Genomic DNA, 288,358 nt, shown 5'->3' on the forward strand with positions numbered 1-288,358 from the left:
TACACGAACAGTCCTTTGTGCGTGTTGATGCGCGTCAACTTCTTTGACCGTTCAGCCAGCTCCTGTGTCATGTAAGCAGAGGTTAGGTCTAGCTTGGTGAACGACGTTCCCCCTGCTAGCGTTGCGAATAAGTCCTCCGCTTTGGGTAGTGGGTACTGGTCCTGTAATGAGACTCGGTTGATCGTTACCTTGTAGTCCCCGCAGATTCTGACCGTCCCATTGCTCTTTAGCACTGGCACAATTGGACTGGCCCACTCGTTGAACTCGACTGCCGATATGATTCCCTCTCATTGAAGTCAGTCCAGCTCGATCTCGACTTTCTCTCGCATCATATATGGGACTGCTCGGGCCTTGTAATGAACGGGCCATGCCCCAGGAACAAGATGGATCTGCACCTTGGCGCCTGTGAAGTTGCCGATGCCTGGTTCGAGTAACACCGGGAATTTGTTTAGCACCTGGGCGCACAGGGCATCATCCACCGAAGGCAGTGCTTTAATGTCATCCCAGTTCCATCGGATCTTGCCCTAGCCAGCTTCTGCCAAACAGCCCTGGGCCATCGCCTAGTACAATGCATAGTGGTAAATCATGCACCATTCCGTCGTACGATACTTTCACTGCCGCACTGCTGATAACAGGTATGAGTTCTTTGGTGTAAGTGCGCAGCGTTGTATGAATCGGGCTCAGTTTTGGCCTCTGTGGCTTGTTGCCCCACAGTTTCTCAAAAGCCTTCTGGCTCATAATTGATTGACTCGCCCCCGTGTCCAATTCCATGGTGACTGGAATGCCGTTAAGTTTAACTTTTAACATCGGAGGGCTTTTGGTGGTGAAGGTGTGTACCCCATACACTTCCTCTTCACCCTCAGGTTGAGTTTCTTCTCCTGCTCGTTCAGCGTGATCCACACTGGATCAGTCGTCCTCTGCTAACTCTGCCACGTGGTGAGTCAGAGGTCGCTTGCACATTTGCTGGAGGTGCCCCATTGTTCCACAGCCCTTGCAACATTGATGGGCTCTATGACTGCCATCGCAGTGCCAGCATGGTGTTAATGGATTCGCATTAGCACTCAACAGCGGCCTCTGAGTTACCCTGGGCCTGGCCTCTACCATGTACAGTTATGCCTGCTGAAGGTATTATTTTATGCACAGTACTTGCTAGTGAGCTATGATGCTGTGAAGATATCTGTTTCGTATTGTCGCTCGTGGATATGAAGGCCTGGGCTCTCGTGATGGCCTTGCTCAGATCTAAGGATTCGGCAGATAGCAGTTTGCTAAGAATGACCTCATGGCTGATTCCAAGCACGAAAAAGTCCCGCAACATTTCCCCCAAAGATCCTGAAAATTCGAACTATCCCGCGAGGTGCCTTAGGTCGGCGACAAAGCTCGCCATGTTCTGGCCCTCGGAGCGATGGTGCGTGTAAAAGCGATATCTGGCCATTAAGATGCTCTCCTTTGGCTGGAGGTGCTCCCGAGCCAGCGCACACAGCTCTGTGTAAGTCTTGTCCATTGGTTTGTCCGGTGCCAGCAGATTTATGAGGAGGCCATACATCGAAGACCCACATACGGTGAGGAGAATCGCCCTGCGCTTGATTGCCGTGTCCAGCTCATTGGCCATGAAGTACTGGCCGAGACGCTCAACAAAGGCTTCCCAATCATCACCCTCAACAAATCTCTCAAGAATACCAATGGCAGCCATTTCCGCGTGAAAGTTCGTGATCTGTAACTCATCGCCAGTTGTTAAGTTCAGAATAACTCCATGAGGCTGTGTTGTAAGCTCAAACCATTGTGACCTTGGTCTCATAGAAACATAGAAAATAGGTGCAGGCCCTTCGAGCTTGCACCACTATTCAATAAGATAATGGCTGATCATTCACCTCAGTACCCCTTTCCTGCTTTCTCTCCATATCCCTTGATCCCTTTAGCCATAAGGGCCATATCTAACTCCCTCTTGAATATATAAAATGAACTGGCATCAACAACTCTCTGCAGTGGGGAATTCCACAGATTAACTCTCTGAGTGAAGAAGTTTCTCCTCATCACAGTCCTAAATGGCTGACCCCTTATCCTTAGACTGTGCCCCCTGGTTCTGGACTTCCCCAACATCGGGAACCTTCTTCCTGCATCTAACCTGTCCAGTCCCATCAGAATTTTATATGTTTCTATGAGATCCCCTCTCATCCTTCTAAACTCCAGTGAGTACAGGCCCAGTCGATCCAGTCTCTCCTCATAAGCCAGTCCTGCAATCCCGGGAATCAGTCTGGTGAACCTTCGCTGCACTCCCTCAATAGCAAGAACGTCCTTCCTCAGATTAGGAGACCAAAACTGAACACAATATTTCAGGTGAGGCCTCACCAAGGCCCTGTACAACTGCAGTAAGACCTCCCTGCTCCTATACTCAAATCCCCGAGCTATGGAGGCCAACATACCATTTGCCTTCTTCACCGCCTGCTGTACCTGCATGCCAACTTTCAATGACTGATGTACCATGACACCCAGGTCTCATTGCACCTCCCCTTTTCCTAATCTGCCGCCATTCAGAGAATATTCTGCCTTCATGTTTTTGCCACCAAAGTGGATAACCTCACATTTAGCCACATTATGCTGCATCTGCCACGCATTTGCCCACTCACCTAACCTGTCCAAGTCACCCTGCAGCCTCTTAGCGGCGTCCTCACAGCTCACACCGCCACCCAGCTTAGTGTCATCTGCAAACTTGGAGATATTACACTCAATTCCTTCATCTAAATCATTGATGTATATTGTAAATAGCTGGGGTCCCAGCACTGAGCCCTGCGGCACCCCACTAGTCACTGCCTGCCATTCTGAAAAGGACCCGTTTATCCTGACTCTTTGCTTCCTGTCTGCCAACCTGTTCTCTATCTATGTCAGTACATTACCCCCAATACCCTGTGCTTTAATTTTGCGCACCAATCTCTTGTGTGGGACCTTGTCAAAAGCCTTTTGAAAGTCCAAATACACCACATCCACTGGTTCTCCCTTGTCCACTCTACTAGTTACATCCTCAAAAAATTCAAGAAGATTTGTCAAGCATGATTTCCCTTTCATAAATCCATGCTGACTTGGACCGATCCGGTCACTGCTTTCTAAATGCGCTGCTATTTCATCTTTAATAATTGATTCCTACATTTTCCCCACTACTGATGCCAGGCTAACCGATCTATAATTACCCATTTTCTCTCTCCATCCTTTTTTAAAATGTGGTGTTACATTAGCTACCTTCCAATCCATAGGAACTGATCCAGAGTCGATAGACTGTTGGAAAATGATCACCAATGCATCCACTATTTCTAGGGCCACTTTCTTAAGTACTCTGCGATGCAGACTATCAGGCCCGGGGATTTATCAGCCTTCAATCCCATCAATTTCCCGAACACAATTTCCCGCCTAATAAGGATTTATTTCAGTTCCTCCTTCTCACTAGACCCTCGGTCCCCTAGTATTTCCGGAAGGTTATTTGTGTCTTCCTTCATGAAGGCAGAACCAAAGTATTTGTTCAACTGGTCTGCCATTTCTTTGTTCCCCATTATAATTCACCTGAATCTGACTGCAAGGGATCTACGTTTGTCTTCACTAATCTTTTTCTCTTCACATATCTATAGAAGCTTTTGCAGTCAGTTTTTATGTTCCCAACAAGCTTTCTCTCATACTCTATTTTCCCCCTCCTAATTAAACCCTTTGTCCTCCTCTGCTGAATTCTAAATTTCTCCCAGTCCTCAGGTTTGCTACTTTTTCTGTCCAATTTATGTGCCTCTTCCTTGGATTTAACACTATCCTTAATTTCCCTTATTAACCACGGTTGAGCTATCTTTCCCGTTTTATTTTTACTCCAGTCAGGGATGTACAATTGTTGAAGTTCATCCATGTGATCTTTAAATGTTTGCCATTGCCTATCCACCGTCAACCCTTTCAGTATCATTTGCCAGTCTATTCTAGCCAATTCACGTCTCTTTAATATAACTCCAAAGTGAGGCAGCACCATGGTGGACTGCCTTTTATACCTGCTTGCTCCAGGGTACACAGGTGCCCCATAGGTCTCCCTTAGGTGTGCCTCCTAGTGGCAAGTCTTACACATAGGTGAGATTCACTTACATAACAAGGAGAGGGCCCTGGAAATTCTGAGTGTGGAGGCTATAGAGATTTTGTTTTGTAGGGGGGTTGATGCTGGAGACCCTCCTCCCCCCAAGTGTCATCTTTGGTTCTCACTTTTGTTCTCCTCACTCACTCGCTCACACAGACATACATTCACCGTAACACCACACAAGAGTGGTTGGCCTCTTTTACAAGGGATCAGTTACTGCCATCATTTGAAATTATGTTTTTCTGCTCCTGTAATGGCCCAAGAACAGGAAGAAGCAGAGCCCAATGTGGATCTGAACGTAACAACTCACAGCACCCTGCATTACCCACTCCTGAAAAGGCACAGATACATCCATTCTGTGGGGATCAGTTAATAGGTTGCAGGAAGGAACACTTGGTGAAGCACAGAGCATGTGTAAGGTGGAGCAAGTGCCAGGTAGAAATGGGGAGCTGCAACCTGTTGGCTGGAAGGCCAGCTTGAGGATCGGGATTCGGACCTCACAAGATCTACCTTCAATCTCACTTTGGCAGCTCGTTATCAGTCATTCATAGTCATTTGAAAGTGTGCCAAGCAAGGTGGATGGGTGTCTATGAAGGAGTACATAACCTCCAGCAGTGCTGCATGACAGGTTGGCTGAACAACAGCCTACTGTGAATGAATTGCAGCCCATCATGAAGAATGAGCCATAACGTCAGATGTGGCTCAGTGGGTAGCACACGTGCCTTTTTGAGTCAGGAGGTGGTGGGTTCAAGTCCCACGAAAAAACTAGGCCGACACTCCAGTGCAGTGCTGAGGGACGCTGCACTGTTGGAGATGCAGTCTTTCAGATGAGATGTTAAACCGAGGTCCTGTCTACTCTCTCAAGTGGATGTAAGAGATCCCATGGCACTATTTTGAAGAAGAGCAGAGGAGTTATCCCTGGTGTCCTGGCCAATATTTATCCCTCAATCAACATAGCAAAAAAACAGATTTTCTGGTCATTATCACATTGCTGTTTGTGGGAGCTTGCTTGTGTGCAAATTGACTGCTGCATTTCTTACATTACAACAGTGACTATATTTCAAAAAGTACTTAATTATCCGTAAAGCACTTTGAGCTGTCCGGTCGTCATGAAAGGCGCTATATAAATGCAAGTCTTTCTTTCATTGCAGGGGCCCTCTGCAGACGAGCTCACCCCATCCTAAACTCCTCCACAGCTTCTATAACAAATGCTCTGACTAAGGGACCACATGCTTCTAGAGCCCATCTAAACAGGCTATTTATCCTGTCCGGATTTACCATGTTGAAGAACCAGATAACCTAGGGCTCCAACAAATTCAATGCTGCCCAACGTTCTGCTTCTACAGAGATACTTGGCCATACAGAGGCGGTGTACAGCAGCAGAAGAATAGCACAAACTGGCACAGATAATAGAGATGTCTCTCAGAGCAACACCAGATCTTTTATATCCTCTAGCGAAGCAAATTTCACCATTCACAATGATGTGTCCACAGGGTGGATTCAAACATAGACCTTCAGAGATAAAGTTTTTCTTAGGCAGTCCCTCAGAGTTGAGGATGACTTGCTTCCATACTAATCTCAGCACCAACACAGCATCAGATGCAGTCCTATTTCAACCAATCCTGTCCCAAAGTCTGAGTGGATTTTATTGAATTATTGGTGAAATAAAACTTCAAAGGCTTTCAGTAGTATTAAACAATCTGGTTATATTTTAATAATGTAAAAATATCATCTTTACAGAAACATATTTTAATAAATACTATACAAGTACATATTACAAACTTAGATTTTAGATATGTGACCGAGTGGTAAATCAAACAGCATAATGGAATTAACAGTGTAAAACTCCATGGAGAAAAATGTCCTCTGTTCATTATTTTTTAGTGAAATTATACTTTCAAGCATAAAGAGCATGTTCGTGGCTTTGCTACAAGTAGTGAAGAGAGGAAATCATTTCCACCCCCCCCAGAAATGCAGTGCATTTAACCCATGTAGTGAAGTCAAATAACTTTGCAATCACATAGGTCATTAACGTTCATTCTGAATTTAAAGCAAGGCTTTGTTTTAAACAAAATGAAATAGAATTACTGCAATAATAGAACATCTGTACTTATCCTTCCTGCAATTGTGTATGAATAGTTCTGTCAATTTTTTCCCACAAAATTATTTGAGTATTAGAAAGTCAATAATAGCATATATTCTTTTTGGCTGAATGGAGACATAAAATAAATCATTTCATAGGAGTTTTGAGGATTTTTATGTTAATATTTTGTTTCTTTTTTTTTTTAAGAGTTATCTTTTCTGTCTTCCTTCAAGCAGTTCAAGTAAAACGCCTGGTAACTACTTAATAATAACATCCTCAGTGACAGAAAGCATAGATTTTGGGCTAGTCAAATCTTACCAAATAAATTTTCCCTCTCCAGGAAGGTGCTTGGAACTCCATCCACTAAGCACAATTTCTAGCTATTTCATTATTCATGGTATTAACAGTTCAATATTACAATAATTGGATCATGCAGGCAGCGTAAAGAGTTAAAAACTCAATTCACAATTACTCCATTTATAATGGATTGTTTCTACTTTTGGTGATCTGAATCCATTTTGGACGAGGTTTACTGTCTTTGTTAAAACTTTGTGGCAAACTAATTGCAAGTTTTGTATGCAGAGACTAATATTGACATATCTCTTGAAATATAGTGTCAAAAATTATTTCCAGATGAAAAGTTTACTTCAGAAGTAACACATCTCTTCCATGATATGCTGCTGGTAACTTTCAATCTGCTTTGAATTCCTCCAAACAGTGTATGCACTATTCATCAGATTCATTTTTGTCCTTTGGGCTTCCAGGCTTGAAGGGAGTTTCCATATAATTACTCAGTTCCATTGTCCTTAAATAATGCACAACAAAAAATGGGTAGTCTCGAACAATTGAACTTGTAATTATTGTGACTCTGTGCTCTATTGTTCCAGCAGCTCTATATGATTGATTTGCTTGAAGAAACCGGATTGTTGGCCACGCTGTATCAGATACTTCAATTTACAGGATACCTGCAAACGTGTTGATTGGTAACAACAGGCACTTTGGCATGTACTTAGTTAATCCAATATTTTCATTTTCATTCTGACTGAATCGTAATGCCCTCATTTTCTGTAAACTGTATCCAGGCTCCAGACAAGGAGACACTTCAATGCTGTGTAAAAAACAGAAAATCAATGAGCAATATTTTTGAAACTCGGAAGTTCAAACGATAGACTACTCATTTCCCCCAATTTTTTAAATGCCAAATGAAACTAAAATATAAAAAATTCTGTAGTAAGGGTGAACATTAAATCTAACAAAATACAAACTGAGTCGAGGAAAAACTGTCTACTGTGTGATTTTACTCTCTGGAGAAGAGGAGAATGAAGAGGGACTATATAGAGGTCTTTAAGATTTTTATGGGTATGGAGAATTTGGATCCATGTATTTCCAGGTTCAGCTCATTTAAATATGTTGGTGAGCACTGAGCATGACCACTGCCTCAGATTTGGTCCTTGTTCACAGTGGGGGAAGAAAGTTGTGTGTGGGACAGTAACATGTGAAACATAAAGGTTTTAGCTCCTTCAGGCAGCTCCACCCACACAGTGCTACACAAAATATTTTGTTTTATGGACACCCCCACAATATACCTGAAGATTCTTTGATTTTAAGGTGCAGCCTAGCAATGACTAACATCAAGCTTACATGGGTGTACTTCATTCCAGGCAATCACCCAGTGGGATACCCAGACCATGGGAGGTATTTTGTAGTAAAAAGAAAGATAGATTTGCATTTAGATAGCACCTTTCATGACCACTGGACATCTCAAAGCGCTTTATAGCCAACGAAGTACTTTTGGAGTGTAGTCACTGTTGTAATGGGGGAAACGCGGCAGACAACTTGTGCACAGTAAACGCCCACAAACAGCAATGTTATAATGACCATATAATCTGTTTTTGTTATGTTGGTTGAAGGATAAATATTGGCCAGGACACCAGGGATAACTCCCCTGCTCTTCTTCGAAATAATGCCATGGGATCTTTTACGCCCACCTAAGAGGGCAGACAGGACCTCAGTTTAAAGCCTCATCCTAAAGACAGCATCTCTGACAGTTCAGCACTCCCTCAGCAATGCACTGGAGTGTCAGCCTAGATTTATAAGCTCAAGTTCCTGGAGTGGGACTTGAACCCACAACTTTTTGACTCGGACGCGAGTGTGCTACCCCTGAACCACAGCTGACATGCCATCTGTGCTCCTGTGTCATTTTCATACTCTCTCCTAATTCAGGTACAAGCTCACACCATCTGTTCAGCTTCAAGAAATGTGTATCATGCCCAAAATTGGGCAGAGACCCAATGATACAGGTCTCTGCATCTACATTCTGTCCCTAACACTCCGGGAACTGGTGCACCAGAAAATTGGCACAGATCTTTTATAATAAATACAAGGTTCAAATTGTCCTCTGCTCCAAAATGCAATTGTTTTATAATGTAAGAAATATTGTCATAGTTAAATGAGGGAAACATTATAATGAAAGTGAATATTACAGATTTTATTTTTTAAATCAACTGTTTGTAATATACATGACGAATTACCTAACAGAAGAGGTTGCTTTCACAGGCTTTCAACTACAATCTTAGTGTTATTTCTGAGGCTATGGTACTGAAATATATAATGTTTCAGTGGTCAGCTTTATTCCTGGCACCCCCATCCACACTCTCCTTTTTGTTTTCACTGGAACAGTGCAGGATGCTGTTTTATTTTAGCACAGTCTCTGAAGTTGGAAGAATTCAATTCCGCTTATCTATCTTTCATGTCCCATTCATGAACAGTGCTGGTTGGTCGATCCTCAACAATGCTTTAGAGTACAGTACACCTGCTTCGTTCAGGTATCAGATTACTCAGTCTGCAACAGAGGATCAACCTGGTTTCAAATGTCCATTGCCAAATGTGCCATTTTGAAACCAACTCAACTCCAAGGAGACCCATAAAGCTAAGCTCCTTCATCACCTAAGTAGTTAGTTGCTGTTGGTCATTAAAAATATGGGTTTCAATCATATGTAGAAGTAGTAGAAGATCCCAATCAGTGGCATGGCAAGCAATACAAATCACCATAAAATGTGATGGTACATGGACACTATCCTCCTCACCATAGCATGGACACCAAACAAAACTTAATGCTAGTTCCACCAGTTGGAGATGTAGAGTTTCAGCATCACATACTTTCCTCTTTGTAACCTATATACTGGATGTACGAATGAAGATTCCCATAACCAGACTCTAGGGGGACGATTTTAACCCTACTCGCTCAGTAGAAACCTGGTGGGTGGACAGTTAATATCGCCCTGATTATTACCTGTCCCAAAGTCACTATGATCACAACACCTGCAATTTTAACCTGCTCTCCTGAGCAGGCAGCAAGGACACACGCCCGGAGACAACAGGATCCTTCTTTACATATGCATGTTACGGCCCAATCACATAATTGACTGTAATTTTAAACTCAGGCCCGAGCGGGGAATCCACCTGGATTTAAATCGGGGCCGAGGTATCACCTTCCAGCACCTGTCAACCCAAACCTCAGTATTTCCTGTTTTGGTGGGCATCTGCTTTTGGTGCAGTGGAAGGACTTGTGTAGGAAAGCTTGTGGCATGTCAGCCACTTTGTTGTTCTAGACATCCAGCCCCAATGTTGCATGCCATGCTTACTTGTTACCAATTTCTTAATCTAGCTGCTCTTGTAATGGGCTTTGGCAAAGGCCGTGTTCTATCCTGATTTGGGTAAATGCCATCACCCCTACTGTTAACAGTTTGACTCTATCATCATAGCAGCATTGTTAGCGAGTTAGACACACAGGTGGTCTGGTCACAGAATTTCAAAGGGGTGCTTCCAAAAAGAAGAGAGTAAAGTTCTCATAGTCTCTGGGACCCATGTTTCTGTAGTATTGCTGCTTATCTGTTTGCAAATTATGGCAGGCAGCCCATTACCCAGATTCCAGGTGGAAAAAGGATATCCAGCAAGTCATTGATGCAAAGCCTGGTCCCCAGCTTTAGGGCATTGAAACTAATTTAATTGACACTCTGGTACGACATCCGACAGTGTGTGGAATGAAGGAAAATGTTCTTTTTTGGGAATTTAAAATTTGTTCACTAATCTAAATGGATTAATTAAAATTTTTAGAGCTGATGGCACCTAAACATAATTATAGTACACTGCTTTATGTCTGAAACTAGTTTAGAATAGTCAATATATTAAATATATATATATATATATATATACATAAAACTGTATGTGTATACCAACCTGACAACATCCTTATATATTCTTCTAGAATCCTTGTCCAGACAAACCATCATTGATTTTCCACAGCTATCCTGGAGTTGAATCTTTACATGAGATGTTTTGATCTTGAAGTTCTCAATCTGTAAGAAATAGTTGTTCATTGGTTTAGTTACTGAAAAACTAAAACCTGTTTATTGAATTAGAAGATTAAAAATCTTTAAAAGGATTGTTTATTATGCCAAAACTAATAAATGATGTTTTTTAATGACCAACATGATCTTCTTTGGATTAATTTAGTGAATTGAATATTCAGACCCTGTACTTCAGTTGCACCATGTTATTACATACAATTACATAGAAGTTACTGCACAGAAGCAGGCTATTCGGTTTATGCCGGTGTTTATGCTCCACACGAGACTCCTCCTACTCTATTTACTTCACACTCTCAGCATATCTTTCTATTTTCTCCCTCATGAGTTTATCTAGCTTCTCCTTCAATGCATCTATGCTATTCAACAAATCCATGTGGTAGCGAGTTTCACATTCTCAGCTTCTCAGCACACCGAGTAAAGAAGTTTCTCCTGAATTACTTAGTGGATTTATTAGTGGTTATCTTATATTTATGGCCCCTAGTTTTGACTCCCCCCCCCCCCTTCCCACAAGTGGAAAAATCTCTACATCTGCCCTATCAACACCCTTCATAATTGTAAAGACTTCTATCAGGTCACCTATTAGTCTTCCCTTTTAAAGACAAAAGAGTCCCAGCTGGTTCAGTCTTTCCTGATAGTTGTATCTATAGATATTTTTAGTAACCGGCCGATGCTGTCCCACAAATGGGGTTCAAAAATGGACCATCTGTATTTCAACCAGGTCTGACGGTGACTGATTGAAAGAAGAGTATAATCATTATCAAGTTGAAGGACGAGCAGCAATATCGTAGCAACACCATCACTTCCAAGTTCGCCTCCCAAGTCACACACCATCCTCACTTGCTCACATACTGCTGTTCCTTCACCGTCACTGGGTCAATTTCCTGGAATTTCCTACCTAACACCATTCTGGGAGCAGCAGTCACTGCACTGATTCAAGGAAAAGGCCCACCACTACCTTCTCAGGGCAACTAGGGATAGGCAGTAAATGTGGCCTTGCCAGTGTTGCCCACATCCTGAGAACAAATAATAAAAAACAAGAAACAAACTGTGTGGGGTCAGTTATGCTTCCGTGAGGATCTCCTTCATAGCTGTTGTGAACAATTCAATTCTTGGTGACTTCTCAAGATAACATTCAATTCTAGAGATCACAACAAGACAGACACTTAATGAAGCAAGGATGCCAAGAGATAGCGATATTGGGCTTGATAATTTGACTGTCTTCTACTAGACCTTTGACTCTAAAAGCCAAGTATCTTGGAATTTTCTCAGATTTGTTCCTCTGACAAGCTGCTAGCTGAATCTTGTCACAGTGGGAGTTGGTATGGGTAAAATATTCCAAAGCAGTTTCACTAATGCTGCATTGAATCTTTCATTGTCAGGGCTACATGGAATTAAACAGAATCTAAAGCAGAGAAACAGACCATTCTGGCCCAACTGGTCTATGCTGGTGTTTATACTCACACAAGTTCCTCCCCTTATTATGTCTTCCCACCCCACTTCCATATCCCTTTATTCCCTTCTCCCCTGTGTATGCATCAAGCCTTCCCTTAAATGTGTCAATACTATCTGCTTCAATCACTCCATGTGGCAGCACGTTTCACATTCTCACCACTATGCAAATAAATTCTTTATTTGATCGGTTAGTGGCTATCTTATAGTTATGCCCCCTTGTTTTGGACTGGCCCACAAGTGGAAACAGTTTCTCCACGTCCACCCTATCGAATCACTTCATAATTGTAAAACCTTCTATTAGATCTGAGCTTAGTCTTCCCCTTTCCAAGAAAAGAGCCCCAGCCTGCTCAATTGTTCCTGATAGTTGCATCCTCTTGATTATGGCAACATCCATGTAAATCTTTTCTACACTTTCTCCAGTGCTTCATATCGTTTTTGTAGCATGTGGTACACAGTATTCCAAGTGTAGTTTAACCAATATTCTATGTAAATTTAACATTACCTGACTGCTGTCGTATTCTATTCCTGTAGAGATGTACCCCAGTACTTTGTGCTCTTTTTGACCTGATAAACTTGCATCGGTATTTTCAGCAATTAATCTATTTGTATTCCCAGGTCTCTTTGCTCTGAACCGGATTAACAACTTAGATAGCATGTAACATCCTGCAACATTAAATATTATCTTCTTGGTTTGGGGCCAAATGAGGTTTGGAAATTTTGGCTTGTAGATATGATACTAGTCTTAAATAGTAACTTCCTATTTGATACCATTCCAATTGGCACAGTCATGTAGCCAAACATTCCACGTGATGTTATTTTCAATAAGCCACTAAAGGACTGCTTGGTACACCAAGTGGTTCTCCTTTATTGGGTGCTTTCAGCTGACCAGAGAAGCAAGACAACACTAGCTGTAAGTAGGTATTGTCTTAGTTGGAAAGAAGCCAACTAGATAAGGCTCTTCGGAATTGAAAACAGAGTGCACAATCCGTATGATTTTTTCTACTCTATTCTCATTGGGGGATACAAATCATTCATCAAGATGATTGAACAGATGATGCAACTGAATTGCCAGAATTGATGTGTAGTTGTGAGATTGAATCAGCAGCAGATGGTTATTAATGTTTCTCTCCCAGAGAGGTATTTTACTCCCTGCTTTATTAAGAGCAACATAGCATGCTCTATAACTATACCCTAAAAAGAGGATCTCGTCGTCGATGCCTGCACTTGTTGATAGGAGGCTCCCGAGATATGGGAAGTGGTCCAAGGTGTCCAGGGCCACGCTGTGGATCTTGATGACTGGGGGGGCAGTGCTGTGCCGGGAGGACAGGCTGGTGGAGGACCTTTGTCTTACGGACGTTTAGCGTAAGGCCCATGCTTTCGTACGCCTCAGTAAATACGTCGCCAATGTCCTGGAGTTCAGCTTCTGTATGTGTGCACTGACACCTGGGAGTCCCTGGCCAAAGACCGCCCTAAGTGGAAAAAGTGCATCTGAGAGGGTGTTGAGCACCTTGAGTCTCAAAGCCGAGAGCATGCAGAAATCAAGCGCAGCCATTGGAAAGAGCAGGCGGCAAACCAGTCCCACCCATCCCTTCCCTCAACGACTATCTGTCCCACCTGTGACAGAGACTGTGGCTCTCATATTGGACCATTCAACCACCAAAGAACTCACTTCAGGAGTGGAAGCAAGTCTTCCTCGATTGGGACTACCTATGATGATGATGATGGAAGAGAGGACTCAGCAGACAAAGTAATAGGATGAAAATGGAAATGAGGAATTTGCAGCCTGAAATGCAGTAATGAAGACTGGTGGCCTCCAAAGAATGCCACAACTAAGGTCAAACCACATTAACCATGTAACAGTACCTAGGTTTGTCCTACATTTTCATACTTCACTTTTCAAATACTTTCCATTGCTGGACCCCTGCTACACTGTAAGCAATGACTTCCAGCATCTGCGGTATTTGCTTTTGCATAACGAACGGGTTAAAAACGCTGAGTTCGAGACACCAGTCAACATGTCAGGTTGTTCATGCAGGAAAATGGAAAATCACGCGACCAAAACTGCAAGGTTATAACTATCAGGAAAGGATGAGTCACCTTTCTTTTGAAAAGAGGAGGCTGAGGGGTGACTTAATAGAGGTCTTTAAAATGATGAAAGGTTTTGATAGAGTATGTACAGAGAAAGTACTTCTGTTGTGTATCTGTAAAGCATGCACTCCCATGTTCCACCACCAGGGAGTGGATCCCCTGAAGATCCCAGCATCCCTTGGGAGCACTGTATATAAGCCGGCCCCCTAAGGCCTGTTCCTCACTCTGGAGTGTTTTAATAAAGACTGAGGTCACTGTTACTTTAACCTCCCTGTGTGCAGTCTCATCTGTGTTAGGAACACAATAACTGGTGACGAGTATACGAATCCAATGCAAAGATGCAGCAAACTGTGGGCATCCTGGAGAAGTTCTCGGAGGGTGAGGACTGGGAAGCCGATGTCGAACGGCTAGACCAGTACTTTGTAGCCAACGAGCTGGACGGAGAAGGAAGCGCTGCAAAAAGGAGAGTGGTCCTCCTCACGGTCTGTGGGGCACTGACCTACAGCCTCACGAAGAATCTTCTGGCTCCGGTGAAACCCACAAGATAAGTCGTATGAGGAGTTGTGTACACTGGTTCGGGAGCATCTTAACCCGAGGGAGAGCCTGCTGATAGTGAGGTATTGGTTCTACACGTGCCAGCGATCTGAAGGTCAGGAAGTGGCGAGCTACGTCGCCGAGCTAAGGTGACTTGCAGGACAATGTGAGTTTGATGGCTACCTGGAGCAAATGTTCAGAGACTTTTTTGTACTGGGCATTGACCACGAGACCATCCTACGAAAACTTTTGACTGTAGAGACACCGACCCTCAGTAAGGCCATTGCGATAGCACAGGCATTTATGTCCACCAGTGATAACACAAAACAAATCTCTCAGCACACAAGTGCTAGCAATGTTCATAAATTAACTGGAACTATGTTTGCGAGCGGATATATACAGGGCAGAAAACACGAGTCTGCAACTGCCAGCAGGCCTCAGGTGACCCAGATGACTCTAAAAGTCCGCAACAAAGGATGAATGCAAGGCAATTCATACCTTGTTGGCGTTGTGGAGGCTTCCATTCAGCCTATTCATGACGCTTCAAAGGGTATATTTGCAAGAGCTGTGGAACAATGGGGCATCTCCAACGATCTGCAAAACCTGCTAACCACAACGTGGAAAGGAAGATCGGTCCATGGTGGATCAAAGCAATTTCGAGCCTCAGAGAGAGGAGGCAGATGCTGAAGTACACGGGGTGCACACATTTTCGACGCAATGTCACCTATAATGCTAAATGTAAAATTGAATGGCTTACCAAAAGCCATGGAACTGGACACTGGCGCTAGCCAATCCATCATGAGTAAAAAGATGTTTTGGAAACTGTGGTGCAACAAGGCACTCAGACCAGCCCTGAGCCCCATCCACAAGAAACTGAGAACGTACACCAAAGAACTTATCACTGTCCTGGGCAGCACCATGGTCAAGGTCACCTACGAGAGCACGGTGCACGAACTGCCATTCTGGATTGTCCCGGGCGATGGCCCCACACTGCTTGGAAGGAGCTGGCTGGGCAAAATCCGCTGGAACTGGGATGACATCCGAGTACTATCACATGTCGATGAGGCCTCATGTACCCAGGTTTTGAACAAATTTCCTTCCCTTTTTGAGCCAGGCATTGGAAACTTTTCCGGGGCGAAGGTGCGGATCCACTTGGTCCCAGAGGCACGACCCATTCACCACAAGGCGCGAACGGTACCTCACATGATGAGGGAGAGAGTGGAAATCGAGCTGGACAGGCTGCAACGCGAGGGCATCATCTCCCCAGTGGAATTCAGCGAGTGGGCCAGCCCGATTGTTCCAATACTCAAAAGTGATGGCACGGTCAGGATTTGCGGCGATTATAAAGTAACTATTAATCTTTTCTCGCTACAGGACCAATACGCACTACCTAAGGCAGACGACCCATTAGCGACGCTGGCAGGAGGCAAGATGTTCACCAAGCTCGACCTGACTTCGGCCTACATGACGCAGGAGCTGGAGGAGTCTTCAAAGGGCCTCACTTGCATCAACACGCACAAGGGATTGTTCATCTACAACAGATGCCCGTTTGAAATTCGGTCGGCTGCAGCGATCTTCCAGAGAAACATGGAGAGCCGACTCAAGTCAGTACCACGCACGGTGGTTTTTCAGGACGAAATATTGGTCATGGGTCGGGACACCGTCGAGCACCTACAAAACTTGGAGGTCCTCCAGTGACTGAATCGCGTAGGGCTGCGGCTGAAGAGGTCGAAATGCATCTTCATGGCAACAGAAGTGGAGTTTTTTGGGAAAAAGATTGCGGCGGACAGCATTCGGCCCACAGACACCAAGACAGACGCTATCAGGAACGCGCCCAACTATTTTGGTAACTTCCTACCGAGGTTAAGCACCCTCTTAGAGCCCCTACATGTGTTATTGCGTAAAGGTGAGAACTAGGTATGGGGAAAAAACCAAGTAATTGCTTTTGAGAAAGCTAGAAACATTTTATGCTCCAACAAGCTGCTTGTATTGTATAACACGTGTAAAAGACTTGTGCTAGCATGTGATGCGTCATCGTACAGAGTCGGGTGTGTATTACAACAAGCTAACGTTGCGGGGAAGTTGCAACCTGTCACCTATGCCTCCAGGAGCTTGTCTAAGGCCAAGAGGGACTACAGCATGATTGAGAAAGAGGCATTAGCCTGTGTGTTCGGGGTAATGAAAATGCATCAGTACCTGTTTGACCTCAAATTTGAGCTGGAAACCGAGCACAAGCCCCTCATATCCCTGTTCGCTGAAAACAAGGGGATAAATACTAATACCTCAGCCCGCATACAAAGGTGGGCACTCGCGCTATCAGCGTATAACTATACCATCCGCCACAGGCCAGGCACCAAGAACTGTGTGGATGCTCTCAGTCGGCTACCATTGCCCATCATGGGGGTGGAAATGGCGCAGCCTGCAAACTTGTTGATGGTCATGGAAGCATTTGAAAATGATAAATCACCTGTCACAGCCTGCCAGATTAGGACTCGGACGAGCGAAGATCCTCTGCTGTCCCTAGTAAAAAAACTGTGTACTGCATGGGAGCTGGGCCAGCATCCCCGTTGAAATGCAAGAGCTAATCAAGCCGTTCCAGCGGCGAAAGGACGAGCTGTCCACTCAGACAGACTGCCTGTTGTGGGGTAACCACGTAGTGCTACCAAAAAAGGGCAGGGAGACGTTCATCTCGGATCTCCACAGCACACACCCGGGTATAGTAATGATGAAAACGATAGCCAGATCCCACGTGTGGTGGCCCGGTATCGACTCTGACTTAAAGTCCTGTGTACGGCAATGCAGCGTGTGTGCTCAGTTGAGCAATGCGCCCAGAGAGGCACCACTAAGTTTGTGGTCCTGGCCCTCCAGACCATGGTCGAGGATCCATGTCGACTATGCGGGCTCGTTTCTCGGTAAAATGTTCCTGGTGGTGGTGGATGCTTTTTCAAAATGGATTGAATGTGAAATAATGTCGGGAAGCACCGCCACCGCCACCATTGAAAGCCTGAGGGCCATGTTTGCCACCCATGGCCTGCCTGACATACTGGTCAGTGACAACGGGCCATGATTCACCAGTGCCAAATTTAAAGAATTCATGACTCACAATGGGATCAAACATGTCACCTCGGCCCCGTTTAAACTAGCTTCCAATGGGCAGGCAGAGCGGGCAGTACAAACAATCAAACAGAGCCTTAAACGAGTCACAGAAGGCTCACCCCAAACCCGCCTGTTCCGAGTACTGCTCAGCTACCGCATGAAACGTCACTCGCTCACAGGGGTGCCCCCGGCTGAGCTACTCATGAAAAGGACACTTAAGACCAGACTCTCGCTGGTTCACCCCAACCTGCATGATCAGGTAGAGAGCAGGCGGCAGCAACAAAATGTAAACGATGGTCGCGCCACTGTTTCACGGGAAATTGATCTGAATGACCCTGTGTACGTGCTAAACTATGGACATGGTCCCAAGTGGATCGTGGGCACGGTGATAGCTAAAGAAGGGAGTAGGGTGTTTGTAGTCAAACTAGACAATGGACAAATTTGCAGAAAGCACCTGGACCAAACGAGGCTGCGGTTCACAGACTGCCCTGAACAACCCACAGCAGACACCACCTTTTTCAAGCCCACAACACACACCCAAAGGATCAATGACACAACCCCGGACCAGGAAATCGAACCCATCACGCCCAACAGCCTAGCAAGGCCAGGCTCACCCAGCAGCCCTGCAGGGCCAACAACACGCCAGCCCAGCGAGGGCACAGCCAACACACCAGAACAGACATTTGTACCGAGGCGGTCCACCACGGAAAGAAAGGCTCCCGACCGCCTCACCTTGTAAATAGTTTTCACTTTGACTTTGGGGGGGGGGGTGGCGGGGAGTGATGTGTATCTGTAAAACATGCACTCCCATGTTCTGCCACCAGTGAGTGCATCCCCTGAAGTCCCAAGGGATCCCAGCACTGCTTGGGAGCACTGTATATAAGCCGGCCCCTAAGGCCTGTTCCTCACTCTGGAGTGTCTTTATGAAGACTGAGGTCACTGTTACTTTAACCTCCCTGTGTGCAGTCTCAACTGTGTTAGGAACACAATAGTTTCTATTTGTGGAGAAAAGTAAAACTAGTGGCCATCAATATAAAATAGTTACCAAGAAATCAAACAGGGAATTCAGGAGAAATGTCTTTACACAGAGAGTGGTGAGAATATGGAACTTGCTACAACAGGGAGTAGTTGAGGCAAATAGTATTAATGCAGTTAAGGAGAAGCTAGATAGGTTCATGAGGGAGAAAGGAATAGATGGTTATGCTGATAGAGTTAGATAAGGCAGAGGACGGTGACAAACTTTTGGGGGACGGAGGAGGATGCTCCATAGTACCTTGCGGTTGACAGTGTCAAAGGCCTTTGTGAGGTCAAAGAAGGCCATGTACAAGGGTTGGTGCTGTTCCCTGCATCTCTCTTGTAGTCGTCACGTGGTGAAGATCATGTCCATTGTACCCCTTAGTGGACGGAATCCATATTGTGACTGGGAGGAGCTCTTCAGCCACAGGGACAAGACTCCCAAAGCAAGTGCTCTACTCGGAACCCCTACACGTCAAGCGAGCCCCAGGTGGGCAGAGGAAATGTTTCAAGGACACCTTCAAAGCCTCCTTGATAAAGTGCAACAACCCCACCGGCACCTGGGAATCCCTGGCCCAAGACCGCCATAAGTGGAGGAAGAGCATCTGGGAGGGCGCTGAGCACCTTGAGTCTCGTCGCCGAGAGCATGCAGAAATCAAGCGCAGTCAGCGGAAGGAGCGTGCGGCAAACCAGACTCCCCACCCACCCTTTCCTTCAACCACTGTCTGTCCCACCTGTGACAGAGACTGTAATTTCCATATTGGTTGTGTCGAGGACACAGAGAGGCTGCAGAGAGATTACGATAGGTTAAGCGAATGGGCTAAGGTTTGGCAGATGGAATACAATGTCGGAAAATGTGAGGTCATCCACCTTGGAAAAAAAAACAGTAAAAGGGAATATTATTTGAATGGGGAGAAATTACAACATGCTGCGGTGCAGAGGACCTGGGGGTCCTTGTGCATGAAACTCTTTTTGGAGTTCATCTGCAAAACAAAAAACATTAAACGGTGCCACCCGACCTGGGTGACACACCAGACATTTACAAGGCCCTTTTTTTTTCCCCCTTTTTTTTTGTTTTTTTCTTTTTTTTTTTTTTTTTTTGGGCACTAAAATCACAATTTTCCCCAGTGCCCCCTATAAAAAGGGAAGGGGGACACTAAAAGCACCGGCAATTAAAACAAATTAAACTTTAAAACGTAAAATCAAATTAAAATTTGGTTGCCGGGCGTGATGATGCACTCCAGTCCCTCCGGTGCCCACCTCTCGCGGAAGGCCGCGAGCATACCGGTGGACACCGCGTGCTCCATCTCCAAGGACACCCTGGACCGGATGTAAGAGCGGAAGAGAGGCAGGCAGTCAGGTTGAACGATCCCCTCGACCGCCCGCTGCCTGGACCGGCTGATGGCACCCTTGGCCGTGCCCAGGAGCAGTCCTACGAGGAGGCCTTCGGACCTACCCGCTCCCCTCCGCACAGGGTGCCCAAAGATCAGGAGAGTGGGACTGAAGTGCAGCCAGAATTTCAGGAGCAGCCCCTTTAAATAATAAAACATTTTTTTATTTATTATGGAACACGGACTCTTCCAGACCGCAGAAATTGCAGGCGGCCTGGGAGTCCGTGAACCGGCTTAAAAATTTGTTGCACGGCACTACTCCGTGCACCACCCTCCAGGCCAAGTCCCCGATGAATAGTGGGAGGACCCCTGCGTAGAGTGCCCTCCATCGGGGACCCCCGCCTCCTCCGGACGGCAAGATGGTACGCCATGGCGTGTCCGGACGGCCGGCGAGGATGGCAAAGTTGAGGGTGTGCAGGAGCAGCCCGTACAGGAAACCCCTCCGCGCGGAACTGAAAGGCACGGAGGGGATTTCCCCGAGGCGGCTCAAGTTGTGAGGCGCCGGCTCCTTGTGCATGAATCCCAAAATGTTAGTTTGCAGGTGCAGCAGGTAATCAGGAAGGCGAATGGAATGTTGGCCTTCGTTGCAAGAGGGATGGAGTATAAAAGCAGGGAGGTCCTGCTGCAACTGTACAGGGTATTGGTGAGGCTGCACCTGGAGTACTAGGTGCAGTTTTGGTCACATTACTTAAGGAAGGATATACTAGCTTTGGAGGGGGTACAGGGACGGTTCACTAGGCTGACTCCGGAGATGAGGGGGTTATCTTATGATGATAGATTGAGTAGACTGGGTCTTTACTCGTTGGAGTTCAGAAGGATGAGGGGTGATATTATAGAAACATTTAAAATAATGAAAAGAATAGACAAGATAGAGGCAGAGAGGTTGTTTCCACTGGTCGGGGAGACTAGAACTAGGGGGCACAGCCTCAAAATACGAGGGAGCCAATTTAAACTGAGTTGAGAAGGAATTTCTTCTCCCAGAGGGTTGTGAATCTGTGGAATTCTCTGCCCAAGGAAGCAGTTGAGGCTAGCTCATTGAATATATTCAAATCACAGATAGATAGATTTTTAACCAATAAGGGAATTAAGGGTTATGGGGAGCGGGCGGGTAAGTGGAGCTGAGTCCACGGCCAGATTAGCCATGATCTTGTTGAATGGCGGAGCAGGCTCGAGGGGCTAGATGATTTACTCCTGTTCCTAATTCTTATGTTCTTATTAATGTTGGGGAGGTCCAGAACCAGGGGTCACAGTCTAGGGATAAGGGGTAAGCCATTTAGGACCGAGATTAGGAGAGACTTCTTCACCTAGAGAGTGGTGAACCTGTGAAATTCTCTGCCACAGAAAGTTGTTGAGGCCAATTCACTAAATATATTCAAAAAGGAGTTAGATGTAGTCCTTACTACTAGGGGATCAAGGGGTATGGCGAGAAAGCAGGAATGAGGTACTGAAATTGCATGTTCAGCCATGAACTCATTGAATGGCAGTGCAGGCTCGAAGGGCCGAATGGCCTACTCCTGCACCTATTTTCTATGTTTCTATGTCTGTGGTAAGCAGGCCTGAGCGTGTCATTTGGCTGCTATGGTCATCCCTCTTTCTCCCTTGTGTCGGTAACCTACAGTGACATATCAGCAATCTGTCTAGTTGGGAATCAGAAAATATGTTTAAAAAAATATATCTTCATGGGTATTTGTCTGATTTGGGAGCCACTCTAAATTTGTCCTATGGGGCCCAAGTTTCCACATGATTCACGCCTGATTTTTAGAAGCAACTGGTGGAGAACGGATTATTTTAGAAATCGCAATTCTCCACATTTTTTTTTCTGCAGTTCTAGTCAGGTAGAACAGTTCTAGTTTAGAACAGAATTTTTTCTTCAAAAGGGGGCGTGTCCGGCCACTGACGCCTGACTTGAAAGTTTCCACAGTGAAAATGTACTCCAAACTAAAGTAGAATGGAGCCAGTGAAGATTTTTGTAGAACTGAAAAAACCTGTTCTACACATTAAAAAATCAGGCGCAGGTTACAAATTAGGCGTCCAGAACGAGGTGGGGGGGGGAGGGGAGGGGAAGGGAACTCATTAAATTCGACAATAAATCCTTATTTATACTTCTACAAATATTATACAAATAAATCCAACCTGAATAAACATTTATAAGCCACGAAAAGATTAAATAAACCATCTTCCTACCTGTGTGAAAGTGCTTCAGCCAGGGAGAATTCTGCAGCCGTTCGTGCCGCTGAGCGGGAGGGGGGGAGGGAGAGAGAGAGAGAGAGAGTGGGGGGGGGGGGGGGGAAAGAGAGAGAGGGGGGAGAGAGAGAGGTGGGAGAGAGAGAGGGGGGAGAGAGAGAGAGAGAGAGGGGGGGGAGGGAGAGAGAGAGAGGGGAGGGAGAGAGAGAGAGAGAGAGAGAGAGGGGAGGGAGGGGGAGAGAGAGGGAGAGAGAGAGGGGGGGCGTCGGGTCGGGGAACAGGGGGTCAGGTCAGTGGGGGGGGAGGGAGCGGGTCTTGGGTCGGTGCGGGGTGGGGGGGGGGTAGCGGGTCTCGGGGGGAGCGGGTCTCGGGGGGGGGGGAGCGGGTCTCGGGGCGGGGGGGGGGGAGCGGGTCTCGGGTCTCGGGGGGAGCGGGTCTCAGGGCGGGGGGGGGGGGGAGCGGGTGTCGGGTCGGAGCGGGTGTCTGGTCGGCGGGGGGGGGGAGTGAGTGTCGGGTCTGGTCAGGCGGGGAGCAGGAGCTGGCCGTGAGAGGAGCCCCAGTGTGGCCATTGGGCCAGGGCTAGGGGCTGCGTGCTTCAGCCCCTTCCACACAGTTCGGCGCCTGGAGCTACTGCACTTGCGTGCCGACTGTAGCGCGCATGTGCAGAGGTCCCGGCACTGTTTTCAGCGCCGGGACCTGGCTCCGCCCCCCCCACAGCTCGTGCTGACTGCGCCAAGGGCCAGAGGACCTGTAAGTAGGTGCAGACTACCGAGGATTTTTTTAGGCGCCGTTTTAGGCGCGAAAAACGGGCGCCCAGCTCGGAGAGCCGCCCATTTTTTTTCTTGTGGAAACTTGGGCCCATGATCTTTCACTTGCGATGTCATTTCATCAAAAAAATGAAGGAGCTTCATCAGGCAGGGTCTACACTATCTAAAAAGCCATGTTGCTTTGCATAAATTCACTTAGTCTCCTAAAGATACTCTTCAAGTTTACCCTTGATGATTGCTTACATTATTTCACCAGGTATTGATGGGCGAGTAGTTTGTTGACTGTAGGTATTATGTCAACTTGTTTCCAATCTAGCGGTACCTGTCTGACATTAATATGACTTTTTCACAATGATCGTTAACACTTAACACACGTCATTCTGAATCTCTCAATGCCCTGCGAGAGGTATCACTCATTCCTCAGGAATTTGTTCATCTCGAGTCCTATTTAGAATCTCTGTTTCATTGATAGTGAAGTCCCCAAGTCTCCATGGATAACTTTTTTGTCCCAGGAGAGCATGTACCTCAATGAAGTATTAATTTAGTATAACTATTCTCCACTAATCTTTAGTTTAATATTTTCACCCCCTCTGTAACTGTTCCCCTTTGCTCAATTTAAATATGAAACTATCAAACTAAGGCAAAATGACAAAAAATGATAAGGATCGATCTTCAGAAATTTGTCAAGTTTCTAAAAGTCAAATGGGTAGGTTTTAACTTTTGGGCGGCTGATCGGTGGGTCCACGTTTTTTTTATGGTGGTTGGAGGAGTACTCCTGCTCCTTTTGGCTCCACACAAAAATTAATGTTGAAAAGGTTTTGGGACTCTTCACAGCTGCAAGCATCTATCTATATAGATAAGAACCACTGCTGTGGGCAGAGCAGTGGCAAATGGAATTTAATTCAGAGAAGTATGAGGTGATGCACTTTGGGAGGGCTAATAAGGAAAGGGTATACATATTAAGCGGTAGGCCACTTAATAGTGTAGATGAACAAAGGGACCTTGGAGTGCTTGTTCACAGATCCCTGATAGTTGCAGGCCAGATGGATAAGGTGGTTAAGAAGGCATACGGAATGCTTGCCTTTATTGGCCGAGCCATAGAAAAAAGAGCAGGGAGGTTACGCTTAAATTGTATAATACTTTGGTTAAACCACAGCTGGAGTACTGCGAGCAGTTCTGGTCGCCATATTATAGGAAGGACGCGATTCTACTAGAGAGGGTGCAGAGGAGATTTATTAGGATGCTGCCTGGAATGGAGAATCTGAGTTATGAGGACAGATTGGATAGGCTGGGTTTGTTCTCATTGGAACAGAAGAGGTTGAGAGGAGACCTCATTGAGGTGTACAAAATGTTGAGGGGCCTAATATAGTGGATAGTAAGGGTCTATTTCCATTGGTGGAGGGGTCGATTATGAGAGGGCATAGTTTTAAGGTGGTTGGTGGAAGGTTTAGAGGGGATTTGAGAGGGGGGGGGGGGGCTTCTTTATGCAGAGGGTTGTGAGGATCTGGAACTCGCTGCATGGAAGAGTGGTGGATGCAGAAACCCTCACCACTTTTAAGAGATGATTGGATGGGCACTTAAATTGCAGTAACCTGCAGGGTTACGGACCAAGAGCTGTAATTGGGATTAGACTGGATAACCTCTAATTGGCTGGCGCAGATATAATGTTAAGTACTGCAAGGAATCGAATACGGCCAGGGTGATCTCCTGGACTAGTTTCGATCGCCTGGATGGGTCTGAGAGGAATTTTCCCAGATTTATTTCTCCCTAAATTCGCCTGGGTCGTTATCTGGTTTTTGCCTCTCTCAGGAGATCCCATGGCTCCGGTTGGGTTGGAGTGTAGAATGTTTCAGTGTAAGGGGTACCGCAGTTGTGTGAAGCGGACTGGTTGGGCTGGATGTTCTTTGCCTTTCCGCCATTGTTCATTGTTCATAGGTTTATATGTAACCTTCATGAATGAATACATGGCTTAAGGAGTGGTGCAGAAGGGAGGGATTCAAATTCCTGGGACATTGGAACCGGTTCTGGGGGAGGTGGAACCATTACAAAGCGGACGATTTGCACCTGGACAGGACCGGAACCAATGTCCTAGGGGGGAGTGTTTGCTAGTGCTGTTGAGAAGGGGTTAACTAATATGGCAGGAGGATGGGAACCTATGCAGGGAGACAGAGGGAAGTAGAATGGGGGCAGAAGCAAAAGATAGAAAGAAGAAAAATAAAAGTGGAGGGCAGAGAAACCCAAGGCAAAAATCAAAAAGCGCCACATTACAGTAAAATTCTAAACGGGCAAAGTGTGTTAAAAAGACAAGCCTGAAGGCTCTGTGCCTCGATGCGAGGAGTATTCGTAATAAGATGGACGAATTAACTGCACAGGCAGCAATTAATGAATATGATATAATTGGCATCACGGAGACATGGCTCCAGGGTGACCAACGCTGGGAACTCAACATCCAGGGGTATTCAACATTCAGGAAGGATAGACAGAAAGGAAAAGGAGGTGGGGTAGCGTTGCTGGTTAAAGAGGAAATTAACGCAATAGTAAGGAAGGACATTAGCTTGGATGATATGGAATCTGTATGGGTGGAGCTGCGGAATACCAAAGGGCAGAAAATGCTAGTGGGAGTTGTGTACAGACCACCAAACAGTAGTAGTGAGGTTGGGGGCAGCATCAAACAAGAAATTAGGGATGCGTGCAATAAAGCTACAGCAGTTATCATGGGCGACTTTAATCTACATATTGATTGGGCTAACCAAACTGGTAGCAATACGGTAGAGGAGGATTTCCTGGAGTGTATTAGGGATGGTTTTCTAGACCAATATGTTGAGGAACCAACTAGAGGACTGGCCATCCTAGATTGGGTGATGTGTGATGAGAAAGGATTAATTAGCAATCTTGTTGTGCGAGACCCCTTGGGGAAGAGTGACCATAATATGGTAGAATTATTTATTAAGATGGAGAGTGACACAGTTAAGTCAGAGACTAGGGTCCTGAACTTAAAGAAAGGTAACTTCGATGGTATGAGACATGAATTGGCTAGAATAGACTGGCGAATGATACTTAAAGGTTTGACGGTGGATCGGCAATGGCAAACACTTAAAGATCACATGGATGAACTTCAACAATTGTACATCATTGTCTGGAGTAAAAATAAAACGGGGAAGGTGGCTCAACCGTGGCTAACAAGGGAAATTAAGGATAGTGTTAAATCCAAGGAAGAAGCATATAAATTGGCCAGAAAAAGCAGAAAACCTGAGGATGGGAGAAATTTAGAATTCAGCAAAGGAGGACAAAGGATTTAATTAGGAGAGGGTAAATAGAGTATGAGAGGAAGCTTGCTGGGAACATAAAAACTGACAGCAAAAGCTTCTATAGTTATGTGAAGAGAAAAAGATTAGTGAAGACAAACGTAGGTCTTTTGCAGTCAGATTCAGGTGAATTTATAATGGGGAACAAAGAAATGGCAGACCCGTTGAACAAATACTTTGGTTCTGTCTTCATGAAGGAAGACACAAATAACCTTCCGGAAATACTCGGGGACCAAGGGTCTAGTGAGAAGGAGGAACTGAAGGAAATCCTTATTAGGCGGGAAATTGTGTGAGGGAAATTGATGGGATTGAAGGCCAATAAATCTCCGGTGCCTGATAGTCTGCATCCCAGAGTACTTAAGAAAATGGCCCTAGAAATAGTGGATGCATTGGTGATCATTTTCCAACAGTCTATCGACTCTGGATCAGTTCCTATGGACTGGAGGGTAGCTAATATAACACCACTTTTTGAGCAAGGAGGGAGAGAGAAAACGGGGAATTATAGACCGGTTAGCCTGACATCAGTAATGGGGAAAATGTTGGAATCAATTATTAAAGATGAAATAACAGCGCATTTGGAAAGCTGTGACAGGATCGGTCCAAGTCAACATGGATTTATGAAAGGGAAATCATGCTTGACAAATCTTCTGGAATTTTTTGAGGATGTAACTAGTAGAGTGGACAAGGGAGAACCAGTGGATGTGGTGTATTTGGACTTTCAAAAGGTTTTTGACAAGGTCCCACACAAGAGATTGTTGTGCAAAATTAAAGCACATGGAATTGGGGGTAATGTACTGATGTGGATAGAGAACTGGTTGCCAGGCAGTGACTAGTGGGATGCCGCAGGGCTCAGTGCTGGGACCCCAGCTATTTACAATATACATCAATGATTTAGATGAAGGAATTGAGTGTAATATCTCCAAGTTTGCAGATAACACTAATCTGGGTGGTGGTGTGAACTGTGAGGAGGACGCTAAGAAGCTGCAGGGTGACTTGGACAGGTTAGGTGAGTGGGCAAATGCATGGCTGATGCAGTATAGTGTGAATAAATGTGAGGTTATCCACTTTGGTGGCAAAAACACGAAGGCAGAATATTATCTGAATGGCGGCAGATTAGGAAAAGGGGAGGTGCCACGTGACCTGGGTGTCATGGTACATCAGTCATTGAAAGTTGGCATGCAGGTACAGCAGGCGGTGAAGAAGGCAAATGGTATGTTTGCCTTCATAGCGAGAGGATTTGAGTATAGGAGCAGGGAGGTCTTACTACAGTTGTACAGGGCCTTGGCGAGGCCCCATCTGGAATATTGTGTTCAGTTTTAGTCTCCTAATCTGAGGAAGGACGTTCTTGCTATTGAGGGAGTGCAGCGAAGGTTCACCAGACTGATTCCCGGGATGGCAGGACTGACATACGAGAAGAGACTGGATCGACTGGGCCTGTATTCACTGGAGTTTAGAAGGATGGGAGGGGATCTCATAGAAACATATAACATTCTGACGGGACTGGACAGGTTAGATGCAGGAAGAATGTTCCCGATGTTGGGGAAGTCCAGAACCAAGGGACACAGTCTAAGGATAAGGGGTAAGCCATTTAGGACTGAGATGAGGAGAAACTTTTTCACTCAGAAAGTTGTTAACCTGTGGAATTCCCTTCTGCAGAGAGTTGTTGATGCCAGTTCGTTGGATATATTCAAGAGGGAGTTAGATATGGCCCTTACGGCTAAAGGGATCAAGGGGTATGGAGAGAAAGCAGGAAAGAGGTACTGAGGTGAATGATCAGCCATGATCTTATTGAATGGTGGTGCAGGCTCGAAGGGCCGAATGGCCGACTCCTGCACTTATTTTCTATGTTTCAGGGCTGCTGACCGAGGGCCATGCGGCTCTTTGTCAGCCGGCGTAGACACGATGGGCCGAAATGGCTTCCTTCTGCGCTGTAAATTTCTATGTTATGTCGCTCTGCACCAGGTTACACAGATGGAGTACTTTGTTACTTCAAATTGCAATTAGGGTCCTAACTAAGTCATACATCAAAATTTGCGTAATCAAGAGGCCTATAGCCTGAAATAGGTGGATGCTCTGACTACCCAAGGGAAGGCCCCTTTCAAAATAATAGTGACCAGAGCGTCGGGTGGTAACAGGGCAGTAAGTCTACAAACCCCACTATGAGGGCATTACCGCCTCGTTAACACTGATATCGGCCATTGAAAATCAGCCTGAAAAAGTTTCTATGAGCTTGGCCATAAATAGAGAAACAAAATCATTTAATTTAAATACTACCTTATCACATTGATAAAATATGTGGAAAAACTTTTCACATAATGGCTGACTTTTTGCAGTGCATTGACTAGTTATGCAGGCAAATTCTGCAGGTATTTTTTTGCTAGCAATGTCCCACAAACACCAATGAGATGAACGACCAGTTAATCCCATTAATTTGATGGTATTGTCTCCACCTCTGCCTCAGCTTATCTGCTGCTGCAACTCTCATCCAGCTCTTAAACCATTCCAATGCTCTCCTGGCCAGCCTCCCACCTTGCACCCTCTGTAAACTTGAGCTCATCCAAAGCTTTGCTGCCCTTATCCTAAATCGCATTTCGTCCTGTTCATTCATCAGCCCTGTGCTCGCTGACTTACACTGGCTCCTGGTCCCGCAACACCTCGATTTTAAAATTTGCATCCTTGTTTTCAAATCTCTCCTTGGCCTCGCCCTTCCCTATCTCTAATGTTCTCCAGTCCTACAATCCTCTGAGATCATGGAGTTCCTCCAGTGCTGGCGTCTTGTGCATCCCCGATTTTCACGTTCCATCATTGGTGGCGGTGCCTTTAGCTGCCTAGGCCATAAGCTCTGGAATTCCCTCCCTAATCCTCTCCATATCTCTACTTCTCTTTTTAAGACAATCCTTAAAAGCTATCTCTGTCATGTATTTAACCATCTTGCAATGACATAGTCATGTACCTGTACCATAGAAATGCACACCCTGACCACAGGGGGTGAACTTGTGGGAAACACTCCTCACCTGGGTTTCGAGGTATAAAAGGGGAGGTCCCACCCAGGGTCAGCACTCCTTGGTCCTGGCAATAAAGGTGAAAGTCACACAGAGTGACCGTGTCTGATATATCCATGCCTCGTGTGAGTTTGTAGCAAGGTGCAGGGACACTGCATTTAGCGACGAGAAACGGGAATCACCAAACCACGAGGATGGCCACCGGTGGCACAGAGGAATGTTACGGTGTGGGTGAGGATTGGGACAACTTCGTAGAAAGACTCCAGCAGAGCTTTGTCACAAAGGACTGGCTGGAAGAGACAGCGGCTGACAAGCGGAGGGCGCATCTACTGACCAGCTGCGGACCACAGACGTATGCGCTGATGAAAGACCTGCTCGCACCCCAAAAGCCAGTGGACAAGTCCTTTGAAGAGCTCAGCCAGCTGATCAGTGAGCATCTCAAGCCGGCAAGTAGCGTACACATGGCCCGGCACCGGTTCTACTCTCACCGGCGTTGGGAGGGACAACACGTCTCGGACTTCGTGGCGGAACTGCGGCACTTGGCCAGTCTCTCTAAGTTCTCCGATGCCTGCAGCGGGGAGATGTTAAGGACTTTTTCATCAAGGGCATTAATCATGCCGGCATTTTCAGGAAGCTCATAAAGACTAAGGACTTGACTTTAGAAGGGGCGGCGTTGATAGCTCAGACCTTTATGGCAGGGGAAGAGAAGATCAAGATAATTTACGCGTGCAGCCCTGGTCCAAACATGGCGACGGACCAGGGTGTTAACATGGTGAATGCGGCTCGAGACCCCGCAGGTAGGCAAGGGCATTTCGAAACCGCCCAGGCAGCAACAGGCTCTAGGGTGGGCCTGCAACAAGGACAATGGAAAGGGGATCTGCAATTCACGCCATCTCGAGGAACAATGCGTCCCGCGATGGGACCATTAACACCCACCATTCGAGTGCTTAGAAACAGCCAAATGGGCAGAGAGGAATGCCTGGTAATAGTCCTTTTGTTAACAGCAATCGCAATCGCAATCTCAGCTCATGCTGGAGGTGCGGGGGTAGACACACTGCGAGAAGCTGCAGGTTCCAGCAATATACCTGTAGAATTTGTAATGTCAGTGGACACTTGGCCAGGATGTGCAAAAAGGCAGTAGCGAGGCTAATCTGCGAATCAGAGGAACCAGGCGAGGGGTCTGCAATGCAGGATGAGTGCTGGGGTAAAGCCATAGATGTTGAAGTTCAGCGGGTTCATGTGGCTGACATCCACAGCTCATACACTAAAACACCACCCATGATGATGCAAGTCTTACTGAATGTCATCCCCGGTGCACATGGAGCTGGATACAGGAGCTAGCCAGTCACTCATGAGCGCCCAACAATTTGAGAGACTATGGCCACACAGAGCTAGCAGGCCCAAACTGGAACGCATTGAAATGCAGCTACAGGCGTACACCAAAGAGATCATCCCAGTGCTGGGCAGTGCAAACTTCGTGGTAACACATAATGGATTATAGAACCGGCTGCCACTCTGGATCGTTCTGGGAAATGGCCCCGCACTTTTGGGGAGGAGTTGGCTAGCTGAGATGAATTGGAAATGGAGGGGGTGTGCACGCCATTTCATCCGTGGAGCGAAGTTCATGCTCACAGGTCCTGCAAAAATTTGGGTCACTATTTCAACCTGGTGTTGGAACGTTCAAGGGCACTAAAGTAGTGATACGCATCACTCCGGACGTCAGACCAGTGCACCACAAAGCCAGAGCGGTGCCGTATGTGATGCGTAAAAAAATTGAATGTGAACTGGACAGGCTGCTCAGAGAGGGCATAATTTCGGCCGTTGAATTCAGCGACTGGGCAAGTCCCATCGTTCCCGTCCTCAAAGCAGATGGCTCGGTTAGGATTTGTGGCGACTACAAAGCCACCATCAACCGAGTATCGCTGCAAGACCAATACCCGCTCCCGAGAGTGGAGGACCTATTGCCACGTTGGCAGGTGGCAAGCTGTTCACAAAGTTGGACCTCACTTCGGCCTACATGACTCAGGAACTGGCTGAAGAATCCAAGCTTCTGACCACCATCACGACACACAAGGGATTATTTGTCTACAACTGGTGTCTGTTTGGCATTCGTTCTGCGGCAGCCATCTTTCAGAGAAACATGGAAAACTTGCTCAAATCCATTCCTGGAACGATCGTATTCCAAGACGACATTCTCATAACTGGTCGAGACACCGAAGAACACCTCCACAACCTGGAGGAGGTGCTACGCCAATTAGATTGGGTAGGCTTGCGGCTGAAAAAGGCCAAGTGTCTGTTTTTGGCCCCAGAGGTCGAGTTTTTGGGCAGGAGGGTTTCCGCAGACGGGATCCGGCCCACTGAATCAAAAACGGAGGCAATCCGCCGGGCGCCCAGGCCCGGCAACACGTCGGAGTTGCGATCATTCCTGGGACTTCTGAACTATTTTGGGAACTTTCTGCCGAACTTAAGCACATTGTTGGAGCCGTTACACATACTCCTGCGTAAAGGTTGTGAATGGTTTTGGGGGGATTGTCAAGAACGGGCTTTCAATAAGGCGAGGAACTGCTGTGTTCAAACAAACTGTTGACTTTGAATGATCCTTGTAAAAAACTGGTTTTAACATGCGATGCGTCATCCTACGGGTTGGGTGTGTGTTGCAGCAGGATAACGATGACGGCCAACTCCAACCGGTGGCTTACGCCTCCAGGTCGCTCTCCCAGGCAGAGCGTGGATACGGCATGGTCGAGAAGGAAGCACTCACGTGTGTTTACGGTGTGAATAAGATGCACCAGTACCTTTTTGGTAGATAGTTCGAGCTAGAGATAGACCACAAGCTGTTAACATCCTTGTTGTCCGACAGCAAGGCTGTCAATGCCAATGCGTCAGCTCACATTCAGCACTGGGCCCTCACGCTGGCTGCGTATGACTACACCATATTGCACCGGCCAGGCACCGAAAATTGCACTGATGCGCTCAGCAGGCTCCCACTGGCCACCACCGAGGGGGCATCGGAGCAGAGCGCCGAGATGGTCATGGCCGTTGAGGCTTTTGACACTGCGGGCTCCCCCATCACAGCCCGCCAGATCAAACTCTGGACCAACAGGGACCCCCTCCTATCCATGATAAAGAAATGTTTCCTGACTGGGGATTGGGCGCCCGCACACAGGTCGCGCTCCGAGGAAGTCAGACCGTTTCAGAGACGGATGGATGAGCTCTCCATCCAAGCCGACTACCTGCTATGGGGCAGCCGGGTAGTCATGCCCCAGAAAGGAAGGGAAGCATTCATCAGGGAACTCCACAGCGAGCACCCTGGCATCGTGTTAATGAAGGCCATTGCCCGGTCACATGTATGGTGGCTGGGGATTGACTCAGACCTGGAACACTGGGTTCGCAGGTACACGACGTGTGCCCAGCTGGGCAATGCCCCCAGGGAGGCCCCACTCAGCCCGTGGCCCTGGCCCACCAGACCATGGTCACATATTCACGTAGACTATGCGGGCCCGTTCATGGGGAAAATGTTCCTGATCGTTGTCGATGCGTACTCGAAGTGGATCGAGTGCATCATATTGAACTCTTGCACGACATCCATCACTTGGAGAGTCTGCGTAAGGTTTTCACGACCCATGGCTTGCCGGACATCCTGGTCAGCGACAATGGCCCGTGTTTCACCAGCCATGAATTCCAAGAGTTCATGTCGGGCAATGGTATCAAGCACGTCCGGACAGCGCCGTTCAAGCTGGCTTCCAATGGCCAGGCGGAACGGGCGGTCCAAGTCATAAAACAGGGCATGCTACACATCCAAGGACCGTCCCTTCAGTACTGCCTATCGCGCCTCCTGCTGGCCTACAGGTCCCACCTGCACTCACTCACGGGAGTCCCGCCAGCAGAACTCCTCATGAAACGCACGCTCAAGACGCGGCTGTCCCTCATTCACCCAGCCCTGGCAGACATTTTTGAGGGCAAGCGCCAGTCCCAAACCGAGCTCCATGATCGAAACTCAAGGGGGAGGTGTATAGAAATAGATGACCCGATATTTGTTCTTAACCATGCTTTGGGACCCAAGTGGCTTGAGGGCACCGTAACTGGCAAAGAAGGAAATCGAGTCATGGTGGTCCAACTAAACAATGGGCAGATATGCCACAAACACTTGGACCGAGTAAAGAAAAGGTTCAGCATAGACACGGAGGAACCTGAAGAAGAGCATGAGATAACACACCACTGCCAGCGAACGAGCAACAAAGACAGCTCTCAGCATGCACAGTCCCTGCGACCAGCCGGGACAGGCCGGAATCACCTCAAGTGACAGAGACGCGTGCCGAGGCTCAGCCACCAGAGCCACAACTGCGGCGCTCCACGAGAGAGCGTCGACCACCTGACAGACTTAACCTCTGAAACAAAAAGACTTAAGGGGGGAGGTGAGGTCATGTATTTAACCATCTTGCAATGACATAGTCATGTAACTGTAACTCATGTACACTGTACCTGTACCATAGAAATGCACACCCTAACCACAGGGGGTGAACTTGCGGGAGACACTCCTCACCTGGGTTTCCAGGTATAAAAAGGGAGGTCCCACCCAGGGTCAGCACTCCTTGGTCTGGCAATAAAGGTGAAGGTCACAGTGACAGTGTCTAATATATCCATGCCTCGTGTGAGTTTGTTGCAAGGTGCAGGGACACTACAATCTCTTTGACCAAGCTTTTGGTCACCTATCCTAATATCTCCTCCTGTGGCTCGGTGTCAAATTTTGTTTAATAATGCTCCTGTGAAGCACTTTGGGATGTTTATAGATTAAAGGCACGATAAAAATGCAAATTGTTGTTGAATGTTTGTCAGGATACTATAAGAATTCCAAGCTCTTCTTCGAATAGCACTGAGAGAGCTTTAATCTCCATCTTAATTGGCAAACAGGGCCTTGGTTTAATATCCCATTCAATGAAGGCACTTCCAACAGTGCAGTACTTTCTCCATACTGCAGTAGAATGCCAGGCTTGATTATAGAAATATAGAAAATAGGTGCAGGAGTAGGCTATTCGGCCCTTCGAGCCTGCACCACCATTCAATGAGATCATGGCTGATCATTCACTTCAGTACCCCTTTCCTGCTTTCTCTCCATACCCCTTGATCCCTTTAGCTATAAGGGCCATATCTAACTCCTTGAATATATGTAACGAACTGGCATCAACAACTCTCTGCGGTAGAGAATTCCACAGGTTCACAACTCTGAGTGAAGAAGTTTCTCCTCATCTCGGTCCTAAATGGCTTACCCCTTATCCTTAGACTGTGACCCCTGGTTCTGGACTTCCCCAATATCGGGAACATTCTTCCTGCATCTAACCTGTCCAGTCCCATCAGAATTTTATATGTTTCTATGAGATCCCCTCTCATCCATCTCAACTCCAGTGAATACAGGCCCATTCAATCCAGTCTCTCCTCATATGTCAGACCAGCCATCCCGGGAATCAGTCTGATGAACCTTCGCTGCACTCCCTCAATAGCAAGAACTTACTTCCTCAGATTAAGAGACCAAAACTGAACACAATATTCCAAGTGAGGCCCCACCAAGGCCCTGTACAACTGCCGTAAGACCTCCCTGCTCCTATACTCAAATCCCCGAGCTATGAAGGCCAACATACCATTTGCCTTCTTCACCGCCTGCTGTACCTGCATGCCAACTTTCAATGACTGATGAACCATGACACCCAGGTCTCGTTGCACTTCCCCTTTTCCTAATCTGTCACCATTCAGAGAATATTCTGCCTTCACGTTTTTGCCACCAAAGTGGATAACCTCACATTTATCCACATTATACTGCATCTGCCATGCATTTGCCCACTCACCTAACCTGTCCAAGTCACCCTGCAGCCTCTTAGCATCCTCCTCACAACTCACACTGCTACCCAGCTTAGTGTCATCAGCAAACTTGGAGATATTACACTCAATTCCTTCATCTAAATCATTGATGTATATTGTAAATAGCTGGGATCCCAGCACTGAGCCCTGCGGCACCCCACTAGTCACTGCCTGCCATTCTGAAAAGGACCCGTTTATCCCGACTCTCTGCTTCCTGTCTGCCAACCAGTTCTCTATCCACATCAATACATTACCCCCAATACCAGGTGCTTTAATTTTGCACAACAATCTCTTGTGTGGGACCTTGTCAAAAGCTTTTTGAAATCCAAATACACCACATCCACTGGTTCTCCCTTGTCCACTCTACTAGTTACATCCTGAAAAAATTCTGGAAGATTTGTCAAGCATAAATAACCTTTCATAAATCCATGCTGACTTGGACCGATCCTGTCACTGCTTTCCAAATGCGCTGCTATTTCATCTTTAATAATTGATTCCAACATTTTCCCCACTACCGATGTCAGGCTAACCGGTCTATAATTCCCCGTTTTCTCTCTCCCTCCTTTTTAAAAAAGTGGTGTTACATTAGCTACCCTCCAGTCCATAGGAACTGATACAGAGTCAATAGACTGTTGGAAAATGATCACCAGTGCATCCAATATTTCTTGGACCACTTTATTAATTACTCTGCGATGCAGACTATCAGACCCTGGGGATTTATCGGCCTTCAATCCCATCAATTTCCCTAACACTATTTCCTGACTAATAAGGATTTCCTTCCATTCTTCCTTCTCGCTTGATCCTCTGTCCCTTAGTATTTCCGGAAGGTTATTCGTGTCTTCCTTCGTAAAGACAGAACCAAAGTATTTGTTCAATTGGTCTGCCATTTCTCTGTTCTCCATTATAAATTCACCTGATTCTGACTGCAAGGGACCTACGTTTGTCTTCACTAATCTCTTTCTCTTCATATATCTATAGAAGCTTTTGCAATCAGTTTTTATGTTCCCAGCAAACTTCCTCTCATACTCTATTTTCTCCCTCCTAATTAAACCCTTTGTCCTCCTCTGCTGGATTCTAAATTTCTCCCAGTTCTCAGGTTTGCTGCTTTTTCTGGTCAATTTATATGTCTCTTCCTTGGATTTAACACTATCCCTAATTTCCCTTGTTAGCCACGGTTGAGCCACCTTATTTGAGGCTCAAACTGACTCTTATTAAGGGGTCCCCATTGTGCCAGGGCTTTTTATGTATCTACTGTTGCACAACAGGTTTCACTTACCAAAAATGTTTTTCCAGATAAGTTTGTTTTATTCGTTACCTCGAAGATGTTTACATCCAGGCAAACCAGATCTGCAAAACACAAGTGCACAGAGACCACTAAATTAATGGCTACACAATATTTTATGGCTGCACATCACTAAAACTCAGTTATAATACTATGTCATACAATCTTCCAGTTATCCTACAATCCTACAACAATTTTCTATTAACTTCCATTTTATGTCACAACACAACCTGTCAAGTTTGTATTTGTTCAAAGGACAAAGGACATCATACCACTAAACTAATATAAAATAAGTTAGCCCCAACTAAGCCTAACCATTAAGTTTGGCAACATTGATATTTGCCAGTCATGACCTCAATTCGATGATTAGCTCAGTTATTCATTAATCCTGTAATTCGATGATTAGCTCAGTTATTCATTAATCCTGTGTCACCCACATTGTAACATAATATTTAACTTACTTTATGACAAACTGATTCATTCTTATTTCTATGATGTTCCATGCTTGTTTCTTAACTCCCACTGCCTCATAAACTAAGTTAGTGCCATATAACACAATATCATAAATATCTGCCAACTTGGGTTTGATAATTAGTTCTGATGTATTTTGCACCATCAATTTTATTTTTAGCCTTTGCATTTATAGGGAAGAGACTTGTACAGCAGTGTGACTTACACAAGGAAACCTTTCTGTAACCAGAGTTTCCTTTTTAATTATTTAATGGCCTTCTTCTATTCTCTCAATTCTCCTGGTGTCCGTACATTACAGAAAGGTCTTGTTCCTGAGAATGTCATAAGTAACTTATATCTGTCATCAAACAGACCTTGGAACGTAATTGTAAAATGATACAACCATTGAGTCTTTTGCACTTCAAAATGCATCACAGGTGGGATACTCTACATATATTTACACCAATTTGTTCACAACAGTGTGGTATATGCACCTCTCGGGTCAGAATACATTATTGCAACACGTCAGTCATAACTGTCCTTTTAGAACTTTATATCATAATTTAATGAGAGTTAATTGGGACCATCAGTTTAGCTTTCATAACATTGATTTATTTCTACTGAGTGACAGGTTAACTTGTAACATATTGTCGGAATTTCTCTAATCCTATATTCATTATAAATGCTCATTGACAAATATATTCACTGTTTTTATTATCTTAATAAATACTTTATCTCTTTAAAACAATTATATTATGCAGCTTTTTAAAAAAACAGTATTTGGTAATATTTATGCCATTAGGTCTGTTTGTTATCCAAACATTTCCAAACGCAGATTGGTCAGCAGAAGGAGATTGTGCCCGACTGTGCAAGATTAAAAAATGCACAAAAGTAACGCCTTGAAATTAAATCTAAATAAAACAGGTGTCTAACAGTAAACTGAACGTACAGAGATCAGTTTTAAAATAGAGTGCAAAGTTACTGATTGTCAAAACTACCTTCTTGTATGTTTTCCTAGCAATTGGAAGGATTTTGCCATTTGAGATTCAATGGCAAGAATAACTACAAGTTTTAATATTTGGTTTTGTGAATTTTTTGCAGGGAAAAAAATTGTCATTGCTTTTTCTCAACTGTTTTGAATTGCCTTAGTCAGGCGGCAAGAACCAACTTCTCGACCAATGAGTTGGTGACTTTCTTCCAGTCCTTTTTTACACCACATGATGTTTGGTTCAAGAGAAACATTGGCAGAGAACTGGAAGCAGCTCAATTCCAGACTTTTTGCTATTGAACAGTATGTGGCACTTCAGGGAAGGAGATGGAATGGGAGTAAATCATTTTAAGGTGGGTTAAATTTAATATGAAACATCTGCAGTAGCCACAAAAACAAGAGGCAGCAGGGCTTTAAATATCTGTACATATAACCAACACCAAAATCACTAGACTGATCTGCAAACCAAGTTATCGCTGCTGCTAAAGGATTCTTAACATACCTTCAACCCCACTGGAAGGAATTGCTTTCATCGCTAAACCAATGCAACGACTTGAAAACTGTTTTGTACTTTCCCTGTTGCTCAATGCGATCTAAAGTGGCAATAAATAGAAAATATCAGTTGCAATGTCTATTGTGAATTTGGATGCATTCAATAAACAATAAAGACAGGGTTGGAAATCAAGCTGTGCGATACCAGTAATGAACCAATTATTGCATTTGTAGAAAATGTATTTTCCTCTGCTTCACCAAAAAGTAATTAGGGTAGATTTTCAACTTACCAGCCATATATAAAAATTGGCTGGCTGTTAAAGAAATAGCCCAATTTTAAATGAAAAGCGTGGAGTTTCAATAATGAGTGGCTGATCCGCAAGTTGAAAATATACCTCATTAATTTATTTACTAATACAGAACAATGCAATTTCAACTTGTTAGTGTAAATCAGTTGAGCATTCAGGTAGCTGAAGGAATGAAAGTTGTGGAATTCTGAATTTCTACGACAAATATTTGAACAGTTATACATAGCTACACAATTCTTTGAAACAAATCTCTTAAAGACTGACTGGAGTAGTTTCACAGGTTTGAAAAAGCATTGTTGTTTGATGGAGGAGTTTGTAGGTAAAAGGAAATTTCAGCAATGAACTTTCATTCTTATGGATGATAAAGGACAAAGTGGCAGAAATGGGGTTGTGCTTGAATTTGGATGCAAACTCAGCGGTGGCTTTGGGACATCCTAAGGTCATGAAAGGTGGTATTTAAATGCAAGTTTTTGTTTCTTGCTTCATCAGGATGTGATTAGCAGGCTGCAGTTGCCAGTTACGGCCTGGGAGGCAGAGGTCATGAAGGGGATAAAGGTGAGCCAATGAGGAGACCGGCACTGGGCCCATGGAGAGTCCGGGAAGGGGGAGAGGAGTCTAGGAGGGGGGATGAGCAGTGCCCATTAGAGGCTCACAGTTTCAGGTGGGTCATTTAAAAAAAAAAAATTACCTTTATGTGGCAACCGCCAGCAGTCCATTTAAGGGCGCATGCTTGGTCAGATGTGATCAAACTACCGTTAGGCCCTAGATTTGCATAGGAAATGGGCCAAACCATAGTTTCAGGTATGCGACCTGGATGAGTCCAGGGCAGCCTAACCAATTTGGCATGCAAAGCTCTCCAGGTGCAGAATGAGTGCGCACAAGCCGCATTCCATATTGGACCCTTCAATGCCCGTTGTTTGTCCGAAAAATGGCATTGTGTGCTCCAATGTCTAGGCGAAGGAGTCTAATGACATGAAGCTACTCTTATGTGTTTCAGTATAACTTCCTGCAAACTGGCTGAAGTGGGAAAACTTGAAAATAAAACCAGTTCTATGAAAAATAATCCCAGTATGTGCAATTATTAATATTAGGAACTGCATAACTTATTAGTAGTGTTTGTTTTCCGCGATAATGTCTGTCTAAGCAATTCTACACAGCTCACATTTAATATGTTGAAATGCCATTTTCTTCTTTATGGCTAATAATAAAACTTTTTTAATGGTATAATTAAAGGATCCTGATATACTTAACCACACGAGAAGTTATTCTGTGCTTCCAGTTGGAAACTAGACTTGCAGAGAGCATGGGTCAGAGATAGAGTTAACACATGGTAGTCCAAATTCTCCAGCTCATGAGCACATCTTGCTGGAAACATGGGATCAGCCCTTTTGAATATAAGTAATTACTAATATAGGTTATGCAGTTCCATCACATCACTAATTGCACATATCAGGATTTTTTGTTGTATTCTGGGGCTCAATTTTCCCCAGTGATTTGCGCTGTTTTTTTTGAGCAGGCTGCTCTTTTTGGTCTAAGTTGAAAAACCACATTTTCCCCAATCATTTTGCACCAGCGTAACTCAGTTATGATTTTTTTTAGGTCAGTTACTCCAGTTCTGCTTAGGCCAGCGTATGTGGCCTCTCAAGAAAAACCTTCTGAAGAGTTAAGGAAATCGACGCAGCCGATGCCCGAACACATTAAAAGAATTGAAAAACACGTAGCAGCAACTTACCTCCAACTCCACCTGAAGGCTGTCCGGTCCCAGGTTCACTCACACACACGGAGAGAGAAAAAAAAAAATCTGGGGACCGAGAATGGGACCGGACCGGGAGAATGGGGACCGAGAATGGGACCGGACCGGCAAGCTCTTCGGGCGGGGTTGAAGGTAAGTTGCTGCTATGTGTTTTTAAATTCTTTTAATGTGTTGGGAGCTGGCTGTATGCTTCACTTTGCAGCCTTAGCTCGCATTGTTTCCCTGGTGACCATGGCAGCCCGATCTTTTTGGCGCAGATCAAGGCTCCACCCCCAAAACTAAAGGTCGGGTTACACCACGCCAAAATGAAGAAATCCAACGGGGAAACTGAGAATTTTTTTTGTTGCATACTTAGACTCCCAAAAATCGGGCGCAATGTAAGGACTGGAAGCATCGAACCCCCAAGGATTGGACATTGTCTAGACATTGCGTTTAATATTTTTCTCACCACAGAAAGAAAGCTGGAAGCTGTGTTGTGGGAGGGGCCCAGGTGCGGCTCCATGTTGGACTTAGAATGATGGGCAGGGAGTCTGGAATGACAATGGACAACATAAGGCATGAGGTGGGCTAATGGAGTCCATTGTTAGGCAAGGTGTCCTCGTCAATCAGTGATTACCTGGATGAGTTACCAGAACAATAGAGAGCCATTAAGCTAAGACTGCCTGGAAGCGAAAACCCATCACTGGACTCAAACACAGGAAGCCTCGAAAACAAGGAACTTTATTGGGTAAAAGCAGAAGACATATCCACAGAAAACCTTGAAACAAAGGCCAAAGGAAGACACACCCACAGGAAGCCTCAACCGCAATGACCCAGGAAGGTCAAAGAGGTTTGGATATAAAAGGTAGCCGTGTGGCCATCTCTCTCTCTCTCTCTCTCGCCTTGCTGCTTCGCCCTTACAAGAATCCAATCCTCTGTATTGTGACGGAGAGAAGAAACCAGAAGAGACACCTTTTCATCGGAAGAAGCAGCGAGTAAGCCAGTGAAATCAGTGAGCATTTCTGCACACACGTCTTTTAAGATCACAGCCACGATGTGAGGGGGTATTGTGCATTCTCCGAACCAAATTCTTAGGGGTTTACAGGGGAGGTATTTTAAATATTGGGGTACTTCACATTAGGGGCCATTAGACAGGCCACACTGTGTATTGTACTACATTTGTTTGTTTTACACACCAGGGTGTGTGTGGTTTTACTGGGTGCGGGTGTGTGTTTAACTTTAATAAAGCATTGCCGGTTGAGACCGAGGTATTTGTCCGTGACTCATTCATCTGTTCAGTACAGTAATCATTCCCAGGTCTAGAACTTGTGTAATGTGGGGGTGCGTCGAAAACACCTAAGGGAAACCACTTACAGTAACTCTTCAAGTATGCCAAAAAAATGCTTTGGGGAAAATTGTGCCCATAGATTTTATTTTGGAGATCATATTATTTCCATCTTAAATAAGTAAAACTTTTCTATTTGATAACGTCAGCCGTTGTTATAAATGGGACTGCAGCTCATGATTGCTTGGTGATACAGGGCACTTTGACACTTACCTTTTTGTACGCAACTGCAATTTGTACCCCCAATCCTTCTGATGTTGCCCTCTTTCGTGACAATGTGAAATCTGTAAGAAGATTGTGAAACTGTACAACTTGTTTTCATCATCATTGTATGAAACTGAATAGCCACTGAAAGGGAAACTATCCTGAAGGTATAACCTAAGGGCCTCCCATCTTCATGAAAAACTTTTCCGCAAACTTAATCTCACATTTGTTTACAATGTAGATTGTGTTGAAATATATCACTTGATAGCAGACACCAGTGATGTATACTTTTTCTTCCTAATTAAAAATACATTTGTCAAACACATTTTTGTGAACATAGCGCTCCTTTAAACATCAGTATTCTGTGCAATAACTGATGCGCAACAAAGAATATGGTTGTATTTTTGATATCAATTTTTTAAATCTATTTCCTTTAGTGTCAGCTGTGTCTCAGTGGGTAGCACACTCACCTCTGAGTCAGAAGGTTGTGGGCTCAAGTCCCTTTCCAGGAACTTGAGCACATAAATCTAGGCTGACACTTCAGTGCAGTGCTGAGGGAGTGCTGCACTGTCGGAGGTGATGTCATTCGGACGAGACGTTAAATCGAGGCCTTGTCTGCCCTCTCAGGTGGACGTAAAAGATCCCATGGCCACTATTTCGAAGAACAGGGAAGTTATCCCTGGTGCTCTGACCAATATATACCCCTCAATCAACATAACAACCACAGATTATCTGGTCATTATCATGTTGCTGTTTATGGGAGTTTGCTGTGTGCAAATTGGCTGCCGTGTTTCCCACATTACAACAGTGTCTACACTCCAAAAGTGCTTCATTGGCTGTAAAGTGTCCGGTGGTCATGAAAGGTGCTATATAAATCCAAACCTTTCTTTAAGTATCAAACCTATTTACAACTCCCTGCCATGATGTTGTATCGTCAACCGGTGGTATACTCTGACTGCCAGGAGATACATCTGGTCTAAAGTGCATTCCAACAGGTGCAGTCGTTTCAATGGCCTGATTAGCCTAGGGCATGCCAGCATGCTACCTAGGTGAGGGTCCATTGAACAGCATTGGCAAATGCTCATCGGAAGGCTGCTTGTTAACCTTCTCATCTGGGGAATGATGCATAGAGTGAGATAATCCCAAAAAAGAGGATTAGGGGTTGTGGAAATGAAAACAGAATCTGACTGACCAATAATAGAATTACGCATCATTAAAACTATATATTTTTAAGTTTATAGCAAAGTGGTGTTGTATTAATCACACGATGAGTAGCATTAGGAGCCCCTCATTTACAATACCCCTTCATTGTAATAATTTCTAATAAGGATCCACTGTATTTTCATACGCTAAATCTAATCAAAGTAACTCAATCTTCTGATTGTTTCGAATTTTGTGGGATTAAAAAGTAGAACATTTTTTAGGCACCTCAGGATCGTTCTGGTAATCGATTTTAGAGAATGTGTTCTGCTAATAATCTCAGGAAATGATCAGTCCTCTGATCAAAAATGATGCCTAAGATATCTGACAATGAGCCACGTGATTGCTGGTAATTGGTCACTTAGCCAGTCAGGCACCATCGCCATTGTTCACTTTCTACCAGTAGATGGCATATGTCAACAAGCAACGTACAACTGTGGAGAATGCAGATACATTGGTTGCAGTGTCACTTCACATTAATGAGTGAATAATGTACAGTTAAAGTGAAAGAAAATAACCATAATTATGAAATATCTTTATTTTAAAATTCAATACCATACAGGTGCAGCGTCGAGAATCCGGAACCCTCGGGACCGAGGCCATTCCAGATTCTGGGCTTTTCCGGACGTTCGATCGTCTTTCTGATGTCAGGAATCCAGAAACACCCGAGCCCAGGTTCGGGTAGTTCTGGATTTCGGACCATCAGAAAGGGGGTCGGGGCCCTGCCGGGGACGTGTTCGGGCCCTGACGAGGACAGAGGGTCCGGGCCCCGCGGAGGACGTGTTCGGGCCCTGCCATGGAGGAGCTGTTCGGGTGGGCCCTGCCCAGTGGAAGAGCTGTTCGGGCGGGCCCCACCATGGAGGAGCCGTTCGGGCGGGCCCCACCATGGAGGAGCTGTTTGGGTGGGCCCTGCCCAGTGAAGGTACTGTTTGGGCAGGTCCCGCCATGGAGGATCTGTTCAGGCAGGACCCGTCACAGAGGAGGTGTTCGGGCGGGCCGGCGGCGAGGCCCCGAAGTAAGGGCAGTGGCGGAGAGGTTAGGGCAGCAGCGGCAAGCGGGGCTGATGGAGGCGAGGCCCGAGGTCGGGCAGCAGCGGGACCCCGAGGTCGGCAGGTTCGGATTCCGGAACATTTTACGGATTACGGACAACCCTGCCACCGGTCGGTCCGGAACATTCCGGATTCCGGAGCTCCGGATTTTCAACGCTGCACCTGTATATGAAAGTAGTTTTTAAATCCGTGATGATGTAACAGATGATGTAAACCTCTCTATTAATTTTATAACTTAGACTCAAACAATTCATTTCTTTCTTTCCTGCATTTAGACAGACTTTCAGCTTGATGCTGTTCAAAAATGAGATAAACTTAAATTATAAAATTAAAATCAAGCAAATACATAACTTGTGAAAGGTAAATCGTACTCAGAATAAAAACAGTTTACAGCTGTTCCCACAGTATATTGATTTAGCTACAATAAACCATTATTCAAAAATCAATAAATGTGGAACTGCAGCATTGAAATACACTATAAACACATTGATAATTGCACAGTTAATAATTAACTAATTAATAATTAATTGAGAAATAATGAATAAATAACCACACATAATTAATCAGTGATAAAGTGTCTAAATATTTTTTCATGAATAACTTACCTTTGGCACACTTTAGTTCTGGAAGCTCTGCGTCAAGTTGAATAAGAAACACATCATCCACACATTCAGCCGTTTCATCTGCAAAAGTAAACTGTGACACCGAAAGAGATGTAAATTCAGCTATAACACACAAAATTTGATTGAGGTCTTTCAATTTGGTCTTTGACTAAGAAAATATCAACAAAGCTCAGAGGTGCATTCTGAGCTGCTACTTTATAAATGGGAAGAATAGATAGGTACGGTTCACAAAGTTAAGCTAACCTCCTTCCTATTCTGCACTTCAAAAGAAGAATTTTGTGCTCGAACTAGGCCTCCTGTTCAGAAGAGATCTTTGTGTGCAGATGGTTGAACTAATGGATGCATGGAAGGGTGACTTCAACTAAAACTGACGCTTTCCTGCCCTCCACTAGTGCTGTCAGCAGTTTATTGGAGTCTTGGATAATAGGGGCAAAGTATTAAGCAATCCAAATAGTGGCAAAATATCACACAAATTCAAATTGGGGCAAAATATCACACTACACAAAGCCAGATTGCCACTCTACAAAATATAACTGTTTTGCACAAATAGCATTTTAAAATACTTTGGTAATCTCATTCAGCATTCCCTCTAATTGTTCAATTTTTGGTTAACTTAACAGAAATGTGATTATAGTATTCTGTAACTGACTTGAAATGGAGATAAAAGTACTTACCTTTACACTGTAGATTTGAAAGCAAACAGGCTGATATCCCATTCGTACATAGTATGATGTAACATCCACAATAAATGGATCTGCACCAGATTGTTGCCCAGATAATGTTGACTGTGAAAAATGTTTAAACTGATTAGCTTAACTGGCTAGAAATAGAAAACTGCTTTATAATTTTATTCTTCAACAGATTAATGAATAGAAATGTTAAAACTTCTTCATTTAAAATACATTTAACTAATCAATTATGAGGGTTTTGAGTTATGTGTGTTGTTCAGCTTGTTCAGACATCACTTGTATGAGATTATTATTTTCCTTCACACTGTAGTTTTTTGTACCTAGTTATTTAGCTCCATTCTGTTTACGACAAAGTTAAAAACTTAACAATGAACCTTTGCAGTTAATTTGTAATGAGCTTATGGCTTCAATGATAATAGCAACTCTTCTGAAAGACTGGCTAATTCTTCAGCACTGTTCTACAACAAATCCCAACATTGTTTTATATACTACAATAACCACATTATAACTAAACCTAGCCAAACACACAAAGTAAGAGCATCTATGTGATAACTGAGGGATTAAAATAAAACTCAATATGTTAAAGTATTCACATTAAATTCCTTTATCCATTGTTTTACTTTAACAAAGAAAGAATTGTATTTTTATAATACCATTCACAATCACAGGACATCGCAAAGCGCTTTACAGCCAATTAAGTACTTTTGGAGTGTAGTCACTGTTGTAATGTGGGAAATGTGGCAGCCAATTTGCACACTGCAAGCTCCCACAAATAGCAATATGATAATGACCAGATAATCTGTTTTTGTTATGTCGATTGGGGGATGAATATTGGCCAAGACACCGGGGATAACTCCCCTGCTCTTCTTTGAAATAGTGTCATGGGATCTTTTATGTCCACCTGAGAGAGCAGACGGCGCCTCGATTTAATGTCTCATCTGAAAGTCGGCACCTCTGACAGTGCAGCACTCCCTCAGCACTGCACAGGAGTGTCAGCCTAGATTTATGTGCTCAAGTCCCTTGAGTGGGACTTGAACCCACAACCTACTGACTCAGAGGCAAGTGTGCTACCCACTGAGCCACTAATACTGTTCAGGGGTGTGATTTTTAAGTTCAGTATTAGTTTATCTGTGTGGTCTGATTAAAAATGCTGCTCAAATCACGCAGAAAAGGCACCCATAGATGTTACTTACAGAAGGTTATGTAATATACAACATAAGTACTTCCATATGAGATCATGCATATAAGACGATCCCAACTTTTAGTTCAATCCCACCACCAAATCTATGACCTGAATTTAAGGTTAGGGACCATATTACAATCGCACTGTAATAGCCTTTACCTTTGAAGCTACTAATGCTCAATTCCAGATTTAATTCAGTTAATAGGTGCTGGGTTTTGAACTCTGGATTACTAGTCCAGTAATATAATCACTATATTACTGTACCCATCATGTGAAGAGTGAAGCTGCCTCTACTCTTCCCCAACAATCCATTTTAAAACAAAATGAACCCAATTGCATGAGTTTGAATGAGATTGCAAATTAAATGCTATTTTGTGTCAAACTGTAAGCAATGTTGTGCCGGGGACTTATAGGCCCAGATATAGCTAACCTCCCACCTGGCCTGGCCAAACGTCATTGTACAATAAAGGGATGACCTGAAAAAAAGTATTTAAAAAGCTTTCAATGGCTGATTGGCAACTTTCAGCGCTACTCCTCATGCGCGGATATCACCAGTGGACTCCACAGTGCATGTGCACATGTCCCGGCACAGTTTTCGGCGCAGAACACTGGCTCCACCCCCGGCTCGACTGGCCATGCTGCGCTACTACAGGGAAGAGGCCGGACAGTGGCTAAAGTGGCAACAAAATTTTTCAGCGCATCTCAGAACGGAGAAAAGCGGCGCAACTCCGGTAAGTGCGCCGAAAAACGGGCTCGGCCAAAATTGAGGCCCATATTAGGAACCAATACTACTTGAAAAAGAGGAAAAAGCTTTACATTATTAGGGACGAGAAATTGTTGTCAACAATAATAGCAAATGAATGGTTTACATAATAAATTACTTCCTTCTCTATTTTAACAGATTTGTTAACATGGTTAAACAATGTTAATACAGGTTGTATTATTTACTGACTTTCTCTCGCTTAACTCACTGTAATCAGCATATTATAATATAATTGATTTAGAGCACAGCCTGGTGATTTTAGTAACTTAGTACGAGTGCAAACCCTACATTCTGACTATATTTCAGAGGACACTGCTTCAACTTATACTCAGATAAAAGGGGAAAGATTATGTTCACAAGCAGGTAGCCTGTTAAGTTCTGTCTATTGCACCTTTTATTTCATAGTGCACAGAGACAGGGTACAATAGGAATGAAATCTGAACAGTTCTTACCATTTTAGCCAGTTCAGGTATCATATTGCGCAGGCTGTTGATGTTGCTGTTATACCACGGATCAATGCTACCCAAATACCTGGACAGCTCACAAGAAAAGTCATTGTGCAATAAAGGGATGAGCTGAAAGAAAGTATTGAAAAAGCTTTCACAATTGTCTGTTTACAGATGCTGACAGTAGATCCAATTTTTAAAGAGGTGATAATAGTAACTCTGGTCACTTAATAATTGTTAACTATTTTAATTCTGCAGCAATATTTCTTCAACAATATTAAAATATAAAGAGATTCATAATTCCTTATTTAAACATAGAAAATAATTCTTACACTACTAAGCACAATATTTATTGTATAATAATAAAATTGAGTTAATGTCGATAGAAAACTTGTATTTATATAGCAACTTATCACATCCCTCAAATGTCTTAAAAGGGCTTCAACCTAGCTATTTTGCAAATTGCATTCTGGTTTGTTCAGGGTCAACTGTATGATACCAATCATTTAGTTAGCAGGGACCAATCAGATCTAATCACTGAAATACAGCTCAGACACACACCTTGCCAGCAATCACTGGACTCTGCTTCTCATTTGTAACAGGGATGTAGTAGAACTGCAAGTTTAGTTTTGAGGTCAGAATGCATCTTCTTGCTTCTCTTTTCCTAAGCAACAAAATTAAAATACATTTTTGTCATTATTTTAAGCAACAGTAAAACTTTGGCCTAGTATTCTTGATCATTTTGACTGCAGTACTGTTATTGATTTTTATAAATCTACATTTTTGTTACTTTAGGAAGGTTTTTGATGCGATCACTTAGCAACCTTAAATCATGAAACTGGACAAAAACGTGGTTCATCCATGAACATAAACAGAAACCAACGGAAGAGGAACTTACTGAACTTCCACAAACATGATTCCAGTCAAAAACCTGGGGCTGGAAATTCCCTAACCTTGCGCCCGGTTTTTTGGTGATATTTCGCCATTTTTGGCAAAAAACAGGAAATTCGGAGAAGTCTTGCACCGGTGGTTTTTAAGTATCACTGGGGAGCGGACTGCCGGCATGCAAGACTCGAAATAGCGCTTTCGCCAAAAATTTGGCTCGCAGCGCACCCATAGATAGGACGAAAAAAAAGCACCCATTGCAGTCCTTGGAACAGCGGTAGGTATGAAGATTTGCAAAATAGTTAAGTTAAAGTTTGTATTTTTTAATTCTTTTGCAGCGATTCAATAGTTAAGTGTCTTGTGAATGTTTCGTGACTTTTTATTTTTTTGGTGTTTCCCCCCTCCCTAGGCCCAACACGCAGCAGTATCGGCGTCGAAGAAAAGTTGCAGAAAATTCACAGTTTGCGCCACGAATCCTCGTGCAACGCTGATTTTTACCGCTGGGCACATTTAAGCCCGAATTTTAGGTCTCATAGCGGTAGCGGAGTCATAGTGGTATTTTTGGCAAAAAGAAATACCGCTGTGACCAAAAATTGAATTTCTAGAGTTTCATTTGAAATTCTTCAAGAATCAAGATGCCCTTTGGAGAAGAATCATTAATATGCTGATTGTACCAGTAATATTATTAAATGGGAAACATAATAAATTATAATTACATTACTGAGTCACAGTGTATTTGAGATTTTAAGAGCAGGTCTGGCAAAGGTCCAACAGTGGCTAGAGCCGCCATCTTGAAACTCTGAGCATACTGTAATTTCACATGGGGACTGATTCTCCAATCGTACCTGTTGTTACATGTGAACCCGCCGGACACCAATGGACTTCAAAATAATTGTTATGTCTCAGCTAGGATGGCAGTAGTCGGAGTGGCTAGATTTTCGTCAAGGACCCTGGGCTGGGGAGTACAGGAGGAGCGCATTAAGCTTAAAAAAAACAAAATTAACCTGAATTGCCACTCTTGATGACTATCCGTCGACTTCTGCTGGAAAGTGTGCATGTGTGGACATCAGATAAGAATAGAATCAAACTGGGCTGTGATGCTTACCACAGTCAAATGGCTCACTGACATTCATTGTCAATTAGTTGAGGTACTGGAGGATGCCACAAGATTATAGAACCATAACCTTGCACAATGCAGCAGTTTATGTAAATGAGGGAAGAAAATTAAAGAGGGAAAAATACCTATCTAAAAGAACAAGGAGAGCCAGTGACACACTACTGCTTTAATGTAAACCACTATAAAATTTAACAGGGCCATTGATATAAACATGGAGTAGAATAAAGCAAGAAGCAGATGCTGGATGCTGACTAAAAAGGGGAACTTTTCTTATTTTGTACATTGTTTTTATATACCGTGACTAATTGTTCAAAACATACCTTAAAGAAAGAAAAGCCTTCGCTAATTTTCCCAAAATGCAATCATTCCCAATCACCACAATACGTGCCGTGTTGGGCTTTTGTTGTTTGAAGTTGAATAACATCGCATTGCAACCAAACTTCCGCTGAAGTTTCATACTGTCCCCTGTTGCAGTATCATAAATATCCGAAAGAAACATTGTGTTATCTGAATCATAACTTTTTTTCTTTACGCAGCCTCTTCTGACCAGCTTGGCCTGCTCTTTTTCATTGGACACTGTAGGTGACACGTCACTTCCAAGGGATAAATCCCCACAGTCTCTGACGATGCCACTGTCTGTTGACAGAACCGATAATCTTGTTTGCTCAATGTTGCCATCGTCTGTTGGCTCACTCATCTCAGAATTGTCTGAGTCACTGTTAGTGAAATCCTGGCCACTGCCACATTGATTTTTAACAAATTGCACCAGTTTTTTCCCTGCAAAAAATATAACAACAACATAAGCTTGAGGCACGACTCTAAGGATTTTGCATGATAGGCTGCACATATTACCAACGTAAAATGCTAGCAGGTATGATTGTGTTTTGTATATTAGATGGCATAGCAGGTTACAGACAGATACATGTGTAACAAGGACAGATTCTTACAAGTTCTCACAAAATTAATCTTGGTGGTTGTTGGTAACAGAGAAAAACTGAGACAATTATAATAGGATATCAGCAGACAACTGATCTCCCATAGCTTAACCAAGCTCGGCATGTGATGTTTAGCTCTGCATTTGAATTTCTACAGAAAAATGGGGCAGCATATCCCATACTTTGTTTCAGGAAGAGTTTTACAGATGGTAGAAGTGATGCATAAAGCTTCAGTGTTGGTATTGTATGTGGACTTTCCGAAAGCTGCTGAATGGTAAAATGCTGTTGCAGTAGTTTCTATGTTAATATGTAGGACCAAATGAAACAATAACCACTCTTGTGGTGCTGTGGTAGTCAGAATCTGATAGAGGACTTGCAGCTGATACAAAATCACTTCAATACTGATAAAGGCGGACTCTGGTGTAAAGCTGATCACCCTCAAATCCACTCGTCTGCATGATTTGGGGCTTTACTTAGTCCATGAACAAGACATAGGTATTCTGTGCAGCCTACCAAACTAGGATACAGTGACTCATCTTTGAGTACATGCAAGAGCAAGATTGATTATCAAAGATGTTATCTGGCTATTATGGAGGCCCTGAGCTGGCTAAACAAAAGGTATGCTTAAAACTACATGTACACATAGAGCCACAAGATGGCCACTCATTGACCTCGGGCTCAAGGGAGCAATAAAGAACATCCAAAGAGGAACTAATATAACCATATAACTACATAAGGCGAGTGACACCTGGAAGGAGGAAAAATGGCTATTTGATCATGCGTTGGTACAACCAATCATGTCACTGTTAAGGTCTGTCTACGAGGACACTCATGTGCCAAAACCTGTATAATTAAGGTGCAATTTGAACAGCTTGTTGGAGATCCTCTCTCAGGCGGCTGAGGAGTGAGATGCTCCCCCTTCACGTGTTGGAATAAAGGTCGTTGAAACTTATCCAAGGTATCCATCTGTTGAATCCGGGCTTGTTAAGAGAGGAGAAGGGCGATTCTCCCCATCAATTGGTGTAGTCGGCAGGATACAGACTCGTTGACCCGAAACGATGTGGCAGCTGTTGGGCCGAGTTCTTTTTTAAATACCACCTACAAGTTAGAGTTGTTACACTGTTTACGGGAAAGGAGGAAATCTACAGAAAGAATAAATAAACGAGCCACGGAGAGGATGGAGACCAAGGAATAAGACGACTTGAGGTACGAGTAGGCTCTAACGCGGTCAACCGGGGCACAGTACTAACGAACAAGTATCAGTCAGGAGATGTGATGGAGGTACAAGAGTAGCCCACTAAGGGAAAGGTAGCCCCTTAGCAATCTTAGAAATGGCTGGCGAATATGACTGGGGACCCGAGGGAATCTATAGGGAAAATGCTAGCAGATAAAAACATGAAACTAATTGAGGGAATGAAGAAAAAGAGATGGCAACCAGACAACCCACCGGAGAGGCAGGCAAAGTGGTGGGAGTGCCAGCCAAGAAATAAAGAGGACCTGGCTCATATGGTAGTATTAGCCTGCTATCGGGAATAAAATAGAGATGGAAAGAAAGGATAAGGTAATACTGAAACTAAAAGCTAAAATAAAAAAGATAGAAGAGGCGGAAGTAAGCAGTAGGAATGGTACAATATGTGCAGCATTAACTGGGCGACCTACAGCACCACCTGCACCGGTACCAATATATCCTCCACTGGAACTTTTAAGTGTAGAAATTGAGAATAGTGGGAGACCAGAGTGGGATGAGTTGGCCGATGAGGCTCGCAAATATAATCCAGAATATGATGATTGGGGAAGAGAATGTGGGCCTCCCCCATACCAGAAGGTATGGGCAGCTCCGATCAAGGTAGAATCTGTACCGGCTGCCGGAGGCAACCCTGACGCGGCCGCAATACCCACTGTGGCGCCTCGGATAAAAAACATCTATGTGTCACTGACACCCGGGGACAAATTGAAGTTATTACAAATGTTACCCAAGTTAGAGAGGAGACGAAGTACTGAAGAGTTTTGGCAGAAAATACGGGAAATAAGAATATGCTGCAACCTTCACAACCGAGATGTGGAAGCGTTAGTAAGAGCAAAAATGACTGAAGAAATGTGGCACCAGTTGGGACAACGATAGAGGGACGGCACTTGGTGTGCGATGATAGCCCCCACTGTTGTGCAATCGGAGGCAGAATATCAGGCGTTTAAAGCAGACGTAACTCGGGTAGCAGGAGCAATACCCATAAACTGGGGAATAACCCATGGGGGTCACTCAAAACAAGGGGGAATCCACACATGACTATGCAGAGCGGAAATGGTTGAGCTTCCAAGCGTGTTCAGGAATACTGAAACCCACCAGGGATAATCAAGCATTCCTAAAAATATACAAAGATGGGTTGAGTACTGCACACCAAGACGTATTAAAAACAGGGCTAGTCACAATGCAAAACTATGACGACTTGTCCAGGTGGGCGTCTGAGCTGGATGCTAATCAGAAAAAGTAGCCACGGTAGAAGCACACACGGCCGCAGCGGCAGCAGCTGTAGAAGGAACGAGTAAGGAAGGAAAACTACGCGCAACCCCCTTGACTTGTTTTAATTGTGGAAAAGAAAGCCACTTTAATAGAGAGTGCCAGCAGAAAAAAGGGGCTCAAGGGAAGGGTGGACAATCAAGGCCAAAGTGCCAGATCTGTGACAAACTAGGCCATACAGCGAAGAAATACTGGGCTAGGGGGGGAGGGGCGGAAGGACAGGGACCCAGACAGATTAGAGGAGTCCCAGGAGGAGAACCACCCTTGACTGGGGGAGAAGTGGTAGTGCTCCTTACCGAAGCTCAGCGGACTCCGCGGCCACCCCACCCACCCCCCCGCAAGAGATGTTTTCTAACGAGGACATCCTAAGAATGCTACAGTTGGCAGCCACCCAAGAGGGGTTACCGGCCCTTAGTGAAGATGTGGGACCACAAAGAGAGGACCCAAGACTGTTTGTTAGTGCAGTGTTAGGGGGCCAACAGTGCGAGGTGCTGATAGACATGGGAGCCTCAATATCCATAACTAATCTAGACTTACCCCTTACCAAGGAAACGACCAGCATACAAGGAGTGGGAGGAGGTAACAGAAAGACAACTTTAAGTGAAATTGTACTATTGGAAGTACAGGGGATAATACTACCCATCCAGTTTTGGTGCTGCCCCAATCCCGAAGGCACCATATTAGGAATAGAAACATTAAGGAAAATAGGGGTACTAATAGAACCCCAGCATAACCGAGTAGTCTGGGGAGACAAGCACCAAACTCAGTGTAAATTTAACCACCCGGGCCATCAACAGCAGCGAGTGGCTGGGATCCGTCTAATAGATCCCGAGTGGGAAACAAAGGGCGCCTGGGGAAGTATATGTCAGTTATACCCTGCCCTCTGGGCCCAACAGAAACAGGACTGTGGGTTGGTAGGGCCCGAGCCAGTCGAGATCCCAGGCCTAGAACATAAAGCCCACCGGCAATACCCGCTGAAGTCCGACGCTGAAGCAGCTGTCCTTCAGATAGTGAAAGAATTGGAAAGGCAAGGGGTGGTGAGACAAACAATAGCTACGACCAACTCACCAGTATGGCCGGTAAAAAAACCAGATGCCTCATATTGACGGACTATAGATTATACCGCCTTAAATAAAGTTACACCCCAGGAGCACCCGATAGTGGCCAGCCCGACAACGATTTTCAATGGCCTGGGCCCAGAACATAAAATATTCACCGTATTGATTTTAGCAAATGGATTTTGGGCCATACCCTTAGACGAGGAGTCACAAGGGAAGTTCGCCTTCACTGTAAGAGGAAAACAGTATACATGGACTAGAGTGCCCCAAGGATTCCATAACAGACCGAGTATATTCCACCGGACACTGGCTGGAGTCCTGGAGCCAATAGATGTAGAGGAAGGAAGTACCCTCTTGCAATATAGCGTCCACCAAGGAGAAACAGCACGTGCTGGCATTGACCACGGTGCTTAGGGCCCTACAACAGGCAGGGCTGAAAGCTAACCCAAAAAAGGCCCAGATAGGGAAGGGCCAAGTCACATACCTAGTAGTAACACAAGGGAAAAGACAGATGCCCGAGAATAGGAAGGAGGCCATTAGGACGATGCCAGGGGGAGTCAGACAGGTATTAGGACTGTTTAATTACTGTCGAAACTTTATCCTGGGATATGCAGAAATGGCTCAGCCCATGCAAGATTTAGTAAAAGGGGGAAAGCCCTCCCAAGAGCCAGTAGACTGGGGCTCCAAGCAAGAAGCAGCGTTTCAACAACTGAAACAGGCTCTAATGAGCGCCCCCGCCCTGGGACCAGAATAAGCCCTTCCACATTTATAATCACCACAATAGTTGTTGAGGCCAATTCACTAAATATATTCAAAAATGAGTTAGATGTAGTCGTTACTACTAGGGGGATCAAGGGGTATGGCGAGAAAGCAGGAATGGGGTACTAAAGTTGCATGTTCAGCTATGAACTCATTGAATGGCGGTGCAGGCTCGAAGGGCCGAATGGCCTACTCCTGCACCTATTTTCTATGTATCTATGTATCTATAGCAAAAACCACTATAATGCGGTGGTGACCCAGCAACATGGGGACAGGCAACGACCGGTGGCGTAATACTCCACTAAGCAACAACCTGTAGCTGCAGGATTATCTAGATGTGTAGCTGCTCTCGACTGCGCAGCTCAGGCAGTCAGAATTAGTGAACCCATAGTAATGTCAGGACAAATTATCCTACATACGCAACATACTCTGTAGAGCTACTAAACACGGGGAGACTGACAACAGTGTCAGACTCAAGGAGGGCGACGTGGGAGACAGTACTAATATCCCCGAGCGGCGCAGTAACTATAGTAAAAGATAGTAGTAACAACCCCGCAGGATGGATCATTACGGAAGGCCAGGATCATGAATGTAACCCGATAGAGGGGGCAGAGCAACGTAGCTCGATAAAGGAAGAGCCACTCGATGGAGCGGACATGGACCTTTATGTAGATGGGTCCCGTCGGTACAGGGTGGGAGGTAGTAGATGGTGAAGGGCAAATACGGGGAGTAGGGCAATTAGAAGGGAGCCTCTCGGCCCAAATGGTCGAAATAGTCGCCCTAACGGAAGCCTTCAAACAGGCAGAAGGTAAAAGGGTAAATATATATACAGACAGCCGATACGCGTTTGGGGTAGTCCACAATTATATGGTAGCCTGGAGTCGGTGAGGTTATATGACATCGGGGGGGAGGACCATTTGACATGAGAACATAGTTAACGAATTGGTAAAGGCTTCCCTCCAGTCCCAGGAATGTGCAATGATAAAGATCAAAGCCGATAAGAAAATCACTGACAGACATCAGCAAGGGAATGCATGGGCGGATGAGGCAGCTAAGCGAATGGCAGAAGCAGAGGGCATACGGGCTAAAATAAGCATCTGTGCACTTGGGCCAGAAGAAGTAAATATGTTTAAAGTACAGGAGGCAACGCTACAGCAGGAAAAAGATGAATGGAAAAGGCAGGGAGCTAAACAAGGCGTGGACGGAATCCGGAGGAAAGATTGTAATGTGGTAGCCCCAGAGTGCATACGACAAAACCTACTGAGTATATACCATGGGTATGCGCATACAGGCAAGATCAGCATGACGAGTTCAATGTCCCGATACTGTTGGTGGAAGGGAATGGGAAGAGATTGAGAAAATTATTGTAGGAAGTGCTCATCATGCGCAAAGCATAACCCAGGTGGAAAAATAAAGGTCAGAATGGGACACCAACCTTGATCAAAGGGACCATGGGAAAACCTGCAGAGAGACTTCACAGGCCTACTGCCCAATCACCAGGGAAAAACGTATTGTTTGGTTATAATAGATCAATTCATAAAATGGGTAGAAGCATTCGCAACTAGAAATTGCTCAGCTGAGACGGTGGCTAGAATATTAACAGAAAAAATTATACCTAGGTGGGAATGTCCCTACAGATAGATTCAGATCAGGATACTTCACGGATAAAGTAATGAAACAAGCATGCGCCCTACTGGGAATCAGGCAAAAATATCCCCTATCATCCGGAATCGTCCGGATTAGTAGAATGAACGAATAGGACCCCAAAGAACGCATTGGCCAAGGTGATCGACGAGACAGGAAAGGGATGGGTAGATACTCTGCCCCGGATTTTAATGAAGTTAAGGGCGACCCCAAACCGGACCACTGGACTCACGAACTAATGACAGGAATGGCAATGAGATTACCTGAGGTTCTTGTGATGGAGAGTGATGACGTCGGACCCTACCGGGACCGAGTAAGGAGATTTGTGATGGAATTATGTAAACAATGACACGATCTGAAGGCACACGCCAGGGATCAGCAAGTGATCAAGGACTTGGAAACTGGCACCAAGGAACAAAAGATTGAGATACCACAGGTTGGGAGCAAGGTAATGGTAAAAAATAAACCCCGAAAAGCCAGGATTCTCACCAAAATAGACAGGCCCTCACCGGGTAATAATGGTAAGCGACACGTGCACATGCGTGGTGATAGACGGAACCGGACGGTGGAAACATTGGACACAGTTAAAACGTTATGCGTAACACGAGACTCTAAATGGCCGGTGACGATCGGGAAAACATGTTGTGTTTTACAGAACCTTTGTCCTAAAAGGAGGAATACTGGGTAACCCCATCTTATACCACAACCCAGCAGTAAGTTGCCCAGACGGCTATCAAGGAAGTATTTCCACTACAAACTCAATCTTTTGCGGAAAAGGCCAAAGGAGGCGACTTGAAGTGGAATGGACAAGCCCAGATAAGGAACACTCATGGCAGAACCAATCATGGACCATGCATGAATAGCTCGGACCAAAGAAATCCACACAAGTGTGTGCGGGTAAGATGTAACCTCACCAGAGAGGCAGAGGGGACTACCCCCATACCCATCAGGGAATCACAATGCGGTAATAGTTCCTGATGGGGATTGTTCGTCTGTAAGATAGAGATCCTAACCACCACGACCCCAGAACCCCCAGGATGCCTAAACATGACACAGAGGGCAAGCAGGGGATTAGTAATAAAAAGAACTAAAGACAAAATCCACTTCGGGCTATGCCAAAGGATAATTACGGTATTGTTAAACCTAATGGATATAACTATCCCACTGTTTTGCGGTAAGAAAACTGTAAGCTTATATTAAAACCTAATCCTAAGAGCCCTTGAGGGGCCCAAATCCAAGACTATGAAGTTCAATGTAAAAACGCCGAACAAAAACGGGAAAGGCGGGAGAAGAGGGGAATATTAGAAATGGTGGACGCGGGATACGCGCGGGCGTTGCGACGGTTAATACAATATATCTTCAAACAAAGGAAGAGCAGGTCATCACCCTCACACATACCTTAAAAGGACTGCTAGAAAGGGGAGATGGTAACGAGAAAATGTAGGCCCAGCTAGGGGACGGGGCATAATGGAACTGCTACAGGTTGCCCATACATTGCGGGACCATGCAAAAACGATAAATTTGGTAAACCAGGCTGGACAAACTATGAGTAAAAGAATGGCAGCCGAGATAGTTTGTACGGGATATGGGGCTTGGATGCTCAACATAACCTAGAACAACTCCAGAATGGGAAGGTGCCGGATTGGATAACCAATGATGTATTTGTTGAATGGACATTGGGCAAGAATGACACCCAACCCTATGAGGTCCGGAGGAATAGCCATGCCTGGGTCTCTAAGAACAGGTGTGTAACCGGACATCAGAATATAATAGGGATTGTGTTATCAATACAACAATACGATGTGACAAAGGGAAACACAGTGTGCCAAGTAAGCAATATAGGAGAAATAAGGAATCAGACCCATGTGCAGTATCACAAATTGTACCAGTACGTAAATAAAAAGAGAAATAATACCAAAGGTTTCGATATTAAAGATTGTTATAAGAATAATCAAGTTGTTTTATGTCGAGAGCAACCAGACCTCGATAACAACGACTGTGGATATGACCGAACAGAAGGAAGTGTGTTGAGTGTCACACCGCTGACACTGGACTCCGAAACGACCGCCACACAAGGAAAGGGAGGATGGTGTGTGAGCACCACGGCAGTCAACATGATGGTGGAGGGAGTTACCCACTGCCTTATCACGACCACTGACTTTTGTTTTGCGCCAAAAGAAGTCGTCGATATTCAGGGATATATCATATATCCGGAATTGAAAGGAGAGTCCGTCAATGGGACAGCGGTGGACACTATCAAAGCAGGGTATAAGGGTTTTGAGGAACCACAAGGACGACATATACCCAGACTTAGTGAAGAAAAAAATAAGTTGGAACAGGACACACATGAACAACGGCAGAAGTACATCATCCTGATGAAGAAGATCGACAAACTCCAAAAGGACACTAAAGAAATGTTGGCAAACCAACTCTGGTATACGAGGCTTTGGAACTTTGGACTAAACGTGCAGGTGCACCCCTGGATAAGAATAATATCCCATGTATTGGTGATTGTGCAATGTGTGGTTTTAATGGTATTGTTGATTGAATTATGTGGAAGGTGTAAACGATGGGCGAGGAAAGCCATAGTTCAAGCCCCCATAAAAGCCTTAGAAGAAACTAAACCTTTCGTATCTAAGGAAAAATCTGTAAAACTGGTAAATGGTGTGTAAAGGGAAAGAGATACGAGAAGCCATCCGAAAGTAAGGGCATGGCCACCCAGACGGATGGATTAAGATGACAATATCACTTCCCCTTTGGATGAAATAATGAGGGGACAGCACATTAAGCCTATCTTGGGGTATATAGCCAAGGGCCAAAATGGGGGATTTCAAGAGCAAGATTGATTATCAAAGATGTTATCTGGTTATTTTGGAGGCCCTGAGCTAGCTAAACAAAAGTATGCTTAAAACTACACGTACGCATAGAGCCACAAGTTGACCACTCATTGACCTCGGGCTCAAGGAAGCAATAAAGAACATCCCAAGAGGAAGTAATATAACTTATGTTCATAATAAGATGGTGTAACTGAGTACTGTAGACGTGAGTAAGTGTGACCTTAGTTCCTTTATTCTACTCCAGAGTGCCAGTACAGCATGGGAGGCCTGCTTATATACAATGCTCCCAAGGAATGCTGGGATCCCTTGGGACTCCAACAGGTACGCCCTCAGGTGGCGGTACAATACTTGTTACATAGGGTTGCATACATAACATCAGTCCCTCCCAAAGTCAATAGTACACTTATTTACAGGGTGAGACGATCTGGGGCCTTGGGGCCTTTCACTCCCTAGACGATCGTCTCGTTACGAATGCACGTGCAGGTGAGTTGGTTGGTTCTTTGCTGGGCTGCAGTGCAGCTGGCTTTGCTGGGCTGCTGGGGATGGTGAGTTCAGCTTTGTAGTCAACCATGATGTCGGTTGCCACTTGTGTGTGTGTGGGAGGGTCAAAGTTGGTGGTGTCCTCTTCGGGTTGCTCGTGGCTGTCTATGAATCGCAGTTTGGTTTGGTCCAAATGCTTTCTGCACGTTAGTCCATTTGTGAGTTTGACCTGAGACACCCTACTCCCTTCTTTGGCTATGACAGTGCCAGCAAGCCATTTGGGACCATGTCCTTAGTTGAGTACAGAGTCATTGACTTCAATATCGCGTGACAAATTTGCGCGATCATGGTACATGATTTGTTGATGCAGTCTGTCCTCAACGTGATCATGGAGATCAGGGTAGACAAGAGAGAGCCTTGTTTTGAGCACCCTTTTCATGAGCAGTTCGGCTGGGGGAACCTCGGTGAACGAGTGAGGTCTGGTGCAGTAACTGAGCAGGACTCGGGACAGGCGGGTCTGCAGGGAGCCTTCCGACACGCTTTGCTTGATGGTTTGGACTGCCCGTTCTGTCTGGCCATTGGATGCGGGCTTGAACGGGCTTGATGTTACATGCTTGATCCCATTGCGGGTCATAAATTCTTTGAATTCAGCACTGGTGAAGCACGGCCCATTGTCGCTGACAAGGACATCAGGCAGGCCATGCGTGGCAAACATGGCTCGTAGGCTTTCGATGGTGGGAGTGGACATACTTGCAGACATTATTACACACTCAATCCATTTTGAATAAGCATCCACAACAACCAAAAACATTTTGCTTGGAAACTGGCCAGCAAAGTCAATGTGGTTCCTAGACCACGGTTTGGAGGGCTATGACCACAAACTTAGCGATGCCTCCCTAGGTGCATTGCTCAGTTGAGAGCAAGTGTTGCATTGGCGCATGCAAGACTCCAAATCTGAGTCAATGCCGGGCCACCACACATGGGATCTGGCTATAGCTTTCATCATTACTATGCCTGGGTGGGTACTGTGTAGGTCGCGTGTGAACGTTTCCCCGCCTTTCTTAGGCAAAACAGATTACCCCACAAAAGACAGTCCGCCTGTATGGACATTTCATCTTTGCGTGGCTGGAACAGCTTGATCTCTTCTTGCATCTCCGCTGGGACGCTGGACCAGCTCCCATGGAGGACACAGTTTTTTTTACAAGGGACAGTAGGGGATCCTGGCTGGTCCAGTTCCTAATCTGGTGGGCTGTAACGGGTGAGTTTTCGTTTTCAAATGCATCCATCACCAAGAGCAAGTCTGCAGGCTGTGCCATTTCCACCCTGGTGTTGGGCAATGGTAGCCGACTGAGAGCATCAGCGCAGTTCTCTGTGCCTGGTCTGTGGTGGACAGCGTAAGCAGACAGCATGAGTGCCCATCTTTGGATGCGAGCAGAGGCATTGGTATTAATCCCTTTGCTCTCTGAAAATAATGATATGAGCAGCTTATGGTCAATTTCTAACTCAAACTTAAGACCAAACAGATACTGGTGCATTTTTTTTACCCTGTAAACGCATGCCAGAGCTTCTTTTTCAATCATGCTGAAGGCCCTTTCGGCCTTGGACAAACTCCTGGAGGCATAGGTGACCGGTTGCAATGTTCCCGATTCGTTTGCTTGTTGTAACACACACCCGACCGCGTATGAAGACGCATCGCAAGCTAGCACTAAACGTTTACATGGGTCATACAGAACAAGTAGTTTGTTGGAACATAACAGATTTCTGACTTTCTCAAAGGCAGCCTCTTGTGATTTCCCCCATACCCAGTCATCTCCCTTGCGTAACAACACATGTAGGAGTTCTAGCAAGGTGCTTAACCCGGGTAGGAAATGACCAAAATAATTGAGGAGTCCCAGGGACTACCGCAGCTCCGTCACGTTTTGTGGTCTCGGTGCGTTCTTGATGGCTTCCGTCTTGGTGTCGGTGGATCTGATGCCGTCTGCCGCGATTCTTCTCCCTAAGAACTCGACCTCAGCCGCCAGGAAAACACACTTCGAGCATTTCAACCTGAGTCCCACACGATCTAACCGACTTAGAACCTCTTCCAGGTTCTTCAACTGTTCGATTGTTTCCTGAACCGTGATCAATATGTCGTCCTGGAAAACCACGGTGAGCGGAACTAACTTTAGCAGGCTCTTCATCTTCCTTTGAAAAATCACCGCGGCCGATCGAATCCCAAACGGGCATCTATTGTAGATGAACAGACCTTTGTGCGTGTTGATGCAGGTGAGGCCTTTCGAGGATTCCGCCAGATCCTGCGTCATGTAGGCCGAGGTCAGGTCCAACTTTGTGAACGTCTTTCCTCCTGCCAGGGTCTCAAATAGGTCGTCAGCCTTGGGTAGTGGGTACTAGTCCTGCAGCGAAAAACGGTTAATTGTTACTTTATGGTCCCCACAAATTCTGACCGTGCCATCGCCTTTGAGAACCGGAACAATCGGACTGGCTCACTCGTTGAACTCCACTGGCGTGATGATGCCCTCTCGTTGCAGCCTGTCCAGCTCGATCTCCACTTTCTCTCGCATCATATATGGCAGCACCCGTGCCTTGTGGTGGATGGGTCGTGTACTGGGAACCAAGTGGATCTGCATCTTTGCCCCCGAGAAACTTCCAATGCCTGGCTCAAACAATGATGAAAACTTGCTCAGAACCTGGGCACATAAGGCGTCGTCGACGGACGAGAGCACTCGAATGTCGTCCCAGTTCCAGCGGATTTTCCCAGCCAGCTTTTGCCGATCAGTGTGGGGCCATCTCCTGGTACAATCCATGGTGGGAGTTCGTGCATTGCTCCATCATAGGAGACTTTTACTGTTGCGTTGCTAATTACAGGGATCAGCTTTTTAGTGTAAGTTCTCAGCTTGGTGTGAATGGGGCTAAGCTTGGGCCTGTGTGTTTTGTTGCACCACAGCCTGTCGAAGGCCTTTTTTCTCATGATGGACTGACTTGCACCCGTGTCCAGTTCCATGGATACTGGAATTCTGTTCAGTTTGACTTTCAACATGATTGGTGGACATTTCGTGATGAAGGTGTGTACCCGGTATATTTCTGCCTCCTCGATTCGAATCTCTAGTTCAGTTTGATCTGCCATGGATCGATCTTCCTCTGCAACGTGGTGGTTTGCAGGGTTTGCAGTTCGTCTGCACATTTGCTGGAGGTGTCCCATTGTTCCACAGCCTTTGCACGCATAGTGTTTGAAGCGGCATTGATGGGCTCAATGATCACCTTCGTAGCGCCAACAAGGTGTTAACTGCCTCGCATTAACATTTGATGGTGGACTCTGAGTCATGTGAGGTCGTGCAGCTACAGGCATGTACGTTCTGCCATGTGCATTCCTGCCTGAAAACGACGTTACTTTTTGTACAGTGCTTGCCGAAACCTCTTTATGCTGCGAAATGTGTCTGGTGTTATCACTGGTGAACATAAATGCCTGGGCTATCGTTATGGCTTTGCTCAGGTTCGGTGTTTTGACAGTCAATAGTTTGCGAAGGATAACCTCATGGTCAATGCCAAGCACAAAAAAGTCTCTTAGCATTTGCTCCAGGAATCCATCGAATTCACAATGTCCTGCAAGGCGCCTTAGTTCGGCGACGTAGCTCGCCACTTTCTGGCCTTCAGACCGTTGACATGTATAAAATCGATACCTTGCCATCAGAACGCTCCTCTTCGGATTTAGGTGCTCCCGGACCAGCATACACAGTTCTTCATATGATTTTGTTGTTGGTTTCACCAGAGCGAGAAAATTCTTTGAGACCATAGGTTGTTGCCCAGCAGACGGTGAGGATCGCCCTTCGTTTGGCAGCGTTCTCATCCCCTTCCAACTTGTTGGCCATGAAGTGTTGGTCAAGTTGCTCCATGAAGGCCTCCCAATCGTCCCCTTCTGAGAATTTCTCCAGGATACCAACAGTTCTCTACATTTTCACATGATGGTTCGTTATCTCGTCGCCAGTTGTTATGTTCATAATAAGATGGTGTAACTGAGTTCTGTAGACATGTGTAAGTGTGACCTTAGTTCCTTTATACTACTCCAGAGTGCCAGTACAGCATGGGAGGCCTGCCTATATGCAGTGGTCCCAAGGGATGCTGGGATCCCTTGGGACTCCAACAGGTGCGCCCTCAGGTAGTGGTACAATACTGGTTACATAGGGTTGCATACATAACAATAACCATATAACAATACAAGGTCGGTGACACCTGGAAGAAAGGAACAAATGGCTATTTAATCATGTGTTGGTACAACCAATAATGTCATTGTTAAGGTCTGTCCACGAGGACACTCGTGTCAAAACCTGTATAATTAAGGTGCAATTTGAACAGCTCGTGGAGATCCTCTCTCAGGCGGCTGAGAAGTGAGATGTTCCCCTTCACGTGTTGGAACTAAAAGTCGTTGAAACTTATCCATGGTATCCGTCTGTTGAATCCGGGCTTGTTGAGAGGAGAAGGGCGATTCTCCCCATCAGTGCATATTAACTTTGCAGAGCACCAAAGTTGACAATGGCAGGAAGCTTCCTTGATGTCTGTCACCGGTTTTCTGGCCACCTTCATCACGTGTTTATGCCCTAGATAAATTAACTATGGTGTACCAGTTAGCACAGATTGGGTGCAACTCCTAAGCCAAGGAGCAGAACATTGACATCATAAATTATGATGGCAAAGCTCGGCATTTATCTACATCAAATTTCAGGAGGTTTAATCTTTGATACTTGTCTTATTCTTAATGACTTCTTCTACCTTACTTTCTCAGGAATATAAAGATTTAAAGCAGTGTTAAAAATGACAATCTAGCAGTTCTGAGGAAATGTAGTTCATTAACTTTTGTACACAATGAGAAGCAATTTCTTAACTAGACCGCAGAAGTTTTAATCAGGAGGCAAACTGAGCAGAGGCAAGATACTTCAGAAGAACATGAACATATCAATCAAAGTATCTCGGTCGCCTGAACCTTTTACCAATGAGTTATGGTGCAATGGTAGACACCCAAGAGTGGTCATTTGATTTGTCAAAGAATGAGGAGTGGTTTGCAAAGACCAAAAGAGGAAAAATAGTTGTTTAAGGTGGGGTGGTGGGAATACTTTGATCAAAACTTCTGTGTACAAGAATTCATACAGCTAATCTTTGGGAGATAACTAACACTGGTTCACAATGGGCGAAACGAGAGAAAGGCAAAAGTATTTAATGGAACAGCTAAGATTTTAGCATTGGAAAAGAAGCATTATTAGAGCTGGCAAAAAAATAAATTACTTCACTGAATGCCTGGGTTGCAGGGTGGAATATTAACCACTCATTGCCAATGTTCCTACATGGTCCATTCCTGATGTACATCGTTGCGAGTCCCTACAATATGTAACAGCAGTTGGGATACAGACCCACACTACAATGGTAATTGATTTCCCGAGACAATGACTTTCAATGCAATCCTAATAAATAGTCCAATTCTAGCAGGGTGTCAAGGATATGTGACAAGGTCTACACTGAACATAACCCACATTTTTCTATCTGTGCAAGAAATACATAAAAGTATTTATTCCCAATGCTATTTTTTTTTACATAAAAGAGAATTCATTTTTAAGGAAAGCAAAGACAGGAGGAGTACCTGACAAAGCAATAATTATAGTAATTGTTTCTTTAGTCTCAAGATTCAGCAAATCTCATCATAAGGAATACTAGGTGAGCATCCCAAGGGATCATAAGATAATTGAGGATAAGAAAGATCATTGACGCATCTTAATTCATCAATCTAGAGTGATCCTAACACTCCCCCCATAGTAGCATCCAATAGTTTCTGAAATGATTGCTGAATTTTTGCCTTCACAACTCTATTTCGATGTTTATTTCACATGTTAATCGCTGTCTGTGAAGAATTTTCTGATATCAGTCCTAAAATTACCTTTCACTAATTTGAACTTGTGATCCTTTGTTCTATGCTCACAGTTTAATTTAAAGTAATATTCCGGGCTCACTTTTTTTTACACCCGTATTAATCTTATATACCTCAATAAGATCACCTCTTGGACATCTCCTTTCTAAGCTGAAAAGCACTAGTTCTCCAATCTTTCCTCATCACTCAGATCCCTAACATTAGAGATCGGCTTCATAGCTCTTCTCTGCACTGTGACTAGCACATGAATGTTTCTTTTGCTTCTTGGTGACCAGAACTGAATACAGCATTCAAGGTGCATTCTCTGACCAGAGCACTATAAAGTTTGAACACTATTTCCTCCGATTTCTATTCTACTGTTTTGGCTATGTGGTTCAACATCCTATTCGCTTTTTGGATTGTTGCTCCGCATCGGTTGGATATGCTTCGTGTTGAGTCCCCTGAGACCCCTAGGTCTTTTTCCGTTTCATCTTATTCCTGGAGATTTATTTGTTTTGAGCCCTTTTAGCCTTTCTAAGATTTTCATCTCATTTCCAAATTGTTTGACTCAGCTAATGTTCAGGTTTTTTTTCTGATATTGTAGAATCTTTTATACAGGAATCAGACCATTGACTGCTTTGTCCCACATAATAATCATTGGCTTTCAAGTCATCCACTGCGTGTGGAGTGTTTTCAGGCAGTTTTGAGAGATCTGATAAGATGTAATATACGTGCAAGGTGTAAGTCATTCTTTTAAATTACATGCAGTCTAATGTGACATTGGTAATGTCTAGTAATGTGCTTTTTCATAAATTGGGGTTAAAAAGGAACATAGCTCACTGATGCACTTTAACTCAGGGAGTTTAAAAGGGGAAGTGTTCTTTTAATTTGGGGAGGGGGTGGAGGAAGATACACCGAACAGACGCAGTTTCTGACGTTTGTCTATGAACTTTGCAGCTGCCCTATCATAGTGAGCAAGTACTATAGCAGATACTGGTATTTAAACTTGATTTCCACAACAGGTTTAAGCAATGATGCAATGGCATCAGGCATCACTGACTGAGTCATTGTACTATGCTGAGTTTATGAGTCTGACAAATTCTCTTCAAAGACAAGTTTACCAAACAGCAATGTCCTATATCTAGAAAATAGAAGATTAAAAATCTCCCTCCTTCCATTCCATTATATATTTAATTATCATTTTATAAACATTTTCTTATTTGTACATTTGAAAAGGGAAATGGTTCAAATCCTTTCTGTATGTTGCATGGAATCAATTTTTTTTAACCAAGCATGCACAGTACATTTCACGATAGACATTATAGCATCAGAATAAAATACACTTACAAAGTAGGTCATCTTCCTTCCACATGAAAAAACTGATATCTGGATTTGGCAGTAGGATATTCTGGAGCCTTTCACCTGGAGGAGCCACTAAAATATATCAATAAAAAACTGCTTCAGTGCCCTACGTTCTAAGGGAACAATTTTCAAAACACTTGTGATGCAAGGCCATTTGTGCCATAAAATGGCACTATATAAATGGAAGTTCTATCTTAGATATGATAGTATATGAATGTTTGACACATTTGAATTAAGTGAATATACCTCTGTTGGCATAGCAAACAAGGTTATGCTATGCAAATACAATAAGTGTTTGGACACACAGTGATTTCTACATCAATATAATTTGGAAACAAGCTATTAGAGTTTTATCTATATTTTGGAAGATATATATTTTCCCCTTCATTTCACCCCTCTGCAGCCAAATCTTGGCCCTAAAAATTTTTGGGGCCACTTCCGGGCATAATTGCTGGGATCTGTCTGCCTGTGGTTGCTGCTGACCTCACCAATGTCCACAGGGTCAAGCGGCAGGGTCAGGAAATGTGGGCCTCTGCTGTTTGCCATTGCATTTGGATCTATGGTCTTGTCCCTGGCCTGGATCCCCCCCCAGGTGAGAGTGTCACTTACTCTGAGGACTGAGTTGGTTTGCCTGGTAAGACCAGGCGTACCTCCATTATCACTATGCTGGGTCCTGGTTTACGGCCAGACTGTGGGAAATCTGGCCTTTGAGTCTCTTCCCATCTGCCCCTCTGTGACGTCAATAGCACTGTAGAGTTGTCCAGAGGCTCCATCCGCTTAGGCCATTACAGAGTCCATGACTGAAGTCTTGAAGTCTGGAAGCCTGGCAGTCTGAGTTTGGCTGAGTTTGTGGCCATTCCAGTGAACTCCAACTGGAGTGAAGGTGGTGGATTTTAGGGGCCCTAATTTGTTAACAGAAGGGGCACACTACCCGATTCCAGCCTTTTGCTTACACGCATTACCTTCAACTTTCAAGAGAGACATGGATTCACTCCCTCTCTTTGTATAAGTGGCATACCTCCTTTGATGCATCCCTGAGATGCCTGCCTAAGACTGCTGATTCAAAGAATCATAAAATGAATAGTAGGGGCAAAAGGGGAGAAAATGTCTATCCTACCATTGCGCAATTTACTGCACTTTGCTGATTCATTATGCCTCAAGCCGTCAAAGTTTTCAGTGAATTATATGTGAATATTTTTTAATAATCTTCACCATATTTTTTGATAATACAGGTATACTTCTCAGTAAACTCTGTTCAGATGATGTCATGAACTAACTATCGATCCTCACCTACCTTGTTGTGCAGAGCTAATTATTTTCTTGTAAAGTTCTTGCAACCTGCTACTGTGCTTCCTGTGGGCTGTAGTCACTTCCTCTGATGAAAAACAAGACTTCTCCGTGATAGCAACCACTTCTTGGAAATAGTGCTCAATCACGTTGTAGGGTTTATTCTGTGAAAGAAAAATGCGATTAATAGTCAGTTGTGATCATGTGCTTATAATAATTAATTCAAAACAGTCAACAACCTTTAGTCACGCACCAAAAGAATGAGCCTGCATCAGAGAAAAAGTAAAGCCGTAAGGATATCAGTCTTGCCATGGCGGAAAACTTTCGTGGATGGAGCAGATTTTGTGGTGGTCACCCACATATTGCCGAGTCAGTCAATCGACATACACAAAATGGAGACTATAGTTCAGAATGCATACACACAACTGGAGGTGTGACCAGGATAAATGTATGACCTTCTCAAAAACCCACACGGTGCCACAAAGAAACAATTATATTGTGAAGTGGTAATTTAAGTGATGCAGCGTCTCGCAATGTTAAAAAAACAAACCGAGCATTTACGATAAATTAACTGCCCGCACCTTCAAGCCAAGTCCTGAACAATGTGGTTTTAAGTGCTGCTGATGCTTTATGTGTTGCAAAGTTATTACATTGTTCTCATCTCTGCCTCAGTGCACAGTACTGAACCAACACAAAAAAATGAAAAGAATGAATATGATTTTTTTTTAACATTCTTCAGCAAAATCAAACAAATAAAAGATTACCGTTGTCATTCCTCACTTTCTTCAAAAGGCTAAAAAACATCTGTTAAATATGCCAGGAATTATTATTAATGGCATTGCCAGCTATATCTTAATGTCATCTTGATATACCATCAAGCCTTGCTGAGTGCTTTTTAACAATAAATTTACTTCTCAAATTTTAGGATAAGAATTTCTTGAAACCTAGGCTGTCCTGCCTCTGTCCAACACTGGGTCAGGAAGGGCATCAGGCATTGACTACCGGTAGTCAAACAGGATCAGACAGGAGGGAGGTGAGAACATGAAGCCTGTGTACCCTTAACTTAATGGCATTGAAAATGGCAGCACTGGCAGAGTACCAGGAGCACTACTCCATATTTAACTCCCATGCCCCTCAAAGGCAAGAGCATCCTCATTGTTGCAGTGCCAGTCTCATTATTTTTCCATTTCTACCCAATCAATGACATTCAATTAGGGAAATTCTGAGACAGTTTTTCTACTGTGGACTACAGAGTGTTGGGTTGAGATCACCTGATGAGTATTTGATTCAGATTATTTGGAATTATTTCCACTTGAAACCTTCAGTGGTCATCAGAGAGAAGAAATCATTTTGAACATGAGTTCCAGAAAGCACAATAGGTTGCCAGATTTGCAAACCACGTCATAACATTTCCAATTGAAGTGAATTTATGTTCGCATTAGAACTTCTGTACTCTTGCAAATATTTAATTAAAATGAAAAGTAACAGAATTCTCTTCATAGTATATCTCAAAGGGGGAGGAGAAGAAAGATATCTGGTCAATAAGGTGCAGTTGGCAACGCTCGCAGACTCTTTGCTCTGACACTTGACAAATTCCCCTAGACTACCACAGAGACGTGCAGAAAGCATGCGTCAAAATATCAAAAATAGAAAGCTACTAAATATGTCATCAGCAGTCAGAACAGGGCGAAGGATCAGGAGGGGCTGGAAAATAGTGCGGTCATTCTCATTTAGTTTCTTATGGGAAATTAAACCCTTGGGGTACAGAAACATAGAACATAGAAAACATAGAAAATAGGTGCAGGAGTAGGCCATTCGGCCCTTCGAGCCTGCACCACCATTCAATATGATCATGGCTGATCATGCAACTTCAGTACCCCATTCCTGCTTTCTCTCCATTACCCCTTGATCCCTTTAGCACATAAGAACATAAGAACATAAGAATTAGGAACAGGAGTAGGCCATCTAGCCCCTCGAGCCTGCTCCACCATTCAACAAGATCATGGCTGATCTGGCCGTGGACTCAGCTCCACTTACCCGCCCGCTCCCCATAACCCTTAACTCCCTTATTGGTTAAAAATCTATCTATCTGTGATTTGAATACATTCAATAAGCTAGCCTCAACTGCTTCCTTGGGCAGAGAATTCCACAGATTCACAACCCTCTGGGAGAAGAAATTCCTTCTCAACTCAGTTTTAAATTGGCTCCCCCGTATTTTGAGGCTGTGCCCCCTAGTTCTAGTCTCCCCGACCAGTGGAAACAACCTCTCTGCCTCGATCTTGTCTATCCCTTTCATTATTTTAAATGTTTCTATAAGATCACCCCTCATCCTTCTGAACTCCAATGGGTAAAGACCCAGTCTGCTCAATCTATCATCATAAGGTAACCCTCTCATCTCCGGAATCAGCCTAGTGAATCATCTCTGTACCCCCTCCAAAGCTAGTATATCCTTCCTTAAGAAAGGTGACCAAAACTGCACGCAGTACTCCAGGTGCGGCCTCACTAATACCCTATACAGTTGCAGCAGGATCTCCCTGCTTATGTACTCCATCCCTCTCGCAATGAAGGCCAACATTCCATTCGCCTTCCTGATTACCTGCTGCACCTGCAAACTAACTTTGTGGGATTCATGCACAAGGACCCCCAGGTCCCTCTGCACTGCAACATGTTGTAATTTCTCCCCATTCAAATAATATTCCCTTTTACTGTTTTTTTTTCCAAGGTGGATGACCTCACATTTTCCGACATTGTATTCCATCTGCCAAAACTTAGCCCATTCGCTTAACCTATCTAAATCTCTTTGCAGCCTCTATGTGTCCTCTACACAACCTGCTTTCCCACTAATCTTTGTGTCATCTGCAAATTTTGTTATACTACACTCTGTCCCCTCTTCCAGGTCATCTATGTATATTGTAAACAGTTGTGGTCCCAGCAACGATCCCTGTGGCACACCACTAACCACCGATTTCCAACCTGAAAAGGACCCATTTATCCCGACTCTCTGCTTTCTGTTAGCCAGCCAATTCTCGATCCATGCTAATACATTTCCTCTGACTCCGCGTATCTTTATCTTCTGCAGTAACCTTTTGTGTGGCACCTTATCGAATGCCTTTTGGAAATCTAAATACACCACATCCATCGGTACACCTCTATCCACCATGCTCGTTATATCCTCAAAGAATTCCAGTAAATTAGTTAAACATGATTTCCCCTTCATGAATCCATGTTGCGTCTGCTTGATTGCACTATTCCTATCTAGATGTCCCGCTATTTCTTCCTTAATGATAGCTTCAAGCATTTTCCCCACTACAGATGTTAAACTAACTGGCCTATAGTTACCTGCCTTTTGTCTGCCCCCTTTTTTAAACAGAGGCATTACATTAGCTGCTTTCCAATCTGCTGGTACCTCCCCAGAGTCCAGAGAATTTTGGTGGATTATAACGAATGCATTTGCTATAACTTCCGCCATCTCTTTTAATACCCTGGGATGCATTTCATCAGGAGCAGGGGATTTGTCTACCTTGAGTCCCATTAGCCTACCCCCCTAGTGATAGTGATTGTCTCAAGGTCCTCCCTTCCCACATTCCCGTGACCAGCAATTTCTGGCATGGTTTTTGTGTCTTCCACTGTGAAGACCGAAGCAAAATAATTGTTTAAGGTCTCAGCCATTTCCACATTTCCCATTATTAAATCCCCCTTCTCATCTTCTAAGGGACCAACATTTACTTTAGTCACTCTTTTCCGTTTTATATATAGGTAAAAGCTTTTACTATCTGTTTTTATGTTTTGCGCAAGTTTACTTTCGTAATCTATCTTTCCTTTCTTTATTGCTTTCTTAGTCATTCTTTGCTGTCGTTTAAAATTTTCCCAATCTTCTAGTTTCCCACTAACCTTGGCCACCTTATACGCATTGGTTTTTAATTTGATACTCTCCCTTATTTCCTTGGTTATCCACGGCTGGTTATCCCTTCTCTTATCGCCCTTCTTTTTCACTGGAATATATTTTTGTTGAGCACTATGAAAGAGCTCCTTAAAAGTCCTCCACTGTTCCTCAATTGTGCCACCGTTTAGTCGATGTTTCCAGTCTACTTTAGCCAACTCTGCCCTCATCCCACTGTAGTCCCCTTTGTTTAAGCATCGTACGCTCATTTGAGACACTACTTCCTCAGCCTCAATCTGTATTACAAATTCAACCATACTGTGATCACTCATTCCGAGAGGATCTTTTACTAGGAGATTGTTTATTATTCCTGTCTCATTACACAGGACCAGATCTAAGATAGCTTGCTCCCTTTTAGGTTCTGTAACATACTGTTCTAAGAAACAATCCCGTATGCATTCTATGAATTCCTCCTCAAGGCTACCCCGTGCAATTTGATTTGACCAATCGATATGTAGGTTAAAATCCCCCATGATTACTGCCGTTCCTTTTTCACATGCCTCCATTATTCCCTTGATTATTGCCCGCCCCACCGTGAAGTTATTATTTGGGGGGCCTATAAACTACGCCCACCTTACTATCTCTAATCTCCACCCACAATGATTCAACATTTTGTTCATTAGAGCCAATATCGTCTCTTACAACTGCCCTGATATCATCCTTTCTTTAACAGAGCTATCCCACCTCCTTTCCCTTCTTGTCTATCTTTCCGAATTGTCAGATACCCCTGTATGTTTAATTCCCAGTCTTGGCCACCCTGCAACCACGTTTCTGTAATGGCCACCAAATTATACCCATTTGTAATGATTTGTGCCGTCAACTCATTTACTTTATTTCGAATGCTGCGTGCATTTAAGTAGAGTGTTTTAATACTAGTTTTTAAACCATGATTTTTAGTTTTGACCCCTCCTGCAGCCCCTTTATATTCATACATATTGTCCCTTCCTGCCACCTTGTGGTTTACACTTACCCCAGTGCTACTCTGCTCTGTTGCCTCCTGCCTTTTGCATTCTTTCTTGGGGTCCTGTTCATCTGAGCTCTCACCCACTCTAACTAACTCAGAGCCCTCTCCTGGGTTCCGAATACTTCTTGCATTGAGGCACCGAACTTTCATGCTTGCCATTTTATTATACTTTGACCCTTTAGAATTTTGCTGTATAGTGGCCCTTTTTGTTTCTTGCCTTGGGTTTCTCTGCCCTCCACTTTTACTCATCCTTTCTGTCTTTTGCTTTTGTCTCCATTTTGTTTCCCTCTGTCTCCCTGCATTGGTTCCCATCCCCCTGCCATATTAGTTTAACTCCTCCCTAACAGCACTAGCAAACACTCCCCCTTGGACATTGGTTCCGGTCCTGCCCAGGTGCAGACTGTCCGGTTTGTACTGGTCCCACCTCCCCCAGAACCGGTTCCAATGCCCCAGGAATTTGAATCCCTCCCTGCTGCACCACTGCTCAAGCCACGTATTCATCTGAGCTGTCCTGCAATTCCTACTCTGACTAGCTCGTGGCACTGGTAGCAATCCTGAGATTACTACTTTTGAGGTCTTACATTTTAATTTAGCTCCTAGCTCCTTAAATTCATCTCGTAGGGCCTCATCCCTTTTTTTTACCTATATCGTTGGTACCAATGTGCAACACGACAACTGGATGTTCACCCTCCCTTTTAAGAATGTCCTGCACCCGCTCCGAGACATCCTTGACCCTTGCACCAGGGAGGCAACATACCATCCTGGAGTCTCGGTTGCGGCCGTAGAAACGCCTATCTATTCCCCTTACAATTGAATCCCCTATCCCTATCGCTCTCCCACTCTTTTTCCTGCCCTCCTGTGCAGCAGAGCCAGCCACGGTGCCATAAACTTGGCTGCTGCTGCCCTCTCCTGATGAGTCATCCCCCTCAACAGTACTCAAAGCAGTGTATCTGTTTTGCAGGTGGATGACCGCAGGGGACCCCTGCACTACCTTCCTTGCACTGCTCTTCCTGCTGGTCTTCCATTTCTTAGCTGGCTGTGGACCCTTTCCCTGCGGTAAGACCAACTTGCTACACGTGCTACTCACGTCATTCTCAGCATCATGGATGCTCCAGAATAAATCCACCCTCAGCTCCAATTCCGCAACGCGGACCGTCAGGAGCTGGAGGCGGATATACTTTCCGCACACGTAGTCGTCAGGGACACCGGAAGTATATTTCTTCTATGTATGAAGTTAAAGATTTATTTTGTAAAATGTAATTATAAACCAGTGAGTAAAAGAAAAATATACTCTCCTACGTCACCTCATCCGAACAGGAATATCTCAGTTTAGCTAATTTGTGGAATTGTATTTGAAAATGCTTGGAAAATGAATCCAACTGTTCAAATTCACTTTGCTGCCCTCTCTTGGTTGTATTTGACACATTTCATGGAGACATCAGGGAGGAAACAATCTCACACGGCTGAAAACTTAGAGGGCCTATTTCTTTCCTGGTTTTGTGCGTGTTTCTCTCTATCTATCAATCTGTAATATACTAAAAGTCTTACATCTCGCACTTCCTATCTGTGCCACTTGACCTCCTGTGGTCAGATTTTTTGTCATACTTTTTGTGTCAATTTTATCTATTATAAATTTCTATATCAACATTTCAAAACACCCAAGTAAACATGTCACCCACAATTCTCTCCAAATGCTTTCTGATGAATCTTTTTTCCATCAGCCTTTTTCCTCACCTCAGTAATTTAAAAATTCTAATGTTCAAAATAAAGGCTTAATTAAGTAGAATAGTCAAAAAATAACAAATTTCACAACAACATGATTATATTTAGCCACAAAAGTGTTTTTTTGTGTCTTTTAATGGCTTCATTAATTTTTTTTACTTGAAGACTTCAGGCCTTCCCAAAAGCCTGGGCTTGGAGTTAACATTTTTAGTTAGAGCTGTGGGCTGAATTTGGATTGTGCTGTCTGAGCATAGATTGTAGCTCATTTCTCAGGATGCATCCATCACAACTATTCAATCAGCTATACTGGGGAATATTTTTTCTATAGATTCTAGCATTTTCTGCTCAAAGGTTTTTCAAAATTTGAAGAAAAGTTAGAGGGAAAATTTCAAAAGCTTTACTGGGGTAAAATTCACATGAATGTTATAAGACAAATATGTATGTGTATGCGAGAGAATGTGATCTCATTACATACCTGTTATAGGCTTTGTTTTGTGTTCTATAAACTTAATAAACGGAAAAGACAGATTTAAATTGGGGATTGTGTGCCATGGTCCATACCCTACCCCCACTCTCTAACTCTGTTTCTCCCAAAGACTAAATTTGGTCTTGACTCCGCTTGTACCATGCCACAGGTGAATGTCAATATACATATAGTGGGTTCTCTCACTTGTCTGCCATAACTTCGCCAGAAGAGCCGTAGAAACCTCAGTAAAATGGCGTAAACAGCTCTTACACTAGAATTATGGCAGACAAGTGGGAGAATCCCCCATGGAAATGTACACTCATTATATATCATTTGTATCAGTGTTATTTTGGTGTGCTATTGTCTTAAGTTTAATTATTTGGAATAGTACAACAGATAAAGGGAACAGACTTTAATATCCAAAGACTCGACTGCAGATATGAACTAGCCCTTTAAAATCAACTGTGGTATTCAATACTTTATAAATTAAAAAATTTATTTTGAACATCATACTGACCTGCAAGACCTCATCCAGTCTGCTGATATTACAGGTCTCTCCCAGGGCTGCTTGTATGGTGTGTTTTATAACATGACCCATACTAACAGTGGACATCTCATTTGGGTTCATTGAGGGGATCTCATTGCAAAGAGCATTACAGACTTCTTCAGAGATAAGATCAGGATCAGCAAAAATGAAAATTCTGAAAAAGAAGATTCATCTTGTCAAAGAATTTCAACTCCATTTGAAAGGTACTATTCACCCTTGAAAGGACCAATGTCACACAGAACTTTGCCCAATTTTTTAAATTGTATACCAATAAGAAACATTTCGCTCCAGATAAAGTAATATATTTAGTTATCAAATTTAAGTTATCAAGGGCTAGAAATTCATCGACTTACCGCGGGTGGCTGCTCTTTCACCAATTGATGACGGGTCCCATGGCGGCCGCCATTTTATTCCCTCTCTTTGCGCTGCCGGTAACTGGCAACACCCTGGAGGAAAAAAATGGTGGCGTGGTGACGTCAATCGGCGTGCGACGCCGACTTAATGTCATCACTCTGAACTTCGACCCAGTGCTGAATTCAGCACTTTGTCCTAAGCAAGTCAGGTAAACCTGACAGTGGTGATGTCAGCACCCTTAAAGAAACACACACATCTTTCAGGTAATTTTGGATTTAAGCTTTTGGACTGGGTTGTTTTTTATTTTATTGAAGTAGTGGCTTGCTGCAATATATGTTAAATGTGTTGAAGTGTGTAAGGAGTGCTGCTGGATGTTTGCAAGGCCTCGGCTGGTAAAAAAAAAAGATCTCCGAGCAGATAGAAAATGCTGCAAATACTCAGCAGGTCAGGCAACATCCATGGACAGAGAAACAGAGTTCACGTCCCAGATTGAGATGCTGTCTAACCAGCTAAGTATTTACATCATTTTATGCTGTCATTTCAGATTTAGAGCATCCGCTCGCAGAGGGATGAGGAAGACACAGAAGAGGAAGAAGCCGAAGAAGAGGAAGCAGAAGGAAGGATGCAACCCAGAAAGCCCCTTTCTGGCTGGGATATCCAGGATGGAATCATTCGTCTGGGGTACTAGTGACCACAACCCCAATTCCCCTTTCCACATTTGTCCCACAGCTTACCTTCCCCTCTGTTACTGACCATCACAGCATCCTCTTGGCCACAATGCTGACTTGAAAGCCACCACAAAGCAAACCATCCAATCCAACTTTATACATCTGTCCATCCAATATAACACCAAGAAATTAACTCATCACCTTTATGCATTCTCTCAGTGACTGTCTTATGTGTGCCTTTGCCTATCCTAGTGATGTCATGCAGTGCTACCCCCCAGTGGCTGCAGCATGGCTGGTGGAAGGCTGCTGACTTTCAGTGGGGGACAGTGTAAAATGGCCTTGCTAGTCGACCTTGAGGAGCTGATGGCTAGGAGTGTCATGAAGCTTATTTGGGCACTGGAGCCAGGTGGTGGGGGCGACACTGCTGGCAGTGACGGCCTCAGTGATATAGTCCCACATCCTTCTTTCTGGAGAGCCTCCTGGCCCCTGCGGGTACATTTTTGCAGTGTTGACCCCAGAACAAAGCTGCAGTGCTGCATGCAAGACCCTGGGTGCCCCTTCCCAGTCTCGCTGAGCCATTTGCATTAGTGCTGAAGCAGTTTTCCCATGTTTTGAAGCTCGGAAGAGCTTTATGAGCTGAATAATCACATTTGGGACTTTTTAACGTAAATTTTTTTTTTTGAAAGGCAGTAAGGGCTGAAAACTGCACTCTTTCAGCAGTTTAATTTTAATTTGTATTCATTCTGAGTGCATTACCCCTTTAATTCAAAGCCCATTTAATTGCCCACAATTCCTTGCGAGCTCCACAGCCTTCCTCCCAGAGGCTGTAAAAAGCTGCAACGCTTCAGGACAGGAACTTTGCCTTGGACATCTCTACTAACATCACCAGGAGAGCCACCAATCTCCATTCGCCCCCCAGACAAATTTAGTCTCCTTGGCGTTCTGGCCATTTTCCGCGGCCGTTAACTCCTGTTGCGATGACAACGCCAACATTCACAATGAACACGAATTTCTCCGGATTTAAGCTAATGAGGCTGAATTCCCTTTAAAACCCAAGTCCATTTAAGGCTTTTACCATATCTGGAGAGAGCCATAACTCTCTTGCACTCACAGACCGGATAGAGAAAAAAAGCTTGCCAAGTAATAGGTAATATCTCTTAACTCTAACTTCTCTCTTTCTCATAATCTTTTGTATCTTTTGTTGTTCTTACTACAGTCAGTGCTTCTCTGAATCCCTTCCCTTGTTCCTTCTAAGATTCAAGGACAACAACTCCATGCTGTTCGTATCCCTACATTCCCACGGTGTTGTAATCAAGATTCCTCACACAGTCTCCTACTCTAACATTCTTTCTTTGGATTTCAAAACCATGGAATTCCTTACATTCCTCAGTTTTTCCTTCTTCCTACAATCTCAAGTCTTTTAAAACACAACCTTAGTATCACCCAATCATTTTCTAATTTACCTCATCTTCTCCTTTGCTCTTTCAACCTTGCTGGTATCCTGAACTTTAATTCTTTACCCTTGGTTTCTGAACAAAATAAGTTGGGTAATGTCACATATCTCAAACCTTCTTACGGTTACACAAGAACAATAATCAAGATGTACAAAAACTGTCCATCACAGAAAATGCAAGTCAAAACAATTTTTTTTTTTTTAAACGGGGGAAAGTGCCCAACGAAATGGAAAAGTGAGGTACAGAAAATTAATGGAATTTACAATGTAAATTCAAGCACAAAAAGGAAAATTATATACATTTTTGCTTTATTTTTTAAAAGTCTAAATTCTATAGAACACTTTATTTAAAGAAAACGACAGATAACATACAGCCATGACATCTCTGTCGACAATCACATTTAATTTACTGGGTAAGGAATACTGGGATACCTCGGAGCACTACACGAGAAATTATAGAGAGGGCAAGGTTGATCTAAAGTGGTTCAGCCCAGCTGGCACTATTATAGAAACACAACCAGAAGAGGGAACAACTTTATATTCTCCTGATGCAAAGAAAAATAAAAGTCTTAGCAGAAAAAGGCTGCAGCGAGCAGAAAAATAAATTGTGAATATTAACTGTCTAAGTTTCAGGAAAAGGTCAAAAGAGGGGCTGTTTGAAACACAGGAACAGAAACAGAGAAGGAAGACAAAAAAAGAACATAAACCAATCCAGAATGAGAAACGTCCACGTAACTCCACCAAAACCAGAGTTAGTGGGCCGAAATTCAGTGCAGCCAGAAAACTGGTGGTGTTAAGGCCTTTTTTTCCCTGATTTGCGCCACAAAGTTTGCGATGGCTATTGGATCCATATTCAGCTTTTTGGCCACAAAAAAGTATTCCAGTCTTAATAGCCCTTCAAACCTGAACGTTTGCAGTCTTAATTGGGACATTATTCCCACGGGAAATTCACCCGTAGGGTGTTTGGCAGCTGCCATTGCAGCACAGACACGAGGGAACGAGCGTACCAGTGCTGCTTTGGAGAGGATGGCCGCGGATCTGCAAGATTCAACAGAGCATCTAAGTGATATCATATCTGGTAGCTTTCAGACTGTGGCTGCTTGCATGCAGTCTCAGCTGGATGCCCCCCCCCCAAGACCCTCAGTGTTGCTTTCGCGGCTAGGTCCACCACGGGCCACAGAGGACCTTCCGGTGTGACACCACAGCACCGACCTGTGCTCCCTCAGATTGGTGGTGGTGGTATTATACCGCCCCTGGTGAGTTACTCAGGCTCCTCAGGCCAGGATACAGATGATGCGCTCCCCCCCCCGGTTTGCAGCATTCCTGGCCCCAGACCTCCGCCAGTGCCTCCACACATGGCCTCGCCCGAGCCAAGTCAGGCTGAACCCTCCCAGGAGGGTGTTGACCAGTTTTCAGCCGGACCTTCCAGGTCCAAAGCTGCTCGAGGGCATCCGAGAAGGACATCTGTAGCTTTCACACAGGGAACACAACAACTTTCCCAGACCCATGAGGCAGCCACAGGGGAGACACTGAGGTGAAGTTGCAGGTTAGGCACACGTAAGATAATCATTGGCAGTTCCTCAATGTCGAGGATGACTTGCTTCCACTCTAAAAGTGAGTTCTCAGGTGGCTGAACATTCCAATGCGGGACCTACAGTTTCTGTCACAGGTGGGGCAGACAGTGGTTGAAGGAAAGGGTGGGCGGGGGAGTCTGGTTTGCCGCACGCTCCTTCCGCTGTTTGCGCTTGGTCTTGGGCGACAAGACTCGAGGTGCTCAGTGCCCTCCCGGATGCTCTTCCTCCGTTTAGGGCGCTCTTGGGCCAGGGATTCCCAGGTGCCGGTGGGGATGTTGCACTTTATCATGGAGGCTTTGAGGGTGTCCTTGAAGTGTTTCCTCTGCCTACCTGGGGCTCGCTTGCCGTGTCGAGGCTCCAAAAAGAGTGCTTGCTTTGGGAGTCTCATGTCAGGCATGCGGACAATGTGGCCCGCCCAGCGGAGCTGATCGAGCGTAGTCAGTGCTTTGATGCGGGGTATGTTGGCCTGAGCGAGAACACTGATGTTGGTGCATCTGTCCTCCCAATGGATTTGCAGGATCTTGCGGAAACAGCGCTAGTGGTACTTCTCCAGTGCTTTGAGGTGTCTGCTGGAAATAGTCCACATCTCTGAGCTATATAGGAGGGCAGGTATCACTACTGCCCTGTAGACCATAAGCATGGTGCCAGATTTGAGGTCCTGGTCTTCAAAAACTCTCTTCCTCAGGCGATCAAAGGCTGCACTGGCACACTGAAGGCGGTGTTGGACCTCGTCATCGATGTCTGCCCTTGCTGACAGTAGGCTCCCGAGATGTGGAAAATGGTCCACGTTGTCCAAGGTCTCACTGTGGATTTTGATGACTGGGGGGCAGTGCTGTGAGGCGGGGTCAGGTTGGTGGCGGACTTTTGTCTTACAGATGTTTAGTGTAAGGCCCATGCTTTCGTATGCCTCGGTGAAGGTGTTGATGATGACTTGGAGTTTGGCCTCCGAGAGTGCGCAAAAGCAAGTGTCGGTCTGCGTACTGTAGTTCGATGACAAAGGTTGGGACAACCTTGAAGGCGGTGGAGGTGGAACAGATTCCCGTTTGTTACTGGGCGGAATGCTGAGCTGGGGTGACGTTTCCAGTCTGAGCCCCTGGATTGAGATTTCAGTTTTCTCTCTGTGAATCTCGAGATCTCTATTTCTCTCTCTCTCTCTAGTTTTTTTGCCCCCTTTTCTCTATTCCTATTTCTCTACTTCTCTCTCTTCCAATCAAATTTTTTCATTCTGTATCTCATTCCCTTTCCTCACTTCTTTCTCCTCTCTCTCCCTCTCTCCCTCTCCCCTCCCCTCGAGTGCGGATTCTGTGCTGAGCCCCTCCGATCCATTGAAGAGGCTCCTGGACGTTGCTGAGCAATATGGAGCTGGCTTCGGGATCTCACTCCGTCCGGAGCTCGCTGATTTCCCCCAGATGATCTCTTACTGGACTTCTCTGTGAGACCGTCTCAGCTGCTATTACTTCGAGGACTCCGGAGAGCTTCCGACCCATCCTCAGGTTTGGATCATACCTTCTTGTCTCTCTCCGCTCCCATGGCTCCAAGATCTCTGCCACTCTGCACCAGCCCTAAAAGCTGGCAGGGGCACCGTCAGCTAAAGAACGGCTTCTTCACGCTGAGAATAGATCTGGGGGCGGAGCGGCAGTGGTGCGCACTTTTACTGCGTCACTACTGCCACAAGCCCCACACCGCCTCGAGAGTCGGCAGTAGTCCTCAACGCTGCAAGACCTCCCGGGCCGAATCTATGTCGGGGCAGCCAGTTGAGCTCAAAGTGCCGGCCATTCGATTTTGACGAATGGCCGCCACAAACAGGCAGTAACGGTCCTTCCTCAGATCGTGAATTTCGGGGCCAGTGTACGTAGACTTCCCTCACAAACCACCTGTAAAGTCCCTACTTTAGAGAACATGAATTTCCTTCCTCAGTCTTTCCTGAAAAGAAAAGCAGTTTTGTTCAATAAACCTCAGTCCTGCTTCTCAACTGATACTGAGCCAGCTCTTGTTTTTTTTAATTAAGAGGAGCCAATTGGTTCCAACTCAACTAAACTCTCTTGAAATTTGTCCCACATAGACATTATTTTGTGGGGCGAAAAGTTTATTTCTAATCTAAACAAGAGACACTCATGAGAAGACAAACCTTTCAGACACAGAGCACAAGAGACTTTTTTTTTTAAAGAGGAAGAAGTAGCAGAAAAACAGATATGTGAACACCTAGATTTGGAAGAGAACTTTCAAGGGAAGAAAATGCCCACAGGAGAGAATGGCCCTGAAAATTAACAGGGTTATTTATGATGGTGTTGTGCAGTCAGCTTAATTAAATTTCCACTAGGGAGTGGTGGAAATTTGTATGGCAAATTTATAAGCACTGAAAATAGCAGCATTAGCCTGGGGAAGTAGTTGGTACTTATTCTACATATTGCAAGACTGAGATCACTGTCAGATATATGTCATAGAGGGCTCATGTGTGGTTTTGTGGCTTCTTTAAAGCACGTCTTCAAATTAAGTACCTGGCAGAGGTACCCGATATTTGGAGCAGGGCATGGAAAGGAGGGAGAAAAAATAAACATCGAATTTGAATGAAACTGACCAGCAACTCTGGACAAAATGCAGCAAAATTCTGCTGGGTGGCTAAAGGAGAAAGCCACAAAAAGCTGTCATGCATGCCACATGGAGAGAGGCACTGATTGCCACCTCTGACCCCCAGAACTGCATATCAGTACCAGAAAAAGTTAAATGACCTGACAAAAGAAGGCAAGGTAATAGTGGAAGCTATCCCTTTATTCCATTGGCATGAGCGCACTGTTCACACTCAAATTAATTGAAACACAAATAACTCTTCATACTGCACCATGCTTAAGGGGCGGTCACTAATTCAGGATTTTAAAACATGTGTTGCCATTCCCCTAATAGCAATTCTCTCATGCAGAACCACGTTAACAGCATGATACCACCAGATATATAGCTTCAGTTGTCCACTTGTGCACAATGCCTATGAAAGGCAGAGGACCAGAGGCAGCATCTCAGACATTAGAGAGCAATCCCACTATGCAGGTCATTGAGATTCTGGGATGGCACACTGCTCAAGCAGTGGGAGATTGGTGAGACAGTGCTGCCTACAGGTGAGTGGGAACACACCTAGAAAGTCACCATGGTATCCCTGCGTGCTTATATACTCCTTTCTTACAGAGTCACCAAAGCAACAGAGGACAAAGAATAATAAAATGGAGGAGAAGGACAGTAATTCCCTCCTTATCGACTACTGACAACAAGGAAGAGGATTGGGAAAACCAGGCCACGCAGGAGCAAGATCCTACCCCATGTTCCTCTGCCCCAAATCTTTGTTGGCACTGCCTGCTTTTCCAACAGCTTAGACCCATTCACCCAAGGGACTTAGATAGTGTAAATGAGACTGTAACACCAGGTAATTCACAAAGCATAAGGAACCTGGAGGAATAGGAAGTGGGTGAGGATGTGTCACCTTCCCAGTGGAGGCCAAAGAGAAGGCTTTGGAACCCATGGGTAAACACCTGAAAAGGTTGTTCCAGGAAGATCATAACTATGTTGAGCCTCCGAAGTCAGTCTCCAAGGATGTGCAGCAACTGACAGATGTGACTGAAATCTACAGCCCTTATTTGCGGTAACATCTGGGAAGATTTTTCCTCATTACAGGAATCAATGTAGCATGTGGCAGCTACACTGGAATCTGCAGCACCAGGCCACTTAGGCAGAAGATCTAGCCAGCAGCAGTTCTTTCCCAGAACCAAGCTCCCGTGAAAGGAGGGCCACTTCCATCGCTTGAGTCTTTTGTAGCACAGGAGTAGATAACCACCTTTCATGATGCATCAGTCACTGAGAAATCCTCCGAGTGATCCTTTACTCCATGCTGTGCTGCTCTTCCTCCAAAGCAGGTAAGGCTACTTCCCCAGGAATCTCCATGTCCAGATCTTTTTGAATGGCAAAGTTGTGCAGGGCATAGGGCAAGCTACAACAATGCAGAATATTCAATCTGGAACATATTACAAAGCCACTACTGATCTATCAAGGCAGTAAAAGCACCCCTTGTAGATCCTGGTGGTTCTCTCTATGCCTACTCTGAGAGAGGCATGTGTCTGTTCCCTATGCTCTGTACCTCCTGATCTCTTCTCTTGTGATGTAGCTTCATTTCAGTATTTATTTCAAAGTCCCTTTCATATGATCTGCTTCTCTCTGATATTTTTTGTTCTTCAAAATAAGAATTTTTTCTTTGAAAAACCAAATGTTTCCTGCGAATGTTCCTTCTCAGTTTATCTTAGATATATGACTACTCTCTTTAACTGTCTCAAACATCCACCCTATATGAACTGTCTGTGATCTCCAAAATGTTTATAATGAGCTCCAGTGTTTGTGTCCTATTTATTCTTCTCCATCTCAGTATTGAAATTAAGATTAAGGGCTGATACATTTGGTTTTATACAGTAGTAATTTGATGTAGAAGGCACTTCAAAGATTCCTGAACGTACAACCTTATTTTGCTAGTTAGGATGTTAGAAACTGTCCTACATAAAAAATGTGAGCAAAGCGGTTTGTCTCTATGGTTATCTAATAATGAAGTTGCGGTCAGAAATGGCACATTTTGCCTCACAATCCTGGCACACTGAGTCTCCATCCCCAGGCTGACGTTAATCCCCAGCAGGGGCCATGGAGTCTGTTCCGTTCATATAAATGACCCCAAAGCTGGAAATACAGTCCCATCTGGGATATGACACATTATTACCATTTATTCTACAGACTGTTTTATCCAGTTATCATCAATTGGATCATACTTACTTTTCCCAGTGTGGAAATGCCTCATTTCTCAGCCCATGTTCAGAAATAACTAACCTCTGATACAATACACCTGTAAAATAATGGGCTTTAATTAGATACCATTACGTTTAGAGTTGCTGGTGTATATCTGTAACTATCATAAAAGCATTCTATCGAAGCTCAGTGCCTATCCATATTAGGTTGGTGCTATCTTATCTAGAGCATATTAGAGTTCTGAAACATCTTTTATTGAAATGAATAATTATTTAAAACCTTAAAAATCATTCATACACCCGATCCTAAAGTACTTACTTTGAGAAATACCAACAATAAGGAGCCCAAGATTATATTATATTTATTCATGACAGAAACACATTCAACAGAATAAAATGATCAATAGGCAGGAGGCACAGATGAGGTATATGATAAGAATGGACATGGTACATATTGTACTGCACCACAGCTCAGGCTCTCTAGGGTGATACCCTGCCCTACAGCAGAAAAGTACACCTCACCATCCAGAGCAGAGCCATTGTTTCCCCTCGGATTCCCGGAGTTTCTACGTGCCTTACAATGCTCTGAGATGGCCAGGAGTTGGTCATACAATCCCTTTTTGCATAAACATGGGTTTTTTGCCTTTTTCTCTTTATCAAGGTTTTTAAGAATTATTTAGCACTTTTGATGTATGTGATCAGATCCTACTGTTAATTTGCTCTTAACCTATTGCTGCCAGTTCCCTCAGCCACATATTTAGTTTCATTTGTTCTGGTAATTTCAAATTGCACTTCCTCAAAATTAACAGGATCAAGAAGACCAACATAGTGGTCAGGGCTACGCGACATTATTGGGTTTTGCGGTGTGCATAGAGTAACTTGCCTGAAAGTTAAATCTAATTATGTTCCCTTTAGCGAGGTAAGGGGGTTGCCCTTCATGGTTTTATTTTACAGAATCTATTAGTCAACTTCAGCATAATGATCTTTGCCCCATCAGTCATGCTAGTCACACAGTAGGGCAACATTTACTGAGGTATGCATAACGTTACAGTAAAATCACTTGGTGTACTGGTTATAGATCAGGATTTGGACTTTATGCCCAAATTACAACAGAGCAGAAGAGGGCTAACTAAAGCATTAATCACCTCAAAATAATAGTATAACTGAGAAAACAGAAGTTGATTTATATTTATTAAATGCAATATTTTATATTTCACTTAGAAATCATTTTCTATACCTGCATCACTAAAAGCAAGACATCCTGGTATTTATGTTTATTAATCTTCTAACTCTTTGTGCTAAGTGTAAGTGAACATTTATCTTTCTTGGTATGCAGATTACCTTTTTGTTCTTCAAAATAAAATCTTTTTCTTTGAAAAACAAAATATCTCTTGTGAGCGTCCCTTCTCAGTTTATCTTAGGTATATGATTACTATATTTTTTCTGTCTTGAACTGTATTAAACATACACACATGAACTGACTGTACTCTCCAAAACATTTATAATGAGCTCCAGTGCTGGTGTCCTTTTTATTCTTCTCCGTCTCACTACTGAAATTAAGAAATAAAAATCTTGCTGATACATTTGGTAAGGACCTGCTTACTACAATAGAGATTTGCATCAGCACGGACAAATATTAAATGCCCACATGTTTTATACAATAGTAATTTGATGCTGTATAACACTTCAAAGATTCCTGAAGGAACATCATTTTGCTTGTTAGGATGTTAGAAACTGCTCTACATGAAAAATGTGAGAAAAGCTGTTATTTTCTATGGTTATCTACTAATGAAGTCACATTCTCAGAAATGGCACAACATTCATGGCAGAAACACATTTTGACAGAATAAAATTATCAATAGCCAGAAACCACAGATGAGGTATATGATAAGAATGAACATGGTACATTATTGTACTGCTCCACAGCTCAGCCTCTCCGGGGTGATATCCTACCCTCGAGCAGAAAAGTACATGTTTTGATGGGTTACACTTGTAACTAAATGCCGATGAACGAGTGATCACTTTAATCATACATGCCAGATCCTGGTGCTTACTAAATTTTAGCTTAATAAAATACTGCTACAGAAATACATTTGTTTAACATGACAAGATGGGTAAAAATCCCACAGGCAGTAGAGGGGCTGACTGTATGTACAAAGAGTGTTTACACTAGTCTTAATTAAGCTTGTAATTATGACTTGTTAAGCTTGTAAACTCGTTGCTGACGAGTAAGTGATAAATATAATCATGCAACTATTTTAAGTTGTGATCAGTAATCAAGTGCCCCCTGATTAAAGGGGGAGAGACACTCCCAAAACTTTTCAAGTGCCCCCTTGGTTTTTTTTTTTTTTGAGGACACTAAAACACAAATTATACAAGTGCCCCCTGGCTAAAAAGGGGGGGGGGGCACTAAAACCGGCACAATAAACAAATTAAACTTTAGACAAAAAACATCAAATTAAAATTTGTAATCATGCATGTTAGATTGTGGCACTTAGTGTTACCCTGATTTAAAACATATTTTATAAAGATATAGAGATGTATAGTTCCGTTGCCGTATTTAATCAAGCTAACAGAGCTCTGTAAACTTCCTGCTGCTTGTCTAACTAGGTCCATCCTATCTATTAGAGCACTGACTTTCTGGTTTATCTACAGCCAATTGGGAAGATTCCCTTCCAGACATCTGCCCCTCCATTAATGACCCAAACTGGCTGGGCAATCCTCACCAGTGGAGCTGTGTCATTCAGGTATTGGAAAACTGAGTTAGCCACAGGGGCTGACTTGGTCTCAAACTTCCATCACCTGGTGTGTCACCTTCGAGCTACTTTGATCATAAGGAGACTGGCTGGTGGAGATTATTGGAAGCAGTTTCTACCACAGGTTTTGGCACAACGATGTTTGAAGAATTTCAGGAGACATCCAGAACAATTCTGGGATTTAGAGGGAGGGGAGACAAATTCTTTTCTGAAAAAGTATGGGGAGGACCCACCTGCCACACCCCCAGGCAATAGTTACACCTACACTAATAGGGAAGCAATAAATTCAAAAGGTATTATAATGTTTTAAATGTATTCATTCACGGGATATGGACATTGCTGGCAAAACCGGCATTTATTCCCCATCCCTAATTGCCCTTGGGAAGGTGTTGGTGAGCCTCTGTGGAATTCTCTGCCCCAGAGGCTGGGTCATTGCATATATTTAAGGTGGAGATAGACAGATTTTTGAGCGATAAGGGAATAAAGGGCATGGGGAGCGGGCAGCGAAGTGGAGCTGAGTCCATGATTAATCAGCCATGATCTTATTAAATGGCAGAGCAGGCTCAAGAGGCCAGGTGGACTACTCCTATTTCTTATGTTCTTCTTGAACCGTTGCAGTCTGTGTGGTGAAGATATTCCCAAAGTGCTGTTAGGTAGGGAGTTCCAAGATTTTGACCCAGCGCCGATGAAGGAATGGCGATATATTTCCAAGTCGGGATAGTATGTGACGGAGGGGAACTTGGGGATGGTGATGTTCCCAGGCGCCGGCTGCCCTTGTCCTTCTAGATGGTAAAGGTCGAGAGTTTGGGAGGTGCTGTCGGAGAAGCCTTGGCGAGTTGCTGTGGTGCATCTTGTAGATGGTATGCACTGCAGCCACAGTGCACCGGTGGTGAAGGGAGTGAATGTTTAAGGTGGTGAATGGGGTGCCAATCAAGCGGGCTGTTTTGTCCTGGATGGTGTCAGGCTTCTTGAATGCTGTTGGAGCTGCACTCATCCAGGCAAGTGGAGAGTATTCCATCACACTCCTGACTTGTGCCTTGTAGGTGGTGGAAACGCTTTGGGGAGTCAGGAGGAGAGTCATTTGCTGCAGAATACCCAGCCTCTGACTGACTCTTGCAGCTGATCAATAGTGACCCCCAGGATGTTGATGGTGCCACTGAATGTTAAGGGGAGGTGGTTAGATTCTCTCTTGTTGGAGATGGTCATTGTCTGGCACTTGTGTGGCGCGAATGTTACTTGTCACTTATCAGCCCAAGCCCAGATGTTGTCTAGGTCTTGTTGCATGTGGGCACGGACTGCTTCATTATCTGAGGGATTGTGAATGGGACTGAACACTGTGCAAACATACCCACTTCTGACCGTATAATGAAGGGAAGGTCATTGATGAAGCAGCTGAAGATGGTTGGGCCTCAGACACTGCATCCTGCAGTATTTAAAGATCTGTGTTCAGCATTTAGAGTTTATCCACATACCTGGTGCTTTTCTTTCAGCCTTTAACATAACCGCATATTCATGTCCAATGGTGCAGTAGGGCTTGGCAAAGGATAGCAGCCCTTTGCAAAATTTATATGCTTTTTCATGAAGATCATCAGGAATATACGCAGCCTGAAAAGGAAAGTGCTTCATGATGAATGGAATATTTTTAACAATGTTGAATTAATTAGAAAACAAATTAAGCACCATTTCACTTTTATTATGTGATAAGAAGTAACTTGGCAAACTCATCAACCATAATGGTGGCAGTTAATTGCAGTCACAGAAGATACAAACATTAGGTGCAAAACTTCAAGTGAGGAAATCTGGGAAGATAAAAAAAATCCAGTATGCATTATAAGGAAATGAAACATAGGAACATAGAAAGTAGGTGCAGGAGCAGGCCATTCGGCCCTTCGAACCTACACCACCATTCAATATTTCACGGCTGATCATGCAACTTCAGTATCTCACACCGGCCTTCGCTCTAAACCCCATGATCCCTTTAGCCGTAAGGGCCACATATATACAACGTTGAATATATCCAACGAACTGGACTCAACACTTTCTGTGATAGAGAATTCCACAGGTTCACAATTCTCTGGGTGAAAAAGTTTCTCCTCATCTCGGTCCTAGATGGCTTACCTCTTATCCTTAGACTGTGACCCCTGGTTCTAGACTTCTCCAACATCAGGAACATTCTTCCTGCATCTAACCTGTCTAATCCGGTCAGAATTTTATATGCTTCTATGAGATCCCCTCTCATCCTTCTAAATTCCAGTGAATATAAGCATAGTCGATACATCCTTTCTTCATATGTCAGTCCTGCCATCCCAGGAATCAGTCTGGTGAACCTTCGCTGCACTCCCTCAATAGCAATAATGTCCTTCATCAGATTAGGACACCAGAACTGCCCACAATACTCAAGGTGTGGTCTCACCAAGGCCCTGTACAACTGCAGCAAGACCTCCCTGCTCCTATACTCAAATCCTCTCGCTGTGAAGGTCAACATGCCATTTGCTTTCTTTACTGCCTGCTGTACCTGCATGCCTAATTTCAATGACTGATGTACCATGACACCCAGGTCTCGTTGCACCTCCCCTTTTACTAATCTGTCACCATTCAGATAATAATCTGCCTTCCTGTGGCTTTTGACATGTAAGGGCTGTAATATACACTTGGGAATTCTGTGAAAGTTTTGAGTTTTGCTTTCCTTGTTTCCTCCATGATGTTACGGACTTAAAATATGCTTCACACTCCCAATTTAAGCCGCACTCCGGCATTTCAGTGCTTTACTGCAGGTACAGTCTTTCAGATGAGATGTCACTGAGGTTGTCTGCCTACTTAGGTAAAACATCCTGTGGCACTATTCATAGAAGAGCAGAGGGATTCCTGTGGTGTCCTAGCCATTTATCCCTCAACTAACACTGCCAAAAACAGATGAACTGGTCAATTATCTGAATACTGTTTCTGGAACATTGCTGTCGGCAAATTGGCCGCCATGTTTGTCTACATTACAATAGCAATGACATTATAAAAGTAATTTATTAGTTGTAAAGTACTTTGGGTATTCCTGAGGATGTGAAAGGTGCTATATAAATGCAAGTTCATTTTTACGTTAATGTAACTTTAGTCCTTAAAACAAAATACTTCCTGGAAGAATAATGGTATAATGCCTCAATTAAACCTTTTCTTCCGACATCGCCAGTGCAAGCAAACGAACAAACTAGAAAGTTGTCATTTTAATTTCTTTGCAGTTGTAAGGATAGTACTGCAAATGTTACACACACTTTCTCTTTTCAATGACTTGATTGAATGTTTGAGAATCTACCCACATCAATCTAACAAATTGGTTCAAATAACAAAAACAATGGGAGATTAGCACCCACAATTTTGACAAGGTTAGGAGCACTTTCTTGTCGGGCCAACAATTTTGTGGAGGATTGTTGTTTGTTCAATTTTCTCCTACATCTATAATGAAAATGATAGCATCCCTCCATTTGCAGTTTTGAATGTGAAAATTATACTTGCACCATTTCTTCTTTTATAAAGTGATTCCAGCCACATGTACTAATTAGAATGGAATCTACACATAGCACTTGCTTGCTCAGGCAAAATGGTGCACAATTTGTGAACACATCCACCGTGTCCGAGTAAATAACAACTTTTTGTGCACTTTTATCTCACTTGCTTGAATGACGTATCAAAAGAAAAACACAAGTGATGAATACTGTCTTTATCTCTGCTTGCCTAAACTGACTAAATTACATTGGAGAATCCAGAACGCGACATTTATCCTGCAAACCAAATACTCACCAACATTAATTGTGCACCCACCTGAATAATAGCGTACATTAAGGTGTTCAGTAAAGGGAGAATGTAGTGCTTATTGTCTTTCCTCGCCTGTTAAAAACAATTCCAGTCAATGTGTGAGTCAAGACATAATACTACTTAAGAATAAGTTCATTCATAAATAAATATAGCGAATATTTTCTATTTTATTAACTATGGAGCTTTTATGAGTTATTTATTAAGATCTATATGGGATGGGGAGCTTTGTGTTCAAAGGGAAGGATGACCTTGCTGGGGCACAGAAGGCTTTTACAATTGCAGTACATAAAATCAACATTAACACTCTCGCGAGTCAAACAGGTTAGTTGCACTCAACTTTACTCTACCCCTTAAATGTACACTAACCTCGAACTTGGGGGGGGGGGGGGGGAGATTTCCTCTATTTACTATTTGTAGTAACATCATAAACATATGTATTAAAGAGAGCACAAATGATTTTGCTACAAATAACAGAGAGGACATTTTCCCTCCAGTAACAGAAAATCTTTTACTCCACACTCTAATGTTGTCATTTCTCACAGCATATCTCCTGTGATGCAGATCAGCAATTTAATCCTTTTTTGGTGTGGCTTACATACTCTGGATTGTCGTGCTAATTTTACTGAATCGGACCAATGTTCAAATACTAAAATTCACAAATTCAGCAACACCGCAGAGACCCAGATTGGCCAAATTTTTACCTCAGACAATAGTCCAACTCAGAGTTTAGGTCATTATACTGGCATGCAGACTTCACTCCTGACTCCACATGCCTAAACTCGTTGCTTTCATCTCCTCTGGCCCCTAATGCCTTAACATAGCCACCACTGACCCCTGCACATCCACCTCTAGTTTTGGCACATGTGCACTATGCTTCTATTGTTAATTTAAAACCTTTTGTTTCCCTTTAGCCACTATCTTTATCCAATGCTCAAGCAGCAGCCAAAGTGTATTGAGATGATTACCAGCTATGAGCGGACAAGATCAGCCACGGAGGCACTGGGCATTTTTCCCCGCGCACCTGCTGACTTGAGGAACAGAGACACGACTAACGTTTTTCTGAAGCTGGTAGGCACAAGAATATTTGAATTCAAGGGAGAATTTCTCATTCACAATATACAATTATGGTGATGTCTGATAACGGTACACGGCCACTAAAAGCTGCAAACTCAACATTTTCACAAAATGTTGTTACTAAGTTCAATGACAACCGTGCACTGGTAGGGTGTCTGTGAGATATGTAAAGCCGCAAGACATTTGAAGGATCTATATCCATGGAACATCAGAGGGTTATCAATCCTTCATAATCATCACAAAATCACATGTTTTCTTTAAAATAGTTTCTCACCAGTTCCAGTTCACTAATAAGAATTTTAACCAGAAAAATGTTGTTGTATGGGTCTCGTTCAGTCTTTTTATGCAAGGTCCATCTAAACATCCCTGTCGAATAAAACAAATACAGTGGTTTTATTATTGACAATAATTCTAATAAATGTATTTGTACCCGAGAATGTAGCGCCGATTTTCTGTCGGAAAGCTGGAAAGTAAAAATGGAGGTAAACAAGCGGAGATCAGCGCAAACAATCGGGGGCCGAGGAAAGCATGGAACTCAGGCCATATATTCCCTTTTTAAATATGAAAATTAAAGTTTCAATCCATGTGACTATCATTCATGCTTATTAGGCACAGCCTGTTTAAGAACATGAAATCGTGAAAGCTTTTCAATTTTTTAATGTGGTTTATACTAATACATAAAATGTATTCAAAGAAACACAAAATACACTACAGATCTCAATGATGTAAAAACAGGGCTAGAATTTCCACTCCATTTCCACCGGGTTTTTCGGCGGTACTGCTCATTTTCGGCAGAAAACCAACCGGCAAGAATTTCCACAAATTTCCACAAAGAGTTCCGCCGGTAGTTTTGAAATAACGCTGGGGAGCAGACTGCCGGCATGCATCGCCGAAAAAAACGCTACCGCCCCCAAGTTTGGGCTCAGCGGTGACCCGTAGATGAGTAGAAAAAAAACACCCACGAGAAAGCAGCCGGAGCTGGGCGGTAGATAAGTAGCCCTGCAAAAAAAGCTAAGTTAAAGTGTTTTTTATAATTCTTTTTAAATTATTTTATAGCAATTAAGTGGAAAAAAGTCACGAGAATGTTTTCTGATTTTTTTATTTTTTGGAAAAAATATTTTGTGTGTGTTTTCCCCCCTCCCTGGGCCAAACCCGCAGCCTCGGACTAAATTTGAGTAAGTACCGCCCAATTTTCCCAGGATCACGTTTTCTGCTGGGAATGTGCGTGTAAGACCCATTTTTCCGGCCGGGTGCAATTTTTTCCTATTTTTGTGCAATTTTTCACCGGCATTAATTTAATAATCTCAGCAGTTTTTTGGGCGGCAATCCGGCGGTAATGAATTTTATGTAAATTCTAGCCCATAAATAGCTAAAAAAAAAGAAATAAAACAGCAGAAAAATAATTTTGTTTCCTGCTGTGCCTAAAATTCTGGGCTTACTTTTATGCCTGTTTTGAACCAGCATAATTGCAGGAAATTCGCAGGCACGGCTCGATAGTCTGGGGCAGAACCATTATAATGAGCCAAGATGCACTTGGGGGCAGGGAGCAGTAGACGGCCATAAAAGAGTGAGTTAAAGTTGGCTGTAACATAATTACATGTGTAATACACTTGCGCCCGAGTTGCCTCGAGCTTTTACACCAATGATTTGACTTATGCCCCAATTACGTCAGTCTCTGCAAATACACAGGAAATTCCATTTGGCTTTGAAAATAGCAAGGTTTATTTATACTGTTTGAAAGTTTAAATAGTTTTAACTCAATAATAGTATTCAACAATAAGGATGAGGAATTACAGTCCATTGATTAGGAACTTTCCACAGATGACATAACTAATGATTCCAACAGCATAATTTAACTTAATTTTAACCCCCAAGAACAGGTGGGTTGGAGACAGGTGAGATGTAAAAATGTTTTAAATCACAAACACCACCCACTCTCTTCTGGGTTTAATGGAGGCAGGACGGAAGGAGAGGGAGGAGCGGGGGCCGGGGAGGGGGCGTGGGCAGGCAGCCAACCTGCTCCCAGGAGGCGGGTTGGACATTTAAATATTATAATGAGGCTGCGTGCCTCAGATTTAGCCTGTCTTCTAGGTTTAGCCAGCCGGGTTTCCCTGGCCTCAGAAAAGCCAACAGATAATCATCAAAGGGAGGTAAAGGCTACTTGGTGGAAAAGGTGCCTTGACAGCACTGCTTGTGGGCCAGGAGGAGCAGGAGTTCTTCCCCTGGCTCCCTGAGCTTACCTTTTTCCCTGCCAATGGACTCCTTCTCCCATTCAAAGACCACCCCCCTCCTGCCCGCCGGGATCAGGGATTAGACCGGAATGCGACCCCCCCCACCCAAGCCCATGCCTCACTAATGCAGCAGTAGACTCTACCCGCTCCTGCGGCTGGGGCCTCCTCCAGAATGTTCCCCACCCAACAGGGAGCCACACCTGTCAAGTACACAGGGAAACCGGGACTTCTGGGTTTCCTGACCAAAACTCCTCTCCTCCTGCCCCCACTCACGGAACCGGCCAAGTCAATATCGGGACCATTGCGTCCCATATCGTATTAATCAGCTCTGTCCATACACATCTTTATAAACCTTCAATTGCAATAAGACGCTGTACTTGAGGTTTATTACTTTTGTACTACTGTCATTTTAGTTTGCTCACAGAACAAGTTAAATAATCCGATTACACCTACATTATCCATGTGTCAAGAATCGGATAATGTTTCCCCGATCGCTGCCCGCAACCCCCAACCGCGCCCCCCCCCCGCCCCCATTTTCTTTTCTCCAATGTAAACACATTTTGGACCCTAAGCCTGAACATGAACCTTGTCACTCTGCTCAAAATGCTTGCCAATGATCCTTGCCTTTTTAAAGGTAGGCCATTTAAAATTGCACACAGTATTCCAATAGTGCCTTAATCAAAATTGAAAGATCAAGGCTGTTGAAAGGGATTGGTGAATGCATGTAATCTGTGAGTACTATTTAAGTACTGTATTTCTATTTTTACAGGAGTTTAAAATCGTTTCTAGAAATGTCCCAATTTCCGTTGTGTGAATTGCGTCAATTCCATTACTTCATGTGTGACTGGTATTCCATGATTTACAATTGAGTTACACAATGGGTTTAAAAGGACATTTAAGGGATTTTGTAAAACATGTCTGCAGATAGAACTATGATTTAAAGTAGATATTAAACATATTATTCTTAAATAAAAAAGGCATAATCATAAAACTGTCAACCAAATATTAATTAATTATAGCAATTAGTTACACTTTCTAATGGCTGAGTAATGTTTCAACCAGCCTTACGTGAGACTTGATCCATGCAATAGTTAACTATTAATTTAACCAGTGACCTTGCAGATCTTGCCTCTGATAGCACAGATTCCCTACCTCGACTGCACTGGAATGCTGGGTGATCTCGGTCCAGTTCCCGTATAATGGCTTGTACACTGCGCCGGATATCAGCCTCAGCATTTGCTTCTGTACTAGGGCTTGCAGCTAAACAAATAAAACAAAATAAAATGCATTTTACTGAGACATATCGCAAACACTGATTTTAAGAGTTTCCAGTCCCCATGGAAATGGGAAAATGGCCATAGGAAAGTGGCAGAGAATATTTTCTCATAGGCCAATTTATTACTGCAGTTGCACTCTGCTCATCAGGGGACCTGGAGCAGCAGAGGGTCAGTTAAAATCAAAGATAAAGATTAGGAGGGAAAAGTAAGGGGGGGGGGGGGGGAGAAAAAGAGAGAGAAAATGAAGAAAATGAAAGAAGAACAGGAGAAAGAATGAGGAAGGGCTTAAGAGAAACACAGAAACCAAAAGCAAAGCCAGAAGAGAGACAGATTGACAGCGCATTAAAAAATACACAAAGAACGAAGGGCAAAATTCTATTATGAACATTAGTAAAACTAAAGTAAAGAAATAGGTCGGGTCCTGTGCGGGCGATGTCTGTGGGGGGTCGTGACCCCGATGCTTGCTCCATCCCGCTGTTGAAAATGAATTTACCTTAATAGGGCCTATTAAGCCTACCCAGCATGTTACCCAGTCCAACACCCTCATCTCACAAGCCACCCCTCACATGTGCCCTCATCTTAGTACAATCATACCAACTAACAACACACAAGGGGTAGCCACTTCGATGTTTTATCCAATGTTTATGTAAAGTTTCTATTAATGTGGTGTCAAACATTGAAACTTTTATTTTGAACACTTTGCGTTCTTGTACAGATATGTGTGCACTTTTAGAAGTGGCTTCGTGAGTTGCAATGAATGGTGAGATATAACGGTAGCCCCCACAATGGTGATGAGTGTGAAAGGAATGGCTTGGTCATTGTAGGGATGCTTTATGGCGTTGGTATGGGGTGGTGCCAACCTGACGCATAATGTGACAGCCATATGGGTGTACAGCATAAAGTTAAGTAAATCTGGCCACAATGAGACCACCCCTGGTCTCCCGGACACAATGTGCTCGGGTGCTGATGCCCTGTGTCCTGTGCAGCATCAGGTGATTACAGAGAAGGTTGGTGTTGTTGTTGGTGTTGCTGCTTTGCCTGGTGCTGCAGGTGTTGGGGCTCATCGTGGTCCGATTCTAAGGACCAAGGTGAGATAGTATAAACGGCACCCATGCTGACAAAAGTATTCTGTCAATGGTGAGAAAGTTCTTCCAATAAGGTGAGACGGGATGGAAACTGCTGGAAAGACTTGCGGCCTGCAAAATCTGTGCTGGAAATGGACGGAGCAACAGCTTCTGCTTGAGGAGAGTGATCATCTGTCAGGTGGGGGCTTTTACTGTACATTTTATGTTGTCAAGTAATCAACTAGAGCAATGGCCACTGAACCCCTGCTTCAGGTTGGCAGACGTGGTTCCTGAGCTATGCGAATCCCATGGCCTTGCAGGGAAATTTAAAAAGTAGGTGAAAAAATGCTCTTGAGTTCCTGTAAACTACCTGATAATGATTTCAATCAGGTCACCTGCTGCTACCGGTCGGATCGGCTCTGCGATAACAAACACGTCTGGGGGAAAGGCATGTGGGGGCGGTCAAAAACCCGCTGTCAAAAATAACAATGAGGGCAGCTTGCCATTCCAGATGAAAGGATTCACAAGTTGTTCGCAATAACAGGTCCCACAACAATGTGAAGTGAAAGGCATCGATAGTCCAGATAACTTAGAGATAAGTGTGTTTCTACATAGAATTCCAAACAGCCCATTTGACCCAACCAGTCTATAGTGGTGTTCATCTTCCACACGAGCAGTAATTGTAATACAATGTGCCTGGCCTGTTCCCATATCCCTTTTCTTCTTTCCTTGAACCATCTCTGTATCCTTTTCTTAAATACTGACATGATCTCTGCTTTAATCACTAACTCTGGTTGTGCAATCCAAAGCTCGCTGAGCAAAACATTTTTTATTTCTCTCCATTCCAAATAGCATCCATTTATATTTATGTCCTCTTGTTCTAGACCCTTCAATCACTGGAAACAGTCTGCTTTTATTTACTCTGGCCCATTCCTTCATATCTGTGCACTGACTGGTATCTCTCAGTGCCCCTCCCTCAGGGAGATATTTGTACACTGACTGGCATCTCTCAGTCCCTCTCCCTCAGGGAGATATCTGTACACTGACTGGTATCTCTCAGTCCCTCTCCCTCAGGGAGATATCGGAACACTGACTGGTATCTCTCAGTCCCTCTCCCTCGGAGATTTCTGTACACTGACTGGTATCTCTCAGTCCCTCTCCCTCAGGGAGATATCTGTACACTAACTGGTATCTCTCAATGCCCCTCTCTCAGGGAGATATCTGTACACTGACTGGTATCTCTCAATCCCTCTCCCTCAGGGAGATATCTGTACACTGACTGGTATCTCTCAGTGCCCCTCCCTCAGGGAGATATCTGTACACTGACTGGTATCTCTCAGTGCCCCTCCCTCAGGGAGATAGTTGTACACTGACTGGTATCTCGCAATCCCTCTCCCTCAGGGAGATTTCTGTACGTGTAATTGCATCTCTATCGCTTTGGTTTTGGGCCACTCTGTAAAGGCAGCGAGACTGTGTCTGACAATGTAGATTTTTTTGCTAACACCTACCTAAGAATTGAAGTGCTCATGTCACTTACTTGTGCAGTACTCCTGTAACACCCTTGTGTCTCCTGCACCTATTTTCTCCCACTCTGCACCAGTGTTGTTTACTGGAGTCCTCACTGCAACAAACAAGCGTCAGTGAAAATAATTTCATAACATAAAGAAATCCAGAATAGGAAAACATCATTGACTCCATCCCACCCATTGATCCTCTACTTTAGGAACACTAATTTCCTTCCGCTCCTCTGAAAATAAATCAAGCAGTGCTGTTAAACTCTCTTTAACCGTCAAATTTCTTGATATACCTCTCTCAAACATATTGGGCTGGATTTCCCGCTGCTGCCTGACTCGGTTTTTGGCCAGAGGGGCGGCGGTGAGCTCTTCAGGGCGGGTGTCCAGCTTCCAGTGCCCTGCCGGGGTTTTTGGAGCAGGTTTCAGCGAGACGTGGAACATTATTGCCCGGAAGAGGCGAGCCGGCGTGCAAAGCCCCTGGTTGCGACACCAGCTAGATTTCTGGCTCCAGCCCGATCCGTAGAGCACCATGCTGGGATCGCCTGTGAAAGTGGGCGGTCCGAGTTGTAGCGGCTGCAGTGAGGTAAGGGATGTCCACCTCGGGCAAGTGTGATTGTTTTTTTTTTGTGATTTATGTTGTGGTGGCGTGAGTTAATTATTGGGAATGTTTTTGGTGTTTTATTGTCAGCTTTTGTTTTTCTCCCCAGGCCTCTCTCAGAGCTCTCCAAGGCCGGCTGTTTAGCTTGGAATTTTCAGTTGCTCAGCCGGCCTAGCCGCCCTAAGAGAGGTGTGCAACGCCTCCCTTAGCGCTCCGCTCCACACTCAGGGCCCAGCTGCCCAACTTTGCTGACTGAGGCACAAACAGTTCCCGGGCACTATCAGAACCGACCCACCGCCATTACCGCTCCGAAATGAGCAAAGCCGAAAATTCAGTCACTAGACTCATTGAATGATATAACAGAGGAGGTGGCCATTTGGTCCCTTGTGCCTATGCCAGTTCTTCAGAAAAAGCTATCCAATTAGTCCCACTCCCCTGCTCCTCCCCATAGCCTTGCAAAATTTTCGCCTTCAAGTATTTATCCAATTCCCTTTTGAAAGTTACTATTGAAGTTGTTTCCACCACCCTTTCAGACTGTGCATTCTAGATCTTAACAACTTGCTGCGTCCATTCTTTTCCTCATGTCACCTTTGGTTCATTTGCCAATGACCTTAAACCTGTGTCTTTTGGTTACTGAACCGACTGCCACTAGAAACAGTTTCTCCTTATTTAATCTATCAAAACCCTTTTTAATTTTGAACACCTCTATCAAATCACCCCTTAACCTTATAGAATCTTACAGCACAAAAGAGGGCGATTCAGCTTGTCGTGCCTGTGCCGGCTCTTTGAAAGAGTTATCCAATTTAGTCCTTTACCCCAGCTATTTCCCTATAACAATGCAAATTAGCACTATTCAAATACATGTCCTTCTCTGCTCCAAGAAGAACAATCCCAGCTTTTCTAGTCGCCCCATATAACTGGAGTCCTGTATCCTTGGTACCATTCTAGCCAATCTCCTCTGCAGCCTCTCTAATGCCTTGACATCTTTCCTAGCTGGGGCCTAACAAATGTTTTATAAAGGTTTAGCATAACTTCTTTGCTTTTGTACTCTATGCTTCCATTTATAAAGCCATGGTTCCTATATGCCTTTTTAACAGCCTTCTCGTTTTACAACCCATACTCTTCACAGTAACACTTCCCCTCAAGTATAAACACTCTAATATGCCCCACACCCATTACACTACTGATAAAGCCCACCCGACTCACAATAACACTCCCCTGACAAACACCACACACTTCACAGTAACACTCTGAATTACTTACACCCTTCACAGTATCACTCCCCTGGTATACACCATACTCCTCACAGTAATACTCTCTGAGATAACCCGCAGCCCTTACAGTAAAAATTCCCTTAATGTACACCAGATCCCTCATAGTAACATTCCAATATAACCCACACCCCTCACTCTCTGATTTTTGTTACCTTTCACCCAGCTAGGAGTCAATAATCAATTGTCAGAGCCCCAATTTTATCAGCATTTTCAAATTGAGACAATCAGGGAACTTGGGCTTCTATAACTACGAAAGGAATTCATAGAATTTGAGAAACTGACCGTATGATTAAAATTAAACATTGTATGGGATAAATATAGTGAGAGAGGAAGTATTAAGGAGTTTAGCATCTTTGAAAGTAAATAAATCGCCAGGACCGGATGAAATATATCCTAGGCTATTAAAAGAGGCAAGGAAGGAAATTGCAAAGGCTCTGACCATCATTTTCCAAACTTCCCTGGCTACTGGAGTGGTGCCAGAGGCTTGGAGAACTGCTAATACCTGTACCATTGTTTAAAAAGGGAGGATGGGATATACCGAGTAATTACAGGCCAATTAGTTTAACCTCGGTGGTGGACAAATTATTGGAATCAATTCTGAGGGACAGTATAAACCTTCATTTAGAAAGACAGTTTAATCAAAGACAGTCAGCATGGATTTGTTAAGTGTCTGACTAACTTGATTGAATTTTTTGAGGAGGTAACAAGAAGGGTCGATGAAGGCAGTGCATTTGATGTAGTCTACATGGATTTTAGCAATGTTTTTGACAAGGTCCCATGTGGTAGGCTGATCAAAAAAGTAAAAGCCCATGGGATTCAAGGGAGAGTGGCAAATTGGATCCAAAATTGGCTCCATGGCAGGAAGCAAAGGGTAATGGTTGCCGGGTTTTTTTGCGACTGGAAGGCTGTTTCCAGTGGTGTTCCACAGGGCTCAGTACTCGGTCCCTTGCTTTTTGTAGTATATATTAATGATTTAGACTTAAATATAGGGGCCATGATAAAGAAATTTGCAGATGATACAAAAGTTGGCTTTGTGGTTGGTTAACAGTGAGGAGGAAAGCTTTAAACTGCAGGAATATATCGATGAACTGATCAGTTGGGCAGAAAAATGGAAAATGGAATTCAACGGAAAAATGTGAGGTAGTGCATTTGGGGAGGGGCAACAAGGCAAGGGAATGCACAATAAATGGGAGTTAACTGAGGGACGTGGAGGAACAGAGGGACCTTGGAGTGCATGTCCACAAATTCTTAAAGGTAGCAGGACAGGTGGATAAGGTAGTTAAAAAAGCATATAGATGGTTTTTTTTAAGCTGAGGCATAGACTATAAGAACATGGAAATTATGCTAGAACTGCAAATAACACTAGTTAAGCCACAGCTTGAGTACTACGTGCAGTCTAATCACCACATTACAGGAAGGATGTGATTGGACTAGAAAGGGTGCAGAGGGCATTTACAAGCATGTTGCCAGGACTGGAAATGTTTTAGCTATGAGGAAAGATTAGATAGGCTGGGGTTGTTTTCTTTGGCACAAAGGAGGTTGTGGGGAGATTTAATTGAGGTGTATAAAATTATGAGGGGCCTAGATAGAATGGACAGGAAGGACCTATTTTCCTCAGCAGAGCACTCAATAACCAGGGGGCATAGATTTAAAGTAGTTGGTAGAAAGATTAGGAAAAATGTTTTTACCCAGAGGGTCTGGAACTCACTGCCTGAAAGGGTGGTATTGAGGCAGAAATTCTCATCTCATTTAAAAAGTACTTGGATGTGCACTTAAAGAGCTGTGACCTACAGGGCTATAGACCTAGTGCTGGAAGGTGGAATTAGGCTGGGAAACTTTTTTTCGATCGACAAACACACGATGCGCCGAATGGCCTCCTTCTATGATGCTATAAACGTGATAAGTCTCAACATAACTTCATTAGAACATACCTTTTGGCTCCATTATAGAAATGTTGCTTAGTGTCTTCAATGGGATCGAATGGCAACATATAAGTTACTGAATGGGACAAATGCTTGGATTTCCTAATTATTCTATTGATTGTACATCCTGATGACATCTACATTTGGGTTCCTTTTGTCTCCATTTGCAGCCTACAAAATAAACAAGATACATTTTTATAGCGTCAGAATATTTGTAAACTGCTCCAAAGCAGCTCGAGCTGTTAAACCCATATGTTTACTAGTCAATACCATTTTTTTATATGAATGGCTCCTTGCAACAATGGACTATAACACATGCATAGAAAATGATAACAAGCATACAACCACTTATCTTTTGTTGTGGCTAAAATCGCCAAGTTTTTACAGTGAAATATCCTAGCTAGGATACAATGTACCATACGGGCACAACTGTACAGTCTTCAACACACAGCACAGGAAGCTGAGGGTGGGGAAGTGGAAACAAAAGGTACCACATGTGGTTTGTGCAGAAGTGTATGAAAAAATAAGTTCACTGCAACGGCGATACTTCGTGTAGCTCTGGAGAAACATTAGACATTGCCAAGAAATGTTACTAGATTGGCAGCAGGTTCAACAGAGACTCTTGTCCTCCTGTGCCAACCAGTTTTGATTGTTTTCACTTCACACGCTGACAGATTGAAATAATCGTGAATTTTACAGTAATTCAACAACTGTGACATCGAAATAACAATTTTTCCTCTCAATCATAAAATACTAAATTAAACGTCGAAAACACAATTTTACATAAACCCAAGTACCTTACTTGCGTTTAGCCGTTTTCCTCTATGAATCTCAACATTAATTTTAATTTCAACAGGCCTTTTCTAGCTCTTTTATATCTATTCGAGCTCTTTTCATCCTACTTTTTTCCTTAAAGATAATGGTCCGGATGCTTCTCTGTGACTCTGGCCAAAAGTAGGCAAGGTAACAGTGGACAATGACGGAATATTCAGGCAGGTCACCACCCAACTTGCATTTCTCTTCCCCCATCGCCGCTGATACTGCTGCTGGACTGCCATTGTTAAGTAGTGGTGGGGCCTTGGTTTCTGCCAAATTATTAATTCTATCTGCCAATGTTGCCACCACTTCCCAGGGCTGGCATATGGAAATTGGCAGTAATTTTGGGCAGCGGCTGTTATGGCCCAGAGATTTCCCCCATGAAGGGACATAGGGCTAGATTTTCCATAATTTTTGCATGCATAACGCCCACTTAACATTCATTTTAACACCGAAATGACATGTAACGCCCAGATATTGCCCATTTAGCCACAAAAGGAAACTGACACCCATTTCTCGGTCACTTATCACCGAGCGTTAGTTTCCGCATGTGCGTAAAGCCGATAAAAATAATACCGCCCGCCCACAATCATCAGAATGGGTGATCCCAATGCCCATAATATCGGCCAGCATTACTTTCGGCACGTAATTCACGCCGAGATTTAATAATACCACCTGGCCACTGTTTTTTGTCGCAAAGATCACATTTGCCGAAACTAACGGCCAGTATATTGTTCATCCTTACTTTCGGCACCTTGCACACATCTTGCCCACAATATCGCTCATCGATAAAACGGCTGGGAAAAAGTGGAACTAACCGGAACTACTCTCAGCGGTATGGATGCAATGTTCTAAATCACATGTCGCATCATTTAAAAGACTGCTCTACTTCAACCTCGTGGGAGGTCGGATGTATTCTGGAGGTCTTTGGAGGTGATGTGAACATCTGGACAAACACCTGATCATACTGTGGACGATTGGAATTTATAGGTGTCTTAGTGGGGACATTCATTCTTTGTGAACAATCGATGGAAAACAGATAGCTATTGCAAAAGGGCTTTCTCGCCCTCTCTTGATGACCAATTACATGCTGCAAACTCGAGATGGCAGAAGGTACGCTCGACAGCATCATGTGCCCAATGTAAGACGTGACAGACTGAGGAGGACCACCAAACGTTACACCCCCCGCAAGTACAGGGAGAAGCAGTCTTACCTCAACTTGTCCGACACCACCTTCGGAGACTGTGCTTCCACAATCAGTGAGATATGCCAGCTCATCAGGGGAGATCTGCAGCCTGCCAGCACCATCAAAACCGCACTGTCCATCAAGGTCAAAATCACCACGGCACTGTCGTTCTACGCATTGGTTTTTTTTCAGGCCTCAGCTGGCGACATTTGTGGTATATCTCAGCATGCCACACATCGCTGCATTCGACAGGTCACTGAAGCCCTGTATGGACTTTATCAGCTTCCTTATGACCAGGGAGGCTCAGACTGAGAGGGCTCTAGGATTCTACCGAATTGCAAACTTGCCCAAGGTACAGGGAGCAATAGACTGTACATATATCGTGATGCAGGCACCTTTTCAGGATGCAGAGGTTTTCAGGAACCACAAGGGATTCCATTCCCTGAATGTGCAACTCTTTGTCAACCACCAGCAAATTATTATGGCAGTGAATGCTAAATTTCCGAGCAGCATCCATGATGCTCACATCCTGCGTGAGAGCACTGTATCTGATTTGTTTAACAATCAGCCACAAGGTCAATGCTGGACAAAGGATATGGCCTCGCCACCTGGCTGATGACCCCCCTGCGTGACATGCACACCGAAGCCGAGAAGTGATACAATGAGAGCCACTCGCAATATCGTCGAGAAAAGCACTGGAGTGCTTAAGCAGCGCTTTAGATGCCTGGACCACTTAGGAGGTGAGCTCCAATACCACCCTGAGCAGGTAGCTCAATTCGTGGTGGTATGCTTCATGCTGCACAACTTGGCTATCAGGAGGGGACAAGAATTTCCAGAAGGGTGTTATGGTCCACCTCAGGAGAGAGAGAGGAAGAGGAGGAGGACACTGACCTTGGGCCACACAATCAGGCTGATGCTGAGGGGGTGGGGGTGGGGATGATGGCGGGGATGATGGCAGAACCGCTGCTTGGACGGATACGGGAGAGTACGGTCCCAAGGTGGGAACGTGCTCCCAGCCAGAAGCAAGATGTTGCTGCTGGCTCTCGTGTGGTTGGCAATGGGGGTGCGGCACCTTGGGGTGCAGTGCCGTGCTCCGGGACCACTGGGAGCCTTCTGCCACCAGTGTTCCTGGCTAACAACTGCAGGGCCTCTTGCATCCCTTCCATGTTATATATTATTTGTTGGACAGAAACTCAGCGCCAACTATGTTCTTGGTGCTTAGTAGGCTTTTTGCTGCTGGTGAAGCTCCTCGTGCACTCCCACAACAGCCAAACAAGCACACACCACACCCACACACGCTTTCAGTCCCTCTCTGCTCCCTCTCTCTCTATCGCCTCTTCTGCGCATGTAATGATGACCCCTGACCTCCTGAATCATGGGAAACGGGCATTGCCATGCCGTTGCTAAGGATGGCGACACTTTATGGCAGAAGGTCAGAGAGATTTAACTCTCACCACAATTTCAGATCGCTCGTGGTAATGCCCAATGTTTAAAATGGAGACTAGGGGCTTTGAAAATGGGTGACAAGCTGGCGATCTGAAAACCCATTTTTACTGCCCACGCTGGAAATACTGCCTCATTTTTGGGCAATCTTCACAAAAGTGCAAAGGGGCCTAAATTCTGGCCCACACTTAACTAACATTACCGACCTTGGACTTTGTCACAGGGCAGCCACTGGGCAGATCTTTTGGGGTGCTTCTGTGGCTTTAGTTGCCCAGTCACCTCTTCTGGTCCAGCAGCAGACATTTCACTGCAGTACCACCAGATCTGTTCAGCCAGACAGTGCGGACTCTCTGTTGGCAGCTGGAATCCTGCTAAGAGCCCGCCATACATACCTGATGAACCCCGACCAGAGACTGATTTGGATTGTGATGATGTCAGAAAGGCCGGTGTTAATCTTGGCCCACTGTTCACCGCTGCTGGAAGGAAAATCCTGGTCAACATTTTCATTTAGTTGAAAATTAGCTTTCAAGGCTAATATCCCAGTCAATTATAAGCCAGATTTGAAGATTGACTTGGCCAACCTTATATCCAAACCTAGGTATGCGACTGCTAGCGCATCACATTAGAAATTAAATTTCGGAAGTACAGTTCATAATAAATAATTCACCATAATAAAGGGAAATCCACTCTTCGGATAATGGAAATTGGCATATAATTGAGAGCTCTCAACATTAGGTTTTACACCAATGTGCAGCAATACCTAGTCACGGGAATAAAGGCAAATGCAGTACAGATAACCAAAATATATTCAAAAAGGAGTTAGATGAAGTCCTTACTACTAGGGGAATCAAGGGGTATGGTGAGAAAGCAGGAATGGGGTACTGAAGTTGCATGTTCAGCTATGAACTCATTGAATGGCGGTGCAGGCTAGAAGGGCCGAATGGCCTACTCCTGCACCTATTTTCTATGTTTCTATGTTTCTAAAACAGCTGTGCAAAGAGGCAAATGACCTGCACAAGACTTTGTCCTGTGTGAACTGGAGTGTGGATAACAGAATTTCCACTGTACTTCCTCAATGATCAAAATCTCATCCTCCCCCGAACCTGCCCCCAAGTTCTCATAATATAGCATTTGCAGTAATAATTAAATTGTGGTTTATTTACAGATAAATTCACTAAGCCTGGCCAGATTGCGACATAAAAGCAAAGCGTTACATTCTGGACCAATGAACTAAGTGAGGAGAGGAAGATTGAACTCTGTTCATTACAGATATGTGAATGGACTTTGAACTGTTCAAGAATCTTTAAAATTTGTATTTAAATTTTATTCGTTTAAATATGCGAGGAGTAGCAATTACAGCTTTGTGAACAAAGTTTAAAGAGAAAATGAGTTAGGTAAGTTGGTAAGTATATCATATTGATATTAATAATGGCCCAAAAATTGCGGCCTCTTCGCACGCACCCGAAGAGATCTCGCAAATGCCTGTTCCCGGTGCCTGATGTGCATGTTCCAAGAACCGGCTTTTGCGATCCGTCAAAATGCCTTTTGACAGAGCACACGCATCCCTAGGAGAAGGACATTCGCGGGGCAGATATTTGAGCTATTTGCCCAACGCATGTCCTACAAACTCTTATGCCTGGTAAAAGCAGGTGTATAGCCTACTTTTACCAGCGTAAGAGTTTTAAAACATAGAAAAATTTAATTTTATCACTAAATTTTATATTAAAAACTATGCCCATTAAGGTAAATTTATTTTTAACCCTATTAAAACATTTCAAATAATATATTTTTTTATAAAACAATTAAATTCAATTTCAATTAATTTTAAATATGTGAGGCGTTTTTAAAAATATATTGTGTTGTGTTTCTGTGGTTGGAGGGTATTCTTATTGATAGTAATGGCAGTGTGTACAAACGGAGCACCCATCATTATCAATGAGAATATTACATTGTGATTGGTGGTCCAGGCCCATGTGATCCCAGGTTGTGCTTACATTCCTGGGATGCATGAGCTCATATGTTGGGCTGCGAGTCTTGGCCTCAGACCACAAATCTGTATTATTCCGGGACTACCACGTACTTTTGGAAAAAAAATTTCAGTTGGAGGCGTCTGCCCGCAGGAAGCCTCAGACCGCAATTTTCGGGCCAATAAAATAAGGAACAAGAAATGGCCATTTGAACCAATTCCTCTATTCGCCAATCTATACATAGAGAAAGAAAGTGAGAAAAGAAAGGGGAAAGGAAAATAAAAATTCATTGCACCACTGCTTCAGCTTCTGGACTATTGCTTAGGTACACCTTTGCTACTCCCAATTCACTGGCTTTCTTTGCACACTTTTGGTGCTCGCCAATCTCCTCACTCCTCCACAATCTCCTAGTTTATGCCTCATTCTCAGTTACCTGGGTTCCCATTCTGCTCTCATGGATTCAACATCTCCTCCTGCTGTTAGTCACTTGGCAGAATTCAGCTTCTTCTCTGGTCTCAGTTGTACACTACTCTTCCTCTACTCCTCGGTTGGAATTGCTCCTGGTTTTCCTAACCCTGATTCATTCCTTCACTGTATTCCTGGACCATTGCTAGACATGTTCATTCACTCCCATTCTTGCATCTGGTTTGAACACGTGAAGCCTCCCATGCCTGCTGTATGCACTTGTCATCATACCTATAAAGAGCTTTAAGCTGGCACTATTGTATTACTGCATGTCATGGTAACAATAGCTATGTCTTACTTTTTATACCGATTTTGAAGCAGAAGACAGTATCTACCAATGGAGAGAGAAGAGTGACAGGCAGCAAAAACATTTAGCATTTATATGGCGCATTTAACGTAGTAAAAGGTCCCAAGGCACTTCACAAGTGCGATTATCGAACAAAATTTAACAGGCCTGTATACTTGAAATTCCTTAGTCCGTATGTGGTAGAAGCTCTGGAAATCTTGGCGAGGATGTCCATCGAGGATCATAGAAACTTACTGCACAGCAGGTGGCCATTCAGCCCATCGTGCATGTGCTGCCTCGTTGAAAGAGCAGTCATGCTTAATCCCACACCCCCATCTTTTGTCCGTAACCCTGTAAATTTCTCATCCTCAAGCACCTGCCCAACTCCCTTTTAAAATTATTTATGGAATCAACTTCCACCACCTTTTCAGAAAGAGCGTTCTAGATCCCGATAACTCCCCGAGTGAAAAAAAATTCTCCTCATGTCCCCTCTTTTGCCAATGATTTTAAATCTATGACCACTGGTTATTGACCCACTCGCCAGAGGGAATAGTTTTGTTCTATCTACTCTATCAAAACTTCTCATCATCTTGAAAACCTCTATTAGGTCACTTCTTAACGTTCACTGTTCCAAGGAGAATAGTCCTAACTTTTCCACCCTCTCCTCATAACTGAAGTTCCTCATCCCTTGCAACATCCTGGTAAACCTCCTCTGCACCCTTTCTAAAGTCTTTACATCTTTCCTACAGCCTGATGCCCAGAATTGCCCACAATAATCCAGCTGAGGCCTAACCAGTGATGTATACAGTTCTGGCATGATCTCTTTGCTTTTATATGCTATGCCTTTATTTATAAACCCAAGTAGCCCAAAGCTTTTTTAACTGCCTTATCAACTTGCCTAGCCAACTTTAAAGATTTGTGTATATGGACACCAAGATCTCTCTGCTCATTTACACTTTTCAAATTAGTATACTGTCTTTCCATATTAGTCCTCATAAAGTGCATCATTTCACAACTCTCCCCATTGAACTCCATCCACCATGCTTCTACCCATTTCACCATCCTGTCTATATCATCCAGAAGTCTACAATTATCCTCACCGCTATCTGCTACTTTGCCAAGTTTTGTAGCGTCGCAGATGTCAGAGATAGGGAAATAGGTTGGTAGGTTCCAACTCGGTGTTTGTGAGGAACCCCTCTTGCTTTGCTTTTTAAAAAATCCTACTGTACCCTTCATTAAGCGTCAGCAAAGCATATCATGAAGCCCTGTACCACTCCTACTGTAAGTTAGGTGCTATCTGCTTAGCTTCATCCTTTCTTCTTTTTCTAGATTTGCCTCAGGAAGAAGAGTTTGGCCCCAGCTTATCTGCCTCTGCCAATATTTCATACCACACAGTCACTCACTGTTGCCCTCCCAAGCACCAGCTGAGATACATCCAACTAGGGGATTTAAACAGTGAGCTATAGAGGAGGTCACTGAATTAGACAGCACAAGTGAGCATATAGTGGCAAAAGAGAAATAATTGACTGTCTAGAAGGCCTGCTTGCTTCATGACTTAGCTTAAGAGCCTGGAAATGTGGATCTCATAGGTCCTCCTTTTAAAGGTTGCTTTCTAAGAGCACAAGGTACCACTCTGGGCGTAACAAATGTTGGCTTCACTCCCTCCTATGCATAAAGGTGTACCTGGATACCCTTTGCTGTATCAAGTTTCGCACTGAAAAAGGACATACTCTTTCATGAGTACATCCTTGGGTCTTTGAGTGATGGTGTTCTTAATACTGGCTCAAACTATGAAACCAATCTCAGGCCATCAATGAGGGACCTCTGCCCTTAACTACAATAACAGACAATTGTTTTGTCTGATTTTCATATTTTACTTGGATGTTTATTTTCCCAAGGACTGACTATGGGTGTCCAGAATTTCAGGAAAATGTTGTTTGCTTGTTGGGCAATTTTCCGAAATGTTTCCTCATATAATTTTGATGCTACAATGGATTCCACAGCACCAGTGTCCAATTAAAATTTTCTTTTAATACCTTCTGTTCAGGCAGGATCCCGATTTCTCATTGCCCCTTTCCTGTTACAGAATATGCAGGAAAGCGAGTCTCTTCTTCATCCATCTGACCTTATGATATGGTTTCTTCCTCAGGTTCCTTATTGGAATCGGTATAATGGAGTCTGTTCTTCTGTTGATTCCGCGCAGCGCTATGATATAACATGACTCGGGGCCTTATTTTCTTCTCCCTGCCTCCAATCTAGCAGCAACTACTGGCTTCCAGCAACACTTGGCTAAATAGTCAGAATTGGTACAGTTATGGCATTTAAGTTTCATACAAAAACATGGATCATGGATCTGGGTGATTATTTTTTTAACACATCTCGAACATGGTTGAGCAACTCTGTTCACCCCAGAGCTGTTGTACTTTGTGGCCAGTAATACGTTAGCACGTCTAGCAGCAGTCTCCATTCCAAGTGCTATTTCGAGAGCTCTAGCAGATGTGAATCTTTCTTTGATCAACCATTTCCTCTGTTTCAGTGTTTTCTTCAAACCGTAAATAAATAGGTTTCTTATTGCATCATGAAGAAACTTAATAGAAACAGTTTCCTCAGTTCTGCTATAAACTGAGAAACATTTTTATCATCCCTTTGCCTCCTCTGGTTAAACTAGAGCTGTTTTGTAATAATGAGTGATTTCATACTCATGTATCCTTTGATCACTTGTACTAACTCCTCATACAATTTGTCTTTAAGATGGACAGGAACAATCTGATTCTTAATCAATCTATATGTTGCAGATCCGCAGATAGTAAACATTTTCTGTTTTGAGCATCTATTGCAAGTACATTTGCCTTAAAGTAAAAGTTTTTCTGTATACTCATTCCAGCTCAACCCTATTCAATACTCTCCGATTTTTCCAACTAATCCCGAAAGGATACAAAAAAAAATTGGTGACATGGTACAACAACAACTTGTGTTTATATAGCGCCTTTAACGTAGTAAAACATCCCAAGGCGTTTCACAGGAGTGTTATAAGACAAAAATTTGACACCGAGCCACAAGGTATTATCGAATAGATGTGGAGTAACTAAATAATAAGATAAACAAACTTTCTTAGCAGCTCTATTATACCAGATAGAATTTCAGAATGCACAACTGCAGTGATGCTGTGCTCCAGAGTCAAATTGGACTTTAACACCCTATTTATAGTACACCAATTGGTGCGAAGGCAAAACTGCTTCACATTTGTAGTGTAAATGAAAATGAAATCCGAGTAACTTTGTATTAAACTATTTTATTGTGCTGGGATTGGCCTCCAGGATGAGGAAAGATGCCAATTCTTACCCCTCGCTGATAGGCCATCCCAGCAGGCCATTTACACCAGTGGAGAAACTCGATCTCAGCACAGATGATCTCTAGCAGGTTGCTGACTAATGATAAACCCAGCAATATATTCAAACAGGTAAGCAAATTAGAAAATAAACTTTTCAAGTGAGCTACATTGCGGTGGGGAAGGATGGCGGGGGGAGAGGGGAGGGAATACTTCATTCTTAAAATATTTCTTTGCAGAGTGAAAATTGAAAAATGACACCATGATCAAACGAAGTGTCAGCTTTGCTCAGTTATAGGCAGTGTCCTCTCACTTCCATGTCAGAAGGTCATGGGTTCAATCACCTCTGTGGACATATTCAGGGCTGATACTTCAACGCAGTAATGAGGCAATGCTGTATTGGCAGGAACGCAGACTTTCAAATGAGATATTAAGCCAAGGCCCTATCTGCATTTTCAGGTGGATCCCAAAGATACCACGATATTATTCAAAATAGAAAAGGGGAGTTTTCCTGGTTTCGTGGCCTATGTTTATCCCTCAACCAACACCAAACAACAGTCTGAGGGCTAGACTTTCCACTAGGTGGCCAAGACCCTCTAAAAATGGCCCTTGTTCCATCGATGTGGGACTTTTCAGCCTTGCTGATCGCTGGTACAAGGCTTTTTTTTTGGGGGGGATTTTTCACTCTGCCTTATCCCGGCGATGTTGAATGGGCGATGTGGTTTTTCGTGGAAGCCAAAAAAAAAAAGCTTCCCGAGCAACGGTCTTGTGCGCATGAGATTTTTTTTTCAGCAGTTTTTTTTTAAAACCGTGTTTTTGGGAGGTCAGGGGTCATCACACATGCTCAGAAGGCAGAAAGTAGAGGGAGGAGCCGGAGAGAGCGCGAGAGAGAGAGAGAGAGAGAGTAGTGAAGAGACTGAAGTGCAGGAGTTTAAAAATAGAGTTTACAATTTTCTAAAGTGTTTTGATATTTTTGTTTGATTTTCTTGTTGATTGTTGTTTGTTTGTTTTTTTTATTGTTCATTGTTGCCAATAGTAATAATTCAAATTTAAATTTTATTTATCATAATTAATTAATATGTCGGAAATGGCAGATGCAGAAAGGAAAAGGGCGAAGGCTTTCAGCGATGAGGCCAATGAGGCCCTGCTGAATGTGGTTCAATCGCGCCGGGATGATTTGACACGGGGTGTACACGGCAAGCCGCCATCCCGTGTATATCGTAAAATCTGGATGGAGATCACTGCGGTGGTGTCCTCGGCGTCTAATGAATGTAGGGGATCGGACCAGTACCGTAAACGCTGAAATAGTTTGGTGGCTTCAGCGAGAGTAAGTTGCATTTTATGTTTTTCTGCTTATATATATTTTATTTTATATTTTATATTTTAATTATGCTAATTTTTATTAGAGCAATGAATATCCTGCATTTCATGGAATTCTTTAATGTTTTTTTTTTAAACCATGTTAACAGTAAATTTCAAATAATAATGTAAAAAATTTTTCACTTTTGCTTGGAAATGTTTTTCTATATCAATGATTGACCTGCAGTTAATGCAACTTGGACATTCCATTGTATTAAATACCAGCCCTTGACAGAAATTGTTTGTCATTCTATAATGTGTAACATGTTACATGAAGCAGCAGCATTTAACTTTTTAAACTCTTTAAAGTGTTGATACGTAGCTTATGCCATGCCATCCTCTTGTGTGATTTGCAGAAGAAGATGTCCATCAATAAATCCGAGCAAAGGCGGCCGGGAGGCGGCATTGCTCAGCCGCAGCCCTTGACGTCCATCGAGGAGCGTGCACTCGTGCTGGTTGGCCGTGAAAGCCATGTCATCACCACCCGTGGTCTGGCTGAACCCAGCCATGCGTCTCATGAGTAATTTATAATTTGTCGCACTGTATTAAAAACAATGCTTAAAACTGATCCTGTAAATAAAATGTAAAATGCAATACTTGTAGTGCGCTTATGATGTATTAAGGATGTCACATCAGTTCATGCATGCATAAGAAGCATGGCATACGAAGCACAGATTGCAGCAGCTGCAGCTTTCCGGGATAGCTGATATTTAACGTCTCTTGGTAATGTTGAACATTATGTTCTAATAAGATATGTAACAATGTCATCATGTGTGTTTTTAAGGTGATCCTGACACACTGGTACTGGTGCAGTCAGCACCAGAAACATCAACAACTACGGAGCCTGATGAGCCTATTCCCGAAATGTATGTAGAGGAGCTGGAACAGGAACTGGATCGAGAGGATGAGGAGGAGCTGGAGCTCCAGCAGGAGGAGGCCGTCGATGTGGGGGGGGGGGGGTGGGGGTGATCCCGCGGTCATCTCAATTGAGAGACGGTAAGGCACCGGGACCAAACGGTGTGCAGCTGGTGATGCCAAGGCGTGACATTTCACACACACCGACCCCACGGAGGTCAGGTCAGCGAGGTGAGCAATCACCTACCTCGGTTGGGCAGACTGAGTGTTTGATCTCCCTGTGCAGGGAGACGGTCGCGATAGGTCGGGACCTTATCCAGGGGTTCGATGGGTTCTCCATGAACTGGAGCCAGTTCTCAACAACCTGGAGCCAGTTCAACACGAACTTCTCCAACTGGTCTTCCGTGCAAACGGAGATAGCACTGGAGACCTTGGAGGCGATTCGTGAGCAGACTGCTGCAACCAATGCCCTTCGGCACGCGTTGCTGGCTGGACACGGCGCGGCACCCCAAGGTGTCGTGTCGCCTCAGGGTGTGACCCCAGCACTCAGGCGAGTACGGAGGATCCAGTTCCTCCTGACTCGGAAGTGGAGCCTCAGGCTTCGGCTTCCACTCCATCACCTCCACCACGGCAGGAAGTCTTGTTGTTGCTGCTGCGCGCCATGTTCGTCTCGGTCTGCGTAGACCAAAATGGGTGGGTGGTGTAAAAACACGGGGTGGGAAAGGATCGGGAGGGAAACGTGGCCACAGGTAGGAAGGTGGGTTGGTTTTTCAATTAAATTGTTAATTTTTTTTACATTTGTTATTTTGTTCATGGTTATTTGGGGTTGGGGGGCAGGGGGGTGGGGGAGGGGAGGGTGTTGATAAAAAATATTTCAATAATTTGTTGTGTTAAATTAAAAAAATTATTGAGTTTAACAATTGTTGTGCCTTCTCTCTTAGTTACATTAAGCATAACATATTTACAGTTGTTCTGCATTATTTGTTCAATCTTTTATTATAGCATCACTTTACTTAAGCTAAGCATTAATGCAGATGCCAGGCCTGTGCAGGCAAGGCAAAAATGAAACCCCACGCAAATGAAACTTTTGATTAACCGTAACTGTAAATGCAAATGTGAATATCCACAATGTAAGTTCATGCAAAGTGTTCATAAATGAGCTACTGACGCAACAGCTCAGCAGCCGCATAACAGCCACTGGGTATTGGTCTTCGGAAGGGGGGTGGTTGTACCGGGGCTGGATTGCCAGGCTGATTGCCTTCCCCTGGGTCCTCACCAGCCTCTTCTTCTGCCTCTTCCTCCTCGCCGGCTGGCTCTTCCGTCTCCCCCCTCTTCTGGAGGTGGACCTGCAGCCCCATCTGACATTACTTGTCCTCTCCTTATAGCTAGGTTATGCAGCATGCAACACACCACAATAAACTCAACGACCTGGTCAGGGTGGTACTGTAGGCTGCCACAGAATGGTCCAGGCATCTGAAGCACTGCTTTAGGACTCCAATTCTCTTTTCAACGATGTTGCATGTCGCTATGTGGCTTTCATTGTAATGCTTCTCTTTCAGTGACAGGATTACACAGAGGGTTCATCAGCCAACTGGCTAGTCCATATCCCTTATCCCCCAGTATTCAACCGTGACCTTCTGGCTGATTGACAAACAGGTCAGGGATAGCACTTTCACATAGGATGTGCGCATCATGGATGCTGCCAGGAAATGTAGCATTTACTGTCATGATTATTTGGTTGTGGTCGACAACAAGCTGCACATTTAGGGAGTGGAACCCCTTTCTGTTACGAAACACCTCCACGTTATTTAAGGGGGCTTTCAGGGCGATGTGCATGCAGTCTATTGCTCCGTGCATTTTGGAGAAGTGTGATATTCTGTAGAAACCCAAAGCCCTCCCGGTCTGTGCCTCCCTGGTCATTGGGAAGCTTATAAAGTCCATCCTGCGAGCGTAAAGGGCTTCAGTCACCTGCCGAATGCAGCAGTGCGTGGCGTGCTGAGATATATGGCAGATGTCGCCAGCTGAAGCCTGAAAAGATCCTGATGCGTAGAAGGCTAGGGGTTCAGTAACCTTCACCTCAATGGACAGTGCGGTTCTGATGGTGCTGGAAGGCTGCAGATCACCCTTGACGAGCTGGCAAATCTCATCGAAGACCTCCTTCCGGAATCGCAGCCTCCTAAGACACGCGTTTTCAGACAAGTTGAGGTAAGATTGCTTTTCCAAGTACCTTCGTTGGCTGTACGCTCGCCTCCTCTGTCTCTGTCTATGCATTTCTCTGCCACCTCTTCGATTGATCCTTTCAGAAACCAGCGTGTGAGCAGTTACAAGTAATGGCAGAGAAAGCATAGGCCCCATCACTATCAATAATTACTTTAACTAAATTAAACTACTCTCTCTACTCTCTTCTCTCTCGACACCAACCCCAGTCTAACACTGTATACCAGTCAGTCTAATAGGCCCCAACATTATCAATAATTGTTTTCACTCACCATAAAAGCACTTTTCACAAAAAAATGCTTATACACTAACGATTATCAATATATATATATACAATAATATAATATTCTGAGTTGGTCTATCTATACATAACTCTCTAAATAACTCACAACTATCGAGCTCGTTTTTTTCAGTTGCCTCCACCCTTCCTCCGATCTTCAAAATGGCGTCCGTAGTGCCCATTTCCTTCTGTAAAGCCCGGGAAAAGCAACTATTTCTCAGCGATGTTTTCGGCCTTCCATCAGCCCAGCGAAGTGCCGAAAGTTGGGATGGGCCTTGTGTGGGCGATCAGTTCAGCGATCAGTTCGGCGAAGTGAGCCGAAACTTTGGGGCCTATTTTGCCAGCGATGTTTTGGGCCTAGTTTCCATTTTTTGGTGAAAATGGGCAATAGAGGTCTGTTTGGGGTGATATATGAGCCTTGGATGGGCGATGAGAAGTGAAAAGTCTAGCCCGGAGAGTTTTTAGGTCATCTGGTGCAAATTAGCCGCTGTGCTTGGCTCCATAACAGTGAGCACACTTCAGATGTGCTTCTTTGGTTGTGAAGCAATGTTCTCAAGGATGTGAAATGCACTATATTTTATTTATTTTCATCATGCATTTCATACGCTTCATAATCAAAGATCAAAATTGTTTGCAAATATGGGCCTTGAAATACCGGATGTCCCAGAATGGAGCACAATTCCTAGACACCTTGGGAGATACATACAGACACTGTTTGAAATTGGGGGGTTGGGGATGGTGGGGGGGTGTGGTGGGGAGGAGACTGGGTCATTTAATACTTGGGGAAGACGGCCACACCTAAAATGTTATTGTAGATGCACCTGCCCTGTTCAGCTGTGAGTAATATCGGACAGGCACCATGCTGCTCTGTGGGTAGAACTCAGCCCCGAGAAGGATAAACAGGCACCATGTTAAAATCAGCAACACACTCCAAAGGGAACTGATGGGCATTTTTGAAGAGGTAATCAATCCCCACAGAAAGTGATTACCTCTCCCCAGCAGGGCCTTCACTATTCTTGAACTGAGCTATTTCTAGCTCTCAGCCTAATAGGGCGTAAATGGAGGAACTTGCTTTGGAGGCAGTTCAGAGAAGGTTCACTAAGTTGATTCCGGAGATGAGGGGGTTGACTTATGCAGAAAGGTTGAGTAGGTTGGGCCTCTACTCATTGGAATTCAGAAGAATGAGAGATGATCTCATTGAAACGTATAAGATTATGAGGGGGCTTGACAAGGTGGATGCTGAGAGGATGTTTCCACTGATAAGGAAGACTAGAACTAGAGGGCATAATAGAATAAGGGGCCACCTATTTAAAACTGAGAAGAGGAGAAATTTCTTCTCTCAGAGGGTTGTAAATCTGTGGAATTCGCTGCCTCAGAGAACTGTGGAAGCTGGGACATTGAATAAATTTGACAGAAATACACAGTTTCTTTAATGATAAAGGGAATAAGGGGTTATGGGGAGCGGGCAGGGAAGTGGACCTGAGTCCATGATCGGATCAGCCATGATCGTATTAAATGGCAGAGCAGGCTCAAGGGGCCGTATGGCCTATTCCTGATCCTATTTCTTATGTTCTTATGCTCTTATGAACTCCCCCAGACAACCCCCGAGATGTCAAAGAGCAAGCAGAAGACTCACTCACTTGACCCGCCCCTCTATTCACTACATTAATTTGAAGTGCATTTTAAACAGGGATGGAAACACAACACATCCAAATCCCACACCAAGGGCCCAATTTTGGCCATGACTTGCTCCAATTTTTTTGGAGTAAGTTGGTTTTTCTGGCTTAAGTTAAAAAACGCCATTTTCCCCAATAAACTTGCTCCAGAGTAACTCAGTTAGATACGATTTTTTTTTAGTTGAGTTTTTTTTTCAAAAGGCGGCGTTCCCAGACACTTATGCCAGTTTTGGCCATTTATGCCACTTTGGCCAGCTAACACTTACTCCAAATCGACTTAGGTCAGCGTATGTGGCAAGCTCTGAAAAACATTGCGGGCAGTTAAGAATTCGGTGCAGGTTAGTACATTGAAAGCACCACAATTCTGAGCTTCACACCATTTATTCTGATCTATCTTTCTTGGGTCCAAAGTGGATAATCTCAGCCAGGGGAAACAAACTTTCAACATCTATTTAATCAACTTAGCTTATAGTTTTTTAACTCATTACTTGATCTAGTTTAAGTTATAGGTAGATTACACAAAATATTTAAATATGTAACATGAACCACTACAAGTATTGAAGCCAAAAAACAGAACCTCCTTTCCCTCTCTGCACCAAATTCCCAACTTTTGCACTCCGTTTCTGACAACTCTGAGCACCCTGAATAAATACTGCAGGATATTCCCCATTCACCAGGCGAACATCGCGGCGTCCCTTCGGCCGGGGATAGGGGCTGTGAGCATCGGGTCCTGCTCATAGCCTGCAGGACACGCTGCGAGGGCGAGGAGCACACGCACAGACTCCACTGCACATGCGGACAGCTGGCAGCAGTGTTTTCTGCGCTGGGTTGTTGCTCCCCCCCCCCCCCCCACTGCACTATGTATGCCGCGCTAGGACACGGGAGACTTGGCAGAGCGAGCAGGATGGGGCCACTTTTTTTCGACGCCGTTTCCAGCGCGCAAAGTCGACGCATTTAGGGTAAGTGCGCCGAAAAAGGCGTTGGGGAAAAATGGGCCCCAAATTCCAGCAGGTGATGTGCTTGCTCTCTGCTCTCCCTACCCACAGGAGTTTTTGCCCCTCAATTTTTAAAGACTGATCAAAATCCAACGCGACCTTATAAATCCCGTACTACTTTAGCTTCTCAACACATTTCCTTAAAGTGGAAATCGAAACGTGATTTCCCTTCCCTCAGCCACAGTTGTCGAACAGAAATTACTGACCAGCCACAGATGTTTTAGCCATATGCATCAATTTTAGGAGAAAATGCCTAATGTACATTCACAATGCTCACCCAATCTTAGCATCTACTCTCTTTCCCAACATATCTAATACCAGAGGAGAGAGAAAAGACAGAACTGGTTCTTTGTCAACTGGATGGCAAAAGAAATAAAAAAGTTAAAATAAAATAGAAACATAGAAAATAGATGCAGGAGTAGGAAGAAGGAGGCTAATGACAAATGTCAGGAGCAAGATTCAGTTAATGACCGGGGAAGATTATGGAAAGTACAAGAGTGAATTGTAAAAGTTAGGGGGTGAAAGTGGGGAGCGCCCCATTTGGGGTGCTAACTTTTAAAAGTTTGAAAAATTAGCTTCAGGCGCTGATAATTTCAAACTTAAAAAAAATTTGCCACTTGCGCTCCAAGAAAGCAGTGGAACACTAAATCATTCCTGCAGCGCAATCGGCAGCAGGCGGGCCGGAGTGGAGCAGTGTTGCAGTGCTGCCAAGTTGAAAGGCTCCTTCCCTCCCTTAAAGGGAAGGACCATTGCTGCAGGCTCAGCAAAGAAAAAAAACGTACCTTCTCCACGACAGCAGCCACGATCCCGCCCGATCAGCCCGGCAATCAAGCAAGTGCCAGGCTGATCGATCGCAGGCAGCAACTCGCAAAAAAGCCTGCAAGAGAGAAGGTAAGTTTTTGTTTTACTTACTTCGGCCACCTCGCCTTTAAGCATTGCCCCCGAAGTGGCCGGCCGCCCGATGGACGCCTCCTGCAGCTGTCGGTGTTTTCACCTGGCAATGCCGCAGGGGGCAGAACGCAATTTCGGGTCCGGGGCACTACCGGGGCAATGCACACGGCAATGACGTCACGATCTCTGGGCCAAGGAGATCGGGGCGCAACGCCGTACCAGTGCCGCAAAACTCCTGCCGGATTTAGGAGTCGCTGATCTCGCCGCAGCCAGTCGCAAACCCATTTCACCCCCTGGGAGGTGAAAGGAGCCCAATTTAGCCCCCTTAATATAGGAGGCAAAGAGAGGTTATGAGAAGAGATTAGCAGGCAACATTAAATTGAACCCTAAAACATTTTATAAACATACAGGGCTGGATTTTCCGGTCCTTTGCACTTCGGGTTTCGCCCCAGAATGGCGTGAAATGGAGCGGAGATGGTCTGCTGCGTCTGCTCGCGATCCTCGGGTCGGGTTTTGGGGCGGCACTGAACAGCACCGCCAGGAAGTGCTGCACCAGGTGTGCACCACTTCTCGTTGCGACACCATCTGAGTTTTGAATCGAACGCGGCCCGTACGCCTGGAATCGTGCCTCGCAATGACCACCTGGGAAACCAGTGCGGTCCAGCCATGCCGGCGGCGGTGAGAAAGGTAAAGTGCTGTAAGGGTAGAGCGAGTGTTTGTTCTTTTAATTTTTTTAGCGATTTGTGTTGTGGTGGCGTGGGCAATGTTTTGGGAATTTTTAATGTTTATTTTTAAAGGTTCCCCTCCCCCCCCAGGCCTCTCTCGGAACGCAGACGTCCCAGCAGTTTAGTTCGCGAGTTTACCATTTTTGCGGCTTGAAAGTTGTACAAAGCCTCCCTTCGGGCTGCGCCCCCTGACGCAGGGCCCAGCTGGCGAAAATTCCTTACTAAAGCGCAACCTATTCCTGACCGTTAACTTTCCCGCCCCGCCTTAGTTTTCACCCCGAAAACAGAAAAGCCTAAAATCCAGCCCACAAAGTGTAAGGGGTTATCCAGGGGAAAAGTTGGGCCTATTAAGGACCCAAAGAGAAATCTTCATGTAGAAGCAGAGGACATGGCTAAAGTATGAGGAGAGGCTGGAAAGATGAGCACTGTTGTCCTTGGAACACAGAAGGTTAAGAGGTGACCTGATCGAGTTTTTGAAGATGAAGAGAGGTTTTAATAGATTAGCTAGAGAGAAACTTCCCTCTGACAAAGTTGGCCAATAACCAGAGGTCATAGATCTTTTCCCAATGATTTTAAACCTAACGGGGAGATGAGGAGAATTTCTTCACTCAGAGTTGTCGGAATCTGGAACGCTCTGCCTGAAAAAGGTGGTGGAAGCAGATTCCATGAATAATTTTAAAAGCAAGTTTGACTGGAGAATGAGGAATTTACAGGGTTACAGACAACAAGTGGAAATGTGTGACTAAGCATGACTGCTCTTTCACAGAGCCAGCACGGGTACGATGGGCCACATGGCCTACTTTTGTGCTGTAAGTTTCTGCGATTTTATGAACTATGAGGAAGATGATAATGATAAAGAGGGACAGAAAGTCAAGCTTATGCCACCGATGAATCTCTAGACCAACATCCTGTTCCCTGTTTCTCTGCTATAACCTCCTCAATCTCGGTACAGCTGTCACTTACTTACTCATTTGCATGCACCAGCTCAGCTACTTCCAGTCAGGGGGAAGTAGTAATGCTTTGTGTAGCACTAGTTGCTGGTTGCTGGAATGGAGAAGTGGGTGAGGGTGTTGCACCTTCCCAGCAGTAGCTCAGAAGAATGCTGCCCATAGCTTCAGAGACATGGCAAAATGGGGGGGGGGGGGGTGGGGGGGCGGTGGTGGAGCCATGGGTGGATCTTTCTCCCTTCCTGCTCCCACATCAAAGGGATGTGGGCTGGGGAGTTCCCAGGCTCCCACATTAAATTCCGCCAAGTCGCCAGCCTGATAGGCAGAATAAAAACAGGCATAGGTTCCATTGTGGGCCTTCCACAGGTCCCAGAAAACAGGAGAGATCAATTACCTTCCAGGGATGGTCCAACAATGTTTTGGGAAGCTACAACGTTGACCACTCTACACCCGTTGGCAGAGCTCTACCTTTTACCGACCTTTACTTCATCCTGCAAGCATGGCATTAGAATCCATACGGAATAAAATTATATATAACTCTTCAAACTCTGACAATAGGCTTTCTCGTCAACAACAGCAAATTCATTCTCAGTAAACCTGCAGTGATGAAATTACAATCTTCTTTCATCCTGCAGTTTGAATGTGATCATCCGCCAATGACATTGAGTATACCAGCCATTGTTATCTTTGCCAACAGAATATTGGTCCACAAACTGAATAAAACAGATTCTAGGGCAGTAATCTGCTCTCATGGCTTATGGCGCCATTTAAATCCTTCAATTTCTGCTATTTAAATTGCATCACTTTCTATATGCACACTGGTGGCACCCAGCTCCACCCCTCCACCACTTCCCTCAATCCCACAACCACTTCTACGACAAATCATGAATGAGACTAACTTACCTTCAGCTGAACAACAGGAGAACTGAAACCAGCGGTTTTTGTTCCTGCCATAAACTCAAAAAACTTTGACAATGACTCATTGCACACGTACTGACATCAAGATCTGGTTGAAGTTAGACCGCAAGGCGATATCGTTTAGCACCGCCTTTAAAGCTCAACCAAATTTCCCGTGGGACGCTAAAATCTGCTTGGCCGGGCGTTAAGCCATGAGAAACGCTGCAACGCCTCTCTGGGGTGCTAACGGGAGGCGATACAAAACCGAATTTCTCGCCCATATACTTTGACAATGACTCCATCACCCTCTCTGGGCACTTGTTCATGCTGAACTAGACCACAATTAGTGGCCTGCTCTACCCAGAGATGAGATTCAAACTCATCGTAATTTCTGTCACCACAACTGCTTACTCCCAGCTCCACAACACTGTCCATCTCTGCCACCAAAACCCTCATCCACACTTTGATTATCTCTAAATTTTACTTATCTAATGCTGGGCTCCCATTCTCCACTCTCCATGGACTCCAACTTGTCCAAAATTCAGCTGCCTCTATCCTGTCCAATATCGTCCCTCTCACTCAGCATTCCATCCTTGTGGGCCTACATAATTTAACATTTTCATCCTCAGAATATTTGCTCACGTGGAGGGCAAATGCCAACACGGACTGGATGGGCTGAATGACTTGTTTCATGTTGTAACTTCTTTGTATTTTTATGTCTTCAAATCCTTCCGTTGCCTTGCTCCACCCTATCTCTACAACTTCCTCCAGCCTCTCCCGCAATGTTTGGTCTTCTCACTCTGATGTCCTGTGCAACTTCCTCCATTAGTGCTAGAAACCTCAGCCTCCTTGGTCAAACTCTTTGGAACCCCCCTCCCCCCCTCAGCCTCTCTACTTCTCTTTACACTTAAAAAAAAACTTATTTTTAACCAAGCTTTCTATTACTTCTCCTAATCTCTTTCCCATATGTAGGCCCCTGCTGTTTTTATCTATTTTTTTCCTCTGTTTCTCCCCACAAAAAGTACCCTGGAGGTTTTCTACATTAAAGACACTATACAAATACATATTGTTGTTCTTTCCTACTACCCATTACTTTCAGCACAACTCACTCTGAGCTACATAATATCCTTTGTTTATTGAAATATATTTGTTCTTTAATTCCTTTCAGAGAAAATATCTGACAAATCAAAGTAAGTTGATAATACAACAAGAAGCAAGCCATCTAAACAAAATTATTATCCTGAAAACATTACTGAAATCCTTACATTCCAGATATTGGTGGAAGTTTCAGTTCCTACATTTGTTTCCTGAGATTTCCCCTTGGTAACACGAAAGGAAGAATGAGTTTGCATTTATATAGCAGCTTTCATGTGCTCTGGGCAACTCAAAGTGCTTCCCTGCCAATGAATTACTTCTGAACTGTGGTCATTGTTGTTCTGTAGGTAAACATGGCCAGCCCATTTGCAAACAGCAAGGTCGCAGAAACAATAATCAGAACCACCTGTTAATCTGTTTTTTGATCATGTTGGTGGAGGGATAAATGTTGGCCTGGCATTTTGAATGGTGCTATTTTTAAATGTTTTTTATTTATTCGTTCATGGGATTTCGGCATCGCTGGCAAAGCCAGCATTTATTGCCCATCCCTAATTGCCCTTGAAAAGGTGGTGGCGAGCAGTCTCTTGACAGGCTGCAGTCCTTGTGGCGAAGTTATTGCCACAGGGCTGACTGTCGCAGCGGTTTCGTACAATTGAGTGGCGTGCGAGGCCATTTCAGAGAGCAGTTAAGAATCAACTATACTGCTGTGGGTCTGGAGTCACATACAGGCCAGATTGGGTAAGGACGGCAGGTTTCCTTCCCTAAAGGACATTAGTGAACCAGTTGGGATTTTATGACAATCCAGTAGTTTCATGGTCACCATTACTAATACTGGCTTTTTAATTCCAGATTTAATTAATTGAATTTATATTCCCCAGCTGCCATGGTGGTATTTGAACTCACGTCCATTATTAGTCCAGGTCTCTTGGATTACTAGTCCAGTAACGTTACCTCTATGCTATCATACCCATCTGTACAGATCTTTTACATCTGCCTGAGAGAGTAGACGGGGCCTTGGTTTAACGTCTCATCTGAAAGACAGCAGCTCCGACATAGCAACAATACTACACTGAAGCATCAGTCGAGGTTATGTGCTCAAGTCTTTGGAGTGGGGCTTGAACCCATAACCTTCTCAGAAATGAGAGTGCTACCACCATGCCAAAGCTGACTTTTACAAAAATGAAACTATTAAAGGTTGAACCTCCCTTATCATGCAGCCTCGGGACCTAGCCTGTCCCAAACGAGGGATTTTGCCGGATATGGGGAAGTCACGTGCTTGGGTGGACTGTGGCTGGCGGCCGGGAATGGTCCCGGACAAGGGGTGGTGCTGGATAAGGGAGATCCGGTTAAGAGAGGTTCAACCTGTACTTAAGTTTTTAAAGATAAAAGTAGTCATAAAAACATAGGAATCAAGTCACACAATGTTAGATATCAGAAACCCTGTTCTTCACAACAGCGATATACACTGCATGGGTCAGATTTGCTCTCTCCTTTATATTTTTACATCAAAAGTTCTGGGTAGGTTGGTGTGCTCAATAATTTATTTCAAGGTCACATATGCAGAAAATAGAAGTTAAAATTAACATCCTGGATGTGTACAGGAATGTGTCATTCTCAATGTAGTAGTGATGTTAATAACAAATGCTAAATCAATCTCATAGTAGTTTGTTAACCATACATTCATAGTTGGAACCACAAGAGAGAAAAAAGTTTCTAAATTAATCTGGGGCCAAACAAATGTGAATGAAACCAGTTGAACCCTTTCTCTATGATCAAGTTAAATTATAAAGAGGAATAGTATATTTAACAAACTTTAAAATTATTCCTGGATTTTAGAATATTTAATGCACATATTACTAGCTATGGGCACCCCAAAGGGCTTATCTGAGGACTCTCCCTGCTCTATTATTGTCATCTTACTAAGGTTAAAGTAGGGCATTTATGTTCAACCATGCAGTCACATAACAGGAAGGGAGAGCTTAGCGGATTGATGTGTGTTCACTGACAAAACGTTAGTAAAATAGTTACAATAGTTTACCACAAAATCAAGATATAAAATATGACATTTACAATAGTACAGGAGGACAAATATTTAGGGTAATTGCTGCTGTAGGAAATGTCCTAGGTATCTGATGTCTTGAAATTAGTCATGTTTTTTTAAAATTTATTCACAGGTTTGGTGATATGGTTTTATCTCTACTGCTCAAGATACTGCACACTGGGGGAAAGGGAGAGATTTTTATGTAGTGTGTTGTTCGGACCTGTAAAGACCTATCAGAAACAATGGTGGAAGCTTTTAAAGGAAAACGGAAAAATATTTAAGAGAAAACTCAAAAAAGGTATGGGCAAAGGGAAGGGAACTAAGAGGGTAGCTCGTTCCGAGAGCCAGGATATAGGCGATGTCTGTGCTGTAAAATTCGATAATTCTATTGACAATGCATTTGTGAAAATAGAATCAAAGCTCTGTAAAACTTCTGTGAGGGTCTAATAAGATATCCATACCACCAGCCCTTATCAGAAATGTAGAACTCGTAAAATGATTTTAAAAACACATGAAATGATGAAGTTCAAATATATGGATGGTTTTTGAGGTTTTTTTGAATGTGGAGGGTTCCATATCATTTTTCTTAGCTAAAGGAAGTAGCCCAAAGAATATGTACAATGAACACAGCAATGTCATATAGTTGGCACTGAATTCAATGTAAAGTAATCATGTGCAAACCTGCCTGTACTTGTACACTATTGAACCACTGTGTTGTCCCTTGGCAATTGCAGCAATACCATAATTAGGCCTTCCATGAATCCTGGTCAAAGCCTCAAATAGGTTCTTCCTTGTAATTTGAGTCTGGAGTGAAAGATTAGTTGTCAATTCCAAAATGTTCACAATTCAGATACTTGCAAAACCAAATCCACACCCATTATTCAACTGTCAAAGTCACCAAACATAACTCAAAACTTTTGCCAACACCCTCAAATGCAAGTACAAATATTTGGCATGGGTTTCCCGTAACCCTGGTAACAATCACTAGCATTATAACCCTCCCCTCAGATTGTCAAAATTTGGTGCCACTCCCCACAAGACTGGTGACTAAGCAGGTCTATAACTTCATATTGAACTTCTGTTCAAAAGCAAAATACTGCAGATGCTGGAAATATGAAATAAAAACAGAAAATGCTGGAAATACCCAGGTCAGGCAACATCTGTGGAGAGAGAAACAGAGTTAACGTTTCAGATCGATGACCTCTTGTCAGAACTGGAAAAATGACGAAGGGTCATCGACCTGAAATATAACTCTGTTTCTCTCTCCACAGACGCTGCCTGACCTACTGAGCATTTCTAGCATTTTCTGTTCATACCTTTGTTGCTGAATCCAAGTGTTTGAAAGTAATAATTAACTTTGCACTTTTTAAATCAGGATTGGCAAACTTGCAATATTTCCAAAATGGCAACAAACACGGGTAGAGTTGTATGTTGCCAACCTCAACTCAAACAGAGCACAATTCGAACATTTGGGCAAGTAACCCAAACATCATGAAATTAATTAACTAACTTTTGGATGTTGTGATGAGTGGGACTGTAGATGTCGACTTGATGGATGAGCTGGAATGGGCTGAATGGTCTTCCCTATCTATGTCTAGCTTGTGACCGTTGTTCGTTGTTCTCAAGTGAGAAACACTTTATTGTGCTTCAAAATGAAATTACTGCGTTCACGGGAACAATGCATTTGCACCTGGTAGTGTGCGATGAGTATCCCATTACTGACTGATGTACACTGGGTACATTGTATACTCATCAACTATATTTAAGGGCAAGGCAAGCTGTGCGAGTAAGGGATGGAACTGTTCAGATAGGTAATGTAGCTGGGCAGATGGTACCTTTTTCTCCTACAAATGCACATACGGCTGGAATCTTACCAGCACTGTGTGTATCAGTTTGGAAGCGGGCCCACAATCAAAATGGTTGTGATTGACAGCAGGGTGGAAGCCCATTCTGAACTCGCCTCCTTGTGAATTTCCCAGTTCTGCCTACGGTATGCAGACCTGACACTAAGCGACGTGTCAGGCAATTGAGATAGTTAAGAAACTACTTAAAGCTATTTTACCAAGTTTTTTACGAGGATCCCATCCCTCGGGGATCATGTCAGGTAAGTGTGTCGGGTTCTCAATAACTCTGGATTGGTATAACTAGTTGACAGCTGCAGAAGTGGTATAAAAGCTACCATTTCACACCTGTTCAATTTCTAATCTTAGAAGCTGGAGCCTTCAGGATTTGGAATAGACTTTTCAGCTTTATGGAGGTTTGAAGTGTTTGCAGTGAACTCTCTATCCAGTGTCACCTCCTTGGTGCAACCTCTCTTACCATTGACAGATCGCTTCTGTCATCTCAACTTCAGCTACCATCTATTCCATCAGCATTGGTGCCCTTGAAAAAATCTTATTTAGTCCTCAGAATCCCACCATGATCAGCCACAACACCAACATCACCAGGCACACCAGCATCACCAACAACACCAAACTTCTCCGCAATCACCTGATGCTGCATAGGACATAGGGCATCAGCACCCGACCACATTGCTGCCTGGGACGCCAGGGATGGCCTCACCATGGCCACATTTACTTCACTTGACACCCTGGCTGCCACATGATGCCCCAGGTTGGCACCACCCACACCAGCATCATTAAGCATCCCTGCAATGCCCAAGCCATTCCTTTCACACTCATCACAATTGAGGGGATACAGTTGTGTCTCACAATTCACTGCAACTCACTAAGCCACTTCCAAAGGTGCACACAGATTTGTCCAAGGCGGCAAAGTGTTCAAAATAAAGATTTCAATGTTTGAGAACACATTAGCAGAAACTTTACATCAGCACTGGCAATAACACCCAAGTGCCTATCCTTGTGTGCTGTTGGTTGGTATGATCGAAGAAGGATAAGGGTGAGTGTGCGAGGTGGCTAGTGAGATGGGGAAGCGATAATGTCGATAGAGAGGGATGGATGGAGGTGCAAAGTAAGTTGGTGTGAGTAAGGATGTGTAGGAGTAGGGTAGGGAAGGCAGAGTGATGGGGATGTGATGAGAGGCACGGGAGGATGAGGTTGAGTGTGACTTTGCAATAACGTTTCGTGATCCACTGAGATCATTGAAAGGTCTACGCCACTGCAGCCAGGTCCTCCTGACGACATCCCTGCTTGTGTCCTCCTGTGCTATGTGCAACTAGGCCTCTTCCGCCCATTGGAAGGGAAGAGAACCTCCCTACATGCTGTGACTCATTCCATAAGCATCTGGAGGGAGTCATGGGAGAGCCTGGGTGCAGCCATGCTCCTTTCTGCAGTGTTTTCAGCAGCTCAATGCTGTAGAACACTGACAGCACAACTGCCAAAATGTATATGGGCATGGTCCCTTTAAGGAAACTGGCTAATGACATGTCATCAGATGATCTTATCAAACCCGCTTCCTTTTAATTGGCTGGAACCTCGTAGGGCGGGCTTAACAAACCCCAGCCACGTAAAATTATTTGGACAGAGTGGGCTGCAACCAGGAGTGAGGTTCCAGCACGCACTCGAAGTCACCCACATTGCTCCCAACCCAGTATGAAAAGTCGTGGCCATAATGGTTGTTCTGGTGCTACATTCTTGCCCTATACACCACAAAACAAACTACATATTCTGTCAAGAGCCTCACACCTAATAATGCTTCATAATGATGGCAAATTCCACAATTATTTCACACCAGGGAAAAACTATCACAACTCACTTTCAGGGCTTACATATTATGGACTTGTAAACTAATACCAAGTGAAAATAGTCATAACTCACCACAAATTGAATATGCTATATATTGCCAATTAGAAAGTTTAAGGAAAATCAGACAATGTATCCCAAGTCTCTACTATTAACATCTTTTAATTTACATTTTTCTTTTTTTTTTTGGGATTAAAATAATCTTTTCAAAGAGGAAAAAGATTCTACCAGCAGACATATCTGCCAATTCACCCCTGTACTCGGAACTTAAAGAGTGGTCTTGGCATGAGAGAATCCCGCTGAAAGAAAGATTTACTTGAGTGTTTAAATTATGCCAAACAATAATATGCCACAGACTGCTCACAAAATCAGTTAAGAGTGCCAAATAGATTTCCCAGTCATCATAACCCTGATTATGAAGACTATTTGTCACATTTCATCTGGTGCCTAATGTCCTCTAATCACTTCATATATCTTGTTAAAAAGGGAATTAACACTGTGTTGACTGGGATTAATAGAAAAGGTACACAGAAATAACGATTAGGACATGACTTCCGCTAAATTAAGAACGCCATTTTAACACATACTGGCCTCAGATCCCTGCCTATACTGTGCGTTGCACAGCCTAGAGGCCCAAGTTAACTGCCAGTTTTATGCTTTGCTGAGCTCTACTCCCCAACTGGTTAATTTGTCATGTGATGAGAGCGTAGACAAGAGAGAGTTGGGTCTCTCTGAATACTAAAATTGTTCAATAAATATGTTTGAAAAGTGCACAACCATCTGTGAACTATCTGTACACCTTTTAAAAGTGCCTTGGCACCAAAAGCCAAAATTGGGCAAAATGATCGAATAGAGGTAACTAGGTGGTTTCACATTGCTTGGCTTTCGTGCATTTGGGAGTTATTCTCAAGTTGCACAATTACTTTCATGTTGATAATACAGATTTCAAAATGCTTTACATCAGTGCAAAAGCAATATTGTAACACCCTGGCAAGAGAGTGGATTGGTGCATTGCTGTAATGGGTTTGTTGGACTCGGCTTCAGAAATACAGCTGCAGCTGGTGAACATCAAAAGGAGCAAGGAATACACCTTGTCCTTAGTGCAGCTCTGACATCAGCTGTGTGACTGTCAACCACAATCTGCTGAACAACCCAATGAATCATAGATGTTCAACAATACTCAAATATGCTATTCATGAATTTACACAAATATTAGACAGACACATACGGGGCAAAATTGCGTACCGCCCTGGCTGGGGGTGGAAACAGCGCGAGGCAGGAGATCCTGCACCAGGCGAGCTATATTGAGCTTACCGCTCCCCAGAGGAAGTGGAGCACAAAGTCTCATGCTCCACTTCCTCTCGGGGGCGGGACCAGGGCGCAAAGCAACGGGAATTTTCCAGCGCCACGCGGAGGGACGCGTAGCGCTGGCGTGAAGACAGGGCCTCATCTTCCATTAAAGGGAAGGGCCAAGCCGCCGACTCTGCAGGAGGGAGAAGGGGCCTTCGCTGGACCACCAGGAAGTGGATTGCCGGGCTGCAAAATCACGGCACAGACCCCGCGACCTGAAGTGAAGAAGGCCGCGACCGGTAAGTCGGCCATTTTTTACATTTTCATCGCCACACCTCCCCTTGAATTTTCACCCCACGAGCGGCCTCACGGGTCACTAACAGAATTTTCACTCCGGGGCAAAAATGGATTATCGTGCACGGTGATGACGTCATCCGGTAGGTGTGCCGGTTAGCACCGTGTCTGTCTAATGTTTGTGGAATTTCACGGGAGTCGGTAGCAGTAGTCGTTTGCGCCCCGAATTTTTCCCCCATAACATTTTCTAACAACCAACCTACAAGTAATTGGTTCATAAATTTTAGAACAATTAACCCACAATCATTAATATTGCATCAGTCCACACATGGATATAGAGCCTTCCAACAGTCAGCAGCACAAAAAGGGACCTGAAGTGAAATTGAACCTCCACATAAATTAACACTTCCATTTCTCACCTCTCTCAGGAATACTCCATTAGGTGTTAGGTTATCATAGCTAAATAGACATTTATTTTCTGTGGACTCATACCCGCAAGGAGCAGAGTTGAGGCTGACCAAACTCATATGATTCGTAATGACTCCCCAGGCCCACAGGAGAAAGTAGTTCTTACCCCCTACACCACCCAACCGTTTGAGTTCCAAGGAAGAACCGGTTGTGGTTTTGCTAATTTGGTTGCCAGCTCCTGTGTTTTGACACACCCTTCCACACGTGTATCAGTTCATTACTTGACAGAATCAGTGTAAACATCAATTGATAATCCTAAATAAAAAATTCTTAAATGGAATAGTCACTCCGGGGGCGAATACTACAAATAAGTACTTATCCCTCGTATATTCCAAGTAACTAGTCTGCTATATCTTAAAACAAAATTAGTGGACTTATAAAAGAAAAGATTGAAAGCAGAAATAATCTGATGAGATCCTCTTCGCTAACATTACCCCAGCACAGCTACTTCAACTGGTTTGCAACAGTGACTGCCCTTCAAATTAATTCATTGTACATGGTATAGGATGCCCTGAGAGACATGATAAGATGCTATATAAATGCAAGTTCTTTCTAATTAACAAAATGGAGGATGCACAGCACCCCATGGAAAAGTCCTGTAAATGTGATCTCTTCAATTATTATAAATAAAAATTTTATCCAAGACACATTCCTTTGTAAATACTAACTAATCACAGAGCCCACCCATACAGTTACATTGCTCTTCAACAAGCCTGATTTTTTAAATTTCATACATAATTTAATTCATGCACAGCTCCTGGCAAAAGCAATACTCAATGGGGCCGAAATTCAGGCCCGCCAGAATCCTGCGCACATATCGTTTTTTTTAATGTGTTTTCACCGCCGGGTAGGATGAGGTCAACTCTTGATCGTTATTCACCTCTTTGTCCTTTCTTTTGAAGCGGTCAGGAAGTCAGTCATAATGGTGGCGGAAGTGCTGCGGAGGAGCGGAAGTGGGGGCGGAACAGATTCTCTGCCGCTGTCACTCAGCAGCGGAGTGGTGCTGATGTCATTGCGCATCTGCGTCACCACGTATCTCGCCTCCATTAAAGGGGAGAGAATCGGCAATTATTGAAGTTCCGACACTGGGCCACCAGGGAGGGTATCGGCCGGGCCAGCAGCCTGGCACCTAAGATGGGGTGCCAGGCTGCCTGTTAGCGGCCCTGCCGAACCTGGGGGAGTAATAGTCCAGCCGACATGGAAGTCATCCGCAAAAAAAATAAAATGGCGGCTGCGGCAGTGGGCCCTTGCCTTTAATGGATGCCACACAGCCAGGGCTCAGAGAGCAAATACAAGGTGCACTGACAGAGAAAGCTGTCGGGGGCACTGTTCGGCACGCATTACATTTTTCGGCCTTAATTTTGACAGAGGTGGGGGGTCCTGGCGGTGCGCGCAGTGATGACGCACTCACGGCCGCTCAGCAGCGGCGGGGCGGAAGTGCCAGAAAAACATCCCTGTTGAATTTGGCTGGCCATCGACCAGAAATCAGCGGCCATTGGATTCCGCCGCCTAGCCGCCGCATTCCGGCAATAACGGGCCTTATCGGGACCTGAATTTCAGCCCTGCATTTTAAGTTTCCAACTTCTCACTTATTCTATGTATATGCTTCTGACACTTGTGCGATAGCTTGGCCTAATTACCTGAATGCCATACAGATAAAGAGGCAAATTTAAAGCTGTTACATTTTTGAACAGGAAGTTGAGAAAATATCTTTGTTTGTTTTTATGATAACGAGAAGGCAGATCTCTATGGAATGAAAGGTTGGGAGCATGATTTAAAAGTGTGATGAAACACTACATTTTATAAAAACAACTTGCGATATAAGTGTTAGATTCAGTTGTAGAACAGATACTGTCATGGTTCCTATATAGTGCATGAAGGTTCGCAAGTTCTATTTCTAACTCATGTATTTAGCTCTCTGCCCAACGGAAGGATGAGCTCTATAATATACAGACGTCGATTTACCAGCATGCAAATTAAGCTGGTTAAATTTGAATGTCAGTTCTCCACAAGCATTACAAACGTTGCAACAAAAGTTTAATAACGACATTTTTGTTTAAAGCTTGGCTTCACACTATTTACAGTTACACTGTAGTGCCTGTGAAACTGAAGTAGTTTGAGATCACCTACAAAATGTGGGCTCGCACCTCTTGCCTAAAGTTCTGATGAAAGCTCATACATTTGAAACATTAACTCTGTTTCTCTTTTTGCAGATGCTACCTGACCCACTGAGCATCTCCAGCATTTTCTGTTTTTATTTCAGATTTCCAGCATCCGCAGTATTTTGCTTATGACTTGAACATAAGAACATAAGAATTAGGAACAGGAGTAGGTCATCTAGCCCCTCGAGCCTGCTCCGCCATTCAACATGATCATGGCTGATCTGGCCGGGACTTAGCTCCACTTACCCGCCCTCTCCCTGTAACCCTTAATTCCCTTATTGGTTAAAAATCTATCTATTTGTGACTTGAATACATTCAATGAGCTAGCTTCAACTGCTTCCTTGGGCAGAGAATTCTACAGATTCACAACCCTCTGGGAGAAGAAATTCCTTCTCAACTCGGTTTTAAATTGGCTCCCCCGTATTTTGAGGTTGTGTCCCCTAGTTCTAGTCTCCCCAACTAGTGGAAACAACCTCTCTGTCTCTATCTTGTCTATCCCTTTCATTATTTTAAACATTTCTATAAGATCACCCCTCATCCTTCTGAACTCCAACGAGTAAAGACCCAGTCTACTCAATCTATCCTCATAAGGTAACCCCCTCATCTCCGGAATCAGCCTAGTGAATCGTCTCTGTACCCCCTCCAAAGCTAGCATCCCCTTCCTTAAGTAAGGTGACCAAAACTGCACGCAGTACTCCAGGTGTGGCCTCACCAATACATTATACAATTGCAGAAGGACCTCCCTGCTTTTGTACTCCATCCCTCTCGCAATGAAGGCCAACAATCCTTTCGCCTTCCTGATTACCTGCTGCACCTGCAAACTAACTTTTTGGGATTCATGCACAAGGACCCCCAGGTCCCTCTGCACCGCAGCATGTTGTAATTTCTCCCCATTCAAATAATATTCCCTTTTACTGTTTTTTTTTCCCAAAGGTGGATGACCTCACACTTTCCGACATTGTATTCCATTTGCCAAACCTTAGCCCATTCGCTTAACCTATCTAAATCTCTTTGCAGCCTTTCTGTGTCCTCTACATAACCCGCTTTCCCATTAATCTTTGTGTCATCTGCAAATTTTGTTGCACTACACTCTGTCCCCTCTTCCAGGTCATCTATGTATATTGTAAACAGTTGTGGTCCCAGCACCGATCCCTGTGGCACACCACTAACCACCGATTTCCAACCCGAAAAGGACTCATTAATCCCGACTCTGCTTTCTGTTCGCCAGCCAATTCTCTATCCATGCTAATACATTTCCTCTGACTCCGCGTACCCTGATCTTCTGCAGTAACCTTTTGTGTGGCACCTTATCGAATGCCTTTTGGAAATCTAAATACACCACATCCATCGGTACACCTCTATCCACCATGCTCGTTATTTCCTCAAAGAATTCCAGTAAATTAGTTAAACATGATTTCCCCTTCATGAATCCATGCTGCGTCTGCTTGATTGCACTATTCCTATCTAGATGTCCCGCTATTTCTTCCTTAAAGATAGTTTCAAGCATTTTCCCCACTACAGATGTTAAACTAACCAGCCTATATTTACCTGCCTTTTGTCTGCTCCCTTTTTTAAACAGAGGCATTACATTAGCTGTTTTCCAATCCGCTGGTACCTCCCCAGAGTCCAAAGACTTTTGGTAGATTATAACGAATGCACCTGCTATAACTTCCGCCATCTCTTTTAATACCCTGGGATGCATTTCATCAGGACCAGGGGACTTGTCTACCTTGAGTCCCATTAGCCTGTCCAGCACTACCCCCCTAGTGATAGTGATTGTCTCAAGGTCCTCCCTTCCCACATTCCTGTGACCAGCAATTTTTGGCATGGTTTTTGTGTCTTCCACTGTGAAGAACGAAGCAAAATAATTGTTTAAGGTCTCAGCCATTTCCACATTTCCCATTATTAAATCCCCCTTCTCATCTTCTAAGGGACCAACATTTACTTTAGTCACTCTTTTCCGTTTTATATATCTGTAAAAGCTTTTACTATCCGTTTTTATGTTTTGCGCAAGTTTATCTTCTATCTATCTTTCCTTTCTTTATTGCTTTCTTAGTCATTCTTTGCTGTCGTTTAAAATTTTCCCAATCTTCTATTTTTCCACTAACCTTGGCCACCTTATATGCATTGGTTTTTAATTTGATACTCTCCTTTATTTCCTTGGTTATCCACGGCTGGTTATCCCTTCTCTTATCGCCCTTCTTTTTCACTGGAATATATTTTTGTTGAGCACTATGAAAGAGCTCCTTAAAAGTCCTCCACTGTTCCTCAATTGTGCCACCATTTAGTCTGTGTTTCCAATCTACTTTAGCCAACTCTGCCCTCATCCCACTGTAGTCCCCTTTGTTTAAGCATAGTACGCTTGTTTGAGACACTACTTCCTCATCCTCAATCTTGTATTACAAATTCAACCACACTGTGATCACTCATTCAGAGAGGATCTTTTATTAGGAGATCGTTTATTATTCCTGTCTCATTACACAGGACCAGATCTAAGATAGCTTGCTCCCTTGTAGATTCTGTAACATACTGTTCTAAGAAACAATCCTGTATGCATTCTATGAATTACTCCTCCAGGCTACCCCGTGCAATTTGATTTGACCAATCGATATGTAGGTTAAAATCCCCCATGATTACTGCCGTTCCTTTTTCACATGCCTCCATTATTCCCTTGATTATTGCCCGCCCCACCGTGAAGTTATTATTTGGGGGCCTATAAACTACACCCACCAGTGACTTTTTCCCCTTACTATCTCTAATCTCCACCCACAATGATTCAACATTTTGTTCATTAGAGCCAATATCGTCTCTCACAACTGCCCTGATATCATCCTTTATTAACAGAGCTACCCCACCTCCTTTCCCTTCTTGTCTATCTTTCCGAATCGTCAGATACCCCTGTATGTTTAATTCCCAGTCTTGGCCACCCTGCAACCACGTTTCTGTAATGGCCACCAAATCATACCCATTTGTAATGATTTGTGCCATCAACTCATTTACTTTATTTCGAATGCTGCGTGAGTTTAGGTAGAGTGTTTTAATACTAGTTTTTAAACCATGATTTTTAATTTTGACCCCTCCTGCAGCCCCTTTATATTCAGTGGCCCTTTTTGTTTTTTGCCTTGGGTTTCTCTGCCCTCCACTTTTACTTATCTTGCATAAAGGTGTTTGAGCCAATCTATGTTATACGGGTTGTGCCGACACAAAGCTGCACCCGGCCCAAAAGGAAACCATAATAAAAAAAATTACCTTCTTCTGGGCCCAATCCTGTTTGCCACCAGGTATCTCCAGCAGCTCTGACACTGGCCAAGATTTGTGCGACTGTGAGTTAAAATCACTTTTTAACTCTTGGGCCTCATCTGCATGCATCTCAGCAGCGGGAAACCATTAGCTGGCGAGCGGGCGGGAGCAGCATGTCAGGCTGTCAAGCTGTCATGGGATACCTGAAGGAACGGTCGCCTGCAGTCAGGTAAGTGCTTAGGACGGGGGTTGGAATGGCATTGTGGTTGGGAAAGGTGGAAGGAAGTCCAGGACAGAGAAGTCCCGATGTTTCCTTGTGGGTCCCGGCAGAGCACTCCTGCTCATCCTAGCCCACAAGGGTCCCAAGTTTCGTCCCGCGGCGAAAACGGCGCACCTCCGAGCTGGGCGCCTGTTTTTCGCGCCGAAAACTGTGCCTAAAAAAAAGTCCGATATTCTCGAGCTCCTTGGAGCTCGATGTCTGCTTGGCGCGGCGTGCTCTTCGCAGCAGGGGGCGGAGCCTAACACTCGCGCCGATTTTCTAAGTAGCAGGGGGCGGGTACAATTTAAATTAGCCTTCGTGGTGCCGGCAACCCCGCGCGTACGCGCAGTCTCACACAAACATTGGCACTCGTCCATTTTTTAAAATACTGCAGAAAAAGTGAAGATTTGTTTCTTGGACCCCTGCAAAGGCTTGTAATTTAATTTTTTTTGATATTTCTGTGTGTGAGGGAGTGCTTTTAGCAGCACTGCTGAATAAATCACCTGCTGAAATCAGTGAGTTCAGCTTTTCACTGCTAAACTTGCAGAACCGGTGCTGCATTGGTGCATGCAAATTAAGGACTGTGTGTTTGGAGAAATAAGAGTGCCAATTCAACTTTGCAATGGATCAACGTCCACCAAGAACGAAGATGGCAAACCATTGCATAATACGTGGTGTTGACAATGCAGCACCCATTCTGCAAATTTAAATATAAAACTGTCGATGTGGCAGCCTCTCCCTGTCCAAATGGCCCCAGTCCCCCTCACAGCTCGAAGGTTGCTGCTGTATCTTCGGCTGCCGTCGAGCCACTGACGCTGCCCCTAAAGTGTGGCCGAATGGCCTCAAGCACCATAAAGAGCTGCATGTGTCAGGTGTTGATTCTTCGGCTGCCGGCCAGCCACTGACGCCGCTGATATCTCATGGCCGAATGGCCTCGGGTCCGTTCGGTGCTGCTTCTTCGCGGCCAGCCACGAAGAGAATAAAGGCCTGCCTCAAGCACTGCAGCTCAGCTCGAAGCTTGCTGCCGCTGCCGTCGAGACACTGACGCCACACCCCTGCCTGTCTCCAACATGAAAGGCCTGCCTGAAGCACAGCAGCTCGAAGGCTGATGCTATTTCACACAGGTAGGAACATGGTTTATTTAATCTTTTCTTTGCTTATAAATTTTTATTCAGGTTGGATTTATTTGTATAATATTTGTATAAGTATAACTAAGGATTTATTGTAGAATTTAATGACTTCCCTTCCCCCTCCCCTCCCCCTCGTTCCCTATGCCTAATTTGTAACCTACGCCTGATTTTCTAAAGTGTAGACAAGGTTTTTTTGAACGTACAAAAATCTTCACTTACTCCATTCTAAGTTAGTTTGGAGTAAGTTTTCACTCACGAAACTTTGAAATCAGGCATAAGTGGCCGGACATGCCCCCTTTTGAAAAAAAAAATTCTGTTCCAAAGTGAAACTGTTCTAACTGACTCGAACTGGAGTAAACTAAATGATGAGAATTCCGATTTCTAAGATACTCCGTTCTACACCAGTTGCTCCTAAAAATCAGGAGCAAATCATGTGGAAACTTGGGGCCAATGAAACTAAAACAATTAAAATGATGACCTTTCTGGACCTGGATTTATTTGCAGACAGCAGGTGTCCCCATCACCTACTCAGAAGGGCAAGTTACAATTGGAGGGCTAAGTTACCGTGACCATTTTAACTGTTTGTAATGGTTTTTGCTGGGCGGGCAGGGTTACAATGTTAGTATCAAGCATTACCAGGTTAGTTATTGCACTTAAATGTAGAGTATAGCCTTCACTAGTGAAAAGAAAGAAAGACTTGGATTTATTTAGCGCCTTTCACGACCACCTCTCAAAGCGCTTTACTTTCTGGAGTGTAGTCACTATCGTAATTTAGGAAACGTGGCAGCCAATTTGCACACAAGCAAGCTCCCACGAACAGCAATGAGATAATGATAGATCATCTGTTTTTTTGTTATGTTGGTTGAGAGATAAAAATTGGCCAGGACACCAGGGATAACTCCACTGCTCTTCTTCAAAATAATGCCATGGGATCTTTTGCGTCCACTTGACAGCAGACTCGGTTTAACATCTCATCTGAAAGACAGCACCTCCGACAGTCAGCCTAGATTTTTTTGTGCTCAAGTCCCTGGGACATGAACCCACAATCGTCTGACTCAGAGGCGAGACTGCTACCTACTGAGCCACAGCTGACACTATTGCAATAGTTTTCAAACTTTTTTGTGTAAATGACACCTCGGAAATATTAACACATTCCCACGTACCCAATACAAATACTAAAAATCCCTCCATTCTAATTAGTATCACTAGTTCCTCAGCTATTTCTAATGCTTTATGAATTCACATTTAAACACTGCAACCTTAAGACACTTAAATTCTTCAGTAACTTTTTCCCTTCGATTTTTTAATCATCTTTCCTTCACTATTCTTTCTTAACCTCTTTTCTGTCTGTTCTAAGCTACCATTCTCTGTATCCCTTCTTGAGCTTTCTATTTTAAATCCTTCATTATACTTATTCATAACCCCACCTCTACATGCCCTAAGGTAAGGCTCTCTATTCCACCCACCTGAGCTTACTAGTTGAAATTCACACCTATTACCTGCTATTGCCTTGGTAGCAATCCCACCTCTGAGTCAGAAGATCATGGGTTTAAGCACCTCTGCAGATATATGAGCACATTTTCGAGGCCGACACTTCAGTGCAGTACTGAGGGAGTGCTGCACTGTCAATGATGCCAACTTTCAGATACCAGAGGCTATGCCTTCCCAGTTGTCATGTATTCAACTATCATTGTAACCCATGTATAAGCTGACCTAAGTTGTACACCTTGAGAATAGTGACCACAAGGGGGTGAACTTGTGGGAGACACTCCTAACCTGGACTTTCAGGTATAAAAGGGGAAGCTCCACCCACCTTAATCACTTGAGGTCTTGGTAATAAAGGTAACTGGTCACAGAGTGACCTTCTCTCAAGTATAGGCCTCGTGTGCATTTGTACTGTATAGTAAGGACATATCATTGACGACGAGAAACTGGGATTTTAACCAAACGAGCATGGCCACTAGCAGCACAGAAGAGAGGTACTGTGTTGGTGATGATTGGGACAACTTTATTGAGAGAATACAGCAAAGTTTTGACACTAAGGAATGGTTGGGACAGGATTCGGCCAACAAACGCAGGACTCATCTCATGACGGTTTCTGGATCCAGAACATACTCCCTAATGAAGGACCTTCTAGCGCCAGAGAAGCCGGCAGACAAGATGTTTGAAGAGCTCAGTAAGTTGATCAGGGAACACCTTAAACTGGCGATTAGCATGCATATGGCGAGACACCGGTTTTACACGCACCGGCGGCGAGAAGGGCAAAGCATTCCTGACTTTGTGGCAGATCTCCGGCGACTGGCGAGCCTATGTAAGTTCACAGATGCATGCAGAGCGGAGATGCTGCGAGACTTTTTTTATTGAGGGCATCGGGCACGCTGGGGTTTTCAGGAAACTGATTGAGACCAAAGACTTGACCTTGGAAGCGGCGGCTCTGATAGCCCAGACATTTATCTCAGGGGAGGAAGAGACCAAAATGATGTATGACAAAAATCTTGGCTCAAATGCGGCAAATGACCAGGGAACCAACATTGTTCACGCGACACACAGTTCTCTTGGCAGACAGTGTCAATCGGACATGCCCGAGCATGTAGTCGAACCCAAAGGGGGAATTCAACAGAGACAATGGCTAGCTGAATGGCGATTCATGCCATCGCAATGGACAGTGCGGCCAGTAATGGGGCCATCAACACCTGTTAATGGTGCGCTTAAGGACAGTTACAGAGACAGTCAGAGACGATCGACTGGTAATGGACCTTTTGTTTCCAACAACGGAGCCTCCAGCTCATGCTGGAGGTGTGGAGGCAAACACCCAGCCAGAGCTTGCAGGTATCAGCAATATACCTGCAGAAACTGCAACGTCAGCGGTCACTTGGCACGTATGTGCAGGAAGTCTGCAGCCAGGTTGATGTACGAGGAGGATGGGTCCGATGTAAGCCCTACGAGGCCCAATGAATACTGGGGAAAATCACTGGAAGCTGAAGTTCAGCGAGTTCATGTGGAGCACATATACAGTTCATATACCAGAACGCCACCGATAATGATAAAAGTGCTCCTCAATGGCATCCCAATATTAATGGAGCTAGACACTGGGGCCAGCCAGACCCCAGTGAGTATCAAACAGTTCGAAAGGTTGTGGGTGTCCAAGGCCAGGAGGCCAAACTTATTACCGATTGACGCACCGCTACGGACATATACAAAGGAGATCATTCTGGTGCTAGGCAGCGCCACGGTAGTCGTGACCCACAAAGATTCGGAGAACTGGATTGTCCCGGGGGACGGTCCCGCACTACTCGGGAGGAGTTGGCTTGCTGTCATGAACTGGAAATGGGGCGATGTCAATGAAATTTCTTCTGTGTAGCGAGTATGATGCTCACAGGTCCTGGACAAATTTGATTCATTATTTCAACCCGGCATCGGCACTTTCATGGGGGCCAAGGTAGTGATTCACATAAACCCGGATGCCAGGCCAGTACACCACAAGGCCAGAGCGGTGCCGTACGTGATGCGGGAAAAGATAGAATGCAAATTGGACCGCCTGCTGAGGGAAGGCATCATCTCGCCAGTCTAATTTAGTGACTGGGCGAGCCCGATCGTGCCGGTGCTCAAGGCGGATGTGTCGGTCAGGATATGTGGCGATTACAAGGCCACCGTCAATCGGGTGTCACTCAAAGACCAGTACCCACTACCGAGAGCGGAGGACCTCTTTTCGACGCTATCCGGTGGCAAACTTTTTTCAAAATTGGATCTGACCTCAGCTTACATGACCCAGGAGCTGGCGAGTGAGTCGAAGAAGCTGACCACCATCACGTCACACAAGGGGTTGTTTGAGTATAACAAATGTCCGTTCGGGATTTGTTCGGCCGCCGCGACCTTTCAGCGAAATACGGAAAGCCTCCTCAAGTCGATTCTCGGGACGGTGGTTTTTCAAGACAACATCCTCATCATGGGTCACGATACTGAAGAACACCTCCACAACCTGGAGGAGGTGCTACGCAGGCTGGACCGGGTAGGGCTGCGACTGAAAAAGGCGAAGTGCGTCTTCTTAGTTCCAGAGGTAGAATTCCTGGGGAGGAGGATAGCAGCAGACGGAATCAGACCCACTGCGTCCAAAACGGAAGCGATCCAGAGAGCATCCAGACCCCGTAACACGACGGAGCTGCGTTCGTTCCTGTGGCTCCTGAACTATTTTGGTAACTTTCTTCCCAAATTGAGCATGCTGTTAGAGCCGCTGCACGTGCTCCTATGCAAAGGTTACGATTGGGTCTGGGGTGGCAGCCAGGAAAGGGCTTTTGATGGAGCATAACAACTTGCGTGCTCTACCAAACTGTTAATGTTATATGACCTGTGTAAGAAACCCGTGCGATGCGTCGTCCTATTGGGTCAGGTGTGTGTTGCAGCATGTGAATGCCAATGGTCAGTTACAGCCAGTAGCTTATGCCTCCAGAAGTCTGTCCCAGGCAGAAAGGGGCTACGGGATGGTAGAAAAGGAAGCGTTAGCATGTGTATATGCAGTAAAAAAAATGCACCAGTACCTGTTTGGCAGGAAATTTGAGCTGGAGACAGATCACAAACCCCTAACGTCCTTTTTGGCCGACAACAAGGCCATAAATGCAAATGCATCGGCCCGCATACAGAGGTGGGCGCTTACGTTAGCCGCCTATGACTACACAATTCAGCACAGACCGGGCACTGAAAACTGTGCCGATGCATTCAGCAGGCTCCCACCAGCCACCACTGAGGGGGCAAGTGAGCATGATGCTGAGATGGTCATGGCTTTTGAAGCTTTCGAAAGCAAAGGCTCACCTGTGACAGCCCGTCAGATTAAAGTCTGGACAAATAAAGAGCCGCTACTGTCTTTAGTTAAGAAATGTGTCCTGAATGGGGACCGGGCAGCCACGTACGGGGCATGCCCTGAGGTATTTAAACCGTTTCATAGGCGCAAGGATGAACTCTCGATTCAGGCCAATTGCCTACTGTAGGGAAATCGAGTAGTCATGCCCCAAAGGGGCAGAGGTGTTTATCAGAGAACTTCACAATGAGCACCCGGGCATTGTCATGATGAAGACAATTGCCAGGTCACACGTTTGGTGGCCAGGGATAGATGCAGACCTGGAACTTTGTGTTCATAGGTGCAACACGTGTGCTCAGCTGGGCAACGCACCCAGGGAAGCCCCCCTTAGCCCCTGGTCCTGGCCCGCCAAGCCATAATCACGCATCCACGTGGACTACGCAGGTCCTTTCATGGGAAAAATGTTTCTGGTTGTCGTAGACACATACTCCAAATGGATTGAGTGTGCCATTTTAAATTCAAGCACATCCTCTGCCACGGTAGAAAGTCTACAGGCAATGTTCGCCACCCATGGTCTACCAGATGTCTTGGTCAGCGACAATGGCCCGTGCTTCATAAGCACTGAATTCCAGGACTTCATGGCAGGCAATAGAATCAACCATGTCAGAACGGCACTGTTCAAGTCGGCCTCAAAAGGCCAGGCGGAACAAGCAGTGCAGATAATCAACAGGGGATGCTCAGAATCCAAGGGGGTTCCCTACAAAGCCACTTATCACGCCTCCTGTTGACCAATAAATCCCGACCACACTCGCTCACAAGGGTTCCACCGGCAGAGCTGCTAATGAAAAGGATGCTCAAAACCAGGTTATCCCTTATACACCCCACCATGAAAGAAATTGTTGAGAGCAGGCGTCAGTCACAATGTGACTACCATGACAGGAATGCGAGGGCGCGATGTATTGATGTCAATGACCCTGTTTTTGTCCTAAATTACGCTGCAGGGCCCAAATGGCTTGCAGGCACTGTGATTGCCAAAGAGGGGAATAGGGTTTTGGTAGTTAAACTTACCAATGGACAAATCTGCCGCAAACACATGGATCAAACTAAAAGGGGGTTCAGCAACCCCATAGAAGAAGCAGAGGAAGAACACGACGTAGAGTTTACTCCACCACAGGTGACCGAACACCAGAACCAAGTGGAGGAGAGCCCAGTCACTGTGGGCAGTCCGGACAGGCCTGAGGCACTGCAAACAGCAGACACTCAGGCCAGCGCCCAACAACCGGAGCCCCAACTCAGGCGCTCTACAAGGGAGCATAAACCACCAGAAAGACTTAACCTGTGATCCCAATAAGACTTTGGGGGGGAGGTGATGTCATGTATTCAATTGTCATTGTAACCCATGTATAAACTGACCTAAGTTGTACACCTTGAGAACATTGACCACAAGGGGGTGAGCTTGTGGGAGACACTCCGAACCTGGACTTTCCGGTATAAAAGGGGAAGCTCCACCCACTTTCATCACTTGAGGTCTTGGTAATAAAGATAACTGGTCACAGAGTGGCCTTCTCTTAAGTATGCACCTCGTGTGCATTTATACTGTATAGTAAGGACATATCACTACTCAAGTAGATGTAAATAATCCCATCGCACTATTCAAAGGGCTGTGGAGTTCTCTCAGTGCCCTTGCCAACATTCATCCCCTTCAACCAAACAAATGACTGGTCATTTATTTCATTTCTATTTGTTGTACATTGCTGTTTACTGTTTGAAAATTGGCCATGTTTCCCTATATTGCAACAGAGACTACACTTCAAAAGTAGTTAATTGGCTAGAAGTACTTTGAAACATGCCAAGTTCATAAAATATGTTATAGAAATACAAGCTTGTTCTTCTTGTTTAAAAAAAATACAATCCTTGGGATATGGGTGTTGCTAGAAAGGCCAGCATTTATTTCCCATCCCTACTTTTCTTGGCAGTGGTTCAGTTTCAGTGGACTGCACCTCTTCCATATTACCAGCTGTCCCAATACTGATCACGGCGCCTCACAAACATGAAGCTTTCCTCCTATCCCATTCTTTCAATCATGTGTTTAGCTACGTAATCGCCCTCTGCTTGTCTGGTTTATCATGTAGCACTTGACGTCTTGCTTGATAGTTTTCTTCTTAACTCTTCACATTGCCTGCACAAAATTTCTTCTTTGGTCCTTCCACTAGTACTAGTTGCCATAACAAGGACTAATTGCTCCTCATCCAAGCCATGCAAAAGACTGTCCACGCACTCCTCAAAAGGTCCTTCACTTCAGCACTAGGCAGCCCACCTACTATTCTGGACTCTGAGTTGTGTTCATAGACATACCTGAGAATCCCCAATCAATACATTTCTCATTACCAGCACCCATTTACTCCTGTACTCCCCAGAGAGTATTATGCTTCATAGGGCTGTGACCCACATAGTTCCTGCCAATTTTCTTGAAATATCTGGAGACTGTCTCTCAATTCCTGTTAAGAGTTATGTTCATTTGTTCTTGGGATGTGGGCAACACTGGTATGGCAGCATTTATTGCCCATTAAGAATCAACTGTATCGTATGAGAATGGAATCTCTTGTAGGTAGTGGTGGTAGGGATTCCCTGAAGGACATTAAATGAACCAATTGGGTTTTTACAACAGTCCAGCAGTAGCTTTCACAGTTGTTTCCTGAAGCTATTTATTCTGGTGCCAGATTTACTGAATATGATTTTGTGGGGGGATTGAAAATCTTGACCGCGAGGCTGCAAACTCAGCACCAGGATAGACGCACCAATGTCAGTGTCCTCGCTAAGGCCATCATCCCCAGCATCGAAGCATTGGTCACGCTCAACCAGCTCCATTGGGCAGGCCACATCGTCCGCATGCCTGATACGAGACTCCCAAAGCAAGTGCTCTACTCGGAGCTCCAACACGGCAAGCGAGCCCCAGGTGGGCAGAGAAAACACTTCAAGGACACCCTCAAAGCCTCCTTGAAAAAGTGTAACATCCCCACCGACACCTGGGAATCCTTGGCCCAAGACCGCTCAAAGTGGAGGAGAAGCATCCGGGAAGGCGCCGAGCACCTCGAGTCTCTTCGCCGGGAGCAAGTGGAAGCCAAGCACAAACAGCGGAAGGAGCGCACAACAGCCCAGGCATGCCACCCACCCGCCCCTTCAAACACCATCTGCCCCACCTGTGACAGAGACTGTATGTCCCGCATTGGACTCATCAGTCATCTGAGAACTCAGATTAGTATGGAATCAAGTCATCCTCAACTCCCAAGGGACTGCCTAAGAACAAGAAGATAACCACTAGGCTGAAATACATTGCAATTTTAGCTTCTGTGAATTCATCCTGCTTCCTGACTACAATTACTGCTTCCCTTTTTCGGTCCTTTTCTTCCTCATCTTTTTATCCAAGGTGCACTCATGCTACGGAACATCTGGTCGTAAACTTCCTTCCCAGTCTGTTTCTCTTTTGTTCTCTCTTCCAATGACTATTTGTCTTTCTCTTTCTTTGTGCATCTCCATCATGTACTTTTCTTATCAGTATCTTGGTTTTGTGTACAAATCTTTTTCTCTGTCTTTCTCGATCACTTTTCCTCTAAGTCTCTCATCACCTGTGCAACGCTCTTTACTGCTCCTCTCCGAGTTTCTCTGTATGGCTCTCACATATTTTTCTTTACAGATGCAAGTCATCTCTGACCTTTTTTTTTTAAAAAGCTAAAGGACGTGCAACAAGTTGGCAACCAACATGTACCGGATCATAAGTAGATACCAGGATTGGGCTGGGAGGAGCTGTCTGGCAGATGAGAATCAGGAGGGGGTGAAGAGTCTGGTGCCAGGATCTGGGTGCTGGAAGGAGTGAGCAGCTTGAGGCTGGTATTTGGGAATGGAGTCTGGTGCCTGGAAGCACTCCGGGGTGGATGTGTGAAATATTTGGAGGGCAATAGGGGACAAAGATGTCTAGAGGTGCTGGGGTGGAGGAGGCTTAAGTCTGGGGCTTGAAAACACTTGGGAGTAAAGAGGAGGCTGGAATGTTGGACTTTAAAATAAATACACACCGCAGGACAGGACTTAAAAACCACAAACATAAGAATGAGAAATGGGGCTTGAAAGAAAAGTAAACAATGGCACAAGACTTCTCTCTTTATCCTCCTCTTTCATTCCATTCAGGTGAATGCTTGCATTTCCCAGTTACAAAAGTAGAAGAATAGAAACTTTGCTCATCAAACTGCTTCTGTTTACTGCACACGATAAAGTCATCAAACGGCCAATGAAGAAATTTAAACAGTGTTTGCGATTAGGAACTTGTAGGCACCTCATGGCTGAATTTGTTTTTGACCTGGTATGAGGCTGATTGAGGGATGAAAAATGGAAACACTGTTCCCAACTAGCAAGCAGGCTAAAGAAAAACATTTTAATTTCAGTTCCCAACTCATTCATGGCCAGAAACTTGGTTATGGGCAGCAATTCACACCGAGAACTGGGAGCAAGGCCATCTCAGTGACAAAAACAGATTTTAATTGCTGTTCCCAACCAGGAAGCTGCAAGCAGATCATTTGACGGTTGAAAACAAATGAAAGAATGGTTTTCCCCCATGGGCCCGTTGGATATTTTCCTATGCCCTACCAGGTGCAATGATCCAGATAAGGTATCAAATAATAGTTTAGATTACAAAAATTGTATTTCACTTTGAGAGATGGAACAACAGAGATTGAGCACCAGTGACCACATGGGAAGAATCAGCCAGAAGTATATTAAAAAAATGTTGTCATGACACAGTAAATTAAGTGTGAAAAGGACAGGAGGTGTGAACTATAGGCAAGACTTTTAATATATTACAAGTCGATCGCCCATGATATTACATATGGGGAGTCAAGACCAAGTGTAGTTTTCAGGTGACGTGGGGTTAGAGGGTGTAGGATAATTGCATCAGGACACGCAGACATAATTCATTCTCCATTTTCAAGTCATATAACATCTCCTATGCTGAGAGGGTGTAATTACAGAATGACAAATCACACAGGTATTTTGAACAGAAATGTGGACATGGGAATTTATAATGTTGACAGGAAGTGTGCACAGACATAAGCTCTTTAATATATTAAAGATCCATTATATATGCCAAGTAGTTAAAGACTTGTGTGGCGCTAATGCTGGAGATACTGATGATCCCAACAGGGTATATTGGTTCCACACATTGGGAACTTTTTGGAGCAATTAACAAACAGGTGAAACAGCTAAATTTATACTGTTTTTCCAAATTGTTAATTATTTTAATGTTTTATTATATTAAGGTGAATTTTTAATTGTGTATGGTGAGATAGATGAGAAATTGTCATGGCAGCTGAAAGGAATTTCAATATTTTTGTGGGATTGGATCACTATATTTGATTGGGAGTAAATCAGCATAGTGTTCAACCTATCTTTCTATGTCTGATTGACACGTGCCATCTGCAATTATTCAGGTAGGGTATGGAATAATAATTTAGGTTTAAAATACACAGCCAATAAAAGAAACAATAGGCAGTGGAACAAATAATTATAATTCCAAAAGGACAATCTACAGTGGTATATTGGGGATTGTCCAGCATTGCTGTTGCTTCATTGTGATCCATTGGCTTATTCAAATTTCTTCACTCCTCTCCTGAAGAACATAAGAACATAAGAAATAGGAGCAGGAGTTGGCCATTTGGCCCCTCGAGCCTGCTCCACCATTTAATACTCTGCCCGCTCCCCATAACCCTTTATTCCCTTATCACTCAAAAATCTGTCTATCTCCGCCTTAAATATATTCAATGATCCAGCCTCCACAGCTCTCTGGGGCAGAGAATTCCACAGATTTACAACCATCAGAGGAAATTCCTCCTCATCTCAGTTTTAAATGGGCGGCCCCTTATTCTGAGACTATGCCCCCTAGTTTTAGTTTCCCCCATGAGTAGAGATATCCTCTCTGCATCCACCTTTTCAAGCTCCCTTATAAGTTTCAATAAGATCACCTCTCATTCTTCTGAACTCCAATGAGTATAGGACCAACCTACTCAACCTATCTTCATAAGTAAACTCCCTCATCTCCGGAATCAACCTAGTGAACCTTTTCTGAACAGCCTCCAATGCAAGTATATCCTTCTTTAAATACGGAGACCAAAACTGTATGCAGTACACTAGCTTTGGCCTCACCAATACCCTTGTACAGTTGTAGCAGGACTTCTCTGCTTTTATACTCAATCCCCCTTGCAATAAAGGCCAACATTCCATTTGCCTTCCTGATTACTTGCTGTATCTGCATACTAATTTGTTGTGTTTCATGCACAAGGACCCCCAGGTCCCTCTGTACTGCAGCTCTTCACAACTTTTCTCCATTTAAATTATAATTTGCTTTTCTATTTTTTCTGCCAAAGTGGATAATCTCACATTATACTCCATCTGCCAAATTTTTGTCCACTCACTTAGCCTGTCTATATCCCTTTGCAGATCTTTTGTATCCTCCTCAAAATTTGCTTTCCCACCAATTTTTGTATCATCAGCAAACTTGGCAACATTACACTTCATCCAAATCATTAATATAGATTGTAAATAGTTGAGTCCCCAGCACTGTTCCCTGCGGCACCCCACTAGTCACTGTTTGTCAGCCGGAATATGACCCATTATCCCGACACTCTGTTTATTGTTAGTTAGCCAATCCTCTATTCATACTAATATATTACCATGATGGCTCATGCTCAGGTAGGTATTCACGAGTGCTACCAGGCCTCCAGTATATTTCTCAAGTGGCCATTCTCTGTGCAAACCTATCCAGTGAATGATGGCAGACATCACAACCAAGCCTAATAGGTCTTCACCCAATATCCACACCACTTCATTTACTAGCAGGTTTGCTGGAAAGTTATCAGGAGCAGGAAGTCTGGCTGATTGCTTTCCACCATCCATGCCTATAATGAAGAATTGAATGCAAGACATTCTTGGTTTGTATAATTCAGTATCATGCCAGTATATTCTGTATCAGTGTCAGCTGTGCTCAGTGGATAGCACTCTCTCGCCTCGTAGTCAGAAGGTTATGGGTTCAATTCCCACTCCAGGGACTTGAGCACATAAATCTAGGCTGACACTCCAGTGCAGTACTGAGGGAGTGCTGCACTATCGGAGGTGCCGTCTTTCAGATGAGACTTTAAACCGAGGCCCCGTCTGCTCTCCCAGCTGGACACAAAAGATCCCATGGTACTATTTTGAAGAAGAGCGTGGGAGTTATCCTGGCCAATATTCATCCCTCAATCTACATAACAAAACCAATTATCTGATCATTATCATATTGCTGTTTGTGGGAGCTTGCTGTGCGCAAATTGCTGCTGTGTTTCCCACATTAGAAAAGTACTTCATTGGCTGTAAAGCGCTTTGAGACATCCGGTGACCATGAAAGGCGCTGTATAAATGCAAGTCTTTCTTTCTATGCAACATATTTACCTGATTTGAGAAGCCAAACAGACTGAGTGTTAACAAGATGATGATTACACTTCAAGAGCTGCACGGTAAATTCACTGTTGATTACTGGAAAATTTCAGATGCAATTTACTACACATACATATACATTGCGTTATAACTCAAAGTTTGAAGCTCAGGTAGTTTTTCGGCGACATCGGAACCTGCAATTTATTATTGTTTCACTAAAGACTACAATAATATTATTCTTTTTAATATGTACAAATGTAACTTTTTTTTAAACTGGAGAAGAGCATTATGATAGAAAGCAACAAAGATCAGGATTCTACTTGCGTACCATGTAAGACCAAGACTGATAGTAGGACTCAAAGTAATACTGGGAATATGTACAAGCTACAATATTATAAATGGTTAAACAAGTTTTTTTATATTTCAACACTATGAATGAGAGGTAATGAGATCAACAGCTCCTCAAAAGGTCAGAAATCACTTTTTTATCTAGATATATGTAGCAATATAAAGTGATTAGTTCCACTGGGTAAACTGGCAGTGAATTTCTGTTATTTCGAGAAGCAGAATGACTGTATTTTGACAATTAGAACCACATCTCATTTACACCTCACAATCTTAAAATTTTACAGTGGAACAAATAATTCAAAAGAACAAAAGCTCTGACCAAGATTCTTTTTACGTGTTCACCTCTAGGCCAATACACGTGGGAGTCTTCCAACATTTAACTTCAGTGGTGGTAAATAACTTAATTACAACCTACAGCCTTTAATTATTAGATGACACATATTGGGCATTAAAAGATGTGATTTCCTGATAGCTATGATTAGCACTGAATAAACTTACTGTGATCAGATTACAATTATTGATCTTTCAGTACAGATGTTCTCACATATTAACTATTGCAGTATGCAATCCCAATCAATGTCCATCATCAAACAACAAATACCTACCCCAAAATAGAAGGCAAACTTTGAAGGTATGAGGCGTGAATTGGCTAGGATAGATTGGCGAATGATACTTAAGGGGTTGACTGTGGATGGGCAAAGGCAGACATTTAGAGACCGCATGGATGAACTACAATAATTGTACATTCCTGTCTGGCGTAAAAATAAAAAAGGGAAGGTGGCTCAACCGTGGCTATCAAGTGAAATCAGGGATAGTATTAAAGCCAAGGAAGTGGCATACAAATTGGCCAGAAATAGCAGCGAACCTGGGGACTGGGAGAAATTTAGAACTCAGCAGAGGAGGACAAAGGGTTTGATTAGGGCAGGGAAAATGGAGTACGAGAAGAAGCTTGCAGGGAACATTAAGACGGATTGCAAAAGTTTCTATAGATATGTAAAGAGAAAAAGATTAGTAAAGATAAACATAGGTCCCCTGCAATCAGAATCAGGGGAAGTCATAATGGGGAACAAAGAAATGGCGGACCAATTGAACAAGTACTTTGGTTCGGTATTCACTAAGGAGGACACAAACAACCTTCTGGATATAAAAGGGGTCGGAGGGTCTAGTAAGGAGGAGGAACTGAGGGAAATCCTTATTAGTCGGGAAATTGTGTTGGGGAAATTGATGGGATTGAAGGCCGATAAATCCCCAGGGCCTGATCAACTGCATCCCAGAGTACTTAAGGAGGCGGCCTTGGAAATAACGGATGCATTGACAGTCATTTTCCAACATTGCATTGACTCTGGATCAGTTCCTATCGAGTGGAGGGTAGCTAATGTAACCCCACTTTTTAAAAAAGGAGGGAGAGAGAAAGAGGGAATTATAGACCGGTCAGCCTGACATCGGTAGTGGGTAAAATGATGGAATCAATTATTAAGGATGTTATAGCAGCGCATTTGGAAAGAGGTGACATGATAGGTCCAAGTCAGCATGGATTTGTGAAAGGGAAATCATGCTTGACAAATCTTCTGGAATTTTTTGAGGATGTTTCCAGTAGAGTGGACAAGGGAGAACCAGTTGATGTGGTATATTTGGACTTTCAGAAGGCTTTCGACAAGGTCCCACACAAGAGATTAATGTGCAAAGTTAAAGCACATGGGATTGGGGGTAGTGTGCTGACATGGATTGAGAACTGGTTGTCAGACAGGAAGCAAAGAGTAGGAGTAAATGGGTACTTTTCAGAATGGCAGGCAGTGACTAGTGGGGTACCGCAAGGTTCTGTGCTGGGGCCCCAGCTGTTTACACTGTACATTCATGATTTAGATGAGGGGATTAAATGTAGTATCTCCAAATTTGTGGATGACACTAAGTTGGGTGGCAGTGTGAGCTGCGAGGAGGATGCTATAAGGCTGCAGAGCGACTTGGATAGGTTAGGTGAGTGGGCAAATGCATGGCAGATGAAGTATAATGTGGATAAATGTGAGGTTATCCACTTTGGTGGTAAAAACAGAGAGACAGACTATTATCTGAATGGTGACAGATTAGGAAAAGGGGAGGTGCAACGAGACCTGAGTGTCATGGTACATCAGTCATTGAAGGTTGGCATGCAGGTACAGCAGGCGGTTAAGAAAGCAAATGGCATGTTGGCCTTCATAGCGAGGGGATTTGAGTACAGGGGCAGGGAGGTGTTGCTACAGTTGTACAGGGCCTTGGTGAGGCCACACCTGGAGTATTGTGCACAGTTTTGGTCTCCTAACCTGAGGAAGGACATTCTTGCTATTGAGGGAGTGCAGCGAAGGTTCACCAGACTGATTCCCGGGATGGCGGGACTGACCTATCAAGAAAGACTGGATCAACTGGGCTTGTATTCACTGGAGTTCAGAAGAATGAGAGGGGACCTCATAGAAACGTTTAAAATTCTGATGGGTTTAGACAGGTTAGATGCAGGAAGAATGTTCCCAGTGTTGGGGAAGTCCAGAACCAGGGATCACAGTCTAAGGATAAGGGGTAAGCCATTTAGGACCGAGATGAGGAGAAACTTCTTCACCCAGAGAGTGGTGAACCCGTGGAATTCTCTACCACAGAAAGTTGTTGAGGCCAATTCACTAAATATATTCAAAAAGGAGTTAGATGAAGTCCTTACTACTAGGGGGATCAAGGGGTATGGCGAGAAAGCAGGAATGGGGTACTGAAGTTGCATGTTCAGCCATGAACTCATTGAATGCGGTGCAGGCTAGAAGGGCCGAATGGCCTACTCCTGCACCTATTTTCTGTGTTTCTATGTTTTCTAGTTCCCTCCAAGAACAGTGCTTACCAGCTGGCCTAGTAATACACCTTTGTTGAGATTCTCAGTACACCACTATTCTAAAGCTGTCTGTATTGACCATTATTGTTCTCTCATTATAGTTCTGCTTTGACCCAGTCAGTGGCAGTATGATTTCCACTGGAATTAAGCTTTTTTTTAACGTTAGCAAATTGCACATATTTTTATAGTAATCCAAGGGGAGAGATGGGGATTTGCTGAATTGGAGATCCATGAATTCCAAGCACGCATGTTCTCTTCTAAATGTACCACAATGTTTCCACTGTAAGACCAATAGGAAGCAGCCCCATGTCTTACACTGCCTCTGATGACCACTCTTGGGACAAAGGAGTCGAGTCTTCCCCACACGAATAATGGGCCGTTACAGCCTATTTCAACCCACCCAATGTTCTCTCTCTCTCTCACACACACATACATTTCTATCTGAATTACAGGAGTAGGAACCCTGGTCAATGTTTCTCAATCCGAATGATGCGCCTTTAGCTAACTCACAACGGGGAACCAAATCTCAGACCTTTCTGGATTGTACGGCTCGGCTACGTGCCGTGTAAACACACTGAGCCATTAGGAATGTTGTAGTGATCTCAAGGTTATCACCTCATCTCAGATTAAACTTGCAAAGTGTTCAACATTCCCTCACAGTTCCCTCATTTTCCACGCTACAACAGTAACCACACTCCAAAAAGTACTTCATTGGCTGTAAAACGCTTCGAAATGTCCGGTGGTTGTGAAAGGCGCGATATAAATACAAGTCTTTCTTTATAGTTTAAAATGCAATCTGGACCCTTCAGGATTGCCATTTTGCGATGATTAATAGATGTCCATTAATCTCAACATTCATGACAGTCACAAATACAAAAATATTGCCTTTATGAAGAAAGACGACAATGTAAATAAAACTAACTTCTGCTTCCGTATTTTGTAACATATCTGTCTGGATTACAAGCAACAAACGATTCATATATAGTTTAATATCAACAATGCAGATATTCCGTGCTGCTCGTTACCGTTCCATCCCCGACACACATTTCACGCGTGGACTGAATTATGAAAATGGCATTGGTTTAACTCTCATACAGCGCCTCTAGATATCTGAGTGGTTATTTATCATAACACAATCTCTCTACTACAATGTTTCGGATACCGTCTTCTGCTGTCAAATAGGCACCGAGGACCGCGATGTCCTAAAACATTCAAAATACTTGTAAGTCTGATACTATGTGCACACTACAATTCTCACGTTTATTTTTGTACACATTTTTTCATTTTGTTTCTACTTGTAAGCACATTTGCACCAACTGCTAACTTCAAGGAATTACAACCTCTGTCGAATTCCGAAAGCAATGCAAGAAAAACCAATAACCAGCAGAAGTCGAAGTAATAGTTTCACGTTAAAATTGTGTTGGACTCACTGGTTGAAATCTGTCAAAAGGCTGCAGTTGCTTATGGCTTCCAAGCCCAACCGTGGATGCGACGAACGACAACGCGAACTCCAAAATTACTCGATTTCAGGTCGAAAGCCCGAGGACTCATTTCAACCTGACAAGAGAGAGCCCCGCCCACACGCCGGGCTAATTGGTGACTTGAGGATTGCAACCTGAACTTCTCATTGGTTTAACTTGACGCTAGTCAACCCCATTTCAAGGAAATAAGTTCAGAAAAATTGCCAGAGTGAAAGTTCATCCGTGTCCTTGTACAGTTGTATACATAGTGTTGGCACAACACAGCATTAAACGATCTCTCCTGGACATCAGAATTATTGACCCGGGAGGGTCCCACACACTCGGTGGTGGGTATAAGTCATAACATGAGAATGAACTGACGCCCAAATCAGAGCTCACCGAAGTTCTGTGGCTTTTATAAGTTCTTTCAGTCACACACATAAACCCTGTCAATTATACCAGGAATATAACATTGTGAAGTTCTGAGAACAGTATTTAATGTGTTCTTGGTGTAGAATTTCTGCAGATTATTTTATTCAGTGTGGGGAAGTGTGAGGTCATCTGTTTGACTCTGAACAACACAACTTGCATTTAAATAACGCCTTTAACATAGCAAAACGTCCCAAGGCACTTCAAAGGAGTACTATCAAATAAAATTTGACACCAAGCCACATAAGGTGCTAATTAGGGCAGATGACTGATCAAAGAGGTATTTAAGGAATGTCGTAAAGGAGGAAAGAGAGGTAGAGAGGCGGTGAGGTTTCAAGAGAGGACATTCCAGAGCTTAGGGCCTCGGCAGCTGAATGGAATGCCGCCAATGATGGACCGATTAAAATTGGGGATGTAAAGAAACCAAAATTGGAGGAGCGCAGATATCTCGGAAGGTTGTAGTGCTGGAGGAGCTTACAGAGATAGAGAGGGTCGATGCCATGGAGTGATTTAAAAACAAGGATGAGAATTTTAAAATCGAGGCGTTGTTCAACCGGGAACCAATGTAAGTCAGCGAGCACAGGGATAATGGATCCAAAAAAGATAAATTGGAATATTTTCATCGGAACAGGAGAAGGCCATTCAGCTTCTCAAGCCTCTTCCGCCATTCAGTTAGATCATAGCTGATCTGTATCTTAAATCCATTTCCAATATCCCTTAATACCCTTACCTAACAAAAATCTAAGAATTCTAGTTTTGAAAGTTTCAATTGACCCCCCAGGCCTCAACAGTATTTTGGGGGGAAAGAATCCAGATTTTCACTACCCTTTGTGTGAAGAAATGCTTCCTGACATCATCCCCGAATAGCCTAGCTCAAATTTTAAGATTATACTTCCTTATTCTGTGCACTTCCACAAGAGGAAATAGTTTATCCCTATCCCATCAAATCCCTTAATCATTTTAAACACCTCATCCCTTAATCTTTTGTACTCAAAGGAATACAAGGCAGCCTATCCTCATAGTTTAGCCTCGGTAGCATTCTGGTAAATCTGTCGTGCATTCCGTCCAAGGCCAATATATCTTTCAGTGGTGCGGTGCTCAGAACTGAACACAATACTCCAGATGTGGTCTAGCCAGTACAAAAAGCGCTAAAAGCTAGTGCACAGATATAAAGAATAATCAAAAAGGCTAATGGAATGTTAGTCTTTATCCCAAAGAGGCTAGAATACAAAGTGAAGGAAGTTATGCTGCAGTTATCCAGACCTTTTGTTAAACCCTATCTGGAGTACTGCATTCAATTTTGGGCACCACACCTCAGGAAGGATATACTGGAGGGGCTTGCCAGGTGTCAAGCCCGTGAGGTGGCTGATGTGCAACGGTCACCACGCACACACATCTTCCACCCCTTCGATTGGAGTTCAGGGCTGGAACATCGGGTCCTTCATTGAAACATCTGTGAACCCATGTGGAAGCAAGTCATCCTCGTTTGAGGGACTGCCAATGATGATGATGATTGGAGGGGATACAGTGCAGATTCAGCAGAGTGATACCAGGGCTTAAAGGGTTAACTTATGGGGACAGGTTGTATAAGCTTGGTTTGTATTCCCTGGAGTTTAGAAGGTTAAAGAATAATCTAATTGCAGTGTTTAAAACGATAAAGGAATTCAATACTGCAGAGAAATGATCACAGAGAGAGTGGAGAGCACCAGTTCAAACTGTCACAAGACAGAGAGTGGACAGCACCAGGTCAAACTGTCACAGGAGAGAAAGTGGAGAGCACCAGTTCAAACTGTCACAGGAGCATCCAGTCGTGCCCCGGTAACTGCCCCCAAAGGAAGTGGAGTGTGGGAAATTGCACTCCGCTTCCATTGAGGGGTGGTAAGGCCAATTCTGTGGCGGGAGCAGGACTTCCCCGCTGGGGGCTAAAATTCCCGGCCCCAGAAGGTTACCGCCTCCAAGATGGGAGCCTGTGCGGGGAGGCAGAGGGAAGTGGAGGGGAGACGGAGGCGGGGGATGGAGGGGAGAGGCCATATTGCAGCGGAGGTCTGGGGTGGGGGGGGGGCGGTGTGTTGGAGGGGCAGGCCTGGGGGCTCTGTGCCTCGGTGCGGGGAGTGTTCAGAGTGGGGTGGACGGGTTGACTGCGCAGATGGCGGTTGGTGGATGTGGTGTGGTTGGCGTCGCGGGGGCGTGGCTCCGGGGTGGCCGGGGCTGGGGGCTCGACATCCGGGCGTGTTCGGCATTTGGGAAGGATTCTGACGGGACGGGGCGGGTTGGGTGCGGGAGGAGTATTTCCAGTGTTGGGTGGGTCCAGAGCCGGTGGGGGAGGGCACGGTCTTGGGATGGGGGGTGGGCTGTTTGGGGCTGGGATGGGGAGAGACTTCTTCACTCGGGAGTTGTTGGCCTGTGGGGTTCCCTGCCGCGGAGAGTTGTTGATGCCAGTTCATTGGATGTGTTCGGGAGGGAGTTGGATGTGGTCCTTGCGGCTGGGGGGGTCGGAGGGTGTGGTGATCAGCCATGATCTTGTTGAATGGCGGTGCAGGCTCGAAGGGCCGAATGGCCTACTCCTCCACCTATTTCCTATGTTTCTATGCTTCTATGTGTTTGGTCGGGGAATCCAGAACAAGGGTGCATTATCTTAACATTAGAGCTAGCCCATTTAGGAGTGAAATCAGGAAGCACTTCTTCCACACAAAGTGCAGTACACATGTAGAATTCACTCCACCAAAAAGTTGGGTCAATTGAAATTTTCAAGACTGAGATCGATAGATTTTTGTGATGCAAGGGTGTCAAGGGATATGGAACAAAGGTAGGTAAATGCAACTGAGGTACAGATTAGTCATGATATGATTGAATGGTGAACTGGCTCGAAGGGCTGTATGGCCCACTCCTGTTTCTATGTTCCAACTGCATGTAACATGAGCCAACTGCAATCTCTAAACTTAGTTGTTTCCTTTGTCTTGTGCATTGATGCATAGCCCAAGTGTTTGGCAGAAATGTGTTTTACATTGATAATACAGGAAGAATATTACAAGCAAAGCTTGGCTTGATAGTACCTAACAAGTCAAGAGTAACAGACAATTACTTAACTGTTAACTCTGAGAACACAATCGAAAACTAACCAATAGCATTATAAATGGATCTTGGTTACTTCAACTAGAAAAGAGAGAGAACTTCTATTTATTCCAGTGCTACTTTTGATGATATACTAAAGTTCATATATGACTGATTGTGGTGGTAAAAGTGCATGTGATCCATCTTTTCACCATACGATTTTTATACTGAATTTGTTTCCTGGTTATTAAAATCCAAGATTTAATTGATTTTTTTATTAATCTTTAAAACATATTTAGATACAGCAAGTGAACCAGTGCCTAGAAATTTGAACAGAGTAATGTGACATATTTGGCACTGAATTCAATGTAAAGTAATCCTGTGAAATCCTGCCTGCAATCTTACACTATTGAACCCATGGCAACTTGCAACAAAAACATAAATAAGACTTCCATGCATTCTGTTCAAAGCCTCAAATAAGTTATTTCTTCCTGTGTAATTTGAACCTGGGAATGAAAGGTTAGTTTCCAATTTCAAAATGTCCACAATTGAGGTACAGGTACTTGGAAAGCCAAATCCACACCCATTGTTCAACTGTAAAAATCCCCAATCATAACTAAAACTTACCCAAATTCTATAACGTGAGTAAAAATGTTCAATGTCGTTCTCCATAATCTTGGTAAAATCGCTAGAGTTTTGATCCTCCCGATAGGTTTCAAAATTGATGCTTTCCCCGCAGAATGGCAACCAGCGTGCAGCTAACTGTAGTTTGAAAATATTTTCTTATCTCATTATTTTGTCGCTTATGCCGAGCCTATGAACGTGATTGCACTTTGCACTTGTCATTAGGGTTGGCAAATTTGCAAAAAGGCATGTTGCCAACTTCAACCCAAATTGGGCAATAATAGACCATCTGCAAGAGACCTGCAATTGCTACTTTAGAGTTTTACATTTTTATTCCTGTCTCACTCCTGCTGAAGACTATACGCAATTCACCATCTGTTCTTTTTGTACCATCTCAGTGCCTCTTTTGAGATATTAAGATTTGAATTTTTTTTACACCACTGCTAATATTTTCATATCTAACAAATGTCATTCTTTAAGCACAATCAGTAAATTCCCTCGCTACAACCTAATGGATCTTTATGTTAAAAGAAGGTTTGCTAGCATGGGGCAGCCAAATCTTAAAAAGCAGTTATGGGCCTACAAAATCTCAATCACATTCAACTTCAACTTTAGGTGTTTAGATACCATTCCTAAAGTACATAGCTCACCCATTTATTTCCTTACAATGGCATTACTCTACACTTATCTGTATGAATTCCATCTGCCACTTAATATTAAGTGGGATATGTACTTTAGGAATGGTACCCAAAGCTGAAATTGAAAGACACGGAGAGATATTAGTTCAATCAGTGTTTAGTAAACCCAGCTGCTACAAAGCAGCAATCAGCAAAGCAAACAGAATACTGGAGAATGCCATGCTAAACAATTGATTAGAAACTGTACTGGTCAGACTACCCCTTTATTATTGTGTCCAGTTTTGCGTAAAACACAAGGGTTCAAGGTCTGGAAGCAATGCGGAGAACATTCCCACTTCACAGTTGCGTGAAAAGATTTGGAAAAACCTTTTCAGTCTTGCCAAGGTCAGACTCATAAATATAAACAGTAAAGAAAAGGTAAATCTGAAATTAAACCATGGCCGTGTAAAAACAAAGGAACACAGGTTCAAATAGGGAAACTGGCAAATTTAGGACTAATGTCAGGAGGTCTTTGCACAAAGGACTGAGCAACACATGGATTGGACTTCGGGGTAGAGCAGTTAAAGCAAAAATCACTAAAGAAACTTTTGAATGCCGTGATGAAGGGGAGTGTAGGGGTCTTCTAGAGGGATGAGTTAGAATGGGCTGAACGGACCTTCCCCACCCATATCTGGCTGGTGACTTTGTCAGTTGTTGAAATAATTCTTGAGTCAAAATCATCTTATTGTCCTTCAAAGTTAAATTAGTGTTTACTGGGTAAAAGGAACAAAGCTTTTACATCGGGTGCTGTGTGACAGTATTGACCTATGTGCACTGGGTACATTGTATACTCATCAACTATGTTCAAGTGTAGGCAAGCTATCTTAGTAAAGGAGGCAATAGTTCAAATAACTAGACGAATAAAACTTTTTTATCATACAAATGCCATACCAACACATATGTGATTTTTACTTTGGTGTTACATTTTTGGCCGTGTAAAAATACATTACATATTCTGTCTTGTGAAGTGTTCTCCATCACATCACTCCTCACACCCACTCAACATTCAACACTATCTAGCCTTCACTTTCAATGCACTTTATCACCTCCCCATTTATTCATCCCCATTGGCACTTACCTCAATCCATATGCAATGTGATGCATATGTCAAAGTCACCCTCACCGAATGTGTTATGTCTTTAATACTCTTATGATTGACTCCACGAGGTCTAGTATTGTACTTGAGCTGTTGTGACAGTCCCATTTATTATAACTCCAGAGTGAGGCACAAGCATGGTGGGCAGCCTTTTATACTGGGCCCTGAACACCTATGCAGGTGACCCTCAGGTCTCCCACCGCAGTGCCCTTTGGTGGCACACCTTATGTGACTATATAGTTAGTATACATGGTCTACATACATGACAGAATGCACTGCTTCGAATTGGGTGAAGACTTCACCTTCACTCATGCACAGGTCTGCTTTCTCACTCCTTGTAGAAGTAGAGAGCGCAAAATGCAAGGGAGGGACAGGGCTGGAGATGGGCCTCCACAAATAGTACAGCCTATGGAGCAGAACGCCCTGGAAATGAGTGACACCTCTGCATCCTTCTCAGTCGGAGATGGAGAGACGAAGCTCGCAGATAACTAGTGACAGAATTACAAATATCGCTGACACACATATTCTGACTTCATTTATTTAATGACTGAACTATGTTAAGATTGAGCATGGTGATTGTCAAGATTGTGACTTTGCCACGACTAAATCATATCCCTTTCTTTTGTCTTCCAAGGCCTTCACGCGTACAGTAAGTGTCGCAGTACATCCATGAGGACGATTCTTCAAATGACCTTGTTCCTTCTGAGGACGCACCATCACAAGACCTACGGCCATGCACCAGCACAGATACTCACACTTTGGAGGGTCCATTTAGACAGTGAGTTGGGTTTTCACCCGGTGATTCACATCTCACAAATGAACACAAGCAGACACTGGTGGCAGGGACAGCTGTGGAGGGTCTGCGTAGGGGGTCGCAATCCTCTCCAAGCTTACTCAACTGGACACAGATGCTGAATCCCAGGACTATCGTTGGGTGGGAGAATGCTAGAGGTGCATCAGCAACTTTGCCAGGTACTGACAGACGTGCATGCACATTCTCCACAATAGCGGAGAGGATGTAAGAGCCCAACACAATCGTAAGTTGATTTTTGGTGCAGGCAATTGCAAGAATGTCTGCCATGGAGCTTCAAGCAAGACTCTCAAATGTGTAATTCAGGCTATGACAGTGGCCATTCAGACTTGGATGCCAACTTGTTTGCCGCTTTAAACAGGATAACAGATACCTTATCTGTGCTTTACAACGCATCACTGATCTTCACCAATCTGGTCTACAGCAGAGTGGTAGGACTGATGTGGCACTGGCCCATGATAGGGATAACGGTGAAAGGGGACATAGAAGTGGGAACTCCCCTGTTGCCTTACCCCGCCCCCCGCCAGTACCCAACATGCTGCCTCGTCTCCCAATGGCTGAGTCTGCCCCTGTGCAGGGGCAGGTGGAACAGTCTTTGGTGGGGTCCTCAGGAGCTCCAAAACCCAGAGGTCGTAGACCAAGAGCATCTCAGCAGTCAGGGCAGGGAGCTGAGCAACCTGCATCTGCCTCTGCTGAATCCGCACAGGATGTACCACGGAGAAGCAGTAGGAAGTACAAGTTGAATAAATTGTATTTCACCAAAGGTTTGCACAAAATGTTATGTTGTTAAGCTTCCTTTATTTTCCCCTAATGCCACATAAATTTTAATGATTTGCACCACTTCCACATTTCGCCCATTATTAGATCCCGAGGGCTAACTTGCCCTTGCCCTTGTCCCATGATGAATGGCAGATCGAAGAGGCAGTGCGGGAGTCTGGGGGAGGCCTATAAAGACCCATCATCAGAGGAGTGTCAGCTGATCGGAGAGGCGGTGCGGGAGTCCGGGGGAGGCCTTTAAAGGCCCAACGTCGTCGGAGGAGCGTCGGCAGATTAGAAAGGCTAGCTGGTGCAGGGTGAGAAGGCAAAAAAGTAGAAAGAAATCGAAGGATGACATCACAGCCAAGGGGGTAAGTGATTGCTGAGTAATTTTTCTTTTTCTTTTCCTTTATCAGTAGGTAACCTTTAGCATTGTTGTTGCCAAATTAAGTTAATCTAAGGGTTAAGTCATGGCAGGAGAGCTCGGACACGTGTCATGCTCCTCCTATGCTATGTGGGAAGTCAGGGACGCTCCCAGTGTCTCTGACGACTACATGTGCAGGAAGTGTATCCAGCTGCAGCACCTGACAGACCGTATTGCGGCACTGGAGCTGCGGGTGGATTTACTCTGGAGCATCCATGATGCTGAGGATGTCGTCAATAGCACGTTTAGTGAGTTGGCCACACTGCAGGTAAAGGTTACACAGCCAGATAGGGGATGGATGACCAACAGGAAGAGCAGTGGAATGAAGGTAGTGCAGGGGTACCCTGCGGTCATCCCCCTGCAAAACAGATACACTGCTTTGGGTACTGTTGAGGGGGATGACTCATCAGGGGAGAGCAGCAGCAGCCAAGTTCATGGCACCGTGGGTGGCTCTGCTGCACAGGAGGGCAAGAAAAAGAGTGGGAGAGCTATAGTGGTAGGGGATTCTATTGTAAGGGGAATAAATAAATGTTTCTGCAGCCACAATCAAGACTCCAGGATGGTATGTTGCCTCCCTGGTACAAGGGTCAAGGATGTCTCAGAGCGGCTGCAGGAGATTTGGAAGGGGGAAGGTGAACAGCCAGTTGTCGTGGTGTATATTGGTAGCAACGATATAGGTAAAAAATGGGATGAGGTCTTACAAGGCGAATTTAGGGAGCTTGGAGCTAAATTAAAAAGTAGGACCTCAAAGATAGTAATCTCAGGATTGCTATCAGTGCCACGTGCTAGTCAGAGTAGGAATAGCAGGATAGCTCAGATGAATACATAGCTTGAGGAGTGGTGCAGAAGGGAGGGATTCAAATTCCTGGGACATTGGAACCAGTTCTGGGGGAGGTGGAACCAGTATAAACCGGACGGTCTGCACCTGGACAGGACTGGAACCAATGTCCAAGGGGGAGTGTTTGCTAGTGCTGTTGGGGAGGGGTTAAACTAATATGGCAGGGGGCTGGGAACCTATGCAGGGAGACAGAGAGAAGTAGAATGGGGCAAAAGCAAAAGATGGAAAGAAGAAAAGTAAAAGTGGAGGGCAGAGAAACCCAAGGCAAAAAGCAACACGGGCCACATTACAGCAAAATTCTAAAGGGGCAAAGTGTGTTAAAAAGACAAGCCTGAAGGCTCTGTGCCTCAATACGAGGAGTATTCGCAATAAAGTGGACGAATTAACTGCGCAGATAGCTGTTAACGGATATGATGTAATTGGCATCACGGAGATATGGCTCCAGGGTGACCAAGGCTGGGAACTCAACATTCAGGGGTAGTCAACATTCAGGAAGGATAGACAGAAAGAAAAAGGAGGTGGGGTGGCGTTGCGGGTTAAAGGGGAAATTAATGCAAGAGTAAGGAAGGACATTAGCTTGGATAATGTGGAATCGGTATGGGTCGAGCTACGGAATACCAATGGGCAAAAAACGCTAGTGGGAGTTGTGTACAGACCACCAAATAGTAGTAGTGAGGTTGGGGACAGCATCAAACAAGAAATTAGGGATGCGTGCAATAAAGGTATAGCAGTTATCATGGGCGACTTTAATCTACATATTGATTGGGCTTACCAAACTGGTAGCAATACGGTGGAGGAGGATTTTCTTGAGTGTATTGGGGATGGTTTCTCGATCAATATGTCAAGGAACCAACTAGGGGGCTGGCCATTCGAGACTGGGTGATGTGTAATGAGAAAGGATTAATTAGCAATCCTGTTGTGCGAGGACCCTTGGGGGACCATAATATGGTAGAATTGTTTATTAAGATGGAGAGTGATACAGTTAATTCAGAGACTAGGGTCCTGAACTTAAGGAAAGGTAACTTCGATGGTATGAGACCTGAATTGGTTAGAATAGACTGGCGAGTGATACTTAAAGGGTTGACGGTGGATAGGCAATGGCAAACATTTAAAGATCACATGGATGAACTTCAACAATTGTACATCACTGTCTGGAGTAAAAATAAAACAGAGAAGGTGGCTCAACCATGGCTAACAAAGGAAATTAAGGATAGTGTTAAATCCAAGGAAGAGGCATACAAATTGACCAGAAAAAGCAGCAAACCTGAGGACTGGGAGAATTTTATAATTCAGCAGAGGATGACAAAAGGTTTAATTAGGAGGGGGAAGGGAAGCTTGCTGGGAACATAAAAACTGACTGCAAAAGCTTCTATAGATATGTGAAGAGAAAAAGATTAGTGAAGGCAAACATAGGTCCCTTGCAGTCAGATTCAGGTGAATTTATAATGGGGAACAAAGAAATGGTGGACCAGTTGAACAAATATTTTGGTTCTGTCTTCATGAAGGAAGACACAAATAACTTTCCAGAAATACTAGGGGACCGAGGGTCTAGTGAGAAGGAGGAACTGAAGGAAATCCTTATTGGGTGGGAAATTGTGTTAGGGAAATTGATGGGATTGAAGGCCGATAAATCCCCAGGGCCTGATAGTCTGCATCCCAGAGTACTTAAGGAAGTGGCCCTAGAAATAATGAATGCATTGGTGATCATTTTCCAACAGTCTATCGACTCTGGATCAGTTCCTATGGACTGGAGGATAGCTAATGTAACACCACTTTTTAAAAAAGGAGGGAGAGAGAAAACGGGTAATTTTAGACTGTTTAGCCTGACATCAGTAGTGGGGAAAATGTTGGAATCAATTATTAAAGATGAAATAGCAGCGTATTTGGAAAGCAGTGACAGGATCGTTCCAAGTCAGCATGGATTTATGAAAGGGAAATCATGCTTGACAAATCTTCTCGAATTTTTTGAGGATGTGACTGGTAGAGTGGACAAGGGAGAACCAGTGGATGTGGTGCATTTGGACTTTCAAAAGGCTTTTGACAAGGTCCCACACAAGAGATTGGTGTGCAAAATTAAAGCACATGATGTTGTGTATCTGTAAAGCATGCACTCCCATGTTCAAGCAACCAGGGAGCGCATCCCCTGAAGTCCCAAGGGATCCCAGCATCCCTTGGGAGCACTGTATATAAGCCGGCCCCTAAGGCCTGTTCCTCACTCTGGAGTGTCTTGATAAAGGCTGAGGTCACTGTTACTTTAACTTCCCTGTGTGCAGTCTCATCTGTGTTAGGTACACAATAACTGGCGACGAGTATACGAATCCAACGCATAGATGCAGCAAACTGTGGGCATCCTGGAGAAGTTCTCGGAGGGTGAGGACTGGGAAGCCTATGTCGAACTTCTAGACCAGTACTTTGTAGCCAACGAGCTGGACGGAGAAGGAAGCGCTGCAAAAAGGAGATTGGACCTCCTCACGGCCTGTGGGGCACTGACCTACAGCCTCATGAAGAATCTTCTGGCTCCACTGAAACCCACAGATAAGTCGTATGAGGAGCTGTGTTCACTGGTTCGGGAGCATCTTAACCCGAGGGAGAGAGTGCTGCTGGCGAGGTATCAGTTCTACACGTGCCAGCGATTTTAAGGTCAGGAAGTGCCGAGTTATGTCGCCGAGCTAAGGCGACTTGCAGGACAATGTGAGTTTGATGGCTGCCTGGAGCAGATGCTCAGAGACTTTTTTGTACTGGGCATTGGCCACGAGACCATCCTACGAAAACTTTTGACTGTAGAGACACCGACCCTCAGTAAGGCCATTGCGGTAGCACAGTTGTTTATGTCCACCAGTGATAACACCAAACAAATCTCTCAGCACACAAGTGCTAGCAATGTTCATAAATTAACTGGAACTGTGTTTGCGAGCAGAAATGTACAGGGCAGAAACCACGAGTCTACAACAGCCAGCAGGCCTCAGGTGACCCAGATGACTGAGAGTCCGCAACAAAGGATGAATGCAAGGCAATTCATACCTTGTTAGCATTGTGGAGGCTTTCATTCAGCCTATTCATGCCACTTCAAAGGGTATGTTTGCAAGAGCTGTGGAACAATGGGGCACCTCCAACGACTCTGAAAAACCTGCTAACCACCACGTGGCAGAGGAAGATCGGTCCATGGTGGATCAAAGCAATTTCGAGCCTCAGAGAGAGGAGACAGATGCTGAAGTACACGCAGTGCACACATTTTCGATGAAATATCCACTGAAAATGCTAAATGTAAAATTGAATGGCTTACCCATGGCCATGGAACTGGACACTGGTGCTGGCCAATCCGTCATGAGTAAAAAGATGTTTGAGAGACTGTGGTGCAACATGGCACTCAGACCAGCCCTGAGCCCCATCCACACAAAACTGAGAACGTACACCAAAGAGCTCATCACTGTCCTGGGCAGCGCCATAGTCAAGGTCACCTACGAGGGCACGGTGCACGAACTGCCACTCTGGATTGTCCCGGGCGATGGCCCCACACTGCTTGGAAGGAGCTGGCTGGGCAAAATCCACTGGAACTGGGACGACATCCAAGCGCTATCACATGTCGATGAGGCCTCATGTACCCAGGTTCTTTCCCTTTTTGAGCCAGGCATTGGAAACTTTTCCGGGGCGAAGGTGCGGATCCACTTGGTCCCAGAGGCACGACCCATTCACCACAAGGTGCGAGCGGTACCTCACATGATGGGAGAGAGTGGAAATCGAGCTGGACAGGCTGCAACGCGAGGGCATCATTTCCCCAGTGGAATTCAGCGAGTGAGCCAGCCCAATTGTTCCAATACTCAAAAGTAATGGCACGGTCAGGATTTGCGGCGATTATAAAGTAACTATTAATCGTTTCTCGCTACAGGACCAATACCCGCCACCTAAGGTAGACGACCTATTTGCGACGCTGGCAGGAGGCAAGATGTTCACCAAGCTCGACGTGACTTCGGCCTACATGACGCAGGAGCTGGAGGAGTCTTTGAAGGGCCTCACCTGCATCAACATGCACAAGGGACTGTTCATCTACAACAGATGCCAGTTTGGAATTCGGTCGGCTGCAGTGATCTTCCAGAGAAACATGGAGAGCCTACTCAAGTTGGTACCACACACGGTGGTTTTTCAGGACGACATATTGGTCACGGGTCGGGACACCGTCGAGCACCTACAAAACCTGGAGGAGGTCCTCCAGTGACTGGATCGCGTAGGGCTGCGGCTGAAGAGGTCGAAATGCGTCTTCATGGCAACAGAAGTGGAATTTTTGGGAAGAAAATCGCGGTGGACGGCATTCGGCCCACAGACGCCAAGACAGAGGCTATCAGGAATGCGCCCAGGCCACAGAACGTCACGGAGCTGCGGTCGTTCCTGGGACTCCTCAACTATTTTGGTAACTCCCTACCGAGATTAAGCACCCTCTTCAAGCCCCTACATGTGTTATTGCATAAAGGTGAGAACTGGGTATGGGGAAAAAAACTAAGTAATTGCTTTTGAGAAAGCCAGAAACATTTTATGCTCCAACAAGCTGCTTGTATTGTATAACCCATGTAAAAGACTTGTGCTAGCATGTGATGCATCGTCGTACACAGTCAGGTGTGTATTACAACAAGCCAACGTTGCGGGGAAGTTATAACCTGTCGCCTATGCCTCAGGAGCTTGTCTAAGGCCGAGAGGAGCTACAGCATGATTGAGAAAGAGGCATTCGCGTGTGTGTTCAGGATAAAGAAAATGCATCAGTACCTGTTTGACCTCAAATTTGAGCTGGAAACCGATCACAAGCCCCTCATATCCCTGTTTGCTGAAAACAATGGGATAAATACTAATGCCTCAGCCCGCATACAAAGGTGGGTACTCGCACTGTCAGCATATAACTATACCATCCGCCACAGGCCAGGCACCGAGAACTATGCAGATGCTCTGTCGGCTACCATTGCCCACCACGTGGGTGGAAATGGCGCAGCCTGCAAACTTGTTGATGGTGGTGCAGCCCGCAGGCTTGTTGATGGTCATGGAAGCATTTAAAATTATAAATCACGGCCCGCCGGATTAGGACTCGGATGAGCCAAGATCCTCTGCTGTCCCCAGTAAAAAAAAGTGTACTGCATGGGAGCTGGGCCAGCATCCCCGTTGAAATGCAAGAGCTAATCAAGCCGTTCCAGCGGCGAAAGGACAAGCTGTCCACTCAGGCAGACTGCCTGTTATGGGGTAACCACCTAATGCTACCCAAAAAAGGCAGGGAGACGTTCATCTCAGATCTCCACAGCACACACCCGGGTATAGTAATGAAGAAAGCGATAGCCAGATCCCATGTGTGGTGGCCCGGTATCGACTCTGACTGAGAGTCCTGTGTACGGCAATGCAGCGTGTGTGCTTGCTCAGGTGAGCAACGCGCCCAGAGAGGCAGCACTGAGTTTGTGGTCCTGGCCCTCCAGACCACGGTCGAGGATCCATGTCGCCTATGCGGGCCCGTTTCTCGGTAAAATGTTCCTGGTGGTGGTGGATGCTTTTTCAAAATGGATTGAATGTGAAATAATGTCGGGAAGCACCGCCACTGCCACCATTGAAAGCCTGAGGGCCATGTTTGCCACCCATGGCCTGCCTGACATACTGGTCAGTGGCAACGGGCCATGTTTCACCAGTGCCAAATTTAAAGAATTCATGACCCGCAATGGGATAAACATGTCACCTCAGCCCCGTTTAAACCAGCCTCCAATGGGCAGGCAGAGCGGGCAGTACAAACAATCAAACAGAGCCTTAAACGAGTCACAGAAGGCTCACTCCAAACCCGCCTGTCCCGAGTACTGCTCAGCTATCGCACAAGACCCCACACAGGGGTGCCCCTGGCTGAGCTACTCATGAAAAGGATACTTAAAACCAGACTCTCGCTGATTCATCCCAACCTGCATGATCAGGTAGAGAGCAGGCGGCAGCAACAAAATGTAAATGATGGTCGCGCCACTGTGTGGATGACCCCGTGTATGTGCTAAACGATGGACATGGTCACAAGTGGATCGTGGGCATGGTGATAGCTAAAAAAGGGAGTTGGGTGTTTGTAGTCAAACTAGACAATGGACAAATTTGCAGAAAGCACCTGGAAAAAACGAGGCTACGGTTCACAGACTGCCGTGAACAACCCACAGCAGTCAACACCTTTATCGAGCCCACAACACACACCCAAAGGATCAACGACACCACCCCGGACCAGGAAATTAAACCCTTCATGCCCAACAGCCCAGCAAGGCGAGGCTCACCCAGCAGCCCTGCAGGGCCAACAACATGCCAGCCCAGCGAGGGCACAGCCAACACACCAGAACAGACATTTGTACCAAGGCGGTCCACTAGGGAAAGAAAGGCTCCCGACCGCCTCACCTTGTAAATAGTTTTCACTTTGACTTTGGGGTGGGGAGGTTAGTGATGTTGTATATCTGTAAAGCATGCACTCCCATGTTCCGCCACCAGGGAGCACATCCCCTGAAGTCCCAAAGGATCCCAACATCCCTCGGGAGCACTGTATATAAGCCGGCCCCCAAGGCCTGTTCCTCACTCTGGAGTGTCTTGATAAAGACTGAGGTCACTGTTACTTTAACCTCCCTGTGTGCAGTCTCATCTGTTTTAGGAACAGAATACATTGTATTGGGGGTAATGTACTGACGTGGATAGAGAACTGGTTGGCAGACAGGAAGCAGAGATTCGGGATAAATGGGTCCTTTTCAGAATGGCAAGCAATGATTAGTGGGGTGCCGCAGAACTCAGTGTTGGGACCCCAGCTATTTACAATATACATTAATGATTTAGATGAAGGAATTAAGTGTAATATCTCCAAGTTTGCAGATGACACTAAGCTGGGTAGCGGTGTGAGCTGTGAGGAGGAAGCTAAGAGGCTACAGGGTGACTTGGACAGGTTAGGTGAGTGGGCAAACGCATGGCAGATGCAATATAATGTGGATAAATGTGAGGTTATCCACTTTGGTGGCAAAAACACGAAAGCAGAATGTTATCTGAATGGCGGCAGATTAGGAAAAGGGGAGGTGCAACGAGACCTGGGTGTCATGGTACATCAGTCATTGAAAGTTGGCATGCAGGTACAGCAGGCGGTGAAGAAGGCAAATGGTATGTTGGCCTTTATAGCTAAGGGATGAGAGTATTGGAGCAGGGAGGTCTTACTGCAGTTTTACAGGGCCTTAGTGAGGCCTCACGTGGAATATTGTGTTCAGTTTTGCTCTCCTAATCTGAGGAAGGGCGTTCTTGATATTGAGGGAGTGCAGTGAACATTTGCCAGACTGATTCCCGGGATGGCAGGACTGACATACAAGGAGAGTGGATCGACTGGTCATGTATTCACTGGAGTTTAGAAGGATGAGAGGGGATCTCATAGAAACATAAAACATTCTGACCGGACTAGATAGATTAGATGCAGGAAGAATGTTTCCGATGTTGGGAAAGTCCAGAACCAGTGGACATAGTCTAAGGATAAGGGGTAAGCCATTTAGGACTGAGATGAGGAGCAACTTCTTCAGAGTTGTTAACCTGTGGAATTCCCTACCGCAGAGAGTTGTTTTTGCCAGTTCATTGGATATATTCAAGAGGGAGTTAGATATGGCCCTTACGGCTAAAGGGATCAAGTGGTATGGAGAGAAAACAGGAAAGGGGTACTGAGGGAATGATCAGCCATGATCTTATTGAATAGTGGTGCAGGCTCGAAGGGCCGAATGGCCTACTCTTGCACCTATTTTCTATGTTTCTATGTAATACATGGCGAGCCCCATTGGGGCAGACGTGCAATGGGTCTGTTTAGGACTGTTTAGTGCAAAGGGAGGGTAGGGGGAGGTGGTTTGTGCGAGTAGTGGGAATGGACCACGGGATTTTATTTGGTATGCTTCACACCTGGTGAACCCTTTGCTATTTTCGCGTCAACCTCCCCATGAATTTCAAGAAATTATTGCATTTACGCCTTAAATACAAATAAATCACATTGCAGCCATTTAGGGCTGGTACCTCAAGTCATAAGGACCTTATTAACAAAGTGATTTATGGTCTTGACATGCCACTCAACCTCAGAGGGTCAGAAAGGGAACAATTGAAACTGTGGAGTCTCACTCAAGCAGGAAGTAAATTGTTTCTACAGGTTTTTTTTCATTAAAATGTTTTGCATTATTTCTCTTTATGTATCTAATTTGACTTCATTTTGTTTTTTTCCCTATCCTTAAATTTAATTAGTTAAGGAGTAAAAGCCTTAGGTCAATGCAGGAAATAAGTCTGGGAAACTCTCCTCTAATCCCCAAAGGCAACCATGAAAGGTTCAAGAGATCACAGTGACTGGGTGACGCCACACCCAATGACTCACCTACTTTCCATAATCAGAGATGTTGGCACTTGCAAAAACTTGCCTTTTGAATGGATGCAGTGAATCCACATTGTATGTGCTGGCAACTTATTCCAGAGGTCAATGTCTCTCTGAAAAGAAGTACCTCCTAGTTCTATGGATTTGTAGCTTATATTTATGTCCACTTGTCCTCTCTAATCTATTCACTTGGATCAGTTGTAATCATTTTTTACTTTATATTTCATTGTTTTAAAGAACTCAATCATATCGCCTCAAAGTTTACACTTTTCCTAAATAAAAATCCCCAGCTCTCTCGCCCTGTCCTGGTAACTAATGAGCCTTTAATTAGGTATCAATCTTGTGGCCCTGCTCAGAACATTTGCCAGGGTCCTTATATCACTCCTCATATGAGGGGACCAAAATTGGACACCATATTCAAGATGTGACTTGACCAAGGCCTTATACATAGAAAGGACTGTTTCATATTGACATATTTATAATATACCCCAACATCCTATTCATTTGCACAATAATGAGACTCCCAAAGCAAGCGCTCTACTCGGAACTCCTTCACAGCAAACGAGCCAAAGGTGGGCAGAGGAAATGTTACAAGGATACCCTCAAAGTCTCCCTGATAAGGTGCAACATCCCCAGTGACACCTGGGAGTCCCTGACCAAAGACCGTCCTAAGTGGAGGAAGTGCATCCAGGAGGGAGCTGAGCACCTCGAGTCTCATTGCTGAGAGCATGCAGAAAACAAGCGCAGGCAGCGGAAAGAGCGTGCGGCAAACCTGTCCCACCCATCCTTTCCCTCAAAGACTATCTGTCCTACCTGTGACAGGGACTGTGGTTCTTATATTGGACTGTTCAGCCGCCTAAGGACTCATTTTTTTTTTTTTTTTTTTTTAAAGAGTGGAAGCAAGTCTTCCTCATTTTTGAGGGACTGCCTTTGATGATGAGCGTTGAAGCATTAGTTACAGACCTTCAATGAATCATACACTATAACCCCCAGGCCCTTTTCTCACTCAGCCGCCTTGAGCATGCAATCCTGTATGGTGTATACATGCTTGGCATTGCCAACTGCCTAATTGCATCAGGCAGCTTGGTCAACATCTGTGGGGAAAATTGACAATGCCTATGAAATTCTTGGGGCTGGAGAGGTTGTAAGTCGCATTTAAACCCAGGGAGGGCAGAATTGGGTCTGGATTCCAGCTCTGGGCCGGACCTTTAAATTCCGGTTGGGGGAGCTGAGGGCAGATATTCTGTCCAGCTCATCTCCAAGTCTTTGAAATAGTGCCATGGAATCTCTCACGTACACCTGAGATGAGGCCTTGGTTTAAGGTCTCATCCGAAACACAGCACCTCCGACAGCGCAGCACTCCCTCAGTAATGCACTGAAATGTCAGTTTGGATTTTGTGCTCAAGTCTCTGGTGTGAGACTTGAACCCGTGACTTTCTGACTCAGAGACGAGAGTGCAACTATCGAGCCACAGTTGATACCTGTAGGCAAGGAAGAGGTACAAACAAAATTAATATGGCTGGAGATCAAAGATAAAAAAGGACTTGTCCCATTAGTAGTGTGTATTACAGTCCGCCAAATTGTGGGAAGGAAATTGAGGATCAAATCTTCAGATGGAGTAGAGAGATAAGTAGGAAAAGAGGATTAAGGGATAGGGGAACAGATAGGGAAATGTCATTAGAACTATTTGCTTGTGTGGAGGATAAACACTGACAGACTGGTTGGGCCAAAGGCCTGTTTCCATGTTCTAGCTTCTGTTTTCCCAGACAAATTTCTCCTTTTACACCTTTGAAAGGCCTTAGGGGAACTCACATCAGATCAAACCTGATGAGTCCCTTGGAGGCCTACAAAACACCCCTAACCTTAAAGGAAACAATGTTGGAGGAGTTTGATTACTTTTGCACTGACTTATAATGGTGGATCAACCTGGGCTGGGGTGGTTGCTGTCGATCCCTCTTTGCAGGAAATGGTGGCTTGCCCATGCTATGCAAATCAATCTGTTCACAAAATTTGAGACAGTGTCTCTGGTCTTGGATAGGGTGGGCGGGGCTTCTACTCCATTGTACTTATGCTGATGGAGCAAAGCCCCGGAATTTCTGTGCCATGTTTTTATCATCAAATTACACTTGGAAAAAGCCAATCAAATACTTTTCTAACCTTACAACAGAGACGACTTTAACTTTCACAGCCCTAGTACTCTGCAGTTTGCACAGATGACGAGCTGAAACAAGATAGATCCATTGTCTCCCATTCTCTCCTGGCCCGCCTCCCATATTCCACCCTCCAAATATGTGAGCACCATCCAAGACTCTGCTATCCATATCCTAACTCGCACTAAGTTTTGTTCACCCCTCACCCCAGCTCACTCACTTACATTGGCACCAATGCCTCGATTTTAAAAGTTTCACCTTCATGTTTAAATCCCTCCATGGCCTCGCTCTTTATCTATATAAGTTTCTCCAGCCCTACAACCCACGAGAATGCTGTGTTCCTCCAACTTTCGTCTCTTGTGCATCCCCCCCAACTTTGTTTGCCCCATCATTGGCAGCCGTGCCTTCAGCCGTCTGGGCCCTAAGCTCCCTAAACTTCCCCGCCTCGCTCTCCTCCTTCAAGGAGCTCCCTAAAATCTACCTGTTTGACCAAGCTTTTGGTCACCTGTCCTACTATCTCCTTTGGCGCAGTCCCATTTTTTGTCTGATTATATTCTTGTGAAGCACCTTGGGACATTTTTATTAAGTTAAAGGCATGATATAAATGCAAGTTGTTGTTGTCTCCATACCTTTGCTTTGTGAACATAAATGGCTGGATGCCATGCTCAATGCTCAGCTCTGTAGATTTACCAGTTTTCCAAATTGGTCTTGCATTTTTTCCACATTCTTTCTAAAAGATTTTGAAGTAGCCTACTTCCTCACAAGCAATAATATGGACTGAGGTGTTTGTCAGATGGTGTTGATGGTAATTCGAGAGGTATTCAGTTCATCCCGACTAATTTTTGCATTAATTGCATATGCCCATTAACACACAAGTGATGAAATAAGCTGGTCTGATGATACAATCCATGGAACTAGCCAGAACTTATGGGGGTCGATTTTAACTTTGGATGGCCAACTGGTTGAGCAGGTCTCCGGTTACAGGCGGGCACGATATTGGACGGTTGCGGAGGAGGGGTACCCGGGGTGGATAAGGATCAGATTATTTTTGTGGGGCCCAGAGGAGCAATCCTTTTCAGGGCCTTGTTCGCTCTGTCGCCAGCGGAACTGTCAGAGGTTGCATTGCGCATGCTTCAATCAATTCAATTCTAAAATGGTAACTGGGATCCTTTGCAAGATATAGGACTCCGAGTTGCATATTAAAACAGATAGATAGATTTTTAACCAATAAGGGAATTAAGGGTTATGGTGAGCGGGCGGGTAAGTGGAGCTGAGTCCACGGCCAGATCAGCCATGATCTTGTTGAATGGTGGAGCAGGCTCGAGGGGCTAGATGGCCTACTCCTGTTCCTAATTCTTATGTTCTTATGTTCTAAAGGGGCCTACCACCTGAAACCAACACTTCAGCTGCCCGGCAAAGTGGTATCGGGCCAATCATCGGCGTGGATGAGGTGTTACATTTACCGATCCCATTTTGGGGCCATTATTGTGCCATAGCTTCTTGGTTAATTCAAGTAAGAATTGTAGCCCTTATCCATTTTCATCAAAGCTATGCTTTAGAAACTCGTCAAGGCTTCTTCAGCAACACCTCCTAAACCTGTGATCTCTACCACCTAGAAGGCCATGAACAGCAGGCACATCGAAACACCATCACCTGCAAGTCACACACACAAAAGGTTACTGCAGAAGATAAAGGTACACGGAATCAGAGGAAATGTATTAGCATGGATCGAGAATTGGCTGGCTAACAGAAAGCAGAGTGTCGGGATAAATGGGTCCTTTTCGGGTTGGAAATCGGTGGTTAGTGGTGTGCCACAGGGATCGGTGCTGGGACCACAACTGTTTACAATATACATAGATGACCTGGAAGAGGGGACAGAGTGTAGTGTAACAAAATTTGCAGATGACACGAAGATTAGTGGGAAAGCGGGTTGTGTAGAGGACACAGAGAGGCTGCAAAGAGATTTAGATAGGTTAAGCGAATGGGCTAAGGTTTGGCAGATGGAATACAATGTCGGAAAATGTGAGGTCATCTACCTTGGAAAAAACAACAGTAACAGGGATTATTATTTGAATGGGGAGAAATTACAACATGCTGCGGTGCAGAGGGACCTGGGGGTCCTTGTGCATGAATCCCAAAAAGTTAGTTTGCAGGTAATCAGGAAGGCGAATGGAATGTTGGCCTTCATTGCGAGAGGGATGGAGTACAAAAGCAGGGAGGTCCTGCTGCAACTGTACAGGGTATTGGTGAGGCTGCACCTGGAGTACTGCGTGCAGTTTTGGTCACCTTACTTAAGGAAGGATATATTAGCTTTGGAGGGGGTACAGAGACGATTCACTAGGCTGATTCCGGAGATGAGGGGGTTACCTTATGATGATAGATTGAGTAGACTGGGTCTTTACTCATTGGAGTTCAGAAGGATATGGGGTGATCTTATAGAAACATTTAAAATAATGAAAGGTTAGACAAGATGGAGGCAGAGAGGTTGTTTCCACTGGTCGGGGAGACTAGAACTAGGGGGCACAGCCTCAAAATACGGGGGAGCCAATTTAAAACCGAGTTGAGAAGGAATTTCGTCTCCCAGAGGGTTGTGAATCTGTGGAATTCTCTGGCCAGGGAAGCAGTTGAGGCTAGCTCATTGAATGTATTCAAATCACAGATAGATAGATTTTTAACCAATAAGGGAATTAAGGGTTATGGGGAGCGGGCGGGTAAGTGGAGCTGAGTCCACGGCCAGATCAGCCATGATCTAGTTGAGGGCGGAGCAGGCTCGAAGGGCTAGATGGCCTACTCCTGTTCCTAATTCTTATGTTCTTATGTTTACCATCCTGACTTGGAAATATATCGCCATTCCTTCACAGGTTTTGGGTGAAAATCTTGGAACTCCTTCTCTAACAGCACTGTGGCTACAAGGATTGCAGCAGTTCAAGGCAGCAGCTCTCCACCACCTTCTCAAGAGCAAGTAGGGATGAACAATAAATGCCTGCCTTGCCAGCGATGCCCACATCCCATGAAGGAATTAAAAAAATGGGTATCCCTCTTGTTTTCTCGACACACATACAAACAGGCAATAGTGAAGTGTTGGCAGTATTGCGCTAATGGTACCATCAACATGTCGTTGTGTAGCCTTGGTTACTGGTCAATTAGCTGGACAATCAGAATAGTACTCTGGACTGCTGAGGGCCTGCCTGGTTCAGGTTTTGGCTTGACTTGGTTTTAAGTTTTCATCTTTAGACATGTGATCTTTGAGGCATTTCAATCCTAAAAAGACCGGACTTCCCTTCCCCTAGAAGGATAATCACTAATTGATCATCTGAGCCTTTGCAAGCAGGCAGCAGATGCCAGTAACTCTTCAAGAGCAACATGGTGTGTAGCACAACTCATCATAAAATCTGTAAGTACATTGCCACCTTCTTCCTGACAATTAACTTATATATGCACCAAGCCCCATTGAATGGGGGCTCCACCAGTTGGCGGTAAGACCCCCTGATATTAGCTTGGAGGCGGAGGGCCTATTTTGTGATCAGGAAACCTGGAAGAACCGGGTTCCCTCAGGTCCTGGCGATGTATTGAAAATGATCATGAGGGCTAGAAACTACATCTGCACATTTGGACACCAGGCTAACTACATTATATGATGAATCCATTTACTATGGTGTCAAAGCAGAAACTAATTTAAAGAAAGACAGACTTGCATTTACATAGCGCTTTCACGACCACTGGACATCTCAAAGTACTTTACAGCCAATTAAGTATTTTTGGAGTGTAGTCACTGTTGTAATGTGGGAAATACGGCAGCCAAATTGCGCACAGCAAGCTCACACAAACAGCAACGTGATAATGACTAGATAATCTGTTTTGTTATGTTGATTGAGGCATAAACATTGGCCAGGACAACTGGGATAACTCCCCTGCTCTTCTTCGAAATAGTGCCATGGGATCCTTTACGTCCACCTGAGAGCAGATGGGCCTTGGTTTAACATCTCATCCCAAAGACAGCACTTCCAACAGTGCAGCACTCTTTCAGAACTGCACTGGAGTGTCAGCCTAGATTTATGTGCTCAAGTTCCTGGGGTGGGACATGAACCCACAACCTTCTGACTCAGAAGCGAGTGTGCTACCCATTGAGCCACGGCTGACACCAAGAGATGTACAGCAAAATAGCTGCTCATAGGCAGTCGCAGTTCGTACAGATTAGTTAAGAGTTTTCAACACATTATAGAATTTTTATGAACAGAGGCAGAGTGCTAGGTGACATGTTTGGGAGAACTTTAACCCCCTCACGATGGGCGAGAGAGGACTGGGGGCGGTATGGGGTGGGGGGGGGGGGTGGTGGTGCGGCAGGGGCTAAAATTTCAAACATCTGAAACCTGCCTCGAACACGTTCATTTCCAGTTTTACCCAGTGGGCTGTGGCATGGGCAACTATCTTCGCTCGAGAGGCTGGTCAGTTATTTAAGTATGTTAATGAGACTGCATGCCTCAAATATTAACCGTTGTTTTGTATTTAATGACTTTGGGTGGGTTTCTCCGGTCACAGGAAACCTGGCAACTGAAGGGTGGGGAGAAAGGCTGGGTCCAGTAGGTTCCAATATTGTTTGGGGGACAGAAGGAGCAGGAGTGCTTCCCTTTGCCCCCAAAGCTAACCTACTTCCCTCCTGCAATGTCTTCAACCCCCAACCTCTCCCCAAACTACTCCGACCCACAACCTCCCCCAAACTACCTCAACCTCCCCCAACCCACAATCTACCCCAACCCACAATCTACCCGAACCCTCCCCAACCCACGACCTCTCCCCAACTACCCCAACCCACAATCTTCCCCCAAACTATCCCAACCCACGACCTCCCCCCAAACTATCCCAACCCACGACCTCTCCCCAAACTACCCCAACCCACGACCTCCCCCCAAACTATCCCAACCCACGACCTCCCCCAAACTATCCCAACCCACGACCTCTCCCCAAACTACCCCAAACTATTCCAACCCACGACCTCCCCCCAAACTATCCCAACCCACGACCTCTCCCCAAACTACCCCAACCCACGACCTCCCCCCAAACTATCCCAACCCACGACCTCCCCCAAACTATCCCAACCCACGACCTCTCCCCAAACTACCCCAAACTATTCCAACCCACGACCTCCCCCCAAACTATCCCAACCCACGACCTCTCCCCAAACTACCCCAACCCACGACCTCTCCCCAAACTACCCCAAACTATCCCAACCCATTACCTCCCCCCAAACTACCCCAACCCATGACCTCTCCCCAAACTACCCCAAACTATCCCAACCCACGACCTCCCCCCAAACTATCCCAACCCACGACCTCCCCCCAAACTACCCCAACCCACGACCTCTCCCCAAACTACCCCAAACTATCCCAACCCACGACCTCCCCCCAAACTATCCCAACCCACGACCTCTCCCCAAACTACCCCAACCCACGACCTCTCCCCAAACTACCCCAACCCACGACCTCTCCCCAAACTACCCCAACCCATGACCTCCCCCCAAACTATCCCAACCCACAACCTCCCCCGCAAACTACCTCAACCTCTCCCCAAACTACCTCAACCGACGACCTCCCCCAAACTACAACCTCCCCCCGACTTGCGACCTCCCACCCAACCCACAATCTCCTTCCCCCTTGTGATGTCTTCACGCAGCACCTAACCCCTCCACCCAGATTTCTTTCTCCCTCCTCTTGGCTCCTTGGCTGTGGCCTTTCTGCATGATAGTCAGCACCCTCTCAATCTGGCCGGCTGCCAACCGGGAAATGGAGAAAAAAAATTCAAACGTGGTCCTGCCATTAAATTCAGCTGCACCTCCGCATTATCCGCATTACTGAGTTCCCCGGCAACCAAACTCTCTCCCCTCGCCCCCGCCCCCCACATAATATCAGGGGCAATCTCTTTTATTCAGGAACAGACAGCTTCCATCTTGTGTTAACTTATGCAATCAAACACACTGCAAAGTCCATTTAAACTGTCAATAAAGCTTTATCCTTAAATCAATGCCAAAAAGATGTATATTCTATTATTACAGTGTACATTTACTATACAAATATATACAGTTTAGTGTGCAATCCAGTACCTTAAAAATAGTGCAATTCATCTGAATTCCTGAAAGTTTTGTGTAACAGCCCTACGATGAGGGAAAAAAATAAATTTCCAGTGCACTTTCTGAAGCTATTAGTATACAGTGGCTGCAATTGAGGAAAACAAGAGAAGAATTCAGAACAGAAATACAATTATTGCACATTATACAACATATTTGAGAGACAGGAGTTCAAACTGTCAGGCAATTTGTTGCCAATATTTGGTTTATAACCATTAGACCAGTTTGGTCAATTCAAGAGGCATCAGATTCCTATACCGTGGTCAGGAATTTCCGCTATGAATGCATTCTGCTCACATTTGCAGCAGCGAATAATCGTCCATAACCTTACTGTAATAAGTCTTTCAGAAGGCTTTTCAATCAAGCTCCAAACTCGAGACAAAAGTACACCACATGAAGATTGTTTTTAACAGAGTGCTGGATCAAAATTCATTTTCAAAACATATACATCAGTAATTTAATAGTAATATGCTGTAGTATGCAAATGATTATAAACTAGAATTAAAGGAATGTGCAAAGTCACAGAGACATTGCCAGAACTTTCCCTCTGTATGCTAGGTGTATAAAAAATGTATTCCTGATTTTGCTGCACAGAAGAAATTTTCTCCAATGTCTTAATTCAGTTTACTTAAAATTTAAAACAAAACATAACTTTCTCTGCATTCTAAAAATAAGTAAATTAAATTGAAATAATTTTTGACCCATCATCAGTAACTGTAATACCCTTAAACAAGAAACACACAAATAAACTCCATCAAAGCAATAAAGAGATTTATGATGTAAAAATACTGGTCAGTTTTATTGGCCCAGCACAGTTGAATCTGGTAACTGCTTAATTAGTTTCCCAAACATTTTAAACTCAAATTAGCATTTCAAAGGGCTGGTTTTATCTGCAAAAGAACAACCAGTATTAATTACCCCTCGGTTCATTTAAATCACTGTAACTGTATTGAAATTAAATTACTTTATTGGACAAATTCATTGGGACTTCAAATGGGAAATAAAAAAGGATGATAGATGTAAAATGGGCTGCCGATTTGCTATCACCCGTTTTACACTGTCCCACAAAATCAAGATGTACCCCTATTAATGTCTTTCACAGGAGTTTGAGTGTGCACAAGATAAATTATCTGCAGCATCATTCATTTAAATGTCATTGACTAAATCAGTTATTGTATTCAGTGGGAAAGGAATCAGTACAATGGGATTCTGCACCAGGTATCGGTTCACTTCGAATCAACTCCTTTATCTGTACATTAAGGAAGCTGTACAATTTATTACAATATATCAAGAGGATTATTTACACTGAATTAGAATATTAGACTTTGTTTTACATGCATTATTTGCACAGTACTGAAAGACACTTTATACCGGAGAACTAGTTTTTATCATTTTTCATTCAAGTTTTATCTTTTATTTTAGTTCCTTCTCCCACCATCCCACTTTCACATACGATTCCTTAATCAAAAGGGCAGGCAACTATCCCAGGCATCTCCCAAAAACACTGCAACCACATTCCATGAGTTGCTAAGAAAGGCATTCATTTTTACCATTCCTTCTCTGAAGGCTTGTAATTTCTGCATGGCACCAACATGAGGAATTGCGGGCCAGAATATGCACTTTATATTACATAGAATTACATACAATATACAGCACAGGAACAGACTGTTCAGCTCAACCAATCTATGCAAATGTTTATGCTCCACTCGAGCCTCCTCCCATCCTTCCTCATCTAACTCTATCAGCATAACCCCACATTCCCTTCTCCCTCATATGCTTATCTAGCCTCCTCTTAAATGCATCTATACTATTCGCCTCAATCACTCCCTGTGGTAGTGAGTTCCACATTCTCACCACTCTCTTGGTAAATAAATGTTTCCTAAATTCCCCATTTGATTTCTTGGTGACTATCTTATATTGATGGCCTTTAGTTTTGCTCTTCCCTATGAGTGAAAACACTCTGTGAATCTACTTTATCAAAACCTTTCATATTTTTAAAGACCTCTATTAGGTCAACCCTCAGCCTTCTCTTTCAAGAAAAAAAGAGACCCAGCCTGTTCATCATTTCCTGATAGGTATAACTTCGAATTTCTGGTATCATCCTTGTAAATCTTTTTTGCACCCTCTCCAGTGCCTCTATATCTTTTTTATAATAATATGATGACCAGAACTGTACACAATACTTCAAGTGTGGTCCAATACAAGTTTAGCATAACTTCTTTACTTTTCAATTCTATCCTTCTAGAGATAAACCCTAGTGCTTGGTTTGCTTTCTTTATGGCTTTAGAATGTGCATCGCTACTTTTAGTGATTTGTACTCCCAGATCCCTTTGCTCCTTTACTCCATTTAGATTCTTATTTTACAAGTAACATGTGACCTCCTTATTTTTCTTACCTAAATATAATACCTTACATTTATCTGTGTTGAAATTCATTTGCCAACTATATGTCCATTCTGCAAGTTTATTAATGTCGTCTTTAATTTATTGCAGTCCTCCTCAGTAATGACTATTCTTTTGGAAATCTAGACAAATTACATCTACGACATTACTCTTGTCTACTCTCTGTTACCTCTTCACGGAATTCAGTGAGGTTGGTCAAGCAAGACTTTCCCTTTTGAAATCCATGTTGACTATTCATTATTATATTTTGGATTCTGGATGTTTTTCTATTTTCTTCTTTAGTCGTGATTCCATTATTTTTCCTCCTACCGATGTTAAGCTGACTGGTCTATAGTTCCCTAAACATGTTCTGTCTCCCTTCTTAAACATAGTTATAACATTAGCTATCTGCTAGTCCTCTGGCACTACACCTTTTGCTAACAAATTATTAAATATGTGTAATGGTGCCTCTGCTATCTCTTTTCTAGATTCTTGTAAAATATGTGGATGAAATTAATCCGGACCATGGTTCTATTCTCTTTGAGTTTGATTAGTTTATGCAATATTTCTCCTCTTTTTATTTAAAATGCGGTCTAATCTCATCTTCTGATGTCATGCCCACCTGATCCATCCCCCGGTAAATATTGCAGCAAAGTAATTATTTAATATTTCTGCCATTTTGCTATTGCTGTTTTTATTGTGAATTTATCCTGTCCATCACTTAGTGGCCCTATTCCCATCCCAACTTTCTTTTTTTTTATTTATATGCCTATAAAATATATTATTTTGTGTTATGTTCCTTGATAATTTAATTTCATAGTTCCTCTTTGCCTTAATAATTGTTTTTTTTACTTCTCTCCTAATCTCTTTGTATTCTCCTTTGTCATGCTCTCCCCTGCTGTCTATGTATTTAGTGTATGACTTTTTCCCTTATCCTCAATTTTTTTCCTTGTCTTTATTCATCCATGGTGTCTCATTAGTGTTTAGTTTGTTCTTTTTTTTCTGCAGAATCTATTTTTCCTGGAATTTGTTGAACACAATTTTTAATGTTTCCCATTGTTGTTCTACATCATTGTTTGCCAATATTGTTGTTTTTTTATTTTCTCAAGTTCTGGTCTCAGCCCCTCAAAATCAGCTTTCGACACACCAGTTTTTTAGCCACATGTTAATTCTTCTGATCTGTCTGTCTCTATAACAATTTACACATTTCTCGGGCAATAATCCAGAGATTATTACCCTCGAGTTCCTGCTTTTTCATTTTCCCTCCTTACTCTTGATACTTGCTCAGCAGGACCTCCTCCCTGTTCCTACCTTTGTCGTTTGTTCCGACATGGACCACGACAACTGGATTTTCTCCCTTCCTTTTCAAATTCCTCTGCAGCCACCTTACCCTGGTAGACAACACACTCTTCGGGACTCTCATTCGTGGCTTCAGAGGATGCTATCTATCCCTCTAATTATAGAATCCCCTATCATTACCACATTTCTATTCTGCTCTCCCTGCCTGCCTGCCCGCCTCCACCCATATGTTTTGGAGTGTCTCTAGCTCGCACTTCAGCTCAATGACTGTGAGCCGGAGTGACTGAAGGTAGAGATATTTCCTGCAGATGTGGGAATCTGGGACAATCTTGCTGTACACCAATCTCACATCCTATAGTCCCGACACAGACTGCCCTGAAACTCTAGTCTTATTTATTTATTTATCGATAGTCTTAATTATTAGGTAGACTGCTGCTGTTAAAAAAACGAATTACTTACTGTTTACTTATCCGAAAGCAAAAACAAATGTATCACTCACCAACCTGGTCTAGAGAGTTGTTCACCTCAAGCAAATGGACGCTACTTGAAAATCTCACACTTTTTGAAACACGGTTTAGTTATACTACTTCTTTTTCTTTGGGCCTTACTTTATCGATAGTAGTCTATACTTATTTATAGCTAATTACCTTATAGTCTGTTTTAAGGTTTATTTTTACGCACTAACTTGCAAGTGTTAAAGGCATAAAGGAGCACCTCTCCTTCTCCCTCTGGACCGAATTCCTACTCTCACCAAATTCTAAACTTCCCACTCCACTCAGTAACATTGCGATCTGTATTCCGCTCTCCTCTGCAATGTATCAGTACACCACTCTGCCAATCACCAAAAAAAGTATATTTACACCACATGAATATTTAAGTCAAGTTAGCTTCTTTCGTATTGTGACACTGAAGTTCCATTTCCTGAAACAGTTCCAGGAACAACTAGTTACCAGCTGTCTAAGTACCATTTTGTTTCTCCTCTCCCTAGTAGTCTTATTAACAATGGCTATAAAACAACCTATTTGTACCATTTGGATCACAATTTAAATTGGCACGCTCTCGCTACGTCATCTGAGGCCTTCTGTAAGCACCAATGAAAAATTAGATTTATACAATAGTAAATCTATTAGTGCCAGCTCAAAATATAAAATCAGGTCCATAGTTTTGGTGCAATAGTATCTTCAGCCAGTAGTGCGACATGGACAATGTGTCATCATTTGCTGTTGCTATGGCAAAGCTCCGCTGAAGGTTACAATTGGAAGACAGAGGAGTGAATAGAACTTCGATGGTTGCTGCTGCATCTGGAAAGAGGTGTGTTTCTTCAGTTTCTGAGGCACCCTATCCTCAGGCTTGTAACACACAGACACCTCACATCTAAACAAGACAAAACAAGATAAATCTCAGTTCATTTTATATCAAAGGATCCAAACAGGAAAAAGCGGAACAGGTTTGTACAAACTGGTTTAGGCAGCATGAGTTGGCTGTGATCTATTTTAAGTCAATATGCTACACATTTAGGTCTCTATGGATTTCTACCCGTTCTGTAATATTTTACTTCATATATTTCAGTTTTGAAGATATTTCTGTATGAATGTACTTTGAACTGTCGAACAGTTTTTGGGTGGGGTAGAATATACGTGGCTTGAGCAATGGTGCAGCAGGGAGGGATTCAAATTCCTGGGGCATTGGAACCGGTTCTGGGGGAGGTGGGACCAGTACAATCCGGACGGTCTGCACCTGGGCAGAATCGGAACCAATGTCCTCGGGGGAGTGTTTGCTAGTGCTGTTGGGGAGGAGTTAAACTAATATGGCAGGGGGATGGGAACCAATGCAGGGAGATAGAGGGAAACAAAAAGGAGGCAAAAACAAAAGACAGAAAGGAGATGAGGAAAAGTGGAGGGCAGAGAAACCCAAGGCAAAGAACAAAAAGGGCCATTGTACAGCAAAATTCTAAAAGGACAGAGGGTGTTAAAAAAACAAGCCTAAAGGCTTTGTGTCTTAATGCAAGGAGTATCCGCAATAAAGTGGATGAATTAACTGTGCAAATAGATGTTAACAAATATGATGTGATTGGGATTACGGAGACGTGGCTCCAGGATGATCAGGGCTGGGAACTCAACATCCAGGGGTATTCAACATTCAGGAAGGATAGAATAAAAGGAAAAGGAGGTGGGGTAGCATTGCTGGTTAAGGAGGAGATTAAGGCAATAGTTAGGAAGGACATTAGCTTGGATGATGTGGAATCTATATGGGTAGAGCTGCAGAACACCAAAGGGCAAAAAACGTTAGTGGGAGTTGTGTACAGACCTCCAAACAGTAGTAGTGATGTTGTGGAGGGCATCAAACAGGAAATTAGGGGTGCGTGCAATAAAGGTGCAGCAGTTATAATGGGTGACTTTAATATGCACATAGATTGGGCTAACCAAACTGGAAGCAATACGGTGGAGGAGGATTTTCTGGAGTGCATAAGGGATGGTTTTTTAGACCAATATGTCGAGGAACCAACTAGGGGGGAGGCCATCTTAGACTGGGTGTTATGTAATGAGAGAGGATTAATTAGCAATCTCGTTGTGTGAGGCCCCTTGGGGAAGAGTGAACATAATATGGTGGAATTCTGCATTGGGATGGAGAATGAAACAGTTAATTCAGAGACCATGGTCCAGAACTTAAAGGCGGCTAACTTTGAAGGTATGAGGCGTGAATTGGCTGGGATGGATTGGCGAATGATACTTAAGGGGTTGACTATGGATGGGCAATGGCAGACATTTAGAGACCGCATGGATGAACTACAACAATTGTACATTCCTGTCTGGCATAAAAATAAAAAAGGGAAGGTGGCTCAACCGTGGCTATCAAGGGAAATCAGGGATAGTATTAAAGCCAAGGAAGTGGCATACAAATTGGCCAGAAATAGCAGCGAACCTGGGGACTGGGAGAAATTTAGAACTCAACAGAGGAGGACAAAGGGTTTGATTAGGGCAGGGAAAATGGAGTATGAGAAGAAGCTTGCAGGGAACATTAAGACGGATTACAAAAGTTTCTATAGATATGTAAAGAGAAAAAGGTTAGTAAAGACAAACGTAGGTCCCCTGCAGTCAGAATCAGGGGAAGTCATAACGGGGAACAAAGAAATGGCGGACCAATTGAACAAGTACTTTGGTTCGGTATTCACGAAGGAGGACACGAACAACCTTCCGGTTATAAAAGGGGTCGGGGGGTCTAGTAAGGAGGAGGAACTGAGGGAAATCCTTATTAGTCGGGAAATTGTGTTGGGGAAATTGATGGGATTGAAGGCCGATAAATCCCCAGGGCCTGATGGACTGCATCCCAGAGTACTTAAGGAGGTGGCCTTGGAAATAGTGGATGCGTTGACAGTCATTTTCCAACATTCCATTGACTCTGGATCAGTTCCTATGGTGTGGAGGGTAGCCAATGTAACCCCACTTTTTAAAAAAGGAGGGAGAGAGAAAACAGGGAATTATAGACCGGTCAGCCTGACATCGGTAATGGGTAAAATGATGGAATCAATTATTAAGGATGTCATAGCAGTGCATTTGGAAAGAGGTGACATGATAGGTCCAAGTCAGCATGGATTTGTGAAAGGGAAATCATGCTTGACAAATCTTCTGGAATTTTTTGAGGATGTTTCCAGTAGAGTGGATAAGGGAGAACCAGTTGATGTGGTATATTTGGACTTTCAGAAGGCGTTCGACAAGGTCCCACACAAGAGATTGATGTGCAAAGTTAGAGCACATGGGATTGGGGGTAGTGTACTGACATGGATTGAGAACTGGTTGTCAGACAGGAAGCAAAGAGTAGGAGTAAATGGGTACTTTTCAGAATGGCAGGCAGTGACTAGTGGGGTACCGCAAGGTTCTGTGCTGGGGCCCCAGCTGTTTACACTGTACATTAATGATTTAGATGAGGGGATTAAATGTAGTATCTCCAAATTTGCGGATGACACTAAGTTGGGTGGCAATGTGAGCTGCGAGGAGGATGCTGTGAGGCTGCAGAGTGACTTGGATAGGTTAGGTGAGTGGGCAAATGCATGGCAGATGAAGTATAATGTGGATAAATGTGAGGTTATCCACTTTGGTGGTAGAAACAGAGAGACAGACTATTATCTGAATGGTGACAGATTAAGAAAAGGGGAGGTGCAAAGAGACCTGGGTGTCATGGTACATCAGTCATTGAAGGTTGGCATGCAGGTGCAGCAGGGGGTTAAGAAAGCAAATGGCATGTTGGCCTTCATAGCAAGGGGATTTGAGTACAGGGGCAGGGAGGTGTTGCTACAGTTGTACAGGGCCTTGGTGAGGCCACACCTGGAGTATTGTGTACAGTTTTGGTCTCCTAACCTGAGGAAGGACATTCTTGCTATTGAGGGAGTGCAGCGAAGGTTCACCAGACTGATTCCCGGGATGGCGGGACTGACCTATCAAGAAAGACTGGATCAACTGGGCTTGTATTCACTGGAGTTCAGAAGAATGAGAGGGGACCTCATAGAAACATTTAAAATTCTGACGGGGTTAGACAGGTTAGATGCAGGAAGAATGTTCCCAATGTTGGGGAAGTCCAGAACCAGAGGTCACAGTCTAAGGATAAGGGGTAAGCCATTTAGGACCGAGATGCGGAGGAACTTCTTCACCCAGAGAGTGGTGAACCTGTGGAATTCTCTACCACAGAAAGTTGTTGAGGCCAATTCACTAAATATATTCAAAAAGGAGTTAGATGAGGTCCTTACTACGAGGCGGATCAAGGGGTATGGCGAGAAAGCAGGAAGGGGGTACTGAAGTTGAATGTTCAGCCATGAACTCATTGAATGGCGGTGCAGGCTAGAAGGGCCGAATGGCCTACTCCTGCACCTATTTTCTATGTTTCTATGTTTCTATATATATATTGTGATACACAAGGCATCCTGGGTGGGCCAGAGGCTCTTTTCTTGTCCGTTATTGTTCATATGTTTGTACTTGTCCCTTCTTATTTCCTCATTGATGCACAATGTCTGCTCATTTAAGAGCAACCAGAGCATGTTTCAAAATTCAAGCACAAGTATATTACATTAAGCAGGTATTTTTAGCTATTGGTAGAGTAACAATTACTTTCCTTTTATGCTTCAGTGAATCTTTGTGCTAATTAGGATGAGGGATGAGAAATGGAGACAATTTCCAATTTCACTCACTTAATGTTAGTATTAAGCACGCCTCAGATAGGTATAGCAGGAGAAAAATGCAGAATAAAGCTCTCTGTACCCCAGAAATATATCGTAGTGCCAACCTCAGACTTCTTTTTGGAACTGTATGACATTTTTTATTTAATCAGTTACCTTTATGGCATCTCTGAATGAGATTGCCAATTGGTGTAAAATTAGGACCAGATTCTAACCACTCTCTGGGTACAGAAGTTGCTCCTGAATTCCTTGTTGGATTTATTAGTGACGATCTTATATTTATGGCCCCTAGTTTTGGACTCCCTCACAAGTGGGGGAATCACTTTGCCTGAGTTCCTGTCAACTATAATCACGGTGTCATTATTCAGCGAGATAAAAACAACATTCACATGACAATAAAAACATGATTTACTTATCGTGACCAACGAGGAAGTGCAGTTTATTTATCGACACGAAGTGAAATGCTTCGCAGCTATAACACTAGAGAGCTTTCAGGCAGTAAGTGTTCCTGGAATAGGGGGAAAAACAGCTATCTCTGCCACTTTCACAGCCACACTACCAGATAGGCCGATAATGGTCATGGCTCAGTGTCTGGCACTCTTGCCTCTGAGACAGAGAGCAATGGATTCAAGTCTTACTCGAGCACTTAAAATTAGGCTGACACTCCAGCTCAGTACTGAGGGATTGCTGCATTGCTGGAGGGGCTGTCCTCTGGATGAGATGTTAAACTGAGTTTCAGAAGGATGTTCAAAATCCCGTGGCACGTTTGAGGAAGAGCAGGGAGTTCTCTCAGTATCCTGGTCAACACTGCTTCCTCAACCAACAGCACAAAAAAACAGATACTCAGCTCATTGTGTTTGTGGGATCTTGCTGCACATAAAATGGCTGCCATGGTTGCCTACATCACAGTAGCCACACTGTTTAAAAACAACACTTGAAGATGTTTCTGAGAGGCGTGATAAAAATGCTACATACATGCAAAAGTTTAAAACATGCACTGCAGGAAGACTATGGTTTTTGCATTTTTATTTTAAAATAAGTTTTCAAAAATAACAGACGAGTGAAAAAGTTGAAATAATTCTCCTACCTGGTTACACTCTGAAGAACCTTTTGCTCATCCTGGTCCAGACAAACAGCAAATGTGGTATTATTAACCCCTATTATCTGTACCTTGTCAATCTTGATTTGGGTAACACTTATTTGCTAAAACAACAGAAAGGGAATTGCATCAAATAATGCCCACAGTATAATGATCAGTCAAACATTTTGTGCAAGAGACACTCAGCACCAAATGTTTTGTTCATAGTTAATTTTCTTTCCTTTTCAATACTATTGTTGCGCTTACTTAGCAAACATAAACTTGAATCCTGGTGATTTGCAAGTTATGCTTAGGGCAGAGGGAATGTTTTTGTCTGTGAGCTATATACACCTTGAGACGGCATTGTTCTACATCCCCTGTCTGTGCTGAGTCTGTCCCAATGTCTTTGGAAAGGGAATATCACAGCCAGAGTTCCTGCTCCTGATTGCTACTCAACCCTTTCAGGAATTGCATGTAGGAGTGTTAGTGTAGGACAGAATTGGGCTCAATTTGATATCCTTCTCAGTCAGACAGCCTGTGGAAATCATTGTCAAGTATAACATATGAATAGTGGGCCACTTGAGCCAGAGGATGTCCACCAGCCATAGAACCGTAATTCAGTGATTGAGTGATCAGGAAAGGAGGAGACTGAGTAAATTGGAGAGAAAGACAAGTCTTATGTTGGGATCTGGTTGACATTACATTCTGTTCTTTCACCTCTGGGACCTGGGTTCAAATCCAGCTCTGGCAGATTGAATTAAAGTTTTCTGTTCCCTACGGAGCCATGCTCAAAAGGATTTAGGTCCTGACTATATCAAACCCATTCACATAGAAGCCTTCCAGTTAGTAGAAAGACTTGTACTCTCAGTTGGGATTCATGTTACAGAAGTGAAAGGGCAGTATTCTAAGTTCTGGTTACACCCAGTCTGCTGACACAGCCAGTTCTAAAATAATTCCCTTCCTTTTTAATATTTCCCCACAATGTAATTATTATATTCTCAGAGGAACTTCATTACAAAGTATTTACAGCACAGAAACAGGCATTCAGTCCAAAAGGTCCATGCCAGCATTTATGCTCCACACAAGCATCCTCCCACCTCTCTTTGTCTAACCCCATCAACATATCCTTCTCTTTCTTCCTCCCTCCTGTGCTTATCTAGCTCACTGAAAGAGTCACGTGTAAAGGAATAGGTGTTCACTTTTTAAATTCAGCATTGAACTCTTCAAAATATGGCTGCTTGTGAAATTCAAGAACGATCCTGAAAACCAAAGCAAAGAAACTAAAACTCCCGAGACCAATTGGGAGGAGAAACCCTGATCGCTGGAGCGTCCACTAGAGCGCCAATGATAAGAGGCATTGAATAAACAGTGCACCTGCCAAGAAATAACTACCAGCAGACTCCCAGAGATCAATAAAGAAAATAATGATTGCATAAATGTTTGGGGCAGCAGTAAGGGGTTTCAAGACTGGCAGAATGAACACTAAAAACAAAAATACACATTTCTGGCTCGAGTCCTAGACAAACACATCAGGTGCAAGCTTATATGACATGATGTATGCATGCTATCAGCTTTTTAAAGGGACATGCAACTAATCCCACTGCCAATACCTAAAGTAGTTAAGCTTGCGACATCATTGAGTTTCAACTAGATTTGCCAGTCAGCTCATGCACTGGACACTTTGTGAAGCTTTTATTAATCTCATTAGAGATATGACCTGTGTAAAGTCCTGTCCCTGCAGTACAGATTCACACGAGGCACATACTGAAGCCAAGGTCACTCAGGACCTGCACTTTTATTACACAGCTCTCGAATGCCTCACTTGCCTGAGACCCGTCCTTATATACCTGTCTGGGACAGGTATCCGGTGTCTCCTGCAAGTTCACCCCTGGTGGTAAGGTAAGCTTGTGGTTACAGGTCATATCTAGTTACAGTCATGTATAGCATGGTAAGATACAGTTATGTACAGTAGTGTGAGATACATGACATCACCCTCCCCCAAGGTCTTATTGTCTTTACAGGTTCAGTCTCTCAGGCAGTCTACGCTCTCGCGTGGAGCGTCTTAGTTGTGGTTCAGTTGTTTGCCTAGGTGCCTGTTGTTCTTTCGGGGTGATTGCTGGTATCTCGCCTGGGCTGTCTGTTTCGTTCAGTATGATTGTTGGTGTCTCGCCTGGGCTGTCTGTTGGGATTGGCTTTTCCTCAAGTTGTTCCCTCTGTCAGTCCACCAGGTGTGGTGTGAGTTCCACATTGTAGTCTGCTTCTGGTTCAGCAGTGTTGTTGGTGAATCTACTTTTGATTTGGTCTACATGCCTCCGGCAGGTTTGGCCATTGTCCATTTGTACCACCAGTAGCCTGTTTCCTTCCTTGCCTGTTACTGTCCCTGCAAGCCATTTGGGACCCCTGCCATAGTTTAGCACAAACACTTTGTCCCCTATCTCATTCCACCTCCCCCTTGAATTTCGGTCATGGTACTCGGTTAGCTTGCGGCGCTTTGCCTCAACGATTTCATGCATGTCTGGGAGGATTAATGAGAGCCTTGTCTTTAAGGTCCATTTCATTAATAGTTGCACAGGGGGAACTCCAGTCAATGAATGCGGACGAGATCTATATGCCAGCAGCAGTCGTGACAGGCGGCCCTGTAACGTGGGACCTTTGATTTTGAGCATGCCTTGTTTAATGATCTGCACTGCTCACTCCGCCTGGCCGTTGGAGGCCGGCTTGAATGATGCCGTCTTAACGTGATTTATGCCATGGTCACTTATAAAATCTTGGAATTCTGCGCTGGTGAAGCACAGACCATTATCACTGACCAATATGTCAGGAATGCCGTGCATTGCAAACATGGTTCCAAGGCTCTCCACAGTGGTGGAGGTGGTGCTCGAGTTTAAAATGGTGCATTCGATCCACTTAGAAAATGCATCTGCAACTAGTAGGAACATTTTGCCCATGAATGGACCCGCATAGTCTACGTGCACCCGCGACTACGGTTTGGTGGGCCAGGGGGGCCTCCCTGGGGGCATTACTGAGTTGGGCACAAATGGTGCACCACCGGACGCAGAGCTCCAAGTCCGCATCAATGCCAAGCCACCAGACGTGGGATCTGGCTATGGCCTTCATGAGAACGATCCCCGGGTGCTCGTGGTGGAGCTCCCGGACAAATGCCTCTCTGCCTCGCAGAGGCATAACTACTCGGCTGCCCCACATCAGGCAGTCTGCTTGAAGTGACAGCTCATGCATGCGCCTATGGAAAGGTTTGATCTCCTCGGGGCAGGCATCGTGAACTTCTGCCCAGTCACCGGTTAGAACACATCATTTTACTAGGGATAACGTGGGGTCGCTGGTCGTTCAGGCTCTGATTTGACGAGCCGTCATGGGCGAATCTGTGGACTCAAAGGCATTGATTGCCATGACTATCTCACAGTCCTGTTCGTCAGACCCTTCTGTGGTCGCCAGGGGTAGCCTGCTAAGCGCGTCAGCACAGTTGTCTGTGCCTAGTCTGTGCCTTATGACGCCAGCATGAGTGCCCACCGTTGAATGCGCACCGAGGCGTTGGCATTTATTGCCTTGCTTTTGGATAGTAGGGACGTGAGGGGCCTGTGGTCAGTTTCTAATGAGAACTTGGCCCTGAAAAGGTATTGGTGCATCTTTTTGACACCGTACACGCACGCGAGCGCCTCCTTCTCCACCATTCTGTACCCACGCTCCGCCCGCGAAAATGACCTGGGTGGTAAGCTATGGGTTGTAATTTACCCGCACTATTGACATGTTGTAAAACGCACCCTACCCCGTACGCTGACGCATCACATGTAAGAACTAGCTTTTTACCTGGATCAAAGAAAGCCAAAACACTGTTGGAACACAGAAGGTTGCATGCCTTATTGAAAGCGCGTTCCTGGGCGTCCCCCCAAAACCAATTGCACCCCTTTCTGAGTAGCACATGGAGAGGCTCCAGCAGCGTGCTTAAGTTCTGCATAAAGTTCCCAAAGTAATTGAGTAGCCCGAGAAAGGTGCGCAGTTCTGAGACATTCCGGGGCCTGGGTGCCAGGCGAATTGCTTCGGTTTTGGATTCTGTTGGGCAGATTCCATCAGCGGCAATCCTTCTGCCCAAAAATTCAACCTCGGGCGTGAGAAACAGGCACTTGGATTTCTTAACTCTTAGGCCTACCCGATCCAACCGCTTTAGTACTTCCCTCCAAATTGCAGAGATGGGAGTCGGTGTCCCTGCCCGTGATAAGTATGTCATCTTGAAATACAACCATCCCCGGGATGGACTTGAGCAGACTCTCCATGTTGCGCTGGAATATAGCAGCTGCTGACCTGATGCCGAATGGGCATTGATTGTACATGAAAAGGCCTCGATGTGTGTTGATGGTGGTGAGTAGCTTAGACTCTTCGGTCAGTTCTTGCGTCATATACGCAGATGTGAGATCTAGTTTTGAGAAAAGTTTTCCTCCAGCCAATGTGGCAAATAGGTCCTTCGCTCTGGGCAGCAGGTATTGGTCCTGTAGGGAGACTCTGTTTATGGTAGATCTGTAGTCCCCACAGATTCGTACGGATCCATCAGGCTTCATGACTGGGACGATGGGACTTGCCCAGTCGCTAAATTCCACAGGTGAGATAATGCCTTTCCGCAGAAGCCTGTCCAATTCATGTTCAATCTTTTCCCTCATCACATAGAGCACAGCTCTAGCCTTGTGATGGACTGGTCTAGCATCCTGTGTGATGTAGATTTTGACTTTAGCCGCTTTGAAGGTGCCCACACCTGGCTGAAAGAGATGTTCAAATCGACTTAGAACTGTTGAGCAGGAGGTCCATTCTTCTGACGACATGGCGTGAACATCATCTCATTTCCAGTTTAGTTTTGTCAGCCAGCTTCTTCCCAGCAGTGCTGGGAGATCTCCGGGGACAATCCATAGGGGAAGTCGGTTCACTGTCCCTTTATGTGTGACTGAGAACATGGCGCTGCCAAGGACTGGGACGATTTCTTTGGTATAGGTCCTTAGTTTGGTGTTGACCCTTGAGAGTTTTGGTCTGTCTCTTTTGTGCGGCCACAGCTGTTCAAATTGTTGAGCGCTCATGAGAGATTGACTCGCTCTCGCATCGAGCTCCATGTTGACGGGTATCCCGTTGAGTAGGACCCTCAATATTATGGAGGCGTCTTGTTGTAGGAGCAGTGGCCATTGATCGCGTTGACCCGCTGCACATCGGTGTCCCAGGTACTGTCCCCACCATCTGCTGGTCCGCTTTCCGACCCTTCTGATTCGTATACCAGCCGAGCTGCCGTTTTTCTGCACATGCGGGCCAGATGCCCTGTATAGTCGCAGTTTCTGCAAACATCATGCTGAAATCGACACCCCCTTGATGAGTGACTTCCCCCACATCTCCAGCACAGACCGCTTCCATTGTTTCCAAAGAATGAGCTGCGTCTGGCTGATCTCTCTTGAGCTTCTCTCAGTTTGTAGTTGATTGTTTGCATTGTGGGTTGATGAGGTGTGAACGGCCGTTCACGTGGCTCTTAATGGCTTCTGGCTGCTGTTGAGGGCCTGCTCTCCTGCCTTTGTCTGTGTGTGGGGGTAGTTCACGCTGTGAACCCCTTGTTCCGATGTTTCGTTAGTTCTCATACCCGCAGGGTAGATCAACCTCGTTTCTTCTTCCCCTGCCAAGAATGTCTGTGCGAGCAGTGCTGCTGCCTCTAGGGTCAAGTTCTTGGTTTCTATGAGCTTTCGGAATATGCCTGCGTGGCCTATTCCTTCAATAAAAAAGTCTCTCAGTACTTCTCTCCTTAGTTCATCGGAGAACTCACATAAGCTAGCCAACCTCCGAAGTTCCGCCACCAAGTCGGGTATGTTCCGGCCCACACAGCGTCTGTAGTTGTAGAACCTGTGTCTGGCCATGTGTAGGCTGCTCGCTGGCTTCAGGTGGTCTCTTACCAGTGTGCTGAACTCTTCAAACAACTTGCTTGCTGGTTTATCGGGTGCCAGCAGGTCCTTCATTAAAGCGTATGTTTTCGAGCCACAGCTGGTCAAGAGATGGGCTCTTCTCTTGTCTGCCTTGTCGTCGCCTAACCAGTCTTTGGTTACAAAGCTTTGCTGGAGTCTTTCTATAAAGTCCTCCCAATTGTCTCCAGCATTGTATTTATCATCTGAGCCGTTGTTCGCCATTCTGTGGATTCTGTAATCCCGTAACTCGTCGCCACTGTAAAGTCCTGTCCCTGCAGTACAGATTCACACGAGGCACATACTGAAGTCAAGGTCACTCAGGACCTGCACCTTTATTAGACAGCTCTCGAATGCCTCACTTGCCTGAGACCTATCCTTATAAACCTGTCTGGGACAGGTATCCAGTGTCTCCTGCAAGTGCACCCCTGGTGGTAAGGTAAGCTTGTGGTTACAGGTCATCTCTGGTTACAGTCATGTATAGCATGGTAAGATAGTTATGTACAGTAGTATGAGATACATGACAACCTGAATGGGGTAATTTTACACCGTTGTGTTCCTGTCGGAGAGCCTTGCTCACTGCGACTACTTATTGGAAATTTAGGCACACACTTGTACATGATTTTCTGACTATTTCTAACTTGCGCACCCAGTGGGTGAGGCTTCCCACCAGGAGTATACTGTTGGAAAATTATCCCTTATAATGTAAAAGGGCAGTGAAAGCATCATGTAAAAACATCTCTGGATATTTCTGCAATACTTTTATTCCCCATTGTAGCAGCTATCCCTACCTGATCAGTCCTTGCTCTGTAAAGCATCTCGCTTGTGTGCTTAACCTCGCAACAAGACTGCTTACCTGATTGTAACTTTTCTTGGATTTAGAGTTCTGTCGCTTTATCACCTCAGTCATCGAAAGATGAAGATATTCTGTATTGGATTCTAAGGAAAATGAGAATTTATCTCTATAAAATATACATAGTCAGAAGCTCTAGATTTATGTTTTAAATCACATAGCATCTTGTATAAGTGCTTGAAATACAATGATAGCACTGAGACTTTGAATTGCACACTCTCTCATGAAAGTGGGCTCTGATTTTTAAAAAAAGACTATTATAACACTGCTACCAATGCAAAAATATAAGCACAACAACACAACTAATCACGTTAAACGTTTAGTCTCCGTACCAGTGTACGGAGTACAGAGTACCACGACTACCAGATTCCCACATCTTTTTGCAGATTTTAAGTGGAGAAAAAAACTTCAGAAATGTTCACAATGTGCTTCTATTCTTTAACTCGTGCTCACTGTCTTGTTGATCGTAGGAAGTAGCAGACTCAGGTTATCTTTCACAAAAGCATTTTTCCCCCCACATTTTCCCTCCTCCTCGTTCCTGCTATCCTCAAGTTACTGACTATTACTAGGCTCAGTTCCAACAGCCTTCCAGTAATTCACTTAAATCACCACTTAATTTGTGAGTGTGTAGGGAACTCAATCCTGATGTTCACTCTTATGCACTTTCCAGCAGAGAATAAGGGACAATGATTGGGAATATGTACTCGGCGTGAAGTTTAGCCTCACATTCTTACCCCGGGGCACTAAAGCCAATTGTCATGTCTCGAATGTACCCAACTGAGATAATTTGACCAAGAATTGAACTTGGGACCTTGTGTTGTTTTGCCACAGTATGACACAGCCGAGTGAGCTGATGAATCTAGCATTGATCATGCACCCTGTACATCAGCTAAGGCTATCCTCCATTTAATTGAATGGAATGCAATTGGCACCACCTGTAGATTACATAGAGGGTCTACAAACATTTTTCTGCTTCAGCCAAATTATGTTCCTGAAAATGGTTGTCGGATGATATGTTGGTGCCTTGCAGCTCAAGTATGCGAAGTGTTGCAAGTCACCATGTTATTTGACTGCCATTTAAAAAATATACTTTTGGCGATGAGAGAAAAATGAGGGTAGCCTCTCTGTGTTGTACCTTACATGCACTCTGGTAATGTCAAGCATGGAATGAAACAAATTTCACGTTAGACGACAACTTCTTTCGTATGGTAGTGGAAAAGGAAATCAAATATCAATATCCAAGTCTGATATCCAGGCCAAAGTTTCCAGTGTAACAGCATGGATATCGTGTAGGTTGCCTGCGAATTTCCTCTGAGGGCAGTGTTCAATTATGTGCTCCAGGGTCTGATTAGGAGCTCCACAGACGCATGATGGGGATTCTTTAATCTTCCATTTATGGAGAAGGTGGCAGCATCCACCATGGCCAGTTCTGAGGCGGTTGATGGTTGTCCACTGTTTGCAGGGAAGGTTTGATCCTTCAGGTTGTACTGTGGGGTCCTCTATATGGAAATCCCCTGCAAATCCTCTGGGAGAATAGGCGCACCAACATCAGTGTCCTCATCCAGGCCAGCATCCCCAGCATTGAAGCACTGACCACACTTGATCAGCTTCGCTGGGCAGGCCACTTAGTTCGCATGCCAGACACGAGACTCCCAAAGCAAATGCTCTATGCGGAGCTCCTTCATGGCAAATGAGCCAAAGGTGGGCAGCAGAAACATTACAAGGACACCCTCAAAGCCTCCCTGATAAAGTGCGACATCACCACTGACACCTGGGAGTCCCTGGCCGAAGACCACCCTCGGTGGAGAAAGTGCATCCGGGAGGGCGGTGAGCTCTTCGAATCTCAACGCCGAGAGTGTGAAGAGGTCAAGCGCAGGCAGCGGATGGAGCGTGCGGTAAACCAGTCCCACCCACCCCTTCCCTCGACGAGTGTCTGTGGCTCTCGTCTGGACTGTTCAGCCACCAAAGAACTCACTTCAGGAATGGAAGCAAGTCTTCCTCGATTCTGTGGGACTGCCTATGATGATGATGATGATCTAAGGAATCCATTTGACATGTCACAATTTTTCTAAGCATTGCACTACCAGTCATCAAGGCTGAGGGGAGATCACTGAAGGGCTTTGGTGATGGTCCAAAATGGCCACCTTGATTTGAGATTGGCTTGTGGTCGGTTGTTCAAGTCGGCCTGGATCGGCATGTCTTTGCTGGTGTAGCGGTGTATTCTCTGGAGACTGCATATTCGTAGCATAGGTGTGGTGATGTGATGTTTGGGGTGCATGATGACAGCCTTCCCGTGACCCACCCTGTTACGTGATCTTAGGACAACTAATGTTGTCTCAAAAGACACCAATCTTGTCATTGAAGAACCAATGAAATCTACGGTAGAGTGATAAGTGCCACTTACAGAAATGTAAAATGGCTGGCTGGAGCAACTAAAAATATACAAGGTCATATTTTTGATCTCATCAAAGTAATTTGGTCGTTATGAAAAATATTACCTAGTTCATCATATTTCTTACAGGCCTTGCTAAGATTTATAGATGTACAATGTTTTTCCACATTGTTCCACTGGTTTCTTCTGCTGACTGTTGCCTAATGGAAGACAAAATAAATTACTATTAGGAGGTGAGGTGGCATGTCACTGATATATTTTTCTTTACAATCAACCTGCATTTGAAACTGGAGAATTTTAGAGTTGCAGTTTTTTTGTTTAATACAGTGTAAAAGACTTGTTAACTTTTGCATGTGATTTAAGTCACCATGCAATTAATTGAGAAACGAGCGGGACTGAAGATGATTTTAAAGAATAATTTTTTCAGCTAGTTTCTCTGCAGATTTAAAGGTAATTATGAGGTGGGGAAAAGTGGAGTTGAGGTCGAAGATCAACTATTATCTTAGTGAATGGCGGAGCAGGCTCAAGGGGCCGTATGGTCTACTCCTGCTCCTACTACTTATGTTCTTAAGCACTACTTTCTCTGCAATGCGCATTGACAACATAACCCAATTACAGAGGAATCCGACACCTTTCATGACCAATAGCGCTGCTCTAATTAATAAAAGAAGAAAGACCTTGCATTTATATAGCACCTTTCAGGACTGCCCAGAGCACTTTACAGCCAAAGAAATGCTTTTTTTTTTAAAGTGCAGTCACTGGTATAATGTAGGAAACACAACAGCTGAATTGCACACAGCAAGCTCCCACAAACAGCAATGTGATAATGACCAGATAATCTGTTGTTAGTGACGTTGATCGAGGGATAAATATTGGTTAGGACACGAGGGATAAATATTGGTTAGGACACGAGGGATAAATATTGGTTAGGACACCACAGAGAACTCCCTGCTCTTCTTCGAAATAGTGCCATGGAATCTTTTATGTCCACCCAAGAGGGCAGACGGGGCCTCGGTTTAACGTCTCATCTCAAAGAGTGCACCTTCAACAGTGCAGCACTCCCTCGGTACTGCACTGGGAGTTTCAACCTGGATTACATGCTCAGTTCTACGGAGTGAGACTTGAACCCACAACCTTCTAACTCAGTGCTTCCCACTGAGCCATGTCTGGCAGTAGGTTTGTTGCTGTAGAGAAGGGAATTTCAGAAATGAGCTGTTTGAAACCAATAGGTCATTGGTACCTTAACTGATCTTTAAAAACAACGTATAATATTTATAGACTGTAAGTTCCATATTGTGTCGTGTTTTTTTCTACTTTTGGTCATCTGAAGCAGATATGCAAATATTTGTCAATTTGCACTCCAGAAGTGATATTCCAATTAGACGTTTCTATGTTTAGTTTTAATCTGGCTTCATTTTTACAGCTTTGAATTGCCTCCGTCAGTACTCTTCAGACTGATGATGAAATCAGCTGTTCAAACAGTTAGTGTTATGATGAGCAGGAGCTGAGCACTGCAAGCAAAGACTCTGCATGAAAACAGGAACAATTTAACTGTTGAGGTAATTCCTCTTTAGATCATTGAGAGATTTGCAGCTTAAAAACTTAGTAGAATTGAAAGGGCTTGTTGCAGATTATATTTTCTAACTTATTAATAGATTTAAATAAAACTGCTTATAAATAGATACAAAAACACTCTTCTCCTCAAATTTCCCTCCCTTCTAGTTAAACTTTCCACAAACAAAATCAGGAACTCAATTGGCCATGGGAGAAATAACATACTTAAGTGGCTTCTCATCCCAATAGTCTGGAATTCCCTTCCTAAAGACTTCACATCGCTTCCGCTAAACCTACTTTTAACCAAACTTTCAGAGACATCCCATAACTCTTTACTTGCTTCCTACTCCAGTTGATCAGTTTCTGAAACAATTTGTTCTGAAAACTATATTGTGGATGTCATGTTGGATGCCATGTTGACATTACGACAGATACCATACACTCTGCAACTTTGTGATTTTTATATATTTTTGTCTTAGGCTTTTATGAAAACTAAGATAAAATAAATTAATAACACCAGTGATTAATAATTCGTTATCAGTAATTAGTATCATGTAAACCTCAACGCCTCTGTGTATAGTGACTCATACTTTGCTGCTTGGTATTATTCTATAGCCATTTATTAAAATGGTAACACCAAATCCCTTACAGCAGCATTGTCCAAGTACAGTATATAGTGCATCATACCTTGCAGTATGCAATCTGCAGTGCTAATGGTACCGCTTCTCTGTCACCATCAATGCCAAGCCTTTTACTCCCGGGACCTACATTGTTTTAGAATAAATAAGAACCAAATTAAATAAAGACTTAAATAAAATATAGCACCTTTCACGACCACCGGACATCTCAAAGCGCTTTACAGCCAATGAAGTACTTTTGGAGTGTAGTCACTGTTGTAATGTGGGAAATGTGGCAGCCAATTTGTATACAGCAAGCTCCCACAAACAACAATGTGATAATTAACAGATAATCAGTTTTTGTTATGTTGATTGAGGGATAAATATTGGTCAGGACACCAGGATTAACTCTCCTGCTCTTCTTTGAAATAGTGGCCATGGGATCTTTTACGTCCACTTGAGAGAGCAGACGGGGCCTCGGTTTAATGTCTCATCTGAAAGATGGCACCTCCAACAGTGCAGTGCTCCCTTAGCACTGCACTGGAGTGTCAGCCTAGATTTATCTGCTTAAGTCCCTGAGTCCACAAATCCCATGCAAGGCAAACCTGTTTATCTACTCTTCAGCCTTTAGTTACAATACAATTCAGAATGTAAATATGTCTGATGTGCAGATCTCCTAATATTGTGATTTTGACACACCGTAGGGCCAGTTTTGCAACATTCAGTGAACAGCAGTAATGGATCATCACCGGGACTTAGTTATCTTATGTCTCTACCAACCAATGTGGTGTCACCTCATGATTTATTCATGCCGAAAGGCTGCTCCATTGAGTTTCTATAGCATCTACAGTTACACCCAGTTGCACTATAGACCTCTGGTTTCAACACAACCTCCTCCCTTCTGAACAGAGGCAAGCACGTTTCTGCAAATTGACTCAGACTTGATCTCAATCAAAATTCTGGTTAGATTGCAATCTGAATATTACATTAAGTTAAATATTTGTAACAATGCAGCTGGAAAAAAAATGAACTTGTTCTACAGTTGCAAACACATATCTATTCAATAATTTTTTTTAAACATTCACAAATATTAAAGGGGCAAGTGACTGGATAACATTTGCATGGGTATTTAACCAAAAAGCTACCACTGCCTTTAAAATAAATTGCAAAAGCGTAACCCCGCAGCAGAATATGTACATTGCCATGGGCACCAATGACAGAGTTTGAAGACAGACATTCCCGATCTGTTCAAACTCTTGAGGTTGGCTCATCGTTGTCCAGTGCAACAACTCCTCCTTGGTAAATGTGTCAAAGTAATTGTTAATTGGATACATACATCTTCCAGAGTAGCACCACATCAACCTTATTGCAAAGATATGGGAGATAATTATTTTGGATTCACGTAAAAGAAAGCACACCTGAAGCTTTAATTGCTCTTGTAGCAGCAGATTGTCCCAGTTCGAGCGAGTAAACAAAGACCTCAGATCTCTTCTCACCCCCTGCCAGGGTTAGCTGTCAAGAAAATGTGTAATTCATCCTAATTATTTCCATGTTTTGTGCATAGAAACACCATATAATTTCTTTACACACACTGACATGCCATGGAAAACGATCAAGGAACAACAATGGCAGCTGTACAAAGAGCCATTTATTTAATCTGTTCATATTATATATCTTAACTGGAAGCTCTATTAAGTAACGTTGTGGGCTGATTGAGTAGCGACTTTATTTTGGCTGACTGCAAAAACAAAGTTTTTGTCACTATCGTGAACAAAAATAAATTGACCAGTCACTTATCGTGTGAGATGGGGAAGTTACAGCTGACCATGAGTTCATTTATCTGGGCAACCCACCCTAGAATAAAGGAAGTAAATAAGTGAGCTTTCATATCCGTTCAGCAGCTGCAGCTTTTAACTTGGTAAAGGACACCACTTTCTGCAGGAAAGACATCAAGTTGGGGAGCAAATGTTGGCCAGGAGAACTTCCTGTTCTTCTTTGAATATTGCCATGAGGTCTTTTATTTCCACCTGAGAGGTTAAGTGGGGCATTGGTTTAATGTCTCATCTAAAAGATGGCACCATCAACAATGTAGCCCTCCCTCGGTACTGCACTGAAGTGTCGGCATAGAATATGTGCTCAAGTCTCTGGAGATGTGCTTAAATTCACAACCTTCTGACTCAGGCGAGAGTGCTACATTTGAGCCAAGGCTGAATTGTGAAAGCTGTGCTCTACACAAACTCACTGGAACAGGAATAGAACAAAAGGACTGACAGATACTCTCAAATCATTAATTACTTTGTTATTTTGTGTTCTTGGCATGAGGGATTCAGATATTGCACATCCCTAGTTATATTGAGAAAGTGGTGGTGGGTCTTTGATTCACAGCAATTGTTTGCACAACTGAATGACTCACGAGGCCATCCAGATGACTTCACGATGGGCATTGAGAGTCAACCACATAGTATGGACTAGAGTCAAGGGGTGACAGGTCGACTCTCCTGATGGTGGGATTTGAACTTTGGACTTCTGGGTTGCTAGTCCAGTACCATAACCACAACACAACCAGGACATCTTTTAATGATCCCTTGATTATTCACATAAAGCACACTCTAGAGACTCAACATGCAGGCAATTCAAGAAATAGAAACATAGAAACATAGAAAATAGGTACAGGTGTAGGCCATTCGGCCCTTCGAGCCTGCACCACCATTCAATAAGATCATGGCTAATCATTCACCTCAGTTCCCCTTTCCTGCTTTCTCGCCATACCCCTTGATCCCTTTAGCTGTAAGGGCCATATCTAACTCCCTCTTGAAGAGATCCAATGAACTGGCATCAACAACTCTCTGCGGTAGAGAATTCCACAGGTCAACAACTCTCTGAGTGAAGAAGTTTCTCCTCATCTCAGTCCTAAATGACTTACCACTTATCCTTAGACTGTGTCCCCTGGTTCTGGACTTCCCCAACATCGGGAACATTCTTCCTGCATCTAACTTGTCCAGTCCCATCAGAATTGTGTGTGTTTCTATGAGATCCCCTCTCATCCTTCTAAACTCCAGTGAATACAGGCCCAGATGATCCAATCTCTCCTCATATGTCAGTCCTGTCATCCTGGGAATCAGTCTGGTGAACCTTCGTTGCACTCCCTCAATAGCAAGAACGTCCTTCCTCAGATTAGGAGATCAAAACTGAACACAATATTCCAGGTGAGGCCTAACCAAGGCCCTGTACAACTGCAGTAAGACCTCCCTGCTCCTATACTTAAATCCCCTCGCTATGAAGGGCAACATACTATTTGCCTGCTTCACCGTCTGCTGTACCTGCATGCCAACTTTCAATGACTGATGTACCATGACACCCAGGTCTCATTGCAACTCCCCTTTTCCTAATCTGCCACCATTCAGATAATATCCTGCCTTCGTGTTTTTGCCACCAAAGTGGATAACCTCACATTTATCCACATTATACTGCATCTGCCATGCATTTGCCCATTCACCTAGCCTGTCCAAGTCACCCTGCAGCCTCCTCACAGCTCACACCGCTACCCAGCTTCGTGTCATCTGCAAACTTGGAGATATTACACTCAATTCCTTCATCTAAATCATTGATGTATATTGTAAATAGCTGGGGTCCCAGCACTGAGCCCTGCGGCTCCCCACTAGTCACAGCCTGCCATTCTGAAAAGGACCCATTTATTCTGACTCTCTGCTTCCTGTCTGCCAACCAGTTCTTTATCCACGTCAGTACATTACCCCCACTACCATGTGCTTTAATTTTGTACACTAATCTCTTGTGTGGGACCTTGTCAAAAGCCTTTCGAAAGTCCAAATACACCACATCCACTGGTTCTCCCTTGTCCACTCTACCAGTTACATCCTCAAAAGATTCTAGAAGATTTGTCAAACATGATTTCCCTTTCATAAATCCATGCTGACTTGGACCGATCCTGTCACTGCTTTCCAAATGCGCTGCTATTTCATCTTTAATAATTGATTCCAACATTTTACCCACTACTGATGTCAGGCTAACCGATTTATAATTACCCGTTTTCTCTCTCCCTTCTTTTTTAAAATGTGGTGCCACGGAAGTCGCTTAATGTGATCACCCCAGGAATTCCCAATAGAAAAAGCTATTTGTTGGGAAAAATCAATTTGTACCACATAAAAACATGAAGATCCTCAAAGAGATAAAGACAATGCAATAGTCAATCACCGAGGAATATATAAAAAGAGCGACGTAAATAAATTGATTAAACTCACCAAGCATTTGGTTACCATTTACATGCTTCCAAAAACAGTCCCACAATGGCCAGCTTTTGACCTCGGGTTTACCCTCATTGTCCTACTAATTTAGTCTCAGTAAAACAGTGCAAATGTTACGAGCCCAGAATACAGACTTACCTCTGCTTGGTAAAGCTGGATTAGCACTGGACAGGCAGCATTCCGACAATAATAAAGGATCAGGTCACCCAGGATGGGAAGCTTTTCTTGTATCCTTTCTGCAAAGTCATTCTCGGGCTTGGAAGACTCCTGCAAATAAACAGATAACTAACTAGAATACTTTTACATGGAGGCCGGGAGATTCTTCTGAATTACTGATCATTTTAATGTTATTAAAAATAACTAACTGATCTCCCATGGCGTTATTCATCAACATTTTTCTGCCTGTAATTGTGTTTCTACTTGTCTCCCACTCAAATTCTTTCTCACTCACTCTTTCTGTTAGTCTTCCACTATTACTGTTGATAAAGAGCTCACGCAGTGTGTTATCTTTATATCTTCAATTTATGTTCAACTCATCTTACTCGTTAACTCGCCCCCTTTCTCTCTGGCTCCTCTCTCTTTCTGTGTATATCTTACACGCTCTATATGGGCGATTCCATAGTCCCAGTGAGTAAACTAAGCTTGCAGGAAGCATGAGTCAGAGTTTGTGCTACAACATTGGCGTAAGGGCCCGCAAGGGAATTGGGGAAAGGGCTGAGCTGGGGTTGAGAGTGAGCAGTAGTTCGAAGGCCTGGGGATGGGATACACCTTGACCGCATGCCGATTGTCTTCTAGTCGCTTTTGCATTAAGTCTGGAGCTGCTGCCTTGGTCACTCCTGGTATGCACAGGTACTGCTGTAATATGCACGAGAGAGAAAGTGACTACTGTACCCTAGGGCTCATAGGCAGCAATGGACTGGGGTTGGAGTTTGAGAATGCGCGATGGGCCAGGATTGTGGCCTCGGTTGAGAGCGAGCATGATGTAGGGGCATGGAAGGTAGCAGGATTTTGTTAAGATTTGTAAACAATGGTCTATATTTGAAAAATGGGTTAAAAACTTTTATACAACAGGAACATACAGTTTCAAATGTGCACTTCATTGCAACGCAATCTTGATACCAAGAATAAAGCACAAACAAAGCGAATTGCAACCGGCAATAACGATCCTTTAACAGTTCCCAAGTAGCAAACAAGCTGTTTAACTAATATAAATGTTGAAGAGTTCACTAATGCATGGGGAGAGTGTGCAATTTTTTTTCCTAAAGGTAGTTATGCAATGACCAAGAAAAGCCAGAGATAGCGACCAGACCCTTGATATCCTTGTGAATTGTAATGGGCAAACACACTGACATTTTTAGTGTCAGAGAACAATCCACAAGATAGGCAATATTTCACAATCAATCTGAACTCAGGGCCTGGAGAAAGGGAGCGGGGAAAAAAAGTTTACTTAAGAAGAGAACTAAGGTAAGGCTGTCATGTATGTAACCATCATGCAACAGTAATCTTCATGTAACTGTAACCTTCATGCAACTCCAGTATACTGTACTTATACCATAGAAACGCACACCCTGACCACAGGGGGTGAACTTGTGGAAGACACTCCTCACCTGGGTTTCCAGGTATAAAAGGGGAGGTCCCACTCAGGGTCAGCACTCCTTGGTCCTGGGAATAAAGGTTCAGGTCACAGAGTGACTGTGTCTGCAGTACATGCCTCATGGGAGTTTGTAGTAAGGTGCAGGGACACCACAAAGACAACAAGATTACTGTAAAGTAATTCACAGGACATGAAGCACTCTTTAAAAAGGTGTGTGAATTAGTTGCCTGTAACTTCCTGCTGCCACATATTGGGCCCAAATTTGGCCAGTACAGATTTCTGGCGCACTCACCAGAGGTGCGCCGCTTTTGTAGAACTCCAAGGGCACCAAAAATCTTCGGGCCTCCATGGTGGCATAGTGTGGCAACTGAATTTGGGGGTGGAGCCAGGTCCCGGCGCTGAAAACAGTGCCGCGACCTCTGCACATGCGCGCTAGAGTGTGCGCGCATACGCAGTAGCTCCTAACCCCCAGAATCTGAGAGTGTGCTCTGCAGGCTGTGTGGGAGGGGCTGAAGCATGCCGTCCTTATTCCTGGCCAAATGGGCTCCCTCACCGGCGGCCTGCTGCCTTATCCAGCCACACCAGTAAAAGGAGATCTGAGAGAACCAGAACCCCAGCAGGTTGTCAGTGAAACCCTGTAGCTGGTTAGTATGCTGATGTTTTGCACAAGGGAATCAGTTTAAAAGAAGTAGATTGGGTTAGGTTAGGTATCCAATGTCTGAAACAAATGGGAAGCATTGAGACAAATCATACTGGCAATATTCACAAGGCCACACAATGGATGGAGTAAGTGCACTGCACTTGGTCTATACATTGTGCTGAGTATTTATGTGCCATTGGTTAGAATAAAGTAGGAGCCAGCAAAAGAATGCTATTGAAGGTCCTGAAAGGGACTGTGAAGGAGTAGTTTGGACAAGGTTACTTTGTTTTTATTTGTTATTGATTGACTGATTGATTATTACTTTGGTCTTGGTGCTTTAGGTGCAGGGTTCCTTCTATTATTTATTTGTTAATTAATTGCTTATTACTTTTTGTGCTTTGTTTATTGCTTTGTAAGTCTTGGTGCTAGGTGCAGGTCCTCTCAGCTTCCTTGTATTTTTTTATTTGTTATTGAATGCCTATTTTTGTGCTTTGTTTAGTGCTTGGTGCTTTAGAATGTACTAACCTGAGCTGATTTCTTAACTCTCCGCAAGGGTTTTCTGTGCAGCCACAAATGCTGGCCTAAGTTAGTTTGGAGCAACTATTAGCTGTCCAAACTGGGTTAAATGGCCAAAACGGCTGGTAACGCCCCCTTTTGAAAAAAAAACGAAACTAAAAAAAATCCTAATTAACTCACTTACACTGGCACAAATTAAATGTGCAGAGTTGAGATTTTTAAGATACTCCAGAAAAATCAAGTTGCTCCAAAAAAAAAATGGAGCAACTCCTGGCTAAATTTGGGCCCTTAAACTTAGGTTTATGTCATGTTTATTTTATGAACTATTGCCATGTCACTTCAGATAAACTCCTTCCTCAATCTCTCATGAACAGCCACATTCTCCAGGTACGAGCAGGAATAGTTTAAAACCAGCAAACAAGTAACAAGCAGCTCAAGGAAATATTTTGGCACCCCATCCACCACCTTAAACATTCACTCCCTCCACCATCGACACACCGTGACTTCCGTGTGTACCATCTACAAGATGCACTGCAGCAACTTGCCAAGGCTTCTTCAGCAGCACCTCCCAAACCCACGACGTCTATCACCTAGAGGACATGGGCAGCAGGAGCATGGGAGCACCATCACCTGCAATTTCCCCTCCAAGTTGTACACCATCCTCACTTGGAAATATATCGCCGTTCCTTCATCATCGCTGGAACTCCCTCCCCAATAGCACTGTGGGAGAACCTTCATCACACGGACTGCGGTGGTTCAAAGCGGCGGCTCACCACCACCTTCTCAAGGGCAATTATGGATGGGCAATAAATGCTGGCCTTGCCAGCGACGCTCACATCCCAGAACGAATAAAAAGATATATGAAAGGAGGTGACTGTTTTCTTGACTGAAGGAGGACTCGCCGCATAGGAAGGCAGTTGCAGAGTAAGGGAGAAAAAAAGCTTTAAAAAATCCTGATAATGATACAAGAAGCAATTGTGATACTCTATGCATACACCCTGGCTGTTTACACTTACCTGACAAAGCAGAGTTGTTGGTAAGGTCAGTAGGTCTAGAACATTTCGTTCATACCAGGAATCCAACATACCAAGAAATCGAGCAATATTATTGGTACTATCTTTGTCTGTCTTTAACCCAATTGAGCTGAAATCCTAAAGTAATAACAATCTCACGATGAGTTAGTGAGCATTAATACTTATTTAAGAAGCACATTTCATTTTTAACTAAATAATCTTTATTTCAAAAATATCACGAAGCGCTGGTAATACTAGACTTTCCTATCAAGCCAAAATTAAACAGCTGTTTGAATTTCACATTATGTTATGAAATCACATTTGCGTTCAGAAAGAAAAACCTTATGGTCTCCCAATTTTAAATGTATTTTTCGGCCTGTCCGATATATTCACAGAGCACAGCACACACAGCTTCCGAACATGGCAGGCAGCTCTCTCGGAAGGCTCCGGAAATCTACCTGGTTCTGTTTATTATTAACCCTGCACTTGCAGTACACAATACATCCACATCCACAGTGTGGAGCTATAAACATTACAAGCTTACAGACATTACACTTCTCCCTTCTTAATGAAAAAAAGTTATTATAACAAACATCATACATAACTTTCATTTTTATACATAACACAGGATATAAACTTTTTTTTCATATTTACAAATGTAACTTTGCCACTTGTTTTCTGTTTTGAAGAGGATACCTTCACTCTCGAACAGAACCTTCCAAACATGGTGTCGAATCTAAACTCATTCGAGGCTCATCCTGAGGAACGTTTTCCTCCATGGAATTTCCTTTATTTTCATTTGCACTCACTCTAATTTCAGGCTCTTTGTTTTCCTGACTCGGACTCAGACTTTCATTCTGATTTTCTCCTGGATTTGTTTCCAGTACATTGGATTTAGGATTTGCTACCGGTATATCAAAATTATCTGATGAGTCAGAAATAATTGAATCATTCCCACCTTCAATTCCTTCCATGTCTGTAGGTAAAATAATAAACCTAACCTGTCCATTATCAAACATCTTTACCAAATATGTGCGAGGACCACATATCTTCACCACTCTTTCTGTAACTACTTTAACCATTTATGGTGATGGTTCTTCACTCTCACCTTCTGGTTTAATTTCACACTTCTCTCTTTTACTCTACCTCTATCATGATTCTCTTTCTGTCTTAATTCTGTCTCTTCTACAGACTGTGCCAAATTTGGCTTTAACAACGAGAATCTGGTTCGTGGCTGTCGTTTGAGAAACAACTCTGCTGGTGTTCTACCAGTAGTTGTATGAGGAGTATTTCGATATGTAATCAAAAAATTAGCCAATTTGTGATCCAATGACAACTGTCATTGTTTCTATGTCATTTCCTTGGATTTGGATCTAACATTTGTTTTATGAGGGCACGTTTTACAATTTGTACAGTGCGCTCTGCTGTACCATTCGAAGCAGGGTGGTATGGTGAAACCTTGGTATGTTTCACACCATTTTTGCTTGTGAATTGTGAAAATTCTTCTGAATGAAATTGTGGTCCATTATCCAAAACAATTTCTTCAGGGAGGCCAAATGAAGAAAATAATTTTCGTAAAATGTCCTATTTTCCACATTGGAAACACCTCAACCCACTTCGAATGGCTATCAATCACAATGAACAATTGTTGTCCTTCTAACTCAGCAAAATCAATATGTAGCCTTTGCCACACCCTGGGAGGCCATTTCCATGGCTGTAATGGTACTGGTGGTGGTTGCTTGGTTACCGATTGACACGTCGTATACTGACTCACGATGTACTCTATATCTTTATCAAGACCTGGCCACCATAAATAACTGCGTGCAAAACTCTTGGTCAAGCACATTCCCAGGTGCTGGTCATGGATTTGGATAATTTGGACCTGAATTTATTTGGTATAACCACTCTTGCACCCCACATGATACAATCTTTATCGACTGATAATTCATTCGTAGGAATGAAGAATGAATGTGTATCTTTGTCTGTAAGCTGGTTTGGCCATCCATTTGCAATCTACTCATACACCTTTGACATCACTGGGTCACGTTTGGTTGCTCTACCAATCTCTTCAGCCGTGACTGGCAGTTCATCAATGTATGAAAAATAAAACACTTCTTCCCTATCGGGTGTAACTTGTGATGGGGAAGGCAATCTCGATATTGCATCAGCATTACTGTGATCAGCTGATTGTCTGTATTCAATATCATATGTATATGCTGACAAAATCAAAGCCCATCTCTTCATTCGGGCTGCAGCTAATGTTGGAACTGGGGACTTTGGATGAAGGATTGCTGTTAGGGGCTTATAGTCCGTAACGATGGTAACCTTATGACCATACAATTATTTGTGAAACTTCTTGACCCCAAAAATTAATGCCAAAGCTTCCCTTTCAATTTGCGCATAATTACTCTCACTGGCACTGAGAGTGCGTGAAGCAAAAGCAATTGGTCTCTCCTCCCCACTACTTAATACATGAGAGATTACTGCCCCAACTCCATACGGAGAGGCATCACATGCTAGCTTAATCTCCTTAGATATGTCTTAGTGAACTAACATGGTGCTCTCTACCAATTTGCTTTTACACTCCTTGAATGCTGTATCGCATTCTTTTGACCACTTCCAATGGACCTGTTTTTTCAAAAAGTTCATTCAGTGGATGTAATACTGTAGCCAAATTTGGTAGGAACTTCCCATAATAGTTCAAAAGACCCAAGAATGAACGGAGTTCAGTGACATTCCTGGGAGTGGGTGCATTTCTAATTGCATCCAATTTTTCCATGATTGGATGTAAACCATCTTTGTCTACTCTGTACCCTAAGTACTCCACTGAGTTTTTAAATAACGCACACTTACGAGCAGACATTCGTACTCTGTGCTTCTCTAGTTGTTTGAGGACTTCATTCAATATGTTATTATGAATTTGCCTATTTGGTGCTGAAATTCGTATGTCATCCAAATAACAGGGAGAGAGAAAACAGGGAATTATAGACCGGTCAGCCTGACCTCAGTAGTGGGTAAAATGATGGAATCAATTATTAAGGATGTCATAGCAGTGCATCTGGAAAATGGTGACATGATAGGTCCAAGTCAGCATGGATTTGTGAAAGGGAAATCATGCTTGACAAATCTTCTGGAATTTTTTGAGGATGTTTCCAGTAAAGTGGACAAAGGAGAACCAGTTGATGTGGTATATTTGGACTTTCAGAAGGCTTTCGACAAGGTCCCACACAAGAGATTAATGTGCAAAGTTAAAGCACATGGGATTGGGGGTAGTGTGCTGACGTGGATTGAGAACTGGTTGTCAGACAGGAAGCAAAGAGTAGGAGTAAATGGGTACTTTTCAGAATGGCAGGCAGTGACTAGTGGGGTACCGCAAGGTTCTGTGCTGGGGCCCCAGCTGTTTACATTGTACATTAATGATTTAGACGAGGGGATTAAATGCAGTATCTCCAAATTTGCGGATGATACTAAGTTGGGTGGCAGTGTGAGCTGCGAGGAGGATGCTATTAGGCTGCAGAGTGACTTGGATAGGTTAGGTGAGTGGGCAAATGCATGGCAGATGAAGTATAATGTGGATAAATGTGAGGTTATCCACTTTGGTGGTAAAAAGAGAGAGACAGACTATTATCTGAATGGTGACAGATTAGGAAAAGGGAAGGTGCAACGAGACCTGGGTGTCATGGTACATCAGTCATTGAAGGTTGGCATGCAGGTACAGCAGGCGGTTAAGAAAGCAAATGGCATGTTGGCCTTCATAGCGAGGGGATTTGAGTACAGGGGCAGGGAGGTGTTGCTACAGTTGTACAGGGCCTTGGTGAGGCCACACCTGGAGTATTGTGTACAGTTTTGGTCTCCTAACTTGAGGAAGGACATTCTTGCTATTGAGGGAGTGCAGCGAAGGTTCACCAGACTGATTCCCGGGATGGCGGGACTGACCTATCAAGAAAGATTGGATCAACTGGGCTTGTATTCACTGGAGTTCAGAAGAATGAGAGGGGACCTCATAGAAACGTTTAAAATTCTGACGGGTTTAGACAGGTTAGATGCAGAAAGAATGTTCCCAATGTTGGGGAAGTCCAGAACCAGGGGTCACAGTCTGAGGATAAGGGGTAAGCCATTTAGGACCGAGATGAGGAGAAACTTCTTCACCCAGAGAGTGGTGAACCTGTGGAATTCTCTGCCACAGAAAGTAGTTGAGGCCAATTCACTAAATATATTCAAAAGGGAGTTAAATGAGGTCCTTACTACTCGGGGGATCAAGGGTTATGGCGAGAAAGCAGGAAGGGGGTACTGAAGTTTCATGTTCAGCCATGAACTCATTGAATGGCGGTGCAGGCTAGAAGGGCTGAATGGCCTGCTCCTGCACCTATTTTCTATGTTTCTATGTTTCTACCCCTTCAATACCTTTTAAAATCTGGTTCATCACCCCTTGGAATATGGCAGGGGCAGAAGACACTCCAAACGGTAGCCTATTAAATTGATATAGGCCTAGATGAGTATTTATAGTCAAACATGACTGGGACTCCTCATCTAGTTCAAGCTGTAAGCAGGCATTCGTAAGATCCAGTTTTGAGAAGATCTGACCACCTGTCAGTGTTGTGAACAAATCTTCTATATTCGGCAATGTATTGGGGACATTACCCTCTAGAACCTGGTTTACGGTTACTTTATAATCACCACACAATCTTACCTTACCATCAGACTTAGGTACAACAATTACATCAATCTATCTTACATATAATGTTCTCAGTCCCTAGTCTTTTGAGTTCTTGCTCAACTTTCTCCTTGAGTGCATATGGTACTTGTAGTAAACTGATCTAGCGTCCTTCTGTACCCTGACACTCGCCTTGAATCGGATTGCCCGTTTCGCAGAACACCTTTGGATACTTCTTGATAACCTCATCCGTTGATGAAAATCTCGCTTCCACACAGAAAATCTTACTCCAATCCAGCTTGTGAGCTCAACCAATGTTTTCCTAGTAAGGCCGGCTTATCTTCTTTCACTACTATTAGAGGCAAGTTCTGAAATTGATCTTTATATTTCACCGGTACGGTGATACGGCCTACCACAGGAATTTTCTCTCCTGAATAGCCTCACAGCTCTACCTTGGATTTCTCCAGTTGAAAATCATGCAATTTGTCGCGGTATAGTGACTCCAGTACTACACTCACGGATGCACCCGTGTCAATTTCCATTGGTATCTTGAATCCCGCAACATCTCTGTGGATTTTGATGCTTTCCGAATTGCTCCTGATGACGTGTAATTCTAACATCTCCTCATCCTGTTGTTGTTCTTCCATGCTAATGTAGTCTCTTGGGATTTCTACTCATTGCTTTGAACGCTGGACTCATAGCTTTAAAAGCTGATTTACCCTTCAGTCGGCATGCCTTCGCAAGATACCCAGTCTTCCTGCAGAAGAAACACTCTGCCTTCATGTATGGACAACTTTGAGCAACGTGTTGTCTCGGGCACCTATATAGTACGACTTCGACGCTCTGGTAGAATTTCCAGTTTCTGAGACTTTCGGCCATGCCCGTCTTTTACTTTGAACCTGCAGGTGATTTACCTCGGTTGACTGACGACCGTAATTATTATTTAATTCTCGGGAATATTGTTCGGCCATGCCCATCGACCTCGCTGTCTGACAAGCAATCTCAAAAGTTAAGTCATCCATCGTCAATAACTTCCTTCTGATCGCATCATTTTTCACCCCACAAACAAAATTATCCCGTAATGCTCGGTTTTGAAAGTTTCCAAAATCACAGTGCATCGATAGCTTTTTTAATGCTACGACGTAATCACTGATACTTTCATCTGCCTTTTGATTCCGAATCCCGAAACAATAGCTTTCAGCAATTTCTAACGGTTTGGGGTTATAGTGCTGCTCCAGCTTCGTTAAAATCTCTTTGGTTCGTCAGGCACAAGCAGATTTACAAGGATTTCGTATAATGCCGGACCTGCCTCCGATTAGAAAATCGCTTTCTTATGTTCCAACACAGCCCGGTTCCGGACTGCATTGTCTGGAACTTCGATTATGTTATTTGCAATGAAATACAATTCTAGCCAATCCACATACGCTTTAAAACATTCCCGATCGTGTCTATATTCTCCCAAATGTCCCAATACATCTGCCATTTTAATCTCTAGCTGTTCACACCTTGTGCTGTATTTTACCTGGATTTTGTAGCTTTTTTCCAAAGACAGAAACTTCCAAAGTGTCTCTGTCGGCTGGCTGAATCCTTCACCTACAAAATTTAAGCTTTAAATCATCCGAAAAATCCGATCTGCCGTCGCCAAATGTGGTCTATTCACAGAGCCCAGTACACACAGCTTTCTAACATGGCAGGCAGCTCTCTCGGAAGTCTCCGGAAATCTGCCTGGTTCTGTTTATTATTAACCCTGCACTTGCAGTACACAATATGTCCACATCCACAGTGTGGAGCTACAAACATTACAAGCTTACAGACATTACAGTCCCATTGCTGGTTCGGGGGGGGTGGGGGGGCAGGTCCTAAGGAAAGGACGGTCGGGAGTTTCTACAATCAGTGGACGATCTGCAGTGCCAATTTGAAGCCTGCTCGGCAAATGGAATATCTACCCGAGTTGTTCGTGGCAGTCCCAAAATCAAATACCTCTCATACTCCCACTGCCTGACATAACTATCCAATTCTCCCTGAAATTTGTCCATGTTATCTGCTTCTGCTGTCTGCCTGGGTAGTGAATTCTACAACCTCTACGTAAAATAATTAAACCTAAACAATCAGCGGACCTTCTCTCAGCCCATGTCCCGATTGTAGAGTTTGTGAAAACCTCAAACACATTATCAGAGTTCAACATATCCATTTCCTTAGAATTCTTTAATGTTTCCCTCAAGCATTCCCTTCTCCAGGAGTAAACAGGCTCTTCCATCTCTCATATACACATATATTTTTAAAGATTATTCTCTCTCTCTATATATATATATAAACTATATATAATACACATCTATATATTGTTAAATTTGTTATATCCTGCTACATTTCACTGAAATGTCTCTGTAACCCTTTTCTTGTGATGCCTGTAAGTAACTCTGGCTTAATAGGACTTTCCAAAGTTATGTGACAGTCTGTGATGATCTCTGACTGCTACAGTTCCTTGCTCTGGCCACTGGGTGGCACTGAAGAGCACTTTTAAAATATCTTCGACGGGTCATTTCTGTCCTCCATTTTTGGTTTTCTACTGCAGGTAAGCAATTAGATTTGTTTGTAAATGTTATGTTTTTATATACCAAAATTATTAACTTTTTTTCCCTTTGTTCCCTTCCGACATGTTTTTCTCTGCTGAGACTTTGGCTGCCTACCCTTCCGACCCCTAGGACACTTGTTTGGACCTTGGCTGTTGGATCATCAGCCAACTTCCCTCTGTCTTGTTGCTCCTCATCCCATTCCTGTTCCATCAGTCACCTATGAAAGGGAAATCGTGTTTGACAAATTTGCTGGAGTTCCTTGAGGATATATCGAGCAGGGTTGATAAGGGAGAACCAGTGGATGTGGTGTATTTGATTTCCATAAGGCATTCGATAAGTTGCCACATAAAAGGTTACTGCACAAGATAAAAGTTCACGGGGTTGGGGGTAATATATTAGCATGGATAGAGGATTGGCTAACTAACAGAAAAGAGTGTGTCGGGATAAATGGGTCATTTTCCAGTTGGCAAACAGTAACTAGTGGGGTGCACAGGGATTGGTGCTGGGGCCTCAACTATTTACAATCTATATTAATGACTTGGATGAAGGGACCGAGTGTAATGTAGCCAAGTTTGCTGATGATACAAAGATGGGTGGGAAAGCAAATTGTGAGGAGGACACACAAAATCTGCAAAGGGATGTAGACAGGCTAAGTGAGTGGGCAAAAATTTGGCAGATGGAGTATAATGTGGGAAAATGTGAGGTTATCCACTTTGGCAGAAAGAATAGAAAAGCAAATTATAAGTTAAATGGAGAAAAATTGCAAAGTGCTGCAGTACAGAGGGACCTGGGTGTCCTTGTGCATGAAACACAAAAAGTTAATATACAGGTACAGCATGTAATCAGGAAGGCAAATGGAATGTTGACCTTTATTGCAAGGGGGAGAGAATATAAAAGCAGAGAAGCCCTGCTATAACTTTACAGGGTTTTGGTGAGGCCACACCTGGAGTACTGCGTGCAGTTTTGGTCTTCGTATTTAAGGAAAGATATACTTGCATTGGAGGCTGTTCAGAGAAGGTTCACTAGGTTGATTCCAGAAATGAGGGGGTTGACTTATGAAGATAGGTTGAGTAGCTGGGGCCTATACTCATTAGAGTTCAGAAGAATGAGAGGTGATCTTATCAAAACGTGTAATATAATGAGGGGGCTCGACAAGGTGGATGCAGAGAGGATATTTCCACTCACAGGGGAAACTAAAACTAGGGGACATAGTCTCAAAATAAGGGGCCACCCTTTTAAAACTGAGATGAGGAGCAATTTCTTCTCTCAGAGGGTTGTAAATCTATGGAATTCTCTGCCCGAGAGAGCTGTGGAGGATGGGTCATTGAATATATTTAAGGTGGAGATAGACAGATTTTTGAGCGATAAGGGAATAAAGGGTTATGGGGAGCGGGCAGGGAAGTGGAGCTGAGTCCATGATCAAATCAGCCATGATCTTATTAAATGGTGGAGCAGGCTCGAGGGGCCTGCTCCTGCTCCTATTTCTTATGTTCTTATGTAAATGGATATAAACTAGGCTAAGAAATGCAGGCCGCTTATTTTTATCTTCGATAGGGCCATAGCAGTCATTTTTCAGTTCTATCAAGTTCATAAAAGTCTAGATCAGTAGTTTTGAGGGATAAATCGAATTCAAAAAGAAATGAGATAAAATCAGAGTATTATATAAAAACAAGGATAGACTATGTCACTTTTAAATGGGAACTTAATTATATCTTGGACCTGGCCCAATTATTCCCTCGCCCTCCAACCCTGCTTTCATTTAAGACTACATTTGATCTTGATGTCCTGTGTGAAATGCCCCTAAAGATTGACAAGTTGATAGATATATTTTAGTCTCTTACAAAAAGTCATTATTCCAAATAAATCAAACTCTAGCATTAAAAAGCACCCATTGCAAAAAGTTTTTTTTCCCCTCTAAAGCTTAAATCTTGATAAAAAATTAATACCTGACAGGGAGAATGACTTTGACGGCCCCACGGTTTTGCAATAATGAGGCCAAGCTGTAAATGCATTGGAATACTGGAGAATATGGGAAGATTGAGCTCACTGCCATTTAACGTGGCTACGTTCATTTAACACAGCATGAATATTTATGTGAACAATTATGCTTACAAGAAACTGTGAAAAGAATACTTCTTCTAGCAACTAAAGACATCTCACTTAAATAATACAATTGAACCAGAGATTCACAGCTTCAACAATAACTATATATTATTATTTTATTTTGTAGGGTATTTCCTGTCTATCTCCTTTCCTGAGTGTTGTATCCCATTTTGAGTGAAAAGGAAGGGTTAATGACTGCTAGGCCTCTGCTAATGTTGGCCATAAGCTGGCTGCTTTGACTCAACTTCCCCCTCAGGGTAGGTGTGCGTGAGAGTGTGTTTGTGTGAGTGTGTACGAGGGAGAAAATGATGGATACTTGACTTCCACTCATTGCGCACAAAGGGTTTTCAGCTTCAGCTGGAGGCAATGAGTATTGAAAATAACTCCATTTATAAATGATATAGAGACACCTTACAGGAAGAAATAAGGGCAATTGGATCAGCAGGATAGATGGACTCATTGGGGGCAAACTCCGACAGCTACTTCAGGTGCTAAAGAACCTGGGGGGGGCCTTGAGTTGAAATGCTAGTTTCGCCCATGTTTAGTGCAAGGCGCCATCTTGGTAAAGGAGTTGTAGCTTGCACTAGGAACAGCCGCCCGGATGATTGCTAAGGAGCTGATTATCATTTAAATTGCCTGCTAGTGCTCATTAAGTAGGCTGCCCGCCATTTTGGTGGATAGGCCTTGAACCAACACCTTCTTCCAACAGCAACCTGCTGATTGGGAGTGAACAGGTCTTGGTGAGGATTTCGAGTGGTACTTAAAGTTATATCACTTTTTACTGTTCACTTGCTGCTGGAGATTTAAAAGGGACCTTGGAAACACATTGGGAGACTTTCTGGGACACTTTATCAGACTTCACCAACACTACAAATATTTATTCTGGAAATTCTCTGAGAACTTCACCTAAAAAGAGTGAGTGCTGTGCTACTCTAACTTATCGGACACCTTATAGGAGACACCAGGAGAAAGGGAGTGCTTGGTCATGGGGATCTTGCTAGGGACCCCCTTGGTCTGCAGGAGGAATGGGAGGCAGACATGAGGCCAGGCAGAGCAGCACGAGCTGCTGCAGGAGAGAGGGGGACGGTGGGGGGGGGGTGGGGAGAAAGAGAGGGACGGGGGGGGGGAAAGAGAGGGACGGGGGGGGGGGGAAAGAGAGGGACGGGGGGGGGGAAAGAGAGGGACGGGGGGGGGAAAGAGAGGGACGGGGGGGGGGAAAGAGAGGGACGGGGGGGGGGAAAGAGAGGGACGGGGGGGGGAAAAGAGAGGGACGGGGGGGGGGGAAGAGAGGGACGGGGGGGGAAAGAGGGACGGGAAAGAGGGACGGGGGGGGAAAGAGGGACGGGAAAGAGGGACGGGGGGGGAAAGAGGGACGGGGGGGGAAGAGAGGGAAGAGGGGCGGGGGAGGGGGGGGAAGAGGGACGGGGGGAGGGGAAGAGAGGGACGGGGGGAGGGGAAGAGAGGGACGGGGGGAGGGGAAGAGAGGGACGGGGGGAGGGGAAGAGAGGGACGGGGGGAGGGGAAGAGAGGGACGGGGGGAGGGGAAGAGAGGGACGGGGGGAGGGGAAGAGAGGGACGGGGGGAGGGGAAGAGAGGGACGGGGGGAGGGGAAGAGAGGGACGGGGGGAGGGGAAGAGAGGGACGGGGGAGGGGAAGAGAGGGACGGGGGGAGGGGAAGAGAGGGACGGGGGGAGGGGAAGAGAGGGACGGGGGGAGGGGAAGAGAGGGACGGGGGGAGGGGAAGAGAGGGACGGGGGGAGGGGAAGAGAGGGACGGGGGGAGGGGAAGAGAGGGACGGGGGGAGGGGAAGAGAGGGACGGGGGGAGGGGAAGAGAGGGACGGGGGGAGGGGAAGAGAGGGACGGGGGGAGGGGAAGAGAGGGACGGGGGGAGGGGAAGAGAGGGACGGGGGGAGGGGAAGAGAGGGACGGGGGGAGGGGAAGAGAGGGACGGGGGGAGGGGAAGAGAGGGACGGGGGGAGGGGAAGAGAGGGACGGGGGGAGGGGAAGAGAGGGACGGGGGGAGGGGAAGAGAGGGACGGGGGGAGGGGAAGAGAGGGACGGGGGGAGGGGAAGAGAGGGACGGGGGGAGGGGAAGAGAGGGACGGGGGAGGGGAAGAGAGGGACGGGGGGAGGGGAAGAGAGGGACGGGGGGAGGGGAAGAGAGGGACGGGGGGAGGGGAAGAGAGGGACGGGGGGAGGGGAAGAGAGGGACGGGGGGAGGGGAAGAGAGGGACGGGGGGAGGGGAAGAGAGGGACGGGGGGAGGGGAAGAGAGGGACGGGGGGAGGGGAAGAGAGGGACGGGGGGAGGGGAAGAGAGGGACGGGGGGAGGGGAAGAGAGGGACGGGGCGAGGGGAAGAGAGGGACGGGGCGAGGGGAAGAGAGGGACGGGGCGAGGGGAAGAGAGGGACGGGGCGAGGGGAAGAGAGGGACGGGGGGAGGGGAAGAGAGGGACGGGGGGAGGGGAAGAGAGGGACGGGGGGAGGGGAAGAGAAGGACGGGGGGAGGGGAAGAGAGGGACGGGGCGAGGGGAAGAGAGGGACGGGGCGAGGGGAAGAGAGGGACGGGGGGAGGGGAAGAGAGGGACGGGGCGAGGGGAAGAGAGGGACGGGGCGAGGGGAAGAGGCGAGGGGAAGAGAGGGACGGGGGGAGGGGAAGAGAGGGACGGGGGGAGGGGAAGAGAGGGACGGGGGAGGGGAAGAGAGGGACGGGGGGAGGGGAAGAGAGGGACGGGGGGAGGGGAAGAGAGGGACGGGGGGAGGGGAAGAGAGGGACGGGGGGAGGGGAAGAGAGGGACGGGGGGAGGGGGGGAGGGAGAAAAGAGAGGGATGGGGGGAAGCGAGTGCTAAATTGGCAGGTGTCTGTTTTAGCACCTCCAGGTAAAGTCAAGTTATGGTAATCAGCAATTAGGACCGAAATTGTGTGCTAAAATCAGACTTTCAAATAAGCACGACTTGGTAGCACAGCATCCATAGAACATCTGTTTTCACCCTTTCACCAAAATACACCCCTTAATCTTTGCCTGTCTGATGTATGTTACAAATAGAAAAGATTTGCATTCATAAAGCGGCTTTCACAACCTCAGGATGCGAGAGATAGATAGAGAAGCTTGTTATATTTTTATCCTTACTACATCACTAAATGCAATACAACCACGCCTGGTGGTATAGAAATGGAAAACAGTATTGAATATAACATACGCACTGCCATGATTATAATGAAAGCTATTGAAATACCGGACATTAGTAACTCTAAGGTCAAACTTGTCATTGTATGGAAAAAAAAAACAAATGCTTACCAGTTGTGTGGGTGGTCTGTGTTGCATGTCTGTGGGGAGGTTTGTAAATGGTACAGAGCTGCTTAGTGAGCTTCTTTCCAGAGGAATATAAAAAAATTGCAGCCGGAAGTATTTTGTCAGAAAGGGACATTTACTTTCTTGTAATCTGAAAGAAGAAAAGATTCTTATTAGATTTTATCTACCTAATTGTAAAGAGCGCCCATAGTATTTTGCCTTGTCTCTAGTTTGGTCGGTGACCATTCAACAACCATGTTTGTGATGGTAAAGCAGGGTTTTATTCTCTCACATTCCCATCGCCTCAGATTTATTAAAGCCACATTCTGTTTTTACTTTGATAAGAACATGCTAAATCCCAAGATTTAAACTTTCTGGGAATAAGCTTGCTATTAAGGCAGAAAGAGGTTCTTTTCTAGATTAAATAACCTATGTAGTTCTATGTAATCATCTTATAAGCATACTTTGTGAGTGATACAATCCATCTCAGACAAAAACATGGGAAATTCTAGGAACACAGAATTGTCCAAGGGAAAAGCAGATCGTCAGCAAGTATGACACAAGAAACATCATCAACCTAAGTCGATTTACCTCATAATTCTGAATAAGTTACAAGGAGTAGAAGAAAGTTATTGATAATTGACCAGCATAATCGGGTCACTCTCAGGACTGGAATATCGGGCCCTTCATTGAAACATCTGTGAACTCGTGTGGAAGGAAGTCATCCTGGTTTGAGGGACTGCCTATGAAGATGCTGATGATGAATGATGCTAACACAGAACGTATTACCTACCAACTCTCTGATACAGGCAAAACCGTTCAGGCCTGTTGAAGCAGGCCAACAGGAACTAGGGTAGCTGCCCTTACTTTGCCCCCGCACAGGGCAACTGGGTATGCTGGCAACACCACTTGTTTGCGCCTTGCTGGAATTCTCAGAACAAGGACAAGCCCCTTTTGCTGACTGCTTGAGAGATAATGTAATGATGGGCAGGGTCTTTTGACTAGAATCCCTTGCTATGCAGAACATTGTCGTCCTTTTTGTAATTACTCTGTATTATTTGCATCAGGATGAGCTTTGGGATTTCCAATGAAATATCCATTAGTCACACTCTATTGTCTGTCCTTGATTATCCACAGAATCTTAACAAAGCAAAGCCTTGTATGACATATCACCTCGATGCACAGCCATTGTTTATTTTATTAATACTTCAGCTCCTTTCCTTGATGAATAAAACTCATATTTATTTTACTATTTGTTTTGTACTTGCCTCCATTTCTGTAACTAACTGTAAGATTATAGTCTTTTTGGTTATTAATACTTTTTATATATGTAGACAATCATAATTAGCTGACAAAGGGCAGATGAGAAAATAATGGCTAACTTGACTAAATAAAGAGCAAATATTTATAACAATACACTTATAACTGAACAATGGTGAATTGAAATATTGCAGCAGGGCCTTGGAAAAGGACTGGGAACTGCTCAAGTGTAGCAACTAGACTGATAACAACTTAGTGCCAGACAGATAGGGAAGGGACCTATATGTCAACCAATGATAGGTCCAGGGAAGCTCCACAGGTTAGAATTGAAAGTAACAGTATAAGAAGAGGACCCTTGCAATGCTCAAGTGTAGAAGGTTGGAGTAGAGTTCGGTAAATTCAGGGAGATGAGCCAGAGAGGACATGAGCCAGAGAGTGCATTCAACTCTTTCTTTTACCCAAGGCATAAAGGAGTTGTGTAACTATTCATCATACCTTATAAACTGTTACTTAAGATATAGTAATTGCATTGATCCTTGCTTGTACTGAATAAAGTTTAAATCTCTGCTACCAATACGGGTCAATGTCGAATCATTTGGAATAGTAGCAGTTCCAAAAAGGGGGATTCTCACTCTTGTGTCAGTGGGTAGCACACTCGCCTGAGTCAGAAGGTTGTGGGTTCAAATCCCACTCCAGGGACTTGAGCACGTAAAATCTAAGCTGACACTCCAGTGCAGTGCTGAGGGAGTGCTGCACTGTCGGAGGTGCCGTCTTTCGGATGAGACGTTAAACCGAGGCCCTGCCTGCTCTCTCAGGTGGACATATAAGATCTCATGGCATTATTTTGAAGAAGAGCAGTGTCCTGGCCAATATTTATCCTTCAATCAACATAACAAAAACAGTTTATCTGGTCATTATCACATTGGTGTTTGTGGGAGCTTGCTGTGCGCAATTTAGCTGCCATGTTTCCGACATTAGAACAGTGATGACACTTCAAATGTATTTCATTTGCTGTAAAGCGCTTTGAGACGTCCGGTGGTCGTGAAAGGCACTATATAAATCTAAGTCTTTCTTTATAGTATTTTGGTGCATCATGCATTTAAGACTAAATTTTAGGAACTGTATTTATAAATTTATTAATCAGCATTATACAGACAAAAGGATAAAAAGATTCCAGAATTTCTAATTTCAAGCAACATATGTCGGAAAGCACATGGTGAATGACAAGGTTAAAAAAAGGATCATTAAATATGCATCACTCATGCAATACAAGATACAGCAAAATAGATAGTCTGCTCCAAGTCTGTTCCTAGACTTTTAGAACCTCGGAGGAACATACTGCCCTGAAAAAAGAATTGTGAATTAATACAATCAATTATATTTTCAGATGGAAGGATTTGAATGTGGCACAGTATTCTCGTATACCATTAGAAACCAACACATTCCCTAAAAATGAATGACTGATGCTGTGAGCATCTTTTACCTGAGATTGCTGTAGGCTCTTGCGACTTTTCCTAGAATCCTGTCAGTACCAAATACAACAACTCGCAGTGTCATGGTTTTGCAGTCATCCTCAAAGCTGAGATATGGTCTCCGTTTGAAGCACGTGTTCTGTAGTAAATGTCGTTGGAAGTGATGGCTATAGGTTGCATACTGCGGCAGTGAGTTTGAGCGCCTGGATTTCATCGGAAGCCGACATTTCACTTCAGGGCAGCCCAAGCTTTCTGCTCGGCGGAGAGGTAAGGAATTGGATGACGAGGTATAGCTGCCCTTACTCAGGTTCGACAAGGATTTGTTTAAACCGTATTTTGGGTCCGCTTTGTGTGTAAAGCTATTCCTGGGTTTGAATAAGCTAGATATTTTCTGTGTCAATTTCCTTCCTACTGTATTGTGCTTTTCCTCTTTCTGGTCTGATGCCCCTGTTGTCTCAGATGAACTTTCATCTCCATCTTCTATATAACCACTGTCCATATAGTCCGAGAGATTTGAGACAAATGATTTCATGAAGTCTTTAGATGTTACAGATATTGTGGATATCACAGAATCTCGCTCAGTTCCAATTGCATCATCCTCTTCCTCCTCCAACTCCAACTCATCATTATCTTCGTCGTTCAAAGGAATCTCAGACTCTTTGATGAGAATCTCACGTAATACATCTAAAATAAAATGCCGATATCAGATTATATCATGGCAAGCTAATGCACTTGTAATTTTATTTGGTTCAAGACTATTACTTTGCTGAGGGCTTACCAAAATTATCCTTGTCCCAGTGGTAGCTATAGCAATTGGCAACTGGCAATGGAATTATATGCAGCTTAGCTATCTCGTCGCAGGCTATTGAACGTAACAAGAGGATATTAATCATTTTATTTCATATAATAAAAAGTGACAATTAAATGCTAAGTAGTTAAGTAATTCATGTTCTAAACAATACACATTTGCATAACGCGTTTTTTCATAAAGGCAATGCCACTTTAACATTGGAAGTTAAATAGAATCCCGAGGCGGAACTTTTCGAGATCTCACACCACTGGTGGTACCTCCAGTACGTTGGAGACTCATGGGTGCACAGCCTGGAATTGTCTTTCCACTATTGCCCAGGTGATTTTCACCGATCAAGCCCTGCCTGTAGGTGCAGTAATGCAGACTGAATGGAAAATCAACAGCAACAGTATATAATGCCTTTAACGTAGAAAAACATCACAGTCACATAATCAGACAAAAATTGCCACGAGCCAAAAAAAGAGATATTAGGATGGGCATCTAATAGCTTGGTGAAGGAGGTAGGTTTTAAGGAGGCCAAGTGCCCGTGGTTTCCCTGCAAGTCACTCGCCGTGAGTGAGGCTTTGCTGGTGATGTGGGGCTTAAAACGTTCGGCCTAACAATTACAGTCAGGTTCAGGGACTTTTGCCTCAAGATTGGGACTTAAGATTCAGCCCAGGCAGAGGACGGAAAGATATCCTCTCTCTAACAACTCTTAAACATTACAAATTAAATGACTTCTGTTCATTCTATTTTCGGCCCAAGTGATTTTCACTGATTAAACCCTGCTTGAAGGCATCGTATCACTATAAGAAGGTGCAGTAATATTGACTGTAAGGAATCAGAGGGAGCCACGTTAACTACCTTCCGTGGCGCTTTCACCAGGGAAAGGAGGGGGGGGGACGCTATCGCCTCCTGGGAAATTACCCCGGAGGTTTGGGAGGCTGCCGCACAAACAGCGATGATGTCAGTGGCATGCACGGTGACCCCTCACCGCCCCGTGGGGGAAGTTGCCCCTGCAGGTCACGAAGCTGGTGGACATCCGCTCTCAAGGCGCTCCTTAAAGGGGGGGGGAGGGGGGGGAGGAGCGCAGCATCCCAGCGCCCCAGGCCACTATCTTTTCTCATCGGCCGACTCTCAGGAATAACCATCGTGCAGCCCGGCACTCCATCCCAGTGGCGGCCACCAAAGGGCCTGCAGAGTGCACCGCGGCCCTCCTACGATGCGGAGTATCCGCATAACGTTGGACTCACCGCCGCAATAGCGCTCCAGGAACCGCCCACAGAGGACGTGGAGCGCCAGAGATACAGATTCGTTTCCTTTGAGGGGCGTGAGGTCCAATTCAGCGTCAGGGGCGGGACTTTCGGGACTGGCAATAAATATCCCGGCCCGGAAATTTACCGCCCCCAATCAGGGCACGGGGCAATTTCACCCCCAGAATCTCATGATTTTGTTGTGTTTCAATGGGGCATAAATTTGACTTTGTTATGCCCATTTTGAAGTCATAAGGTGGACACAAAATCCAATTTAGCAGGACAGAGGGCTGCACCTGACCTGCAGTGGTGTGCACCTTTTTAAAAAAAAAATTGGGCCTGGCGACTGCATATCATAAGCAAATGCCTCATTTTAATATTTAATATTGAAATGAGGCTCCTACACCCTTTCTCCATCCCACATTGATAAATTCAGTTAGATTAGTTGGAGTATGCACTACGCCAACTTCAACGAGTATTTGCAGATCTTGAGACCAGCCTTGAAGGGAACATTGGAGGCCCCTCCAAAATAGGCTCAAAGCTTTGTGAAATGTTGTTTGTTTAGTGGAGTCGGAGACAGCAGGAATGCTCCTCCTGTCTGCACAAACCAACTGCAGGCTGCAGCGGCCTATACACTCAACTCCCCTCATTATCCCCTCCTCCACCCCTGCACTCATCTGTAGGCCTCGGCACTGCCCAAATTTGGTTAGGCCTTGACCGACAAGCTGCGTCATGGCACCCACAATTAGCTGGAATTATGAAAATGAGGCCGGAGGACCAATTTAGTAGGAATTGCACCTGGCCTCAGGCACTGCCCAATTTTTACCCTATTGAAACTAGTTGTGTCAGCCGTAGCTCAGTGGGCAGCACTCTCGCCTCTGAGTCAAAAGGTTGTGGGTTCAAGTCCCACTCCAGGGACTTGAGCACAATAAAAAAAGCTAGGCTCACACTCCAGTGCAGTGCTGAGGGAGTGCTGCACTGTCGGAGGTGCGGTCTTCCAGATGAGACATTAAACCGAGGCCCCGTCTGCTCTCTCAGGTGGACATAAAATATTCCATGGCACTATTTTGAAGAACAGGGAAGTTATCCCTGGTGTTCTGGGCAATATTTCTCACTCAATCAACATGAAAAAAAAACAGATTATTGGGCCATTATCACATTGCTGTGTGTGTGAGTTTGCTGTGCGCAATTTGGCTGCCGCATTTCCCACATTACAACAGCGACCCATTCCAAAAGTACTTAATTGGCTGTAAAGTGCTTTGAGATGTCCAGTGGTCGTGAAAGGCGCTATATAAATCCAAGTCTTTTTTTAGATTTGAACTCTTCCGACAGCAGACGTTGGGTCCCAGCTGCAGAATGGTGGGAATCTCAGCAACTCAGCACCCCCTAGTGGCTGCTCAAAAAGTAACATTAGCAGGGGCAGTGGATTTGTTCATATTCATCAGTTGATAAAATCCTTGATAAAATGCAACATCCCACCGACACCTTGGAGTCCCTGGCCAAAGACCGCCCTAAGTGGAGGAAGAGCATCTAGGAGGGCGCTGAGCACCTCGAGTCTCGTCGCCGAGAGCATGCAGTAAAAATGGAGCGTGCGGTAAACCAGGCTCCCCACTCACCCTTTCCTTCAACGACTGTCTGTTCCACCTGTGACAGAGACTGTGGTTCCCATATTGGACTGTTCAGCCACCTGAGAACTCACTTTTAGAGTGGAAGCAAGGCTTCCTCGATTTCGAGGGACTGATAATGATGATGATGATTCATCAGTTAAAAATAAATGTGTTAGCTGCTCCATTAAGAGAGAAGATGAAGGGATTTTTTTTATGATCATATTAAATTTTCATATACTAATGGCCAATAGAGTAAATCTAAGGTCTTAATTTGAAGAGCTGAGACTTTCAAGTAATACAATACATTTGTTCACGCAGGTCTCAATCCTGCTTGTTATTACAGGATGCAAGAAAGCCTAGCTTATCAATTCCATGGAAATGAGTGTGTTGCAGAATGGCATTTTTTGTTAGTCAGACAAATCAATGCAACCTCAATGCAGTGAGTCAGGAAAAAAAACATCTTAGTGTATTGCAATAACATTGCATCCTAAAGTGTGACTGTATCTCAGACTCGAGAGAGAAGACTAATGCAGTCAGGCCACTGCTCCAGTTCATGATACCTAACACAATGCACAACATTCAAACGTATGCATTACAGCCTGATAATACTTCATTAATATTCAATCTACAATTAAAAAAAAATTAACTTTCCTTCTTACAATCCCCTGAAGCTTCAGTTAATTATCAATCTGCTTTTTAAGCAAGAAAGCTGCCCTACCCTTCTCTCCTGAAGATGCAAGCCCTTTCTGGACCATGGTTCCACAGTGGCTTGGTGTCCTCCACTACCCTACCTAAGAAGCAATTCTTCTTGGTTGAATCTAGGCAGTTGAGTGTTCACGAACTATTCAACTGATGGAGTATCACAGTTGAGGTTGATCCTCAGCTGTCATACACACGGGTACGTTCCAGAATTGGATCGTGATCAGGAGTGGGAATTCTGCCTTTATTTCCTGAGTCCCGGGGGGCACTGAAACCAATTGCAGAACCCTCGCTACCACCCTTGGTGGCTGAGAGCAGCTAACCCAGACAAGGGATCGAGCCTGAATAAATTTGTCGCCAGTGATCATTTTTAACTGAACAATCCTGTTATTAATTGGGATGCGCCTATTTGTACTAACTGAAATGCAGCCGTTTCTCTGATTGGCTCTCCAGACCTATTGCTGATTGGTCCCCTTGGAGGATAAGCCACACTCCGAAGTTCCCCTGGAACGTGTAACTGGAATCGTCCAGCCCAAGTTCTGAGTGAATTTCCAATTTGTAATTCGATCCATTTTGACTTCAGAAGTCACAGAGGATAGATCTCCCCAAAAGCCACCAAGTTCCAGCCGAAGTCCATTACCCCAGTGTAACTGCATCCCTCCCCCAGCTGAAGACCCTTACCCAAGCTTACACACCCGCCCTTGCCCCCCACCCCCCCCTCACAGATGGGGCATTGAGTGCGGATTGTTAACATGTTTATTGGGTATGAAGTGAATCGTTGGGGTGGATGAAATCCAGAAGACACGACATTGTCACTCTATTCACATCATACCCAATAAACATGTCGTGACTTCTGGATTTCATCCATTTCATCCACCCCAACGATGCCCTTGTAACACACACACCAAGCTTGCACGCACCAGGGGGTTGGAAGAAAGTGATCCCATCCTTCTTGCCCGATTTCCCATCTCTCTCCTCCGATCCCCCTCCCCGCCAGCTCGCTCTCTCTTCCCCCCCACCCCAAGCTCGCTCTCTCTCTTCCCCCCCCACCCGCTCTCTCTCTCTCTCTTCCCCCCCCCACCCGCTCTCTCTCTCTCTCTTCCCCCCCCACCCGCTCTCTCTCTCTCTCCCCCCCCCCCCTCTCTCTCTCTCTCTCCCCCCCCCACCCCTCTCTCTCTCTCTCTCTCCCCCCCCACCCCTCTCTCTCTCCCCCCCCACCCCTCTCTCTCTCTCTCTCTCTCTCTCTCTCTCTCTCTCTCTCCCCCCCACTCCTCTCTCTCTCTTCCCCTCCCCTCCCTCTCTCTCTCTTCCCCCCCCCCACTCCTCTCTCTCTCTTCTCCCCCCCACTCCTCTCTCTCTCTTCCCCCCACTCCTCTCTCTTCTCTTCCCCCCCACTCCTCTCTCTCTCTTTCCCCCCACTCCTCTCTCTCTCTTCCCCCCCCACTCCTCTCTCTCTCTTCCCCCCCACTCCTCTCTCTCTCTTCCCCCCCCCACTCTCTCTCTCTCTTCCCCCCCCACTCCTCTCTCTCTCTTCCCCCCCACTCCTCTCTCTCTCTCTCCCCCCCCCACTCCTCTCTCTCTCTCTCCCCCCCCCACTCCTCTCTCTCTCTTCCCCCCCCACTCCTCTCTCTCTTCCCCCCCTCCCACTCCTCTCTCTCTTCCCCCTCCCACTCCTCCCTCTCTTCCCCCCCACACTCCTCTCTCTCTCTCTCTCTCTCTTCCCCCCCACCCTCTCTCTCTTCCCCCCCCCCACCTCTCTCTCTCTCTTCCCCCTCACCCCTCTCTCTCTCTTCTCTCCCCCCCCCATAAGTTCGCTCTCTCTCTGCCCACCCCCCCAAGCTCTCTCTCTCTTCCCCCCCCCTCCCCCCCCCAAAGCGCTCTCTCTGCGGCGCTGCCCCCCCCCACCCCCCCAAAGCTCTCTCTAAGACTCAGCGCCCACTCGGGGCTCAGCGGATGCGTTCGGCTGCTGCTGGATGGATCGGAGGCAACGTGGTGTTGGAAACATGTGCAGAAAAGGGTTAATGAAACTGCGCTGGGGGGGGGGGGGGGGGGGGGCGGGGCACGGGCGCAGTGTCGGTGATATTTGTCTTAACTCTTGCTTCTGCGCATACATCAGGAGACGCATGCGCAGAAGCAAGAGTTAGGACAAATATCACCGACTCCGCTCCCCCTCCCCCTCCAGCGCAATTCCCACTAACCACTGACTGGGGTAAGGCACATCGGCTGGCCCTTGCTGTCTTCTGGGGAGCTCTGTCCTCTGTCGCTTCAGGAAGTCAAAGTGGATCGAGTTACAATCTGCAAAGTCAGTGAGACCTTGGGATGGGCGGTTCCAGTTACACATTCTGGTGAAACTTCACGGTGTGGCTTATCCTCCAAGGGGACCAATCAGAAATAAAGCACATTGGCCATTTTTGCAGTACAAGCAAGCCGTCCTTATTAATTCCGTGCAGTATAATATCTCACCAGAATTAATTGCAATCCTGAGAAGACATGAGAATCATTAACGCCACACTTATGTGAACATCACATTACATTGATGTTAGCTGCAGGCCTAGCACAGAAACTCACTAGAGAAAAGGTCAACGTTTCTGAAATAACTAAAAAAAGTTATTTTTATCCCGTGCATACTAAAATCACAACAGCACGTAAGTTTAGAATTAGTGGTGATCTGATTGTGGTTTACAAGATAATGAAAGGAATAGATTGTGTTCCAGCTGTCAGTTTGTTTCAATAGGTTAGGGAGGACCAGAGGTCACAAATGTAAGTTGTGCAAGGCCAGATCTAGGCTAGATGTGAGGAGGTAGAGGACCTGTGCAACAGGTTGCTGTCTCATGCGGTGGATGCTGATGGGTTGAATTCCTTCAAGCAAGAGCTGGACCAGTTTCTGGCTGGGGCGGAGATCACCTTTTACAGGAGGTAGATACTGCAGGGAATTCCGGACCAGAGTGATCTCCTGGACTAGTTTCGATTGCCTAGAAGGGTCAGAGAAGAATTTCCCAGAATGTTTTATTCCCCAAATTGGCCTGGGTTTTTTTGCCTCTCCCAGGAGATAATATAACAATATAAGAATTGAGAGCAGGAGTAGGCCATTTGGCCCCTCAAGCCTGCTCCACCATTCAATACGATCATGGCTGATCTTCTACCTCAACTCCACTTTCCTGCACTTTCCCCATATGGTTTCAGGTAGGGTGGAGTGTATATGTTGTCATATACAAAGGTATCAGAATTGTGTGGGACAGACTCAATGGACCAGATGGTCTTTACCCGTCCGTCATTGTTCATATGTTCGTATAATTGGGTGACCACTGGTCAATACCAGGAAACAATTAGATTAGAAAGTGAAGCCCAGCAGAAACATGAAATGAAAAGAAATGTATTCAAGGAATTGGAAGGCCGTAATCTGATTCTGGTGATTCAAACAATAGTTAGAGCGTTCTCAGATTTGGTTTTTTTTTCCATTAAATCATCTGAACTATTACATTTCACAGCCTTGTAACTGCTTCCATTATCGTTAACGAATCAGTGCAGATCTGATGAGTTCTCACACAAACATGGGCAAATCATAGCAAAGTACATCTGATGGAAAAGGCACAGCTAATGCTGGAAGTACAATACAGATCCAGGAATACCGGAAAAACACCGTTTAATGTTTGATGCTAGTCTAGATTTTTTGATCAGTGTTATTCAGATGCCGTTGCTCACCTTTTTATTTTAAACAAATTAATGCACCTGGTAAAATAATACCAATCAGAAAATCTTAGGCTCTTTAGTCAGAACCTTTTTTCTTTTCCGACGCTGACAGTCCTATGTAATTCCTGCAACTTTAGTTTTATCTTTCGCAGTATTAACATTCACAGCGTTTCTTCTGATCTCTATTTAAAATGGGTTTGGAGCATCAAAGAAAGAAAAAAGAAAGACTTGCATTTATATAGCGACAAACACGAATAACTCCTGGTAATAGTGCAACATACAGTACCTGGTTTTAGGAGAAGCCCAAATCTTTCTTTTATCTCCTGTAATTTGTTTACTAAATATTCTCTGGCTTTGGCAACATCCTTCACAGCGGCTGCGATCTCCATAACATCAGAACAGCTTGAGAAAATGTCCGAGAGTTCTTCTGCCGTTTTGGACTAAAGAAAAGCACAACAAGTTTATGTAGAATTTTAATTATTAACAGTCATTTTAAGCAGCGAGAGCCATTGAATTACATAATTAAAATTAATCACCTGTCTGTTTGGGTGGATATAAAGGAGCCTGTGGCACTGTTCAAAAAGAAACAGGTGAGTTCTCCCGATGTTTTGGCCAACGTTTATCCCTCAACCAACATCACCAAAACAGATTATCTGGTCACCTACCTCATTACTGTGTGTGAGATCATGCTATGTGCAAATTGGCTACCACATGGCTTACAAAACGAACAGCGACTACACTTCAAAGAGTAATCAGTGCGCCGTGAAGCACTTTGGGATGTCTTGAGGATGTAAAAGGTGCTATATAAATGCACTTTAGTACTTTCCTTTAAAACTTACAAATTTTCTGTGACCCTTAAACAGTCAGACCATCAATGGCACCAAGGCAAAAACTGCACCCTCAAATTTGTGGCTATTAGGACTGAGTGACTTTTGTTCCAGGTATTATTGTACATCTTTCTTTTATTAACATGCGACAGTCAATATCCACCACTAAAGAACCACACAGGTTGTGTCACAAACAGTATGTCTGACTGTTTTTTTTGATCAAGTCTTTTGATTTGATTTATTATAACTACGTTCTTTTTGGTTTGACATTAATATAACCCTGCCTCGTATCATTCTCTGACTGAATGCAGTACTAATTGAGGTACTGTGATTATATTTGGTGGAAAAACAATAGACACAGAAATTCTGCTGTAGTCCTCAAGGGTTTTAATATAATCACTGCAATCTCATCATGGAATCATCGCACATTTATTAACATTAGCTGGGAGGTCCTTTACCTCAAGGGCATTTTGAATGCCATTCAAATTGTACTTGGCTCCAAAAACTGTCTGATACATGTGCTTAACCAGGGTGATGTGAGATGCTCCCAGGGACTGCTTGTTGCTGCTCATCTTCTCGGCAACTGATATAAACTCATTGGATACTTCAGAGGAATTGAGTAAAAGTACTGTTCTGGAAGAGGGAGAAAAAGCAAAAAAAAACACGTGTTAGGTCCTGGGTGCAAACTCTATTGTTGCTACAGTAAAATGCTTGGAGAACAAATTCAGGCAAGTGTGCTTCATTTCTGGCAATATATCTAATGTCACCACATGATTTTTCATGGGAGCAGGTAACACAAAGTCCAGACCTCATGTCTATGGATTGGGTGTCATAATGGGTGAGCATTCTGTCATTTCAGCTCTAAAATATTGCTTCAAATCCAGCTTAGACTCTTCACTCGCTGCTGGCTGTAAATTGTCACTTAATTTGGGCAGTCTTAATCCAGGTGAATATATACCACAACTTGACCCCGAATTGTCATACTCCGGAAATGGACAAGCTCAGACCAAGAAGGAGTTAAAACACAATGGGCTAGAAATTCCCCAACCTTGCACCCGGTTTTTCGGCGATATTTCAGCATTTTGGGTGATAAACGGCGAACTGCAAAATTTTGAGAAGTCTTGCGCAGGCATTTTTTAAGTTGCTGGGGAACGGACCACCAGCATGCAAGACTCGAAATAGCGCTTTCCCCAAAAATTTGGCTCGCAGCACACCCGCAGATAGGATGAAAAATAACGCCCGGGAAAAACCTGCATTGCAGCCCTTGCAAGTATGAAGGTATGAAGACCTACAAAAAAGGTAAGTTAAAGTTTTTATTTAAAATTTTCTTTTCAATGATTTAGCAGATAAAGGTTTTGTGAATGTTTTTTGAATGTTTTTTGCAATTTTTTGTTGTTTTTCCCCCCTCCCGAAGCCCCTCTCGCAGCACTACCGGCCTTGGGCTAAAGCTGCCGAAACTCACTGTTTGCGCTGCGAATCCTTGTGCAATGACGACTTTACCGAGACTTAAAGGCCGAAATTTAGACCTAAAAACGGTAGTGCAACGAAAACGGTAATTTTGGCGTAAAACTATTGTTTTTGCCGACAACCGAAAATCTAGCCCCAAAAGTAATTAATTGGCTGTAAAGCGTTTGAGACGTCTCGTGGTCATGAAAGGTGCTATATAAATGCAAGTCTTTCTTTTCTTTCTTTCATACAAGGATATATATCTATTACCAGGAGGTGGCAGACTTGACAACAGTTTCCAATGTATATATGTATATATGCACATATATATTGGTCCTAAAATTTTACAAGAGTTCCACCGGTTTCCCATCATACCAATGACTAACCCCCAAGGGAAGGGACTCGAGGAGTCCCCTTAGTGCCTTGTGAGAGGCAGAACTTACGTCACCTTTTGGTTATGGGCCAGGGACTTGAGCACAACAAAATCTAGGCTGATACTCCAGTGAAGTGCTGAGGGAGTGCTGCACTGTCGGAGATGCCGTCTTTTGGATAAGACGTTAAACCGAGGTCCTGTCTGCTCTCTCAAGTGGATGCAAAAGATCCCATTGCATTATTTCGAAGAAGAGCAGGGGAGTTATCCCCGGTGTCCTGGCCAATATTTATTCCTCTATCAATATAACAAAAAAAAACAGATTATCTGGTGATTATCACATTGCTGTTTGTGGGAGCTTGCTTGTGCGCAAATTGGCTGCTGCGTTTCCTACATTACAACAGTGACTACACTTCAAAAATACCTCATTGGCTGTAAAGCACTTTGAGACATCCGGTAGTCGTGAAAGGTGCTATATATATCCAAGTCTTTCTTTTACAGTGCAACGGAAGGGCAGGGAGCAGACCCAAAGGTAGCGTCTCCCTAAGCAAATTCCAGCAAGGTCACGCTGCAGAACATCTTTGGATGCAATACGGGTGAGGCCAACAATGTCGCGACCCAAGGAATTTCAGGCCCACCGTTATTCAATGAATGAACATTTAACACCTGACTTTGTGGATTGAAACATTTCGGAAACAATTAAACTGGCACAATTCACGCTCATCAAAGAACGTTGCTGTCCTTCGGATGTTAAATCAAAATGTCTGCCTGTTCCCGTGGGTCAGGCGATAGTAAAGAGAACAGGGAGATCTCCTAGTGACCTGGTCAACAATCCTGACTTGCCTTGTAGTGTCAAAAACAGGTGAAGTGCTCATTCATCTCATTTCTGTTTGCAGGACATTGTTGTGCACAAATTCATCTACATAACAACAATGGCTGCATTTCATTACAAGTGATTATATGTGAAGTGCTTTGGGCTATTTAGCATCCTACGGTACTATACAAATTTAGGTTCATCTCTCTTTCTAAATACATGCAATACAAGTAGGAAAAGTGCTTTATTATCAAGCAGATCCACTCATAAATTAACATGTAAACTACCTCCAGGACCTTTTAATGCACACTTTTGGTACACAGCTTGCAAATCACACTATATTCCGTCAATATAGAAATCTGCAGGATATTGTACCATGCCGTGCTTTATCATTTGCCGTGAATATAGGTGATCATTATCTGAATTAATGGCAAAATAGGAACATTTCAACTGCATGCATTGTTGCAATTTTTTTCAAAAGCAGTTGTGCACTGGATAGGCTGGTCACACGTGTGATAAGCAGTGCTGACAGATCCTCTCTCTGTCAGCAGTGGCTCAGTGGGTAGCGCACTTGCCTCCAAGTCAGAAAGTTGTGGGTTCAAATCCCACTTGAGCACAGAAATCTTGGCTGACACTCCAGTGCAGTGCCGAGGGAGCGCTGCACTGTCGGAGATGCCATCTTTTGGATGAGATGTTAAACCAGGCCCCGTCTGCCCGCTCAGGGGAACATAAAAGATCCCATGACACTATATCGAAGAAGTGCAGGGGAGTTATCCTTGGTGTCCTGGCCAATATTAATCCCTCAATCAACATAACAAAAAACATTATAACATTGCTGCTTGTGGGAGCTTGCTGTGCACAAATTGGCTGCTGCATTTCCTACATTACAACAGTGTCTGCACTCTAAAAGTACTTCATTGGCTGTAAAGCACTTTGAGACATCTGGTGGTCATGAAAGGTTCTTTCTTTTTACATTGGTTGGCATACAGGGTGCATCACCAAATTGACTCTGATGGTTGCTGGGAACACAGAAAGAGCTGGAAATAGTGTGCTGGGGCAACTGTGGGTAAGTTAAATAACTCCGTAGCCTAATATATGCTTCTAGTTTATTAAGTATAGTTAATCCTTGCATACAAGGGATAGCCTTCCAATCAACAATGCTGCTGGAGAGAGAGAGAGAGAGAGAGAGAGAGTTGCGGAGGCAGGAGAAATGACAAGAATTCCGTGCTTATTTTCGGACTGATACAAAATGGTGAAATATCGCGGCAACAGTTTTACTATTGGTGTGAAGGGGCCTGGCTTTGGCCATTGTTACAATCAGCCCATTAAACAGCTCCTTCTTTCCACCTCAAAATTACTTTCAATTGACAGGGCTGAGAATAAGTAATGACTTAGTCAGTTCGATACCATTTCATCCAAAGTGTAACATATACATAGACACAGAGTACTTCTCAATTCATTTGGTCCTTACATTGTTTTGTTTTGAAAATTTTTGGTAGTTAATCCTTGTTCTGCTCTCACCAATCTCTGGAACGAGATTCCTGCAAGGTGAAACAACCTGTTAGTACAAGTCACATTTACAACAACAACTTGTATTTATACGGATGCGACTATTTGTACTAACTGAAATGTGGCCGTTTCTCTGATTGGTCCCCTTGGAGGATATGCCACACCCTGAAGTTCCCCTGGAATGTGTAACTGGAACCGCCCAGCCCAAGTTCTGAATGAATTTCCAATTTGTAATTCGATCCATTTTGACTTCAGAAGCCACAGAGGGTAGATCTCCCAAAAGTTCCAGCCGAAGTCCCTTACCCCAGTGCGAGTGCATCCCTCCGCGAGCTGAAGACTCTTACCCAAGCGGAAGACCTTACCAACACCACCCCCCACCCCTCCCCAATAGATGGGGCATTGCGTGCGGATTGTTAACATGTTTATTGGGTATGAAGTGAATAGTGACAGTGTGGTGACTTCTGGATTTCATACACCCCAAGACACGCACAGAGCTTGCACGAACCAGGGGGTTGGAAGAACGTGATCCGTCTTCTGAGTTCCCTCTCTCCCCCCCGATCCCCCCACCACACCTGTGTCTCTTTCTTTCCTCCACCCCCCACCACACTCTCTCTCTCTCTCTCTTCTCCCGTCACCCCACCCCCCAAGCACTCGGGGCCCGCTCGGTGCTGTGGGAGGCTCAGCGGATGCATTCGGCTGATCAGTGGAGGCAATGTGGTGTTGGACGCATGCGCAGAAAAGGATTAGTAGGAATTGCTCTATTGCAGAGTCAGTGATATTTGTTGGGAGACGCATGCACAGAAGGGAGACTTAGTACAAATAGTTATTGCTTATTTATATAGCGTCTTTACTGTAGTAAAACGTTTCAAGGCGCTCCACAAGGCCAATTAATCCTTCAAACTGCAACAGTTGTCAATTAGAAAGAAAACAATAATTTGAAGCATCACATGCTGCAATTCAATCTGAAGTATGAATTCAGGGAACCAATTCTTAATGAACTATTAAAAATAACGGCTAATCCATTTATATCTTCCTTTATATTTTACTTAGAACAACAAAAATAATTCCAAGCACATTTCTAGAACAGCCACAGAATTTTGAATTAGTCCTTTTGGATTTTATTGAACTAACACGTTTCATTACATTAGAAGCCATGCTACATAGGGCACTTTTAGCCTACAGTTAGTAAGACTCCTGCATCAGTGGTCATTCAACCAGAAACGCACGATTTGACTGAATGGGATTTCCCCTGCATGCAATGATTAGACCAGTGGAGAGCACCAGAATGTGAGCCAATGAAGCAGTTTCTGTCTACTGATGGCCGAAATGATCAATGCGTTATGAAGACTTTGTTGAAACTAGAAAAACTGGAAACCCCCCCGAAATTTTGAGTCCTGCTGTTCAAAAACACCAATCTTGTTTAAATTAGTCATTTTTAACTTGTTTATCAGTACACTACTAATAATAATGCCCATTCGCAGAAACATGCTCCTTGTGAAACTCTATAGATGCCTCAGTCTATAGTCTTTTATCAAATCTCACCACTTAAATGGGAAATAGTCGAGAATTCATGACGTGAAAGCGAGAAATTTCCAGGAGTAGTCTCCTGTTTTGAGCTTCATTGTGTTTGATAAACATATCGACCTTAAAAATGGGTTTGTGGAAATTTTAAATGGTGGGTTATCACAGAGGAATTATTTTTGTGATTAGAGTTGCAATTTGTAATCAACATTTTTGATTTTCAAGCCATCAATTCTTGGTTGGATGTTTATTTCAGCAAAAATACAAGACAGCAGGAGTTTAAAATCAGCAATCCAATGTGGGGTATTCGAAATGTCGTCTTCTTCTGAGGCAGTCCCCCGGAGTCGAGGATGACTTGCTTCCACACTAAAATGAGTTGTAAGGTGATTGATGAGACTAATGTGGGCCAGGTCCCGAACTTCATTCTAAAGGGTGCGTGAATTCTTTTAACGTGGTGTGGCAATAAAATTACATGAATGAAAATATAGAAAGCAATGCAATTAACATGGAGTTACCATGGATGATTACCGGGGTAACGGGAAATGAGAAACAATTTAAAACTGGCCAATATATCCGAGGCAACTTGAAATTCTCTAATCTGGGCTCCGTTCTATGATCAATAACTATTTAAATATTGCAGGGATACATACTTTCTCTGGACAGCAATTGCACTGTTTCTCAATGTAAAAGAGTGAAAATACACAGTCAAGTGCACGTGCTCTGCACCTCAGTCATGTGAAAATTGGGACATGTGTCAAACCTCATGGGACCATCACCCGGGGGTTCCTCATTTATTTGCAAAAGCCGATGGAGATTTCTCAAATTTCAAATAGCATCAACATCACCAATACTTATTGATCGCAAAAACAAAACATTCAATGAACTGGTCTTTGTTACCTAACCATCTACCTCGCAAACAGAAGGCATCGACTGCGCACAATACAGCTTAAATAGAAACATAGAAACATAGAAAATAGGTGCAGAAGGCCATTCGGCCCTTCGAGCCTGCACCGCCATTCAATGAGTTCATGGCTGAACATGTATCTTTAGTACCCCATTCCTGCTTTCTCGCCATACCCCTTGATCCCCCTAGTAGTAAGGACTACATCTAACTCCTTTTTGAATATATTTATAGTGAATTGGCCTCAACAACTTTCTGTGGTAGAGAATTCCATAGGTTCACCACTCTGGGTGAAGAAGTTTCTCCTCATCTCAGTCCTAAATGGCTTACCCCTTATCCTTAGACTGTGACCCCTGGTTTTGGGCTTCCCTAACATTGGGAACATTCTTCCTGCATCTAACCTGTCTAAACCCATCAGAATTTTAAACGTTTCTATGAGATAGAAACATAGAAATTAGGTGCAGGAGTAGGCCATTCAGCCCTTCTAGCCTGCACCGCCATTCAATGAGTTCATGGCTGAACATGCAACTTCAGTACCCCATTCATGCTTTCTCACCATACCCCTTGATCCCCTTAGTAGTAAGGACTACATCTAACTCTTTTTTGAATATATTTAGTGAATTGGCCTCAACAACTTTCTTTGGTAGAGAATTCCACAGGTTCACCACTCTCTGGGTGAAGAAGTTCCTTCTCATCTCAGTCCTAAATGGCTCACCCTTATCCTTAGACTGTGACCCCTGGTTCTGGATTTCCCCAACATTGGGAACATTCTTCCTGCATCTAACCTGTCTAAACCCATCAGAATTTTAAACATTTCTATGAGGTCCCCTCTCATTCTTCTGAACTCCAGTGAATACAAGCCCAGTTGATCCAGTCTTTCTTGATAGGTCAGTCCCGCCATCTCGGGAATCAGTCTGGTGAACCTTCGCTGCACTCCCTCTTCGCTGCAAGAATGTCCTTCCTCAAGTTAGGAGACCAAAACTGTACACAATACTCCAGGTGTGGCCTCACCAATGCCCTGTACAACTGTAGCAACACCTCCCTGCCCCTGTACTCAAATCCCCTCGCTATGAAGGCCAACATGCCATTTGCTTTCTTAACCGCCTGCTGTACCTGCATGCCAACCTTCAATGACTGATGTACCATGACACCCAGGTCTCGTTGCACCTCCCCTTTTCCTAATCTGTCACCATTCAGATAATAGTCTGTCTCTCTGTTTTTACCACCAAAGTGGATAACCTCACATTTATCCACATTATACTTCATCTGCCATGCATTTGCCCACTCACCTAACCTATCCAAGTCGCTCTGCAGCCTCATAGCATCCTCCTCGCAGCTCACACTGCCACCTAACTTAGTGTCATCCGCAAATTTGGAGATACTACATTTAATCCCCTCGTCTAAATCATTAATGTACAGTGTAAACAGCTGGGGCCCCAGCACAGAACCTTGCGGTACCCCACTAGTCACTGCCTGCCATTCTGAAAAGTCCCCATTTACTCCTACTCTTTGCTTCCTGTCTGACAACCAGTTCTCAATCCATGTCAGCACACTACCCCCAATCCCATGTGCTTTAACTTTGCACGTTAATCTTTTGTGTGGGACCTTGTCGAAAGCCTTCTGAAAGTCCAAATATACCACATCAACTGGTTCTCCCTTGTCCACTCTACTGGAAACATCTTCAAAAAATTCGAGAAGATTTGTCAAGCATGATTTCCCTTTCACAAATCCATGTTGACTTGGACCTATCATGGACAAAACAGAAGCAAATTTTTCTGATGCCTGGAATATTCAAAATAGTAGAAAAAAAGAGGCACTCCAAATTCCCCTAAAAAGTATATTATTGCCTGTCCATTGACAAAGATTGTCTACGCACTCCGATTGCTATTGCTGGGAAACTTTCACTTCTGCTTCCTATTTTAAATATTTAAATTAGATCTCTTAAATTACTCTTTTTGATAAAACAGATACATATTGAAGAATGGGCCACAGCTTCTTGGAAAACATTCTAGTTGGGTTCACCTACAATTCAGAGTACAATATTTTTACACTTACACAATGAAGTACATTAAAATGGATTCTGATGAACCTGCCAAGGGATCTAGAATCCAAACCATAAGGATATGTAGGGCTCTTGGTCAAATTGTATTTTTGTTTCCATTAGTTCATCTAACTTACAAATTCAACAGTAGGAAGACTTCAGGTGATTCATGATCACTGTAACAGAGGGAAATAAACGATGCATTTTGTGCTCATCATAATCATGATCTAAGCTATTTATTAGCACACATGCCACATCTGAGAGCATGAACGTTCTATATTAGTGAATGGCTGGGACCATTGCATTAACTCAAAGGAGATGGAATGGGATAGTTCGAGGCTATCTGTTGCTAACATCCAAACAGGAAACAAAGCCTTGTTCATTGACCAAGACCTTTAGAAAACAAGAATACTGAGAGATCTACAAGCAGTAGTAAAACTAGGCTAATGTGAATTTGCAGGAGGTACAACAGCTGATACGCGAGGGACATTCAGAAGGGCCAGATCTTGTGCTTAAACCTGCGCCTGTTTTAAACATAGAAACATAGAAACATAGAAACATAGAAACATAGAAACATAGAAACTAGGCCCAGCTAAGAGGTGGGCCTGTATGTGGAGTTTCACAGGTCAGGCAAATGTCTTGGGTGAAGAAAACCGAGTACACCCTTTTCCTCTGAAGCAGAACAGTGAGTTGAAAAGGGGACCTGGCCCAGGTAGAATTGAATCAAAGATTGGCAGGTAAAACAGTAAATGAGCAATGGGAGGCCTTTCAAGAGGAGATAGTTCAGGTACAGACTAGACACATCCCATGAGAGGGAAAGGAAGTGCATCCAAAACTGGAGCTCCCTGGATAACGAAAGATATAGGGCTCAATTTTGGAGCACCCCTTTTCTCGGCGCACTTACCGGAGATGCGGTGCTTTTCTCCGTTGATAAGTGCAGCGAAAAAAAATCGCTCTCCACTTTGGCCGCTGTCCGGCCTCTCCCCGGTCGTCGCGCAGCGTGGCCAGTCGAGTTGGGGGTGGAGCCATCGTCTTGCGCTGAAAACAGTGCCGGGATGTCTGCGCGTGCGCATTGGAGTCGGGTCGCGATGTCCACGCATGCGCAGTAGCGCCGAAATTTGGCAATCGGTCATTTTTAAAAAGAATCGTCGCTGCTTGTGTTTTGCTGTCCAGTGAGTTTGCTTCCTGCAGCCTGTGTGTACTCCGATGTCGGCAGTTCCCACCCTTATCCCTGGTCGAGTGGTCTCCCGGTCGTCCCTGCCGATCCCTGGCCGAGTGGTCTCCCGGTCGTCCCGCCCCTATCCCTGGCCAAGTGGTTTCCCGGTTCGTCCCGCACTTATCCCAGGCCGAGTGGCCTCCCGCACTGACCGGCCCGCAGTTCAAGTAGCTGCTTGTGTTTTGCCCTTGCTGCAGCCTGTTGCAGCCTGTCCGGTGAGTTTTCTTCCTGCAGCCTGTGTGTGCCTTCCTGGGCCGAGTTTTCAGATGAAGGTAGGACTTAGTTCTATTTTTTAATTTCTTCTTGGATACTTGTTACTTTTTGTGCTTTGTAAGTCTTGGTGCAAGGTCCTCTCCCCTTCCATTCCTGCCCCTATCCCAGGTCACGGCCTCCGATGTACCTACCTGCACTGATTTCTTATCTCTCCGCAAGGGTTTTCTGAAGTGGCCACATACGCTGGCCTAAGTAGATTTGGAGTAACTATTAGCTGGCCAAAGTGGCCTAAATGGGAAGAACTGGCGTAGGTGGCTGGTAACGCCCCCTTTTGAGAAAACAAACTAAACAAAAAAAATCCTAACTAACTCACTTCCACTGGCGCAAATTGAATGTGCAAAATGGGGATTTTTAAGATACTCCTGAAAAATCAAGTTGCTCCAAAAAAAAACGGAGCAACTCCTGGCCAAAATTGAGCCCATAGAGATTAAAATGAAACAGAAAAAGGAGGCTTATGATAAATGTCAGGTTCATAATTCAGTTGAATAGACAAAGTATAGGGAGAACGGAAAAGGAAATAAGAGGAGCAAAGAAAGTGTATGAGAATAGATTACCACCTTTAATGTTACCACACACACTAACATTAAAGGGAACTCAAAAGTCTTTTACAAACATAAATATTAAAAAAGGGTAGTCAAAGGCAGGGTGGGGCCAATTAGGGACCAAAAGGGAGATCTTCTTGTGGAGGCAGAGGGCATCACAGAAGGTATTAAATCAGTACTTTGCATCTGCATTCACTAAAGAAGATACTGTCAATGTCACAGTAAAGGAGGCGAGAGTAGAGAAATTGGATGGGATAAAATAGATAGAGAGAAGGTACTTAAAATGTTGGCAATGCTCAAAGTAGAAAGTCACCCAGTCTGGATGGGGTGCATTCTCGTTGCTGAAGGAAGTAAGGGTGGAAATTGCGGAGGCTCTGGGCACATACCTCTTCAGATATGGAAGTGGTGCCAGAGGTCTAGAGGATTGCAAATGTTACTCCCTAATCAAAAAAGGAGTGTGTGATAAACCCAGCAATTACAGCCCAGTCAGCCTAATGTCACTAGTGGGACATTAATCAGGGACAAAATTAATCGGCACTTGGGAAAATATGGGTTAATAAATGAAAGCCAGCATGGATTTGTTAAGGCAAATCATGTTTGACTAAGTTGACTGAGTTCTTTGGAAGTAACAGAGAGAGTGGATGAGGGTAGTGTGTGTGGTTGATGTGATGTATATGTACTTTCAAATGGCATTTGATAAAGTACCACATAGTAGACATGTGAGCAAAATTGAAGCCTTATAGGGATTAAAGGGGGAGTGGCTGCATGGATACAAAATTGGCAAAGGAACAGAGTATTGGTGGATGGTGGTTTTTCAGACTGGAGGGAAATGTGCAGTGGTGTCCCCCAGGGGTTGGTATTAGGACCGTTGGTCTGTTTGATATACATTAATGATCTGGACTTGGGTATACAGGTCATCATTTCAAAGTTTGCAGATGATACAAAACTTGCAAATGTGCAAACAGTGAGAACAGTAACAGACTTCAGTGGGACAGACAGACTGGTGAAATGGGCAGACACATGGCAGATCAGATTTAACGCAGAGAAGTGTGAAGTGATTCGTTTTGGTAGGAAGAATGACACGAGGCAATATAAACTAAATGGCACAATTTTAAAGAGGATGCAGGACCGGAGAGAGCTGGGAGTGTACGCTCACAAATCTTTGAAGGTGGCAGGCCAAGTTGAGACGGCTGTTAAAAAAGGCATACGGGATCCTCGGCTTTATAAATAAAGGCATAGAGTACCAAAAGCCAGGATGTAATGCTACACCTTTATAAGACATTTGTTAGACCCCAGTTGGAGTATTGTTGCCAATTCTGGGCATCACACTTTAGGAAGGATGGCAAGACGTTGGAGAAGGTGCAGAGGAGATTTACCAGGAATGAAAGACTTCAGTTATGTGGAAAGACAAGAGGAACTGGGGTTGTTCTCCTTAGAGCAGAGAAGATTAGGGGTAGATTTAATAGAGGTGTTCAAAATCTTGAAGAGCTTTGATAGATTAATTAAGGAGGAACAGTTTCCAATGGTTGAAGGATTCATGAAAGGGAAATCATGTTTAACTTATTTACTGGAATTCTTTGAGGCTATAACGAGCATGGTGGATAGAGGTGTACCGATGGATGTGGTGTATTTAGATTTCCAAAAGGCATTCGATAAGGTGCCACACAAAAGGTTACTGCAGAAGATAGAGGTACGCGGAGTCAGAGGAAATGTATTAGCATGGATAGAGAATTGGCTGGCGAACAGAAAGCAGAGAGTCAGGATAAATGGGTCCTTTTCGGGTTGGAAATCAGTGGTTAGTGGTGTGCCACAGGGATCAGTGCTGGGACCACAACTGTTTACAATATACATAGATGACCTGGAAGAGGGGACAGAGTGTAGTGTAACAAAATTTGCAGATGACACAAAGATTAGTGGGAAAGCGCGTTGTGTAGAGGACACAGAGAGGCTGCAAAGAGATTTAGATAGGTTAAGTGAATGGGCTAAGGTTTGGCATATGGAATACAATGTCGGAAAGTGTGAGGTCATCCACCTTGGGAAAAAAAAACAGTAAAAGGGAATATTATTTGAATGGGGAGAAATTACAACATGCTGAGGTGCAGAGGGACCTGGGGGTCCTTGTGCATGAATCCCAAAAAGTTAGTTTGCAGGTGCAGCAGGTAATCAGGAAGGCGAATGGAATGTTGGCCTTCCTTGCGAGAAGGATGGAGTACAAAAGCAGGGAGGTCCTGCTGCAACTGTATAGGGTATTGGTAAGGCTGCACCTGGAGTACTGCGTGCAGTTTTGGTCACCTTACTTAAGGAAGGATATATTGGCTTTGGAAGGGGTACAGAGACGATTCACTAAGCTGATTCCGGAGATGAGGGGGTTACCTTATGATGATAGATTGAGTAGACTGGGTCTTTACTCGTTGGAGTTCAGAAGGATGAGGGATGATCTTATAGAAACATTTAAAATAATGAAAGGGATAGACAAGATAGAGGCAGAGAGGTTGTTTCCACTGGTCGGGGAAACTAGAACTAGGGGGCACAGCCTCAAAATACGGGGGAGCCAATTTAAAACCGAGTTGAGAAGGAATTTCTTCTCCCAGAGGGTTGTGAATCTGTGGAATTCTCTGCCCAAGGAAGCAGTTGAGGCTAGCTCATTGAATGTATTCAAGTCACAGATAGATAGATTTTTAACCAATCAGGAAATTAAGGGTTACGGGGAGCGGGCGGGTAAGTGGAGCTGAGTCCACGGCCAGATCAGCCAGGATCTTATTGAATGGCGGAGCAGGCTCGAGGGGCCAAATGGCCTACTCCTGTTCCTAATTCTTATGTTCTTATGTTCTAAGTGACTGTATCCAGAGGACGTAGATTTAAGGTAATTGGCAAAAGAACCAGAGGCGACACGAGGAAACATTTTTTTTTACAGAACAAGTTATGATGATCTGGAATGCACTACCCGATAGGGTGGTGGAAACAGATTCAATAATAACTTTCAAAAGGGAATTGTGTAAACACTTGAAAAGGCAACATTTGCAGGACTATGGTGAATGAGCAGCGGACTGGGACTAAATGGATCGCTCTTTCAAAGAGCCGGCACAGGCACGATGGGCCAAATAGTCTCCTTCTATGCTGCATCATTGTATGACAATGATCCTTGGAAGGTTTATCTGTGTTTACTCACTTCACTTACAGGAGCTAAATCAATTGGGTTTAATATGTGACAGTGCAAATTGTAGCTGGTACATGGTCAGTTGGATGACGTGAATGGCAGAGTATGCCTTTTACTCATTCCCATTTTATGTTTTGTTCAGTCATAATATTGGCAAGCACAAAAAATAATTCAACTATTGAAGAAATTGGGGAGAACTAAAAATAATTGATACAATTCAATTTAACTAAACCACATAGGTAGCATATAGCATGCATGTAAAAAAATAACCGCAAGCATTTACTATATTTACACAGGATGGTTTGTATTTTTCTGAGACCACAGACTTCTGAATTGAGAAACAGAGACATTTAAATGAGCTGATATAAATATCCAACAATAAATATCTGAGTCACCAGAACAAGTGAACCAATTCGTACAAATACCAAGTTCCAATAAAAATATGAAAACTCTTGGTTTGATCTTAAAAGCTCACTTGTGACGGAGGCACTTTCCATTTTCCAGGCAAATGGATGTTACATAAGGGAAACGAAAACAGAAATAAATAACTCCAGACATCCCGGTGGAACTCAAGCCCTCGGCCTTCTTAATCATTGCACAGTGTCAGAGTTGACACACTTCAGGAAATATAAGGAGATTGTGAAGCCAACCCCAAGAAAATGTCCTGTTTTGTTTCTTCAATATTATCTGGACTTTTACACAATACTATTCCACATAAAACATGAAAATGGGATAATATGCTAATCTTTACTAATATATGGTCTAACATTTGATTTGTAAATGAAATATTTTTTGCTCTCATTTAAGAAGCATTTGACAGGTATAATGCTTTTTTAAGTGTTAGCTGTGGCTCAGTGGGTGGCACCCTTGCCTCCGAGTCAGAAGGTTGTGGGTTCAAGTCCCACTCCAGAGACTTGAGCACAAAGATCTAGGCTGACACTCCAGAGCATTACAGAGGGAGCGCTACACTGTCGGAGGTGCCATCTTTCGGATGAGACATTAAACCGAGGCCCCATCCGCTCTCTCAGGTGGACATAAAAGATCCCATTACACTATTTCGAAGAAGAGCTGGGGAGTTATCCCCGGTGTCCTGGCCAATATTTATCCCTCGACCAACATAACAAAAACAGATTATCTGGTCATTATCACATTGCTGTTTGTGGGAGCTTGCTGTGTGCAAATTGGCTGTCGTGTTTCCCACATTACAACAGTGACTAGACTCCAAAAATGTTTCATTGGCTGCAAAATGCTTTGGGATGTCCAGTGGTCGTGAAAGGCGCTACATAAATGCAAGTCTTTTCTTTCTTAGAAAAGTATATTATTTGATGAATGGAATTACAGGTCCATGGTTTGATGGTAAACTATTCTTACCTGGTGTCTTCATTTCATCTTGGATAAATGTCAGAAGGTCCTTGCAAATGTTACAATAAGGTATAGGCCATGTTAGAAGATTGTGGTAGATGCTGTATGCATTTTTGAGCAGGTTACATTCTGGAGGAAAATACGGAGTCTGCAAACCACCAGAGAGCAGATTAAGTAAATGTGCAAAGACTGTAAAATACTATATCAAGACAACAACTCTTTGAAGGAATTACATTTAATTAAAAAAATCTCTTAATTTCCTAAACATTTTCGAACATTTTTTTTTATATCAACTGAGAGGCTTCTTCCAATAACACTCAGTAACTGCCCACTCGAAGATGTTTATGAATCTGGGACAGAATTCTTCAGTTGTTGTTCTCAGTAGACAACAACAACTTATTGCATTTATATAGCACTTCAATGTAGAAAGACATGCCAAGGGCAATTCACACTTGTGTGAAGAAAAAACAGAGTCTGAGGCAAAGGAAGGAAGGGTGATCAAAGGCTTGGTCAAAGAGGTGAGTTTTAAGAAGCGCTTTATAGAGGAGAGGGAGAGGAAAAACAATTTAGTGCAGGAATTCCAGAGAATGGGACCTCAGATGGTGAAAGCACAGCCACCAATGATGGGACAATAAGAGGGGAAGGTGCAGAAGCGGAATGGAGAGTTCAAGGAGCAAGAGGGTGGTAGGGCTTGGGAAGGTTACAGAAATAGGGATAAGTAAGGCCACAGAGGGATTTAAATACAAGGAGGAGAAATTTAAGTTTGAGGTGTTGCAGAACTCCTATGCACTCTCTCCTTTCTAAAGTGTGGTGTGCAGAATTGGATACAATACTCCAGCTGAAGCCTAACCAGTGATTTATAAAGGTTTAGCATAACTTCCCTGTTTTTGAAGATGTAGAAACGCACACTACATAGTGAATATTGATGCGTGTGAAAGTTTTCCTATTAAGGAGCTATGAGGGAGAAATTCGGCTGCTTAGCACCTCCCATTAGCACCAGGGGGGCTCTAAGGGGTTAGCAACAGGACGTGGCGAATGCAGCGATGCCCACGAGCTTCCGTGCTTGTTTAGCACTGGCACTAGCTCTTACCACCTCAGCCTCGAGTGCCTCACAGACCGTGATGTCATAAAGTGCGCAGCGCCCCATTACCATCCCGGATGTGAAATTGCCTCCCGCCCCCTGCTGTATTGTCGGGCGTCAACAATGGCAGGAAGAGGAGGCAATGTCAACTCGGTTGGCTGCTTGGCGAGCGCTAATTAAAGGGATTAGTTTGCAGGTAGGCCAAACTTTATTATTTGCACCAGTCTCGTTCCTGCTCAAAGTTTTTGCTGTTTCAGTGCTGCAAGATGTCCAAGCTCTCCACTTTGGGAGTGTGTTTGGGGCTGTAATGGCAGTCGCGCAGGTTGCCTGGAAATGCAGACCATGCCGACATTGTGCACCATTATTGGCCCTTCCCTTTAAGCGAGGGAAGCAGCCTCTGATGCTGTTAGCAATGGGCTCTACATTGCTCAGCGCTCTGCCGCTACTGCCCCGCTCTTGGACTTTAGCGCCCGAAGAGAAGTGGTTAACGCTTGATTTCGCACTCCACTTCCCTCTTGGAGCACAAAAGCTGAATTTCCCAGCAGGAGAGAATCATTCGCGCCTGGCGCTGCTTTTTCTGCTTTTCAAAAGTTATCGCACCAGATCACTATGGAATTTCTAGCCCTATAAGCAAGAAAAAGTTAAAAATCACGAACATCCTTGAAGAATTACAATGTTTTCATAAATCACTCCTGCATCCTAAATGTGCTGGAGTACCATTATACAAATCACATTGTCTGACCAATTACATCTTTCTATTATATACAAGACATATCTTTAGTACTTACTCGCAGAGCAGCAGAATAAAACATTAAAGCCAGTGGCACCAATAAGTCATACTGACACATCTCCTGTACCTGCAAAACATAATTCACACATGTAAGACATTATGTTATCCTCAATAATGATTTATCCTTCACTCATACAATAAAACAGAAACAAATGGCTACATAACACTTGTGGATAAATGTGTTGTCAATATTGCACCAGGATAACATCTGCTAGGTAACTTGGCATTTATTCTTGTTTAGTTGTTCAAAGGAAATTATCCATTTGTTTTTTTAGAAATATAAAGTACCGAATTAGGGTGTTGAGCATTGGTCCTTCGACACACTATGCCTCAAACCGGCAGGATGCAGGTTTATGTGCAGAATTCACCATACAATATGATAGGGACTTCCTCGGTTGATTGTAAAGAGTACACTCAGGATTTTACTCCAATGGTGAACAGAGCAAAAGTTCCCCAAGGTCAGCAGCCGATCTCAGCTACATACTAACTTCAAGATGTAGTTCAGGATCTGGAATATTAGGTCTTTCATTGAAACACCTGTGAACTCAACCCTTTTTGGCGTGGAAGCAAGTCATCCTCGTTTCAAGGGGCTGCCTGTGATGATGATGATGACTAACCCACCAGAGCCAAAAATTATACAAAATAACCATGGGGCCTCACTCGTGCAGCCTTGATCAAGTCGATCGATGATAGAGGCCTGGGAACAGATTGCCCATTTGCTCTCTCTCCTCGGAGCTGTTTATGGTTAAAGAGAAGGGGAAAAACACATTGGTTAGAGGGAGGCTCGTGTTGAGTATGACTAGCAGCATAGACCAGTTGGGTGGAATGGCCTGTTACGATACTGTAAATTCCATGTTAAACACAATTTTAACATTTCAATATAAAACTGTAAAAATTAGATTGAAAAATTAAAACTCTTGATCCTTATTATTCCTTAAACTGGATGAATTGGTCATGATTTTGGGCTACACTCATTAGGACTTTCTTAACCCTTGTTCTGAAGGCAGAAATTCATGCTGGGGTAAAGCTATACTGAATAAACCAACTCTCTGATATCTCATCCAAGTGGTTTGTGTGAGAGACTGGTGGCTATTCCATCCTGGGCAGCATCACAGCCTAGCTCAGTGGTGTCTTCCCACCCCATCATCCACACAAACCTTGCTTTCTAGCAAGGAGCAAACGATGATTCTTTTTTTCTGCTAAGGTCGTAAAACCAGTTGCAACAATCCTACAAACATCAACAGAAGATGCTGGAACACTCAGCAGGTCAGTCAGCAACTGTAGCGAGAACTTTGTAGCATAGAATGACATTGAATTTACAACACAGCAACAGGCCATTCAGCCCAACTGGGCTATGCTGGCATTTATGCTCCACACAGCTTTCCTCCCACCCTGTCAACATAACCACCTTTTCCTTTCTTCCTCATGAACTTATCTAGCTTCCCCTTAAATGCAACCACTGTATCCTATTTGCTTCAACTACTCCATGTGGTAGAAAGTTCCACATTCTCACCACTCTCCTACATAAAGAAGCTTCTCCTGAATTCCTTATTGGATTTATCAGTAACTAACTTATATTTATTGACCCTGAAGGGGAAAACTTCCGTTGCGCCCCATTTTGGGGACGGTAACACCCAGGAGGCGGGACATTTTGCAGAAGTCCCGCCCTGCTCGTGAAATTGGAGTTACCACCTCCGAAAGGAAGTGGAGCACAAAATAACGAGCCCCACTTCCTTTCTGGAGCGGGAGTGGGGCAGACGGGTCGGGAGTGAGACGCAGCGCTACACACAGAGCCGGGTAGCGCTGCCGCAAAGGAGGGGCTCTTCCCTTCATACCTGGACCACTGGGGAGCAGGGGTGCCGGGCTGACCGATCTTGGCACGGACCCCATGGGGCGAAGGAAAAAAGCAGCAATTTTTTTAAAAATAGAAAGGCCCACAGCTCCCCTTTAACCCTGTACGTGCCCCTGAAGCTGTCGCTGTCATCGCCCGGTGCAACTTCAGGGGGCGATACCCAATTTAGGGATCAGAGCACTATCATGGGTGCTGCACATGGTGATGACATCATCATCGCCGACGCAGCCGAGCAGGATGCTATGGGTTACTGCCACCGCTAAACTACCACAGAATTTAGCGGGAGTCGTTAACAGCGCCACACCGCGCCCAGGTGAAAAGTTATTTGCGCCCCATTAGCGGCCCCGGGGGCACTAATTTCTCAGCCTTCGTTTTGGACTCCCTCACAAGTGCCAACATCTTCTCTACATCTACCCCCAAAACTCCTCCATAATTTTAAGGACCTCCATTCGGTCATCCCTCAGCCTTCTTTTTTCTAGAGAAAAGGACCCTAGCCTTTCAACACTCTGAACACTACCCTGTCTGAAGTCAGCAGAGGCCAGCAGTTGAAGGCTTTGTAGTAGTTTGGTGACTTTTGGCAATGTAGTGAATTCTACGTTGTTTATCAGAGTCATATCGACCACAAGCTCCACCTTGGAGCAAACAAGTGTGTGGTTAACATCCCATATTTCACATCGCACTCATTCACTTAAATGGACAGTGAGCACCATTCCTGAATAGTCAGAAAATCGGATCCAACAATATTGTCAATATCTGGTAGGGTAATCTGTGCTCTGATTGTCTTATTGTTATCGGTATAACGTAGCTCGCCTAGAGACGGGACCCATAGATGAAACTTGACAGACACTTGGAAAATGTAAAACTTCACCTGTTGTGGTTATGACCTCAACTACAAAACATGCACCATTGAAAGTAAACATTCTGTGGTGAGCGCTTTACCAAGAATCTTCACGCTAACCTAACAGGGAGGCACATTTGTATTTCAAAGTGACGTTTATATCAGAGCTGCAAATTTGCAACTAGTTTGCATTTTAAGATAAAAGCCCATTGCTGTACGTGCAAAATATATGTCCTATAACTAGCTCAAACAGTCAATACAGAGTCAGGCTTTGAATCAAACTTCACACATTGGAATCTACAGCATCTGAAAAACAGTATATTTTTGTAATTTAGTCACTATAAAAATACATAAAGTTGTATTATTTCGTAGTCTTGGTTTGGTTTTGAATTGGTCAGGAATGTGAATTGAATTCAAACCAAACTCTGAATGCTAAACAAAGTATCAAGCCCAGTATAAATTGAGCAAGGTAATTGAATCCAGTCACACATCTATGTAAAAAATATTTACCTTCAAGTTGCTAGTTTCAGCTGTGTTTTGAAGCAGGGAATTGACATTGAACAATTAATTTTCAGTAAGCAAATGCTCAGTACATGAGCTAGACTAATATGGACCATATTGAGCTGCAGTAAATCTCAATGATAGGAAGTCACAATCTGTCTGGATCATCGCTGCCTGAACAGAATGCCATCGAGGTATAAAGGATTGAGGAATGTTTTTGCACAGAGTGTAATGTGAACATTTTATACACCTTTAATCAAAGGTTCAATTTTTTCAGCAGACAAAAGTATCTTATTCTACAATTAAGCCACATTCAAATGTACGTTTTGGTTTACATTTTGGCTGCAAACATTGTCTGGCAAATTAGAATTATAGAAACAGTGTGAAATTATATACCCCGATAAAATAAGTAAAAATGAACCTCAAAGTTAGTGTGACCATCATACTGTTAACTGTGTGGTGTTAACCTCCCACATAGTAGTGGAACGGGGACATTGCCAGAATAAGGACAGGGTACGGTGATCGCGCAGCCATCACCTGGGGCAGTGCACATCTCTGAATAACAAAAGGACTAAGGCTGGGAAATTCCACTGCACTTCTGGCAAAGTAACACTAGGAATTTGCTGGCCGACTGATAGAAATCGGCACGTGGGCGTAATTTGGGCGTAAAACCGGCACAAAGCACACCAATTTAGCAGTGGGACAATCTGCATTGGTTCCACTGCTAAATTTGTGAGGACACATTTTTTTAAGACACGCGCTAAGATCCTTGAATATGTTAATTAGTCGCCCAATGCCTGTTGTAGGCCCCCTCAAAATTAGTTCTCGATGAGCGGGACAGACATCATGCCTGCTCCGCTCCAGATTCTTCAGTGGCTGTCAATCAAAGGTACGTTTGAGAATTTTGTTAAACCCTTTCTGTGGATTCAGGAGAAGGAGGAGTGTTCCTCCAACTCGACAGGCATTATGGTCGCTCCCCCGCCCATAGCCCAGTCCAATCCCTCGATCGGGACTTAATGTAGGCCCGCTGCTGGGGTGGTAGGTGGCCCGAGAAAAAAAAATTCCCCAGTCGGGAGAGCTGCCTGAGGAGGCGCAACCAGCTCGAACCAATTATTCACATAAGGCCAGAGGACCAATTTGCTTCCCTATGTCTCTGAGCTCACAAATACCTTGGCTGGAGGGGAACAAAAAAGGTGCAACAAGGAAGTGAGCAGAAAAATTCCTTGGAGTATCTGGAACGAGAGAATAAGGAGAAATGTTGAGATGAATAACTCGGAGGAACATAAAAGACCAAAGAAGAGATGATTTGCAGTTGGAATAGAATCATAGAAGTTCACAGCATGGAAGGAGGCCATTTCGGCCTGTCGTGTCCATGCCGGCCAACAAGAGGTTATCCAGCCTAATCCCACTTTGCAGCACGAGGTCCATAACCCTGCAGGTTACAGCACTTCAAGTGCACATCCAAGTGCTTTTTAAATGCGGTGAGGGTTTCTGCCTCTACCACCCTTGCAGGCAGTGACTTCCAAACTCCCATAATCCTCTGCATGAAGAAATTTCCCCTCAAATCCCCTCTAAACCTTCTGCCAATTACTTTGAATTTATGCCACCTGGTTGTTGACCCCTCTGCTAAGGGAAATAGGCCCTTTCTATCCATTGTATCTAGGTCCCTCATAATTTTATGCACCACAATAAGGTCTTCCCTCAGACTCCTCTGTTCCAAGAAAAACAAACCAAGCCTATCCAATCTGTCCTCATAGCTAAGATTCTCCACTCCCGACAACTTCCTCGTAAATCTCCTCTGTACCCTCTCCAGTGCAATCACACCCATTCTTAATGCGGTGTCCAGAACTGCATGCAGTACTCCAGCTGTGGCATAACCAGTGTTATATACAGTTCAAGAATGTATTATATTCTCTGCTCTATTATTCTGTGCCTCGGCTAATAAAGGCAAGCTTTCTGTATGCCTTCTTAACCACCTTATCTACCTGGCCTGCTACCTTCAGGGACCTGTGGACATGCACTCCAATGTCCCTTTGTTCCTCGACACTTCTCAGTGTCCTACCATTTAATGTGTATTTCCTTTCCTCGTTAGCCCTCCCCAAATGTATTACCTCACACTTTTCTGGATTAAATTCCATTTGCCACCGTTCTGCCCACCTGACCAATTGATTGCTATCTTCCTGCAGTCCGCAGCTTTCTTCTTCATTATCAACCGCACAGCCGATTTTAGTATCATCTGCAAACTTCCTATTCATACTCCCTATATTCAAGTCTAGATCATTGATGTATATCACAAAAAGCAAGGGACCTAGTACTGAGCCCTGCAGAACCCCACTGGAAACATTCTTCCAATCACAAAAACACCCATCAACCATTACCCTTTTGCTTCCTGCCTCTGATCCAACTTGCCACTTTGCCTTAGATTCCATGGGCTTTTACTTTCGTGACCAATCTGCCATGTGGGACCTTATCAAAAGTTTTGCTAAAATTCATATACACTGCCCTCACCAACCCTCCTGCTTACCTCCTCGAAAAATTCAATCAAGTTAGTCAGACATGACCTTCCCTTAACAAATCCATGCTGACTGTCCTTGATTAATCCATGTCTTTCTAAATGTAGATTTATCCTGTCCTTCAGGATTTCTTGCTATAATTGTCCCACAACTGAGATTAGGCTGACTGGCCTGTAATTACTCAGTCTGTCCTTTCTCCCTTCTTAAACAAAGCTACCACATTAACAGTTCTCCAGTGCTCTGGCACCACACCTGAAGCCAGAGAGGATTGGAAAATGATGTCAAAGCCTCTGCTATTTCCCCTTTTGCTTCGCTTAACAGCCTAAGAGACATTTCTTCTGGGCCCTGGGGATTTATCCACTTTCAAAACCCCTTAATACCTCTTCTCTCACTATGTTTATTTCATCTAATATTTCTCACTCCTCCTCCTCGATAGCAGTGTCTGCATTGCCCCTCTCTTTTGTGAAAACATACGCAAAATATTCATTAAGAACCATACCCACATCTTCCACCTCCACACACAGATTACTCTCAAGGTCTCTAATAGGCCCTACCCTTTTTTTAGTTATCCTCTTGCTCTGAATATAGCTTTGGGTTTTCCTTGATTTTACTGGCCAAGAATTTTTCATGCTCTTTCTTTGCTTTCCTAATATTGTTTTTAATTTCACCCCAGGACTTTCTATACTCTGGAGATTCTGCAGTATTTCGCCCTTGGTATCTGTCATAAGCTTTCCTTTTTTTCTTTATCCTACCCTATATGTCCCTGGACATCCAGGGTTCTAGATTCGTTAGTCCCACCCCTTTTATTTAAGGGCACATATTTGGCCTGAACCCTCCAGATCTCCTCCTTGAATGCCTCCCACTGCTCTGACACTGATTTACCTTCAAGTAGCTGTTTCCAGTCCACTATGGCTAAATCACCTCTCAGCTTAGCAAAGTTGGCTTTTCCCCAATTTAGAACTTTTATTCCAGGTCTATCCTTGTCCTTTTCCATAACTATCTTAAATCTAACTGAATTATGGTTACTAGCACCTAAATGCTCTCCCACTGATACCCCTTCCACCTGCCCAGCTTAATTCCCTAAAACTAAATCCAGAACCGCCCCCTTCCGTGTTGGCTTGCTACATACTTCTGAAAGTTCTCCTGAATGCATTTTAGGAATTCCGCACCCTCTATTCCCTTCACACTAATTTTGTCCCAGTTAATATTAGGATAGTTGAAATCCCATCCATAGTCCGTCACGGTCGACAGTGTCAAAGGCCTTTGTGAGGTCAAAGAAAGCCATGTACGAGGGTTGGTGTTGTTCCCTGCATTTCTCTTGTAGTTGTCGCGCGGAGAAGATCATGTCCGTTGTACCCCTTAGTGGATGGAATTCACATTGTGACTCTGGGAGGAGATCTTCAGCCACAGGGGAAGACGGTTGAGGACTTCTAATGATGACTTTCCCTGTGGCCGACAGCAGGGAGATTCCTCTGTAGTTGCCCCGGTCGGACTTGTCCCCTTTTTTAAAGATGGTCACAATTACGGCATCTCTGAGATCTCCCGGCACGTTCTCCTTCTTCCAGAAACAGCTACTTGAAGGTAAATCAATCAGTGTCAGAGCAGTGGACCATTTTCCATACCTCGGGAGCCTACTATCAGCAAGGACAGACATTGACGACGAGGTCCAACACTGCCTCCAGTGTGCCAGCGCAGCCATCGGTCGCCTGAGGAAGAGTGCTCGAAGACCAGGACCTCAAATCTGGCACCAACATATGGTCTACAGGGCTGTAGTGATACCCGCCCTCCTATATGGCTCAGAGACATGGACCATATACAATAGACACCTGGAGAAATACCATCAATGCTGCCTCTGCAAGATCCTGTAAATCCACTGGGAGGATAGATGCACCGTCAGTGTTCTCGATCAGGCCAACATCGAAGCATTGACCACACTCGATCAGCTCTGTTGGGCGGGTCACATCATCCACATGCCCGATACGAGACTCCCAAAGCAAGCGCTCTATTCAGAACTCCTACACTGCAAGCGAGCCCCAGGTGGGCAGAGGAAACGTTTCAAGGACACCCTCAAAGCCTCCTTGATAAAGTTCATCATCCCCACCGGCACCTGGGAATCCCTGGCCAAATACTGCCCTAAGTGGAGGAAGAGCATTCGGGAGGGCGCTGAGCACCTCAGGTTTCGTTGCCGAGAGCATGCAGAAGACAAGCGTAGGCAGCGGAAAGAGCATGTGGCAAGCTAGACTCCCCACCCACCCTTTCCTTTAACCACTGTCTGTCCCACCTGTGCCAGAGACTGTAATTCCCGTATTGGACTGTTCAGTCACCTGAGAACTCACTTTTAGAATGGAGGGACTGACGACGACGACGACGACGACGACGATGATGATGATTTGAAATCCCCTACTATTACTGCCCTAAAGTTTTTGCACGTCTCAGAAATTTGCCGACAGATTTGCTTTTCTATCTCCCTGTCACTGTTTGGGGGTTTATAGTACACGCCCAGCAGTGTGATCGCCCCTTTTTTGTTTTTCAGTTCGACCCATGTGGTCTTGTTTGATGATCCCTCTAACATATCATCCCTCCTCACAGCTGTAATAGTTTCTTTAATAAATACCGCGACCCTCCCCCCTCCCTTTTTACCCCCCTCCCTATCTCTATAAGCTGCAGACAAAGCGGGGGAAACATAGAAAATAGGTGCAGGAGTAGGCCATTCGGCCCTTCGAGCCTGCACCAGCATTCAGTAAGATCATGGCTGATCATTCCCTCAGTACCCCTTTCCTGCTTTCACTCCATACCCCTTGATCCCCTTAGGGCCATATCTAACTCCCTCTTGAATATATCCAATGAACTGGCATCAACAAGTAAGGAAAGGATGTTTAAGCTGAAGGTCGAAGCAGCAGTGAATGAACTACTGTAGTGAAAGGAATAGAACTTGATTTTTCCCATTTACCCCGGCAGAATCAGGGATTCTTTGGTTGTGGCTCCGTCTCAGCTGGAAGATAAAGAAACTTCTCTCCATCTACCAACAGGCTATCGATCTGCTGCTGGTGATTGGCAGTCACAGCTTGTTCCAGCCCCAGCAGCCTGTTTGGAATATGTCATAAATTGAGAGTGTAGTCTAGAGACTCTGCCAATGGCCAGTTTTGAACTTGCGAAGATATGGACAGGAAAACTCATCTCATTCACTGTTATACACTGATGTCTACTGATTTGAGAAGTTTATGTCCTTCAATCATCTCTCACTCCTGGCTAAAAGTGGACAGAGGGACGGCAAAAACCACAATATTTTTAAATCATACACAGTAAAAATTCTACCAGGTTTCACCAAGACGACTATTAAAACAAGAAATCTGAGGCTCAGTGACTGTTAATTTAGAATATCTTAAGATATTAGTGGTGTTTTAGTCTTAAGATATTAGTGGTGTTTTAGTCATATGACTAAAACATTACTCATTCTTATCATGCAATCTGTATTTTTCGCATTATAGCTCACACATCAAGAAAGATTTCGGCAACATTTGCAAATCTGTCCCAACAGCTTGCTTGCCATGCATTTAGGTCATCGAATCATATCATGCAATAAGAAATAAGTTGAAGCATGGCACTGGCTTCCTACTATTGTAGGAAAAGGATTAACCTAAAGATGTGTCGCCATGCAACTCAACTGTTACAGCTAAACACTAAACAATTCACCTGGATATTCAAATGGTTGATGACAATAACATTCAGGAGTAGAAAGCCTGCCTGGTTGAACGTTCCATGATTTTTGTGTGACAAACTTAACTATTGCCATTTTTTACGTGATAAGGTTAAAGGAGATGTACTCCTAGCAGAAAACCTGGTTCAAAAGAAGTGTGCTTCGGAGAATGAATGCTATCTCTGACCTGTACTCCCTTCGAGCACAGCTCCCTCAAGGGATTAGTAAATTTACATGATAGTTCACTAGTAGGCTATATGCTTTGCATGTATGAAGATGTGAGTTCAGTCCCTGCAATCTCCATTGTGCACTTTATCTTAGTATCAGAGGGTGGGACCTTCTACTCTGGATAACTTGGTGTGACGTCAGGAGATTGAACAACTGGATCATTGCCATTTCTGAAAGAGATGGTAAAAGGGCTTCTTGTATCAAATATTGGGGACAATGGTCTTTGACAATTTGATCATTGGCTGTCTTTTGGCACTCATGGCAATGTATTGATCTTCAGGGTTCAGTCCTGGAGTTACCCTACCCCTCCACCCTATCACCCCCACGGCACACACACCGATGGGATCTTTGGTGAGTTGCAGAAGTGCATTCTTACGGAGGATCTAACTGAGGTCTGTTCTGTTAGATAATAAATATGGCAGATCACCAATCACAAAGAGCAGGTTAACCTTGCTGTTCTGACCAATATTTCCCCCAAGAATTTCACTCCAAGTATCTTGGCCCACATGGGCAATTCTCCAAATTATTATGGTATAATCAAATGAATGCATACACTGTAACTAATCTAAAAATTCATACATGAACTTTTAATCCTCAAACCCAAGTCTCCAATGCAAAATTAAGTTGCTGCTCGGTTTGTCTAACAATGTTTAAGGCTGTGAAAGTCTCCTGTAAAATATTGAATGTGACACAGACTTGTAATGTTGCTGATAGAAGATTGTGAGAGAGTGTGGGTGTCAGTGACATACTTTAGTTTAGTTTTTTGACAAGAAATGCTTAATAGATTTTGCATGCCAAACCTTCTAATTTCATACAGTAGGAACTGTTCCTAAACCTTGCTGAGATGGGTTGCTTTTTCACCCTTACCTCTTGAGTTTTGAGCAGTATCTTCTCAATGAGGATTAAGAAGCTGTTGGGATCTCTGCTTACGAGTTCCTCCAAGCTCCAACGGTTCACACAGAGACCAGCTGAAAAAGAAAACCAGGTTTGATTGGCAAAATCACAGCAGCAATAACATCTTGTATTTCTATAGTGGAATCGATTATAACCGTTCCTCCCGGATGGCAAATGGGTGGCATCAGACTGATTGCCTGTTTTGCACCCTGCCTGATATTCCTTTCTATTAACTTCAACATGTAAACTTAGACAATGAGGTGACATGACTGCCAAGCTCAATATCTACACATACCCTTTTCTCAGTGATGGTCACTGGATAGCAACCAGGAGAGAAACCACCAGGAAAAACTTTGTTACGCAGTGAGTGATTAGGATCTGGAATGCCCTGCCTGAAAGGGTGGTGGAGGCAGATTCGATCGTGGCTATCAAAAGGGAATTGGATAAGTACCTGAAGGAAAAAAATTGCAGGGCTACGGGGAAAGGGCGGGGGAGTGGGACTAGCTGAAGTGCTCTTGCAGAGAGGCTGCACGGGCTCAACAGGCCAAATGGCCTCCTTCTGTGCTGTAACCATTCTATGATTCTATGAGGTTCGGTGTCAAATTTTATCTGATTACGCTCCTGTGAAGCACCTTGGGATGTTTTACTACGTTAAAGATGCTATATAAATGCAAGTTATTGTTGTTGCTTAATGCCCAGGGGCACTGCGGCAATTGCAGTGCTGCCAATGCTCCACTGGCTGAGATCTGCTAACTCCGTGTAGAACAGCGATTGAGTCTTGGAGCATGCAAGACTAATGGCTCAGTTTGGTGCATTTACCAATTTCATATCAGGAGAGCACGATACTCACTGCTCAGATAACATTATTTTAAAAAGTTCAACTGAAACAAACATAAATAATAAAAGAATATGAAAGTTAATTAGAATTTCAGGTAATGCTTTCCGAATGATTAATGAAAGTTGGGGAAATTTCAGCTTTTGGATTGTTGAAACAAAGAGTTCAGAATGGATTCATCCGCGGTGCTTTTGTCATGGCAAAATAAGTGAAAGCAGAAACTCTGTGCAATGCTGTGCAGATTTGATACAATTTGAATATATTAAAATATCACTGTTGAAAATTGTTGCATTTCAGCCTAGTTCCCATTTTCCACACAGATGTACAAAGGCGAACCAATCAGTACAGTGCTGAGTAATTAATGCAATCTAATATACCGTCAAGACACTATTTACAGAATCTGTTACTGTAAGTTTCGAACTAAAATTACACAGATTTGTCCTTAGGAAAGCAGCTTTTTTTTAACATTTAAGTGAAAGAAGTCATTGTGCTGGTCACTTCCCTTTAAAAATCTGAAACTGACAATAGGCATCACACTCAAGGGTAGGGACTTTTCCCGGTGAATTACCCAGTCTACATATATTAGGAAATAAACTGTGATTGAATCTTTATAACAGTACACTTTGGTAGCCAAATTACTGTATGAAAAGAAAGAAAAACTTGTATTTGCATCATTCATGACTTCAGGATGTCACAAAGAGCTTCACAGTCAATGAAGTACTTTTGAAGTGTAGTCACTGTTGTAATGTAGGGAAACAGCAGCCAATTTGTGCACAGAAAGATCCCACAAATAGCACTGAGATGCTGACTAATGAGATATCAGCCAAATGTTGTAGTGATGTTGACTGAGGGAACAATATTGGACTGGACACTGGGAGCAACCCCCTGCACTTTTTCCAAATACAGCCATGGGATCTTTCACGCTGAGACGGCAGATGTTGCTTTCACGTCTCATCCGAAAGATGGCACATCTGACATACAATGTTCCCTCAGTACTACACTTAAGAGTCAGCCTAGATTATATGCTCAAGTCTCTGGAGTGGGACTTGAACCCACAATCTTCTGACTCAAGAGACGAAAGTGTTACCCACTGAGCCAAGGTAAACACCTATACCATATGCTAAGAGGCTGCAGGGTGACTTGGACAGGTTAGGTGAGTGGGCAAATGCATGGCAGATGCAGTATAATGTAGATAAATGTGAGGTTATCCACTTTGGTGGCAAAAACAGGGAGGCAGATTATCTGAATGGTGGCAGATTAGGAAAAGGGGAGGTGCAACGAGATTTGGGTGTCATGGTACATCAGTCATTGAAAGTTGGAATGCAGATACAGCAGGCAGCGAAGGCGGCAAATAAATGGCATGTTGGCCTTCATAGCGAGAGGATTTGAGTATAGGAGCAGGGAGGTCTTACGGCAGTTGTACAGGGCCTTGGTGAGGCCACACCTTGAATATTGTATACAGTTTTGGTCTCCTAATCTGAGGAAGGACATTCTTGCTATTGAGGGAGTGCAGCGAAGGTTCACCAGACTGATTCCCAGGATGGCAGGACTGACAGAAGAAAGACTGGATTGACTAGGCTTATATTCACTGGAATTTAGAAGAATGAGAGGGGATCTCATAGAAACATATAAAATTCTATGGCATTGGACAGGTTAGATGCAGGAAGAATGTTCCCGATGTTGGGGAAGTCCAGAACCAGGGGTCACAGTCTAAGGATAAGGGGTAAGCCATTTAGAACCGAGATGAGGAGAAACTTCTTCACTCAGAGAATTGTGAACCTGTGGAATTCTCGACCACAGAAAGTTGTTGAGGCCAGTTCGTTAGATATATTCAAAAGGGAGTTAGATGTGGCTCTTACGGTTAAAGGGATCAGGGGGTATGGAGAGAAAGCAGGAATGGGGTACTAAAATTGCATGATCATATTGAATGGTGGTGCAGGCTCAAAGGGCCGAATGGCCTACTCCTGCACCTATTTTCTATGTTTCTATTCTGATAACAAGAAAATATTTGAACATAATAGCCCTCTGACTAGATTTAAAAGATTTGAAAAAGGGAATTGTGTATAGAATGAATCAATCATAGCTTTAAAGGGGAGTCTCTTTAGACCAGTAATTGGATGAAGCGCTGTTATTAAGTCAATTTTAAGCAGTGGCGAGATTGGGGCGAAGGACCGACGAGAGATTGCAGAGCAATGTGATCGGGGCCCAGGAGAGGCGAGAGTTCGGGGCCCAGGAGAGGCGAAGGCCCAGGGGCAGCACGGGCCAGCCCACACTGCGATACGTGTGTACACTAGGTCTGTGCAGCAGAGCTGGTCTCCAGTCGTCTTGGTTAATCCTTGCTACTGGACCAAGACCTAGCTCTGTCAAGCCCATGTGGTGGCTGGTGTGCAACGGCCACCACACGTTAAAAAAATCCACGCACAGGCATCCTCCACCCTTCAAGATGTAGTTCGGGACCTGTAATATTAGGTCCTTCATTGAAACACCTGTGAACTCATCCCTTTTTGGCGCGGAAGCAAGTCATCCTCGATACGAGGGACCGCCTAAGAAGGATATGCAGTCTTAACAACATTCCTTTGCATGCAAATCAAATATTCTTGCATATAAACGAAAGATCTAGCATCTCAGAAGATTTTCTTGCTATCTAACAACTTTATGTATGTCTTTAGTACATATGGTGGGCATGGGCACATATTCATGCATGGTACGGGGGAGGAGATGGGGGAGGAGATGGAGGTGGAGATAGTGAGAGATACTGCAGGGCCATGTTTATTCTCAGAAGTGGAGAGGATGCTCACATTAAAATAGCATCTTGTGTAAACAATGCATCTAACATTTAGCAAACATGGCCTTTTTTCACTGATAATAAATAATATACTTATCAGTTCAATGCTACTTGCAAAAGTGTGTACATCTTATCCACTTATCAAACTCCCCATCTTACACCCACTACCACTGTGGTTTGATCAGGATATGGTGAATGCATCTTCACTGAATACTTAGCATGATACAAAATGTTATTCATTATCTGGAATATATCAACTCAGCAGGAATTCATATTAGTTACTGTAGTTGACTGTAAAGTTATGGTCAGTTTAATTTACGTGCAAGAGGAATTTTGGAATGACATTTTCATACATGTTTCTTTATTTTAACTGACTTTAATGATAGATTGTCAATATTGGTTTCATCATCTAAATGACATCATTCATAATGTGTTCTCGGGTCCGGCATGTATTCAACTTCTCCGTCATCAGTAGACTCAGAGAAAAGGAAGAAAAAAATGAATGATGCCAACAAAGCTAGGGGAGAGGCTAAAAGTGAACTGAGTGTTGGTAGATTGAACACTGACCATGTTCAGCCATTTCAGAACAGCAATTAATAAGCAAACAGAATGTTGAGCGATACTACCAAATCAGTAAACTACACATCTTGAGAATAGCACAGTGCTCTGGTCAGATTACACCTTGAATACTACATTTGCCTCTGGTTACCGAGATACAAGAGAATACTCCAAGCTTTGAAAATGGTGCTGAGAAGGATCACAAGGCTGTCAGAGGACTGGCTCATGAACGGTTGGAAAAACGTGGACTCTTCAACTTCGGAAGGAAGCAAATAAGGTGGTACTTCACAGAGGTAATTAAGATACTAAGAGGAATAGAAATGATTAATCCTGCATACAATTTCAAATTGAACCGTAACTAAAGGGCCAAGGTCCATCAACTCCATCTAACAGCCCAGTTTAAAAAAAAACTAATACTAAATGATGGTCTCTATGTTTTTCTAACTTGTTCCTGGGATGTTGGCATCGCTGGCAAGGCCAGCATTTATTGCCCATCCCTAATTGCCCTTGAGAAGGTGATGGTGAGCCATCATTTCAGAGGGCAGTTAAGATTCAACCACATAGCTGTTGGTCTGAAGTCACCTATAGGCCAGACTGGGCAAGGACGGCAGATTTGGACTCATGCTCCTTCTGAGAATAGGACTTTAAAGCATTTCTGCTGAAGCTACTAGGCTATGTGGAGCCAAAATCCATGCTGATTACATCTAGCCTTTCTCTCTGTTATACCACATCTCCATTTTCTTTCTACATCAATTCTCCATATTTATTGAATTTTAATTAACATGAAAAACACATATCTGTTATTTTTATTTTACATGCTTTAAGTATCTCATAATTCTTTTTTTTACACCAGACAAGTATGTAAACCATTGTAATGCTTTTCCTTAGAAATTAATGCATCTTACTAGGCTGCAATTTGAAATGAGTGTGTCGAAAAATTGCACCGAAGTCTTGTCACCCATCTGCCTGAAGAACCATTGTTCTTTGTTCAGCCGTATTTTCTAATTAATAAATACTTTAAATAGTATTAGGTTATCAAATGATGCAGAAGTTTTATTTTTACTTCCTCCCAGTTCCGACATGAGCACATTACACGACACGCAAAGAATAATAAATGAATTATATGAATGAAACAGGTGGTGCATGAATCCAACTATAACAGGGTGTATTTAGTCAAATCACTTTTGCACAGTATCTCAATACAGAAATTAACCTCGTTTTCCTGGTACGCCTAAAATTTGCATATAAATAGAGGGTACACAATAGAATGAGCGAGCATCTATGATTCAGTCCAGGTAAAATGGAAAAAGTACAAATAATGAAAATTTGAAAATTCTGGAATTATACAAACACATTGTATTTGAAAGAGAAAGACAACAATGTTTTGGGTGGTATCAGATATTACAACATCAGCCTATATTTATATAGCACCTTTCACATAATAAAATGTCCCAAGGCGTTTCACAGGAGTATTATGGACAAAAAAGAAAATTGACACGAGGAGAAATTATGGCAGATGACCAAAAGCTTGCCAAAGAGGTAGATTTTAAGGAGCGTCTTAAAGAAAGAGAGATAGAGAGGGAATTCCAAAGCTTAGGGTCTAGGCAACAAAAGACACGGCCACCAATGATTGAGCAATGATAATAAGGGATGCTCAAGAGGGAAGAATGAGAGGAGCGCTGATATCTCGGTGGGGGGGGGGGCGGGGGACCCTGAAGGAAATTACAGAGATAGGGAGGGGCGAGGCCATGGAGGAATTTGAAAAAAAAAGATGAGAATTTTGAATCGAGGTGTTGCTTAACCAGGAGCCAATGTAGGTCACCGAGCACAGGGTGAACGGGACTTGATGAGAATTAGGACACGGGCAACCAAGTTTTGGATCACCTCAAGTTTACATCGGGTAGAATGTGGGAGGCCAGCCAGGAGTGCATTGGAGTTGTCAAGTCTAGAGGTAACAAAGGCATGGATGCTAGTTTCAGCAGCGGATGAGCTGAGGCAGGGGCAGAGACGGGCAATGTTACAGAGGTAGAAATAGGCGGTCTTAGTTATGCTGGGGATGTGTGATCGGAAGCTCATTTCAGGGTCAAATATAACACCAAGTTTGCGAACATTGTGGTTCAGTTCTTTTCCTGTATGTCCTGGCTTTATTTTTGGTACAGTCCATTTTTATTAAAGAGTATAGCTGTTCTGTCTCTATGTGAACTTGTCGTTTTGTTGCTGCCACAATTTTGACTAGCACAGCATTCCATTCAGTTTGTGCAATGGTGTGGCAAGATACAGGTTTGCATTCATGATTTGGTTTACATGGTGAGTTCCTAATTTTGGCCATACTATCTGGGGGTGGTGATAAGCAGAGGTTAGGTACTTCCTCTGCAGTGAGGTGAAGGGAAACCAGAGTGCATCATCCCAGGCCAGCCTCACAGGCCTTTTGGTTAGTTTTTCTGGCTGTGGTCTCCACAACTGGGTAACTCCCAGACCCTTGCCTGCAGAATAGGCTATCAGATAAATGAATAAATTACATTTTAAAAATGATGAGGGAAAGTATCAAAATTCCATTTATTTACATTGATGCCTGTTAAATGCACTTTTTACAAGGCAAGTTTGCGTCCATTACCCTGTACTCACCAATTACAAATGCAAACCTGTTTAATTATTCATCTATCACTAAGTGGCTCAGTGGGTAGCACACTCGCCTCTGAGTCAAGTCCAGGAACTTGAGCACATAAATCTAGGCCAACACACCAGTGCAGTACTGAGGGAGTGCAGAGGTGCTGTCTTTCAGATGAGACGTTAAACCGAGGCCCTGGCTGCCCTCTCAGGTGGATGTAAAAGATCCCATGGCACTATTTCGCAGAAGAGCAGGGAAGTTATCCTCGGTGTCCTGGCCAATAGTTATCTCTCAATCAGCATTATAAAACAGATTATCTGGTCATTATCACATTGCTGTTTGAGGGAGTTGCTGTGCGCAAGTTGGCCTCCGCATTTCCCACATTACAACAGTGACTACACTCCAAAAGGACTTCATTAGCTGTAAGTGCTTTGAGGCGTCCGGTGATCGTGAAAGGCGCTATATGAATGCAAGTCTTTCTTTCTTTCTAAAAACGAGTCAATATAAAGATCATTCATTTAAATACTAATCTATATTCTGTTTTATGCTGGGATGAATGCCTGCTTATTCAGTTAGCACAAAGGCTGGTGGACAGGTACAAAAAAATAATTTACACGACTAATGGATTGTTGGCCTTTATCTCAAGGGAGCTGAAATACAAGGGGGTAGAAGTTATGTTACAGTAATATAAAGCTCTGTTAGACCCCATCGAATACTGTGCTAAGTTCTGAGCACTGCACCTCAGGAAGGATATATTGTAGCCTTGGAGGGGGTGTAGCGCAGATTCACCAGATTATACCAAGGCTAAAAGGGTTAAATTATGAGGACAGGTTGCAAAAGCTGTTAAGGCAGGGCCAATTGAAAATTTCAAAACTGAGATTGATAGGTTCTTGTTTGACAAGGGTATTAAGGGTTATGGAACCAAAGTGGGTAGATGGAGGTAAGATAGCCGATGTCTAGTTGAATGGCAGAACAGGTTTAAGGGGCTGAATGGCTTACACTCTGTTCCCATGGGCTAAAAATTTGCTGACCTTGCAACCGGTTTTTCGGCGATATTTCACCGTTTTTGCCAAAAAACAATGCGGCGGGAAATTCGGACAAGTCTTGCGGCTGCGCTTTTCAAATACCGCTGGAGAGAGGAGCGCCGCCGTGCAGGACGCGAAATATTGTTTGCGCCAAAAATTTGGCTCTTGAGCGCATCTATATTTAGGACGGAAAAAACCGGCAAGGGAAAAGCTACGTTGCAGCCCTTGGTTCAGCAGTAAGACCTGCAAAAAAGGCAAGTTAAAGTTTTTATTTTTTTTAATTCTTTTGCAGTGATTTTCTAGTTAAGTATCTTGTGAATGTTTTGTGATTTTTTATTTTTTGTTTTTGCAATTTATTTTTTGGTGTTTTCCCCCTCCCAAGGCCCAACTCGCAGATGTATCGGCCTCGGAGAAAAGTTGGCGAGGATCGCGGTTTGCACCACGAATCTTCATGCAACGCAGATTTTTACCACAAATTGAAGTTCGAATTTACTGCCTCATAGCCATAGCGTTGCCATCACGATAATTTGGGAGAAAAAATACAATTATCGCCGAGAACCGAATTTCTAGCCCCATTAATGTTCCTTATTTTCTCTTCTCTTCTGGTATTCTCAGGCTTCTTCTGATACTGCTCTACATATCCATTAAGAATATGCAGGAATTTCCCAGCAAATTTCCTAATCTCCTGCAGAAATTTGTGCTTTTTGCTGGCTATCAACCAAGGTGTCAGCCTTGGTTCATGGTAGCACTCTCAGCTCTAAGTTAGAGGATCGTGGATTCAAGCCCTACTCCAAGTACTTAAGCACATTGTCTAAGCTGAAAGTTCAGTGTAGTACCGAGTGCAACACTACCAGAAGTGATGTCTTTTGGATGAGAATCATAGAATCATAGAAATTTACAGCACAGAAGGAGGCCATCTTGACCCATCGTGTCTGTGCCGGCTGACAAAGAGCTATCCAGCCTCATCCCACTTTCCAGCTCTTGGTCCGTAGCCTTGTAGGTTACAGCACCTCAAGTGCTTATCCAGGTACTTTTTAAACTTTCGGGCAGTGAGTTCCAGACCCCCACCACCTTCTGGATGAAAACATTTCCCCTCAAATCCCGTCTAAACCTCTTACCAATTACTTTAAATCTATGCCCCCTGGTTGTTGACCTCTCTGCTAAGGGAAATAGGGCCTTCCTATCCACCCTGTCTAGGCCCCTCATTATTTTATACACCTCAATAAGGTCTCCCCTCAGCTTCCTCTGTTCCAAAGAAAACAAACGCAGCCTATTCATAGCTAAAATTCTCCAGTCCAGGCAACAGCCTCGTAAATCTCCTCTGTACCCTCGCTAATGCAATCACACCTTTCCTGCAATGTGGTGATCAGAACTGCACGTTGTATTCTAGCTGTGGCCAAACTAGTGTTTTATACAGTTCAAGCATAACCTCCCTGCTCTTATATTCTATGCCTCGGCTAATAAAGGCAAGTATTCTGTATGCCTTCTTAACCACCTTAACTTCCTGTCCTGCTACCTTCAGAGATCTGTGGACATGCACTCCAAGGTCCCTTTATTCCTCTACACTTCTCAGGGTCCTACCATTTAATGTGTATTCCCTTGCCTTGTTAACCATCCCCAAATGCATTACCTCACACTTCTCAGGATTGAATTCCATTTGCCACTGTTCTGTTTACCTGACCATGTTCATTGATATCTTCCTGCAGTCCGCAGCTTTCTTCTTCATTATCAACCACACAGCTAAATTTTGTATTATCTGCAAACTTTTTCATCATACCCCCTACATTCAAGTCTATATCATTGATATATACCATAAAAAGCAAGGGACTTAGCACTGAGCCCTGCGGAGCCCCACTAGAAACAACCTTCCAGTCACAAAAACACCCGTCGACCATTACCCTTTTGCTTCCTGCCTCTGAGCCAATTTTGGATCCAACTTGCCACTTTGCCTTGGATCCCATGGGATTTTATTTTCGTGACCAGTCTGCTATGTAGGGTCTTATCAAAAGCCTTGCTAAAATCCATATAGACTACATCATATGTGCTACCCTCATCGACCCTCCTCATTACCTCCTCTATGTGCCCAGGCTTCTCTCTCTGGTGGGCATAAAAGATTGCAAGGTATTATTCGAAGTGCAAGGCAATTCTCCTGGTAGCCTGGTCAATATTTATCCCTCAACCCACATCACTAAAAACAAACAATCTCACTGCTGGTTGAGGGATCTTGCGGTGTGCAAATTGGCTGCTAAAGTTTCCTACAACACAACGGTGAGAGTGATTCAAAAGTACTTTGGGTCATCCTGAGGTTGGGAAAGTGTTATATAAATGCAAGTTCTTTTGTTCTTATCCATGAAGTCACAACTAAGACCAACACTTCAGTGTGTGGGGCAACAGATGAAGATTTTTAACAATTACATTTTTTTGCTACAGCGCATTTGATTGTCATTAAACTAAGCCATCAAATCCAGGCCAATCAATCACTCAACCCAACATCGACAACATGGGCAAAATGCCTATGATGGAAAGTGCCACATTAATCTACCTGATGAAAAGCTCATACTTCTGTGCTCAAATGCAGTTTCCAACAGAACCTTATACAAAAGGATTTAACCACAAACTAAGCTTTCGCATCACAATTATTGAATCAAGATTAAAGGAAGGTAGATAAAACTCCTTCAAAGCTTGCCTGAAATTTGGAACATTCCAATTCACAAATTCTAATGTCGGTCAGATTGGAATGAAAAATGTTGTCAGAGCAATTCAATTCCAGGTCACCGGGGAAGGATTGGCAATAAGAACAAGACAATGCCAGAGACAGTTGTATTGATGAGGCCTTCAATTTGTTAAACACTAGCCAATGTATAGTGGTTCAAATTGCATTTATTTAAACTTGCTCAAACTGAGACAAGATTGAAACTTAAAGACTAACATGGTCTGATGAAATTGTTTACACATATCATTCCTGACACCCTTGGTGTCAAAGTGTTGCTGCTCTAGGGTGTGAATGAGTAAATGTGAACAATGCATATATAGCTCTTCAGTTCAGAGTCAACATAAGGGTGGAGCTCATTTGTGCTAAATTGCCAAACTCAATTGAAGTTAAAGTCCTGCTGGCTCATGATATCTGGTGTTCCACTTTACAACCAATTGTAAGAAAATTCCAGGTCAATATGGCAGAGATATCTCATCTCAAAAGTAGATAATGTTGGGAAGGTCAGTCAAAGCCTAGTTAATATGCATTGAGAAGAAAATCAAGCAAATATCATTAATTGGGAAACTGATTATTAAAAAATGTGCTAAAGTGTGGGTTTCTTCATCTTTAGAGAAAGTACACCAAAATTTAAGTCATTGAGAGAAGTATAGTGCTTTGAAAGGACAGTGAGTATATATTGTGAAATAGGGTATTTCAAAATATTACAACAGATATTACTGTCTGGAAGAGAGCACCGACGTTATTTCCACTTACCATGTATTACTGGATGGATGGCCTATAAACTATTTTAAAGATTTTATTTGCATTTGTGAGGTTGCAGAACTTTAGAGAAGGGAGTGATGTAATAGCCTAGATAGATTACAAATGTTAAAAGCAAATGAAATGTAATAGGGAAATACTAGTTCACAACGGATTAAAATTTTCCTAAAGAGGAGTATAAAGATTAATATATTAGACCATTTACCAATAAAAAAAGGCAGAGAGACATTGTAAATATTCGATGCAGTGATTCTTAACAACAATAATTTGTATTTGTTAGCTCCTTTAATGTAATGAAATATTACAAATGTAATCAAACATTATTTTGTAAAAGATCCCAGTATGTTTACGGGCCAATCAAGTGCTTCTACTTTACCAAACTACATCCAGCACATGACCCGAATTTGAAAATTCAAATGAGAAAGATTTGCTCTGAGTCAACCTTGGCTCAGTGATCGCACTCTCGTCTCTGTCTGAAGTTGGTGGTATCAAGCCCCATTCCTGGGACTTGGGCACAGAATCTAGGCTGACACTCCAGTGCAGTACTGAGGGAGTGCTGCACTGCCTTTTAAATGAGACACAAAACCAAAGTTGCCCTCTTAGGTGGATGTAAAATATTCCAATGCACTAGTTGAAGAGGAGCAAGGGAGTTCTCCCAGTGTTCTGACCAACAATTGTCCCTCAGACAACACCTAAAACAAATGATTTGTTATGTTGATGTGCGCAAATTAGCTGCCATGTTTCCTATCTTACAACAGTGACTACATTTCAAAAGTACTTCCCTGGTTCCAAAGCACTTTGGGATATGTCATGTAAAGGCGCTACATAAAGGCAAGTTCTTTCTTCATTCTTTCTGAGCGAGAGTGAGAGAATGTGTGACTCGTTTTACACTGACTGATGCATTGCGTTGTTTTCTGTGAACAATCCCTACTGACTCAATGAGAAAACAAATATGTCACAGTAGCACCCTTTGATTGGCCAATATTTTTGGTATCTTTGACACCAGTCCAAATGGAAAATATTTTTCAATTCCCATTGTTTTATTGATACTTTTCTTCAATTTGATCTATTTTCTGAGTTATTAAGCACTGCATGAAATATCAAATTAACATTGTGAGCTTAGAGAAACCCAACTACGCCTTGTATTGAATGAACCTTGATTCAGTCTCACAACAGTGAGCAGCTAAAGTGAATAATATCACAAAAAATTCCAGAGTTTCATCTTCAATCTACATTTGCAAATGAACTCCAGTGGTTATGTGACATTTCTCCTATTTAAAAATGCCTGTACGCCAAATTAGCAGAATGGGGCATATCACATGTCTTGTTATTAGCTTGAGTAAAGGGTGCAAAGTAATCATCCATGCATTGGGGTAACTCTGCTATACTGGATATTTCTCTGCATTTATACAAGGTTCTTGATCGCAGTAGCTAAAACACACACAAGTAAATCTGTGCAACAATAAAACACAGTCATATATCTGCTGCACAGTTTAGAGAAAGATGGCCCAGATTTTGCTACCAAAATAATGGTGAGCTAATGGCATGAGATGTTATTAATGTGTAAACCGTTCAACAACTTGTGGTGAGGAAAAGACACGGTGAATTGTGAATTGACACAAGTTGCTGGGCGATTTGCACTGCACCGCCGTTAGCCTCACAAAACTGGCCCTCAACCTCACCGTGACTTTCATGAAATTACTTCATTTGCGCATTAATTGCCAATTACACTTGCTGTAGAAAGTTAAGACTGCTATTTCATAGCGTAAGTACCTATTTAATGAGGAGATTTATGTCCTGAAATGTCTATTAACCTCTCCAACCAAGAAAGGGAACAGTTAAAATGTGGTGTCTCATTCCTACAGGTAGTAAATTGTTGTTAGAGAATTTTTTTAAATTCTTACTTTTCCTTTCCGTCTCTATTTTTTCCTCTCCCCTAATCTAATCTTTCTTTCCTGCTCTTTAGTTTTCTTTCTGTACCTGATTTGACTCAAATTCACTTTATTTTCTTCTCGGTCTTTCCTCTGTTTCTTTCTCAGTGATTAAGGAGATACACTATTGGTCCCGTAGTTCACCAAGGTCCCAAATGCCCTGTTATCAGTTTGCACTTCTGTCAACTTACAGGGCAACATTTTTTCAAGCTGAAGAGTGTGGGAAAAAGTCTAACTAACAGGGCACACTGCAAGGTACCTCACTCCAGCAAAATCTTGGCGAATAGATCTTCTCTCCGATTTGAGTACTTATTTTTCCCTTCCAGCTTTGTTAGCCTATATGTATCATGGGATCCAAGTGCAATCCCACAAACTGGAGACTGGTATTTTTAAGATTTTCAAAGATGTAAAAGTTTCCAGATATGATGTGTCCCAATACAGGAAGGATGAGGATTCCAACCACAAAAATATTCCTATAGCATCTGTGACTCTAATTATTAGTTCTGATTATGAGGAAAATATATTTCTATTATAATTCTATAATATTGCCCTTGGCGTTAAATGTCACACTACAGAATCACCAGAAAATCTCTCGCCGCAGCAATACTTGACTCTAAGGACATGCAAACTAAATTCCCAAGAAACTCAGGTAGGTATCATCCACCGTCAAAGAAAGAATATAAATATGTCAAAACTGGGTGAAGATTAATTGCACTTAAATGAAAGAGTAAAAATCAACAAGCTCCTTAAATTATTGAGTTGACAAGATGATGCTCAAAAACAAAATAGGTGGATGGGCAACACCATTAAAATTGATTCGTTTTACAAACAGCACCAGGGAAAATTGGGACTTTTTCAAAATACAGGGAGATGTCACCCATATGTTTTGAAGTATCACAAGTCTTCTGCATCTTTCAGACTAGTTACCCATTGTATCATATTGTAGGTATAAAACAAAGTAGAATTTTCTTTGATGATCATAAAGTAGAATTAATCATATATGTGGGGGACCACTAAAAAATGCCTTAATTTGTTTGTAAATTGGGAATGTTTATACAATGATAGGAAGAATCTCATCTTTAAAAACTTACATCAGTTTTCATTACAATGTCCACATTGGGTTCAACGCTGGGTTCAACCTATTTTGGCAGGGGGAAGGGAACCAGGACATAGCAGTAAAAAGGGGAGACAAGATGCATAAAAAAATAGAGAGTTCAAAGACTGGAGGTGTTCGGTTAGAGTTAAGGAAAAGAAAAGGAGCCAGTACATTATTGGGTGTTTACTATAGACCTCCAAATAGCAAAAAGGAGATAGAGGAGCAATTATGTAGACAAATTTCAAAGAAATGTAAAAAATAATAGTGGTAATAGTCGGTGATTTCAATATAGATTGGGGGGGAAAACAGTATAAAAAGTAAGTGATGAATTCTTAAAACGTGCACAGGAGAACTTTCTTAATCAGTATGTTCCTAACCCAATGGAGGAGGAAACAGTGCTGGATCTATTCTGGAGAATTAAGTAAGGCAAGTAGAGTATGTTTCAGTGGGAGATCGTCTGGATAACAGTGGTCATAATATAATTAGGTTTGAAGTAGTTTTCGAAAGGCACAAAGAAAATCAATGGTGAAAATACCCAACTGCAAGAGAGTCAGTGTCAGTGATTTGAGAATGGATCTAGCTCACTTGCAAGCAAAGATTGGCAGGTTAAATAGTAAATGAGCAATGGCAGGACTTCAAGGTGGAGATAGTCTGGGTACAAACCGAGCATATTCACATAAGAAGGAAAGACAGGGCATCCTGGATGCCAAAGGAACATGAAGTTAAAATAAAACAGAAAAAGGAGGCTCATGACAAATGTCAGGTATAGAATACAATAGAAAACCTTGCAGAATACAGAGATGTAAGGGGAAATTGAAAAATAATACAAGAAGAGCAAAGAGAAAGTATGAGAAAAGTTCAGCGGGTAACACAAGGGATCCCCAAAATCTTTGATAAATTATAAAACGTAAAAGGATAGTTAAAGGAATGGTGGGGACCTTTAGGGATAAAAAAGGAAATCTTCTTGTGGAGGCAGAGGGCATAGCTAAGGTACTGAATGAGTTCTTTCCACTTGTCTTTGCAAAAGAAGAGGGCGAAGTTAATGACACAGTAGAGGAGGGGTGGGAGGGGTGGGGGGTGGGGGGTAAGAGTAAGAGTAAGAGTAGAGATATTGGATAAGATAAAAATTGATAGAAAAGTGGTGCTAAATAGGTTGGCATCACTCAAAGTTGACAAGTCACCCGGTCCAGATAGGATGCATCCTAGGTTGCTGACAGAAGCAAGCGTGGAGATAGCAGAAGCTTTGACTGCAAACTTTAAATCCTCCTTGGATATTGAAGTGATGCCAGAGAACTAAAGGATTGCAAATGTTACACCCCTGTTCAAAAAAGGGGAGAGGAATAAAGCTGGTAACTACAGGCCAGTCAAGATTTCCTTTTTTGTTCCTAATGGTCCCCACCATTCCTTTAACTATCCTTTTACGCTTTCTAATTTATCAAAGATTTTTGGGATCCCTTGTGTTATCCGCTAAACTTTTCTCATACTCTCTTTTTGCTCTTCATGTATTCTTTTTCAATTTTCCCTTACATCTCTGTATTCTGCCAGGTTTTCTATTGTATTCTATACCTGACATTTGTCATGAATCTCCTTTTTCTGTTTTATTTTAACCTCGTGTTCCTTTGTCATCCAGGATGCCTTGTCTTTCCTCCTTATGTGAATATGCTATTAGAGACCATTATCAAGGACAACATTCATTTTTATTTGGAGAAGTATGGGTAAAGAAGGGACAGCCAGCACAGATCCATTCAAGGCAAATCATGTCTAACCAATCTGACTGAGTTCTTTGATGAAGTAACACAGAAGGTTGATGAAGGTATTGCAAGTATATGGATTTCCAAAAGATATTTGATAAAATATCACATAACAGACTTTCATAAATAGAAGCATATAGTAAAGGGATGGTAGTAACTTGGATATGTAATTGGCTAAGGGACAGAAGGCAGAGGGTAGTGGTGAACGGATGTTTTTCTGACTGCAGTGGAGTTCCCCCAAGGGTTGATATTAGGACCATTGCTTTTCTTGTTACATATAAATGACCTGGACTTGGGTATAGGGAGTACAATTTTGAAATTCACATATGATATGTAGTAAATAGTGAGCAGGAGGATATACTGGTGAAATGGGCAGACACATGGCAGATGCAGAGAAGTGTGAAGGGATGCACTTTGGGAGGAACAACATGGCGAGACAGTGTGATCTAAATGGTACTATTTTGGCCGGGGGATGGGCTGGGGGGGGGGGGGGTTGTGGGGTGCAAGAAGAGAGGGACCTCGGGTGCATATTCACAAATCTTTGAAGGGGCAGGGAAAGTTGAGAAGGCAGTTAAGAAACCGTATGGAATACTTGGCTTTGTAAATAATCCTTAGAGCAGAGAAGGTTTAGGGGAGAGCTAATAGAGGTATTCAAAATGATGAGGGGTTTTGATAGAGCAAGTAGAGGGAAACTGTTTTCGCTGCTGTGGGTCAGTAACCAGAGGTCACAGATTTAAAATAATCGGCAAAAGAACTAGAGAAGAAATGAAGAGAATTTTTTTCACACAGAGGATTGTTAAGACCTGGAACGCACTACCGGAAAGATGCCGTAGCAACTTTCAAAAGGCAACTGGTGATGTACTTGAGGAGGATTCATTTGCAGGATTATGGGGAAAAATGTGGGGTGAGGGATTAAATTGGACAGCTCTTTCAAAGAGCCGGCATGGCGGGCTGAATGGCCTCCTTCTGTGCTGTAAGATTCTATGATTCTAGATCAGAAATATTTTGAAAAAGCCACCTCAGGGTAAATTTTCATGAATGACTTCATGTTTGCTATACTATCAACTTCAGAAAGGGAAGTAGGGACATTTCAGGATGTTGCACAGTGTTTTGCTGCGGATCTAAATCTGATCAGCAAGTTTCAATATGAACAACAATTAAATCATTTCCGTGCAATAATTCCAAAGTCTGACGTGTTGTAGCAAAGATTGCGTCTGTCAGGCAGATTTCTGTTACAAAGGTCATGCTTGCATCTGGTCCTTAGTATTTGCTATTTTAGATCAGCAGTGCCCTGGTCCAATCCTTGCTAGTACACAGGGCAGTAAGCGTCTGTGATTTGAAGACGTTCAATGGAGGGATAGGTTCATGCTTCCTAGGGGTTGATGAACTGACTTCTGATTTTTCTAATATACCAGTTTCACAAGTTGCAACGTTCCCTTTGAGAAAAAAAACTAAATGCCAATCTCGACTAAGTTTAGTCATATTTAACTATCTTATCTGAGCTGTTGAAAATCCACATTGGAAATAGTGTGGCCAATAATTTGAAATTCAAGTGTAAACGAACTATAAACAAATTTTACAAGAATAAAGTTTGTAACAAAGTGGCTCACCCTTCCAATTAGAAGAAGCAGTCCTATCCAATCCATGTAAACATCTCTCCAGGGCGTGATGGATGCGATCCTCTGTACAGGAGGTATGCTGCATTTTATATCATTTCCTTAAAAGAAAAAAAATATATGGGCGTCATTACTATCCCTGCTGGTTCGATAGAGAAGAGCTGCCCATTCGAAACAATAGAATAATAGAGATCAATGACAGACATTCTAAGAAATACTTACAACTCAGAGTTTAAAATGTTAAAACTCATTTCGCACTGCAGTGTTGTCTCCGTTTTTCCAATGTGTCTTTCTCATTATTAGAAAGGCTGTAATGTAGAGGAAAGGGTGACATTTCCTCAATTTCATAATCTCAAGTAATTCTACTAAAGTCAGGAAGTCACGTGTTGCTGGGACGGCTAGTATATGATGTCACGGTACTGAGCACACAATGTCCACGCAGAAAGGGTGGACATTGCCTAAGCAGAGTTAGTTTTGTCATTTTATACTTGGATACACACAGGAACACACACAAAAAAGAATTGCTCCATTTTTGTGGGGTGGGGGTGGGGGGGGGGGGGGATGGGACTGCAATTGTTGGACTTGGCTAACTTGAATCGTACAATTCTGCGGCTCAATCATCAGAGAGTTGAGGTGGGAGCTTATATAGCACTTGCTGAGACATTTAGAGTCCGTACACCCTTTCCTTTTCTGTTTATAGAGGCTGTTTGATCATGGGTGACATAAAATGGGGGCAGTTGACACGTCATAAGAAACCTGAAGCTACAGTAGCCTTTCAAATAATTAATCCTTTTCCAATAAAGTACTTGTGTTGCTATTTATATACCGACTCCAACTTTCCCCCACCCTGAGCACAGGTGCAACAATAGACACAAGAGAGGACCAAACAGCCTGTTGCATGTCTGAACTGGACCCAATTAATTCATATTGTACAATTATGTGAAAGAGCTTTGTGCAAACACATCCTCACTAGTTACAAAATACATAATGGCCCTGATTTTGCAGTAAAATAACGATAATGCTATCAGTGCTCACTGTTATTACAGAGTAAATCAGACAGCAACTGCCGGTGACTGCACATGTGCAGTTAAACACGGAATCAGGAAGTAGCTATTCGAGTTGCCTTACTCCCCCAGATGCTGCACGACCTGTATCTCACTCAAAGACTGGCCATTGAAACACATGGAATGCGTGAAGTTACTGTATATCATACAATTCTGCTGTCCGATTTTGGCGATGTGGGTTTCTTTTAAAAAACACTAAATATTTCGGTATTTTAGAAAATTCGTAATTGTGTATGTAAGGAAGAAACTTATGATCGTGTAACAAATAGTTAACAAAGGAAATCTCACGATCATGTTTTTAGCAGAATTTTTGTGCTTTGCTTGGGAGGTGATAATATGAGTATTTTTCTTTTTTGACAGATATTAAGTGGCCGAAATGCCCCTGTTCTGCGCCTCCCGTCAGTACTTCCGGGGGGGGGGGGGGCACTGCCGGCTCCCGCGAAATTGTATGGGAATTAGCGGAGGCGCAAACACGGTAGAGGCGTGAACACGGTGGCACCGCGCCCTGCTGGTATCAGCCCAAGTCACCGCGCTTCCAGCGATAATGTCATTGCCGTGCACGGTGACCCCTTTCATCCCACGCCGACCCCTTTCCGCCCCACGGCAGAAGTTGGCCAGCGTGCTATGAGACTGCTGCGGGCAATGTCAGCACCAGCCTCACGGGTCTGGAACCGAGCCAACCTCCACTTATGGGGTGGAAGTCAAAGGGGAGGTGCGCTGTGCCATGCGCCACCATTTTTTTTTTTATTCGTCCTGTCAGCCCATTCTGCTTTGCTGTCACGTGGTTCGGGCCGCCATCGTGCAGCCTGGCGCTCCGTCTCGGGGCCAGGCTGCAGCCACGGTTCCACGCAACCCACGTGGCCCAGTGCAGGCCTTGAAATGGCCGTGCAGAGTTTGCAACGTCCCTCCCTTTTAACGGAAGGGGAAGGGCTTTGAAATCCGTCAGTGTGCGCTGCCGAACCCGCCCGAGTAGCGCCCCTGAACCCACCCCAAAGGGAAGTGGAGCACATGACATTATGCTCCATTTCCTGTGAGGGGTGGCAACCACAATTTTGCGTCGGGCGAGGGACTTTTTCAGACTGGAAGGTGGCATACAGTGGTGTACCCCAGGGGTCGGTACTAGGACCACTGCTTTTATTGACTTGGACTGTGTGTACAGGGCACAATTTAGAAATCTGCAAATGAGGCAAAACTTGCAAGTGTAGCGAACAATGAGGAGGAGAGTGATCGACTTCAAGAAGACATAGACAGGCCGATGAAGTGGGCAGACACGTGCAGGTGAAATTTAATTCAGAAAAATGTGAAGTGATACATTTTGTTGGGAAGAACCAGGAGGGGCAATATAAACTGAAGGGTACAATCCTAAAGGGGGTGCATGAACATAGAGACCTGGAGGTATATGTGCACACATCGTTGAAGGTGGCAGGGCAGGTTGAGAAAGCGGTTTAAAAAGGCCTCAGGATTTTGGGCTTCATAAAGAGAGGCAGAGAGTACAAAAGCAAAGTTGTTATGATGAACTTTTATAAAACACTGGTTTGGGTTCAACTGGAACAGTGTATCCAATTCTGGGCACCACACTATAGAAAGGATGTGAAGGCCTTAGAGAGGGTGCAGAATAGATTTAGGAGAATGGTTTCCAGGTATGAGGAACTTCAGTTATGTGGACAGACAGGAGAAGCTGGGGTTGTTCTCCTTGGAGCAGAGAAGGTTGAGAGGAGATTTGATAGAGGTGTTCAAAATCATGAGGGATCTAGACAGAGTAGATAGAGAGGAACTGTTCCCATTGGTGGAAGGGTCGAGAACCAGAGGACACAGATTTAAGGTGACCGGCAAAAAAAATAAAGGCGACATGAGGAAAAACATTTTTACACAGCAAGTAGTTAGGATCTGGAATGCACTGCCTGAAAGGGTAATGGAGGCAGATTCAATCGTGGCTTTCAAAAGGGAATTGGATAAGTACCTGAAGGGAAAAAAAAAATACAGGGCTACAGGGAAAGGGTGGGGGAGTGGGACTAGCTGAGGTGCTCTTGCAGAGAGCCGGTACGGGCTCGACGGGCCGAATGGCCTCCTTCTGTGCTGTAACCATTCTATGAAAGAGACAATAAATCAAAATATTTTTATTCTTACTACACTATCACAGACCTCTATCAAATCACATTTTCTCAGTCAGAACAGCATAACATGGCTCTGACCATCAAGAGAACCTCTTTTAAAAATCAAACATTTGCAAAGAATTGTGATCGTGAGAAGCTTTTTGTTTGTTCTGTCCTATCAGTCAATGTTAACAATACTTCTATTTAAAAAGTGTTGATGACATAATTAGGGTTACTGGCAATGGTTACTGAGCATGGGAGTACTGTGCTTATAAGGTATCTTCACTGCTGATAATTCAGCTCCCTCATAGTCAGGCTAAGTAAATCCTTAACGTTCAGATAATGTGATTAACACCAACTTTTTCAATGAAACACATTAAAAAAAATCAACAGAAATGGACAGTGCAAAATGAAAATTAATGTCAATCACAATTATTTGAATTTTCAAAGTGGCCTGATTAGGAGGCTTCCTCTTTCGTATTATAAATAATTTCTGTGACGATTCCTTAGCAAAATTGACTGAGCATGGGAATTATTTTGCTTGGCCCTAGAGTGATTTCTCTGGTAATAATAAACCTTCATCTTTGCCAGCCTTTGTTACACAACAATTCAACCAACATTTTCATTCTCTCTCAACCAACCACTGTCTACTCTTGCTAATTTGAAGTCAATTCATTCAAATTGCTGGATAATTTGATTTTCTTAAGCACAAAAAATACTTTGCATTCACAATTACAGGAGTAAAAGAAAGACTTGGATTTATATAGCGCCTTTCACGACCGCTGGACGTCTCAAAACGATTTACAACCAATGGAGTACTTTTGGAGTGTAGTTACTGTTGTAATGTGGGAAATGCAGCAGCCAATTAGCACTCAGCAAGCTCCTACAAAGAGCCATGTGATTATGACCAGATAATTTGTTTTTTGTTATATTGATTGAGGGATAAATATTGGCCAGGACACCGGGGATAACTCCCCCGGCTCTTCTTCGAAATAGTCCCATAGGATCTATTACATCCACTTGAGAGCAGACGGGACCTCGGTTTAACGTCTCATCCAAAAGACGGCACCCTTCGACAGTGCAGCACTCCCTCACAGCACTGCACTGGAGTGTCAGCCTAGATTTTTTGTGTTCATGTCCCTGGAGTGAGACTCGAATCCACAACCTTCTGACTCAGAAGCGAGTGTGCTACCCACTGAGCCACAAGCTGGTGCTGTGGACTATAATTATGCTGACATTACTAATCTTTCTACATCATCTAATCTCAGCTAAACTCAGGAACAGCTGACCCTGACTGCGGCTTGGTCACATTTAATCCCTGCTGTACGAGTTTCACATGCAGAGGAAGACTTTTATAACTCAGCCAAGCTTTCATTCTGTGATCATCTTCACTTCTGTAAGACAATGGATACTCACTCCTCCCCACTGTAAAGCTTCCATATTCTACTTGTGCACTCCAATGCATTTTCCCACAACTAGTGAATCATTTTGCAAGGGCCAGGCTCAGTCATGGTTCTTGCACTAAATGTATAAACACGGATGTCCGAAGTGAGCCATTACTTTGAATCCAAGGTGTCTAGTGTATTTGGGACTTTCACTGGATCTTGAAATGGTTCCAAGTAAGGAAGAGATCTAAACAGGCTTATGTAAAAGGCCATCCCACACAACACTGTTTGGCAATCAAGTGACTCACTGGCAGATGTTGCCTACCATTACCGCAGTCATGACATATTGATTTGTCCTGTGTTTGGAGGATATGTATTAATTTCCTCAAAATGACAAAAGTCTATTTCCTCCATGTGGTCTTTGTGTTAAACACCAATAGTTAGTATTGTTATTAAGAAAATAGTAAACAGCAAAGCTACAGTGGCTAATGATTGGCACCTACACGTCAACCCTGTGATGCAGCCCTGAATACACACCTAGTTGCCTTTTTTTTAATTCTTATGTACAGTTATGCTAGTTTTTCTTGAGTGCGCTTCCACTTATCAGCTTTGCTGTTAATGTTTCATCTTCCCTTATCGCGTCGTGGCACCAATACACTAACAAATATTGTTGTGTTGCTTCACATTATGTGGCAGGAAGGGTGATAGGCTTTGAAGGATTATGATGCTAGACCTAATAATTACTTTCTGATCTCTTCGCTTCTACGTTTAACAACAACAACCTGCATTTTCCTAGTATCCCATATGAAAGAATGTCTCTGAATGCTTTACAAGAGGGTGACGAGGATACTGAGCAGGAGATAGGAAATGTTGACAAAGGGTGAGGTCAAAAGCTGGTTCAAAGAGGTTTTTCCAAAAGGCTTTGAAGGGGGAAGAATGGTAACAAGATGAAGTGGTTCTGAGATTAAGTTTTAAAAAGCAGTGACTGAAGGAGTGGGCATTGATGGTGGAGCAGAGAGAAGGAGAAATAAACAATAATCTAGCATCAGAGGAATGGAAGGCATGGTCTGGAAGATACAGCCTGTGGTAATCATGGAGATTGGTGGAGATGAGAAGCAGTGATCCCCGGGGATCTGTACTGAGGCCTCAGCTTTTCATCACATACATCAATGACTTAGATAAAGGAACAGAAAGTTGTATATCCAACTTTGCAGATGACATTAAATTAGGAGTCACAGTAAATTGTGTAAATGGAAGCAGGAAGATACAAAAGGGACAGAGGCAGATTAAGTGAGTGGCCAAAACTGTGGCAGGAGGAGTACACCAAGGTGAAATTCAAGGTCATTGACTTTGGATCCAAGGAAGACAAATCAGCATATTTGTTTACGATATTTCAGCTTCCAACATAATCCCATATGTATATCCCAATCTTTATTTCGCTCTCTGTAAAAATTTATTAAAAAGTGAAGGATAAGTAGTGCATTTTACTTCCTGGTTTGCTGTCTGTGATAATTCTTCAATGTGATTAGTTTTTTAACTGCATACGGTTAGCCAGCTTGATGACATCACTGTTGCTGGATGCTGGCACCAGACTTGACACCAGAAACAAATTAAGGTCGGGAGAGGTAAAATCAATGCCACAGAAATCACTAGATTTTTATGGGCAGCTTTCTTCGAGGTCAGCAGCAAGTGCCATAATTTCGCCACTGACTGCAAAATCTGGGCCATTAAATATTTTTGTAAGATGTGCAAAATTTTATCTTGATGCTTAGTCATGCATTCTAGGTCATACAATCAGGTAATAAGATTATAATCCATAAAAAGCATTAGAGACATGCATTCTAACCACATTCTTACACCAAACTATCCTGTAACAACAACCTGAGGCTGCAAAATGTTGACTCAAATAGTGCTGCAAGTTGATTCCATTTTTCACAAACTATACTGCCCATACTGTATTAGAGTACAAGTTCTACTCACAGAACTGTTAAATATTTTATGAAGGATGGTGATTTGTTTCATGGTTTACGGTCTGAAACAACTCGTTGTGCTGCAAGGTTCTGCTGCACCATGACCCAATATTCTGTAAGATTTCGGGTTATTACCGCAGCATTGAAAAAATTCCACAGAAGAAAATCCACATAACATTTTTTTTAAAAACCTTGAGTGAATGGCAGGAGATTACAAGCAGTTCTTCAACCACAGGAGTTTAACTAAGGGTGCAATAGGTGAAGAGAAAGCTACAGCTATGGAGTAAATGCAGCCTGAATCCAGAGCAGAGCTTGACCCGACACTGGAATGAAGTGGCGTGACGCTCCCCGGAGGAAGTAATCCCACTCTGCTTCCTTTCGGAGCATGTGCAGGTTTTGATACTCAATTTACACTCAAGGTCAATGCAAGGTTGTCTCAGCTTTGCATCGACGGTAAACCTGCGAATAACAAACCGTTCAAGTTTTTGCTTCCACATTTATAATCATTCGTTGTTGGATTTCTCGGCTTTTAACCCACTTCAGCTCTCCAGCATCCTCCACTTCACATGCAAAAATTGAATGTTATTTCACATTGCCTGCAGCAACAAAGTGTCAAAAATTAATTAAAAGGCTTAGGAGATGGTATAATGGCACTGAGGGGGCAGGGTGGGGGATAAATAACAGATTTATAAAGACATGTGTTTTATCAATTTATCAAAGTGGTGAAAAAGTGGAACAGGGCTGTTGGGTGGATTTGTGATGTATCCTGAAAATTAGATTTTTATTGGAATGAAGGATCTGATATAGAATTGAAGATGATCAGTAACTGGGTGTTTACACAGTGCGATGTAATTTCAATCTATTTCATTGCCAGATCATTCCAAATTATTAGGAAATAAAACAACGCCAAAGCAAAAATCAGGAAACGTTGGAAATTTAAAAGATAAGCAAATGGCGATGCAAGGGTAAATTTTCCGATGTGGGCACCCAACAGGACCAGTGCACCCAAGATACGCTGCACTGGTCAAAGAGGATCTCGTAATTTTTCTGTCCCCAGCCATTTGGATGACCTGGGTGCACTGCTGGCTTATAAGAACATACATAATAAATAGAAGCAGGAATGGGCCACATGGCCCTTGAGCCTGCTCCGCCATTTAATAAGATCATGGCTGATCTGATCATGGACTCAGCTCCACTTCCCTGCCCGCTCCCCTCAGCCCTTTACTCCCTTATCGTTCAAAAATTTGTCCATCTCCGCCTTAAATATATTCAATGACCTAACCTCCACAGCTCTCTGGGGCAGAGAATTGCACAGATTTACAACCCTCAGAGAAAATAAATTCCTCCTCATCTCAGTTTTAAATGGGCGGCCCCTTATTCTGAGACTATGTCCCCTAGTTTTAGTTTCCCCTTTGAGTGGAAACATCCTCTCTGCATCCACCTGGCTTAGGTTTGCCCCAGCTGGAACTTGCACTTGAACATCGGGCAGGACACAGGATGGCAGATCTAGAACAGAACATCCTGGGGGCGGGGGGAGGAAGTTCAAAACATAGAAAGCTTGATGTACTGTTAATGAGTTTGCATTAAAGCTGTTTGTTTCTCCTGTAAACTCTCCCTCCATATCAACTCTCCTATCCACAACCACGGCCACCCCCTCGACCTTGCCATTTCATGTGGCCAACTATTCCCATGGTCTCTATCACAGATAAGGCCATCTCTGACCAATTCCTTGTATCCCTCACTAGCCACATCTCCTAACCCCTTCCAACCCTACTTCCTTCAGTCCCTAGAAAAACCCTCCCCCAAGTCACTTTCAAACTCCCAACAGCCTAACCATTAGCCTTCCATTTGCCACAATACTTCCGCAACTGGCGATCTGTTCCATCACCTCCACCTTTGATGCCTTTGGCCCCAATAAATCTTTTGCTCGCTCCCATTCTGACCATTCCTCCTGGTATGGCTCCCTCAAGTCCAAGGGGTACAGACTTGAGCGTATCTTGTCCAAAACTGGTTGAGCTCTCCATCATCAGATCCAGTTGGATCTCATCAAGCACTATCGGCCACACTTGCCATTGCCAAACTGTCCATTACTCCAGGATAATCTTGGAGAGCTAAATTAACTCCCGGCT

The 288,358-nt window shown here is 43.9% G+C and overlaps 2 protein-coding genes across 4 annotated transcripts; both read right to left on the bottom strand.

The window, feature by feature from the left end:
* Positions 1 to 5,806: 5,806 nt before the first annotated feature.
* On the bottom strand, positions 5,807 to 155,691 carry LOC139226678 (phosphoinositide 3-kinase regulatory subunit 6-like). 3 transcript variants are annotated; one of them, XM_070857599.1, is made up of 21 exons: positions 155,610 to 155,691; positions 102,736 to 102,897; positions 98,956 to 99,039; positions 96,230 to 96,337; positions 93,121 to 93,212; positions 91,779 to 91,844; positions 89,441 to 89,573; positions 85,241 to 85,310; positions 76,365 to 76,548; positions 68,763 to 68,919; positions 67,454 to 67,540; positions 50,309 to 50,765; positions 48,548 to 48,650; positions 47,993 to 48,115; positions 45,580 to 45,690; positions 44,888 to 44,978; positions 42,043 to 42,113; positions 38,455 to 38,545; positions 36,509 to 36,579; positions 10,416 to 10,534; positions 5,807 to 7,284 (listed from the first exon to the last, which is right to left on the bottom strand). In XM_070857599.1, the coding sequence occupies exons 2-21, from the start codon at positions 102,746 to 102,748 to the stop codon at positions 7,131 to 7,133; spliced, it is 2,385 nt and encodes a 794-aa protein (XP_070713700.1). In that variant the 5' UTR covers positions 102,749 to 102,897; positions 155,610 to 155,691; the 3' UTR covers positions 5,807 to 7,130. The 3 variants fall into 3 exon arrangements, with proteins under 3 accessions (XP_070713700.1, XP_070713701.1, XP_070713702.1); XM_070857600.1 differs by lacking the exon at positions 98,956 to 99,039; XM_070857601.1 differs by lacking the exon at positions 45,580 to 45,690.
* Positions 155,692 to 180,845: 25,154 nt separating this feature from the next.
* pik3r5 (phosphoinositide-3-kinase, regulatory subunit 5) lies at positions 180,846 to 280,022 on the bottom strand. The gene is made up of 19 exons (XM_070857602.1): positions 279,940 to 280,022; positions 279,712 to 279,818; positions 262,014 to 262,114; positions 251,516 to 251,584; positions 249,656 to 249,794; positions 238,596 to 238,665; positions 234,953 to 235,127; positions 233,954 to 234,107; positions 226,407 to 226,490; positions 225,640 to 226,312; positions 222,903 to 223,047; positions 210,278 to 210,412; positions 206,650 to 206,778; positions 203,668 to 203,761; positions 202,320 to 202,396; positions 200,185 to 200,278; positions 197,690 to 197,772; positions 190,907 to 191,022; positions 180,846 to 186,026 (listed from the first exon to the last, which is right to left on the bottom strand). The coding sequence occupies exons 2-19, from the start codon at positions 279,803 to 279,805 to the stop codon at positions 185,879 to 185,881; spliced, it is 2,580 nt and encodes an 859-aa protein (XP_070713703.1). The 5' UTR covers positions 279,806 to 279,818; positions 279,940 to 280,022; the 3' UTR covers positions 180,846 to 185,878.
* Positions 280,023 to 288,358: the final 8,336 nt, after the last annotated feature.

This window comes from Pristiophorus japonicus, chromosome 16 (assembly GCF_044704955.1).
Source record: "Pristiophorus japonicus isolate sPriJap1 chromosome 16, sPriJap1.hap1, whole genome shotgun sequence".
NCBI lineage: Eukaryota > Metazoa > Chordata > Chondrichthyes > Pristiophoridae > Pristiophorus > Pristiophorus japonicus.

Coding starts and splice junctions, on each gene's coding strand:
- LOC139226678 (XM_070857599.1), bottom strand. Junction 96,338..98,955: donor GTTACAGGAGTACTGCACAA/GTAAGTGACATG, acceptor TTATTTGTTTAG/CTGCAAGCCCTAGTACAGAA. Junction 91,845..93,120: donor TTATTAGTGAACTGGAACTG/GTGAGAAACTAT, acceptor TGTTTTTAACAG/GCGAGGAAAGACAATAAGCA.
- pik3r5 (XM_070857602.1), bottom strand. CDS start 279,805: ATGCAGCATACCTCCTGTACAGAGGATCGCATCCATCACGCCCTGGAG. Junction 226,491..233,953: donor TGGGCTTCTCCTAAAACCAG/GTACTGTATGTT, acceptor TACGTTCAATAG/CCTGCGACGAGATAGCTAAG. Junction 202,397..203,667: donor AAGAGCAATTAAAGCTTCAG/GTGTGCTTTCTT, acceptor AAAACAATGTAG/GTCCCGGGAGTAAAAGGCTT.